This window comes from Euwallacea fornicatus, chromosome 7, assembly GCF_040115645.1.
Source record: "Euwallacea fornicatus isolate EFF26 chromosome 7, ASM4011564v1, whole genome shotgun sequence".
NCBI classification, from domain to species: domain Eukaryota; kingdom Metazoa; phylum Arthropoda; class Insecta; order Coleoptera; family Curculionidae; genus Euwallacea; species Euwallacea fornicatus.
Genome location: NC_089547.1, coordinates 944,579 through 1,232,936, shown reverse-complemented (window position 1 = coordinate 1,232,936; position 288,358 = coordinate 944,579). Strand labels below are relative to the sequence as shown.

Here is a 288,358-nt window from a genome sequence, read left to right as displayed (position 1 = left end):
TACACTTCTGACTTACTTCATAATTATTTATATAAGAGAAAAAAGTAACTCCTAACGCATGAGCGGGATATGCTGTATTAAGAAACTTCTTTTCGAGGTAGTACACCAGTTTTTTCCACGACTATGGACCATAAAAAAGTAAAATAAAAACGTTTACCCCGGTGGGATCGAACCTGAAACGCACATCCGCAACTATTGCACCGGGGGTCCATCACTCATGTCATTTTCTTAACCCACGCGTGCGTTAGAAATTCCTAACAAACGCGTGTGTTAGCGTTTATTGCCTACGTTACTATCTCCGTTGTTATGTTTACTGTCGTAAAGGGTCCTGGGTAAAACACGTTTGTTCATGACTGCTTTGTTGGCTGAAAGTTAAATAGGGCCATATAGCGTCAGCGGGAATAATAAGTGATCTGTGAGATGTAGTGTTTATTCTCGCTGGCGGTATAAGTTACACACGTTGCCATGGCAACACGGATTCTAGTGCAAAATACTATGATCTCATTTGACCTTGGTTGTCGCGTTCCTTACTCGGGAGACTTGCCCCCCTCACCTGCGGGCCTGTGTTTAAAAAACGCTAGAATTTAACGTTTCTAGGAATTTGCAGAGGTTTTCATTGACTTTCCATTTCTTTGTTGGTCCCAGTCATGTCGCCGCTCCTGTACATAATACTCGTCAATTAGACAATTAAACTTCGAACTACGTGTATTTGGGATATAAACAAATGGAATAAAAATAAAATAATTAAAAACATCTTGACCTTCGGCTGAAGTATACGCAATTATCCCCCCATGGTAATTACCACTGCAGCAAAACGACTTGTAGACAATGACCCCCCGCGGGGGAATAATTACCGAGAACCCCCCGGGGCCGCCACCCCCCTCAACCCCCTCCCACCCCCGCACGCGTTGGTCAGCCGCCACGTCGTAGTGGTCAGACAGAACATCGCGGTTATCCGTGCAAACTGCAGCGATCGTCGCTTGTTTCGCGCGGCCGTCACGTGACGTAGACGATGCGTGATGCGTGGTGGATCGTGACGAGTGATTTTCATTTGTTTACGTGTGTCACGTGGACGTCGTTCTTATGACGTACCTGTGCTTCGTTGACCGACATTGGTGATTATAGGATTTCTTGTGGAGCTTCATGTTGATGAGGACACTTAGTAAGTGGGTATTTATGCAAAGTCAAAAGCCTTGGTCAGGTCTAGCAGGCATGGCATGTATGATTTAAGAGCGGCGATCGTAATTAAGCAGGCGCGCCCTCTTTATGGACATTCCAGCACTAACATAAACCACTTTTTGCGTTGTCTTGAGTGTTTAAAATGCACTATAAAATCGGCCGTAATTGAGCCGATAATTTAAATGTCAAATACTGCCCGTGCACAATAATTTATATCTTATGTCTATCTCCGTCTTGGCAGTAAATATCTCCTTATGGCTTGTCACGTCCGTGTCAGAGGTCACTTTCGACGGATGTATTCGATATTTTTTCAGTCTGAAATCTCAATTCCGGCAGTGACTATGTAATCCCGCCGCCCCGACTGGCCCCGTAGGGGGCGCATGCGCCGTGCTCTCATTACTCTACGATTAATTAGCTTGCATATCGTCCGCTCTTTTCAGCTCCACGAAATTAAGCAACGCTCTCTGTCTTAACTGCCCCTTCGTCAGTGGCGGCCCCATTCCAACCCTATTCACTCCCTTACCCTTTACGTGCAAATACCTCCTTTTCACAATACAAACTTGCTTAACTCACTCGGGTAAGGTGCGGGGAGCACTTTCTAACTTTTGTTTTGATAACCTGAGCTAACCCTCGTGAAGAGGGTGGCTGAGTACGAGTCGTCCCTGAGGCACCGCTAGTCTTAGCCACTCTTATAGGGTTTGTAATTTCATTCTGTCTGTGGCTTAATGAAATGTACGGCCGTCTCTGTCTGGTCGGGGCTTAATTAGGGTTGGCGTTCTCTCTCGGGTGCCAGATGATAAATTTGCGAGAAAATCGCGAAACGGGGTTTTTTATTCCTGTTTTGCTGATGCCTCTGCTCCTTATGCTGCTGGATTCGATAAGGATTGTTTCGAGTTTGTATAATTTGAGTAAGATTGGACAGCAGCACTCAGAATGTCCTTAAGGACTGTCACGATTTATCATAAATTCTTCTTAGCTCTCATTTGGATAATTTTTAGTAATACACAAAACTTAAAATTCACTCAAATTTACCTCGAGTTCGTGAATGAATTGCTTGACATGAGCCGCCGAGCTTGGATGAAATTTTTGAGAAACCCTAAAGTCCATGAAAGCTTCTACAAGACATTTACATAACGCAAAAATCATTGATCTGTAATAGTCAATGACAGGTAAGTAAATTATCTGCTCATCGTTGAAACTCACTAGGGTACGCGGCCAGCTGCACTTAGTTTGCAAGGGTAACAATAACTCACATGTTAAATGACTTCTTATGCTATTGGAAATGTCAAGTAATGTCCGTCGGGTTTGTCCAGTTCGTTGGCCTTTCTGTTGTTCCAATGTCAGGGCCCAAAATTTCTCGAACCAGTTGGGGCAGCTGCCACGCAGCAAGAGCTCACGAAATTGTCTTGAAGAAATAAAGGGAGAAGAAAGACTATCCAGACGAAATATTCCCCAAAAGAAACATCCGTAAAGATATGATAAGAAAGGGGTTAGATTTTTCTCCACATTAAATAAAAAATCAGGCATAACTACCGCGTTTCCTGGAGGGTTGTTTACACAAAAACCTCCTCCTGCTGACTGCGGAGAAAATGAGGAAGGGTGATCGTGACATGAAGAACTATTACCAGCAGACTAGCAAAGGTCAGCCAGTCAGACGTCTAAACCAATTAGAGCTTGCCTTAATTTTTACTTCACCACTCAATTGGCGAAGTTACAAAAAACCTTAAATGTATCCCAAAAGGGTGCAGAACTCGAAGTACCTTCAAAGTCTGCTAAAATAAAAAAGGCAAACAAGAAAATGATCGGTCTGGTCAAGGTTCTAAAAAGAAGGATGGATGATTACCCAACTGATTCAATAGAATATCATCAAATATATAATCTCATAAGCCTACCAAGGAGGCAAATATTAACGTTCTCCAAATTAAAAAAATTACAGGTACCCGCTGTAAACCCACCTGACATCTTCTGATAAGGAGAGGAACTATAAATATGAAAAAAAAACTTTAAAAGAACCGCTACAAATTGGGAAACTATTAACACTATGAAGACGCCGGGCCATAAATGTCCAAATAATATGGGCAATGAAAAGTATTCCTAAATTGCTAGCAAAAAAGACTAATTACCTGCAAACAAATAATAAATTGAATAGTTAAAAATTACAATCAACAAATCTGTTTCGATGTGAATAGGTCAATACAGACTTGGTATGGCAATACATGTAAGAAACATCAACAATAATGGAAAGAACTGATAATTTATATAATGAAAAGCAAATAGAAACAAAACAAAAGTACACGAATAGCTGAAGGCACCGCAGAGAGAATAAAGAGAGAGAGAAAAATTGAATTTCCTTCGTAATAATTCAATTTTTGTTAGAGGTCGTTAGATCGGCAGTCTGAAAATTGAAATCTTCGAACGTAGTTGATGACAAAGTCACATTGCCGGCATAGAGCCCGTGTCAAGGAGACTGTGTTCAAAATCTTACTCTTATAGAATTTAAAATGATCAATTAATAGGCTTTTTTATAACATGCATAGCTCGTATTTCAGACCAAATCGAACTATTAGGAAATACATTGAAAGTAAAGCGAGACCAAGAAGAAAAAGTCATGAAACGAGCTAACCTGAACTAACCTGAACACAGAAAATAGCTGATATGTACATAAAATTCCTCACAGCCTGTATAATATATGTGGATGTTATACACCGTGTCCAAGATAAACGTGCGCCCAACTCACCTTTTGTATCTTCAATATGACCACTAATTCTGCATTCAGTGAACTGTTAGAGTCACTTTATCTCATATATTGAGTCGGATATCAAATCCTCGATATACAGGGCAACAAGTAAAAAAATGTAGACTTGTGGAAATGTCCTGTAGCTGAAATGACTGTATCATGGAAAAACATTTTTTGAGAGCTTCAAAATAAGGTATCACAAGTTGCCATTTAACATTAGTTACTGGGGTTAGATGGGGGTAAGTGAGAATGAGTTGGTTAATGCACCAATTTGATTCCCTCTCGATATTATAAAAATAAGTTCGAGAAATTTGTGATATCTTTTTTTATTCCCCAGATATAGCTATAGTAAATGTTCAAATTGTCTCGTTGTACATGTTAGACATGATGCATGTAAAGCACAATTTCTTAACGTACTAAAAAGCCCCAAAAGCTAATATATGTATAGCTAGTACCAGTTAAGATGTACGTTTTAACCCAGTATGACACAATCCAGAGTATAACTACATATAGGATGTTTCAGAGTTAACTGCACATACGCTACCAGAAATTAGAATACTTGACTATGATCCACCTTCACCCATATATCATAGGTAAATCTCGATTGATTCTCGATATACAGGGCGTTATCCTTTGTTTATTCAATGACTATTGATGACTACCTTCTAGTGTATAAACAGTTAATTCTAAAATACCCAGTATGTACATAATTACTCTATATTAAACAATTTTTTCAGAATTCAAAGACGTAAGGGTAGAATTCGAAACACGATTAACCCTGAACGAGTCCTTACATGAAACATTTCCAATACAATTTAGTTAATTGTACGATAGTGGATATTTAATAAGGTGAGGCATGCCCAAGGCAATAACTACCCATATTCTGTACAGAATAATTTAAATTAAGAGCATTTCAGAACACACGTGCACATGCAATAGAATTCTACCAGGGGTGCAAATGAAATTCAGATTGTTTCAGGTTTATATTTTAATTTTCTTCGTGTAATGCTGCATCAGAACATGTTCCTGCACAGGGTTCGACCCTGGGGACTGGCACAATCTGTGAACGAAAAATCACAAATTTAATGTGGTTTTGGAGTTTGTATTTTTGTTTTGTAGAAGAAACCTAAGATTGTAAAAATTTTCTGAACCTGATTTTTTTAAATGTAACATGACAGTTTTTTTAATGACAATGATTTTTTTTATGGAAAATAAACATAAGTTTTATAATAAAACATAGTAGTGATTCTCAAATGTTTTTAATTTGTTTTGATTTTTACAACTTTTCTACGTCTTTATTATGTTTACGAAATAAATTTTAAACTACTGGAAAATTTACAAATTTTTATAAACAATTAAATGATTTAAAAAAATATTTGCAAAAATTTTTGAATAAATTTACTTAAATTTAGAATTTTTAAATTGAAAAGAATTAATTTTTTTTTTCAAATGGAACCCTACAATAATTTTTGCACCATTAGATTGGTAAAAAAAATATGAATTAATACGATATATATCCTCATTTTCAGAAATTAATTCTTTTTAAGTAAACCGAAAAAAACTTTAAATTGCTTTTTACTACGTAGGTAAAAGATATATCAACGCATCTTAACACGATCAAGTTCCTAAATTTTAATTATAATTGTCCGTTTAATTTTTTTTACAATGTCGGATTATTCCCACAAAACAACACAAAAATCTCAAAAATACATTAAACTTGTAATTTTCCATACACGCATTGTGCCACCTCCCAAAAGCAAATCCTGCATGTCCCAAAAGAACACTTGTTCGCTACAAGAAAGAAGTGGGGTACTAATTTGAAATATGGCTGATTCGTGGCATTAAATGTATATGGACATTAGTATGAGTGTTCTGTACTGTTTAATACAAAATATCCATCCAACAGTGTTTGTATTTCGCGTCTGTAGGTATCCAGGCAAAGACTCAGAAAAAGCTTACACACAGACCACAGGGAATCACATTGACAATATACACATATGGCACAACTGTCAGAGACCGTCAGATTTTTATGACACGACACGAAGTTTAGTACTATCAAAGTTATTGAAGATTGAACAGAAGCAAGTTTGGACATGCCAATAGATTTTCTAATTCATCTGAACCAATGTGATAATTTTCTCCATGAAGTTCAGGTTCGCTAATGAAGATTTATATTTTTTGTTATTGATAATCAAGTAGAAACATCAGCAACAAATTGCTATATACCAACGATTAACACATGATCAGTAAAAACAAACATTCGAACCTTCAAAACCTTACGTGCAAAAATAAATGAAGGTGAATGGAAAAAATCACTTCAGTGTATTGATATTAATTCAGGTTTGTGCAAATTAATTTAAGTAATTTATTAAAGTTATCTTAATAATTTTTAAGTAGATTTTTAAAGATTAAGAATTTTTTAAGAATTTATTTGTTTTTTTTTATTGCTCTTTGCACTTTTTTGTAAATTGATGTTAGTTCGCTCTCCTACCACGTATCTGGTTCAGTTAGGAATTATAAATATGCACGGTGTTTGAAAAAAGGGCAAATTTAAATTTGTGAAAAAATTCTCAAATTTGCTCTACAGAAAAAATCTGTGTAACGCTCTGTGAGAAATTTCAGTCATTCCTTGTGTGAAATGGATATTTTGAAGAGTAACCTACCGACTGTTTACAAAAATGCAAAGAAAAAATGTACCAAAAACATAAATTTAGGTATGTTTTTTTGCAAAATTGTAATCAATTCTGCCAACAAATCCGAACAAACAAACTGAGCAAAAGCAAATAGAGAGACTAACCATAAGATCTGACTCATAAATTGTTTTCCTGCAAACTAATGGTGATAGATTAATCTTTTCGACTTTTGATTCTGTTCTGATTACACGCTGTATACTCTGAAAAATCGTGATAGCCAAAAACGCCATTTTATTCTTTGGAATAAGAATGCAACACCAAAAGAAAGTACAAATTCGGAGAAATGGTTTCAAAAGAATTATAGCTCAAAAAATGCCAAAAAAAATGTTAACGAGCATCTATTTGCATTGGAATATTTATGTAAAAGAAATTTACTATATGGTAATTTTGTAAAAAAATTGGAAAATGGATTAACTACAGTTAATAATGCAACTGGGGCAGGAAATACATTGATTATACATTGATTAAAGATGTGCTTAATACATAGTACGATACTGGATTTTATTCACAATATTAAAATATTTTTTAAAAATGTAATTAAAAAAATTTCTGTATTTATAAAATTTAAGTTGATGATGGTGCGGAAAACCGAAACATTGTATTAAAAATGTGTTAAATGTTTAGAAGAAAATCAAAATTTATTTTTTATCATCACCTCAAATAGCTTGAGAATAAAGAAAAAGTGTGAACAAAAATTGCCTGTTTTTAGTGGTTTTTGAATATTCTTAAAATCGCAACTTGAAAAGTGGAATGTGAAAATATACAGGGTGTTTTTGTCACATTGCGAAGTGTAGATAGGAGCTATCTACATAAATATTACATTACTACATCGTTCTTCGTAAGATCTTAGACCGACAACACCTATATCATCAACAATTCTCAGTTTATCCATACACGTCATTAAATAAAACATACTGAGTGTCCGCGAGCAACACCACAACAAATCAACATCATCCCCGAAATCCATCAAACAAACCCTCCCCCTGCTCAGAAATAGCACCACGTGCTCCGTCGCGAGCGTCCGGCGTCGTCGACGTCGTCGGGGCTCCCCGATCCCCTCTGGGGCAGGTGGCTCCGCGAGGGTGAGCGTGGGGGGGATGGCATGCAAATATGCGTCCTTTAGAACTAGCGCTTAAAAATCGACGCCGGGCCCGACGCGATATAGGCGTCTTGTACATGAAGCAACGTCGTTCGGCGTCGCGACGCAAACGGCCATTTTCGAAAAAGTTGGCGAGTAATTAGTGACGACGTTCATAATTAGTGCCGAATGTGTGATGAGGTGTTGTGGTGGTTTCTGTGAGGAGGGGGAGGGGCCGGAGGTGTAGAGCAAGTTTCAAATCTTTTAGACCGCGTTAACAGAGAGAATTAGAGAGAGGGCTTTTGTTTGAACGTTGTTGGTGCGTAGAGAGTGGTTCAAAGCTGGTCCATCAGAGCACCCTGTTTACCCTGGGTTAGGGATTTTACAGTTATTTCTTTTATAACGAGCGGGACATTCGGGCCTTTACAAAAAGAGTTTTTTCTGTAAGTAAACGGCAAAAATGCGTAAAAAAGATGTAAAATTGGATGTTTATTGGCCATTGTGAATGTTTTTCTGGGCGTTTATTACAGGAGGTATAGGAATTAATTGAAACAATACCTAGTATTTTGCAACGTTTCCTTTTAACAGATTTAGCCCCTATAGATTATTTACTTCCCAGTAAGCGAACCGGCAATAATTATTATTAAGTTCCCATAAAAATTATCCATAATGCCTTGATTTTCCGCTATTTGCCTCCAATTAACTGCCTTTACCTCCGGTTCTTACCGACTCGTCCCCTAGTGACAATTTTTCATCTGGCGCAAAAATGGCCATCACGCAAATCCAAATGCAAAAAAATTAGGACCACCCTATATAATTAGTCAGCATGGTCGACTCAGTTAATAGAGCCTAATAGCCTAGTTTACAAATCTGTTGGGCATATCCTTTTCTAGGACCGAGGTTTTGTACAGGGTGTCTCAGCGGATAATTAAAAATTAACATATTGTAAGTTGGGCTTTGAATCACGCGATTGTCGGGGTTTCCTTGCGTGTTTTGAGGCTGAAATAATAATTTTAGCCTGTGTTAATTTCGGTGTAGTATAATTTTTCTAGGGTATATACATATAGAACTCATAATTGCCCCTCCAGTTGGCTGTGTAATTTCGACGAAAAGTGAAACGAAACCACAATACCTCATTACCTATTCTGCCCCCCAAAAAGCCGACTAACGTCTTGTGTGTTCGTCAGATAGAGGCCCTTTTGTAGCATGAGGTGACCAAGAACCAAACGAGAATCGGTGCAATGTTCCTATTTTAACTTATACACAAGCTGCAATCGATAGTTCCTGACCTAAACAATCATCGTCTATATTTGTATATTAGTCCTTAAATTTGCTTATTTGTCTCTTAAGACTTGAGTGTAACTGTGTGTGGAATGACATTTGATAATCCCATGGAGCTTTTTAGTGGACTAAGTGTTGGATTAATCCAGGTATGTAACGACCAAACTCCACCCGTGAAGAGCGTGCTTTTATAGACCCTCTAGCAGGTGTGGAAGCTCATGCATTAATGTTAGGATGTTCAAACAGGTTTCCTAACTGAAAAGCGGGATGTTGGTGCAATCATTAAAAAAATAATAATGGAGAAGTCGGAAACTTCTTGGCTTTTTGTAAATCTTTGATGTATCTGGCAAATTAGATAAGCCACAGTCTTTGGGTACTATAACTGCTGATAGTATTAACAACATACTCAGGTTTATGGCGTTGCTCTTCAGAGGCATACCGAACAGGAAGGGATTTTTTTTTAAGTCAAGCAAAACAGAACCTCTAACGCCTTTTATTCGAAAATTCTTGAATGCCCCTGTTATACAAAACGAGCTTTGGCAAGATTCACGTCTCAATCAAACGAGAATCGCAAGATTTTTGACGTTTTTAATCAAGTGGATGAGCAGCTACTAACGTAATTTTACGTAACTGTTACAGTTGCCTCGCAACGATTACGCAAAATAATAACAGTTGCAGTAATTTTTCATTTTTTCTTTTTGTATCATTGGCCGAACTACGTGCGCCACTGGCTACCCTGCAGCGAGTGAACAATCAAAAATTTTTTTTTATCTCAGATTTACACTTTATGCACAGAAATCACGGTTACAAGAACGAGGGTGGGACATCAAGTTTACTTCTCAATTTTTACAATAAAAAGCATTGGTAGTGACCCAAAATTCTTAATTAGAACCAGGGATGCATAAGTCCGTAATAACGCAATAATGGGCGTATCACAAACTTCCTGGTCAAAAGTGCTTTGAAACTAGTTGAGTTTATCGCATGCATGTCGCAGCCAAGCTCAGCTTTAAATTCGGCTTCCGCACTGAAACATTTCAGTTGTAAATAATGAATTAAGTTGCGACATACATGTCATCTTTGCAAATCTTCCCTCGGCATGTTTCACCAGGAATTTTCTCTATGTGACGTTTACCATGCTGATAGAAAATAGGTTTGAGAAAGGTTCACTAACACAATATAATAAGGACGTCCAATGCGTTTTAAAAATTTATGAAGGCTCAAGGCAATGCTCACAGATTTGGATGTCCTACTGAGGATGGAACATACAAAACCAAATTTCAGGCTCCTCGTACTAATTTTAAATTTGAAAAACGTATATCTTTTTACATACTCATGTACTCTATCTCGATTTAATGTAATGGTTCTTCGATAATAATTGAACTTTTATAGAAAATCACACCCCTATTGCCTTTTGAAGGGAAAACATATGATGCTTTATGTTCAAGTTTTACTTATGTATGGCACAAAAATGTGTATGGTCTAAAACGCAATAAAATATGTAGCCAACTATTAATGCACTATACAACAAGGTTGTAAAGTGCATTATTATGTCTCGAACTTCAAGTTTAAATCCCGGAGCGAGCAGAGCTGAGGGATCTAAGACGTAAGTCGTTCACAACCGCAGTGTATATACGATTTTTGCCGCTACTCGATTTGATAAAATTACAGTAAACTTACATATTTTAAGCAAAAATTGTCAGAACTAATAAAATCGGAAAAGAATAAGATGATTCAAATGATCATAATCACATCACGTCATGAGGCCTCCATGGCAACCAAGCGCAAGCAGGGATGATCACGAGTTGCCGCTGACTTCTTTATTACCCCGCCAGGTAAATAACGAGTCGTATATGTGTCTTTATTAACCTATGATTTGGCCGTTTTAGAAACAATTCGAGGCAACATACTTGTCTATCGCTCTACAGGCATATAATAATTTCACATCGGTTCGTAAACACGCGATAAGACCCATTAACCTCCTACGGAGTAACAAATATTATTGAGAGTGATAGAATGTGTATTCTATCACGTTCCATTACTAATAAACTCGAAATACCCCAAGCCCCACAAATATGCGACTCCCTCCAGGATAGATCTGACAAAATTTCTGTTGGAATAACGGCCAGTAGAGCAACTAGTAGGCCTGAGATATCAAGTTTCGGTGGGGCTTGAATTTGAAGTTACAACGGTTAAAAGTTTAATACATTTTTTGTTAATTATTTGGTAATTTGAAGTCTTTCTTTTGAATTGAAGTGAAGGTAATAGAAATTCCACTAAAAATTAAAAGAATGTCCAAATCCTTGGAATCTTACGAGTAAACAGAAAGACGAGAAACTCGTTGGAAAATTAGATTTTTTGTTAATTTGCAGAAAATGCCGACATTTAACCATGGACAAAGTGCAGGATTCTTCGCGTATATAATGAGCATCATTATAGGCGGTGCCTCAGACGAACTGCTCATGCTGCTGCGCAAACTTTTCCGTAAGGGATGATAGTCTTCAACATAAATCCAACAAATAAATTATTCACACTGGCTCAAAACACCCAACAATGTTGTTTGTTACAGTTACTACTCGGCAAAAATTTTTGTTAAGTTATTGCCCATTTTTGCGGAAAAACATAAATTTTTTTCAATTATTTTGAGTTTTTTGAATTGATCTGCGCCACTGTGTTACACTTGGGTTGAAAGGCACGAGAAAAGTTCTCTGCAAAATGCACTGATGCGTACTATCTGTGGAATAGAGGGAGGATAAACGCCACTCTAAGATTCCCTGAAGAGATACTGAGCTCAAATGGCTTATGAGAAAGAAGTCTAAGTATTTTTACGTAGAGATTAAATTATCATTTGTACGATACATAGAGTAAATTAAACATAACTGTGTAAGACTATGAATAAAAACTAGTTCCTACGCTTTTAGGCTGTGAGCTGGAAAATATGTTTTATCTTCCCCGCGGCTAAACCTAAACGTTCATATTTTTACTGCCAGTCAAGTAGATCAAAATCTGGTTTGTTGGCCGGCACCATTTACACTGTTTTCATCGTAAATTTATCATGTTTCGAGCAGTTTATTCAAGTTCAATCAAATCTAGACACTTCCGGTATTATTTCTCCAGTCGCCTCTAGCTATTGTCGACCAACAATCAAACCTGGTAATACCACAACTGTTTTCCTAGAGGGGGCAAGTGAACATTATGCAGCACATGCCCTTATTTTGCTTTGCGATTATAATTTATGGACTGATATTCAAATTAGCCCAGTACCCCCAGAATCTGGAACGTGCCTTAAAAAATGCCGATCTCGCAGGGTTGTTTTTCTTTGTGCTTGATTAATGACGAGCTTCTAGAGAGGAGAAATCATTAGAAATTCCCCCGAAAAAAACCATTACAAATACGCACAGTACATGTTCAAGCGATTTGCCTTTGGGCAAACACTTTCTCTATCACAGTGGGCGTATCTCGACACCCCATGGACCCCATCGATTTTCGCACCCCCCGTAGGATCGAAACCGATTAAAAACAACCCCTTATTCCCAATAAAAAAATTCGATACGTTGTCAGTAGTTCGATTTGCAAAACGCAGTTTTTTAACGTCGGCCAAACGTTTCGTCGATAACCCTCTTCTAAGTCTTTGTCCTGGGGTACGCAGTTTGTCCGGACCGCTGTGTAAATGAAAGTTCGTCCCTGTTTCTAATGACAGAATTATAGGGTGCACCAAATTTACTACAATGAATCCCGTTAAGACGTTACATGTGGGATTTTGAATGTAATTCTTTTATCAGCGCAATATGTGAGATTTATTTCGCTCCTTTTTTTGTTAATTGTGCTTCAGCGAAAGGGGGGTTAGGTTCTTGCAAAGATGACTCACATTCCGTCGTCCCTTCAACCCTCTAATTAAACACAAGTTCCCCAATTAAAGCAACCCGTGGGTAATTTTTGCTTACCTACGCGACAGTAATGAAAATCTACTCACGCTACGATAACCGGCCACAAAGGGCTCCAAACGGATCGGCCCTTGAGGGAAAAATCACCCCTTTCTTGGTGACATGGTTGGCCAACCCTAAAAATCTAGTTTTCTCAAGCCCTGCCCGAGATAACATAAACAATTGCCGTGCGGTGTCTCATTTCGTGAGAATCTGCAAAGTGGACAACAAAGGGCACCACATATGGAACGTCTTCTGTTGCTAGTGAAGATTAATGGTGGAGGCTCGAAATAACGTTAATAAAATTAATTCCCTGCGTGGTGGTTTAAAACATTGGAACAAGATTATGGCCGAGCATTGGCAGCACAGTATAGAATCATAATTTATTGAGCGCTAATATTTCCGGTGTCGAACAGGAATGTGATTAATAGAAGAGGTGTCCAGGGTGTGTCCGGTTTTCTTAAGGCTAGTTTTGGCTGTTCCAACAATGTCTCGACTATCGCAACTTAAAAGTTTGCATTCGTTTTTCACCTTTGAACAATGACAATACATCAAGCCTTTTAGTACCTACTCGGGGTTAAAACTAAAGAAAATGGATTGCTTTGCTAGTCCGTTGGTGCGATACTGTCGTAAATAAAAACAAGATCATTCTCCCTCCTGTCGACATTTCGACCTTTATCTTAGGTCATCCTCAGAACTGGGCAACTTAATCCTCCTGTCTGCCGTAATCAAAGCTAAAACAGGGGGATGACACCATACACGAAAATTAAGTGACGCTCTCCTGAGGGTGGCCGAAAATAAAGATCGAAACGTCGACAGCGGCAAGAAGCATGATAACTATATTCCTTTCCCCACTGCAGAAAATCAAATCACGAAAAACCTCTAACGAAGTTTTGTCGAAAATTATTACATTAATATGGGAAGAGTCGATTTACAGATTTTATTTAGAAAATTACGAAGGCAGTAACGTTTCATTTACAAGATTACGAAGGTTTGGCACAATATAACAAGTGAAACGAAAATTGTTGAGAAGAACCACCAGTGCACACAATGGGTTTTTATTCACTTTGTTTTGCACGAGTGCAAAATTACCGAAAATTATGGATTCATCATTTTCCCATTTCATGGATCGCATCTTCGATAGTAGAGACGAAAGATTGAAATATATAACAATTTTGGTTTGTCAGCACATTACCAGAGTGACCAGACAAATAGCACGATAACTGCACTAGTGCAGAGTATCCCTGTAATTCAGCATAGCATTCATAGTCCAGTATTGCATTGTTGAAACTCCAATTTTGGCAGATGGATGAAATTCTTATTAAAATGGCTTATGGGTCCGTTTACACTTCGTTCCCTTTAAAAATTTTAAGTTAAAGGGAAATTTTAAGTTTTCCATGCAAAATGTCCTGCTATCACCAAAACAAATCGTGTTGTCGTTTTACAAAGATATCAAAGTAACACAGGTACTTTAGCAGCCTTTATACTGCTGCTTTCATTTTATAACTAGTTGCAAAAAAGACCGGTGACGATTTTAAAAAAATTTCTGATCTATACCGATGATCTAGCGGGTTTATTTGACAATTCATATTACATATAATTAAATCGGGATTCATTTAACATGTAAATAATAACTGGTATCACTAACCAAAATATGTAGTTTCCCAGATAAAGGAAGCAATTTGAATGTGTTCAAATTTGTGCCCTGTTCCACTGATTCTGTCATATTACTGCGGTTAAAGGATTTGCCGCCCGCATGTCAACGTCAAATCTCGAGAAAAACTTTTGACACATGTCACTTTGATTTGAAGTGCGTGACGTACAGCCACTTTACTACACGCTCACAGGCAAAACATGAAGCTCGTTAGAAAACGCTGTTTTGTGCAACTCAAGTCATATTGCGGGAGCTCGCGTTACTCATCCCACAAAATTCCATATTCCCGTTGCATATAAAATTATGCATTTCCTAGTATGTTACGTAAATGGAAACTGATAGCGGTTTTTTGAGGGTGGATTAGTTTACAAAATAATCCATCATTAGCATTTACGAAAGGAATCCAGTTCGAGTCACCTATATGCCCAATTTCATAGCGTCTTCGTTTCGGCGAAATAATGCTTCATAATAAAGTATCAAATGATCGGAGTTTCGGTAAAAAAGAAAGAACGCCAATGATTGTTTGTGTCATCACAGATAAGATAATGCAGGGCCGGATACTGGGCACATTATTCGAAGGTTTTTATTACCTGGAACGAGCACGATTGGAAATGCTGCTTTGGCCTGCATGGTCGCCCGACCTAGCACCTATCGAACATCTTTGGGACATGATGAGCCGTGGCCTTCGGAATATACCGAGACCTCCAAACAATTTGAATCACCTACGACATTTCGTTGAGGTAGAATGGAGTGAAATACCCCAGGAGGATATTGATCATTCGTTGCAGAGCATGGCGTGAAGAGAAAACGCTTGCATTGCTGTAAGAGGCGATATCACTCATTATTAACTTTTTAATTAATAAACGTCGTTTTTTTTTCTACTGATACTCTGTTATAAAGCAGTATTTTGCCAAAATTGATTTGATGCAATTCATGTCAAAGTGACTATTTTTTCCATGCTCACTCATAAATGGGACAGAAAGAGGAAGCTTTGCGACCGCGGAAAATTCGCATCAACCGAGCTTTTCTTTATAATTTCCACTCTTCACGGGGACATCACTCTGTTTTTGCGTATCGCCTTAAAATTGTTTATTCTCAAAATATTCAGAATTTCTCCAGAAAATTGCGTGTCTAATGTTACGAGAATGTGTGTGCATTCAAACAACCGCAAGTTGGCAGTCAAAACTTACGAGGCCGCAATCGATATATCGATCTGCACGGACCAACTGTTGAATCAGGGGGTCAGAGGGTGAAGTAGCGGTCAGTGTGGGGGTACACCTGTGTGTGTGTGTGTGTGTGTGTGTGTGTGAGAGAGTGTGTGTGTGTGTGTGTGTGTGAGAGAGTGTGTGTGTGTGTGAGAGTGAGTGTGTGTGAGTGTGCACCCCCATTTACGACGGCCAAACGAGAAAAAGGACGTGTACGCCGACAGGTTGAGTTTCATTCATGCCCCGCAAGCCGATCACGCATCAGGGTTCTTTCCTAATCATGCAAATATTATGGACCCCATAAACCTGGAAGGAGAAACATTCAAATCATCCACGCGACCATGTACCATTTCGTGTAGTTTCACGGCCGGCAACATGCCCATATGGTCCCAGTGCGACAGGTGCCTACTCTATACACGCATATTGCGTGTCTTCATATGCTAAACACCTCGTATATGCTAATGGCTGTCACCCATACGGGGGAGCTTCCTCTGATACCTTTTGGCATCACCTCCTTGGCAAACTTTTCTATGATGAAATGCAAATTTCACTTTGCCGTATGCATTTATGCAAATCGCTTATTAACTAGATTTAAATGTGGCCAGTGGACCTGTGGAATGTTCCGTGGGGGGCCCCTCGATGGGGCTAGATGGAATTTGACTGGGCCGCTTGGTCGTGTGGCATAAATGCATGAAATATGATGATAAAAAAAAGTTTAATAGGAATTGAATTAATTATGGGTCATGGTATTTGAGCTATGCTTGGGTGACAGTGAATGTGATGCGATTTGAATTGCGAATTAGGGGTTTAATGAGTGCGAGCACACTCCGATTGTATGTTTGAGTATTTCAGCGTGTTGCAACAATTGTAAGTCTCGATTGACTCACAACGACTTAAAGAGAATCAAAGGCCTCGCGAGAGGTATCACACCGAACATCACTGTTGCAAGAGCATCTTAAAATTTCGTCCTCACCAAGAGATTTTTTTGATGGTATAACATCCATACGGCGAAATGATGAAACAATTTAAAATATGAAATTGAAAAAAAGCATAAATTGGCAAAATAACAAAATTATACGCAATTCTAGTTGATGAAAATGAACAAAACTGTATCTGAGTTAGTGGAAATTTCGGCCGGGGCAAAGGACAAATCCCCTGAAATGGACGCCTCTGCTTACTTTGTTGGTCATTAAAATTGAGAAAATATTTACATGGGCTTAACGGAAAAACAACTGAGCAGTCTCCGAGTAATTGAGAATAATCTTAATTTCGGTAATACTATTGTAGTAATATACAGGGTGTTTCATAAACATACCAACATACTTTTAGAGACGTAGAGCTAATAAAAACAAATATAAAATTAGGTCAAAAATCGCTTTGTTTCCAAGATACAGAGTGTTTAATTTCTTCTTTTTTTTTTAATATTTCAAAAACCGTTTGGGATAAGAAGATGAAATTACGGACACGTTATGACAGAATAAATGTACATGTCCTCGAGTTGACAGAATATTTCCACTTACACCAGTGGCGTCTACGCAGCTATACGACGTTTTTGCACGTGGAAATGGTTCAGAATTTAACCGCACCATACTTCAGAAGAAAAGAATTATTTTGCGATGAGGCATGTTTCGCACGTTTGTCGTTAAGTTCTCTGCCTCTACTAGAAGGAAATTGAATTAATTTCGCTTAAAGAATAAGAAAAAATGGCGCTTTAGAGAAAACTAAATCATTTTTTTCCTCTGTGGTAGTGCTAAAAAGGCTTTATTTTGTGCTATAAAAATGTAGCTAGTATAAAATTTCAGTTATACAAGATGAACCGATACAGAATATGGACATTATAGAATATGGAAATTATATTCTATGACGAGTAAGATTTTATCACAAAAAAATATACATAATGGTTTAGACGTGTTTGATTTTGGTAGAACTAAACTAAAAATATTAATGTATAAATAATTCTGTTTTTCACTGCAAAGAAAATAAAAGGGAAAAGTAACATGTCAACAAAGAGGAAAACATTGTTTCGTTTTCAAGGTACAGGGTGTCAAATTGTTTTTTTTATATCGTTTTATCGTAAATATCTTAACAATCTTTTAGCCGGTTTTGTTGAAGTCTCACAGTGTTGTTTATAGTTATTATTGTTATTTATGCGCCACTGACTTTTTTAAAAACTTTTATATTTTTTTCTCATTTAGCATATAAAAATATAACTTTTTTTGCCTCTTTGAATTTTTTGCGCATCAAGTACCTTTCAAGATACGAGGTACTAGGTTTTAAGACAATTCTTCGTTTTAGAATCACTTAAAATCATCCCTTCAAGTTTGGCCACATACTTAAGTAACACCCCGTATAGCAACACTTACAAGGATTATAATAAGATTTGCGCATCGTCCAAGGAAGGTTCCATTGATCAATCATTAAAATGATCACTTTTCGCAAATTTAGGTGTGATTTTGTTATTTTTACAAATCGTGATTGTGCGTCATGCTTTATATCACACAAATCATTGTGGGTCATTACGGATGAGTCAGCTGAAGTGACGAGTGTTTCCTGGCTTTTTGAATAATCTGATTGCTTTTTTCTAAAACTTATTCACGATTTTCCTGATTTTCCGAGAAAGCAACAAAATCCTGATTGTGTGATAGCTATGACCCCTCAGTGGACACAGATAAGTCACCTTATCAAAAAGTTGTGGCAGAGGACCATGATTTTGTCTAGTATTTCGATCAGAACAGCTATCGGAGATCAGTGCAAGAACGGGGCTCGTAAGAATAGACTCGGACTTGTCCAGTTTTTGTTGAATGCCAGATATTTAACGTAAATTCAGTTCCGTTCTTGTGGTATTTAGTGAAAAGCGACCGACCCAGTTCATTACAAAATTTTAGACTTCTCACCATCGTAACGCAATGAAGTTTAGTTTCATGCTGGTATCAGCCATTTTGAATCTAAGTAAAATATTTTCAAAATGGCAGCACTTCCGGTCATACCGAAAGCAGGTGCCAAATTCGTTGATTTAAATGGAACCTAAAAAATTTTTGAAATTCCCGGGTTTCCCATTAAATGACGCGCATGAGTCGCGGCGGTTAAGACAAAATGCGAATTTCCATGGAATCTTGCAGTTGTCAAAATGTTCAAACTAATTTGCTGCTGTCAAAATTTTCCGATATAATTCGGAAACGATACATGTGAAACACAAGACACTTTGCATCAACTGGCCTTAAATTTTAGTGCGAAATCCGAAAATTACAAAAAGATTTGAGGTTGCGTTCAGAGTAATGAAGTTGATGGCGAATTCCGCCATAGCCGAAACTACCGCCATTTTAAATATATTCTGCGTAAATTCCAAAATGGTCGATTCCAACCTGAAACCAAATTGTATTGGATCATCAAAATGAGGGTAAAGATTTTCGATTGAACGGGTTTAAGGGCTTATCCTGTATAATTTTTTTTTCTCAATCCATTTACGATGGAGTGGCCTAAGTGTAATCATGACCACCCAGTAGAATCCCAGTTGTTACCGTCACAGTTGATCGATCAATTTATAATAAACCCAAAAGTTCGTTAGAGCTTATTGTCAACATCCGGAAACCATCTCGAGGCCTCATTTGACTCACAATCAATTTTTCCCTTCAGAAAGGTTCCTACGTTCGACCCGAAGGATCATCTCGTACAAAAAGGATTTTAGGGCATTTATTTTAGCCCCGAGATGAACAATATGTAACATATTTCAACCCTCCGGGGTGGTTTATTCGAAATCTATCCATCGAAAGGGTGATTTTTATGTGTCTCCCGTTTAATACAGGTAATTTTTCCACTTCGAGGTCCCAAGAAGAAACTTGATCGGTTTCATAGTTCTGGTAGTGCTAATGCAGATGGTAAAAAGGTCCTTAAAAGGCTGAAGAACTCTGGGCATTGACTACTTCCTTATTAGGAGGAAGCTCTACCTTTAAACAGTACTCAAATCTGCACGCTGGGTTGCTTCTATGAGAGATTCTCCATGTAAATATTTTCGCTATTGGTTGAATGTTTGCTTGCGGACGAACATGCACACGGGAGGTAATGAAGAAGAAAGAAGATCTTGAAGTCCAATATTCATAAAAAGTTACGACCCATTCTTGATTTAATTACGGTGTTAACGGGAAACAATGTGGTGCCTTCAGGTTCTTAATTAGAGGCCTGCTTGGTCGGGTTTTAGTGCCCTGTGGTCAAAAATGCCTTTTTACAAAAATACAAAGTGTTAATATTTAAGTGAAAATTAAAATATATTATTCCATGCTGAGGCACCGCTTAAGACACTTCAGGGCAAATGGGTAAGCTATAAAAACCCATGCCGAGATTTTCCAAAATTTCAAATTATTCCTTAATTCCCTGTTCAGGTTAGTTCAGGTTGAGCTTGAATGAGGAAGTTATTTTGAGCAAGGACAGCTTTAAGTGCCCGATAATTTTTTGTGCCACCCTCTACGTGTATTTCATCTAAATTTCAAAATGGGCACAACAGCATTTCTTATAGGTTTTGCAGTTAACCTTTTGCTCTCGATTTAGTACAACAATTTATAGTACAAACGAGCAAAGTACTACTACAATTGTAGTACTTTGCCCCGCTAAAAACTCGCCCGATGATGGAGCGCGCGATATGGTGTCAGGGTCAAACATTTTTATGGGAATTTAACATTGACATGTGTGCGGTAAAACTTTTTACCGAACGTGTGCGATTTTGTGGCAGGTTCCCATTTACAAAAGTCAATAACATTAAGAAACCTGCGCTCACAGGAAAATGTTCGATTACTGTCGGAACTCCGCCTCGCACTCTTCCGTCAACTGTAATGAGCGTGAGGTAAACTATCACTTGCCGCACTTGCTAAGAAAACGCAAAAGTGGTACAACCGACATGCAGTTTTATGCAGATTTCTTTGGTAGTTTGAAACGACTTTTTTATATTCCTGAAGTTTCTGAACTAAGCACTCAATGACTTGAATGTTCGGTCCAGTTTTTTATACTTTGGTCTCTTTAAAAGGGTGGAAAAGGTCAGTGATGCATTTTCAGGAATCGCATTAGCCCAACATTTAGGTACCTGTTTATCAAGAACTGGTCTTATTTGAGAAGCATTTTCACATTCGTGATGCTTTATGTTGCAGAACCCCTAAACGTTAAATCCAAGGCTGTTTTGCAAACACGCCTCATAACATCTGAAAAGCTGCTGAAGTTAGATAAGCGGGGTATGCATTTTTGGGTTTAAATTTCAAGCAGCTGCGAACACCGCAAAACGAACTTAAGACTTTTTTCTCATAATTTATGTAATGGAAATACTGCGACGATGAAAACTTGCAAACAAGCAAAATCACAATCACTCGGGGTAGAAACGGGGTTTAATAACCTCCCCTAAATCCTAATTAGAAGACTTGACAACGTGGCCAACCCTCCCTCGACAAGAAGGGGCTCTAAACTACCCCCTCGTAGTGCGATCGCTAGTATCCAGTAAAACTGCTAAAAACTGAGGGCGAGAGGGCCTTTTTGAATGAGAAAGCATTCGTTAATCGGAAATCCAAACTTCAATGAATAAAAAATTCGTGCAAACATGTTGGAAGCGCGGTGGCGCGTTACAACTTGAAAGAGCCCCCCTTTTCGACGAGGGTAACGGGGGGAGGTATTTTTTCTAGATTAATTAGAGTGCAATGGGGATGAGTGAGACGGAAGGCTGACAGAAGGGTTGGTAACTTAATACGTCTTTTATGGCTGTATCTGCTTCTGGTGAAATGAAATAAGGTCACTGCCGATTGGGTGCGAATGAAGAAATTTAATACCAGTCATCGGAAATTTTGAGGATTATAGCTACCTGAGATTCGTACCGAACGAGAGAGAAAGAGATTAAAACTGTCAGATATTTTCTGGTAAAATAGGACTCAATTTGCATTTTTTCCCCGGTATAGAAAATGCATTGCGGCTCATTGTCAGGAAGTCGTACAGACATGCATTACTCAGCCCGATGGGTAAATAATAGAATAAAGAATCTTATTAAATAATAACATACACGGCAACGGGCACAACAATGCGGTCGAAAATCGTTACATCAAACCAGACCAAAGCAAATGAGTTATAATATATAAAGTGTATAATATCGATCCCCCGATACATAATTACGTTCCGAGGCAGTAGGGGTGATTAGCGCACCACCCCTGATTGGTGGATTTAGGGTTGAAAAAAATGACTCACGCCGGGGTGTAAAGTATTGACTAAACAATTAGTTCTACCCTCAAAATGTACATTTTTGTATTAGTTTATGAACGGTTGGCGTATCGACTCGTATGTGGCCATCAGAGAAGCTTCCTACAGAGTGTCTCGAAAATGCATGTCAAAAATAGCATCTGAGATTGTTCGGATCAATACATTAAGATTTAGTTAAAAAATTATTCGAAAAGCGTCTTGTTTAGACGCTGTTGACGGTCAAAGTTCTTGAACAAAAAATTTTTTTTTGCTATATCTGGGGAGTGCTTCGATGGATTTCAATGAAACCCATTGTGCATTTATTCATTAGTACATAGATTATTTTCATGTAACAGTCATGTCTATTCGCAATGTGTTAATGGTAGATTCTTAGCCATCGTCACACGAAAATGACCAGAATTTTTCACTGGGTAGCTACATCGTATTGATTTTTTTTTCTGATTATACATTAGACCTTCCCACGACTTTTTTATCTCTTGGAAATTCCTCGTACTGTTAACATTTCACGCCGAGAAAAATTATTTTCTTTTCGCGTACAGAAGACCAACTTGCTGTCACTTCCATAATTATCGATACTTTTCGATGAGAACACTGTTGTCACTTATGGAAAATGTCCTAACGATTTAACAACATTTTTCGAAATTTCTCTTGAGATCAATAAAGGCGAACGTTCTCTAATGAAAAGAAGATTGATATGATTAAAATTATGGGTATTTCATCATTCATTAAAATTATTTTTTTATGAGTTCCGTCTCTCCAGTAGATTATTCAACTGAATTCAACCAACTGTCAAATTATCTTCACAAAAACCCATAATTTTAACTATATCGGTCATTTCTTCATGGTAGAATCTCATTATTGATCTCAAAAGAGACTTCAAAAAATGTGATAAATTGTTGTGACATTTTCCATAAGTGACATCAGCGATCGCATCGACAAATATGGATAATTATCGAAGTGATGGTAAATAGGAGTCCTGTATGAGAACAGAAAAAATATTTTTTTGAACTGAAATGTTATCTCTTCGAGAGGTTTGCAACAGATAGAAAAGTTGGAGAAAGGGCTAATACGTCGTCAGAAAAAAAATCAATGCGATGCAGCTACCTAGTCAAAACTTCTGGTCATTTTTGTACGAAGAACTTACCATCTGCATATTGCGAAGAGAAATGAATATTACATGGAAATAATCTCTGCACTAATGAATAATGGACAATGAGTTTCATTGAAATCCACTGAGGTATTCTCCAGATATAGCAATAAACGTTCCTTTTCAAGAAATTTGACCTTTAATAGCCTCTAATGAAAATACTTTTTTTAAACAATTTTTAAACCAAATTTTAAAGTATGAGCCCAAATAATCTCATGATACTGTTTTTGACATTCCTTTTCGGAATACCCTGTATAACCAGATCGGTAGCTAATTAGTTTATTAATATTACTGTCTTGGAAAAAATATTTAACTTCTTGTTCTTCAAACTAGACTAAAATGCAAATAAGGGAAAATATAGCAATTCTGCCGAATTTCTAACACACTGCAGTCCAACTTGAACTAACCTAACACACACCAAGCATTATTTCTAACAAACATATGTTGTGTCTGAATCTTAATGTTTTTTTAATCTTTTTCATTTCCAGGCTTATTAAAGGGAATTTGATATAACTAGAGAGAGAAAACTTAAAGCATTTTTATGAAGTTGGAACCATTACCTTATCTTCGCCATGTGACCTCAAATTCAATTTTCCAATATTCTCTTAACTTACAGATTTCAATTTTTCAGTTCTCTATACTACTCCCTGTGGTAGACTGTTTGAGGTCTCTCAATATTTCGAGATTAATCACGGTTATAGAATCTCGTGCCTTTGGGCAAATCGAAATTTATATATTTTGACTTTCCTGCGCCGTCGCTCGGGGCCCCCTCATGATATCGACTTAACGAGAACATCACAAGAAATTCAAATGTTTCTCGTTCGACTGAGATTCTTCAATATCTCGCGAACTAGACAAAACGGAAATTGTAGCCGATAATTGACCAAAAAACAACACACCAATTTTCAATTAGGTTTTTGGTTGAGGTCAAGAAGTTCCGAGGTGAGGGATGGGGAGGGGGTATTGGTTGACGTATGAGTACCCCCTATCAGTAATTGGCGTGTAAGATACGGAAAATTGCTTAGTTGAAAGTTTTAAGGTGCGTCCCCCGCAGAACCGGGCAGTGAAGTGAACACCCTGTACTCGTCGGTGTAAACTAATTTCTCGTGCCCTTGACTTTATCGCTGAATTTAAACAGCTGCACACTAATATGCCTCATTAATGTTCTGGAATCTTGTCACACTGTTTGTTCTTAATATCCCAAAATTTACCTTATAAGCTGCGTTCCCAAAGTTTCCAATCGTGGACCTCTGACCCTTAACCTTAGTGCTTAAGCTACTTTAAACCAAATCCTAGAGTACGCATACAACTTAGCAAGCTGTGTTCCTAGCCCTAAATGATTGGCACAGAATATAGGTTAATGGTTAGAGTAATCCTCGAACGCAACTGATTAACCGCAAATGAAAGATGCATTGATTAACTCACATATCTAAATGTTGTAAATAATACACGCAGCTGCACGGTACGATACCAGTCGTCAAATATTGGTTCAAGGTACCACCAAAGACAGCCATCGTTAATGTCTCAACGCACGGGGTGTTTGTCTTCTGATAATGATAATGTATCAATGTTTTTCTATGTCCATTAGTAACGGTACCACTTTCTACGTATAGGTATGGCATAAAAATCATCTCTATAACCTCCAATTAAAATTTTACCCGAGTGTCACCTGTCACTCGTGGCGGTAGTACTCCCACTCGCGCCTCGGTTATCCGTTTTGTTTGGAGTTAAGTTAATAACGATTATTATCATTAACGGATTTCTCTGTTGTTCGTTTCAGAAGGTGAGTAGTACCCGGTCGGGCGGCGTCTGCAAGCTGACATGCCGAAGTACTAACCGCAATGGAACCGGGGGCAATTTTTCGGTAAGCTTTTGCAGCTTTTGGCTGTGACAAGGGCCAAAAATATGGTGCGATGGTGGGCAGTACCACTGGGTCAAGGTTTCATTAGGTTGGCCTCAGTTGTTCAGGGATAGTTTTTAGGTACGTCTATCTCTCTGTACGAAAGTAACGCCGTATCTCAGAAACTAGAAGAGATGAAGCGTTGAGGTAATTGCTCATTGGTCTGCCAAGAGATCTGAAGCTTAAAGTTTGAACACCGGCAGGAAGTGGGTACCCACCTCCCCGGGGAAAATTTCGTTTTCTGTTGGGAAAACTTGTGAAAAATAATATATTCATGTTCCCATCTACCGAACCTCGGAAGCGGCGATGCCCTAGTTCTGAATTAAATTTGCCAATGCCCTTTAAGTTTATATCAAAAATTTCACGCGCGCCATTTGCACTGTTTTTTCAAGGCTTTTTTATAGTTTATGATGTAGTTTATTTGCGATTTTTCTCTGGGATTTCCTGAGTCTCCTCTGCTAAATCGTTACCAAACCATAATTACTCAAATTAAAAAAGAATTGTCGCATATGCGAGGTACGTGTTATTTCTGCCGCGATAATGATACTTAACAATCTCATGACAATTTTATATTCATTTAGGTTTCGTGCTGGGCTCGTTTTTTTTTTTATTGATGATTTTCTTTATAATTGTTTATCCGGCGTTGCCGGCTATGATAATTACCGGGAGGGGTAATTATCCAGGCTGATTTTATGTTGTGTGCGACAATTAAAATGCTATTTGGATTTGGTCGGCCTGATTTTACAGGAAGCGATTTAATTATTTAATTACCAGCTATTATTTTGTAATTAGGCCTTTCGGGCAAGCGAACGAAACTTGTCATTGTTGCCCCTAAGCGTTATCGAGCCATCAGACGAAGCTCGTCGCAGACGGACAAGGGGATCATGGGCAGTTCCCATTCTTAATAAAGAAGGCCCCGATCTATCCATGGAACGACACACAGGTGTGAAAAAAAAACCAAATTGGGGAGCTGCAAAGCAAAAACCAGAGGCGCTGAAGTGTCCAAATAACGGCCGTAAACACAAAGCGGCAGTGCATTGTGGCGGTGCAGTCCGGAAGATCCCTTTAAATGGTGCCGTCTCTTTCCGCCAAGGGTCCCGAACATGTGACAACCTGACGATCGGACTCGTGCCAATATTCAAATTTTTATTATTCAAAGCCGTCCGCGGCAACCCTTCGCTCTCCAGGAATTTGCATTACTCTGCATATGACTGATGGAGAAAAAATACCAACCCTCCAATTTTTTTCAACACAGTTCAATTAGCATATCTAAGGACTTATGCCTGATCTGTGGCGAAACCGATGGTGGAAACAGTCCGATCACCGTGAAAAGGCACCCTCATTTAGCGGGCCAAGGATCGTTAGGAGGGGTAGGAGGGGGCAGCAACTTTTAATTGCGGTTTGCTAAGATGGCGTGCATGCCACACTAGCACTTAGCGCCGCGACGCTGGCTTTTTTCAGCGTCGTCGCCGATCGATAAGCTGACGACGATCCTCTGGCCTCATGTTTTTAAAACATTTAGTGCACGAGTTAATTAAAAAGGGACGCGAATGAGGAGCCCATTGCGACCCCCGCAGTCCGAGAAATTCAATGGTTTGACCGAAAAAATTAAATTCCATTTGGGGTCTTGGAGGTTGCGGAGGAATGATCGGGACGGATAAAACTTTACATCAAATGTTAAAGACGTTATAAGTGCGCCACTGGAAGTCGGTTGCATTTTTCTCAAAGCAAGTTTTTGAGACGTGGTAAATATAGAAAACAACCTCCATAGGCGGAGTCGGGCCTGACCAGGTTCAAATATGAATAAAATTGAATTAGGGTTTAGGCTCTACCACTGTAAAATGCTTCAAGTGTCGTCAAGAATTGAGATTTGAGAGAACACTTCTTTTCGTGTTAGTCTCACGAGAATTCATAACACCGATCATAAGATCGTTCTTAATGTACCGAGTTGAAACGAAACGGTTCAACTTCTCCGTGTTGATTTTGTAAATTTTGTAAAAAAAAAAATTTTTAACGTTTGAAAATTTCGGAATTTGATGTGTTTGATGCGTACGCATGTTTGATAAACAGAAACAATTCAGAACTCAAACAGAAACAAAACTACGCTGTGTGTTATCATGTCTTCGAAGAAAGAAGAAATTTCATAAAGCCCAATGGTCATCACAGGAGTCAATATTGGGAAACGTTTCTCATATTCCCTCAAAAAATCATCGCGACGCATAATAATGGTGAAAGTCTTAGCCTTTGAAGTAATTGCTTCCGCTTTCCTACCGGTGTCTGATGAGTGCCAAATAGTAAGAAACCGGTAACAGTCGAGGTTGCGATCGGTGTCCACTGCAATGTCGACAGGTTTCTCGGCATGGGAGTGTAATCTCCTGTAGTAGGGGGATTAATGGTGTTGGGGTTAATTGAACCATTTACTCTTAATACTGAAAAGTGCACTTTTTCTATTTCATCAAACCGTTTGGTTGGGGAAATGCATAATTTTAGACGTTTCGAAAACTGTGCAAAATCACTGCAACAGGACGTATCACATAGGAATTTCTTCCTATTGCTCTAAATCTTTTGCTCCACGAACGAAAAATTCGTCGCTACGCCTCTGGCTTTCCAAGCCCCACACATACTCTTCCACGAAATATTGATTAAAGTCACTAATTAACTGAATTTAATTAGAGGCTATTTGTTGGCTTCCGACTTTTCTAGATGATAGCCAGTTATAATTATTACTAATCTGTATCCCCTTCAGGACTTATAAGGCAACTTGAAGATTCTTAATCCGAAGCTATCGCTTGCATGAATAATTATCGTCGGTATCGATTTAATTCTGGCATTTTTTCCTGAGTGTGTGTGTGTACAGAAGCTCTAAAAATTAATCCCATTATCAATCGAGACCGGGCCCATCTAAAAGATTAGCAAGACAGATTCATTAAGCGGGGTTCGATCACTCATTTGGTTGATTGCACCGAACCGAACGTCGGTAATGATCCACTGCCGGGCCCTATTTTCATTAAATAGATGGAAACTAATACTCTTTACTTAAGTTTTATGGGCTTTTTTACCCGCTCTTCTGGGGAAGAAGCGATAAAAATGCATGCGATCGGGATAGGTTCATTTTTCGATGACACCTACTAGCTCTATGGGACGTGCGACATCGATATTCAATTTGATTAACATTCCAGGCAGATTTGAAGAATTGCATTAAAACAGTTCCCTATATACTCGGATGTCTGAATACATCATCTACATATCACGTTGTAGTAAAAATGTTGATCGTGCGCAAAACCAAGTGGCCGGTAATCTTACCGCACGGTCGCGGGAAATAGTTGTTTACCTAACAAGTGTGCAAAGGTGCGAAGCAAAGTTCGGTCGGTTATTGAGTTCCATAACTGGGTTAAGTGAGGCCTCGTGCTTTGTTCGTAAATTTGCCGTGTTGTCTTCTTATAGACATGTGTCCATTATTCATTTTGTATTCTGTTCAAACTAAGTTGCTTCACTCTACGACTTCCCACTCATTGCTAGAAGATTCAAAACCTTGACTTTTGTCCTTAGCTTCATTCCTCTGACGGTAACAATTCTCGTTAGAGGATCTAAAGTATTTCCCTTCAAATTTTCAATGTGGCTATAGACGCCCCTGCGGCCCACCTGATTAACTTACCCTTTCCTCTTCTTAAAGGTGCTTCTTCACTTTGCTTTCCGATTAAATTTGTTTCTCTAGCTCAATACCCTTGAAGGTTTCAGTTCATCGCTAGAAAGCTAAACATGTTCTGTAATTTGCGACTTGAGCGAAATGCGCCCCTGTTGCCCGGTTGACCAACTCACCGTTAACCATTTTACCATTGACTATCTTACCATTTCTTCTCGAGCCGTCTCTCTCTTCTAGATTTACTTTTTCCGCTTTTCGATTAGCAACTTGTGGAGAATTCCTGGGGTCCAATCTGGCACAAGTCCGCCTCTCCATTCCACTTACTTCATATTCATTTTATTCGCCAAAACTCGAACTCAGCCGAGTCATTACCCTTGCTTTCCATTAGATGGAAGCGCCGTCAATGCGATACATTGGGCCCTTTGAAGATATGCAGCAGATCTTGACTTGCTCGAGGACGTACCAGCATGCTGGTCGCCACACTGTTGCCAAACGGAGCGCACGCAAACTAAATTTTTCAGGCCGAGCCGCGGTATTTCAAGGAAACCTAACCTTAAAACGAACAAACGGAAAACGCGTTATTAAATAATTCGATCAAATTCTGCGAAAAACTCTGAATCGACCACTGAACCTTTTAATATTCGATGCTAACATGAAATGGGTCTTCGTAATGGGACGGTGAACGCTAATAAGGCCATAATCAAAGCCGGACCTTTAATAATGGAGAAGACGTAATTCTATTTGCATTGGGTCGATTTTTCCATTCCCCCGGGGTAATTACCATTGGAAATGCTGCCCTGGCAATTGATATGGTCAAAGCGGTTGAAGTTCAAACAAAAACAATCTCTATATGTATGATGGAGGATTGTCTCTCTCTAATGGTCGGTGTAATTGGCTTGATGGAAATGGAGACATCCTCCCAACCTATTTTAGGTTAATCTAATTCCCAAATTAACACAACGAGAGCGGGCATCAACAAGTGTCCCCAATTTCCCCCCTCTGAAGCGATCCCCAAATAACTGTTTTAAACATCGCAGGCAACAGTTGGTTTTTAATTAATAGCCTGACGGGCCCTTAATTACCCCTTTCATCCCGTTATGCAAACTCTGCCGCCCTTTAAACACTACCAGTTTATAATCATGACCTGCCTAATTGACTTTTATTAGTTAACGAGGGCGTAAATGAGAAACGACGAGAACAGGGAGGCTCAATCTCCGAATGTTTATCTCTTGGCTTTGGGGAATGTTTTTGAGATTTTGAGGGAGTTTAATGGGTTTAATAGGGGCTAATGACTGATGTTTGTAATGGGGTGTTTATAGAGAAATGGAAAATAAGTTTCAATCTTTGATAGGTTAGCCGGGCGAAGTTTTACGATTCATTGGGATATAACCGTACCATCAGAAGGTTATTTAGGGGACCAGTGTGGCAATAGTGTCGCCACGTGGGTAGGCGCTCTATTGAACCAAAATCCATTAAAGCCAACATTGATCGTCATCTAGCGGAATTTGACGCTACACATCTTTGACGTTTTCAACGTTTTTTGACAGCTAGGATAAGTTTCGATAGCCAAAGTGGCGTAGGTAAAGGGTATTTTCTAAAAAATAAAACCCCTTTAACTACTCGAAATTTTTATAATTTTTTTATTTTAAAAATCTAGTGATACTAAAAATTTTCGTAATTTTTGAGTATGCGATTAACGATTTGTTTAGAATGCTCTATTTCGATTTTTTTCAAAAACGACGATACGTACCTTATCCATTTAAGGTGGATCTCAGTGTGTATGAATTAGGAATTCTTAGCGTCTGCACAGAAAAAGTTAAATTTACCAGTGGCGTGTCTAATATCTTTCACTGGAACATTTTGAAGAAAAAATTGTACGTCACTGTTTCCTTTCAAAATAACAAATTTTATATTAACCTGGAGAGCCTTTCGCTATGAGCCGTTTTGAAGTTTCGATCATCGAGAGAAGTACAAGAACTGCAATATTTCACACTCAATTGCCATTTTCCGAAAAATCCAATCTTTAAGCGTTGAAATATGCAAATATATACAGGGTATTCCATTAAAAAAGGCTACCACTCCCAAACTCGCACTAAAACAACTATTGCTACGGCAGATTCAAACACTACGTAAAATTCTGAATATTGCAAGTTTTTATAAATTTAAAATTGATGCAGTTTTAGAAATTTTAAGTTTGCTAGAGGCTAGAAGTTAAATTATACAGGAAACACCATATAATCTGTAGGGCGGTAATGATATTATATCCCTAAAGAGAATTTCGGCAAAAACGTAGCGAGTTACGGATACTACTTAATGACATGATTGAGCTTTCTCAATGTAACCAAGAAAGTTTAGTTTTTTCCTTCGTTCAACCATACCGGTACCACCGAAACAAGCTCAACCAAAAGACAATAACTGAATCATGCCTTAATTTCGCCTTAAACGTCCCCAATGAAGCTTTAAACAGGCGTAAGAAAAAGCTGGCTGGTACCATCGAAGTACCACGCTCGACCGACTACCATCTTTCAGGCAATGTTTTATTTATCACTGACGACTTTTATGATGCATCATCGTTTTCTAAACAAAATGGTCGCTTCATTTTGCCGCTGAAAACCTGTCGTCCTACATGACATGTGAGGTCTGATAATATACCGTTTTTTTTACGATTTAAAGTCAATCGTAGGCTGAATTCTTGAATCATGACTTAAGCGCGCTTCTAGCTTAGCCCGACCCTTCAATATAAGTGGTTTCAACGCAGTAAAACTGCTTTCTGTGTAATTATACCAGATAGCGATTTGGTTAAATGAAAGCAAAATTGCATATTTTAATACCCAATAATACCCCGAAACGCAAAAAACTCCAAATATTAAAAGATACTTGCAAAAACGAAAAAAGTTTTTTTGTATATTTTTAACGTTTTTTTTATTCATTAGTTTCAAAACCCGTTATCACCTTCTTAGGGCGCTTTTTATCCTCTTCCTAAAATTAATTTAATTTGTCAAATTTGACGTTTCACTTTCCAGATACTCCAGATCTGAAATTTTTCCCGTTTTTATACAGCTTTTCCTTACCAAAACATATTGTGACAAACTTGTCATTACATTTTTGCAACATGTGCTGATATCTAAACGTAAAATTGTGAACTTAGCTTTGACAACAGACAACTGCCTGTGACAGCGCTTTTGTCTTTTGTCATATGTTTTATTAGGCTCTTATTTTGAAGAAAAAAATTAAAACCTTAATTAGTATTTCGAAACTGTTAAGTATCAGTGTCGGACTTATAAAGCTAACATGATAAAACGAAAATAGCGACCCTAAGAAACGTAATAATATAATGCGACGTGTCCCATTTGATATTTCGAAGTTGCTGCTAGTTTTTATAAAGAATGCCTGAAATAATAGTACAAATGACCATTGGGTGCCCCAGGATAAAAAATAACACAACTCACCTAACTTGATACCATCATTCAACGACTCGACAATTCGGCCTTCAGCTGCAGTCCTTGCGCCTATCTACCGTTTTAGCGTAATGATAATGAACTCCCTCGCAAAATGTTAAGTAATATAATTAGACCAGGAAAAGAGTTCCAAATATCAATTAAACACCCCTTTTTTTGTCTGGCAGACACCCCTTTCCTTATTATTTTCCCGAAACCCGGGTATTAATTTAAATCCGCACTTCCTATTAAAAAACGGGGTTTTAGTCATCGGGGACTGGTGAAAGCCAAATAAGGGCGTTAAAAGATAAACTTAATTGGAAAAGAAAAAAATCTGCCCAAGCTAAGGTTTCATCATCCCTTTTTCTTTGTTGATCCTCTTCTTGAAATTTCCTTTTCATTTTTTTACCCCTTTTTAACCCCCATTTTAGAGGCGTCGAAAAGTCGCATTAAGGATCTCTATTAAATTTATTAATTCAAATTTTGCTGGAAGTGCGTTGAAGGGTTTATTTTTTAGCAAAAAGTATTGACTTTGCCATCGTTGGTTTTGCACAAAACTCAAAACCTGACTAAAAGAGAGGCTGGACACTCAAGAACAAGGCCAAGATTGGCCCTGCAAGACTACACAGACTTGCTTGTACGAACCTTGCAAATCTTGAACTTTAAAACATTTACTGATTCAGACCCATGTAAGTCTTTTCTGATATCTTGGGTTTTCCTCTAGCTGTCTGATAAGGCCCAAATAGTACGAGATCGGTAACGACTTAGTGTGCATGGGATTTTATGTCTACCGCAACGTGGAACATTTCTCATCATGGGAGTGAGTTTCCCGTGATGAAATCTTCAGGATTTCAAATATTTTTTCTGAGAAATTATCGAGGAAAAACAGTATACAGGATGACCCAAATAAAGTGTGTTCTATGGGGATGCTTGCTTGAAATATAGAAGTTTTGGAGAAAGTCTGAGAATATCATACGATTCATAGTTGTCGATAATAGAGAATTTCCAAGTTTCGTTGAACAATTTTTCGAGCGTGTAGCGAGTTCGCGCAGAGTCGTCCCGCGGGGGGTTTGCGTTCGCCATAACAATACGTATTATGTGTGTAAATGCTTCGTGAGGGAAAATTTCAGTTCTTTTAAGGACACCACAGTAAACAATTCCTCCCCCTTCGGACGAAAATCCCATCAAAGCGGACTTATAGATAAAGACCCAATAAAACGATAATTTTCTAATTACACCGCTAATGACGGTTTCATCGAACCAAAGCTATCGTGTTAGACACAATTAGGCGATTTTTTGCTACATGGGAGTTGGATCGTTACATTATTTAAGTACGGACATTAAAACATTATTAGAGCCATTCGAGTTTATTTTTCGAACGTCGTTCCCTCCGCGCGCCGGGCCAATAATAATCCGAATAACCCCGACGGAAAAATCAATTATTTATAGTGGTGCCGTAATTATTTGTAATTTAATGATTGCTAATGTCCGAGTGATAATATTTTGATGGAGGAGCCCTCTATAATTTGCCTTTAATAGGCCGAGAAAAAACACTAAAGGGAACAAAAGAAACGGGTTTAATCTATGCTATCTTAGGCGTCTCAGAGTGCAAGGTACCAGAACCATCTCAACCTCAACACCTCCATTGCTTATTTATGTAAATGATAATTGCACTTCTTGGATATTATATACACAGAGTGCGAACCAACTCGCATAAATTAGATAGGAGAAGCAATCTAAGATGATATCAAAATCAGTGAAAATTCTAACTTCCGCGTTCGGTGATACTCTATCCAGTTCTCAATCGGCGACCGGACTATAGAAGTAAGCGCCTTTCCACTTTCCCGATCCAAGAAAACTGCTCAATTTTCCTAAACGCATGCCAATGAAAAATTCCCCTATCAGCCACTAGATGTCCATGCATGCGGTGCTAAATAGTGGCCGATTAGTGGGAAAAAACCGACGCACCGCGACGCCTGGTAAGAAATGAGCGTCTTAGAAAGTTGCGCCATTCGTCGTCTCGGGGCAGCACCGTCTGGGATGCAGATTGCCGCGAAGGAGTTTTCGGGATTAGCAAGTTTCCCCAAGAGTCAACCAGTGGTTCGAGTTTAGAAATTGAAGAGTCCAAAAATCGAAAAATTTAAATATTTTAATGGCCGATACGGCGCCCAAATTGCGCAAAATGTGATCGTTTTATGCGACACTCAAAATCGCCCAAAAAAGTTATTTTTCCTGATCCAATCCGTATTTACTGAGCGCATTTCCGGCTGGGCTGTCACAACGGTAACGCTCATATTTTATCGTAACAAAAATTGTTTGTTACCTATCTGGTTTAGAATCGCTACGTGTCTAAAACATTACCTATTCATTCTTGTTCCATGGAAATTTTCCCTAAACTAAAACTCTCATGTGACACTATGTTTTAACAGAAACAAAATAAATTAGGAACTGGTGTAAGGAAATATACAGCTATTAAGTACTTGCACAAAGTTCAAAGAGCAGACCATTCACTAATTTTAAAATAAAAAGTGCGGATGAACATGGTTTCGTATCGGATTGGTCCGGAGATACAGGGCTTCAAAAAAACCCTCCCAGATCACCAGATTTTAATAGTTCGGAGTGTTTTCTGTGGAGTCACTTGAAGTCACTAGTTTACAAAATTTCAGTCCCAACGGAACAAGATCTTAGAAACTGGACATTTAAATCATGTTCCATTATTAACCAGATGCCAGGTATATTCGTTCGTCAATCATTGAATTGACGCATGAGTTGCACCCATTTTCAGTAATTATTATAAATGTTATTAATTTATTTGCAAAAGTAGTTCTGTAAGTAATCAAAGTTAGTCCCATCATAATAAAATGAACAAACGACACATTTTTCCGCTTATTTTTCAAAAACTTTAAGTGATTCAACCTACAAACTTCCCACGCAGGTTTCAGTTTAAACCCGGTTTTTTCCCCAAATGGATGCTTTTAGCAATAAATATTAAGAGTTATATATTTTTTTTAATCCAGGTACAACACTGTATGTGGCGTCCTCTAACATTAAATAAAAAACTAAGATAATATTTCGGTTTCTCAGCACCGGTACTTTCAGGAGTCAAAATTTCGTAAAATTGACAAGTTACGAAACAAAAATACGATCAAAATAACCAACAAAAAAAGATTAAGCACTATCTCAAGAACCAAGTCCATACTAACCCATGGTTATGTTAACTTTTTACCTTAAAATTAGTGAAATATTCTCTCCTTTGTACAAGTACTGAATAAACACCCTGTGTAAGTTAGAAAAAACCCTACGAAAAGAGCCTCAAAAAGGAGACATAAATTGAACGCAGGCGGATCGAGGGACTTCGAGCGCCCACAAAAGTTTATTGCTGGACGTTGAAATTGGTCAAAGACGGAAATCGTGTGAAGCTCCTAAAGCTTGCGACGTTTTAGCTCTTACACGGCTCCCTCCTCCTCGGAAAAGCTTCATTATTTGAAAATAAAGTTATTCAAAACGATCCAGGTTTTTGAATAACCGCACTGGAAAGACCTCATTCTGGACCATCTACATGCACTCGGAAAGATACCGCAGGTCGCAGTATTATGTGGAGAAAAATAAAAAAAGTTGACAAAGTGTTCCGAGTTTCCTCTATCAATTATCAATCGCGTTTTCTTAAAAGTGACTAGAAATTGCTTTAAATTTGAGTAAAAGAAAGTATCGGAAAATTCGCCAGTTGTTCAATCCGAAGGGATCGGGAAGACCGTTTTTATCAACAGAAGTTGGTCCAGAAGCACTCGAGTTTTCCTCGGAGACTGTCACCAGATGACTCAGATGACTTTGTTTGTTTTGACAATTTCAGTTTGATTTTGTTTCTCAATTCTTTATTTATTCTTTACTAGACATTGCCGTGTCGTTTGGCGAAAATGCAGTTCAGAAGGGGAAAAACTTGATGGATGCATAAAATTTCAAGTCTTGGGAGTTGGTTGCTGTATGCCAGAATGTTTGGTAGTATTTTGACTATAAATTTGGAGCAATAAATGTCCGGAGAGCAATATCGAGTGCGTAAAAGCTATAAGACATGCGGTTTTATTCTCTAGTATTCCTATGTAATTCCACTTCCCGAACGAGCAGAATTAGTTAGATGAACTAGAATATGGGAGACTCAAGAGTTAGGTACACGTGTTTTCTGGTTGAAATCCCCGGAGTGTTTCTATCGGACTTCTTGCAAATATCGTATAATCAAAACTTAGAGTGCCTTTTTGTGAAAGTTTCAATATGTTCAATTGAACACACCAATTTAACAAATTTGGTGTTAATTGTTCGCATGCATTGAAGAGACGCTACTGCGCTTTCTTGTGATTGGCGCGGCGAGCATGCGCTATATCTAAAATGCTAATTAATCAGGCTAGCAGTTGGTGAGCAAACGGAAATTTTCTCAAAAGCGACTAATTTTCATAATTTCATTAAAGCAACACTGAGTACCCGATCTTGACGCAACAGTTAAACAATATCCAAGAAATCAATAGCTTCTTTTGAGTTCATAGTACCAGAAAATTAGCATGGAAAAGTGAATCCAAACTCATCGTGGCCGAACTCTACTAATTGTCTCTCTACAGTATAGGGTCAACTTAGCTCTCTGCTTGACATAACATAAAGTTTCTTTTACATGAAGCACTCTGTATATTTAAGATTCTTTTACATTCTCTGAGACCGTTTACTTTCTGTATGATTTTATATTATGGACCTGTTCAAAAAAGAAATATGGTATGGTCGGTATGTATTAATTTTGCGGGTACTACTTTGGTGTTCCTACTTTGTTAATATTTTTATCGTGTAGCAGTGCCACCCGAACTATTCCGAACTCCCTGGAATTTGAAACAATTGTAGCACTGATTGCACAACAAAGACAAAACTGTATTCTATTTGGCGTAAAATTTTATGTTTTAGTGGGTACTGGCATTTACGGTACCCGTCTATAAAACACTGCAACTTTATCGTCAGAATGATTGAATTATTATATAGTGTCGCTTTAACAATGTTTGACTGGTCTAGGTCAAACGCAAGCAATATATTCTTGTACTGTGACTTGGTACCACAATGGTGATTCATCGAAGGACAGTTGCGTTAATGAGGGGTGTGATAAAGTTGGTAATGTAATATTCTTGCACTTACATAATTTCATAAGTTTAATATATTATCTTTGAGCCTTGGTTTTTTAATTAACAGGGGAGTTGAATACTGCCAAGACACTCATTTAAGGCTAAATCAGGTAATATTTCATTGATTTTTATTTATGATTTCAATTAATGTTAATGGCACCACTCTTAGAGATTACGATGTTCTTAGCATACTTGCAGTTATTAGTGCAAATCATCTAATAATTACTCAAAGATACTGCCTAGACTGGCAAATAGGTGCCGTACCTATGGAGCTATTGATAAACAAGTTTCAAGATTCTATTAGTTAAGGTACTAAAATCGCACAACCGGAACCCCAGTGAAATTATAAAGTCAAATATTTAACATTTTTCTAATATAAATAGCTTTTATTGAGTGTTGTAAATAATGGCAGATTATTAGATTTATTGTTGTCATAAATACTTCCACACTTTGTGTGGTGGTACCGCATCAGTAGTGAAAATGAAAACGATTCCTGTCACCACTTTTAAGTTAATCAGTTTCGGCCATGGCAGTGATCAAAGGGTAGGGAATGGGGAAGATACTAGTCACTATTTCCAAGGACTTTCAAAATTGTCGGTACCTTTAAGCTGGTAAATTTAATATTTCAGAAAGAGTTTTAATGCGAAAATCAAATTTTGAGTCCTATGACGATGGGCATCTTCCCATGGGGCCTCTATCGAAATTTGAGGTCTTCCCTGAATATTTCGACATTCGCTGTAGAAACGCAGGACTTGACTCGGTACCATTATCATTAGCTGCATCTAGCTATTGGCACTGTTAAATATGCCTGACTCTTTAAAGTGTTATTCCACAGTAACAGGAATAGAGTGATTAAGGAAGAAAATTCTCGTTTGCAGGTATAGTTAGACAGGTCTTGCGGTACCATATAAAACAATAAATATTACGGTGCTTAGTGGTACACATCAGTAGTACTGAACTGCGGTAGTACCTGCTGTATTCGTAAACAGTTCTCTGTAAACAGTTTTGTGCGATGCATACTGAATGGCATTTAGCTTAACCAATAGATTCCCTAGACGTAAATTAAAACCTTACTGATTGGTACTCACTGGTACTTACTTAAATGTAATATGTTTGGTATTGACTGCTGCATATGTAATATCAATTATTGGTGTATGATGGAGCTAACTCTCCACGTCAATCGTGCTATGCTACTAGGAAGCTTTGAGGCTTTAAAGCATTTTGAAGTACTTAGTTACAGATTGAAGGTACCCGCAAAATATGGCTTTTGAGCAGTTTTGATAGTAAAGTGCATTTTTTTGTTACGTTTACCGCAAAATTGAACCCTAGATTGGTGGCTGGTAGTACTGCGTTTAATTTTCATGATCATGTAGTATCACGACGCACAGGCTAAAGTGCGGTAAATAGGTGCATAATGTAAGAAGTTCATATTTATAACAAATATTTCTTTAATAACTTGAAGTATTAGTAATGTGCACTGAAAATGATGAGGTTCATTGCAGAATCCACTAAATAATTTTTTGGATGTTCTACGGGAGAGGTAATACCTATGCAGATGTGTCCCATGTGAATAAAAACATCGTGGTTCAGGATTCGGGTTTTCATAGCGATCTCCGTAATTTGAAAATAAGTCGACTTGCCGATCCTTCCAAGGTATAGAAGATGCTTTTTCTGAATGCGCTTCTTCAAAAGTACCACTCTAGTTGGTACTATTCGTGGTATCAACTTCACATGGGTCTTGGAAGTCAATAGCTGAAAGTCCCCCTATCAATGTCAATAAGGTATGAGCTTTTCCCCACCACAACGCCTCGTGGTACTGCCATCAAGAGTACTGCTTTCATAAAATATATCCCCGTCCATATCTATCAGTTTGTTCGATCGGACGAGGCAAACACGGCTCCGCCGAACCATTATTTACGGAAAATGCGGCATTCCGATCATTTTCAACATGTTCCCGAGATATACCATTATTCTTCGGAATTCCGCGTAAACGTAAATTTATTTGTACCATGTCGAGGAATAAGCCATAAGGTACCACTTTGTTCCTGGGCCAAATCAAAGTAAGTGGGATGACAATAAAGCGCATTTTATGGCCGTCTCATAATTGAAACAATTGCTATCAGGGCTATTAACACCTTCACACTTCTAGCGGATTTATACTCGGACCCGGAGGCATGCAGATGACCCCGCCATGATTAACGCACGACGATCTAATTCCATTTGGCCATAAGTGCAAGAAAAGAAAACCATTTCAACGCTCTCTCTCCGTCTCACTTTCTCATTATCGTTCCTCTCAATTCAATAATAATCACATTCCAGCAATTTAAAACAGAAACACTCGATCCTAAGTTCGCGTCTCTCCACGTCCATCCCTCCATCCCCCCCACCCCTTCTTAATCCGGCCCAGGTGGCCGGGAGTGGGGACTCATCCCCTCCAAGGCTCCGCCCCTGCGAGTGTCAACTGTTCCACAGAAAACAGTTGAAGCCCATATTTCGAGGAGTGATGATGCCAGTGGTGCTGCGCGGTACACCGGTTTTTTGTTGTTTTATTTAATTGATACTAATCAGCGCTGGAGTGCCCAGAAGAAGGAAGTACAGTGATTGAGGTGTCGTCGGCTAACTGGTGCGGTGCTAATAGTGCGGTCAGTGACTAACATTTTTTGGATATAACGTTAGGTGTTGCAGGAATGATAAAAGGTAATTTCGGGCCCTCCAAGGGGGTAACCTAGGCGCGCGACCTGCCGCTAAGGGTGCGTATACAATGCGCTCGAGAAATTATGTATAATCGCCGTTTTAAACCTCTCGTTGCCAATCATATGCTAATGGCACTTGGAATATGATACATCTGGCGTGTGTTAGTCGTCTGCATGAAAACCCCATGGGTTCGGCGCTAAAGATATGATAATTCGAAAGGTAATTCCAAACCCTCCAGGTTGAGAGTCAGCAAACTTATGGGGCTGGATAAGACGAGTGATTGACATGTTTACCTATTAAGGTAGTACTTCGCTGGGCGTACTCGAGGCAAAGATTTCTCGTCCGCTCCCCAATAAACCGAAATTTTCATGTTCGCCGAGTTGCAGAAGAAACCGATATTTACCAAAAATCTTAACCGAGAGTGTTCGTTCCTAGATTACAAAAACGATGGTAGTACTTGCTGATCAAATGGGTTGGACCAACTGCACTACGCGATAGTGCTGAATTCCTATGTAAAATCCATGGAAAAGTTCAGCAATCCTAAAAAAAAAAGGAGTATCCCCGATTTCACTTTGTCAACCAATGTTAGGGAACGGAAAATATTTACAATTGTCCTCACTTTTCCATCATGAATTGCTGATTATCTTGATTGCTCTGCATCCGTTAGTTAGTTCGGAGTATTTTCTAGAAATTCTCATTTGTAAAATCTAGTTGAAAATAGGCTACTTATAGGGAATTAGTTGTATTTCATTCGTACAGCCTCGAAATTAACAAACTTGCAAATAGTATAATTAGAGTCGGCAAATGCAATGCAAATGTGAAATCATGTATTTTACTAGATATGGGAAATCCTAGGGGAAATTTATTTTCAGAGGCGGCAAAAATGTCTTTAATCTCGAAACCGTTGATGCTCTCAACGAGCTTAATGACGATCTAAAGACTTTAAAATGCAATTTAGAGCCTTTTAATTATTAAGAAACAATCAAAATCTCCGCGAAAATACGTGATCTGGGCATTAAATGCCAGATGCGAAATTCTGTTAATTTCTCGGTTAATCTACTTAATCCTCTGTTTAATCGGTAGAGATCGGGTAAAAATTTATGGCTTGCAGTACTATAGATAAATCTCGAAAGAAACGCGAAAAACCGGTTATTTCACTATTTTACCTTATGAAATGATTTTCCTTGGGATTTTCCGGGCAACGTTTGAAAAATATTTACGACCATTACCACTTTTCCGAACTTGTCCCTAGGCATTTTGAAAATTGGATTGGTCTATACAGTTTAAATAGGTTTGGTATATGACCCTCTAAACGTGAAATAAAGACTTAAACCCCCAAACAGACCTAAGAGGAGGGTTTGCCGTCCATGCAATCAGGCCCGCAATTAAGTCTTTTCGTTGCAGGGCAAAATTGTTTTTGGAAAGTAGCTCTGTTCATATCAGTTTTTTTAATTGAAAAGAGAGGTTACCTACCTAGAAGAGATTAAATTTGCACAGGGAATTCAGGTGTGTATGGCAAGAATGTGCCTACAGGAGATTCGTTTAGTAACGCAGTTTTGTCGTAACAAAGCGGGTTTATTCACCCAAGGTAACGTTCGCGTATCGTCAAAGAGTTAAACCAGTTCAAACATGCTGAGCACTTCACACATTTACGCAAGTACCGCAAATGGTTAGTAAGAAGCTTGCACAGCATGCAGGTTCGTACGTTACGTTGCATCAACTTTACGTTATGCTACGTAAACCTGGGTCAAACGTTGGCGTGACGTTAAATCAGACTTAAAACGTCGAAATATCGAATATTGCTAATTTATATCAATTGAAATATGTTAGAGCGCAGTTGGTGCATTAATAACGATGCATTTGAGATCAAGTTTGTTTGCGATATTACTCATACGGTGCACAATGCGTAGCAGGGTGAGGCTTTCTTTGAATTCATGAGGCTGACTCCGAAATTGGCAATGACGCAAAGGGTGCTTACCACGGCTTCTTATGAAAATCTCGATGAACCTTTCAAATGAAACGCCTTTGAGCACAGTTCTGAGCAATCGAGTGTCCATGTGAATTTGAAGCGGGTTCAAACTGTGAGCCATTGGATGAGGGTCAAGCCACGAAAGTTTGTGCGCAGAAATCGGACAAAAAGTCCTTAAACAATATAAAAAACAAAATTTTTTGGGATTATTTGCATCCAATGCTTTTTTCGCGGTTTCTCCCGAACACTGCATTGGAAATTGGGATTGTGCACCGAATGCGAGGGTAAGATTTGCTTGCAGTAATCTCTCTGGTCGTGTAAAGTAAATATTACCGAAAGTAGGTTCAAATTTAAAAGATACCAAAAGAGCATTGCGGGAAGCTCTTGGGTAGATATTTCGGAAACTGATCATGCCTAAGTATAACATTGATGGATGCAAGTATAGGGTTAGGTTATGACTAGAATGTACACTTTGATACTCGAGCTGTAAAATTACTCGACATGGCTATAAAATTACTCCACATAGCTATAAAATTACCTCGAAAATTACATATACAGGTATAGTGCTTTTTCAATCAAGGTTCCAATCAGTATTTTAATTAACGGAGTTTTGAGCTGGGTTGTGAGTGAGCCGAGGGAGACACGCGGAGGAAAACAATGTTAATAAGGGGCACATATCGAAAAATCCGTTAAAATACCAAATAAACGTTTCTAAAGTAGGTAAGTAGAGCGTATTCCAAAAATTTCCACGGTATAAAAATCGAGATAAAAATATTCATAAAGTACCATTTAAATTAATGTAGATCATGCTCGGATATATCTGTCCTCAGGGTCCAGCCGGTCGGTCAGTTTAATGTAACCAACAAAAAAAAAATTAAAAAACGGCAAAAGTCGAACGATCTTAATCGTGGTATTAATGTTTGGATTAGGGGCAAATAAGCTTTAAGTACGTAACTTCTATCGCGTAAACATGGAGAGGTTGTTCAGATTGTTAGAACTCCATTATTTATTTTTCGGAGTTTTTTCCACAAAGGGTGAAAATATCAGTGAAAATGTAATCTCGAGTGTAATTCCAGCTATTTGACTCCAGCAGAAACCCTAGCATTAAATTAAATCAAATTTTTAAAACCAATTCTGTTAAGAAAACAGATTTTGCCGATGTCTTACTGTTGATTTTGGGGAGCGATATGTGGCTACGGGGCTTCGTATAAGGCCTTAGACGAGGGGTCATGTTTCAGCAAGAGCAGATAATTAAATATACAGGGAGATTCAGTTTAAATGCCCAGACATCGTTCATCTTCTTTGCTCACTTTATATGCCACTTTTACGTACGAGGCACTGAGGACTTCATGCACCTTCAAAGCTCCATTTTTTAGGTACAGTGTGTCAAATTTTCAATTTGCGTTTCGTTTCTAATTGGTAGTTCTTACAGTTTTCGAGATGTGCAATTTAAATTCGGGTATTCCGCTTTTTGGTTTAATTTCGAGTGCCAGTCGTGACGCACCCCTCAATTAGAGACAGTCTGAAACCCACAAAGAATCCTTGCTCCTCCATTTGCTTTCTTAGGTAAGTACTATTTGGTAAAGCATTAAATTCGCTGGAGAATTTTGTGGGAAGAAACGATTCAAAGTTCCGTTGAAACCGAGGCAAAAGTGTTTTAGTCCATTTTACGTTGTACTAAATTCAAAATGGTCCGTAAATGCTTCCACTCCTGACTACACTAAACATGTACATAATTTTTACATGCCCGCATACCCATGCAGAAACTTCCGCCCACTATCCCATTAGATACATTTGGATTTTCTATATAAGTAACCTCTGGTAACTCGGCATATTTGCCAAAATAAACGTTTGATTTGAAGCTTTCCAGCTCGATGCCTTTGAACCTTGATCCTTAGGTTACGGGGTGTCCCAGCACTATGGGATAAAACTTCTAGGGATTATTCAGTGCAACAATAGAAGACATTTGAGCATAAGAGTGTAAGGCGGTTATCTTCAAAACTGTTTCATCGAGCTTTGGTATATTTGATTTTAGTTTGTTTGCACAAAATAATGCTGCAATATTTATTCAAAACGTACATAGATTTCATATTCAGCATTTGGAGCGTCAGTTCGGACAACATTGGATCGGCAGAGGTGATCCCGTTCGATGCCCCCCTGGGTCACCCGATCTAACATCTTTAGATTTCCGTCTGTGAGGATATGTAAAGTCTTTGGTTTATGAAACGCCAGTCGAAACAGAGCAAGACCCGATTGCACGAATCACCGCTGCATTTGAAGTCGTTAAAAACGTTTATCAAATTTTTAGCCAAGTTCGAAGAAATCATGTACGTCGTTTAAACATGTGCAATGAAGCTCAAGGAACACAATTTGAACAATTATAAATAAATTAAAATAAAACGCACCAAAACCTGATTAAAACATTTTTACAACTAGCTGTCTTGAAGCGTCATAAGGCCGTAGCGCCGTTTGCAGACACGGGTCCTTATGCTCAGACGTCCTCTATTATTGCACTGAAAAATACCTAGAAGTTTGACCTCATAGCCCTGAAACACCCTGTGTGTTTAAGTAATTCATCTCGATGCAAAAATGTTATCCTGCTATTCCTGCCGCCATTGGCGCGCCAGGCGATCTTCAAGTTTCTAGAAAACTTCGGAATTTCCGCCGATGGCAGCTCCAGAGGCCATGTTGCCCAGTTCGCACGTAGTTTCGGCATGAAGGTACATGAATCTCGAGATTGGTATATTAATCCTCTCAGGATATCAACATTCAGATTTTCAACGTACGTACGTCATCACTTAGCAGTAGGTAAGAGTGTGTCGTCAAAAATGAGATCCAAATGATATTTTTTCCTATTCATTGTCTCGCACTGGACTGAAAAGGCCTCCTCTGCAAAGACCCTGAACCGGAGGACAATACCTAAATAAATCCCTTAATTCGGAACTCGAAGAAACTCGACAGAAACAAGATGTTATATCGGAGACAGACTGAGGGAAACTTTTGTAATTGGTCTCCAGTACGGAAAGTTTTGATTAAAACACTCGATTTGATATCGCCCGGGTGGGATTACGACGAGTTCATTCTGGCACTAATAAAATACCATATCGTCAAGGCTTTTATTAGTCTCCATGTGATTGACCATTGTCCGGTTCTAAATCCGAGGAATAAAACTATTATACTAAATGCCTTTGTCCCGAAACTAATTTCCATATATCCAGGAACTTCCCGTCTTTTCGGGTGCTAACCAACAATAATAATCTCCATTTCGACAAATGGCCGCCTAATGGGTCAATGGCTATATTTTCAGAGCGATACGTGCCTTATTCTTGTTCCCATGTTAACGTAATGTGCATGTGTCCCAAGATATTAAGTATCCGAAATAATTGTGGCGACGTAAACGTGGTCACTATTGGACGGTCCGAAGGACCAAAAAGGCGATTTCGGGTAATTATTGCCGCCTTTATCGCGTCAGGAATCTGGGAAAACAGGTTGCAGGCAGCAGGAGGATTGATGGACGCGGAGACTGTAAGAAACGCGGGGTTTTGTTTAAAAGTTTCGCGACCGAATGTCTGATGCTTGTTTTTGAGATATTGACATGTGCATACGGATTTTACGAGTAAAATCGAGATTAAAAATCTAATGATTCTTGTCTGTTTCTTGACATTCTCGACTTCCAGAATTGAGATTTAGGAAGTTATTTGAGGCTTAGACCTTAGGGTTCAAAGCTGGATTTATCGGTTTTTAACATAAGCTCTAAAACGTATCGCTACGATGAAGGGTAAGATTCCGCAATGAGTGTAACATTAATTGATGTTATCAATTAATGTTACATTGTCGTTCGTGTCTTCTATTGACTTGCTGTGAATTATTAATGGTAACAAAACAATTGATTTTAATAAGTTCTTAATAAGCTTGAATAGGATAAGAAGAGCAACTGCGAGTGGCAATGACGTTTTTATTCACCAAAATGCCTCAGAATATCTCGAAAATGCCTTGAAACCCCTCTAATCTCGAGTGTGCACACTAAAATATCTTAGCGATCTTCCTCATGTTCGTAATGGTACATGGAGGACCAAAAGTCCCGCATAAATTCGTTGTAGATAAATGCACTTTTTCATTTTTTTTTGGAACCCCATGTATATTATGATGTTTTTAAGTTCTTTGAGACATTCTGAATATATTTCAAGTATAAATATTTTTATTTATTATATATATATATATATATATATATATATATTTATTTATTTTCCGATGGATAGGGTGAAAGGGATAATTACGGTGGAATTCGAATTCTGAGTTGCATACTGTCAGGAAGTCAACGGGGCACAGTTCCAACATTTTATACGTTTGACTGCAGTAGTTTATGTTGTTGTTTTTTAGTATTAATAGCTGTATCGTTATTTCTATTTTTTATCATTTTTTTCGAAAACTGTTTTCAGACATGGGTATGTTACCCGAGGTATGTTCAGAATTTCTCAAAGAACTCGAAAACGTCATAACATATATGAAGTTCCATAAGGAAAAGAAATTGAAAAGTGCATTTGTCTACTACATGGGTAACCCTGTATACATGTCGCTTCCCGTCAAAAAATGCAGATCTAAAAGCGATATTTGACGCGTTCCACCATTTTGATGAAAACTATTTCGTTAAATTTTTACCGAATTCATGATGAACATTCGGTCTTCTAGGCATATGCAGCTAACGTATAAGATAAAAAGTTCGATTTTCAGTATCACTTAGAAAAATTGATTACCGAGATGTTCCGGTGTGTGTTTTCAAATTATCTCTTTAGGTACTTGGAACACTCTGTGCATTTTTTATAACGTCACATTCTCTAACATCTTGGCAAAACTTATTTGGATCATCTCCAATCATGTGGGTGAGACTTATAACAAATAGGGGAAAACAACAGTAAAAACAGGTTAAGCCATTTTTAATTATCGTCATTATTTTTTAAGATAAGTAGGCCCGCTATTTGCCGGAAAATAGGCAACTTCCTATATTTTTATTTTCTTAGGAAATGTGAATCATGTACAAATGTGTTATGAGAATTCACGTTCAGAATCTTACAAGGGATGACAAACGCTTACTTTAAGACATCAAGTGCCATAATTTCTTATGAATTTTAGCCTACGCTCTTTAATCTCTTCTCTCTAGGTAAAGATGTGCAATTTAAGGGTCTCATAGAGTTTTTGCAATCCGCAAGGACATTTTTTTTCGGTACTTAATTTTTAGTCAAAGTTACACCTTAAAAACTCCGCGAGAAGATCTGCTAATTACCTTTATACAGGGTAGGTCAAAACTTATTGACTGCAGACAAAAAATTTAACACTATAAATATGGGAGTTGTGGGTGATTGACGAGATTATGAACAATTTTTTGGTAGCTGCTATAATAACCTTTGTAGACCTCGGGTAAAATATAAAAGTTGATGTATTTCGAGATATAAACAAGCACCCTGTGTAGTGTGCATTTAGCCGTTAAATAAATTTAACTTGAGATGTATCATTTCCTGCCGTAACTTATAAATTATTTAGAAGCCGGTTTCGATGCAAGTTGCCAATTTCGTCTATTTATATGCTAGTATTAACATCTGTACCAACAATCAATCCCAATTTATAAGCGAATCTGAAAAGATCCCGGCAAACCAATAACAAAACGCACCCAGTGGACCAAACACGTGCATTCCCGAGCCAACGACAAAAACGATCCCATAAAGCGCCACTGGAAGTCGCATAAACAAGCCGGACCAGGGGCGTCCAGCTGGGAGGGTGTCCAAAACCAGTAAAATATTGTAATTACTGAAATGCGGCTCAGGCGAGAGGGTTCGTAATGTTTAACGCCGTGTCTGACACTTTTAAACATGCACATTAAATCTCTAAATCTCTTACATTGCATGCAACAACTTGAGTTACCTATAACGTCATTATTTGTTTTTGCTCTCCAGTTAGGACCAAATACCAGGTTGGTTCTTATTATTAAAACAGTATGGTTACGACATTTTGCAAGTTATCATCCCAGCCTCGGGCGTTAACGTTTTTGCAATTTTAATAGCAGCGATATGAGCAACATGCGGAATATATCCCTTGTAACGATAATTGTTGTAATTACGCCTTTGCAAGGCATTTACAGTAATGCACTTAAAGTGTGACTACTCTGGATGACGTCACCGCCTCAAGACGTTTTGCCCTACAGGTGCTGTGGGCTGCAACTTCTAGTCCTCAACAAACTAGTCCTACGCGTACGAGAGGTAAAGATGGTCATATAACTCTTAAGATTGGTGGTTGCATTGTGCGTGCTAATGAGCGGGACTCATCTAATTAACAGTACAATGCATACATACAGAAATAATAAATTACAATCCTGCATTTTAATTAATGCTTTGCTTAGTTTGGAAAGCTATTAAGTATGTATGTTTACGGTGTGTTTGCGCAAACGGCGCTTGACTTGTGAGGTTTGCAAAGCTGCTTTTCAGAACCCTGCGAAAGGCCTGATTTAAGTGCCCCATATAGTCCAATATAAAATCGATTTCCGCGCCATCTTCCGCGATCAAACACGACACTACCGAAATCCCATATCGTTCGGATCGTATAATTTTACGATATATAACCTTGAGGGAATCCACAGTCAGATCGAGATAATAAAACTATTTTTACGGACGCCCGTGCGGTGAAAGTTTTTCGTAAAACATCGCATTATCTCTCTCGGTTTCGGGTCGTACATGGGCGCCAGAGAGAGATGGGTGAAATCCAAGAACGCGCCGTGAAAATCGAGAACGCAATCCTACACATCGACTATAACCGGAAATTTCGACATTTGTTTTATTGATTGTTTGGTGGATTTAGTGGATGCTATTGTTGCGTTTATGTTATCCGATAGGTTGTACCGTTAGGCTTAATCATCAGCATTAAGAGTTTGTAATTTTGCATGGGACCGGTTCTCTGAGATACAGGAATTTTTTGGGTGCGAGACAATAACCCTGGGGTCAATCTTAGTTCGACTATTAAAGTATGTCATTGAATTATAGACCAGTGAAGGGCAGTTTCACGCCCTATCCCTTCACAGTAATACTTTTTTGCAAAACTAACACTAGGTTTTCACGGGGTGATTTTTTCCTATGATTTGGCAAGAACAATATGACTGAGCAAACCTAAGCTGTTTGACCATAGCTAGGCTCCTTAACGTTGATAGACCAAAAATACCAAATCTCAAAAACGGCTAGAGACAAATACAAAAATATTTGCGTTTTTGAAATAAAGAGAGGCGGACGTCGGATTTCTGTAAAAACATGCGGGGTGGTCAATTTAAACTGGTCAAAAAAATTTGCGAGCTCGATCGTTCAATTTGTAATTATTTAGAGGAAGATATAAAACTTTATTAATTTAAAGGTTTTTGTAGGCCCGACAATAACGGGATAATCCACGGTTGCAAATATAGTAGATCACTCCGTATAGGATTGTGTAAAAGTTGAAAATTGACCAATAATGGTGAATGAATTGTTACAGTTCTGATGTGTGCATGATGAGGGGTACGCACATTTCAGGATAGCCATTATTCCCTAAAGGAAATGTTTACGTCCCGAGTCGCAGGAGGGGTGGAAGTCCTCCGACCTACTTTGTCCACGCCCACTGTCCATTACCACGCATAAGGTCTCCTGAAACATACCTACTATATCGGACTTGGAAAAGTTATTAAACTCGAGTCTTCATAGTCGCGACCGCATATTTAACCACGAGATTACTAACAGGAAGCGGGAATAAAGCCTTTATATCCCGCTGATTCCTCTCATTATTCCCGGTGACGCTCTATAACCCTATTTAACATCATTGCTTGATTATCAAGTGACTGTGAACGAAACTATGTTTGGACTGCTGTTTTTGGTGTGGCGCCATCGTAACATGAGCACTTCGGGTGGCACCTATGATACGTGACTTTTACTATTTCCCCTTGCTTCTCAGACGTCGCAGCTCTGGACCGCTGCTTTGAACTATACAGGGTGTTTAACCTGAAACAAAAATTAAATGCTCAATGGAGGCGTTCGAGGTTCACGGAACCATTTTTCCACATGAGCGCTATTTTTTTTTTAATAAAAAAACAATTCGGTTTGAAGTACCAATGGGACTTACTGCCATGCGTAAGCTCTGTTCCCACGCACCTATCTATGGTTCATTTCGCCAACCCGGAATCCGACTGACGGTGAAGTTCCTGTGACTCTGAAGAGAAAACGGTTCATTCTCTTTACTGACCGGTAACTTTTTTCGGAAAGGGACCATTTGCGTCAATTGGTGATGATTGATGACCACCGACCACATATTTTCACAGCCTGACTTTACAAGTATTGCCACATAGAATCTTCCAGTCTTTACGACAATATGACTCAGCAAACGTCACTATACCGACCTTACTTATTAATGACCATAGAAATATTGGTGCTCTTTTTATTCTTCATAGGTGTAGTCGAAAACGGCCTTAACCGACGCATCCTAAGTTTGCTAATTGTACAGTTAACACTGAACAGACGGGGGCCCTTAAAATATAAAAAATGGAGGTTTGTGTTAAGTCAGTTAAGAGTTCTTTTGACTAGACACATGTGCTTCAATATTCGGACTGCATTGTGACAATAAGCGGGTGAAAATTCAAGGATGTTTAGCAAAACTTGTGTAAGCGTGTGAAATTTACTGAAACTATTTTACATTTTAAGTTGTTTACTTATTGTGACGTAATATTCAACATGTCGCATCGGTTAAATCAATAAAATTAAATAATTATTATTCTTTTTCGTTACACCATACTGTTATTTACGTTTACCATACCTCAAAACAGACATGATGAATTGCTATTAACAGATGCCGGCCGTTAAGGCCAATAAGGTTAATAAATTCATCAGGTGGCTTACTGTCTTCAGGATTGCAGGCGTACAATTTGACTCCAAAATGCCTCTTCTAGTGTCCTTCTGAGCTCTTCAAAATTATTTACTTTGTTTAAGACCGATCATCTGAAGTCGTCACAAACGCACCTTCCGCTGAAGCAGGTAGGTGCAAGGTGCGTGATCTAGGAGAACGTTTTTAAACAATAGGTGAATTTTCACATTTTTACAGTCAGGCTTCCAAGACCACGTTGATGGCGGTTCTTGTAAATCGAAACGTCGGATTTCAAATACCACTTGGCAACGTTGCAGAAGAAGAAAAGCTCACGCAACAGAACTACGTCGCCAAATAAGCTGCGGACGAGGCAAAAACGTTTTACGAAAATTTCAGCTTTTTTCAAAACCAGTCGGAATTTTTCAAATTTCAAAACGACCTAGTAGCGAAGTTCCAAATCGCGCTCCTTTGAACCAGTCCAACCGACCTCGAATCTTCTATGGTTGCCGAGATCGCCACGGTTGAGCTCCCGAAACAGACACGTAGTTTGATCTGACGGGTACAGATCCTGTAGTCGGCACGGCGGAAAGTTTCTTCTGGATCCTTGGGGGACTCCCCAGGCATGGAAATGCCCATATATCCAAGGTGCAACAAAGTGTGCATAATTTAGCTATAACGCCACCCTCCCTCAATCAACATTTTTGCCGCTTCTTCACCTGTCGTCACTTCTGTTTAGTGTAAATTACACAAATGCGGGCTGTAGGCCTTCAGGTAGACGAAACCCGGTGGAATTATTAATATTTAGTGTGCCATGCACCGTCTGACGCATCATTTGTTTCTGTTAGGGCGTGTCCGAGTCTCGGTTCTTCTTGGCACCATCTGTGTAGGCTGGTACCACCGGTAGCTTCACTCACGTTTACCGGGTTCCACCAAAAAGTTGCCCCTTCGCGGGCAAACTTGACTGAGATTCCCATGCGGTCCAAATAAGTTTAGACGATGAGTACGTACTATCTGGACATACGCGTTATTATTATGGATAATCTTTGGCTGGTAGTAATTGAAACCCGCTCAGAACTCAATAAGGGAATAATATAAAATGTATGTTGGCTGCACTCGATATAGGGATCTTTACGACCCCATACATTTTTATGATCTTTATACGAGCGTATGTCAGTCGGTACGTGATTCTATTATTGGGATATAATTCAATTTTTCAACTTTGTGTGTCCGAGGGCCCTCTTTCCCAGTCTCAGTTTAGAATGTAACCCCCGGATTGATGCCTTGGGGCCCAAATAGAGCGCGATTTTAATTTACCGAAAAGGCAATTCTGGATGATTGGCGGCGTAATCACCGGTGGACACGCAAGGGCAGACCATCGAGATAGTCACGCATGTCCGAGCTTGACCGAGGCGGGATTAAATAAATTTTCGGTGGTTTCCTTTGGTCAATTGTCGCTTTTTGTCAGTTTACGCAAGGTCGATTTAATTCGATAAACTTGCGGTCAAAATTACGTAACTGGGCTGCCTACCTTTAAGCATTCCAAGGATGATGGGCTTCTGCTACCGCCGAAGCGTTTCTACAGGTGAAGATAAGAATCTGATGATTTTTCAAAGCTTTTCAGAGTGCAAGAAATATGCACATCGATAAAAGAACGTAAGTCGACAAGTGGTTCGTTACTGCGGTACGGGGGGTTAAATGTTTACTTCTCACCGTTTTGCGGATATCAACGGTGGGTACACTCAGCTCCGTGCCAGAAAATGATGTACATGAGGAATGTATGAGGGAAATAGAACAGCCACCCTTAGGACGACTCAAAAAATGTGTAATGAAATTCCGCCTGGCAAAGGCCCAGGGGCATCAGCATTTGACTAGAGCAACGGTTCGATCGGCTACTTTTTCAAGATGGTGTTTAACTGGGATTTTGAGCACATTCCATGGAGTAGATTAATATGAATTGATGCTGACAGCATTCATTAGCATTCAGGTTCCATCTGGACTGAAAATCCATTTAAGTAGAGTACGCTTGGGGACTACAGCGTCGACTAGATTGACTACTTCGCAGATACAAGTAGGCATGTGAGGGGAATTTCGAGGAGGAAGTGACAAAGCAGAAGTTGAGGTGGAAGTAAAGTACCAATTAAATGTTCATTGATTGATTTTGTTGTGGAATCGAAAACATTTGTAATAATATCAGGCCTGAAACAAAAATTGTCTTAAGCATACAAAAGATATTTTAAGCATATTTGAGGGAGGAAAATTGTATGAATTTGAAACTTGACGATGATAAAACTCGATTGTATGAAAATCTTGTCTGGAAAGAAACTACATTTAAGTAAAAAAACTTGGGAACTACGATGTCGATTTGATTAACTACCGATCTGATATAAGTAGGCATGTGCAGGGAATTCGGAGGAAGAAATGACAAAGCGGAAGTTAAGGCGGAAGTAAAGTACTAATTAAAGGCTCAGCAATTGATTTTGTAATGAGATCACCAAAATTTGTAATAGAATCACGCTTGGAAATAGAATAGTCCTAAGCATACGAAGCATCAACATTAAATCGCAGCATTAGTCGATTTTACTACTTTTTCCAGAAGAGATTGTGTACATGTTTAATGGAGGAGAATTACATGAAGCTGAAATTTGATGATGACAATACTCATATGAACTAAAATTTCATGTGGAAAGAAAATAGTCTTAAGCATAGGGAGCATCAACATTAGACTACAGCGTAGTAGGATTGACTTCTTGTTAAAGGAGATATTTTTGGCATATTTGAGGGAGGAGAATTGCATGAAATTGAAACTTGATGATGACAAAACTCGTTTGTATTGAAATTTTTCCTGGAAAGAAAATCCATTTAAATAAAGGAAGCTTTGGGACTACAGTGTCGATTGGATCAACTACTTGTTGGATATGTGTAGGTGTGTGTGCATGGTATTTTGAGGAAAAATTGATACATTGCTGAAGTAAATAACCAACTAAATGTTGAATTTCTAGTGGAATCACGTGTGGAAGCACAATACTTTTACAGGAGAATTTATAGTTAACTCCCGAAGACGGTCCACACAGGAGCAACATTGAGAGTCGAACTTGCCGAAGTAGATATGTTTCCCATAATTCCAATACAGTTATTTATGTTCGATATACATTGAAAAATTTTCGAAAACATGTTTTGTTACGTGACCGGATCTTAAGTATCAGTTGGACATGAGATATTGGTAACAAACCCTAATAGAGCATAGCCTAAATTGATTACTTTTTGGAGCTTCGTGGGAGGATTTATGAGATATCTAAAGGATATGAGTAAGAACTTTGTCTTTGATTTGATTGGCGTTTATTAGGAGATAGTTGAAAGAAAAGCGTGTGATGAAAATGGATAAAATCGGATTGATGCTGACCGACTTAATTCTAAATTTGTAACAGAATCACGTCTAGAAAGAAAGTCTTTTTGCAGGGAGGAGTGTAACAATACCTGAATACTTTACAGCGTTATTTTAACTCGTATATTTAGTTCATACAGATCTATGTGAAATAAACTACGCTCAGAGGTTAGCAGTGATTAACGTTGTTCGCACTAGCGTTCTATTCAAAAATTGCTTAAAATCAGACCAAGTTCTCGTACAGCCTGCGAAGTAAGTATTGACAGTGACATGACATAATGCATGTCATTTGTCATCCTGTCACCCGATTAGGTTGTTATACACGACAGTGTGAGATGGGCTAGATTAGGTTGAGCGGGATAAGGGCCGACATAAAAGTACATAAATGGCTCTGTTAGCTATTTATTTATGAGTGTTTTTAGTACTTCTTATGAGTATTTATGAGGGAGATTAAATTTAAATCAACGGCTACGTCCACAGGACAGCCGAACCAGAATCTTCAAAACTGTTTTGTATTACTGGTACCTTTTTTTGCGGCTTTATAGACAGTTAAGTGCAACAGCCATCAGGTTCAAATCGGCAGTAGTCTTTGTGTCTAGTCTGTGTGGTTTCCTATTCAATTGGCTGATGCTCTTTATATTCGAGTTTTTGTCAGGCTCATTACAAATTGGATCGACGACAAAAAGTCGATGAATATGTAAACAAGAAATTTTCTGATAGTTGGAAGCATGAGACAGAAATGGGCAAGAATTTCGTAACATACCCAGCGGCAGTTCTTCGTCCTCCGTCTCGGTCTTCGGCGAAGACCAAAAGGTATTTAAATGATCTTCCGCGGATTCCTGTTTAGAATGTCCGTCGATGCCAAGGCGAGATTTCACATATTTCCCATTCCCAATAAATATTGAATCAACTTTTGCGGGCTTATTATAAATCTTCCTGTATGGGTCCTGAGCCTGTATATATGCACATCGGGCAGTGACGTGCCAGCAACGAAATCTCCTATTTATTTGGTCATCGAAGCCAACCAAAGCGTGAAATTTAGTTCTTTTTCCTGCCAAAATTATGTATCTAATTAGGCGTTGCAATACGCAGAGTTTCGGACACGGTGCTGGGCAAAGTATTGTCTTTTTTATCCAAATTGGGACAGTCCGCCTCCGCCGAGGGCAAACGTTATCTAATACCCCGCCTAATCATATCAAAATATTAACAATTTTTATAAGGAAACCGCAGAAGACCATAAACAACAGGGAATGGGTTAATGATTAATTGTAAGGAACCGAAATGGTTAATTTCATGGTCAAATTACTCGTAACTCGGACAAAAAGTCGTTTTAATTATAGGTAATTATAAAACGCCAGCTGGTTTGTTTAGTCACAATTTTTAACGGTGTTCTATTTTAAAATTATAAAACTCCCAAAGAAACGGACAACCGAGAAAAAAAATTATAATGACCCATTATAACAGTTGAATAATTCCGAACGTGATCTCGATCGATATTTCAAAAATTTGCGTGAATATAAAAGCTCTTATAAGGAAGTGGGCGATATTGCTGCTTTTTGCGACATTACATGTTTCAAATTACTTTTACGGGTAATAATCGAAATTTGTTAATCCGCAGATATTTCCGCATTAGTTTGTTAGATAGAGAAAACGAAACGTGTTGCAATGTAAATGTAATCATAACACAAAGGAGCGGACATCAGCAGCTCGTTCACAAAACAAACACTGATTGCCTGGTACTAATTACGTAAACTGTCTAAGTGTAAAAATTAATGGCCGCCATTGAACATCGGCCTTTGAAGAAGACACTCTTTTGACTAAGACATATGGTTTATACCGAGGTTCACAACAATCAATTGGTAAAGCTCGGCTTATGAGGCAGTTTAACTTCCTCTAAGGTGCGAGGATAGTCCCAGAAGTACCCGACCTGGCACATAGATGGCAATTTTTTAGTTAGAATTTTGCGTATATTACAAAGATTTAATCTTAAAAAAGCTTATATCTAAAGTTTGAGTGTGTTCCGTCGATTTGTCTTTGTTCTGAAGCCATTTTTAATGAACGCTTTTAGCCATTTTATGAACACGGAAAAATTTCTTATCGATAGGTGATTCGATCATTTCATTTGAAAGGTCTTGGTCCATCCAACATCAAAGGAGAGTTAGATTCTGTTCTGAGGGAATCTGGTCCTTCTTTGAGAACTGCAAAATAATGGGAGGCAAAGTTTAAACGCGGTTGTCCGAGTTCCAACTCGAACTTCGCAGCGGTCGACCCACCGACACTCCAGATCCGACCACTCCAGATCTGACCACTCGAGAAGTTGTGGTGAAAATCCACGAAACTGTACTGGAAGACCATCGGTTAAAATTGTGCGAGTTACTGGACGTGATGGTCGTATCAAAAAGTACTGGACATCGCATTTTGACCGAACAATTGAATATGAGAAAGCTGTTCGCAAGATGGGTGCCGCGGCTACTCACAATTGGATAAAAACAGGGCTGGAAGGAGGTTTCAAAAGAGGTATTGGCAAAGTTGCTCAGCAATAAAGCCGAGTTTTTGAGTCGATTCATAATGAACCATGGATGAAGCATGGATCCATCATTTCACACTTGACATGAAAGAGAAGTCAAAAGAATGGACTCATAGGGGGAATCGGCTACCAAGAAGAGGAAAACTGTTCCATCTGCAGGAAAAGGGATGGCGTCAGTTTTTTTTAATGCACGTGTGATAACTTTTATTGACTATCTCCTTAAAGAAAAAATAATAATTGGAGAATATTACGAAAATTTATTGTAGTATTGAGAAATTTGGAAAAAGCGACTGCATTTGGCGAAAAAGAACGTCTTATTTCACCAAAACAACGTACCAACCCACGCTTTCGTCATCGCGATAACCAAAATTAACAAACTTGGTTTCGAATTTTTCCTCACCCTCTCTATTTGCTAGATTTAACCCACTTAGATTACTTTGCAAATTTGGAAAAAAAGGCTCGGTGAAAGAGATTCGCCAATAATGAAGAGGTGGAGTCCGGGTTGTCGTCTATTTTGAAACATTTCAAAATTTTTACTATAAACAGGGTATAAAACCATAAAATATTGCTGAGAAAGCACCACATTCTCAAAGGAAATTATGTTGAAAACTAATTTAATATTTTCCAATTTTTTTTTCTTTAAATCTTAGGTAGGATACTTCTGAGACCATCCTGACACCAGGATCCACTAACGCGTACCATATGCCATACAGGGAGTTTTATCAGTACAAAATTTTATACTGAGTGACCAAACTATCAAACACGATATGACGATGACAGCCCCATTGCATTGCACCAACAACTGGATTCGGGGCCCCTAATAACTTTTCTTTACCAGATTTCGCTTAAACACATCCAACAATGTTCTGCTCGAAGACTGTGAGTTGTAAGCTTAGTCTAATGATCACGTTTCGACCTGTAAAATCAATGGTATAGACACTCGGTATATATCTGGATCTATTTATTAGGATCAACTAGAAAGTCATTCTATAAGCGTCAAATGGTTTGTGATTCACAAAATATCGGAGCCGCGTATGATAATGTCTCCAGTTAAATAGCCAATGTATTATACAGGGTAGTCCCTGAGTCTAGTAATCCAGGTCTGGATGTCATCTCTCGTGGCAGAAGGCCGTTATTGCGGCTGGACCCGTGTTGTCTAAGCCGATTGGGGGATCCAGCCGCCTATGTCAGGTAAAGGAACCCTATTGTCCAGATCTTAAGGCCGATGTTCCTGGCCGGAATTGGTCCCCTTTTCGTAATTAGAGGCCGGAATGTCGTTTTTTACAGTGGACATCCTAGGTGCGCCTTTAGGCCATATCCGACCCGAGTCAGTTTTCGCACTTGTATCGTTGGCGTACATTTTCGGACGTGGATGGTCGGGGTTCTCCTTCCGGTTGTGGACCACTGGGGTCACTTTGCTACTAATCTTACTCATACAAGTTCAGTCTCTAGTGACTTATTGATTTTAACGCAAATACTTTCAAGAGAATCTCAAAATTGTTCTCCAAATAACTGCAAATATCTTTGATGAGTAATTGGAAGCGCAGTTTATTTGCTCTCTGGAGAGGTCCTCCTCCTGTCTACTCTTCTTGAGACTGATCTGGCCGAACAGTGAATCCATTTTCGAAACGTTGCGTTTTTACTCTAAGACTTCGCCATAATGACTTGAAAATTAAGGTGCTTTTCTAGTCGTATTTTTTGCTGAAAAAACTGAAAATGTTAAATATGTGAATTAATTGCGTTAATGTAGTGCCGGTATAAGTTTACCTCCCCTTTAATTTTCTAACAATTTTTTTTTTTTAATTCAAAAACAGCATTAAATAAGAGATCATTTGAGATTTGCTTACTCTTTTCAATGTTGCTTACATGACGGTCAGCGAAAAATGGACAATTAAAAAAAAAGCACACATGGGTCAAGTGACACCTCACATTAAAGGTCTTTCAAAACTACGTCGAGTGGTGTATTGCGATTCAAAATCTGTCGATTAGTTTTCGAAAAAAAAACAGGTATAAATTTGCTAAAAAAAAATTCAATACAAACTCAGTTAAATAGCACGTAACCAATGAAAGATCTTGTTTTTTGATAGGAAATTGGTTAGTTTTCGAATTTGTGCTCTCATGTAAGTCTTTTGTTAAAAGAAAAATTAATAAATAAAAACATAAATAAAAATAACTTTAAAGTTCAATCAGAGCCAATGAGGGCTTCTAAATAAAACTCGGGTTCTCAGATACCTAAAGGCTGTCGCCACAACCAACTTAGGTTCTTCTTGCTAAATGTAAAAAGAAGATAATTATCCAATTTGCAGGTGTTTTATGTCCATGACTCTCATTTATCCCAATCTTTTATGAATTAAAACGTCCCAAGACTCGGCATGAATGAAAAAGGGCCTTATTAAAAAATTAGGAAACGGCCTATAGAAGGCGCCATCAATGGGCCCCAACCGTCAAATCGGGTCGATAATGGGTTCTAATTATGAATTATCTTTTCCCAAAATTGGTGCTTTGCTGTGCGCCCTGAGACGCAAAACGGGGTCCTATATAGATTTTGGGTACCTGTGGCCATTAAAATTTTTAATATGTAATTTCACCCAGTTCGGTGGGTAATAATTACGTGGCGTGTTTCCTAGGTTAGGTTCCCATTAATAATCATCATACAGAAGAATGAAAATTCCATGAGGATGGAAACGGGGGCTTATTAAGCCGCGACTCCATCAAGCGTAATTTTGTCCTCCATTAAATGGAAATAATTGCATTTCTAATGGGGGATTCGTTAAATTCGCCTGTTACGGGGACAAATTAGCTCTATTGTCGTTGCTGGCATAACGTTTTCATTATATTCATCAGCGTTTTGTCTTTAAATACTTTTAAACATGATATTATTCAAGAATGGGGCACGAAACTTCAATTGCTTTGTAATTTAGTTGGCAGCAGTATAGACATACAATTGCGGAGGAAGACTTGCGGTAAATCATATTCTTGTCAGTCTCATCAAATAAGTACAAGTTGTTTTTCGTTAAACAAAGGTACTTGTGACCATTGAAGAATTTTTATTTCAATAGTATCTACTAAGAACTCTCTAATGAAGACCGTTCCGCTAGGTTTCGATATTTCAAAACCGAAGATCACTCTGTGGGTACACCCACTTCTGCTCAAAGCGTCTCATTGCAAATCTGACCTCCCTAAGAATGACTCAGGCAACACATTTTATTCAACATTTTATCATTAAAATATGTGTGCAAAAACTCCTTCAAAGGAAACTGCGGCGGCGTAAAACTCCACATTTTTCTAGTTAAAAAAAAATTGAGTCCTCCAAATATTAGTAAAATTAAATTAGATTCTTAACTGTAATGATAGTGCAGATTTAACGCCTCGATATCTTAAAAACCGTTAGCTATTTTTAGATACATAATACGTGTATTAGAGATAAACCTAGGCCACTCTCAGCGTCTCCTATAGTTGCTGCAAGTCAATTTTAAATCTGTTAAGATATAATGTCAATAATGCTCTCATATTGTCAATACTATCAAAGTTGGGTTAGGTTCAAGAATTTGACATTTATGACTGTGTTGACTGTTGACTTGACACAGACTCAAAAGGCATTTTATAAAGGTTCGAGGCCATTCAGTTCAATGCATTTTTTTCAATCACTTCGAACTCGTTCGGGCTGGAACTATCAAAGTGCCGATAATGAGCTGCTGAGATATTTGTTCGAACTTTCCAATGGCAGGAAAGTGAAAAGCATACAGGGTGTAGCGGTTAAGTTAAGCGCAAATCGATCATTTCCTTAGAAAAATTTCAGTCGCTACACTTTAGCCTGTAAGACTGTTCTGAAGTGTCAACAAACTCATGGTAATCGTCTGGTGTTTCCGGTGTATCGTCAATAAATCCATCTATGGGGTTCAAAGTGCTACAACCGAAAGGGATTATCGGATAGTCTTCAACGACAATCGTTATTAGTCACAAGCCGTCTAATCTAGAAATAATGCAAGCTGTGTAAACTCGTCTAAGTTGCACATAAGCCTCAGACGGGTACCATTATCTCGGAACCATTATTTGTTTATCTTTGAAAGTATTATTGGTTCGGAATTAGCGGCCGTTATCAATGTGTGAAATTAAATAACAACCAAATCACACGACAGCTTTTAAGTAATGAATTTGTTCTTTGTTGTCTTCATTACTCTCAAGACACCTGGTCGCCGTTGAAACGAAAGATGGGCAGTGGCCTTGGACGAATTTAAAGGGTGAAATCCGCCCCTGTAGAAACACGCTGACCGTCCCTAACGGGGCTCCCATTGAAGAAAAATGACCATTCATGTTATTCCTTATTCGCACCCTAGTTTCGGTTTGCGCCCTATAGTGACCATCGCGTTGCGGTCATTGAGGGCGCAAATCGCCCTAAATCGCCCGCATCGAACCGGGAACAACAAATTTCGTCGTCCACATTATTTTATTATTAATTACATATTTTGCCTTAACAAACCGGCGACCGGTCCAAAGAAACAGTGTTACGAATCGTAATAAATTGAAATTCCGAAACTTTTAATGAATACGTATCAGCTAAAAACTGTAATATTCAACTTTTAACCATTTCTGCTTGCGTCACTCGAAGTAATTAAGACTATTCCAGACAAAAAATGTGAAACGCACCGTTTCAAAGACAAACTAATTCAATTAGGTTAAATGGAAGTCATTTTTGCCTGTTACAAATTGAGCGTGATTAGTCATTTTCTGGCTCTATGTAGGTCGCTCTACGTTAACCTCAAATAACCTGCGTATTAGGTGTACTGGACACCTTTTGGTTTGAGATTTGAAAAATCCCCATCGAAGGATATAAATTTTTTAAGTTTCACAAAATACCTATTTTTCACAATTTTCGAAAACTCAAAAAACGATCATCATTTTATGCATTTCTCCGAGGGATATCTCACTAGGCGAAAGAGATGCAGGCACAGGGTTACCCCTTATAATGTGACTATGGCTTAGCGAGTTTATTAAAAGCTGCGAAAAAACTTTAAAGAAAATGGCAAAAGTATAAACTTCTAAAATATTTTCGATTTTGCGTCTAATGATATCGTTAGAGCCTAAACTGTACAATCTGCACATCTCTAATACGAGTGTCGACATTTCGTTCGGTGTTCTACCGAAAAGCGTGAAATGGCCCACCAGTCAACCAGATTTGAATCCGGGTGAAAAGTACCACCCGTATGTATCTCCAGCATCGATCGTAGCTACCGTGCGTGTTGCTTCACACTCATATAAAACTCGGTGTTTGTATAAGTCATCTAATTACCAGAACATCCTGGAGATAATTAAGAAAAATGATTAAAAAGGTGCCAAAGTCATCATTCTTGCTGACGGCTTAATCAACGTCAGCCATAATTAGGGTGAAAATTTGAAAAATGGTCAAGATGTTAATTTTTTTAGGGTTTTAGGCGGTTTGTTCGTATTTTCGTGAACTGTTGGTGTCGTTTCGGGAAAACCTGAGATCCAGCGATAAGACCGATTTGACCCAAACAAAAGACACAAGTGCGAACAAAACAGCGTCGGCCTTTGTCCTGTCCATGCCATTGTCTCGATTAGCTCGCTCAGCGTTATCAGATCGGGCACGAAAAGTCGCCTTTTCGGGATTTAAATTCAATGGCTGCATTTTTTGATTGCGCCCTGTATTAAATAAACAAAAGATCTGCTCTGAAGTATCAGACCCAAATCCTTTTTTAGCGAATCTCAGACGTGGTTTGGGAAACTTATCAGTTTACCATGTCCAGTTATGGCTCGTCTTCAACGAATATTTTTTTAGAAAATGTCTTCTTGTATTCAGGTTTTATGTATCAGAGCCGCGACAGGCAGCAAGTTTTTATAGTTTGAAAATTATTTATTTACCTGTGCCTCCTCATCGTTTATAAACCGTAAAGATAATTTGTTAAAATATTAAATACCTCTCGTGAGGGACATCCTGTTATTATAGCAATAATAATTATCCGCTACGATGAAAGAGCGAGATAGAGAGAGAAATTAAATTATTTTAGTTGTGAACCATAAAAATAATTATTATTTCATGGTAGATGAGGTTGTGGTTATTTCACTTAGATTGTTTAGCGTTGTCATACATGAACCGTTTGCTCGCAATTCGGGAATCAGAAACATGATAATTACGTTCGCTTCCTGGTTTTAGATTTTAATTATTTTCCCCAAAAAAGTGCCCTAGCAATACCCCGGATCCTCTCTAGCATGTAATTGAGCCCCAGAGGCGATCCAATAATCAAAGTTAAGCGTATTTAAGTCCGGAGCGCGAGCAGGCCACGACGGGGCATCTCGGCTAATATTAAAATCGAAAATTGCCAACTCGATGAGGCGAATTATGACGAAAACCATTAGGCCCTCGGGGTCGAATTCGGTCGATAAGTATCGATAATTCGTGAACGTTACTGAAGCAAATTGTCCTGTTGCCTTTCCAAAAGTCTTGTAATTACCGTTCTTCAAATACACCTCAAGCTATGCTCATGTATAAGGTCGCGGAAAGGGTGATGTTAATGGGTGTTATGAAAGGGATGGGAGGGGATGATTATGGGGTGAATGTGCTTATTGGTCAAGAGGCTAGATTAGAGTAAACCCAGGCTTTGTGGAGCCGGTTCACGTATTCTAATATAGTTCATGAATATAAAAGAAAATTTATTGCGATAACAAGTATTGCGCAATTGACGACCGCATTTTTAGTTTTCTCGTATGTTTTAGATTTTGAAAAACTCAATCTGCTTACCAACTTTACTTAGATATTTTCGATCAGTAGAATGCAGATCGTAGTTGATGGTGGATAAAAAATATTCGAAACAAGAACAAATTGTTTTGCTCCACCATGTATTACATGCTGCGCACTATACTCTACAACTCCCTGTAGACACAACAAAAATGTCATGTAGGAACTAACAAAGCGCCAAATCCATCACTTTTCCCAGCCACAAGTACAACCTCCAACAGCTGCTGGCCGGGCACCATCACCATCGATACTGCATCATGACTCAAATATCCGTAATAGTAATAATAATAAAGGTACGAACGGTATTATTTCCGAGGAGCACACATGCAACAAACCGTATTCGAGAAAATGATAAAAGGCAAAGATGCCCAAAGGCTCATAAGCAGGCGAAGATTAGCAGTAACGATAGTAATTACGCTGGTACCTTTATGGGCACCGCCTAGAGTGCTCAATGTTTCGCACACGCAAGGGAAGAATTTGGTTCATTACAGGGCTTCGACGAGGACCATAACCCGAAATAATTTTATTTGAAATCACAACTATAGAGGTTGATCAAGAAGTCGATCCTTTTTTAACTGGAATATGCTGTATAATCTCAACTGTCCTGATCTGATTTGAGGAAAATTGACTTGTCGTTTTTGTTTCAGGGCGTCGATCAGGCTGCCATGTGATGCCTCGCAATGCCCACGTCGTCCGCGGCTCCTGAGCCGACGACGCGGCCCGACGCCGCCATGAGTCCCGAGCAAGAGGCTTCCCCACCTCCTGCTGCTCCTGGGGCATCGCCCCCGCCTCCTCCTACTCGCCTGCCCTCTCCAGCAGCCTCCACGTCGGACGTGGAACAGTTCGCCGGGAAAATCGTCTACAACCCCGACGGATCCGCTTACATCATCGAAGACTCCGAGAGTGACGGCGAGAATCAGACCCCATCTTTGCTGCCTGAGAATGGTCCTCCCTTGCAGGCTGTGTACGTATCACGCATGCTCAGGCAACCAACTCGGCCTTCTGAGCTTCCGGCGGTGCACAGTTATCGGGTGGTGGCCCTGAGGGACGCCAGACCTCCGCGACCTGCTTCTCTACCCATCAAACCGATTCTCATGTGTTTTGTGTGTCGACTCTCCTTCGGGTTCGCTCGGTCGTTCGCGAACCATGCGAGCTCAGAACATGGGGTGTCTCTGCAGGACGCGGAGCGCGAAGTGCTGGCGCAGGACAGCGGGGCTATTTTACAGTGCGTGGGGGCGGAAAAGAGGCCGGTGGTTTCGTTACTAGAGCCCCTGGGCAGCCCCGTGGCCTCGGATCAATCCCAACTAGTACAATCCATTCCTAACAGGGTGCAAACGCCTACGCATCAGCAGCAACCTCACACTACTCCTGGAAAGTCTCCAAGCCCACCTTTCGCCTCGCCTCCGGCCTTCATGACAGGAACGACGATAGGGGTGTGCCCGGAGCATCTTCAAGGAAGGCCCTCTGGGGTAGACTGCCAGAGATGCGAAATGATATTGGCCTCAGGGAGGCTGGGTCCTGCGGGACTGGCCAACGTCCATAGTAGAAACTCTTGTAAGACTTTGAAATGTCCCAAATGTAACTGGCACTACAAATACCAAGAGACACTGGAGATTCACATGAAGGAGAAACATCCAGAAGCGGAAACTAGTTGTATATATTGCATAGCTGGGCAGCCGCACCCACGGCTGGCTAGAGGGGAGACGTACACGTGTGGCTACAAACCGTACAGGTGCGAGGTGTGCAACTACTCGACCACTACCAAGGGCAACTTGAGCATTCATATGCAGTCGGATAAACACTTGAACAACATGCAAGAGATACAGAATGGAGGAGGACATAATGGGGAGACGAGGCAAGCATCTCCGAAAGCACCCACCTTGCACCACTCTCCTGTGAGTTCCGGGCATAAGCCCAAACCCAGTTTTAGATGTGAAGTTTGCAATTATGAGACCAACGTGGCCAGGAACCTGAGGATACACATGACGAGCGAGAAGCATACGCACAACATATTGGTGCTGCAACAAAATGTGAAGCACATGCAGACCCTGAGCGCGCTGCATCATCAGCAGCATCCTCAACAGCACATGGAGAGTTTGTACGGGATGTATCCCGGCCTCGGAGATAAACCTGAAGCCGCGCTGGCGGATATGGCTTACAATCAAGCATTGCTAATTCAGATGATGACCGGAGGGCAACTGCCAGGACACGCTGGACCTGCGGAGATGGCAGCGCACTCAGATCTAGGTCTGAACCCCGAGACCATGGAACCGCCCCCCGAGCCCGCGGATCCGGATCCGGAGAAGACCTTCCAATGTTGCGTTTGCAACGTGTTCCAATCCGATTCCTTGGAGGACATGGGGAGGCACTTAGCTTTAGATAGAACCAGACTGAGGGAGCAAGAGATCTTGGCAGTGGTGGCCGGGCACTACGTCTGCAAACTCTGCACGTACAAAACGAATCTCAAGGCGAATTTCCAGCTGCACTGCAAGACTGACAAACACCTCCAAAGGTTGCAGCACGTCAACCACGTTAAAGAAGGCGGGCCAAGGAACGAGTGGAAGCTTAAGTATGCTTCTGCTCCTGGGGGGGTGCAGATTCGCTGCAATGCTTGCGATTATTACACCAACTCGGCCCACAAGCTACAGCTGCATTCGGCAGCAGGTAGACATGACGCAGGTGTCGCTTTACTCAAACATCTGATGGAGCGCTGTGCCACACTCCAGCTCAGCCAACCGAGAGTGTTCCATTGTTCCTTGTGCGGGTTCTCCGCCACCACGCGACTGCCATTGCTGCAACATGTCAAATCTCTGAAGCATCTCCACATGGAACAGCTTCACCAGCTACAGAGGAGGGCTGAAGGGAAGGAGTCGTCTCCGGACATTGGGGAGGTGTTCCACGTGGTGCCTGGACCAGTCGAACAGCAGGCAGGTGGACAGCAACAGAGGCAGACGCCAGGTGAGGATTTGGTTTTTTTCTTACGTTTCGAAGTTGAGAGACGTAAAGAGGGACCATTCGTTGGTCACTTTTCGTGGTTGCGATTAAAACTACATCGTTGAATATTTTGAAATAATTCTTGCTTTATCGAATAAAGCATTCCTTCTGATTATTCACGGAAAACGATTTCGGCTGAATGATCGCTGAGACTCCTTTATGATGTTTCGTACACCAGGCGCTGACGACCATTTTTTTGTTTCTTTTTATACTGAGTGAGACTATTCAAGTGCGCCTCCAGAGGACATGGCCGAAAAATTGCCGCTATTTTCCAAGATGTGCGTGAAACCCATGAAACTCAAAAACTGTAGATTTTGAAGTTCCGAAGATCCACTCGTAATCACAGAAAAGCCAATGTATCCTGAAAAAGTCACCGTTTACTGTGGGTTTCGGACTGGGATATCATGGATCCGTATTTCTTTCAAAATACGGCAAATAAAGTGCGACACGGAGACATGATAACAAATTTTTTTGTGGTCGCAATCAGCCGATTTGGACTTGGTTAAGGTTTGGTTTCAGCAGGATCGAGTGACGTGTCACACAAGCAGAAAAACGATTCATCTCTTGCATACCAAACTCGTTTACAGCGTTATCAGTCGGTTTGGAAACATTAGTTGGCCATCCCGCAGCTGTGATTTGACCCCGCTGGACTACTTTTTATGGGAATACGTTAAGGACCGTTGTTACATCAACGATGCCCAAACAATTAACGCACTTGAACTTAATCCAGTTCTTCATGAAATAGAACCGCAAACTATCAAATATGTACTGCGAAACTGGCTGAAAAAAATTGATCACTATCAAGTTATTTACCATAGCGATCGTTTATCTGAAATCATTTTTCCTAAATAATAATCGAAAGGAATAGTTTATTGAATAAAGTATAAATTGTTTTAAAATATGCAACAATGTATTTTTAATAGCAATTTCAAAAAGAAACCAATAAATGGCCCGCCTTTGAGTTGCTGCTGGAATGTAGATTTGTACAGGGCCCGGTGGCATGGTGATCCATGAGCTGAACTGAAACTTTAACTAAATATTGTAAAAATAAGCGCATTTCGGAGGTTTTTAATGGGATGACAGCAGCCATGCTGCAAGAATTTTTTTTTCCATTTTGGCCGTTACAACGATGATCTCCCTTCCCTGACGTTATCAGTTTAGGGTTGTTTTAGCAGTTTTTAAATTTTTGAGCTCTTTCGTTGATGTTGTCCGCAGAATATTCAGGCTTTTTGTGAGGTTTAATATTTGTGCTTCTGTTTACATTTACAACAACTTTGAATTTATATTTTGATGCGCTTCAGAGTGATTTTTCAATCATATTTTTTCAAGAAATTTATTAGCTGACCTGAACTCAGCACTGCCATGTGTGAAGCTCGACTTGGGCTTGTCCTGATTTCAAGTAAAGTCAAGCGATTTGAAAATCCGGTAAAGCCGCAAATCCGCAAACTTGAGCAACGGCAAACACTTTGTACAATAAAAAAAAAACGTTTTAAAACTGTGTACTCTTTGCACTAACTAGATTATCAATTTACCAAAGTAGGTAGTAGTTTATACAACTTTTTCGTGCTCTGTTTAATGGGCTGTGCCAATACACATTTTTTCATTAAAAAAGAAGTGCTTTCTAGCGTGTTTCCAGAGCATCCAAATGCTGTTGTAGAGAGCTTACTTAAAAAGCAAAATTTGCTTCCGTTATGTGGCTATAACTAATAATAATTTAAATCGAATTAAATAGGAAACAAAAGTACATTAAATATGTAAGAAATAGAATATCGAGGAAGGAAACAGACGAGTCCGACACGGGGTCATTATGGGCCGCTTTTTGTTGCCGGAATCCCATAAATGAGATTTTTGATGGTCGAAGTCGGATCGCTTTTTCGACAACCCTACAGGTCCATTTGACTGATGTACGCGCTAGTCAATTTCTCGTGAAGGTGTAATTCGGTTATCACAACGTCGGGTTAAAACCAAAGAAAAAACTTTAAAGGTAAAATACACACATTTTCTCCATTAGATGGGCCCTTTCTATGTGTCTTCAGAATATAAATTTCCCATTTTCCCTAACATCACAGCAACTTTGCAGTTTGACAACGTCGCAAACGGCAGTCCGAGGTTCGTGAAACTATTTGTTTGCCGGTAATATTATCCGATCAACCTCTCAAACTAAATCCAATTCTAAGGCCAGTTTTTGACTTGTATGACTGATATACGTATCTATTACCCGAGACTTCTTGAGCCAGTACGACCCAAAATCATCTTCTTTCTCTTAAAAAGAAGAGGCCTAATTTTAAACATACAGCCCGTAGACAAACGCCACTAAATAGCCATTTGGCAATAAAATAGATGGCAAAGTTTTATTTGCCCTTGGTTCAGGTAAATTTTTACTGTCTTCGATATGCTATGAACAAAGGTTTTTATGTAGGTCCCAGTTCTTGGCGTTTTTACTTTCGTCTCAGTTACCATCGAAACGCCCTCAATGTGGTTCGGTATCAAAACCCAGTGTTTAGTTTTAGTTCACTTAACGAGCTTCTAGTAAGGTAATTTTACATGTTCTGATAACTGCCATTAGTTTTTCAATATCCACTGTCCTTTCAGTAAATTAATATCTCCGATTATCTTAATTGCATTAGACGTTTTGCTGATACTCGCGTTAGTAACACGACAAGGCAATTGCTGTCTCTGAGATATGCTTCACATAGCGCCTCTTCTGTCCTCACCTTCATAAAAATATTTCACTATTTGGTGACAACTCGGTTTCGTCAGTTTCCAGTTTCGCAGCTCGTCATATGATTACATCGACGGTTCTTCTATAACTCGTTGTGGTAAGAACGTAAATGCGCAGCCTTTTTCATCAATTTTCCAGCAATTTCCCTAATTTCTGTGTCTGTCCTTCCGTATCATCCTTATATCTGTTCCTCTGTTATTGCCCCCGGTGTTTCCTGATCCCAAAAATATTTACATTATTTATCATTAACCATAACCATAACATTAATTTGTATTAACCATTAACCGTGAAATTCAAATGTACACAAAGTGTTGTTTCTCTGCAAGCTGAACTATCAAAAGACCAGTTCCCCAACGTTCATTAATGCATAATAAATAAAAACCAGTACATACATAGTTTATTAAATAGCTGATAGGAACACACGATTGAACGTGCCCACGTTCCTCGTGGGTCAAATCAATGAAACCAAATTAAATTTCTTTATTTAATGGAATTTTGGATTTAACGGAAGACCCTGTATGCTGATGTGAAAAAATGTGGGGTTCGTGATATGTCTATATCTGGTTTCATTTTTTTCGGCGGTATCTGCAGAATTTCTCCATCAGTTGTGGCATTAAGGATTCATGAAGTCAAGCGTATGTTATTCGATATTCTGAAGGAATTCGAGGAAATACTTTACTTGATTTGATAATGGAATTATTACTTCTCCATAGTAATGCTTGGAGTGATGTCGGGATTGATCCTTTACAGGAATTTAATGTACAGGGCGGTAACAGAAAGTCGGCGCGCCCTGTAAGTTTTTTTGCAATGTCACGTAATTTTTTTCTATTTGGCCCGTACAATATTACGGATTTTTTCGTGTTTCATTGTTTCCGGTGTGACCGGAAGTGACCCCAACTTTTGATATTTAAATGGAACACGTTTTATTTTTCGGACTTGACCGATCAGTTTAATTGTTTTCAGATCATTAACTTTTTTTCAGTTGAAATATTCTTCACTTCATTAAAAAATTTAATAAGTACTAAGCAATTGTTTCCATTGATCGCCTGTTTCGGGTGCGAATTATGAGAAAATACCAAATTTCATTTCTTTCTTTTGTTCTTTACTGTAGTCACTTCACATTACTATATGTACATTTGTAAAATTTCGGTTTGGAGCAAAAATGACATGGGAGGAAGACTGAAGAAGTCTACGAGTCTCTAAATCCGTTAACTTTTTCGAAAAAATGAAAGATGTTTTGAACTGTTCTAATGAAAATTCCTTTCTTATATCCATAAGTAAGTCGCCTACTTACCTACTCAAAAAGGTTATTTTAAAATGACGTTCAAATAATTTATCAATAACGAATATTTGTGCATTGCACGCTGCCTTTTGCTAGTAGACAACTTCAAATAAGTTTACAAATCTAAAAATATAGTGTATTTGGATTATAATGATCGGTACAATTTCGGATCATTGGAAAAACCATTTGCAGTAAGTAGTTAGTTCATTGCACTGGAATTTCCCACATTTCAAATTTCCGCCCCTAAATATCGTTTTCGTTCTTGCTTTGTTTTGTAATTTGGGCACTTTTCAATTTCGTTTGATATGCAGGCCGGATGGGGGTAGAACTTAAAGTTCCGATCAAACTCAGTAAAATCTGTACGCAGAGAAGAAAACTCTCTTAGACACGTGGAACTTCATTTTCAATAGCGGCGAGCACATGTTATTCCGTTATGATCATCGCACGTGTCACCTCATCTTTAATAGTAATTCGCAATAAATAATTACAATAATTTATTAAAAAATTTATACATTTATTTTAAATAATTTAAAATAATAGTTTTTTTAATTGATTTAATTTTTACCGTAACTTTTGAATCTCTAGTCAAACTCAAATTTTTGAAAAATTTCATTTCATCTAGCCGAGTGCCCAAGCACAAAAGTGTATCCAATTTTGAAAATTGCATCATCTGATAGGTCTCTTAAGGCGGTAACAGTGCTGAGGTATCAGATCTCCTGGGATATCAAATTTTATACATTTGAATTGTTCATGTATAAGCCTCGCCCTCATAATATCTGATGTCCACAAAACATGCACAAATGTGACAGAAAAATCGTCCTGCCGCGAGCTTGATATGGGGCAAGCTTAGTAGAGGCGAGCTTAAGCCAAGATTTAAGTTTCGACCTAGGTGAATCTCAGGCATTTTATTAAGTTCAATGGAAGTTGTGATTTCATTAATCTTACAGGACACTCGCCAAGACTCCTTATCAGAATATTTTTAAATGAATAGTGGATTTATTTTCTGGGAAAGCTTAAGCTGGGAATTTTTAGCGTTTACGCAGAAGTAGCTACAACGAGTATGAAGTAAGTGATGAAATTACGAAACAGATGTCTGTAGGCAAATCTGCATTGCGGTTATTTCAGTGATTGCAAATTATTATTACAGATAGGTAGAGAATCAAATTAAGCATAAATAACCACAAAATAAAGGGGGAAATTGATAGAATTCCGCAAAAAATGATATTTTGGTTTTGAAATGTGAGTCAGAGTGAAGATGTGAATGCTGATGTTAATGGCACCGACATATCTGATCAGGGGATTGTTCAATTTCTTCTCTCGGCGTTGCTGATTGTAATTCCACCAAAAAAGGCCAAACTAGAATATAATACACGTTGTTGAGTCTTTTACGTTGCTCTCCTATTCAGTATCATTATCAAAAAAATCACTTAAGGCTTTGCTCCCACTATTCCTTATTTTCCCCAATTTTTCTCAATTTTTTGTTTCGCTTTTTAGTTGTTTTTGTTTTATTTCTCCTCAATACGTTTTGGTTAAAATGTTTCGTGGTGGGCCTCAAATTATTCGCGGAACTAAAAGTAGCACTTTGTCCCTTGCTGTTTAGAAAACTATTATTAGCCATACGCTTTAGAAATATCGTTTTTTCACCTCTCCTCGTGAATCGGTCAAAATGGGCTTGGCAGGTAGTGGAGAGCTTGGGTCGACAAGAAGTCACTTTTTGTGACGACGTGATTGATCAAAATAGTAATGATCTTCTCGATGTTGCCTTCTCAACCGACCTTATTCATTCAAATTTCTCATCGTCTTTTTATTTATTTTTTACGTGCAATAAACAAGGAGAGCTATTATAACTCTGTGAGCGTTTTCCTTTAATCAGGTATGTGAAGCAACCAGAACCGAAACAGAAAAAAAACCGATTTACAATTGAAAGCGATGAGGTCGGGGACGTACCATGGTATCAATTTTTCAGAACCAGCTCGAGCGGTTAACGTATATTAATTCGTTTATCTCGACTTTCCCTGCAGTTGTTTAACGAAATTGTTGCACACACGAAACAAGTGAAACAAAAAAAAAACGAAATAAAAATAACACATCAAATTAAAACAGAAGAACATCGCGACCAGGAACAATGGAATTCCGGGTCAAATTTGTTATGTCGTCATCAACATGTCATCGCTTCAAACCAATTCGGTTCGGTGTCGAGATTCTTGTAGAGTTTCTGCTAACCGAAAGCACAACCGCGCGCGAAAGGAAAACGCGCGCCCTGTCTGTCTTACCGATTTTCGACACACCCAAAATTTTCTCATTGTTTTCAATTACACCTGGGAAAGTGGCCAAATTTTTTTTCTTTACTTAATTGGAAATTAAGTGTGGGTTGCGTGGAAAATCGTGAGAAATTTTAGCGTGGTAACGAGGCTCCCAAGACGCCTTTAAATAGCACACAAACGCAAAAAAATAGTTCGTTTACCTGCTGCGGTGTAGGCCAAACGGACCCTTGTTTTATGAAGTCTCTAAATAATTGCATCAATCCAAAGCAGTCTCGGCAGTTATCTTATTTTACACTCATAGAAGAGACTGCATTGGTCGTATCGTGCCTTCTTAAAGTACCGGGCCTTGGTACAACAACCAAAAACTAAAAAAAAAAAGACAAATAATCTCAAAGGGTTCCACCAGTCCGTCGAGAGCAGAGGCTCTAACGGCAAGCCCTGGTTCCTTACGCCATTAAATTTTCTCTACCTTTTTATTGCCGCCATTAAATTCGCCTTTTCTAATTTAATGTTAACGACTTATTTCCAGAGCGTCGAGACAGTTTGAATTCTGAAATAGACACTTCCAACCCGAATAAGACCGAGTCCAGCGACTTGGAGGACACCAGTCATCTAGAGGCAAACCCGGGCCCTCATATATGCCCATATTGCGATTACACCAGCGACAGTGAAATGCGCATTCAAGCACATATATTAGCGCAACATGGACCCAACCTCAGCCAACAGCAACAGGAACAGCAAGTTATCCCATGTCCTTTGTGCCAAGACTTGTTCAAGGGGCGTTCCTGTCTTGAAAGACACGTTATGCAAGTGCACTCAGTAAACAGCGAAGGCCTACAGAGACTCCTGATGTTGGTTGACCAGAGCCACTGGTTGAATCAAGCCTCGAGGACATCAACCCCCAACGCAGCTGCTTCACAGAACCAGGTGTCTCCAGCTTCATCCAGAGATTCGGGTAAACTGGACACTGCAACCCACAACGAAGAAAATCCCGACCTTTTGTCACCGACGAGTGACGAAAACAACGAATGCGAAAGTGAGAGGTGCAACACCTGTTTCAAGACGTTCAGAAACGTGGATGAACTGTGCCATCACCAAAACGAAACTGGACACCAACTGGAGGTAAAACAGACTCCAAGTGGTCCTGGTTACGTTTGCTGGAAGAAGGGCTGCAATCAGTTTTTTCCCACTGCGCACACCCTGCAAATGCACTTCAAAGAAGTCCACGCCAAGAATTCCATTGCCAACATGTCCGTGAGCGAGAAACACGTCTACAAGTACCGATGCAATCAGTGTTCATTGGCTTTCAAAACTCTGGAAAAGCTGCAACTCCATTCGCAGTACCATATGATCAGAGATGCCACTAAGTGCGTGTTGTGTGGGCGCAGTTTTCGGTCCCTAGTGGCTTTGCACAAACATGTGGAAAGCGTGCACTCAGAACTTACCGATGAAGAACTCAATGCGTACAAGCATAGTTTGATGAACAATCCCCTGCTGTTAGCAGGGTTGCAAGGTCAAATCCTGGACAATTCCACTAACGAGCTACTGAAGAAGGAGAACGATAACGAAGGGGAGGCGGAAGAGAGCAAAGAAGAAGAGACCGCTGCCACCAATGACGGAGAAAACTCTGACGATAGTATCGTCTACAAAGACCAACAGTTCCTAGAGGACTACCTCAATAGTCAGGCAATGGCCGAGGATAGCTACAACGACCCTAATAGGAAGTACAAGTGCCACAGGTGCAGGGTAGCTTTTACGCGTCAGAGCTACCTCACTGCTCACAATAAAACACTCTTGCATCGCAAGGGGGAGAAGCTGACGTATCCCATGGAGAAGTATCTGGACCCCAATAGGCCTTACAAGTGCGACGTTTGCAAAGAAAGTTTCACACAAAAGAACATTTTGCTGGTACACTACAACTCCGTGAGTCACCTACACAAGCTGAAGAGAGCGATGCAGGAGCAGGCCAACAATAACAATAATTCACCCTCAGTGTCTCCTATTATCGCATCAGCTGCACAAGCACAAAATTTATCACTGACCCCTAAGAGTTCTTCAAGCGACGAGGACGATAAGAAGAAGTACAGGTGCAACATCTGTAAAGTGGCCTACACTCAAGGGAGCACATTGGATATTCACATGAGGAGCGTGCTGCACCAAACAAGAGCCAGTAAACTTCAAGATTTGGCGATGACCGGCCAGATTGACCTTTCCAAGCCGTTAATTGAGCAACCCGACGCCACGCAGTCCCCGAAGCAACCATCACCAACACCCAGCGGCGGTGGTGGGGAGGCGGGCAAACAACCCTGCCCCACCCCTCCGAGCCCTTCGCAAGGGTTTTGTTGTCCTAAATGCGGTGCTTCCTTTACGAGCCCAGATCAGTTGAGTGCGCACCAGGTGTACTGCCTGTTCGCAACGCCTATGGCCGTTTTACCCGGTAATAACGATGACGAAGATAAAGACTTGAAAGTAAAAAAGGGTTCCCCGATCTACAAGCATTTACTGGAAGGTTATGGATTTGACATAGTGATGCAATACAATGAGAGCCACCAAAGGCGTCAGAGGGAAAAAGCCGAGGCGGAACTAAAAATGAAGGTGGAAGAGGAAGAAGAAGCAGCAGCGGCTTTGGCACCTATTGAGCAGCCCGAAGTGCGTCTCGAAGAAGTGAAAGAAGAAAAGTGCGACGATAAGTCCCCGAATAGTGACAAAGAGGAAGACAATGAGAATTTGCCGGAAGTGAGTAAATCGACGTGCCAAACATGCAACAAGGAGTTCTCGAGTGTGTGGGTACTGAAGAGCCACTGTGAGGAAGTGCACAAGGACTTAGTGCCTTTGGAGTACCTGGAAAAATATGCCCAACAGCTCAAAAGCGAAATCGAAAAGAAAACTGTGGTGGTGACGGCTGCAACCAGCTCCACTTCCACCGCCCAGCCCAGAGTTACTACTCCAGTCACCACCCAAAGGGACGGCAGCCCCTTGAGCGAAACTCCGGACAAAGACATAATAGAAGAACACAAGGATGGGTTACATGTTAAGCTCAACTTACAAACTCCACCGGAGGCTACATCCACAGCTCCCAGCACTCCTACAAGCAGCACAACTCCGGCCAGCTCCACTGATTCCCTTCCACCTAATATCCAGGCCATGCTGGCCCAGACCATGGCTCAAAATCCGATGGCGTTGGCCCAGCAAATGTCCGAAATGCAAGCGGCTTTGAACGTGATGCAGCTGCAGCAGCTGAACTTCAACCCCGTGATGCAGATGATGGGAATGGGATTGCCTTTGGGACTCAACGCACTGGCTGCGATGAATCTACAACCTCCATTGGTGCCCATGATGATGCCTCCCCCGCCGTACGACCCCATGGGACAGTTCGCCGCTGCCGGACAGGAACAACAGTCGATGTTGGTCAAACAGCAGGCCGCACTGATGCAACAGCAGGCGGTAAGTACCTTTAGATTTTTTTAAGGGTTGATTTATCAATGGGATATAAAATAAATATGGCAGTTAATGACAGGTTTTTAATCGGCCACTTTGGTTTTATGGGCAGTATGTTTTATGGGGCCGTCCCCGACGATGGGGGGAACTGCATTAAAAAGCTTTCAATCTGTGTTTTAACAAGCTGAGCGCTTTTAAAGTTGTTTTATGTGTAATTTGACACTGTATCTTAATTGTCCGTGGAAAATATCGGGTTGTTTGCGTAAAAAACGGCAAAGACATCAGTTTTCGCAATGTGATAGCCGCAGGGTTGGATCTAGGGAAATATTTGCTGCAGCAAGGGCATTGAGGTGTGCAGACAGCTTTCGCTCTAACGTTCCTTAAGCAGGGCGAGCTTTTTAAATCCGACACACTTTGCGGGACTCTAAAATCTAAACGAGTTTACAAGGCAGGCCCTTCCTAAGCGAACTTTATCTAGTTTTTGAGACCGTTTTTGTGACTTGGCAACAGTGTGCGGCGCTACCGCGTGATTAAAATATATTGCCCGCGCTTGCGCCTCACAGTCTATGCGCTCGGATTAATGGAACAAAGTTGATCATTTTGAATTTTATCTGTTTTTAAACGCATCTAGAGAGGCAATTGTCACGATCCTCTCCTAAAGGTGCCGTCAAGGAACCTTCCGCGATGAAATACGCCAGCGATGCCCTCGTGGAGCTCGCAAACGTGCCTCGGAATCGACTTGGAAATGCGGCGGGTGCCCACCAGAACGCCGCCGATGCCCGAAAACCAGCGTCCGTTTGTCCATCGAGGCAAAACCGCACAAAACGTCAGTTTTGAAGACCGTGTCCGCTTCCTGTCCACGATTTTCAATTAAAGCAGCGCAGATTTATTGGGCGCACCTCAGCATGTTCTCGAGATATTTACAAGGCACACCATTAAATCAAAATTAACGCGACCCGGAGTAATTATAAAGTATCTCGGCGTTATTTCCCGTTAAACAAGCGGTCGGATGCAGGAATTTGCGCTCCATGCGATCATTTATACCAATGGGCATTTGAAATATGTCCCGGAATACGTTAAGGTAATTGCAGGCCTCTTTGTGTCGGACCAAAGGGCTGAAATTCCCAGAAAACGCATGCATCCTCCTTAAGCCCTGCACACTAATTTCGGCGGTTCGTTATTGTTAAAAACGGAGATTAGAAACTAAAAATTCGCCCTAGTTGTAACACAATACCGGAGCCTGAGCGGTAACAAAGGGCCCAGATACAATGTCGAAAATGAAAGGATACCGTAAAGTTAGCTGCGAATAATGGGCGCAGGTGTGTGAAGAATAAGCAGAAGGTAATCAGTTTTCGAAATTGTGTCCCTTAAGACTAAAAGTTTTCTACCTGGGATGTCGCGATGGGACGTACGTGAGCGCAAGGCCATTTGTTTACCTTAAAAAAAAAAAAAAAAAAAATAAAAAAAAAAAAAATTAAAAAATGCATGGACTAAATATTTGTTCGGCGACCATTGGAAAATATTTTTACAATTTAAATCACTTGAAATTTGAATATGTTCTGACAAAGAGAGCGTTGGTGGCCAAACAACGTGTTAAAGGTGCATACACACGCAGGCAAGACCAGCAGAGGACGAAGAAAGAGACGTCTTGAAAAAAAAAACAATTAAAATTCAAATTTAAACATGACACTCGTGGTGGCACACATTTTCGAGAGCATTGGTGTTAATTTCTATTGTGAAATGCCTGGCAGCGAGTAAAACATTTTATTTAAATAAAATATTATCATTGTTGTGCAAATAGAACATCGTGAACCGGTATACTTTTTGTTCGAGCCAATTCAATTAAGCCTGTTTCGAAATATCGATATTTTGAAATGTTCTACAGTCGTAATTATAATTCATCAGGCGATTGGTATTTCGCCTGGGATCGATCAGCCATCGCTTTAGGGTTCAAATGCACGCAATAGATTCGTTAACAATTACTTTCTTCGACTGCAGTACTATTGATATGGCTTGTGGACCATTAAGACCCATGGAGAAGAATGGAACCTCTAACCAGAACGCGAAACCCTCACACCTCTGAATGTGCAGCGGGTCGTTACAACCTCTTCGGTTTATAGAATAACCTTTAGGTTACGTAAACGAGATAAGTTCGGGTTTGCTCGGGATATTCGAGGGACAATATTTCAGCAAACCGCCTGTTAAAAGCGCAATCGCCAGGCGAAGCTTCACTCATTATGGTCAATAACAGAAGACTATACTGTGACATGTTGCCAAGTTGCCAATTTAAACTGCGAAAATCTGATAACAAATGCAAGCTGCGATCCTTCATACGTCACAGTTTGCGAGCCTGTACGCTTCGCTCTAGATTCAATCACATATGTAGATACTTGCCTTGCGTTGTTGCCAAGTCATACCGTGTGCATAACAAGTTCCAACGTAGTGTTTTGCTGTTTGGGCCCCGTGCAACCCGAAAACAATAAGATACCGCAACCACAGTCCCGTTAGCATTTCTCCAAGACCATTAATTATCTAAAATACAGAACCAGCCATGCTAAGTGTCCTCCTTATTAAAAATGAACGTTTTGTCATTATCCACTAGAACAATTACAGCCATAATAATTGCGGGCCTAAATAAAATTCCCTCGGCTGTAATTTGATGTTACTAACCGTCATTAATCGTAAATAGGTAAATACCCCATCAGGTTTCAATGACATCATACCGCATTTGGTTCTCATGGTCCGAGAGTTAAACGCCCAATTAAAATTCCGCAAACAATCGAATGGTTTAATTAATAATCAAAATCAGCTGTCACATTATCCCCTGATGAACATCAACAATATACGTGTGAAAAATCAATATTCGTTGTGCGCTCCTCTACAATGAATATTTAAAAATCAATAGGGACGAAACCTGGTCGGCGAGGGGGCCCTCTAAATGACCAAAACCGCTCGGCATGAATTTTAATCGTGTGACTTATGCTTGACTTTCTTGCAGGTTGCGAACGCAGCTGCAAATCAGAAGAGAGCGCGAACGCGTATTACCGATGAGCAATTGAAAATACTGCGCGCGCATTTCGACATTAATAATTCACCATCGGAAGACCAGATCCACGACATGGCTAACCAGAGCGGCTTACCCCCTAAGGTGATCAAGCATTGGTTCCGTAACACTTTATTCAAGGAAAGACAAAGAAACAAAGATAGTCCTTACAACTTCAACAACCCGCCGTCCACCACTTTGAACTTGGAGGAGTACGAGAAGACCGGGGAAGCCAAAGTTTTACCACTGAATAGCTCTTCAGGTAGCAGCTGTGACGAAATCAACAAGAGCAAAGATTCTACCAGCTCTCCTGCTGCAGAAGTTAAAAAAGAGATTAAAGAAGAACCCGTTGAAGAGCACAAAATGGAGTCCATGGAAGACAAACCTCCAAATTACTTTAATTTACCTCCAAACTTGCAGCCCCCCCAAAGTCCCGCCACTTCAATTGCTTCCACTGAGAGTATCAATGTTTCGTCACAACCTACCACTCCAAATAGTCTGAATCTTACTTCAATAATCGCATCACAGCTTGGGGAAGGATCTCTCTCGACCAGCACACCTACTTTAAACATGGGCCACCATACCTCAATGCTACCGCCGCCAAAGATCAGCCAGCAGAATTTTCCGAACCCCAACAGCCTGCAAGGGATGCTTCCGCTGACTCCAAACAGATGTTTGAGCCCTAGTAGAGAATATAGCAGTCCAGGCTCTTCTACTGGCAAAAGGGCAAATAGAACCAGGTTCACAGACTACCAGATCAAAGTATTGCAAGAGTTCTTTGAAAACAATGCATATCCTAAAGATGACGATTTGGAATATTTGTCAAAACTTTTGAATTTGAGTCCTAGAGTCATTGTCGTGTGGTTCCAGAACGCTAGACAAAAGGCCAGAAAGGTTTACGAGAATCAACCCGCAGCGGAACCAGCTCCAGGCATTGATGAAAGCGGAGCTAATAGATTTCAAAGAACACCAGGTTTAAACTACCAATGTAAGAAATGTTTGTTGGTGTTCCAAAGATATTATGAGTTAATCCGGCATCAGAAGACTCATTGTTTCAAAGAGGAAGACGCTAAACGTAGTGCTCAGGCGCAGGCCGCGGCAGCACAGATCGCTGCAGTCCTCAGTTCTGAAGATTCTAACTCTAGCACCACCGTAGAACCCAATCAACAACAATCGCAACAGCCTTCCCAAAATCTTTCAAGCCCAAGCCAGCCCAATGCTCCGACGACCCCCACGCCAAGCCAAGGAAATTTTCCAAGCTCGTCACCAACTCCATCGGATGGTAAAGAGGGGACCTTTCAATGCGACAAGTGCAACCTAGTTTTCCCTAGATTCGAGCTCTGGAGGGAACACCAGCTGGTTCATCTGATGAACCCCAATCTGTTCCCATCGTATCCACCAGACAGCCCTTTCGGAATCCTTCAGCAGCACGCCCAATTACAACAACAGTTGGCAGAAGCGAAGCCACCAACTCAAAACCATCCCTTGCTGAATATGCTGAACAACGTGGCAGGGCAAAAGAGAAAGATTGAGGAGTTTGGTGACGTAGAGAGCGACGCCTCGGATCAACCAAAAGACAAACGCCTCAGAACTACAATTCTACCTGAACAGCTGGATTACCTATACCAAAAGTATCAGATCGAAAGTAATCCTTCAAGAAAGATGTTGGAGAATATTGCTCGGGAGGTAGGTTTGAAGAAGAGGGTAGTGCAGGTTTGGTTCCAAAATACCAGAGCCAGAGAGAGGAAGGGCCAGTTCAGAGCACACGCCCAAGTTATCAACAAGAGGTGCCCTTTTTGCCCTGCTTTGTTCAAAGTGAAAAGTGCTCTGGAGTCCCATTTGACCACTAAACATGCAGATCAATGCGCCCGGGGGGAAATCAACATCGACGCCCTACCAGACGAAGAAGTCAGCTTGGAGAGTGCTCCTAGTTTGTCTGGAGGTAGTGACAAGTTGCAGCAACAACAGCAACAATTAGCACCTCCGCTTTTCCCAGCCCTTCATCCAGACATGGAGAGCTCCATTAAAAAATATTACGAGGAGAGTATGAAGAGGTACATTAGCGAACTGCAGCAACATGCCACTGCCTCCTCTAATGGCGACAAGAGTGAGATCAAAACCGAGAAGCCTGAGGGAGGGGAGATTCCTTTGGACTTGTCGAAGCCTGTAGATCTGTCTAGGCCAATGAAAGTATCAATGGAGCACGGGCTCTGCGATACGGGTCCATTAACCGACCTTAGTGAGCGATCAATGTGTGATGAGCGTAGCGACTCAATGTCCGAGACCACAGAATACATCGATGACGAAAGTAACCCAACTTCGCCTGCGAGCAGTACTCAAAGCAACACTCACAGACAAGTAAATTCTGGCGGCTCCAAGAGATACCGCACCCAGATGAGCTCCACTCAAGTCAAGATTATGAAGACACTCTTCAGCGACTACAAAACACCCACTATGGCAGAATGTGAAGGGTTGGGCAGAGAAATAGGCCTTCCCAAGAGAGTTATCCAGGTGTGGTTCCAGAACGCTAGGGCTAAAGAGAAGAAAAGCAAGATAGCGCTTCATAAAGTCCTCGGTCAATCCGAAGGGGACAATCCGGCACTGCCCGACGACTGCAAGTACTGCAATTTCAAGTACTCTCACAAGTATTCGATTCAAGACCATATCTTTACGAAAGCGCACATTGCTAACGTGCGCATGTACCTGGAAAGCCAAGGGGGGAAAGAAGGCCAGGACGAATTTCAAGTGCCGCAGCTTCCTGGGGGATCTGGGGCTGATTCCACCGGCAGCGCTCAGCAACAGCAGGGCCAGTTGAACAACAACACTCATCTGCAGCTACTTCAGATGTCAGGGATGCAAAGCAAAACCGCAGAACAAGACGAAAGTGCTGAAAGCTTGTTCCAGCAGCTCTATGCCTTGGGGAATGGCTCCAACAACTTTGGGGTGCAGAGCCCGTACGTTCACCACGCTATGTTTGGAGCAAACGGTGAGTGCCTTTTTATTATAGTTAGAGTAGCTTAACGGGTTTAGGCCTTCGCGGAGTGGCCGTTTGAGGTGTTACCAGTTTATTATCATCAGTTTATTATCACATGAACGATTGCCAACAGAGAAATGATCGCATCAGTTGTTGCTGTGTTGGGGCGACGTACTTAACAGGTTCGGAATAGCTACAAGCTTGGTCAGGGCCGCTTTACGTCGCAATTACTTCCGTTTTTTCTCAGTATACAGGGTGTCCCATATTTAAAGGCATGCGACTGAACAACCGACGCTTATTCATCATGTGAAGATATACATACGCAGTATTACGAAAAGTTAATAATCGAAATATCGGGATAAACTTAAAAAAAAAAACATTTTTTGTTATAATTTGGCGAAGAACATCCATATTTATTTAAAATTTTAGAATTACATTCTAAATATGTTTTTTTAAATTTAATTTTGTTCTGTTAATTGCGGGACACCCTATAGGTAACTGATACTAAGGAATTAATAGGCCCAGAAAATATGCTTGAATGCACTTACTGTCCGGTTTCAAAATAGCAGAATGGATGATCTTGAAACGTTTTCGACTTTATCTTAAAAGATTTTTGACGGCGCGACACTGAATCTTTAATTGGTGTTGCCAAGCCAGGAATTTCTACTTAAAACCCCGAGTAAACATCACATTTTCAAAGATTTTGGCGTCGCCACTGGAGATTTTTAAGGCGTTTCAAACTTCCGACTGAAGTGGAGAACCTGCGCTTTAATAGATCTTGCAAGATTTTAAGATTTTGGCACCGCCACTGGAGCTTTTTCGCCTTTTTGAGGCAGAATATTTTTTCTTAATACTGTTCGTTGTGAACAATTGGCAAATTTGCAATTCCAACGAACGGAAAATTGCAAAATGTCATTTTAACCGATCAGATTTAAAGAATTTTGGCCACTAAAGTTTTTTTTAAGGTGGCCCATTATTTTCTGAATATTATTTATTGTAAATATGCTGTATTATTGTTTATTAGCGTTTTCTCAATAATTAATGTAGCGCCTTTGCTGCTCCCAATTCACCGTTTTACCGTTTAACCAATCGCCTTATGACTTTTTTCGGACCATCATTGGAGGCTTTTACACGAGCATCAATATTTTTTTCTAATGCTTTTACACATGTTCTATAGCTGTTTTACTGTAGCAAATTTGAACTACAACATTCAGGAAATAATATCTTTTTACCTAATCGCTTCTAGAGAGATTTTGGGAAGTAGCCTTCTGGTTTTTCCCAAATACTCACTGAAATCGCCTCATTTGGCTCTCGCTTCCATAATCTACAAGATCTCCCTGTCGACCGACCATATTTTGATATTTGGCACAGCTAATCGACCGTCACAGTTCTCTTGTAAATATTCTTAGAAATCGCCTGTTTTTGACGAATTCTTCATCGGCCCAATAATTTGTGAACTCAGAGAAGCATCGGTTATATTGTTGCGCCGAAGACCGTTTCTAGATTTATAAACGAGTGAAAATTAGACAATAGCCCGGGTTCCGAGAATGGTACCGAAATATCGGGGCTTTTTGTCAAAACCATGCAAACAAAACAGCTGTTTACATTATCGACTGATTGATATCCTAAAACCAGGTAGAAAAATTATTCTCAAAAGGACTGCAATGTGTATTTGCGACCTTACACCTGGGTCGGATTAGCCCTTTGAACAATAGAGAACCGAGGGACCCGCTGTATTTTTTCATTAATAAAGCCCATTGTGGCACTTTGGGGTCCATTTTTCGAAATTAGCGACATGATCCTCGACATTTTGAGGCGATCAGCCTCAACGAGAGCGAGGGAGAGGACGAGAAAAAACAACAATGACCGTCACGAAATGTAATTTTAATAACGCAGGACATGCATATGAGCGTAGCCCATTGTGTTTTATGTTAATTGCAAAAAAGTTATTTATTGCCTCGGCGGATCGGCAGTAAAATACTGCTGCCAATAATAAAAGACGCGATCCATAACTAATATAACTGCCACGGAGAGTTTTGCCGTGAGTATTTTTAACGTATCGTTAAAAACTCACTTCCAGCATTCGTGTAATATCGTTTCATGGCATAAAAAGCCTGAGACGAGAACTCCCTAGCTATCGGTAAAAATATTCGTAATTGTGGCACCAGTGAGATCGTTTTTTTACCCCACAGTAGGGATTTATATACGGGGTGATATAAAGGAACCCCGCGGTCATTCGAGTGGCTGTATCTCGTTAAGCGACTGAGTCATGTCCGGACAATTTACATGAAAATGTCTTCTTATTGATTTTATTTTTATTAATGAATGTCTTGTACTTTTGTTGTAATTTTAATAAGTGGGCATTGTTATGGGCGCACCACAAATATGAAGGGTTAATTGAAGGCTCGTATAAATTGTTTCCAAGGTAAGGATCGCAAATTGTACTTTTGAGGCTCCACTAGAAGAATTCAGTATCGGTACAAGATCTATATCTGCCGGTTACAGCGAAAACGAAACACAAATTTCAAAAACGAGGAGATGCGCAATTTGAGCCCTTTTCAAAATTTAAACGTTCGGGAATTCCTAACAGCAACAGTCCCTACATCGTTTTCAACGATATTAGACTTTTAGATCGCCATCTGCTATTGTAGCAAACTTCACATAAACTTTCTTTGAAACAAGCACAGTTAGCAACAGCCTGTCTGCCAATGGCAGAATTGGAAAAATGTGGAAATATTCTCTTCCCCGTTTGTATAATACCTTAATTTTCAACTTTGTACAATGAGTAGCGCTAAAATTCTTTACAAAAATCGTCATATTTATTCGATTCTCCTCGGAAAGTTGCAGTTATTTTCAAAAGTTCCAGGCATAATTCTGTTAACAGCGAAAAGAAGCAAGTTTTTTTAATGGACCAATCTCGCATCCCTAACTGTTTACACTGTCTCTGTACTGGAAATTCTTATCTAGAAACACACAGTATGAGGTAATTTTTCCCACTTATCCTTAATGTATATGCTATTATAACCTATTGAAAATCTCGGCTCGCCATAGAACGTCATGCAGATGTTTTTCCCCTTCCCTCGTTTCTCGTAGAAGATAGTGGCAGCAATCAAATTTGACAAATGAATTTGGTTAGAAATTCAGTGAATGTGAAAACATTACCAGGGTTTTGCTGAATTTCTAACCACATTCTTTTGTGAATTAGGCAACTAATACAGCGAAAAAACATCTGAATTCCATTGCAAGCCAAGAATTTTAACAAGTTGAAATAACTTGCAGCCAACGTGTGGGGTAAAAAATTATATCAAATTGCTTATTTGTGTTGTGTGCAATTTTGAACCCTCACTACCGTAATGTGTGACACTCGCTAAAAATACATGAGTACTTTGTAGTCATATTGTATTTAGCCTCGAAGAAAAATAGGCAATCTAGACTGTACGTCCGATTCAATAAATCCGCCTTAATAGATCCAAACTACTCGGGCTTTAAGAAAACACAAATCAAGAAAACGATAAAAACGAGCAAAAATCACGATTTACGCGCGTCACGGAGCCCCGAACAAGGACGGCTACATGCGACGGGTTGTGGACGAGAAAGAGAGAGAAGGCTCGCGCGAAATGGGGCGTGGCCCCCGGAGATTCATTCTACTTTTGCAATAAGACAAACGAGCATCGGGTTCGTATAGCTACCGCATTACGCCGTGCTATTGGCCGACGATCGTCGATTATAAAAGTTGTACTCTTTAGCTCTGTGCAATGTTTTTGCCACCGGATTTTATGTCCGTTGACTTTTTATCGGACGATTGCTGAGCACGGAAATTTCATTTCGAAGTTTGTCTTGCTTTCAGTCAGTCGCAAGTGCGTCTTAAAATAAAACATTTTTATCTTCATTTATCCGCCGTCACTGTTTCGCAGCCATCCCTCCCGCCCCTCTCCGTAAACCATTTTTCTCCCCGGGAATTTCTTATATACATCCTTATCGCGCTCAGGTAATTTATCATTCCAAAACGTCATAATTAACTGCCCCTCCGAAAATAGAGGGCGCCCCGTTCGTTTATTATTCATTGGATACTGAAACGAAGGCCCGGAAATTTTCCAGGCTGTAAGATTGTTTTCCCTTTTTTAACAGCTTTTTGGGGATTCCATACGTGTTCCTGGCAATTTTCAGTAGGTCTTATGAAATCAAGTAAGGTTCTATCCGATAAAAGCCTTAACCTTTTTCTAGGAGTTGAGTAAAAATTGAGTACTAATGCTGAGCTTACTAATCGATAGTTCCAAACTACGTTCTAACATTTTAAAACTCCACTTTATTAATATTTAATTTACATGGTTTGTTTATTGGAAGGAAACACATTAATCGGCAAGGAATGATTTACAGCAATGTCGATTAATTTGCTAATCGATATCGATCTTAAAACTTCGTCCGAATTATACAAATTGGAACTTAATCGATTTTACGACAAAAAATATGATATTAGGTGTTTGAATTGGGGATTAGCAGTTATCCTTACGATTCAATTGAAATTCACTTTAATAAGATTTATTAATGCATTACAGAGTGTCACATTAAAAAATAAGTCGAAACAGATCGAACGCGATTGTACGGAGATGAGAAAATGCCAAAGACTAAAAAAATATTAAATTGATCAAGGACTTCGACTTTCCTGAAGTGAATGGTCAGTAGCCTATGGCAAGAACAGTTTAAAGTGTTTACAAGAATCCTAGGAAAGACATCCCTACAGATTTGGAACTCGAGAAATTAACTATATATTTAACATTCGAGTTAAATATTCCGAAAATCTGAAAACTGAAGAGCGAAAAAAAAATTAAAGCTGCAACACTCTGTATTTAGGCAGCGATGCGTTTATCAGTCTATGAGAATATTTACTTTTCTTCGTAATTGACCCGAGGGACACACCCTTTATGGATTATGTCTGGCTGTTAGATCAACTTCGCATAAACTCCCCTTTTCTCTCCATTACGCATAAAATGAGGCAAGTTGTGTCTGTATTCGAGGGCTAATCTTAATAATCCACGGAAAAAACGCATAATTCGACAATCTTCCCCAAAGAAAACGGCTCTTAATAACCCTCGAACGCCACAAAGCAATCGAAAACTCCTATTTATCCCCGAAACAGCCAATTTCCGCCCTTCTATACCCGAAGAAATGAGAAATATGAATTAATATTTCATCCCCCCATTGTATTTGCCCATATTATGAATTGGTAATGCGCCGAAGTCCTGTATATGCTACGTGTTTTCCTTATTTTCCCTCACATTCTTCGTTTTTTTCTCTCCCTTTCGTCAATTATTAAAGATGCACACGTCTTGTCGAGAGCACCCCGTATGTTCTAGTTTTGTTTTGGGGTGTATTAATCTCAGGGGCGTGCAGAAAATAAATACGTTTTAAACACCCGATAGCAGAGTTGTGACTGTTCTCGCACTGACAGTATTAAAACCGATAAATGTTTTAATTAGAACTGCTAGAGATGAGCCATATTATCGATTGTATCGTACTCAAATGTGATATTGAAAGTGGCGCACTGACAGAAATATCTGCTACTCAAAGGTAGTGTAGTGATTTATACGAAACAGTACAACTATAGTAAGTGGACAAATTTTTTACTAAACTTTTTGTTTTGTGTATTTGTCCATTTTTGTTTTGTTGTTTGTCCCGTTTGTAGCGTTGCGTTTGCGTTAGTTACTTCGTTTATTGTTTTATTTATTTATTTTCGTTTTTTTTTCTGTTTTTTACGTTTTGTGTCGTTTTATTTTCAGGTTAGCCTCAGCCTGCACGTGGCAACACCCAAAAAGAGACTGCTTTTTTGTTTACCTATATTATTTTCCGCATTTTGTTGGCCTTGGTGAGTTTTTCTTCGTCCACGTCTTCCACACTCTTCTAAGTATTACGTTTTATATATCTGAATAGATAACTAGAGGATTGAACTTCCTTCGCCTTTATTATAGGGAATGCGTATATGTGGCCAACCACAGTTCTATTGAATAACCTCGCAAACTTCCTCTTGTAAATAAAATTGTATATGTGTACTTTTTTCTTTTTTTGCCGAGAACCTGTGCGTTTGCCTGCGTTGAAATACGATGACAATCTCAAAATGTAATTGAAACAAAAAATGTGATATTTACCTATACATATGCTATACTTTAGCTCCCAGTGAAATAGTGAAGCTTTATATCTCCTGAAGCTTTGTAACGCCTTGTAATTATTTAATTAGTTTAATAAATTTGTATGTTAAGTTCCTAATAGATCTGTAAGAAACGTGGCCTTTACTATTAGTGTATACACAGTGTCTGAAAAATTAGTTGTGTATAGTGATAAATTATTATTTTCTTGTAATAAATCGATTTTTATTACTTTACATTTTTTTGTTTTTTTTTTACGTTACAAAAAGTACAAGTTTTTTGATACGCCACAGCTTGCCTTTAATAGTGCAAACGTCTTTGTAATTTTAAAAAGAATTCAGCTGAGAAGCTCAGGAAGAAGTAAGTCATCTGCTGGTTCTCGGGGATTGCTTTCCATTATTTTCGTACAGTAAATGTATAGTGCAATTATATCTGAAAGTAAAGGTTTCTCCAAAGAAACCCTAAATTTTTCGATCTTGCTGTAAAGAGAGTCTATAAAGTATATGAGATCTAATGGATTATTTAATGTCACCGATATGACATATTACGTCATTGTGATTAAAGATGCTCAGTCCACCAACGGCAATTTCTCTAAAGATATCCCTAATTTTCCACTTTCTCACTTAAGAATATTTGCCAAAATTTTAAAGAAAATTTTTGTTCTCCGGACATAAGTAAAGTGATTTTACCGCTACTTTACTACACACGCATAACAAAGTGACATTTCTTAGTGTCAAAAAACTTTGTGGGTTTTTGACAATGACATGCATGCATGAGACTTTTTCCAGCGCGTGTGCGTAAAAACTTTAGTGAACGCTAATATTAAATTAAATTTATAGAGCATAAAACATAAAATTTTTAGTAAATGCCGATGAATTTTTTCTTCACTAGTTGTAGAAATTAATCCTCTTCATAAGGTTTTCAGAAGTGTCATTTTAAATTTCAAAATTAAAAAAATATGTTTTCGGAAATTTGACTACAAGTTCCTCGAATTTCGATTATCGGTAAAAATGACCATTTTTGTCACATTCTGTACTAAAAATGTAATGAAGTCGTACAAAAACATTTAAATTAAAATGAGCGGCGTCAATTCGATCACACTGTATAGTCGGTTTGGTAGATTCGAATACGTAACCTAAATTAATTCTTTATTAAGATAACAAATACTCATAATTACTAAACAATTACTAAAACCCCTCGGTGAAAAAGTGAAAATCGGCAATTACTCCAACCTTAAATATCTCCCAGATGATGCAATAGTCATAAGAAAAGTCCGAGAACATTAAAGTCAATTACAGGTCTGTGCGTAATTCTAGCTGTGCGTTTAATGAAGTTCGGCGCCCTGGAGACCGGTCTCGTTTCGACCCCATTAGGTCTCGTCAGTGCAGTTCACCTCAAATCAATGACACGGTTGCTGCGCAGACATATGTGTATCGGTAATATCAACGTCAAATATGTGAGGACTGCAGGAAAAAGTTCTACTAGCGCCATCTACTGTATATAGATATTTTAGTTAAGATGCGCGATATTTTACTAAAATTTACACCATACGAATCGTTTTACAATCTTCACTGTAAAAATATTCCTGACGTGTTTCTTCACTTTACGTATTTCCTAGGTGATCCTAGACATTTCGTTTTAGAAAAAATTGAAGTCGTGGATCAGTTTAAAAGACAAACACGTTTCTAAATTGATCAAGCAGGATTTTGAATTAAAGGAAATGATCGGAAAAAGTCTGACTGACTGAAGCAGACTGAAAGGTGCGTGACCTCAGAAAAATGATGACCCTGTAGATTCTCAGCATGATTTGGAAATCCCGATTATATATATAGCCGCGAGAGCTGTGCATTCGTTTTAATTTCATTTCTGTAGGAGCTACAAATAGAAAATAAAAATTTTTAAAGCTAATATTTGGATAACGAACCTTTAAATCATTTAATTTTCGAGTTCTATCGCGAATACTATTAAATTTTCTTATTTAAATATGAGTCATCCTCAGTATTAGTTTCCAAAAATATTTCCCCAACTTCTCGAGCGGATTGTTTACTCACTTATAAACCTCTGCGACACGCCCCCTTCGCCCACGGGGAGGACCTCTCTCGGCGAGTCTAGCATGTTCGCACAGTGTCGTCTCGTAGGGGTTTGCGCTTTCCCTTAGATACATTATTAATTATAATAATAATTGAATTTTATAAATTGATATATATTCAAATTTCATAGTTACATTGATATTTCGAATTTAGAACATCAGGATTTATTCGAATAACAATAGCATGACGTAGAGATGAGCCAGTAGCATTAATCGATAATTCTTTTAGCGAAAATGATCGGTTTCGTATTACATCTCAGAGGTAATAATCTTCCAATAATTGTAATTGTGTATGTGTGTCAAATTTTGGGAGGGAAATGGGCAGAATTAGCGAGCTCAGGATGTTCATAAATGTGATATTCAACCTGCTCATGCACCTTCTTATCTCGAAATCATATTTAATATTAATAATCCTCATTTAAACCCAGACTGCGTCTCATACCTGGTCCCCGAAATTATACGTAACTAATTGCCAAAAATTTGTATGTCGTTACCGTCATGTCCTTATCTGTTGGTTCATATCTCTACATTCCGTGGGACTTTTTTGATGATTACCAGACTCGAATTTTAATATCGACCATTTGCCCATTTCTACGACATATAAACGACAATGCTGAGGGGCCCTCAAATAAACTTGGCCCCAAATCGCAGGCACGCGAAGAACGCCACAACCGGACCATCTCCCGGATGCCATAACGAAATTATGACCAGTTATATGACTGGCCTCATCATATATGACGCAATTTGGGCTTGTTAGCGGCCCAACTAAGTCGGCGAAATGCTTTATGACATTATGGGGATGGATTTTTTCACGCCTCCTAAGGCATATTATTGCTCTTGTTAGACTCGTTAGGTTGAGCTATCAAAAAATGAATAGATTCCTTGAGAGAACATCTTCAATGTGCATTTCACTTAAAAGACCTTATTTTTGAAATTTTAGGCCCGCATCGTCGGAAGAGACCAATTTTGAATAATGTAAATCCATTGTGAACCGCTAGCTGGATATCGGCCTAACAATCTATTAATGTTAAGTCGGGTGCACGCGGAGGCCTAAACAGGACAGGCCGAAACGTATTGACGCTCTTAAGGCCTGGATCGGAAATTGCCAAAAACGAAACAAAAGACAATCTCCATTCAATCATGCGGGACCGGTCGATGTTCGACTGTCATCCATCAAGCGGCAAATTTATGGGCCATCAAGAATTCTGTATTCGCGGGTCTTCGCGATCTGGGACTGGTCCCATGATGGGGACAATTTCGGGTAAAAATGTTAAATAAGGTCTGTGCGGGTTTGATAATGAGGACCGCGTTTACTAAGCTTATGTTTATTCGACTGTTCTCCTGGCTTTTGTTTTGTTTTTATGAATGTTTTTCATGTGTCTGTTTTTATTCAAACACATAAGAAAGCACTCTATTTCGCCGATTCATTTCGTCTTCAAGGGAAAATCAGTTTGTGGGACATCTGCAAAGCTTCAATTTTTCTTCAATTTTGGCATCGGTTTACTGAATATTGTTCAAAGAATGAATATCGGTGAGGTTAAGAGGCTAAATCGTAGTAGTTCATACTTTAATGGAACCTACATACCCCCTCCTCCCCCCTTTCCCACGTGAAGCATCATGAAGTGCAAAGAGACTTTGATACGCGCTACGGATTGTAGGTGGTGTCCCATACTCGAGGTCCAACATTATTATCTCGGAATCCATAAGAACTATCTCGTTTAGTGAGGGTAGAGTTCGATATTTGGGATTAAGGGAGGCTAATAACTAGGAATCTTCTAGAAAACTGATAAACTATTAAGAGCGAAAATATTTCAACATGGCGGTGCTTTCGGTTAGATTGGAAATCGAGAGGTAGAGCGAATTTTCGTTCTAAGAAAAGTTTATATAAGATAGATATCTTCACCCTGAACTGAGATCCACGATTTTTTTTCGACCATTTTGAAAATTGCTCTTTTTCAATTGCATAGGAGAGCGACATATCGCGCAGAGACATTGCCCCATTTTTGGGAGACTCGCCTCTAGGTGTTCCCAGAGGTATTTACGGGAGTATTATTTTAAGGGGATCTGCAACACGCCTACCACTCCCACCTTGCCAGGATTGTAACCAGTCTTTTAAACGAGGTGTTCGGACAAAACTGGATTCGTACGAGGGGCACCGTAACTTAGCCCGCTCGATATAATAATTTAACTCCCTTAGATTTCTTTACATGAGGTTTAATATAATAAATATCTGTTTCTGAGAGTGGAAGAAGTGTACTATATGCGCAACAAGGGGGCTTCCAGTTAGGACATGGCCACTAAAGATTTTCCTACTGTTTAGGCAATATTATTTAAAATTTTTAAAATGGGATAACTCTTTGGATACATATGAATATAAGAATAAAAGTATTGAATACGTAATGCTATGCCCTTAAAGAATTGTTGTAAAAATGTGCTTACAGAATTTCTATATTACGAAAAAACAAAATGATGGGCAATTTTGGAAATGTTCGAAAATTGAAAAACGCCCTAGATCTCAGTATGCGGTGAAGAATATCAAAATGCAGTTTTCAGAATTAAAGTTTTCTCAAAAATCGCACTTTTAACATCCAAGTTTATTGTTCTCTATCCAGTCGCTAAATGAGGTTTCCTTATCAAAACAGTCCAAATCCGATCAATATAAAATCTTTCAACAGTCCTGGAACTATCAAATCTTTTAAGAACGGCTCTAGCAGAAATCATGAAATTTTCCATAATGACTTCATTTGTGATTTGTGATGTATTTTGTTCACGTGATCAAATATTCTCTTATCATAATAATACCCATTGCGGAACGAACAGCCTTCCTATGGGAAATACGGTAAATATTACTGAAGCCGTTCCTGAAATGTTTTCTCCAGAAATTTGGGAAAACACTGTTTATGCACTAGTCCAGACTAAAGACGACACAGAAATGTACCTTGGACGGCCAATAATTTGAAATTTAGGCTTTCAATTCGGTGGATTTCTTCTACTTTCAGTCTTGAGACTGACGTTCACCAGCCTGAACCACCTCGTATTAAATTAATTTGCTCAGGGGTATTTAATTCAAAAAGAGCCTTAATAGGGTTTCGAAGACTCTTTGAATAAGCCGTCAGGAACAGCCCAAAACAACAACAACGCCGTTGATTGCAAATTCGATAAAGTAACGATGAAGGCGTCTGCGTGGCCCAGCTGCAGCATAACTATCCAGACACTAAAATCCAGACCAATTAAGTGGCTGATAACGGAAGCCCCGCCCGAATCTCGCGTTCCCAATTAAAAGCCGCCAGGAAATGAGGAAAACCGAGGCAAACGATGCCCCTGGATCATTATCCAGGACCGAAATTCCTCCTTCGGACTAATTAGGGACGTTGGCCGGTCCAATCCAGGCGTCGCGACGTCGACTAATTGGAGGATGAAAGGGGCGGCGTCGGCGTCGATTAAAAGCTTGCGCGAAGCGGCGACGGCGGCTCCTGAACCTGGAGGATGTGTCCTCCTCCTCCACCTCAAAGACGTTGCTGCTGCTACTGCTTTGAATCGATATTGAAATTAAAACCGTTCAGGAATTACATATTGTCGAAAACCATCTTCTGGCCGGACGGCCATCTTGAAAGGTAAAAAGGGGACAATTAGCAATTCTGATTCGCATTTGTTTATTCGAAACGGACAGACAAAAGAATATCGGTGACATATTTAAATATTTAAGTAACGAGACCAGACGTTATTAAAGTGGTTGACGGGAAGATAGAAGTCGAAAACGCAGCCAGGGCCGGGCTACGCGAGTAAACAGGGTCTTCCTACATGAATGCATGTGTATGTGTATTATGTCATAATCTGCAATTAGCAGCATGTTATTAATAAGTACTCAAACAAGCTTTAATAAGTTAGGCGCTGATGTGGTGGCCTTTGTTTGGGATGGAATCAGTTGCTTGTTTGCTTTTGCTGATGGTCAACATTGGGTTAGCAAATGGGTTTCATTATCAAACATTATCTGTTTTGAACCGTGTTACTGAATTATTCACTGAAAACCTATAACACGCTAACAAATCAAATACAATAATCATCAGATGTTATATACAGGGTGTGCCAACTAAAACGGAACAGAGCTGCTTTCTCAGTCGATGAGGAAGTTACGTCAAAATGCTCGGACTTCAGTACGGCAGAGCAAAGTTTTATTATTAGAAATTTTCGGTGATTCATTTTATTCCTCGGAAATAAAACTGAAATCTACAGTTGTTGGAAGATTTCGCCTGTCGTCACTTAGTAGATCTTGTGAAGAATAATCTTGTAGTGTACCAACTACTCATTAGTGGTTCGGCAATTTTTCATTGGATCGATGGGAAGGTTTCAATGGAATGGCCCGCAAGGTCCCCAGATTTAACCTCATTAGATTTGTTTTTATGGTGTCATCTCAAGTCCAATGTTTATGTAGCTGCTCCAGGTACCTTGAAAATATTGCGAGAACGCATTGTCAATGAATACCGCCAAATAAGCCCCGAAATACTTCAGGAGGTGCCACAGCGTTTTGAAGCAAACTTGTTTCACTGCCAAGAAGTTTACGGACAGCATTTTGAACAATTGATTTTGATGTTTTTGCGATTTATGTATCATAGTAGAGTTCGTACAGAAATAAACGATTTACCCGTGAACGGTTTCCCAAATTAAGAAATTTTGATGTCACCATAAAGCTTTAAAAAAAAACTTCAATTTGACGTACCCGTCGACTCCCCTTGCCTTTTCAAATTTTGGTGGTGGTTCTTCTCTTGTGTAGGGGGTGAGGGAAATAACCGTCAATTTCCAATAAAAAAATCTACCCTCTCAATACTAAAGTTGACGTATCCGAGCATTTCTGCTTAGCTTCTTCATCGATCAGGTGTATCGTAGTGTCTCAGCCGACAATAATAAGCGGTGCAGGTTTTCGCTCGCTGTATTAGAACCGCACAGAACTTTCGCCTCAAACTTAATGGAATCAACGTCCTTAAAGCTGTCGCAACTTCCAGAAGGGAGAACAACGTAGCTAAGTTCATAAACAAACACCGCATTTGAAAGGCCAATTTAATTAGCGATTTTTTTTAAATATACAGGGTGTCCCACTAAAAAAAGTTAAGTTTCTGATATAACTGGAAAACTAAGAATGGCAGATCAAAAATGACACAGGCGATTGAATTCTATGCGTAAAAATTTCACTCACCCCTTTCGATGGGCAAGGGAAATAGAAGCAGTTGCCAGTTCAAGCGTTTTTTAGTTTCGCTGTATAACTTGAAAAGAGTGACTGAAAAAGGTTACGGAGGTTTCATAGGTTTCATGAAGATGATCCACAGATTTGTGAAAACGGCATCTTCTCTCTGTTGTATCGCACGCGACGTCTCATGATGGCGACGCAATCTGGACACAAGCTGATATCAAGTAAATACATTTAAATTGAGAATATTGGACGAATCGAAAATAATGGAAAGTTTATTTGAAGTAACAGATCAATTGAAGTAGTGTCTATTTATTTTAAGTGTTTTCGTTCCTTAAACGCACTTTACGAGTGGCCAATATGAGAACTTGGCATTTTCAACTCAATAAAAGAATTACTTGATGCAAGTCGAAGCTTTATTTCAATGCTGCATTTATTTGATGGAAACGTAAACAAAGGTACAACGAAGAAATTGAGAAGATATCGATAGTTAATTCAAGAAATAACTGTTTATTCTGTATCCTGGGTTCAAAACCTTGAGGGTGGAAAAACCGCCCCCTTCTGTTATTGCTAATATAGAATATTTGTAGACAATTTTGTCATCTGGCAAAATTTAAAAATTTAATTGGCGGTTTATTTGAGCACTTTTAAAATTAAAAAGAAACTTTAAAAAGAATAGTTGTTTATGCAATAAGTTTACGTGTAAGTAAGGCTTTCTGAAACGAATTACTTTATGGTCGAGCGAACTTGCAAGCTATAAATGGTTGAGTCGCATAAAACTTCATTACGTACGGTTACGTATAATATTTTATGCCCCATTTCATGATAATTTGCTCACAACTTAACTTTTAAGTGAAAATTGAAATACATCCATAGTTTCAAAAGACTTTGATCGGTTTTCAAAAAAAAAAAAAAAAATTATACCGGTCAGTCACCATTCAGTCGCTGTCAGTCCCACGGTAGGCACATATGCGACCTACTTCAGTCAAGTAAAATATAACTTTATTGCACTAGAACGATAATGAATTAGTTTATGGTCGCAAGACAGTATAATAAAGAGCCCTTTATAATCAAATTGGGCATGAAAATTAAAATTTTACACGTGATTTTCTCAATAACCTCCTGCGTGTTATGGACTTTCCCGCGCGCATTTGCCGCGGCTCTTACGGAACGTATCTTTCCGCACTCATTAGATTTTTTTTTTTAAACAGAGCTTTTTTATTTTTACTTTTTAAAATTTCTAAATATGGGATAATACAATGAGTGTACCGCTAAGAAAAACTATTGCGGTCTTCAAGAAGACCCTGCATGCGTATTATCCCCTCCGTAATGTCCAGCTTCAAGCTTGATTTGTTATTATTATTTTTTCGTGTTTCTATTATGAAATACTTCTTCCCGAAGCTCATCGTGCTTTCTGCCTAAATCTTATCCATTGTTCCACGAAACAAAGATATTTCTCCAACGCGGCATTATCATCAAACAATAACTAAAATCTGAAGGCAGTAGAGACGTAAGCCCCGAATCATACATGTTGTGTTAATCAATCAATAACAGGCCCCGAAGAGTGGCCGCCAGCGAGCTTTGCTTAACTAACCATATGATTTAATCTCCGGTTAAGCGTAAACGGCTTGTCTTAACTGTTTAGCTTCCGAATTAAGAGCACCTTGTATTAGAGCCTTTTGGATCTAGCGAATGGTTGACCTTTCGGTTTTTGGACTAATAAGCACCCATCCCTAGTTTTAAAATTACTTTTCATTAGTGGTTAATGATCAAAGAGCTGCGCGAAAGGAAACAATGAAAGGTACGGTACCCGGTGATTGAATTAAAACTATTGTATTCGGCCCTTGATATTTGAGGTTTATTGTGGAATGCCACAATGGATAATTAACTTTCTGTGTATGTGTTTACTGTGTGGCGAACCTGGTTGAAGTTTAAAAGAGCAAACATCAAAGGTACCGCCAGGTTCTACGTTATCAACCGTTAAGGCTTAATTTCATTAGGAGGCAGAGAAGGCCGACCAAAAACGGGCAAACAAACCCCTCTAACCCACCCTCAGGTTATCCCTCTCTTTGTGTGAAATATATCCATGTTTTTCATGCAAAATCCCCCGGTAACGACACATTGTGTTATTCCCATGATTAATGATATAGCTCCGAAAAAAGAAGTATCCACACTTTTGTACTTTCATATTTTTAACACCGTATTTAATAGCAAAAATCATTACCACCCCTATCGTCTTATTTGCTGCGAACGGGGCGAAATTGGTGCATAAAAAGGGGTAAAATTCGATAACGAAACAATTTACAGCTTAAACCTGTTAAGGCAGGCTGAACGTGGCATTGTGTCCTCGTTCAAACACCCTTAATCCTATTAATTTAAAAAAATAAATTTGACGTACCCTCTTATAGAAAATTGGAAACTTTAAATTTATGACTGCCATTAAAATCTGGGTTTTTGCGGGGTAAATTTGCACCCGTTTTTCGGGAGCAATCTCAGTCCGTCCCTGAAGGCCTAATGGCATGTTAATAAAAAGCCAACACCTCATTCACAATGGAAATATGACAATAAACCAACACCCCTGAGTCCGGTCTGAGGTGATCAATTTTCGCCCTTATTCGGTACGATTTTAGGGGATGGCAGGGGGAGGTAGGAATTATCAAGATTTGGGAATTAATGCGTGTTCCCATAACGCGAGCGTATCGATTTTGTTTCAGCAGCTGTCCAAATGGAGAATGTATTATTCAAGAGGTTTATTGGTAACGAAGAGTATCAGTTACATGCTTTGCCTTAAATACCAAGGGCTTCTTCAGCTCGAAGAAAGCCTGAAATAAAGATGTTCTCATCACTATTTCAAGAAAATGTAATATTAATTGAAACCAGATCATTTGCTCAATTATTGCAGCTAAGTTCTTCAGTTCAAAGAGTTCACAGCCAAAGGTAGAAACTGAAGGACTTGATATTCACCTATTTTAAGTATGTTAAAAGAGACTTTCTGTAAATGTCCCTGTACAAATTTTTGCGTTTTCCAGTTGTTTCCTACAGGGTGGGAAAAACATGTTCAAAAGTCTAAATTTCAAGTTAGTGCGAGTACACCGAAAATTGCATTTTAACATGAAAGTGCAAGATGAGCCCACCCTCGCGACGTTTTCGGTTTGCTATTGATTGCTCATGCTTACCTGAAGAAACAGTGGTTAATCCCAAGGGTTTTTCCCATTTTCAACATCAATGAAGCCTATATTTGTAATCCTGGTATGCGTGCGAATCCAATAGCACCTGCTACATAAGCTAAGATTTCTGTAACCGTGTGCCATAATCAGTAACATCACTTGAGCAACGTGCACTGATAGGTAAAGCACCATAAAATAAATATCACCGGCCATTCCTCAACAATATCCACTTATTTAAATTGATATGAAAGGACTGAACATTCATTAATAAAATAGGATCAATAAGGCGACATTTCCATGTAAATTCTCTGGACATGACTCAGCAGCTTGACCAGATACAACAGCCCGACAGACCGCGGGTTTCCTTTATATCCCGAACCGGCACTGACCCTCTTTACCTTGGATATATTATATTAGCAGTAAAAGTGAGACACCCTGTAGAATTGCGATATGGCTAAATAGATCTGAACTATGAGTGGCCGGGTAGTGAGGAAACCTATTGGGGGGAAAACAACAGGGACGTTCGTATAAGTAAGTGCTCTTTCAGTCATAATGAATCATAATATTTCATCAAACCGTGGTCTCATTTGGTTTTCGAAGTACACGTTCTGGTACCACCCAAATTGTCGAAAAATGCTTAGTTGGTCATCATCTCTCGGAGTCAAAATTAATCTCCGATGTTATCTTCAATCAGGCAAAGAAAAGAGTCTTCATTAATTATTAATGTGTCAAGGGAAGGGAAAAAAAGAGGAAGATTTTCGCTCATAGAGCTCAAGAAGGGGGCGATTTGCATATTTAATTGTGCTCGAGCCCGAAGAATACAGACGACAGCACAAAAATGCCTTTGTTTGAAAATAACTATGTTAATATCGATTTCCTGCTCAACTGTTTATTAATGACCCTCTTGTGGAGCGTTAAGGCTCGTCTACATTACGAGCCTTTAAACACCAGTTCAGAGACACATTTGCATATAAAGAAGAAGACGAAGAAATGGGAAAAAGCCCGGCGATCTTCTTTTATTCGGGCTTTTTTCACCCTGTGTATAGCAAGAGAGGAACGAGTGGGGGAGGAGGGACAAAGGAGCGCTCACAGAATTCAAAAGGCCTTAATGTGGAAACTTAAAATTTATCGTTCGAGAACAATGATGCCAGTTTTTATAGATTTAAATTATTGGCTAAGTTCGGTCATTTGGACTGGGCCGGTTAACTAAGTTATATACGAGGACCGGAGGATAACGATGGCGTTTATTTGTGTTAAAATCGCCCACGATCGAGTTAAGGCAGCCCACTTTTGCTTGTTTACGGGGATACGATCGTAAAGTTGGCCACAATAAGACAAAGTCGCCTCGTGTAAATGGCTATGGTTTATTATAGGCTGGTTTCATATGTTAATCAGGTGTATTTAAGGAAAAAAATTGGGGAAATACGATTAAGACTGCAGCGCACAGAGGCGTACTGTGGAACGGACGATTTTATCAAAGGCCACAACGAAGGCTGCTTGATAACGAAACCCACAACCCAGTTTTCTGCATTAAAAAATCGGAAAAAATAACGCGTTTATTGGACGTGATTTCTCCTCACAGGGCTGAATTAACGAGAGAATGGACAAACATGCAATATGAACCTCCGTGCTTTCGGGTCTTATTGAAAGTTTCTCAAATGGTAGCTACCGCTCTACTCAGAATTAAACGCCATTTTCAAAAATTATTGATTTTTTTTTTGCAAAGATTCACAACCGACAAGAACCACGAAATTTACCAATATCTCTGGCGAGGTTAGTGCGGTCAGCGAGTTTGAGGACACTGTCTCAAAGAAGCAGAAACTAAATACGAATCGAGAGAGCAAAGGCTTATTGCAAACGTAAGTCCAAACGGCCTCTGAAACCGCCTCATGTCACCTCAGCATTAAAAAAAATCATGAAAGTTTTGTCCATTATTTTAAATTCAGTCCATTTTGATTAGAGGCCGCAAGTTGGGTCTATTAACGGACGAGGCAAAGGTCTTCGGAATACTGCTTACTTTGCTTGGAAATTACCTATTTAGCCTTACAGTTACTACAAGTTCGCTATCTCTATTGCCTGAAATATCAAGAATTGTGTATAATTAACTTGTATCTACAGTACGGTGACATTTCACATTAAAAAAAAAAATTATTAATTTGCGTGGAAGTTTTACAAAAAAAAAACTCTCAACGCCCTCATATTGCCAAATTCGGTGTTATATCAGTCTTTATTCACTTCACTTTACCTTTGCGTACATTATTACGTGATGACAATTAACATACATAATTAAAGGTCAATTTCAAATCTCACTTGTTCCTTGAAGTATCACGAATTTTTGCTACTTAACGTTTAATTAGAGGATGACTCGTATATTATTTTATATTATCGTTTCATGGTTTAACTTTGTAGATTAGTGCTGAAAGGCCAAGTTATTAATGAGCTCTTAACCTTAACTGCAGCGCAGAAACTCGAAACAGCCCGAGGACCCGTCAGATTTTTTGCTGCTGCGGAAACCAGCTCGGTGTCAATGTTAACAGCACGTCAATAATTCGACCCTTTAGGATGCGGCAATTTCCCGTTCGAGGTTCGGCACCACGGCTTTAACGAGCAATCACTTGAACCTTATAATGTTAAATTTCGCTCGAAATTCTGACGAAAACGTTTTTTTTTCTTTTTTTTTTGCTGTATATAATAAAGCTGAAGGCTGATCCAGAAAACCCCATTTTTAATCCGTAGCGCCCTCATAATAACCCAGAGGGATTTTGCAGACTTAAAATTTTAATATGCGCCGTTCTTTTCGCATTCTATGGAAGCTTAGACTGCGTCTTGACTTATACGGGTCCTTATGAGACCCGGGGGATCCTGATAATTATAAAGTTTGAATTGCCTTGGAGCAGATGTCGTGGCGCGATTATTAAACTCTCTTCTCTTCTTCAAGGAAAGTTGGCTCCGTTCATCGCGGAGCGGGTAATGAGGGAAGTTTTTAATAAGAATGCTTCGGGTAAACACTGCTGGTGCAAGTTTCCTTAAAGTATAAATTTTAGTTGCCCCCGAACGAACAATACACACCGGATCGAAAATCCCGGGACCGGGGCCAAATTGGAAATTCACGCTCGAGATAACGCAATCTATGGGCAAACGAGATATTTAAATAGGCCGCCCTTGTTCTTTCAATTTTGCATCCCACCTCCGTTCATTCCTTTTTTGTTTGGTTCTATCTCTTTCTTTTGTCAGCGAAATAATTGAATTTCGGATTGGAGTGGCAACATGAAAGAGAAATCGCTCGAGGGGCGAGAGCACTATTTAACATTCCTTCTTCTCCTTGAAGTCCTCGAAATCGCCCCATATTACCGCCTTAATAGACCCATTGGTATAGGGTAATTAGCCAGCTGTAGGTGTGTAAAAAACACCGAAACTAATTAAAATCGAACATCAACGTCGCCTTGCGGCCACCCCTTCGGAAGACCATAAAAATGCCCATGGGCCACATTAAAATACCGAAACCGACCTGCATATTACCATAAAAATGTACTTATTAATTTCTGGGCCCGATTTGAATATCCTCAAAAAGGAGATGTTTGGCTTTCTGTTGTTCGCCCGCCTAGAGGCTTTGTTGTGATCGGGAAAATATTGAATGTGGGGTCTATTGTGATGGATATCACACAGAACCCGGTTCTCTGTGTTGCCGGATCAACTTCAACTACTGCAAACCGCGACGTACATCAGAGAAATCGGGTTTGAAGTATGGAAAATAGTATTTCAAAAGCCTTGAAGTAGAAAATGTCTGGGAACTACCATTCGAACATATATAGGGTTCGCCTTTGGAAGCTGACACAATTCGCTTAAGGACAATTGCAAGTTTGATGAATTTTTGAGGTTTGTATTTCTGTTTTGTGGGAAAAACCTGACACTGTAAAAATAATTTCAACCCGATACCACTTCCGGTTAAACCGGCCCTTGCTTCATTTTCTTAAGTGGAACGTGGCAGTTTTTTTAACGAAAGTGTTTTTTTTTTCGAAAATTGACGTAAGTTTGATAAGACAACATTGTACCGGTTCTCGACAGTTTTTGATTTTTACGACTTTTTCGACACCTGCAGAGCATCGCTAAAACTCAAGTATCTATAAACCTATTGGACATAAATTGATTAAATAAATTTTAATTTACTGGAAAATTTACACATTTTTATAAACGACCAAAGAATTGACAAAAATACTTGAAAAAGTTGTTGAGAAAAATGATCGAAATTTCGAATTTTCAAACACATACCGACCATTTTTTCTAAACGGCAGGTACAATTTCTTGTTCTTCATATGATTGGTGGAAGAAAATGAATAAATACGATATACATCATAAATATTAAAAATTAATTCCTCTTGATTAAATCGAAAGAAACTATTGACTACTTCATACTTCGTAGGAACTAGATATGTACAGGGTGTATACTTTTTCCGATGGGCCTTTATGAAAAACAAAACTCGGCACGGAAGAATAGACGAACTTCGACAGACTATTCAGCATTTCGATGTCTGCAAAATCACCCCATAACAATTTTAAATGCCTTAAGTAAAATTACACAAATGTGCCAGTTTTGTATTAGAGAAAATTGCAACCTTTTTGAAAAATATCTCTAAAAATATATCAACTGGCTATTGATTTTTCGTTTTAAATATAAACTTAATAAAGATAGATCTGCTTAGTCTCTAACCTCTAAAGATATAGTGCTGCGGCCTTTGCAAATCTGTGTCAAATAAAATATGTAAAATAATATCACTTCTTACTGGCTCTCTAGGGCTTGATTAAAAAGATATAAATTCTAACGGTCGATTTGAAACAAAGCGTCGACTATTACATCTATATTTCTGGAGAGCTCTCAGTGAATAGAATGTAAGTAATAAACATACAGGGTATCCCATTTAATAAATCTCAACTTTCTCAACCTAATGTAACTGAGCACACCACTGAATTCTACATAAAAAATGTGCAATATTCCGTTTTTACCTACTAGATAACTTAGAAGATAACTGGATTACAATAGATGTCTGAAAATTTGCAGTTTTCAATTTCGCTCCTTATTTCAAAAATGAAAAGGGCCTTAATAATTGAGTATGCATCGTGATTTTTTCGCCAAAAAGGGTGACAAGCTTGCAAAAACCACAACCCTCGAATTAAAAAAAGTAATATAAAGTAATATTATAATTAAAAAAAAAGTAATAATGACGAAGACGAAGTCATAACAACTTGCAAACAGACGCGCTGTACGTCACCGCCCATTTCCACGAGTAAGTTGTTCAATGTTTATTTTGATTGTGCATTTCCATTTTTTTTATATCACAATTTCAAGTTTTTTCCACGGAACAAACGCATATTAAACCTGGCGATTTTTCATTTACGGATTGTGTTAGCTCCAAAGGCGGACCCGGTATAAACTGATATAACCCCTTAGTAATGTTAAGTGAGTTACGTGTGCAGGGCTTAGCTTTAGTCGTAATGTCTCATCTCTACTATTTCTCAGACGAATTAAAAGTTTCCTATCCCAGCAATGCCTTAGCGAAACTTCAGCTCGTGCTGTCTAGGCCCTTTTAACTTCAAACCAGCAATTATTTAGCATTTCCGAGTCCCGAGTTAAAAATAATTGTGCAACTGTCTGAAACAAACTGTCGCAAACTTCTCAAAGACTTAATTCTCAATAATCAATCCTGAGGTTACCTTCGGATTCTTCAATTAGACTTTAAGTGGGAGTAAATCAAAGTCCGGGTAACGTTACCGAGGGGATAATATCCATGGAAACGCTCAAATAAAGACCCTGTATTGGTCAGTTTTGAAATTTTCATGGAAACTACCTTCCAGATAAAGTTGCCAGTATCTTCGTCTAGCGGCCTCACCTGTTAACTACCTCGTTACCTACCAAATTTAAATCGGTTGGTAAAAACATATTAATCGGTATTTTATTATCAAGGGGATTAATGGATATGGTGAAATAAATAAATAAATTATTGATACTTAAGCCGCCGAAAAATATCTTTAAGCTTCTAATTAATTGAACATCCAGCACTACAGGGGATTAAGCGGATATACATAATTTTGGTCATAAAAAGCTAATATTTACAATTTTTCAGTGTTTAAGTTACTTTCTTAACTGCCTCTTAGAAGCCTGAAACCTGTAGTTATCAACACTTTCCTTGCTCAATAGATGGATGGAAAACGTGATATGAATCAATAATTGATGATCAATCTCAAGAGTAATATCTCGAAACCTCTAGTTAAGTGTATAAATCGAGCTCCATATGGGATTAAAGGGACATAGAGAATTAATATTAACAGTCATCGGAGCCTAACTGGCACTTCAACTCCTGCATATGAGGTTTAACCCTGTGATTAAAAACCAGCTCTTAGCCGCTTTAAACCTGTAAATAAAAATTGTTGCCTGCCTCAAGAAAATTGCTATTATAAGCAGCTGATCTATGTATGGTTCTGTGTTTTGTTGTCAGTCAGTTTAAGCTCTAATCTTGAACTCACTGATAATGATCGGTTCAATCAATCCATGTGTGGACTTTTGTCCTCCAGAGCCAAAGCATCATTTAGGGTTTACATATATATAATTATAGAAAGTTCACTTCGCTAAAGGCGTGAATACGTCCTTGGTAATTCGACCACCTCTACTTCTTGCCTCACGCACCATCTCTAATCAACGAAACCGACAACTTTATTTATTTTAGCGTGCTATTGGACGATAACATTGAGCCAAATAAGTAACTGAATCGTGAACAGACCTGGCTTTTTTGGATTCTATCGGGCTTGCGTTGGTCTGACTAAAAATCAAAGTTCCGCAGCTAAGTGAACTTTCTACGTTCATACATGTTCTTTGGGATGACAACCAGGAAACCAAATTAGAGAACGTCCTATTCATATTTAATTAAACGAAAATAGTGGTGTGGAGGATACTAAATTTGTAAAAATACGTAATTTGAAACACCTAACTAAATGATCACTTTTTAAATTGCAATACTATTGGGAATGAACATTATAAGGATGTCTAGCATTTTATCAAGGGGTGTATAGCTACATTTCCATCCGGATTTGTTGCATCAAATGGCCAAATTTGGGTTAAAAAAATTAAGTGGCTTTTGCGAACGATATCGCTTAAATATGCTTGGAAATGGAGAAGTAGCTTAGAGCGCCTGATGATGATCAGTGGGACTTAGATATAAACAAAGCAAACAATAAAATATAAATGCTGTCTTTAAGAAATATCTTGCAGCAACAATTTTAAGTGATTAACTGTTAGCAGCAGCAAATATAGGTCATAAGATTAAGGCAAACAATTATTGCATATGTCGGGATTGCTGGTGTAATCTCGTCATTCCAATCATGGCAATATTCATGCTGCAATCAATCCACTTAGGTCGTTTTTTGTCAAAAAAATTAAGTTTAGGTTGGCATATTTATTCTTTTGGCCTCCTGACGAACCGCTACCTAATTAATCTAGAACTAAGATTTCTTCTTCGTAGTCTGATTTTTCACTCGTCCTTTCCTTCATCATTTTCCTACGCTCTTTTGCACGTATCCTTTCCGTATTCTCCTTCTCTCTATTTTCTATTTTATATCTCGATCTGTTTCTCTTTAGGTTTTTTTTATGACTTTATGGGGTTGACTTGATCTTTATGTTGCTTCACGAAAGCGCAATACCAAGCTGTGCCTGCCATTTCTTTTGTGCGATTAAAATTATGAGAAATAGAATTTTTCTTTGCAATTTGGTAAGCTATTCTACGAACGTCTGTAATTGTTGATCCGAACGTATGTTATTCTAGATTCAATATGTGCTCAACTATGATATTTTCAAACTCTTCTTTAAAAACTGCCGGCCTTCCCTTATTTATTTTCGTCCTTGTCCAAATGTTTTTTCAAGGTATTTAGCTTTATGAATTCTGTGAAATCTTGCGCACTCTTTCAGATCAATACCTTCATATTTATGATCATGTATTACATTTTGCATATATTTAAATTTTCACTTACAATGCTTATTTTACCCGTATTAGAACATCTAGTTTAGTTTACAAGTTACAAACTCTCAAACGAAACAAGGACTTAAAAAGAAGTTAAAGAGAAAAAGTTCAAAAGTTAGAGGAATGAGATGAAAAATTATGTAATTGTATATTTAAGAATTATATTGCATAAAAAGCTGTAATGTAAAAAATAAATCGTTAATTTTAGTTTTGCAGTTTAATCAGCATTATTAATCTTCTTCGACTCATTTCTCACATTCACATTACTGCTTTTTTGATCCTTTGTTGCCAATCCCCCACACCCACTGTATATAACTAACGCATTGAATCCATTGTCGATGGTCAATATAAAATTGAAAATCACACTTGCCAAGTTACTGTCGTTATGAACATTAGCAGAATTATGCTTAATGGATTTCTGTATTCTGCTTTTTTTTCCTTTGTTGCTTTGGCTGCTTGCCTTTAATTAACCTTTCCTTAACTTCTTTGACAGTTATTACTACCGCTTCCGTTGCTATCTTCTTCATTTTCTTTCCCGCATTTGACCAAATATTTGATGTGACCGCGGTCTAATATGCACTTGCCCCAGTGGCCAGTCGGCACTTCCTCCGTGCATTAATATTTCTGGGGTATGAGCAGACCAGTGCTTTTCTCAAAAAATGTTACAAAATAATCTATGATTTTTTTTACACGTAAACTTTAATCAATAATATTTTTCCGGCAAAAAATTAGAATTGTTAATTCGATATTGCACTAAAAAATTAAGCACTTTATTTGAGACTCTTAACTTGTATGTAAACCTTTGTTGAAGCGTGACCTAACTAATTTGTTTACACAGGTGAAGTTTACAAATGAGGCGCTACAGCTCCGTCCTTGGATTGAAATCCGTATTAAGAAGATTTCTAATTCTTTACTAATGCGTGTTTACTTTTATTACAACAGAGGAAACGCGGAAACGTCGTTACACCGTCAACGTCCATTGGGGTAAGTGTGTCGTGTCCACACACTTACCCCAATGCATCTGAGTTAGATTGGACCGGTCCATTTTACCCAACTACCTGCGGTCCAATTCATCAAACTGCGCAGTATCAAAATAATAAAAAAATATGACAACATAACCTATAAAACCCGATATTTGCTCCACTGCGGTAATAAATGAAAATTATAAATACCAACACTGAAAGCTTACCATGAACTTTACCACCCCTTAGAATAAAACGGTAAAAATTACTTCAGGGCAGCCGGAATTGGTATTTTGCAAACAACACTCGGTGGCGTCGGTTTAGGTGAAAAAATAAAATGGCCGATTGACATGGAGTTGTTCCTATTCGCACGGTGGTGCCAACTTAAAGAAATAAGAACTAGAATTTGGGGTTTTGTAGAGGTTCAGGTTAGTTCAGGTAGTAGGTCTAATATATCCAACTTGCCGCTAGTCGAATTTATTTGAATTTTGCTTGGAACGCATACTAATAAAGCCGTTTGAATATTTTTGGCACTGAGTGTAGACACTTTGGGCGACAGAAGCCCGAAAGTTGCAGGTTAGGTCGGATATTTAACGCTCATTTTTTCTCAATTGCGCAGGTCGCTAGCAATAATTGATCGGATTGATTTTGGTTGCACTCCGAAAACCCACGCCATTTACCATGATCCTATGGGAGAAGACATTCTTCATAGAGCACAATATGGTTACACTATCGAGAAATTTGAAGGAAAAAAACCGCCACCGCATTCACGTCTTTCTTTTGTTACGGCGTCTTTTGTTCGTGGGCGCGCAGGTAGCCGGAGGAATGCGATCCCGATCCGGTCGTCGTGATTCTACAAACACTGCGCGGGTGTTGGAAATTATCATTTATTTTGTCAGCTTCGAGACTGAAACCGTTTCCGTTTTATTATTGTTTGTTCCCTGGGTGAATTCGAGGTTCGGTCGAAACTTCCTGACGCTTTTTTCACCTTTACTGACACCTCTCCGAATCGTACAAACAACAGTAGGGGGAGCACCCCCTGAAGGAACGAGACGATTTATCGCGTTCCTAGGAATTGAGTCGCTTTATAATGGCGTGAGATGTTCCCCAGACGATATAGACAATAAAAAATAAATTATAAGCGAACGTTTAAGAGTCCGTTACGTTTATTTAATACCAACTAATCATGCAACCATTTAAATATAAATCGCCCCGTACGCGATGGTACGCTGATTTGGGCCTCAAACTACCCCCCCATCCAGCCCCCCCCCCCCTCTCTCTCCGTGATAATGGCACCTATTTAACTTCAGAAGTGGGATATGTCGGTGACGTAATGAGTGGCGTTTTATCGCGTGTCGAATTGCGATCATATATCAAATTCTGGGTAGGAACCATGCCAGTGGTGGTACCATACATCAGCCCGGGAATTATTGTCCACTCATTCAAGGCTTAGATGCTCTTTCAGTTATTTTTACCTGCCCGTTGAATGATCGATCAGCCTTTGGGCTCCAGTGAATGATCATTGCTGGAGATTTTTTCTGTTCGCAGGCGAATTTATTTGCTCAAATATGCGGCAGCTTGCTATTTGAAATTGCAGTGCTCTGTGTGTCTGATGTATCACACCATGAAGATTTCAATTATAATTGGATCGAAGTATAAAAATTCGCCATTAATAATCCTGCGTGATCTCCTCCTCCCCCCCCCATTTCCTCCACTAAGATAAATGATTCTAATTTTAATTAATTACTCCTAGCTAATTTTACTCAAATTTGCAATCAGTATATAAATTGGTGTTGGGGTCTCATCTCTTGACATGTATAAAATTTGATTGTGAACTTTGAAGGGTCATTACTTTTTATTCTTGTTTACCGAAAAATGCTGTAGCAACTCTCCTTTTTTTGGGTGGAAGAATGCTCATACCTCACCACGAAGTCCAAATAAGATCCCAACGTTTTACTGAAGTTTTCAATAATAAAAAGTTACAGTTTTCTGCCTGTTCTTGGGATGACTTACGTAAGTTGAAGGTTTTCACTCGAACATTCATCAGTGGGTCTCTGAAAATTCCAGTTAACGATTTGGTCTGATAACGTGTATTTAGCTTAAATTAAACACGTCAAAAAATAATTTTTGCTTCTTAAATTATACTGCCACTAGGAAGCTTATGGAGTTCCGCGTCGGCTTTTTCCCATATCGCTTACCAAAAGTTTTATTATCAATTAGAAATTTCAAGAACCACTTCTTCCCTTCTCTTTCATCATTGACACTGTGGGGCTCTGTGAGGGGTGACAGGGTGAAATTTGAACTGCTGATGACGCGCCCTTTAAAGAACCACTGAGCGTATTGATTCTTTGTATGATTAACTAAATTAACTCAAGCGAATTTTGAGTGCAGGATTCAGAAAGATTTGTTTCGAAGTTGTTTGATTGTAAAGTCATTGCGTTGCTACATGCCCCGATTTTACACATTTTCATCAGTTGCTTCAAGATTTCTCTTTCTCACATAGAAATGCAACATTCGGTAAACGAAAATCGCATGGTGCGTTTGAGCTTTCGGGCGACGGTTACAAGAATTTGAATATCATAAAAAAGTTTAACATTTGAAAAAACGTTGTTTGAATTCCGTTTAATATGCAAAAATTGAAGAGTTCAAGTTGGTTTTCTCTGAGGTCGTTTCATGAAGATGTTACGTGAGTTCACTCGTAAGTTTTGATTTCGATTATTTTTTTATATATATTTTTTTGGGACATCACTAAAACCTGCACGTCTCTGAGAAATTATATGGGCGACCACATAAATGTCTTTAATTAGCGGGTTCAAATTTAAAAAATATTAATAATAATTTTTGTTCGATAAAACTGCTCTGATAGAGGCTCCAAATCGCAATATTTGCTCGAACGTTAGGAAACAATAAACCGTGAAATAGCTGACCCCTGTGGAGTTTTCACTAGATGGTTCAAGACCCTTCTACTGAGTGGCCTAATAGTTATTTATGCAATAAGTACGTAATGGAAGGTTTTATGAGACGAATCAGTTTATGGCCGAGGGCGCTTGCGAGCGAGTCCATAAATGGATGAGTCGAATAAACCGCATTACGTACGCATTACATATAACATTTTATGTCCTATTTCATGCAAGTTTGCTAATAATTTAACTTTTTAAGACAAAATTTACTTACTACCTAAATTCCTTAAACACCTGTTAAAAGAAAGTTATATCCGACACAGTAACCACATGTTATACCTACTTTGTTTGAATAGGATTATAATTTCACTTGCCTTATTGTACTAGGATCGTACTGAATCAGTTAATAACCGCAAAATAGTAACCATAAAGAACCCTTTATAATTGAGTCGGGCCTAAAATATTTTAGGGCCACTCAATACAGCCTTTCAGCCATAATTATCGCTAAGTTTGCGACCTTACACGAAATAAACGTGCTTAAACACGTCTTACCGAACTGACCGCAATTTTTTCTTCAAATTTCAGCCTACCAATCAACATCTTGCGACTACGGACCAATACTGACCTCTGTTGGACAGGTCAGTAATTTTTCTAAGCACGTTTATTTCCTTAATGTTGAGCTTTGCTTCACCCTAGTGCTTGTTTTACCACCTTTAGATAAGCATAGGCACCGTTTCAGAGATTTTCCCACGCCCAGGAAAACTTTCCCACAGCGAAACAAAAGGTCGCTCTGAAAAGCGTGATCGCCATTTTCACCCTCTCGGCAATTAATTTCCCGACTTTAACCCTTTAGGGCCACTTGTTGCCCGTTAAGGGTGCTTCATTTAAAACAGTTAATTACAAGCCTCTGACAAATATTGTTCGTCGAGGATTAACAGATTTAAAGTTGGGTGTTTTTGGTGTTTGACAAATTGAGGCGTCTTTTCAGGGGTCGCGTGGAAGGGTTGAATGAAGCGGGTGTGAGGAAATTCTGAAATCGTTTATCGTTCTTTCTTTGACTCTACTTCGAGAACAGTAGCAGGTGTCTGTTAAACACCAATTGGTTCCAAATGTTTACAAGCGTAAAAATCATTAGTAAACCCATTGGCTGGTTTATGGGGTTCATTAAGAACCCGTGGAATCTTCGCTTTGACTCGCTTAATGGTGACACCGCATCGATTGTAATCTTTGTTCAGAACCAGCCGGTACCGACTTATCCTTAGTAGTTTCGACGCTCTAATGACGCCGCCTCCGCAATCCGCTCGGTAATGTGTAAATTGGCCCTAATAATTACCTTAACTAAGAATATCCCTATTAAAACATCCCGATAATTATAATTCGTTAAGGCCGGTTCACACACTGTAGCGCAATTAAAGCACGCGTCACATCCTCTTCCTGCTTTAGCGACTTAATTCGAACAGATTTAGAGGACGATTTGTGATGCTTTAAGGTCATCCCACACCGAAAACCATAGAGTTTGAGAACGCAGCTCTCGGCCCTCCTGGACAAATAAATTAATTTGAACATCTCCCCTTTAAAGTAGGGCTCCGCCATAAATTAGACGGGGAGCAAGTCTTGTGCGGTGGGAGGGTTGCATTTTTTATGTACAGATATTCGGCCTGTTAATAAGGGATGGAAAAAAATGAGTCACGCACTCGCCCCAGGCCGACTGAAAACTCTGGCAGGGTTGCCGTATGTTGCCTTTTTGAATTTTTCTGCTAACCTGGACCACTGAGGTATGTAGGTTAGAGGCAACGATCTGATGCCGCCCATTCGTAATACGATTGTAGGATTCATTCTGACATACGGTCCGTTGTTGTTTTCCCGAAGGAGCTCTGTTATTGCTCGCACTGCCAGTGGCGCGGTGAGTGGGGATAAACCATTTCGTGCTGCTAACCATGCAGAATAAAAACTGACAAGTTTACTCCTTTACCACAGTAATTTTAGAAAATTATTGCGAGAAAAGAAACGTATTCACAGTCTAACTCATTTTACAAATCTAAACCCACCAAATGCAATAAGTTCATTTTCAGGAGTATTAGGAAAATAATTTATTGACGAACTGCGTATAGAAAAGATTTTTTTTCTGTGCTTATTCCATTTGACATCGTTGTAATATAGGCGCCACGGCAACACTGCTATTTCTGATGAACCAACATTTGATCTTGGCTTCGTCTCGTTTCACTACCTCAGTGGCTTGAACTAACTTAAACTAAATATTTTCAAAAAGGGAAATTTTTACTAGGAATCCAAACAAACTCCTACCTCGAAGAAATCTCGGTTTTTAACATACAGTATTGAAGAATTCTAGCTCTTATCCTGTCCATTCAAGCTACGTCCAACTTGAAGTCTCTACAAAAACCCTGGATATAGACTTTAATTCTGGCTATTATCCAAAACTAGATATTTACGACAATTGGTAGGGTATATTACATATATATAAATATGATACGGTAATTGGCTGTAAATATTGAAACAGAATGTGTCCTCTAATTTGACTGCTTGAACGTTTCAAAATAAATCGATATTCTGTATGAAAACGAATGTACTTTACTGTAATGTGACGAAGAATCTGGTCTTCAATCTTGGCGCAGAGCAATCTGTTCCAGAACCAATTAAAAAATTTAGTTGTGCTGTTTTCGAGCATTTTACATCTTCATTTCAGAGTTACATCAATGAATTTGTATTTCAAATTACTTTTAAACTTGAAGTAAATACACGGGGGATTGGCTTTGGGCTCCGTCCTAGAGGCTTATAAAGTTGTTATTCTTCAAGAGCCGGGATAAATAAACAGATTTTGAACTACTTATTTTAAATATTTAAGCCCTTTTTCTACGTCCTGTATAGAGAAATATATCCAGCGTAACAAAACTATAATTATTGTGTCCAGGGTCTGGGGAGGACGTAATTGAGTCATACGAACTCTCCCTCTCGTTGACCTCAATGTGGCAACGTGGCATTCAAAACGAAATTGAGGAATCGACATCGTCTTATACACACAACCCTCGAAAAAAGTGAGCCCGCGGGTTTAAATTATTGATCTCCGTCGGCCCTTTGGCCGCCTATCGGAGCCCTATCGGGAAATAACCGACTAATTTTCCAAACAGAGTGCGTCGAAATGTAAAACGAGAGTGGAAACGCGTGTGCGGGCCCTTCACGTCCTTCTGGATCATGCCTCTGTCCCTGAAGGTACAAAACGTATTCATAGGAGATTCCGGCCTATAAATCACCCTTTGAAGACAATGGCGCGTGGCACCCCATCTTTTTGGCAATCGAGGGTGCAAAAAAAAACTCATTATCCCCCGGTAATAACGAGCCTAAATCAAAACGCCGCGTAGGCAATAATAGCGCCCTTAAATCAGCTGCTACGTTCAGGAATTATGCTTTTTTTGTGGATATTTACACCTAGATAATAGGCCTACGTGAGTTAGAGTTGGTTCATTGTACGGTCTAATTGTTGGTTTGTCGTTGGTCTGAAGTTGAGGCTTTCATGAAGCGGCAACAATTAATCAGTGAATCAGTTCACGACTCCGAAAAGTTATGCGGATGGTCATTGCGTCACATTTTTCGTCAACCAGAAATACAGTGGACTCAGTGTTGATATGAGAGAATAGTTAGAATTTGCCATACAATCGAACTGAGTGGATTTAGAGTTTGGTAGAGCATTCGAAGTGGTAGTTTCTGTATCAGCTTCAATACCAGAAGATTTACAAGGCGCTGCAAATGACAGCACCAATATGCCGTTCAAATGACCCATTACGAAAATAGTGATGTGCCTATTGGACCCACTCGGATTTGTCACGGTGGCTGTAGATCGAATGATTATTCAACAAATAGGGATAATTTATTTATATACAGCGTGTTTATATACAGCATAAGGTAGTAACTATACATAAAGCACACGTAATTATCATGGAAAGGTTAACAGATCAATTAAACGATGTTGCGTAAGAGCATTACGTAACAGCGTGAAGGTCTAGTATACAGGGCGAGTCAGGAAAATTATGTCAAATTTCAGGGGCCTATCGTATATGAAAAATAAATGTAAAAAAACTCAAATGTTGCTCTTTAATGTTTATATGTTTGTAAGTTACGGCATAAATGACAAAAATAAAATAAAAAATGCATAAAGAAATTTCATACATTAGCATTTTGGTCATTATAGTTTTTTTACAAATAAATGTACAAAAAATACCACCATTGAGTTCTAAACCTTTTTTACTTTGCTTTTGAAGACCATTTGTTGCCATTCTGATTACCTCGTTTTTTTCTTTAATATCAGCTGTAGCACTAGGAATTCGAAGAAATAGTGAGTCCCGAGAGCCCACTTTTATTTTATATAACTAATTTTTACATAAACCCCATAAACAATAGTCTGATGATGTGAGGCTTGGCGGCTTTGGAGGCCAATTAATAGTACCGCCGGGACAAACCTAACGCCTTGAAAACCTTTCGTCTAAGTCTTGTTTAACCATTAAAAAAACCAAATTTGCATATTCTAAATTTGTATAAATGCTTGGAATTTGGTAGCATTTTAATTGAACTGGAAAATACACGTGTCATCAGTATCACGAATATAAAAATTTTATTTTTATTGAAAATAGAGAGTTGATTAGAACAAAATTATTTGCTCGTAAACAAATCAAATCGGATAATAATATTTAAGTTGTTTTGCATTTATTTTTCGTGCACAATACGTTCCTGCAATTTGGCGTCATCCTCCCGTCTCATTCTGTACATCACTTATCTCTAACTGTTGACTCACTGCTAGAGGGAAATCTACATTTGCCATTTACTGGTCAATGATAAGAAGAAATCGTTTTGACTTTTTACACCTTCGTGTACAAGAGAAAAATACTAAAGGGCAGTAAAGTGAATCCTTATTCAGGGCACACTGTATATTTCATCGTACTTATCCTTGCTTATAGCTCCTCATCAAAGCTGAGCTTCTTCCCTAACGTGTCCTCTGCTGTTGCTAGTCCACTTTCCAGGTGTGTGACCTATTGGTTCTTCCGCTGAGAGTCAGATCATCAAAAATACATTCTTCTCGGTCCTGGCTGTTTCAGCTGGAACAAAGAACAAAGAAAAAACCGTGGGCGAAAGCGAAGCGTTTCCACGTTTCTGCCTGCCAGGCAAAAGTTTTTAATTTTCAATAAAGCCGTTGCCGCCAGTGTATCCGGGCGAAATATATTTTATAATTCGGAAAAACTCGCACACGGTTCGGAAGCAAAAATCCATATCTCACCCCCGGGGGCGCCCCGAGACGCCCGACCACCCCCCACGTCTCGACCCCGACTTTACCCCATTATATTTCGTCGGGAGCAAAAGTAAAATTTAAGAATCCCTCGCCCTCGGTCCGGAGAGAGTAGACCTGCTAAATTTTCATTCTCTCTTTTTAATATTTTTCTTCGTTTTCCAATGTCGAGACATTCTCCCGAAAATACGCCCATTTTCGGTGACTGCAAAGGGAATTTCAAGGGAATGGCCCGCTCCGGTCCCCAGAGAGCCCGAGGGGGAGAAATAGGCAATTTTCTTTTTATGCGCCTCGTCGAGGATTTTTTAATTTCGACCGCGAAATATAATTACAAAGTCGGAAAGTGTAATTTAAGATGCTGTTTTATTGGAGATTTTATTGTTAATGAAAATGAGTTTTCCGGATTCAAGGACCCGTTTTTTAAGGCCCCTTCCCTAGAGGGCTCGGGATTCCTTTTTCCGGACGATTTCCACTTCAGGCAATTAGTTTTCGATAATTTATCGATTTCCGTGCCCGCCCGAGACAATACATTTTCTTCCGGACCCACGATGATCGCACAATAATTCGATATCGATCTCGGAAACAAACATTTATGCAAGGTAATCGTATTAAATTGCTGATCTGTCATTGTCACATTTTCATATAATTCGAATCCTTCGTCGTAATGTAATTAAAAAGGGCGTTCCTGGGTACGTTTCCGTTTCGTCCCGCGGCCGCAAGTCGATCGGAAAGTCCATTAATCATCCGAGAATTTGAGAACAGATGGAATAAGCTATAACGTGACATAAATTATGTTCCCCGAAGGCTTATAAAACTCTTTTAAGGCCTTGCCAAGAACGTCCTCAGAGAGACCTCACAACACGTTTTTGCATCGTGTAGTAGACACGTTCACATCGAAAATGTTACTTATGCCAGTTTGGTATTCTCACCGATTGGATAGCAGCGATCCTCACCCCGATCACCTCATACGAAAGCATTAAATTTGTTTGGCACCTTTCTGGAAGCGAACAGAAGTACCTTCCTGGAGCATGGTAGAGATGCCAAAAAAACTGCACGAAGGGCCGGTCTTAGCACTTCCGGCGCCATGGGTGAAATTTTTAACCCTCTACTAAACTGCCGATCAGGAGAGCCCGCCGCTCTTCCTGGTGTGCCGCCATGGACTGTCCCCCCCCCCCCCCCCAAGACCGGTACTGGTTGCATGGTGACGCGATTGGTTGTCAACTTATGCACAGAGAACCTAAAGTCCCGAATAAATTCGTTAACAATTGAAGGAAATATTTTTGTACCCATGCAGTGGATAAATATACTTTTTAATTTGTTTCTTACGGAGCCCCATGTATATTACGACGTTTTTGAGTTCTTTGAGAAATTCTGGACATATTTCATATAACACACCCAAGCGTAAAAACAGTTTTTGAAAAAAATTACAAAAAAATAAAATAATAATAGAATTATCGATAGTTAAAAAATAACAATATAAACTGACTACTACAGTCAAACGTATAAAATTTTGACACTGTGTCTCGTTGACTTCCTGACAGCGGGCAGGCCACAATTCGAGTCCTCCAAGAACTTTTCTTATCATTTAGGGAGGGATTTGATGAGCTTCTTTATTTTTAATTCTTTTATATTGTTGGGTTCATTTAAATACACCGCACGTTTCAAATAACCCCATGGAAAGAACTCCGTTTAGGTTAGGTCGGGCGATCTTGGAGGCCACTCTGATTGCCACATTCAGTAAATATTTTAATAACTGTTGAATTTAGGCATCTTACATGAGAGATGTTGAGAATTTCTTAAAGAACTGAAAAATGTTTTCATATACATTGGATTCCATAAGAAACAGTGGAATAGTGCATTCACATACTACATGGATAACCTTATATACAAGCCTGTTACGTTGTAAAATGCACAACAAAGAACAATTTTATGACTTCTAGCAGCATTTTTTTGAAAAATATATATTTCTTCAATTTTTAACGTATTTATGCGAAACTTTTGGTGCTCTATGTATATTACCGAGTCATATGATAGTTCTATTGGACTCGGCTTGACGACATCTCATTTTGACTCAGAAAAGAAGTTTCTACTAATTTATGTGCGTTCGCGTTTGCATCAAAGTATTCAAAGTTCACACTCACTTCAGACCTGGGTAATATAAGCCATTATTTGTTTAGTTATAAAAGTCATGCCGCCATAGCTAACGGTTTATTAAATTAAGTTATCAAGTTCTCTTTGTTTAAAAATTTATTTCTCAAGCCATGTCTTGTTTCTATTCGAATTGGTTCGAATTGGTTCGAATTGGTTCGAATTTCAACGCAAAATTATTTCTCTATTCACTGGTTAAAGTTCAGATTCTATGTGCCTGTTATGTTACATGATTATTACTTTATTTGATTCCGATCTAGTCCTTACTTTCGTATTATAATTGACTACATCTGTCCTATTGTATTTCACATATTTCAAACTTTAATAGAAAGTTGGCCTTATCCTCGAGTTAAACTCCAGTTAGTATGAGGCCACTGGTTTTAACGTTATTAAGCCATGAAACCAGAGCTATGGTTCTATTAATGACATTTAAATCCTAACATGCGCATTATAATTAATTAGTCAGTTTGCAACTGATTTTGTTCGAATTTTAATCGCCAACTCACTTAATTCAGTATTATTTATATTTTTTATATTAAGTCGTGAATGATGATTTATTTTATTTTATGTATTAAGTTCTGTTTTCTGCCTGTGTTTGATTCTAAATGGTTTTAATTTAAACCGGCAGTTAACTATGTTCACTGGTCAAAATCCGGGTACTATGAGTTTGTGAGGCTATGGGTTTTTAAGCTATGAAGAAGTGCATCCAGAGCTGTGCTTTTCTCTGGTGTTGTTCCTCAAACAGATATTCACTATTCATTGAAAATATCTTCTGGGTCGATTTGAGTCCTATTAGCTCGAATTTCTACCGAAGCTAACTCCATGCCCTGGCTAAAAAGAATATTTCACAAAGGAGCACAAAAACTAAATTTCCGATAATTGTTTTCAGTGGAAAAAAAATCTTCTCAGCTTCATGCTTTAAAAAATAAGAAGAAAAAAATCAATATTAAAAATAAATAAATAATTACGCGCTCGCATAAATGGTAATTGCGCATTGATCGTCGCTGCGTGTGCCTCAGTAGAAAATTTGCATCAGTCATCCCATTCATCAGCTAAATCATTTAAATTTCCCAAAAGTCCTCACAGCCTCACTTACCTTGCCATGTGAAGACAATACGCAACTTGGACCAATCACGGATCATTATTGTCCATGTGAAGAGGCAACTGCGGCTCATTTTGTCGCTTCGTTTCGATTTAGAATTAGAACTAAATGAAAATTGAAACTTTTCTTTGGAAATCTCACTGGACATCAAATTGGCACTATCGCATCGATTATTGCGGCGTTAAGATGTCAAGTCCTAGTCTCACACAGCAAATATTATCGAATACCTAATCCTAATGCTTTTATATATGGCATTTAAATATTTACCCGTCATAAAACATAAACCAATAAGCCGAAGCCTAAACCAATCATCCCAACACCTCGGGTCCGGTACCACGGTACCACTCCGTTAGTACCACGGGCTATTAAAACAACGATTTATTTTTATCTGCTCGCGAGGTGGCGTTCGAACGTGTTCGAGGGCTAATTACCCGGCTAATTTATGCAGGAAAAATTCGTTTGTTTGCAATGGTACCACCTGGCTACGTCCCAGATTTCGGCATCGCCATTTTAGATTTAGGATTGCCTTTGCGATGTTTTGTGTGTGAATTCGAAGTGGGACGCAAGGAGATTAATTGCATAATGATTTTTTTGAAAAGTTCCATATGCTTGATGAGTGGTACCTACTTGATCGACACGCAAATAAATAAGGAACGTAGCGGCTGACGCCTCAATGAAATTGAAGTAAAGAGTGGGCCGATGGGGAATCCATTTTAATCTGGTCCCAATCTTAACACAAATGTTGGGACAAATTTATACAAGTCCACGAGACATCGGGCCGGCCCATGGTACAGCCGTTCGGCTGTGGGTATTGCATATCTCCGGGCTGATATCTAGACAAGAACTTGTTTGGTCTGCTCGATAAAATGTTGATGTTAATGTATCGACAAGTATGTAATCTTTTAATGATTGTCTTTTATTTATTTCGGTCCTCTCTGGGCAGGTTTTAATAGCGCGCGCTAATGCGGAATCTTTATGGTCATAAGTGTCTTGACCAGAAATAAGTCGGTCCGATCAGGGTCGTTTTCACCGATCGACCCCAGGGCCAAACCGAATCAAAAAAATTTCATCTCCAAATCCGATCATTTCGACCGGGTCATACTCCTCCTCCTTGTACCTCGTATCTTTGCCTGACCCAGTTATCTCTATTGTTTCAGGTGGAGCCGGAGGACTGCTTTTAGATACGGGAAGCGGGCCCTCTTTCCTGCCCCTGCCACCACAAGTCCTGGAGCAGGTGGCCCAGAACAATGCGGAACCCGGAGTGACCACTCTCAAACTACCCGACTCGTCCGCCTACCATCGGTCGCAAGACCACTACATCAAAGAGGTGGACATCGAGATGTGCTTCGTGTGCAAAAAGTGCCGTATGGCCTACCCCGGTGATTCCCCTTTGCTGGCCCATCAGCGTCAGTGCTACGGGCCCAATCAGGAGTCGAGAGGTGCGTTCAGAATCGTCCAGCCGGGCTTTGAGTGCAGACAGTGCAATAACGGTGAGCGATTTAAGAGTTTGTTGGATCTGAAAGAGCATGTCGAATCGCTGGAGCACCAGCAACGTAGTGGGGGCCCGCCACCAAGCGAGAGCCCCCTGAGTCACGAGATGGAGGACGTTGTCAATCAGATTACGTTGTTGGCTGCTAGAGCGGCGCAAGAGGGCCCCATTGCCCTCGATTCGAACTCGAACGCGTTTTGTCCTCCCGGCGAGCCCAAGAGGCGATTTTTAAGTCCGACTCGTGCGCTCACCAGTGCAGGCCACTAAAAAAATACGAGAGAATCTCATGAAACTTAGACGAACCCAAATCGAAGTAGCCAGTGTATTATATTACTAGTTTTAGGCATAATTGTTGTATGATGTAACATAGAGAAAAAGTAGGGTTATGTTTCCTATAATTGCAACTGATAGTTACTATATTGTTTAAGTCAAAATCGCGGCGGGGGCTGGAGCGGGGCAAAGGTCTCCCCTTCTTTACGCTCCCCCGTATACAAAGCCAGTTCCTGATGCAATTTTTGTGTGTGTCTTGTACATAAATTCTAGAAAACAATTGAAACTGCGACATGAAATAATGTTCCTAAATGTAACCTAAATCTCGCGTAGCATAATATATACAGGGCGCTCCGAAAATCCGGGACGCTTTCGGACGCGCCCTGGCCACCACATGGCGTCAGTAAAGCAAGTTCCTATACTGGGCGTGGTCCCTCGTTCCTCACAACTACTCGCAAATTAAAATCGACCACGCCCATTTTTTTACTTATTATTATTATTATTATTATTACTATTAATTATAAATAATGAATATATTTGCAAAGAAGTTGCCATTGATTTTATTGCTATCTATTAATTATTATTGGAAAGTTGATCGCTACTCTCTGGCTTGGAGGTAACAGGCGGCATCAATGCCGACCTCTCGGCAATGTTGTCAACTCATCCTCAATACAAATTTATAATGTAATGTATATTTATATGATGTAACTGATGACGGAAATATCAGCGCTAGACAGCAGGAGAAACGTCGTACTTTTTTTGAAAAAAAGTATTTTGCATGAAATTCTATAAGTAATATCCCTCTGATCTGACAAACTTGGTTCCTACTAATAATAATGATTATTAATTAATTAATATGCAATGCGCAAGGCGTGGCAGTGTGAGGCCAGCATTGGCGCGTAGTCCTCACACTTGACTGAAACCGGACGGTGCAGTTTTCATCAGAGAAAGCAAAGAAATTTATATACTAAAACTTGTCCTCCGGATTGACCATTTTGTGTCCTCGTTACTGCTTCAAGATATATGATATTTTCATAATTTGGAAGAAATTGTCACCGGGCCATGAGGGTGGCTCAAAGTTGAACTCCCCAGTAGGCTTCAAGGCCCTTAGCTGGAACAACACATATGTTCTTAGAATTATATTGCCATTTAAGAACATTGCTCAGGATCATTAAATTAATCCAAAATTATTAATTTTATAAACAGCAAGACCGATTTCTTGCCGAAGAATTGTTCTCATACGAATATACATATAGAAGCAATATGAGGACAGAGTTTGGGAAACATCAGGATTGCACGTCAAGGCCTGCAACGTTTTCTGTTTTGAGGATAATAGACGTATTATTACAATTGTCCTCACGGTATCGCTCACTTCAAATAACAAGTCCTGCATTTCAAAATCAATTCGTAGCAGGGGATTCAGAACCTTATGCAGAGGATTTCTCAATGATTGAGCAAGGGTCCGCAATCGCTCCTCGCCTTAATGAAAGGTGTTAAAATTTTCGTTTTGTTTATGATCTGTTGTTGTACCTCGTAGATTCTTCTTATGATTCAAACTTTTCAAAGAAACGCGTTAGTGATGCACAATATAAAGTTGAATTGAAGCTTTTAATACTCTGGACTTCGGCAAGCGTTTGCGGACCCATATTTCATTGAACTTGCCTTGATGAAATGACCTGAAGAATCGCATTCTGAGGTAAGCACATAAGGTGCTGGAACGCCTTGTATAAGACGCATCATCTAATCTCAGTCCCAAAGGGGGCGCGCCAAAATTGAGCCAAATATCGCCTCCGGCGCAGCTGGGCGTACTTGGCCAAAACAAAGTGGATCAGCAAGAAAAGTAAGTGGTTGTTTTCTCCGTTACAAGTGCAATATTTTACTATACTTACGAGGGGGCGCCACCTATGGCCGAGACTACCGAGCAGTCGTGTAGATGGCGCCACCGCGTACCGCTTGCTTCTAACGCCACAGTTTTGGCCTCGTCGCCAGCAAACGATGAGAACGTGTGTTTTTCGTTTAGATTCCAACATGATCGCATATATATATAGTGGTAGATATATACATATATAAATTATAAAAATTTTAACTATTAGGTTTAAAGTATCCAAAATAACTCAAACTGGGAAACGCCACTCGGTTGGCGTGACCTGCCTCGCATTGAAAAGTGAGTTTTCTTGGAACAATGTGTGATTGTTGAATAGACATTGCTGATTTTTGAGTTAAAATGGCGGCCTGCCCAAGCCGTCTCTGGCGCCCAGCGGCGCAGATTGAGTGCGCGTCGATCTTGCATCAGCGGTTGCACCATACAAGAATTGGTGCGTTAAGAGGGACGGCTTTGGCGCATGGCCCTTGAGACCATTATTATTAATATTCATGTGAGCACTATTTGTGACCATTTTTTGATGTCTCGTTTTGTATACCTATTGGCGCCGAAATAATAAAGTCTAGTTCCTACCGTTTCATATCCTCCCTATTACCGCAACATGGATTTTGATACTCCTTATTGCTTATGATTGATTGTTTTTGAGGGAAAGCGAAAGCTCTCTGTTACTACTCATAGTGCATAATATCACTAACAAAGATGCTTATACTAACTCGGTTCAAGCTTAGTTGAAATTTGTTTTACTGACCAGCTGCGTTGAAGTTTTATAGGCATCTTTGACTCGAACTTCCTTTAATTTTTCTGGTTTGAATATGACCTCAAGACTTGAATTGGAGAAGTGATTCTTTTTAGTTATTAAGGCCTAGAATATTCTACTTCGTTTATTACGTTATTCCTTGTGATGTAGTTAGCGTTAGCTAAAGAATAAATAAGTTTAATTTATTCCTTCAGCTAGGAGAAAATTATTGGGGACTGCCTAATAAGAGACAGATGCTTCCATGACTGTTACATCCCCTATAGTTCTCTCACTTCTGGGACTGTTTTTGTATGTTTATAAATGGGTTTCCCGAAAAATGGGATTGTCACTTGGTTAATTGGTTTTCATAAAACAAATTGCTGAATACTAATAATAATAGTTGACGTTTTGTCAGGCGGCCAACGCCCGTCATTTCCAACTACTCGACATTACCCTTGACAACAGGGGACAAATACTCCGCATGGAAGATTTTACCGTTAACGTTAAAAATAGCGGGCTGCGGTGCGCCGATGCTCTCTAATATCTAATAGGTAAATGTTTGTATCCTACGGCTCATGCCGCCTCTCAATTTGTGAGTGTATATGAAAGTCAAAATAAACTAAATAGTTTATCATAAATGACGTGTTTTATTGTCCTCTCGGGTGTGAGGACGATTCCTTTGAAAACCTCCCTGATCAACGCTTGAAGAGGGATGATGCCAATTTTTTGAAATGCGACCAATGAAAAGGTAGATATCCAAATTTGTTCACATTTTATGACAATATTTCCATATCGGAGCGTGGCTTGTTAAATTAGGTTGAAAGTACGTAACCAATTTTGTCCTCATAACATAAGGTACTTCCTTTAGTTCTTCTTGTCCCCCCAAGGCGCGCTCGGAGAAATTCAATAATGTAGTTAATACTGTTTTTGTATAACAGGTGTATGATATTCTCATCAATAAAAAGAAAAGTTTTAGTCCCAACAGCGTCTATCAGCGCATCTTTAGCAATGATCACTGGTGAATGTAAAAACAATTTTAAAAATTGCGTTTTCTATCAAAATACATTCTCTCCGAATTAGTCGTCAGTTTGGAACAAAACCATTTCCTTTAGATCCATTTGCCAAAGCTTTTAATAAACTGTATGGACTGTCTTATTTTAGTAATGAACCCGTGATAAAATCAACGGCTATTTACCGAACGAATGTGGCAAATGGTGATTTGTCGCACACCTATTCAAGTTTACTGAACGACGCGAGATGGCTTCGGATTAAAACACCAGTGCGGTAAAAACGCTTTTGCACGCCTTAAATACAATATTTTCCAACGAACGCATGTCGGTTAGTTTCAATGCCTTCTTAAGTTCGACTGAATATTAGCGTGCGATAATATTTTTAAACGCACGAGTGCGGTACTGGTATATTAAGGTAGGAGTCTCACTACACACCACATTGGCGTACGCATCCAATTAGCGATACGACGAGCATAGCAGCATGCCAATATAGTTCATAATCAAGATGCTAGTAGTATCAGGAAAGTAGCCACAACCGTTTCAAATTAGAAAGGAATTTCTAAACTTTGAATACCACTAAAATAGAATGATGATGATGTTTTTAAATTGCCAATTTGTACCACGTCACTGTTGTTTAACACAGCGAGATATTGAAGAGACGTGTCATTCAGTAAAAATTAGTTTGTCATACTGTAAATAATTCACTGGCGTGCAATTTCATCAAATGAAAAAAATCCAGACGAGTCATGTGCAAATAGTTTTAGTTTAAAATAGGTTTATATCGCTCTATTTGATGTGTTCAGTACGCCCCTGCAATAATTTTTGGATTCCTTCTGTTTTGATGTATATTTTCATTGACATGCGACGTTACGAGACCTTAAGAAGCTGTTTCCAAATTAGTCATAGTCTAATTAGTTATAAGAAAAAGGAGAAAGAATGCAAATGGTTTTGGATTTAATTAACCTGAACTAATTTACTCATCAATGTACCACTGTAATATGATACTGCAAGTTAAAAATGAAAATTAATTCTGCGATATTGCATATAATCCACTGGCATGCAATTTTGATAGAGGGAGTGACGATTTTTAATAACTACAAGAAGCGGATTTTGATTTCATGGTATTTATCAGTTTGAGGTGAAGGATTGGTCAGGTTTCATTCAGCAGCTTCATGGTCACCCCATGGGAGTAAAAATGAATAAAAATTTCCTTGACCACTGGCGAAAATGGCTTTTTGTGAATCTAGACGTTTCCAAAACCGTTGAATGGCCTAGTTGGAGTTAAAATGATCATTTGACAAGTGCTCCTTTATTCTCACGCTTAATATCTTCCTGATTAGGATCCACCGTCATAGACTTGCCGCACAGAATTTGGGGGCTCGAAATTCCCTAGACCGAAAATTTTCAGTCACTTTGTCGGAATGTGTGTGAGCGTTTCACGAACCAGCCTTGTCGATGTAAGAAGAAGAATCAATAATTATTATTGAAGAAATCTTAAAAGCGAGACAGCAAGAAGATCTGAGCTCACCTATTGATGACGTAATTAAACCTGGTTCTACATGCAAAAAAGCAATTACACACGTCGGTTTAATAACCATAGTTAACGAGGAATGTTTGCCGAAATTACAGCATAGACCTCGTGGGAACCCCATTCGCGGCACCATTCTAGAAAAAGAAGAAGAGTTTGTGCCTTTTGGAGCCTCGGAATCGCTAAAATTCCGGCAATTATTGGCCCCCAAATTGTCCATAATTTATGACTTTAATTGGGCCACTTTCGCTCGCTCGGTATTAAAACGCGATTATCGACTTAGGGATGGGCGAAATTTTAATCGATACCGTTATTAAGACGTCTCTACTCAGCCCTGAATTGATCCCTCACTAAAGGCCCCATTTCAGATAAGGCGATCCGCGCCGTTTGATTTTTCAATTTCGTCTGCACGTCGCAAATATCTTTTTGGCCGCAGTATTTTATTTTTCCGATATTAATAAAACCCGCTAAACCTCCTGCAAAGCGCGATAGATCCCGATTTTCCTATTTTCCCGCTTTCCACGATTTTTCTTCTTTTTCCTCGCCTCCTCGCCCGAGCTGTTTATTTTCTATAATCGAAACTCAAACACATACATCTACCCTACCTCGATATTTCTCGAATTATCCGAACTGGAATGGCCGTTTTTGTACACCTAAAATTTGAAATCAAAGTTCCCATTAAAAAAGGTCATATACAAGAGGCGACTTAAAGGTCCATGATGATTTATTCACGATATTAATCTCAAATTTTCTAGTAAAAAACGTGGAAATTAGCTTAAATTGCGTCATTTAACGGAACCCAAAATGATAGATTAAATCGCATAGATTTCTCGGAAGATGGATAGGCCCCTCACGGAACAGGCTTGGCCAACTCGTTCCCCAGACACGACCCCGTTAGATTTTTGGGGGGCTGCATCCAAAATAATTTTTCTCGACATACCTTTCGGACTGTCGAAGAACTATGAAGGGGAGTTCTTTGAAACTTTTGGAACTATGAGACCAAATACGTTATTTAAGCCGCATCACCAGATGTCATTTTTGCTCAGACAACAATGGATACTAGAGTGGGCAAGTGCATAACGCGAAAGACCCCGGTATTGGACACCCGTATTTTGGACACACACTTGGAAAGCTACTGAAGGGAAAAATCATTTTCATGAGTGAAAAAAATTCGGGTTTCAATTTTTCCCCAATTTTTGTATTTATCCGAAGAGAGGTGTCCAGGACAAACGACGGACGCGGTCTCTTGCGTTCATTGCGCATCAGCGAGAGCCAATCCCTTAAAGGGACTGATCTTTCGTGCATATATATTTATACCAGACGGAACACACTCGAAGGCTCTTTTCAATTTTCAATTTCGGCTCGAGGATCGGATGTTTTATTCATCGCGCGAAGCGCCATCTTGCGGGGCTCAATCAGCCGATCTTATTGGAATGTATGCAAGCAAAGACCCCGACGACGACGATGGATATACCCGGAAAATTAGTTAGTTTTCCGGGACCTGAAATATCTACATGTACATCTAAACACCGCCGGAGGCCAGACGGGACCTTCAACTAGATAAAAGAAGAACCGAGCGGATGCGCCCAATTAAGAGCGATTTGGGGCAGGGCTTGATGATAACTAATTGGTACCGTGCTTTTAAACGCTATTCCAGACAGATTTGTTTGATTGTTTTGGAGTCGTTTGATTTGTGTGCTTTGCAACAATTAAAGCGCCCCGATTTGATGAAATTTGATCGCCTTCAAAGGGAAATTTGATCTCTTTTAATAACAATAAACGACTACCTTTTGGTTCTGCTTGGTTCTACCCAGGTAATTGTGGGGTAATTAGGACCTTCTCTTTAGGTAATTATCTAATTTTCTGGCGACGACGCTGTCTGAATTGATTTTAGACGTTAGGAAGTTCTGGCCTTCCTTAAGCCCCTATGTGTACCAAGAAAGATTATAACAATATTTGGAGCTACTTAAGGCAACTGCTAAGTGACGCAGAGATAGGGCATTTCTGGAGATGCATGTTGGACGCACTTAGACTTATTTCAAGGCCATCCCCAGTCATCGAGTTAAGTTATCTCCTGTGGTTTTCCCCGAAATTTCGAAAAAGGCCCATTGTTCAGCGCATCGGTGACAGCTTTGACCTTTGTTTTACGAGTAATTTGCAGGACTCGTGGTTAAGTTCGTTATTTGCGGAGTGTCAAATTAGCAATAGTCCTTAAGATTCAGCCATAAAAAATAATGCATAGGCCTCAAATCGCCGCTTCGCGATGGCGCAGGAGCCTTCTAAAAATGTTGAAGATGCGTTCACGCTAGAGTTCGCTGGGAAAGTGGTATGCCACATTACGGCGGCGCTGCATTACAGCGGCGCTACATTACGGAGGTGTTGCATTACAGCGGCGCTACATTACGGAGGTGTTGCATTGCAGCAGCGCTACATTGCGACGTCGCATAAATTAAGCGCCGTAACATTAGTAAAGTTGTTGGAAGCCTAGGGCGGCACGGTGCGTTGTCCTGTCGCAGCCAAAGCTCGGCTAGTTTACCAGGCCAGAAACAATTTACGAACTGAAAGAAAACATCCAACAAGTTATTCAGTTATAAAGGCCGAGACGGTCAGTTGCAAGTTGCAAGTCAGCTGCGAAGTTGGGTCAAGGGGATGAACTACTGCCAGGGTAGCTCTGGCGGCGGGGGTCTTCTAAATTACATAATTTTGCATTGATAGTAATTAGAAAATGTAGGTACTTTCTTTAATAAAGTAGCAGTTACTTCAGATCAAAAGTTTTATACAAAAAAAATTAGTGCGCCAGTGGATCCTACCAAAAATATATATATATATCGATAATAAAACAAAAAATTAGACGAATTTTTTGTAGTTTTTCGTTAATTTGCGTAATACTACACTTACTTTCATATGGAATCCACCACCTAATGAAGTCATGAAATTTTGGCAAAATAATGCTTCATTACAAAACATCAAATGATCAAAGTTTAAGTTAAAAAAAAACAACATGTGTTAATAAAAAAGTTGATAATGAGTGACATCGCCTCGTACAACAATGGAAGCGTGCGCTATTTGCGGAATGATTTGCAACAAATTGTCAATATTCTACTAAGGTATTTCATTCTACACTACCTCAAGGTGGCATGGTAGGTCATCGAAATTGTTTGGAGGCTTCGATAAGTCTCGAAGACGGCGACTCAGCATATCCCAAAGATGTTCGATGGGTGATAAGTCAGGTGACCGTGCAGGCTAAAGCAACATTTCCAATTATGTTTGTTCCAGATACCTTCGATACTGCTAACATTAGCAGTATTCGGCCTTTCATGGTTCTGGTGGAAAGTGCCCTTTAATAACGTCTTCATGAAGGGTGCTAATATTGGTCTGGGGACATTAAAATGACAAGACTTAATATTATTATTAGTATTAGTTGGTACAGTTCATGTGAAATTGGGTGCGTTCATGAACGCATGGATTTTTCAAAAATCCTCAGTATATCGTAAACACATGGAGACACCCCAGTTCTGACTGCTAAACTTAAAGCTTAAAAATTAAGCTCGTAACGTCTCACTGTACTTTTTTTTTATCTATTACGGCTTGCCTTTTGGATTACATTTTGTACCATTGAAAGCTACCTTTTTCTTCAATCTAAGTAAAACATGTTTATAGCACTGATCCGCACTATAAAATATCTATTGACACCTATTACAACAGACAAATGTATTTTTCCGCGATTGACAGAAAAAGCTACATTTTACTGCCATAAAACAGGCTAGCAAATATTACTTCTAATGCCCAGGCAATAAAGTCATCTTTTTATTGCCTAGGCATTCACCGGTTTTTTAATGCAAAATGAAGTGAGTGAATGCGAAAAAGATTTTTAATCAAATTTATGTTTCTCCAGTAAATATCAACATCTGCCCCGATGGCAGCATGCGTGTCACCATGGATCCTGGAGGACTTTCTGGCAAGTCGGAACTTTTAGGTGAACCCATCAATTCAGACAAAGCTGGTGCCTGCCGTGGTTCCCATATCATTTTTTCCGTCCTTTCTAGGTGACACATCTTGATTCGTGTGTTCTTACTTTACACACACACATGCCTGACTCCTGGTAATTTTCAAAGTAAAATTTCCGGGTCAAAATGGTTTTCTCGGCAAAATTGGACTTGCCACTGTGCACGGATACCTTTTAACCCCTTCCTCACGAACGACACCGTGTCGCGACTGTGAAACGCCACAGTGTGGCTGGCACAAGCCACCGACTGACTCCACCTGGTGACGCAACTAGCTTCGCCTTCTTTGGGGGCCTTAATGAAACTAATTCATTTTTTTCCTCTCAGATATCTCACAGCCGAAATGCCACTATGAATTTATTTAATTAATATGGGTACTTTCATAAACGTTTTCTAAATCTCCATTTACGACATACTCCGCTTAAATTAAAATTTCGTATTGACAAATTCCATTTCCTCCGTTAATCCGCCTCGGCGGAAACAGCATGAGCCTAATTTAAATTAATATAAAAACGTGTTAACCAGGCCTCAGCGCTTAACCGTTTAATTAAACTTAAATTAAGTTAAAAAGGGGGATATTAACAGCGACAAGCTGAGTGTAATTGCGCTTCGGATTTCGAGATTTCCAGAGAGATAAGCGTAACTGAGGTTAAAATTATGATTGAGATCTCTCAGATTAGAGCTTAAACTCCGTTTTTACAGCAGTTGATTTTCATTGGTAATTCGAAGTAATTCATTTCTGTGAACAAATTTTAATATCCTAATGGGACATTTGTTTGCCCGGGACAGGCCAAGCAAAACGCCCCCCTCTTGTCGACTTTCTTTTCCATTGATCAGTTTTATTATTAAGATATAGCCGAGTTCGTCATGTATAGAAGGAATCGCTAATGGGCCATGTAGGTGTGTATTTATGGCTCTATCTGAGACATAGATCAGATAATGACGACTTCATTTGCAATCAAACGAGCCTTTTTCTATTTTTATTGCTATCGAACATATGCTGGTAGCATTTGCATAGATTTGGGAAACCTATAGTTGCGTCGACCTAAAACAAAAGACAATAAGAGTTGCAATTTCATTAACAAACCTCGGAGGAAGCGAAATGAAGATTTATGCCTGATGGGCGATAACTAATACTTTCCCATTTCTCCCAATTAAGAGCAAACACACTGACTCTCCTCTGTCCGTATTTTATCTCCTATTATTGTTTGCCATCTTTTTCGAATTACGCGCCACACTCTGTGTGTGCCAGTGTGTACATAAATCCTGATGGAGATAAATCAGGCAGGAAACGTCTGGAGAATTATTAGCGACAATACGCGTCTGGGACCGCTAGATTAAAAACGTGATCTCTCGGCCAATAGGGCGTATGTACTTGCGTAGGTTAAGTCCTCCCTTGTACGTACTGTTTACAGTCCTATTTATGGTTTAGAGCGAAAATAGTATTATATAAGCCTAAGTGATAACAGCCTGGTGACGAGATTTCTCGTCATCAAGACCGCAGTGGTCTCGGACGCCTAGCAAGTTATCCATCGCTAGCCATCTGTGGGATTTGTAAAAAATCTGTTTGGATCTGTCCGAAAATTTCTATTACTCCTAGATTTTCCAGGATTCGCCAAGCTATCCTTTAAGTTCTCGTCGAATTTTATTGAGCTTTCCAAAATAATATTCCCAAAATTCTGGGTGTCCGGAAATGACGTCAAAACATCTTGGGAGGCGATACTGGAAGTCAAAGTAATAAAAAAAATTATAATGAACTTACTCCGAAAATTGCTTCTTAAAGAGACTAGAACCGTTTACAGGAGGATTCTGAACGTGGGTTTTTCGCAATATTTTGTAAAGCAATTAGAGAATGCACTGAGATGAACGGAGGCTATTTCCAGCATTTGTTGTTATAAATAAGCGACAAATCCTTAATAATGTTAGTCTTGGCATTGCTGGCTAACAAATAATATTTCTGTTACAAGAATTCGTCCTATTCTTATGACGTATTTCGATGTCTATGTAATCGTGCAGCGGTATATAAAAAATCATTTCTTCGCGAAAGAGTCTAGTGTAACGAGATGAAATAAAAGGTCCTGTTTTACTCAAAAATATTTGCGATTGAGTAATTTAATTGCAAAAATTAAAAAAGGTCGCAAACAAAAAAGCTAGGGCAACATTTACATAGAAACCCCTCTACGTGATGCCCCTGACTAAAATCTTCAATTATTAACAACAAAAGAAGTTTTTCCATTCCAACTTATTAAAGTGTCTCAAATTTCATAATTTTCGCGCCAACCTTTTCAAAAATATCGTGAAAAACCATCTGTCTAGTTTCTCACTTAAGGGGTTCTAGCTTCTTTAAGAAGCGTTTTTTGGGGTATATTTATAAGATTTTTTTTATTATTGCAACCTTCGGATTCACCTCTCAAAACATTCCGACGGTAGTGCCGAACACTTTGTATATTAAGCTGCTTTGAGATTTTCTCTATTATTAAAAACATGGTTTGATAACTTCTAAAAATCTTAGGAATCATCGAGTTTTTCTTCTTCCATGAGAGGCGCCATTCAGATTTTTAACATCTAACAAGGTACTATTGATTTTTCTTTGCGAGTGATACTTTACGTACCCTCTGATTTTCTCTTAAAATTCATTATGCTAACCTTGAAAAATTATTTAATTTTTCAAAATTTCGTGGATCAACTTACAACAAACTTGTACACGGGATTACCCATGTAGTACATAAATGTACTTTTTTATTTTGTTCTTACGGATCCCCATGTATATTATGACGTTTTTGAATTCTTTGAAAAATTTTCAACATCTTTCATGTAAGATGCCTAAATTCAATAGTTATCGAAACTTTTGCAGTTAGAGCGACCTGCTAGTTCTCCTGATCTCACCTCCATAGACTTTTTTTATGTGGTTATCTGAAACATAGGGCGTATTTAGATAAGCCCAATAATATAGAAGAGTTAAAAAAATAAAATCGCTCAAAAATCTCAACAAATACTTCCTCAAATGATAAGAAAACTTCTTGAGAAATTTGAATTGAGGCTTCCCCAATATCAGGAAGTCAAGGAGCACAGTTTGAACATTTAATACATTAGATTATAGTAGTTTATATTATTATTTTTAAAGCATTAATGGTTCTATAGTTATTTCTACTTTTTGCAATTGTTTTGGAAACTTCTTGGATTTAGATACAGATATGTTACATGAAATATGTTCAGAATTTCTCAAAAAAATCAAAAACGTCATAATATACATGGGGCTCTATACGAAAAAATGTATACGTCTGTTACATCCAAAAAATACATAATTAAAAAATATACAGGGTGAGTCGGGAGGATCGCGCCAAACTTCAGGAGCGTGTTGTACATGAAAAATAAATGTAAAAAAACTCAAATGTTGTTATCCGATTTTCGTTTGTTTACAAGTTATAGCGCAAATAAAATTAAAACATAAAATTTAAAAAAATTATAAATTTCATAAGAAATTCCATAAATTAACGTTTGGATATCATAGTAAATGTTCAAAAATATTGCCATTAACTTCTAAACATTTTCGATTTCGTCTATGAAGAGCATTCGTTGCGCTCCAGATTGTTTCATGTCTTTCTTTAATAGCAGCTACAGCATTTCTAATGCGTTGAATTAGTGCATCTTGAGTGTCCACTTTTACTCTGTACACTTCAGTTTTAAACCAACCCCACAAGCAATAGTCTAGTGGTGTGAGGTCTGGAGACCTTGGAGGCCAACTAATAGGGCCACCACGACCAATCCAACGCCCAGGAAACGTTTCGTCTAAATGTTGCTTAACCTTTATGTTTTAATTTTATTTACGCTATAACTTGTAAACAAACGAAAATAGGATAACAGCATTTGAGTTTTTTTAAAATTTATTTTTCATGTACAACACGCTCCTAAAATTTGGCACGATCCTCCCGACTCACCCTGTATATCACGTGTGCCGACATTTACATAAAAAACATTTCCTTCAATTTTGAATGAATTTATGAGGGACTTTTTATCCTTTATGTATCATATGTAGTTTTTCGCAATATAACAATTTTTGGATTTCCTTAATTGTCAACTTGTCGCAATTCTCTTGCTTATTGTTTGTCATTACTTATTTATAATAGTTTTTGTTCATAGTTGATCAAGAAATCCCTGACTTTTTCTATTGGCTCTATCAAGTTATCAGCGAGAATTCTTCAGCATTTTATCAAACTATTGTTGCGATTTCTTGTGCAATTCCTCTGAGAGATTAAAGATGCCAGTGGTGTGTCCTGAGGTCCAGGACTGAATTCAGCATATTGCATGTTTTTCACACACAGCGTTGGCTGGATTTAGACAGAGGGACATAAGCCCCAGAGATCAGATTCTCGTTTAGGTGGATCTTATGAGCCCGATTTCTCGACTCACTGATAAACTTTTGTCCTGAAAACACTTTTGCCCGACCCTTTAAAGCCATGTTGTGATTTACCTTAAGACGCAAATGCGATTGCTTCACATGTGGAGCAATTCTATCAACGTTTTCTGATCAGAGAAGATGATATTCTGGAATAATTACAGGAATTTTAGAAACTCTAGAATGTAATTTTGAGGCCTCCGTACAGGGCTAGAAGAATAGAAGATGGTGAACCGTGAAGGCCATCCACATATCGAACCAATTTCTCTGAAGGAACCTTATTGCTCCCAGTCGCAACCTCCAAATCACAGTTTTTTTAGTGTTATGAGGGGGCTTAGCAATAAGTATGAGAAACTCGTTTATGTTTTTAGATAAAAAGCATTCGTTTCCGTAGTTCAGTCCACATTTAGTTCTTTATGTCAGTCGAACTGACGCCTTCTCAGTCTAACGTTATCCTGCATCATAACATTTTTTGCTCCAGATAAGCCTGCATCTTTGTCAGTTCCATCAGTTGAACGCAAAGGTATTTTTAATTTTTTTCCCTCTTCAGTGAAAGATGTACCAGGGAAAGCCCAAGTCGGGAAGGCTTTAGTTGGTCTATTCAGTCCCAAATGAAGGACTTGCCGGATCGTGGGTAGCAGCTTTGAATGAATTTATCATAAAAAAACCGATGGAATAATACGCTCTCTTAGCCGTAAATCGACACTTCTGATCCTCCTATATATTCAGATTCCGCAAATATGTCAATTATCAATAATCTCGTTTTCGTCCATTTTCAGCTACACATGGGGAAGTATCATAAGTTTTAGGGGCAAATAGCGCCATGGAGTGATGCATCAGAAAGGGGAATCGTTTTAAAATCGGATTTAATACACGAATGACACAGAAAACAGTTTCACAGGAAGTTATGAAAAATACTGATTGGAGGAGACATTTATACATCGGAAAAACGGTTGATCAATAACGGAGCGTGCAAAAAATTCTGTACTATCAGGCAGATTACAGTCTAAAAGACTTTTTTCAGGACACTTTTCCTGACCTAGGACTGCTATCTCAAAAACCAGACATGTACGGAAGTACGATCGTTACGTCCGACGTTCTTTGGAAAACATTTACTTGAAATTCATAAAAAAATTAAATGCACTGCACTTTTGCTCAAACTAATTTTTTGCAAAATTTACTTGGAGGGAGTGAGCGACTCGAAAAAGAAAAAAATTGTCGCCTTTAAAACAAAAATTGCCCTATCAGGTTTCAGAATACCGGGTGTCTTTTTTAACTGGATCGCACTGAAAGTGATGTTGTGCGAGATATTATGTGGTTTCATCTAACTTATAATGGATAATGGGCGAGGTCTTAAGCAAACCACCTGAAGGCCGTAGATCGTTGAACTGCTACCAATCAAAATAGCTCTCATATCAAGCGAGAAACAAAAAAAGAGACTTATTATTAATTCCGAAATGTTGGTACTACGCGGGTATGTGTTCCGTCGGTACCTGATAATCACTTCTTACGTTTTTTAATTTAAAAGCATTGGTTACACTCACAAAAATTAAGCATAAAATTAAAAATTGTACGTTGCTCGGTTTAGGTAGGTATTTCAGGTATTTGCATTGCAGGTAATGATTTTTCCTTTTAAGTGTTCCCGTTTCTTTTATAAAGGCAATTGGAAAACGGCAACCGCAAACCCTGTTTTGAAAAAAGAAACGTTGTTAAAGATTCTAATGGGATTTCTTATTATCGAAGTATTAATCAGTTTCTTGTGGTGGTTTAACTCCAGAATTAGATCGAGAACTCAAGCAAGCACCTATGTGTTATTTGTATATTGAAGTGAGTTCATCTAATGATCGCAGGTTCCAGGTGAGAATAATTTATGATCTGTCGAGTTTTCCTTTTATTTTTTTTTGCAGACTTTCACTTTATGTTCTTCTGCAATTACTCTATTAACATCGTTTCTCCTGGTGTGGATGGTGCGCTATACTACATTATTGACGTTACGATACATGCTATCTTCAGTTTTTAATTAATCTAGGAAGAAGAACTGACCCTGAGGACTTCAGTTCACCCTTCCTGCCATTCACCCGATACGCCCTCCCGAAATCGCTACTACGCGTTACATCAGGCGAGGAGTAGGGGGGGTGCTGAATTCCTTCCGTCCTTGAGCTCTTTAGACGTCCTCCTTATTATAGTGATGATCATGTCACTGACGCTATTCCAGTCCTCTTTCGATTTTATCATAAGACCCAACACGTTTTGCATGGTGACCTGTTCTCCGCATCTTCCCTTCGCTGGTCCGTGGCAAAGTTCTTGCAATAGAAGATGCTAAGACGGGCATCGCCTATGGGAAAACAAGCCAAAGGCTATCTAGCCTAACCTGGACAAATCTGACCCACTTTTATCTTTTACGATGTGAAACCTTCCCGGTTGGATTAATTTGAAATTCAGTTGGATATTGGGTTATTGATTAGCCTGTTCACTGTATCATTTGTCTCGGCTTCTAGTTAATTTACTCATTTTAATCGTTACCTGCATATCGTCCATATAAATGACAATTTCTAGATTGTCTTCTAGCGTGTCTCAGAGAAAAGAATCCATAATAAATTTTTTGCCTTTTGCAAGGCTCCGATAATTTCTCCCACGATGCCAAATTATAGTAGTATCATAATACGTTCTTGAGGCCCCTTGATTAATGTTACGAAGAATTTCTTGGATTCTATTAAGGCCCTCTAATGTTCATTTACGCTTTCTGATGTCAAATTGATTGTCGCTCATTAGTTACTTGTTCTTCTCTTTTGACGATTCTTTAGAGACATTTCATAAATCTTACATGCTGCATTGATTCCACATGTAGGTCGATAGGTTTTCGCATTTTGAATTTGTCACCGGAACTAACCTTTTTTATGCCGAGGGAACCTTCATAGGTACCCGGAGTGGTGTTCTGGCAACCGTATTACAAGGACTTCATCTCTTACGGGGTAATGCCCACTCACTAGAACCTCCCTTCTTTGCTATGATACCATCCGTGACAGTCGCAGGACATTTCTTCAGATAGGAACAGAACTAACCTAAACTTATCCAAGCTGACTCAATTATCTTTAATCATGCTCAAAATCTAAGGACATTAAAGATTTTTATTAATAAAATTTCCTCTACCTGCTTTATAGTTATGTATGCAGAGTATCATATTTGCTATATTTATTGATGTAAACATACAAATAGAAGCTATTTGTAAACAATCTTCTATATAAAAAAAATGCAATATATGTCCTCGTATATCCAATTAGAAGCTCGAAGAAATGATATAGTGACTTCAGCCCAGTGAATTGATTATTTGCATAGGACTCATAATGCAGCTATTTCAAGATATATCACCTACAGGAGATGGAGAGGAGGTAATTTAGTCTCCAAAAGGCGTTAGTGATGTCAAATGGTTCACCCATAGGAATCGCACTCAACTAGCATGGGCTCAAGGACATGTGACGTAGGAACCGGATCAGTGGAGAGGCATTTTGATTAGTGTTGAGTCTTGATTGGGCTTGCATTCAGAGTCTCAAAGAGTACGTAGTTGGAGACCACCTGGTACACGAAATTTAATTCAACACACAGGAAGTTCATAACAGCAGAGGAGGCGCAATAATGGTGTGAGCAGGAATTTGACTTAATCGTAGAACCAATTTCGTTTTTTTATCAGCACATGATTATGTTAGAAATGTTCCTGAACCTGTTGTTCTATACGGAGACATCATGAGTCTCGCTTTCATTTGAATGCATCATAATGCCCCTCCACATACTACCAGAATCACTTAAATTTCGTCGAAGAGCAAAATGTTCAAGTGTTGAACTGGTCCGCGCAATATCCCGATCTCAACCCGATCGAGCATGCATGGGACATGCTTCAGAGAAGGGTTCTTCGAAACCGGAATAAATCTCAAGACCGAAATCAATTATTCCAAGCTCTCCAGCAGGTCTGGAATGATATTAATGAGCAAGATTTGGATAAACCGATCCGGAGTATGAAAAGGCGTTGTCGGATCACCATGAATGCATGAGAAGGACTCATTCCATGTTAATCTTAAAATTTATATGATTTTTTAAAGAGTTTTCAATCATTACGTTTACCACAATTTATTTTTTGCGCACCTTTAAATATTTTTTATGCTGACCTGTAAATGGTGTTTTACGCAGATCCCTTAGTTTGGCATTTGACACATTGGGATAAAAATAACTGTCATAAGTAAGCTCGAGGCTTGATCCAACGTAAAAAAAATTGGTTTATTAACGAAATATTCCTAGATTTTGAGCATGTGTGTATTTTCTAGAGTGTAAAGCGGCTACTTTTGATTTCTGATAGTTATTACTTAACAGGCAGACACCTCCTTCCACAAAAAAAGAGAAAGATAGCAAAATAAATTTCCACACGAAGTAATTTAAATTTAGGCTGCCATCCCGGGTCCTTTATCGATTCCTATCCATTTGGACCTGCGAAAACTAGCTTTTTCCTTATATCTACATACTGGAGTGGCGCTCAAATAAAGCAGTCGCCCAGCTCGTCTGTGACGTCACGGGCCGCCTTTTCCACCCACCAATCAGCTGTGCAGCTGTCTCCCTAAGATGCTGCTTTCAATTTGCCTAATGACGTCTCCCGGTTGTCACGGGCACACGTTGAGACGTTCCCTAATTGGACTCTTTGCGAATGCGCCACCGACGACATAGGTGTGGCTTTTAATGTGCGAGTGTGTAGTATGAGCATAGTTTCAACCTCAACTGGTTCTAAATAGGCGGTCTCATCATCAAGGAGTACTCAACAGTTTAATGATAATTCAAATTGATTCAAGCGGCTAACTTAACAAAAATGAAATAATTCTGCTTAAAAATGTCACTTTAAGATAGTTCCGTTGCGTCCCATTTACGTACGTTTTTGTGTCTCTTGACGACGTCAATACGGCCTTGTCTCGATACTAGAAGTTCAACGTCGGAAAATCAGGGTGGTTCCCTAGTATGGCCCGCAACTTCTTGACATAGTTTCTTATGGTGTTTAAAGAAAAAAGAAATCCTATAAACATGCGGCCGGAAAACGCTTACCGTCCGTGATACAGGGTGCGGAAATTAAAAAATATATACAATTTATCCCAGATAAAAATGGATAGTATAGGAATCTCGGAAATGGAAGTTGATACAAAATTGCTTAAATTTAAGTTGCGTATGTGAAAGCAAATGATTAATCTGTTTTTATACCTACTAAATTCCGAATGGTTACGACAATAATCGGAAAAAAACGAATTCAGCTGTTTTAGTTTTTTGCAAAAAACTTATGCAGCTACAGTTAGAGGTATCAAAATTTTACATTATTAAGACACTTTTTTGAGAACTTCGTAGCCGTGTTGTCAATTTCCCATTTTTGCAGACTAATAATTAAAGTTCGATTTTCAAATAAGCGCAATATCCAACATCTCCATTTTTAAAATCGTCATAAAATTCCCCTTTTCAGCGATGTATTATTGGTATTTTTCTCAGAAACTATAAGTTATGGCTATTAAAACATTTTTTGATAAGTCGGTTATCATTTCGATTTATAGCAATGGTATACAATAAATAAATAAATGCTATTGGAACGGTGAAAGGAACATACAGCAGACTCTCGGTAACGTAAACGCAATACTAGAAACATTGCGTTAATGTAAACACAAAATACGTGTTATAGGATCACGCGCGATAAGGTGAACAATGCGTACGTTCGATGATGTAAATAATTCTTATCGATAGTTAACATTACGAGATGTTTCAAATTTGCATAAGACCTGGAATGCCGTTAATCAGACAACTATTCAAAAATGTTGGAACAATCTCTTTTGTACCAATGATCAAGATGTAAATGATGTCCCCTAAAGCGCAATTAGGGGACAATTACGATCCAATGCTGACATTCTTCTCAGTGGGTCATCGGATGTTAACTTATTAAAAATAGTGAATCCGAACATTGTTTGCACCCCAGCTGATACTCATTTATGCGGCGAACGATGTTAATAAGGAGGAAGATATAGACAATGAGGACGATGAGGACGTTCCCATTAAAAGTGTACTGACTGAAGCACAAGCTAACCTCCGGTAACGTAAACATTTCGATAATGTAAATCACACTTGATTTGAATTAGTTTACATAATCGAGCGTCTGCTTTATTTATGTTGGGACAATAATGGTGGCTTGTTTGAACGTTTGTTATAATTTCATATATTTTTTCAATTCAAATCTTATCACAATGTTGTTATTAAAACGTAATGTAATTAAATTATTGTTTTCTTATTTTATGCTGCTTTTATAAATGCGCGTAAGTAAATATAATTATGCACACCCCAAAGAAATTTAAGGTTTTACAACTTTTTTTTTTTAAACAATAATTTGATATAATTAGCTAATAAAAAAGTGTTACTTTTTTAGAAATAGGCTAAAAATAGAGAGAAAAGCAAGATACCTTTTTTGTTGTAAGATGTTAAGAAAGTACGAAAATAACAAAAATGTTAAAAATCCATTGGCGTTCTATATCTTGTGACTTAAACGTCGACCCACTCACACCTAACTACGTTACTGGCTACAGATAAAAATTGACTTTATACTAAAAATACGGTTCCTTACCAAAGTACAATAACTGAAAAACTTTAAGAACTTAATATTTACGGTCGCAAATTTATTTCAATTAATAATACTTTTTTTTCAACAACTTGTATTATTTACAGGAATTTTTTTCTTTAAATACCATGAGAAATTGTGTCTTGAAATTACCGATGGCGCTTAGGCAATACTCTGTATAATAAAAGTAATAAATTTAATAAAATAATAAAAAGTGACAAATGCGGAAATTTCAACCGTCCTATGGAGGCGAAATCCATAATATAAGCAGTTCCAAATGGTATTTTTGTTGATTTGAAATTGGTTGCCATGGATCTTGGACTTTTGTGGATATCACTTTGTAGACCCAAAGTAGTATCCATATGAACGGATTGCTTCTATCAAATTGGAGCACAATATGTTTGTGTGGCTGAAGCGTTTCCACCATCTAATAGAATTACTATTCAGCCACGATTTTGCCACCCGGCAGAATCCTGGATCTTAGAGAGCAGCAAACCACCGCTATGCATTCTTTCGTGCATCAGAGGTCTTTTTCGACGATAATTCTTTCTCCTGCAAGACACAATAAACACTACTCAATAATGTATAATAGAATGTAATAATAAACACTTTTCACTCTTCACGACCTTCGTGGTTTTATTGTCACAGGACTTCGTCGTTTTGCTTCATGGAGGACACAAGAAACAAGGTAACGATGTGTACTTAACAACAGAATATTTAAATTCGTTATTTCTCTGAAATACGGATTGAACTTTAATGCTATCAAAGTTTTACTATTAAATGTCGATATTGCAGTGCCAAATCAAACAACTCGCTATTGATATTAAAAGCTCTAAAGAAAATATTTAGAAACAAGCAAAATTTGACGGCTTAAAGTATACTTTGAATAATGACGGCATCTATGTGCAAATGGTTGAGGTAAGATCACGAAATTTTAGTAAGATTTGAAAGTGAAATTCATCGAGTAGCGATAACCACTTAGAAGTGTTGATTAAAACAACTGTGTAGGTCACTAGTGCCACTGCTTCCATATGACAATTAACACATTGACTCCTGCCGAGTGAAGGTATGGTGAGTTGCATAATTCGGAAGGCCCGAGAAAGTAAGATGTGCATTACTGAAATATTATCACCAAGAGATATTCTCGGCAAGAATATGATTTCCCCTCGAGACGCACATTTCTTTTAACTTTAAATACAATCTACAGGGCGTTTCAAAACTATGGGATCAAACTTCTTTGTATTGTTCGGGGCAACAATAGAAGATATCTGAGCATCAGAATCTAAAGTGCTACGATTTTATGATACTTTAAGATAGTTATGTGCAAAACAATACTACAGTAATTATTCAAAATGTATTTGGATTTCACATTCGGTATTTACATAATCAATTCGAACAACATTAGATCGACAGAGATGGTCCAGTTCGGTGTCCCCCTAAGTCGCCCGATCTAACACTTTTAGAATTCTTTTTGTGGGGACATGTAACATCTCTGGTTTATAAAACATCAGTGAAAATAAAGTAACATTTGATTGCACGAATCATTGCGCCATTTGAAATCGTTCAAAATGATGATCCAAATTTTAGACAAGTCCGCAGAAAACATGTACATAGTTAAAAAGGTGCAATAAAGTTTAAGGACGACGTTTTGAACATATATTATAGTGTTATTTTGTACAAATAAATTAAAATGGAACGTACTAAAATTAGGTAAAACCATTTTTGCACATAACTGTCTTGAAGCATTATAAGGCGGTAGTGCTTTAGGGAGGCATTTGCGTACACAGGTTAGTACTGAGATGTCTTCATTGTCCCCCGAATATTCTCTAGAAGTTTGATCCCATAGTTCTGAAACATCCTGTATATTAGCGATGAGAAAAACAAGACGAAACCTACACACCTCTTGATGTTGTCTTTCTGTGTAAAGTCTTGTTCTTCGACAAATAAACATGTTCTTGGTCTTGGTCTTGTTTAAGTTTAGGTCTTAATCTTGTTACAAAAACCTTGCTTACCATTATACAGAGAACTCAAAAACGTAAAAATAAGTTGAATTAAACCTTGTGCGTTGATTCGTTGGGAAAGAGCACTCCTCAAACAAGTTGCCACAATTTATATAAGATCCGATTAAAAAGGAGACCAGCAGAATCAAAAAGAGACAAAATTCGTAATTTTAAACGTTTTGAGATCATATTTTAACATTTAAAAAATAAAAGTGTGTTTCGAAAATCGTAAATTTGACTAAAGTGATTGAAGAAATTCTTCGAAGCTTAGCAATTTTTTATTATCATCAACTGCGAATGAAATAACGTTCTCATAACTTTTCCAAATTTAGATTATGTTCAGTTATCCTCAAGAAACCCCCTTTATTTAAAATGCCCGGTATACAGTTTTCCCAATTCACGTTTAAGCGAACTAATTAATATGAAACATATCCCACTAAGGATAATATAATTGCAAGCAATTCCATTTTTGTTTTAAGGAAACACTGGATGCAGAATGCCATGCGTGGTAAGTCGCTACCTCCTTTGTCTAATTTGACAGTTGTCAGAAATATGTAAGTAAATAATAAATAAAATAGTAATAAATAAGTAAGTAAATAAGTAAATAAATAAAAATAAAAATAAAAAATAAAAATAATAAGCAAAACTAAAAAAATAGAGCGACCAAGAACCGATCGGAAGAAACAGCACAGTTTTTTTCTGATAAGGATATTAGGCTTCGAATGAGTTATTTCTTCTTTATCTTTCATTCCCCTTTGTTTCGTGTACTCGGTTGTTTGTTTAGGACCGTCTGATAGTCTGAATATAATAAAAATTGTGTGTCACATTTAATCGAACATTTAATTTATTCAATTCGTACTAAGCAAGCCAATATGTAACACAAAGAAAAACCAAAGATTTGTTTTTCTTCGTGTTGCGTGGCATTAATTTATGAAGAAATTATAAAAAATACGTAAATCAACAATTGAAAATGAATGCAATAATTATAAGAAAATTGCTGGAACGAGGTAGGCATTAAGGCGTAATAGGTCTTAATTTTTTGAAACTAAGGCGGAAAAAAAAACATAATTCTTGAAACACAGCACTAGATCTTTCGGAGACTTTGGATAATATTAGTGAACTTTTTTTGTTATTTTGTTCTGGCCTTAAGTAGTACCAATTTTAAATTTTTGTATGAAATACTAAAAAAGGTACCCACTTTAAATCGCCATCCATTGCGAATTTCAGACATATTAAGAAACGCTTTAAGACTTTTGAAATACGCGCCATTCCATTCTTTTAAAGTTAAATGTCTCGTAACTTAGATATTTACGAGAGAAAAAAACTGTTCTCGTAGATTTGTTAAGGTTAGGTCAGGTTAGTTTTATTTTTCAATTTTCTCTCACTTTTCAAGGGAAAATTCGCATTCAAAGATAATAACTGACTAAGGAAAGATATTGATCAAAAAGTGGTTTTACAGTTTTTTTTACAGAGCATTGTTCCACAGCGCTAATTTATTACCAGTTTTTTCTTTGCAGCTCTTGAACTTTATTAGATATTTAATACAAATTTGGGTATTTATGAAGGTATACAGGATTCGACGTTGCAGGTGGTACTGAAAGTTTACTGAGTGATAATTGTTATTGGGCATTGAGCTAGGAAAATTGATGATCCCAAAACAGCCACCATCCCATGGATGTTCAGCACTAAGTAAGACGGCATGTGGAGTCCTACTCTTAGCGCAATACCAACTCACCGTCAAATGAGAATTAACTTGGATTCACTCTATCTGAAAAAGGCCTCCTTTGTGGACCTATTTTTACATGATCTATAATTTGTAGTTGTAATTTTTGTATGTGCGTCATATAAGTGAATAGTGTGCATCACATCAACTCAAGGTCGACATAAAATGTGACCAGCGGCGTTTCAAAAATGTTCTGCTTTTAGATTGAAATTTATAAAAAACTGGTATAACACAGGCAGAGAATGAGGAGATGAAGAACTATTAATTTATGAATTACACACCATAAAAATAGAATCAAAATCACGAAAACTGTATATAATCATACAGAACGCAGTTAAATCATTAACGTCTTGTTACGCCTCTGATCGTGGTAAAACTGTAACAAATAATCAACTCGGTGACATACGTTGATACCATCATCTTTGTTCAACCCGCATACGCTCCCATTATCAATTTTGAGCCGTTCGTCTAGCCTGTGGAAGATGTGCATATTACACCGCGCGTTTTTAATAAATTTCGGTCAAGTGCGGTTTGGAATTATTTAACACCCAACCCGTAGGTCTTTGATATGTCCTATCTAATCTCGAACAAAAACAATTAAACCTAACCTCACTTGCAATTTTAATTTTTGCTTGTACTTAAGAACAAATGAAACATAAATAAATCTAATTAATATTTATTTACTTGCCTCATTTGCAGCAAATGCTGAAAAGACAGGGTTGAATTTTAAAAGGACATTCTCCGTTTAAGTACTGTCTATTCCGAATATAAGGTTAGAAACATGTCGTAGTATCGCCCCTCGCAGGGCATCTCGACGGTATCTCTATCTTTGTTACTTGAATACAACGTTCCTCCCACACACCGTAAATGCGTATGCGCTACCTAATTCGATTCACGCGAAAAAATCCAAACTACAAACTATATTCGTTTTATTTTAATGTATGGCTCAAATCACGTAACTTTTTATTCACGTCACAAAATGTAACGATTGAAAGCCACGTTACGTAAAATGACAAGTCATATAAATTTAATATGCTAAAAAAGAATAAAGATATATTTGAATGTCTAAACCAATTTTTCATGCTATAACCCTATTTTTTTTACACGGCTGCCGCTCAATTTGGTTTTGGTTCAATTTGCTGTTTTAAATCGTCGGGTGTTTGTTCATCATTTTTGGTGGTAAAAATGTATTCTTCGAAAGTTAAAATAGTGTTTTTGGTTATTTATTACCAGTATTGTTGTTGTTGGTATAAGGCCCAAGTTCTCAAACAGTCGGTGTGAGGATATCATAACGAATCTGCTTGAAAAGATGGAGCATTACTGTTGACGTGAAGCCTGTAACGTGCATAAAGAGTTACGTGATTTTAACCGTATGTAAGTATATATATATATATAATTTCGCACTTCTAGATTTGTCACTTGTGTATTGACTGTTTCATCTAGAATCTAGGATATCCGCTCTTCTGTACGAAAAAGTTTAGGGCAGAGCCTCAATCACTTCACAATCATCCAATCTTCTCATCGCCTGTCTTGGGGTTAACTAATGGTTTAATGTTGGAACATCGTCATTGTCTTAAGCGTGCCAGAACCTAATTATCCGGCAAAAGCGCTAATTAAATAATCAAAACCGACACTTTCCCCCCATAAATTTTAATTATCTTTCCACTCGACGTCGGTCGCGGTGTAAACTTTTCCCCGAGTTGGGAATTTTAAATGAGCGAGGGACGATCCAAATGAGTTTTTTCGAGTGGTCGCGAGTGGCTAAGTGGGCCGCCTTAATTATTTAGAAACAAGGGACAAACAAGGGAATTAGCAGTCGGTCGAGGGAGATAAAAATATTTCGGGGAAAATGCAATTAAGCCCCCGCAGGGGGGAATGAAATGTAAATCTCGTCGCGAGGAAGAAAAAAGTTTGAATATCGATGTTGCGGATTAGGGTAATCTAATTTTTCCTTCCTTGGGAAGCGGGACACTTCCTAACATAGTAAAGCCCCCGTGGCTCCGCTTTTAAACCGAGCCTTAATTAGTACGGACTAAGGGATTTTTAAATTACAATAGCGATATTACTAATTTAGTATGCTAATCAGCTTCTCGAGAGACGCATTTTTTCCGTAATATCTCGTTTAATATTCGGAATGAGACTATCAATTAGTATTGGCCGCGGATAATCATACTGTTATTAAATTATCACGGGATGGCGCAAATAGGGATGTGCTATTAATATCGACATTTCTGCTGAAACATTTAGCGACGAGGAACGTAAACTTTAGAGACCTTTTAAGGTTCATAATAAATGGACTTGAAAGCATTAATTATCTGAATTAAATCGAAAAGAACTAAACCAAAACTCCGCATTAACGTTTCAACTTTTTCATATTCCAGAATCATGTATGTAAAGGATCATGTAATTTTCCCTGCCTTCCGCGCCATCGGGGCCCGATTCTCGACTTTGAGATGCAGAGCGTTGGCTGGAAATAAGGTCGAAAAGACTCAATCGACACGGTTGAATCATCGTCCAGTGAAGTCTGAATACTTGCCATTTTGACACCATTCATCTGTCAATATTAACATCACCTTACGGTGAGTGACGCACAGAGTAACGTTATCCTCACATAAAAGTATAGCTTTTTTATATATGTTTTTATTTTTGCATCTTTCAAGTCTCTTTTGCATTTAAATTCAATTTGATGCCTGCTCGTGCTCAACAATTGAAATTCTATGTTACTAGGGATGTGCGGTGTCAGCTACATGTCATTGACCCCTTTTTTATTGCGTCTTAAAGACTATTTTTCAAAGTTGAACTTATTTCCTAACCGTTCAATATGGTATGATGTACTTGTTATGTACAGTATGAAAAATTCGTTATAGATCTATTTTGATTTTAATTATAACCGTGATTAAATTACAAATTTGCCATTAAAAAATTATTAAGCATGGGAAACAATAGTGGTTCCATTGCCATCGCGGATTTTTAGCGATAATAATCATTTTGATATTGAAAGTTAGTCGTCTTAGCAAAAACCGTTACAATTCCATGATAATCTTAGTATTTACTTTGAAGCCTTCTTCAGGGTTGACGGTAGTTTCAAGTTTGACATTGACATTGACAGTTGAAAGTGTTGCATCAACAAGAACGTCAAATTCAAAAGATGGTGACAGATTTGTTACCGATACATTAACAAAAGTTTTTGGTCCGAGGCTTCAGTAAAGGTTAAATATTGTTTTCAGTTTTAACTGAGAATAGAGTGCAACTCCATTCTTACTTGTAGGTGAGGCATTATTCCCAAACAAAAAAAAGAATAAATGAACAATCCGGCCCAAATGCATAGAACGTATTTCCACCGATCAGTGGCGTTCGATTCTCAGCCTCTTGCGTTAGGGGAGTATGATGAGTTTGCGCGAAAAATCTGGAAAATAACCTACAAATCTGACGAGAGAGACTCAGTGGAGTCCATACGATTTAAGCACACCTTAGTAATCTCAACCAACAGCTGTTTCTGATTCAAATCCATGCAAGTAGGTCCAAAAAGGCATCCTCTTCAAATTTAGGCGCTTAATTCCAGCCGACAGGAAGCCAAAATCTTTAATATCGGCATGACAGACACAGAGCGTAGCTCTCCGATTTAATAACAATCTCCTTTAATTAGAGTTATTAAGTTAATAACAACAAGAAGGCGGCCAGCATTCGAGCCTCGCAATTATTGCTCATTATAATTAGATGATTCAAAATTACGCGAAATATGAGTCGAAAAAAGATTTAATGATTCCTCTCCTCTGATTATCCACAGGGCTTGACATTACATTACGCGAAAGCATAAAGGAAACTTTAATGAGTTTAATGGGTCTGGGGAAACAGGCACGCCCCTGACTAGAGATCTTAGGCAGGGTGGAGGTCACACTAAGGGGACACAATTAACCAAGATTGTTTAACTTAGCGCGATTTGTTATTTAGGGATTTATAGGGATAATTACGAAATTGCAGCCAGCGGCGCACGGGGAAGAGTGCCACTGGGGCTGGTGCGCTATGACCAGTACTCACTTGACCGCTTGTGCTGAGGCTTATGCTAATTCCCTCCTTATTATATTCGGTTTATGAAGGCGAGGTATGTGCGAGCAAAGGAGCTATTACACACCCACGTTTTGCGGTAATTATCGTGGCGAGATGTGACCCCAGGTTCTTTATGGAATTTTTGTTTATTTGTGTGGTACCGTATATATATCATAGCAGAGTACCGGACAGATAATAGATTCGTTAGTCCTGTCACTGGGAACAAAAGCTCGTCATTTTTTGTCTCATTCTGCTTCTCGTTTCCCACAACAATCGGTTAATTGTTTCCTTCTCGCTTCATCGCGCCAAGAGGTCTTCAATCTCGAAACTTCGTGGCCGATAAATTTGGACGCTCGTTGCTGGTCAATTTTGTTATTTGGACAATCGCCTTTAAATTGGTCCGCGTTTTTCGGATATTGTTCCGATATGTGTGAATGGACAGAACCGTGAAAAATGCCTATTGTCCTCCCGAATGAGGTTTCTTATAATAAACATAGCGCGGTTATTTGTTTCGTCTCGTTAAACGGCATAATGTAACAATATTTTTATTATGTATTTTTTTGTTTATTCTAAAATAGCTGCCTGATTGAATTTACCGAAATTAAGTGGCTTTCAATATCCTTGACCCCAGCATCTTCTATAGATGTTCTGACTTGAAAGGTCGATCTGCAGAGTCATTCGTCTTCATCGATTTTTAAATGTGTTCAAGTGGGGATAAGTAAAGCACGCCACTCGATTCTCTTAAATAATACCTGAGCTTCCTCAATTTGAAAAGTCTATTAATAATTGTCACGCTTTTTTATCATTGCTGCTAAGTTCATCTTCATTGGTCCTGCGTCTAATGTTTACGAAGCTTCCACCTTTTTCATTGAAACATGTCTAGTCTCATATACAGCGCTTATGGAAAATATTGCAACATCTTTATAAATTTCATATACCCGATATTAAAAAAAATGTTTAAACTAATTATTATATATGTACATATATATTTAATTTTTATATGTATGATTTTATTTTTAAAAAAGTATTTAATGCATTATTTTTTATGTTCAAAATTTTCATCCCTGTCCCCCTACTAACTTTTCTTTTTAAATGGAAAAGTACCCACCGTAGTATATCAAATGAAAGGTAATTCAATAAGAGGTTCAATCGTATACTCAGAGCTAAAATTGAATCTACAGTTTCCTTAAGAAAAAAATTAAACAAAGTCTATATCCGAAAAAGATTAGAAGGTTTAATGTTTGCTTTCTAGATAGAGATTTCAATCTTATTTTACTTTGAACGAGAGTGAAAAAATGACAATAAGACGAAAAAATTCCAAATTGTCTTCAATATAAACAATTGTTTAAATACAAAATATTTAAATTTTTATGGAATTCATTAGTTGTTGCTTAATTAATAAAACTGTTAGTCAATGCTGTTGTTAGGCATCTACCACAGTTAGAACGCCAAAGAAATGGATCGTGTATCTAAAAAGCAAAGAATTGAAATTTCAATCTTTTTGAAGCATAGAAATTGTAAAAGAACTTATGAACAGGTGTGTCTTGTATCTAATTAGGAGTATCCAGACCGACCTATTGATAGAAATGTAGCTTTTCAGAATAATAAAACATTTCAACATACTGGAGGTGTGAAGGATGCTCTAAAATGTGGAAGACCTCCAACAGCATCTGGTGGCCATAAAACACTAGACATTCCTTTATCGATCTATGAAAATCCTATAGAGTTTACTAGCAAACTTGCTAATGAATTTGATGTATCTACAAAATCAGTAAACAATATTTTCAAATTTTTTTCCTAACCCAAGAGTTGACACCTGAGTATTTTGATCGTATGATAGAATTTTGTGAGTTGTTGCTAAAAAAACTTATTCATGCTAATAAGTTCTTTACTATAATTTTATTTTCGCATGAAGGAACATTTTGTTTAAATGGATCTATTAATCGATCTAATTGTCGCTATTGCTCTACAATCTCCAATAAATACAGATTCTGCATACATAACATCAGCAAAAACTCAATGCATGGATGGGCATAATCGGCTATCAATTCGTTGGTCCATTTTCCATAGAAGGGAACTTAAACATCGCAGCATATGTACATATTTGTTACAAAATGAAACAGTTCTATCAATCGCCGCAATATTACCTGGAGAAAATGAGGAACAAGTAACCAATAATATTTGGTAACTGGTTCCTCTAATTGTTAAGATGGTTCACCACCACATTATTCTATAGTTGCAAGAGAGTGTCTTGATGAAACATTCTTGCCCAGGAGATGTATTGGTTGAAGGGATGCAATAGAATGGTCGCCACGATCTCCAGATCTTACGCCCGTCGATTTTTCTTTGTGGGGTCATTTAAAGATTCCATTTACAAAAATAGACCAGTAAATTTGGATTATATACGTCTCAGAATTCAAATAAAATTAACATTAATAATGGAAGCAATACTGGGGATTTACATAAAAAAATTTTAGAAACGAGTGAGTCATTGCTAAATTGTTACATATTGTAAACTTAAACTTTATTTCCAAGAACATATCAGATCTGCATTACACGAAGCTTGCCTGGTTTTAACCCTTTTAGTAGGTTATCTGGATGGACCAAGATGAGCATATTGTTACGGCTGGCGTACGGCCGCCGCTAGCACAAGACAGAGGCAAAAAAAAGGGTTTATTGTAAGCACTCGACCAAGTGATTTATTGCTTTCGTTTTTTTATGGGGAATATTCTGGTATGTTTGTTTTGATTAACGTTCTCATGTTTGTAAAAAAATTATGGAACGTTCTGTCATAGGATCTTTAGCTGTATAAGGAGACCGTGGATAGGAGTGAGTAAATCTAATGCAACGGTAAGAAAAAACCGATAGTAATAAACGATATTAAAGTAGTGAAATACTGATTTATTAGTTGGTGAATTATAGTTATGTCGTATTCCTCGACTTAATAAATAATGTTTACGTCGAAGGAGCGTATGCTAGAAAAGTTCGAACCGCAAAGTGACAACAATATCGTAATAAGAAACTCAAGGTTCGGGAAGGTTTGTTTTGTTTGAATGTCTCTGGACTATTCCTGAGATTGGGGACCAAGTGATGTCTGTATTACAAGCGAAAATCAAAGCTGAACCCATCTAGAACGCACTTCCAGTGAAGTTTGCAAGAACCCAAATGGTTCGATACACCCATACCATAAATAATTATAGAAGTGTAAACGCACTGTTTACTGAGCTTGTAGTTGTTTTGCGGCCGTGGCGAGTTATAATTTAATCGGTCGTGCCGTGAACGGAGCTCAACCGCTGATTAATAGCAATTAGACGAGGCCGAGGCCGCAAGAAAAAAACGAAGAAGAACAAGAAGACGACGACGAGAGAGAAGAGCAAAGAAGAAGAGGAATTTCGCGGCAAGTTATGGCTTATCGGGGCGATCGGAGGTGCGCACCGCTCTCGATACACATCGGGTGCGATATTAGGAGGGACTCGATTATTACCCATTTTTGCCATGGAGGTTAATTAGGTACAGAGAGAGGTAATTGGCGGACGGATAATTACCGGGTACGACTGGCCGGTACGATTTTAATCGCCGATCTTGGTCCGTGAAGCAACGGGAACTCTGATGCTCGTAGCTGGGCTTTAAATACAATATTCTCTCAAATTCTTCGTTTATCTAAAAGTCGAAACACCCTCGATATTAACGATTCGATTAACGGATAGCAAAGACTGCTAGAAGAGAGATTTTAAACCAACTAAAACAAACGTCACAGAGTTACCTTATAATGGTCTTGTTAGGCGTCAAATGATGTAACACGTTACCGTTAGATTTAAAAATCCATTCCGAAACAATCAAGTCAATCCGTTTTCTTATTATAACTCGTTTTTCCATTACGTTTTCTGAAATATATCATTTTCTGACAATAACTATAACTCCCATTAATCGATAACTAAGCAGGTCCCACTCACTCTAATCATGTTAACGCTGACGATAACGTCGAACATGTGCCCGAATAAGATTAACTCGTACTTAAATAGGTCGCATAAAAACTACTTATTAACCTATTTTTCGTATAAGCCCAAACTTCAAAAATTTGCGTTCCTTTTTTGTGTTTTTTCCCTACCTAGCTCTTCCGACATAGTCCCAATGAATAATTCTATTTGGGGGAATGATTAAAGACCAACTTTACAAAAGAACAATACCAAATATTGATGTACACCAAACGCAAACCATACATTGATATTTCAGATATAAAAAGCGCTTTCCAAATATGAAATAGAAATGTTCGGTGCATATGTAAAAAAAGTTAATTAGTGTTAAATCTTGCACGTCCACTGTCCTATTGAGACCTTTGAGGAAAATAATAAACGTATGTTATAGACCCTAAAAAGCTAACACCAAAATGTTTTAAAGTTGTTTTGATTATAATGAATGGATGTGAAATACTTTCTCAAATATATACAGGATCTTTCATAAACATACCGACAAACTTTCAAGGAATGTAAAGCTCATAAGAACAAATATTTAGATCGAATGAAGTTAGATCCGAAATCGCTCCGTTTCCAAGATTCAGTGATTAATTCCTTTTTTAATTTTTTTTTTATATTTCAAAGACATTTAAATTAAATTAATTTCTCCTAAAAAATTAAAAAATCGTGTGGGAACTTGTACCGGTTTTTTGGTGGGTACAAGAATGAGAAATTTTTTGCTATCTTGAAAACGGCTACTTGAGGAACAAAATGCTAAGAAGTCTTTTTTATTAAGAATTGATAGTAAGTGAAAAAGACATATTCGCATTAAAAAAAGTCACTAGTGTATCATTTTTTGTTAAAAACATTCCATTGAATGGCTGCATCAGCGCCATTGGTGTAAATGGAAATATTCTGCCTACTCCAGAGTACGCGCATTTATCCCTTCCTGGCGTGTCCCTAATTTTATGACTTTATCCTAAACCGTTTTTTAAATATAAAACAAAATTAAACTCTCTATATCTTAGAAAGGAAGCGATCTCAAGCCTAACTTTATTTAATCTAAATACTTGTTTTCACGAGTTTCACATCCCTTTAAAATTTGTCGGCGTGTTTATGAAACACACTGTGTATAAAAATAAAACTAAAAGTGGTAAATAATCAATTAGAGTTGATGTCTTTGATTTTGATGATTATAAATAGCATAAAAAATGAGTGTAAATTTCCTTAATAATGGGTCAGCTACTTACATGCTTAGTCATTGGATAAGTTACATGAGGTGTGATCAAAATATGAAAGTGAATCAGAAAATATCATAAAAAGTTTGCCATTCCGCAAGAAAAAAATTCTCAACCTATTGTCAGTTTATGACTTGCCCTGTATATTCCTGACTACATTGAATGGTAGAACTTTTGAACACCTTTGCAGTTTTATTTCGACTAAAATGTAACGCGAACTGAAGTGTTTTTATTCATATTTTTGCCAATATATATCTCAAAAAAGGTTGGAGATGCGAAAACAAATGAACTAGAAATGCACCTTTCAAAACATGAACTGTTAGCGGAAAACCCGAAAGAAATTTGAAGAGTTAAAAGGACCCTGACTCGAAAATAATATATCCCCGAAATTTTGATCTTTGCTTTCACCTTTCACCTCGCAAATTGGAGACGCTTTGAGGAAAATACGAACTAGCACGCTAATTTGGAACACCCAGTATTGATATTGCTTCAAGGGATTTGGCGCGTCGGAAATGAAGAGAAAAGATTAATATTGGACGGCCATCCTGGAATCTTCTGAATTTATTTCGTGAGAGGTAATACGTAATAAGTTTACAATTTTGTTCCTGTGAAATCCCGAAAGAAAAATGCTGCATTGTCGATATACAGCTTCCCGTAGTTTCTATTTAGATAGAAACGGTAAGTAGATATCCATAAGTAATACTGAGGTGAATAAAAATCGATAATCTAAGTTCGGGCTGGCATGTAAATTACAATAGTATCGGTGGGAATCGTTGGGGCTATAATCTATCGAAATCGATAATAAGTTGACCAGATAAAAAAAATAGCGTCTAAATATCAGGTTCGCGCTATGGCCGCACCGTGACGTGGTGCGCTCAGGGCGACCATCTCGATCGTACATATTTTCATAATTCATAATTTCATTAATTTGTTACTCGGGGCTTTGTCACGATTTTGCGGAATATTATCGGGTTACTGAAGGAAAATTATCTGTTGGTAATTATCAGTCCAAGCGAGAATTTATTAAGAGTGTAATTGATGGCTAATTACCGAACAAACACACTTGCAAAATCAAAGGCAGGAAAGGAGAAACAAGTAATATAACTGAGAAATGTTGCAATGTGTAAAAATTCATGTCAAATAATCGACCGAGATTTGTCATTGTTGTTGTCAGTTATTATAGTCGTCTTCATTTGTGAAGAAGAGAAATTTGCCTTTAAGCTGCACGTGATAATATAGAAGAAGTACCGGCAGGAGTGCAGGTCGAGGTCGCAATGTGGCAACAATGGATCACACATATGGAAAATCCGGATTTCTAAAACAAATCCACAGAAGACTGAGGCCCCTCTCCGACCCCGAAAACTAATTTAAAACTCCGTTATACGTAATAATGTACCTGCTCCCCACGTCGCTTATCCAGAGCGAGCCAGACGAGGAAAGAACAGGGCCGCGTTCCCTCCATACATCAAAAACAAAACTCATAACAATATCAATTTTCAGCGCAAATATTTCAATATTAAGACGCCAGCCAGCGCAAGAAATTCTTCTCGTTTTCCAGGATTTTCCGCGTTTTCCAACCCAGTGACTTGTCTGGACCGTTGTGGAGTTTCTAATGGTAATATACTGGGGCTTCGTATAGATACATATGTGCCTGTTGCGGTCCAGTGTAGTCTTGAATGGTCTAGCTCCCATGTTCAAGCTTTCTACATGGATTTGGACCATTGCGAGTTCATGTAATTAAAATTGCTTGATAATATTGCATTCATGAGAAGACGAAGTAGATGAAGCAGAATCAGTTTACTTACTCTCGTAATACATTCTGGATTATTCATCGAATCCACATGAAGAATTATAGAAATGCATGGATCTTACAATGAACATCAAAAATCAGCATGAATAAGCAAAAAGACGTTAAAAAAGCTGATCAAAGAATCTCAATGTTGGGTTCAGGCTCTGTGCCATATGTCCCAAATTCAACTTAACTTGAGACTCATGACTGCACACGTATTAAATTCAGCTCGCTTTCCAGTTCCTGGGGGACATACCTCCCAAATTCAATTCAACATTCAAATTCGTAAAGGGTACATCTCGACTCTTAGCCGTAACTTAGGATTTGTGGGGTACTACGACTCAGAGTTGACACACATAGATTTGTATAGAGCACGTGTCTGTGGTTAACCTTAACTAGGAATTTGTGGAATCTTACGACTGGAATTCGGCTCAACTTAAGGTTTGCTGCTGTGCATAACACGAATTCAGCTCAACTTCCGGTCCGTGAGAGTGATACATCAGGAATTTAGTATTCACAGTCATATGGATCATACGTGTGCGGTTAACCTCAATTTAAGATTTGTGGGGTCTTAGGACTTGAACTGTGGCTCAACCTGAGTTCTGCGGCTACTCATAATAAGAATCGAACACAACTTCCGGTTCGTAGGCGTCATACGTCACGAATTCATTTCACCATTTAGAATCATGTGGAGCACACGTCTGTGGTTAACTTCAATTTGAGATTAATGGGGTCGTACGAGTTACACTCGACTCAACTTATGGCCTGCGGCTGCGCACAACATGAATCCAGCACAACTTCACGGGGAACACACTTCTGTAGTTCAGTGAATACGTACAACAATATTTGATGATTGACTATTTTTCAGCTTCTTCTCCATAGACCTTTTAATGCCATGAGGTTTCCCACAGGATCCTCCCACGTGCCATTTACCTACATGTTTTGGATCAGGAACTGATTGAAACGAGCTCGAACCAACGACGATAATCACTCGGCCGTCGTCATCGATTGTTAATGTGTCGACAAGCAACACGCCCTAGAATTATCGGGAATATTTATACATTTAGGTGAAGGAATAATTAATATTACTAACAATAAAAATTCTCGACGAGTAAGCTCGCATTCGAGATCGCATATCTTAAAAGAGTTTGCTTGTCCCGCTTCAAAATACCATTAATTAAAACTATTAACTCACTACAGGGTAGCCAACTTAACGACATTCTTCTCTGCCTAATCAATTAAACCTCGCGCAGTATACAGGGTCTTGCCGCCGTCTTAAAGATTTCATCCGCAAGATGGAAGCCCATTGTTCGATACGGCGCGGTGGGACATCACCCTGTATACAATTTTAATAAATAAGAGTTTTATCATTTGTCATGCGAGTGTCCGTGTGCGTGGGCTCTAATGGCATTCATAATTAATTAAAGCCAAAAGTATTTAATTATTGAAAGGCCAGGCCCATATACTAAAATAAAAGACCATCATCGTTGGTTGTTTGTCTTTGTATTGTGTTTTAAAGTTTTGGGTTACACCGTTAGGTTCTAATGGGTTCTTTCTTGTATCGAGCCAGTGTGTCTAATCTATAGAAGAAATTCCGTTTTGGGAACTTATCTGATTTGTTATGCACACTCACTTTCTTAATTTCGTGAGTTGTAGTACGGTATGTTTCCAAGCAAATCCTAATTTATAAACAAGACACAAATAAACAACGTGTCGGTGGACTCCCACTAGATTTTCCAACAATGAATGAAGCATTTTGAGAAGAACACCATTGGAAAATCTATCGGAAACTAAACAATTTTACTGGGTCAGCTATCGGAAATTCTTCGGTACGTTTCCACCAAACCAATAGAGAGGAACTTTCAAGTTTCTGTTCCATGTTTATTAAAATGTTGCTGCACGTTCCTGTGCTTTCCATGCTGCTGCAACAAAAAGCAAATGTTCCCTTCTGTTGTATGTTTCCATTCGAGACGGTAAGCAGCAAAGAACAAACTGGAACTTAGAGAAAGAAATAAAAGTTAGGACTTATTACACCCGGTCACTTCTGCTCCCTTTTTGCGTTTCGTAAATCGACCATACTTAAGGTCCTTTGGTGGATAAAGTGTGTTTCCGCATACAAATTAACGAGAACCAAAACTGAAATATTATAAATTTCATAGTTATAGTTTTTCTTGGAGACACAAAGCGTATCTCTGCTGCCTCAGACTTGGTCAGCTAACTGTGCTTCACCAGGATCATGCTTCACTTGAAGAGAACCTTTCGCAATTGTCCCTTGCAGCATATGGTGACGAAATGCGTTCTGCTTCGTTCTAAGCTGGGAAGCCCCGATGAAGATCAAACCTCTGGCTGCTTCATTGTCCACAAACACCTTTATGAATTACATGTTCCGTTAGATTAAAATTAGATCCATCGCTTCCTTCAATTTCTCCTGTTGGACAGTGGTATGGCCATTTTTTGTTGGTTGGCTCCTGAATTCCCAAAATGTTGCACTCTCATTCTTCAGAAATCTATATTCATAAATATACAGGGTAATTTTTTAAAAACTATCCACAAAAAAATAAAAAACGTTTGCAGTACAAAAAATTAAAAAAAACACGTAAATCTTTATTTGTTGGGTGCCATCTTTTGATCCATAAATGAATGTGTTGCTATTGACCTTCTCACTCACACGCACCCCAATTTAAAAAGATTAAACGGTAACACCCTCTTTGACACATCAATAGATAGCTAAGATCTGCCTAAAAAGAATTTTCTTGTTTTGAAATGGGTTTCTCTTTCGAAAATCACCCTTTAAAGTTGCTATGTCCTAAAAAATTATTTAAATTATTTTCATTTGAGTAAACGGAACTAGAAAAATTCAGCGCAAAGTTCAAATAGTGAAGTTTTATTAATTATTGTTCGTAAAAATGTTCAAATTGAGCATCGTCCTGCTCCATACGGGAATAGACACAGTAAGTCAGTGATAAGATAAAACAGCTTTAAAGGAAAAAAAACCTAATTCAAAAATACAAATGCATATAGATTTATTTGATGTGTCACAGGAGGGGTATTCCCATTTAATTTTTTCAAGTTGGGATACGTGGGGGTGAAATGGTGAGTAGCAACACATTCAGTAATGCGTCAAAAAGTGGTCCCAAAAAAATAAAGATTTACCTGTTTTTGCCAGTTTTTTGCAATAGTTTTTGGGATTTTTTTGGTGGACCATTAAAAAAAATCACCCTGTATATTCAGAAATCTGTAACTCGTTATCCATTATCAACATCATCCGTCTAATCCACATCACACTATCCAGCGTTCTCCGTTCATTACGGATACCTCATGTTCTCCTCCTTTGAATCTCAATTTGTCAAAAAATTTTAACCTTACCAAAAATGCTTCCTTTTAAACCTTAATAGTTGATTCTTCTTCGGGTTAATCTTCGTTTCTCTAATTGAAAAAATCAGCAAGTCATCCTCCTAAACAGCTGCAATCAGTATCAATGAAGAACTTATCTTGTAGTACACGGAGGGATCAGCTCTTGATTGGAGAAGACCACACCTCTTAAAAAATTCATCCGACACTAAGTTGAATACCCGACTGGCCTGTTTTAGTCTGTATAATGGCTAACGCAATTTGCAAATTTTTAAGCCCTCTTCTTATATCATGTAGATCTCATCAGTGAGATCTTCTTGCAAAAACGCAATTACAGCGTCCAGGTGGTCAATATCCACCTCATCTTCGCCAGCCAAAGCACGCATCTGATGGATGTATACGTCACTATAGGAGGATGGATGTCCTCATAATTTATTCTCACTTACGATTTAGAGGTTTTTGATCGGGAGGCAAATTGAGCATATCTGGCTCTCCATAAGTACTTCACATTCCTTTTACATTGGAAAATGCCAGCCTCGACTCTTCAATTGAGTAGCATTGAAGATGCCATAGGTCTTTAAGACTCATAACATTCCTTTCGATAGGATTTTCTACGGAAATATTCGTTACAGAATTTATGTGGCTTGCAATCATAGCAATCAAAATAATTTAGACCACCTCACTGCCCCAAAAACCGCGTTTTGATTAAGCATTCTCTAGACATAAAGTGACTCATAGTTTACGATGAAAAACCGAGCAGTGGCGTTCTTCAAAAATAAGCATTTGGACATATATCTTCAGGCCGGTGCCGCAACTGTGAAGACCATGCGGCACGCCACTCCCGCTCGGTACTGCCGTAATCGTCGTCCAAAATTAGTGTCTATAATTGCTCTCAACACAATACTTATAATGGCGTCAGCTCGATCGAATTTAATCCGGAATCACCCGAAATTATACCCCGGCTTGAAAAATTATAAACCAATTAAACAGCCCCGAGATGGTACTATCCGTACACGACGAAGTACTGTCGCCTCATAACTCACGCCGTAACGTTCCCGCTTGTAATTCAACGTAATTACTGGCGTTTTGAGCTTTAGGCTTTAGGGTCATCTCCCTTAGTTTCTTATAGTACCCTCTCGGTCACAAGCAGTACCGTTCAAAGGCCCGAAGCAGGAATTATAATAATTTTTAATAGAAACACCATCGCGAGCTGCAGAAATATTAAAATTGACACTGATTGTCGTGATTTATGCCCGGCCGCCATTTTGAGCCCCCAAGGTACGACCGGTACGACCGTTTAAGGTAATTGACTTAATGTATGTGTTGGATTCCAGTATGATCTTTCTCGGTAATTGCGGCGTGCTTTTTATTGATCACTGATTGATCTATGGTCGAACCACCGCGGGTACGATCGGGCATTTACTCATAGAGCACCGCTTGGGGCCGTGCGAATACCGGACGAATTGACTGACGCCTGATAAGGTATTCGAAAGTTCGTTAAATCGAGTGAAAATTCAATGTATATGGATGGAACACGAAAGAGGGGAGGGGTGAGGAAATTGGAAGTTGGGGGTCCGGACGCTGCTGTTTATTCTTTCTTCGTAAATTTAAAAAAATCGATGAGGTCCCTTGTCATGTATGCCATTAGCGGGGCGAGACGTGACGTTCGTTTCCAAGGGATACGCGAGCAGGAGCACTTTAAGGTTATAATGATGTCATTTACACTCGGAGCCCTTTTTCTTACATATTTTCTTCCATGTGTGAGTGTGCGAATGTCGATGGGCCCTAATGGGATTCCTGGAAAATTCACCGTTCTTGGAAATACCTGCGAAAAGTTAAAATGTTATTTTGACAACTCTGTATGATGGTTTGAACTGAGCAAACTGACAAATGATCATTGAATGACATTGATAAAATAGAAGAAAATTAAAAAAAAAAACATTAATTAGAAAGATTTTAGGTGCATTCAGGGAGCAGTAGCGCTCCGAATTTTATTGCAGCTGTCGCAATTCACTGTGACGTTGTGTTAAAGCGGTAAATCGTATTTGCGAATTTGCAATTTTCTCAAGAACAAATTAACGGCTGCTTGTCAAATCAAATTGTCAGGTAAAAAGCAGTCCACGATTCCAAGCCTCGAGTGCTGCAGCGCTCGACCGTTGCAAATCCCCTGAATGCAGTCATCGTCAAAAAGCAGAATTGCTTTACATGATTCTAGTAAAATTGGCAGATCAACAATAACATGATAAGCATCAAAGCACTTATCAGAAACAAGGAAGAGTCGCGTAAAAACACTGTCACGGAGCCTTAGTCAGTTCCTTCACTTTAGGTGGATGGTCGGTCAGTTTTGGTCAATTCAAATGAACTAATAATTTTAGCGTCCGAGTTTCTATAAAATTTTAAATATTGTTAGAGGTGAAAATTTGCACTAAACATAAAAATTAAACGAGAAATGATAAAAGAATGGGAAAATATTCTTAAAAAACTGGTAAAACATAGAGGGTGTCTCTAAAAGGTCTGAACAAAAGTCTGTCACAGATTTCTGTGGCGAAAACATGACAATTTAACCAAATTCATCTTGGTCCAAAAGTGGACGGTTTTCAAAATACAGGACGTTAAAGTGAAAATGGAAAAAAAGAAAAAATATATTATTTCGTTTGTGACGGTACTATTCGAACAAAATGTCACATCAAGCGGTTTTTGGGAATGAGAAATTAGGACCCTTTTATATTTTTGATTCAGATTATAGAGGACGTTGTCAGTGCTGGGCGAACTCTCTTAAAAGGGACATAACGTTTTTATCACCCGGTATAAAATTTATTTATGACTAAATCAGTATTTTTCTACATGTCCCATAAAATAAATATCTTAGTACGAATCCGTACGGGCATTCCTTTGTGAAATATTTGAAGTGCAAAGTTCGCTAAATTTCTCGAAAAGTAACCTTAAGGTGCATATTTATCTGTAAAATTGAATTAAAAAAATCAGAATATTCAATTAATTTTCAATTCTTCTTATTTTTTTTAAACATTCACTTCTTTTTACCGTACCAAATTTTCATTATTTATTTTCCTGTACTGGACGAATGTACTTTTAAAGTTATTTTTCATGACGCACAGCGAACTTCGAACTTCAAATATCCTAAGGTGAAATGTTCGTAGAGACTTACACCAAAGATAGTTTTTTTGACTAAACATGTTGAAAAACACAAATTTAGTCATAAATAAATTTGATACCGGATGTTAAAAAAAATATGCCCCTTTAAACAGAGTTCACTTAGCGCTGACGGCGCCCTTTAAAACGTGCATCGAAAGTGTAAATGGATTTTGATTTCTCACCCCTAAAAACCTTTCGACGCGCCATTTTGTTTAGATAATACCATTACAAACAAAGTATTTAATTTTATCAATTTTTTAAATTTTCACTTTGTCGTTGTGTATTTTTAAAACCTTCCACTTTTGGCTTAAAATAAATTAGATGAAATCGTCGTGTTTTCTCTTTAGGAATCTGTGGAAGAACAAACTTTTTAGAGAAACCCTGAATAGTAAATCTCAGGGCAGTTCAGAGTTAAATAAACAAATTTTACCGAGGAACATAACAGCTGTCCACTATTCAAAATCAGCCGTAAAAGATCATTTCGATTAGTTGCTAAGATACTGGGTGATTTGTCTTTTTTGCCAAATTTGGAAAACTGAAAAAGTTACTGGATTTCCTGTGAAGCATAAATTCGAAACTTAAAAGCCGCAATGAATTTTTCGACTTTTAAAAGATCACATAACTCTGTATTCATACACAAATAATTTTCTATATTTAATCATTTCCCGAATTCTTGTAATTTTGAAGATCCGAGTGCGTGCATCACTAAAGCATCCACACTGTATACGAGGTATCTTTTAATATGAATTACATGGGTATCGTGGGAGCCATGCGCCGATACGAGGTCAGTTAAATGAGGAAGAAGCCTTTTGTTCTGCAATTTGAAGACTCTTACACTTTCGAACAACACATTCTTTCAGTTCACGTTTTAACAACAGAAGAGAGACCAAAACCAAGTAAGATCTTGTTATTAACCTTGTGGTTGCATTCCCGGCCTTGGTCTTAATGACGAGATCTTATGGGTTTCAAGAAGTCTTGATTTTTGTCATGCTAAAAGATCCTTGCTAGTCTTATTTTGTGAAAAAATTTTCCCTAATGGTAGTAGTATATTTTATATAATGTGATTCATTAATAATAGAATAACCGAGAGCTGAAGATATTACAAGTCAAATGGTGACGGTTGAAAAAATAAGAATTATTTGAAAATTAATAGTTTTGGATATATACAAAGTGTTAAAAGTTAAAATTGCAATTAATTCTTTTGCCATTACTCTGAAGATATCTAGGTTAGTTCAAGTTAAAAATTTGTAAGGTTATATTTTTTAGGTGAATAAAATTGCAATTTCCACGTTGCAAATAGAGGACGCCACTCACGGTCAATTTTACAAAATTTACAGTTAATAATTTTTCACCCTGTAGAAGAAAATAATTTTGCAAATTTTCATATATGTAACCTAGGTATTTTCAAAATAATGGCAAAATAGCGAATTATAACAATTTTAATCTTTAACATCCTGCATATATTCGAAACTATTAACTTTCGAAAAAGAAATATTTTCTTTAATCGCCACCATTTGACGTGTAATATCTCAATCTTTCGGTCGTCCTATTGTTAACGAATGACGTTTTGTCAGGTATGTTAGGAAAAATAACATATTCTCGGCCGATTATATAAATTGATAGCCGAGGCTAGCAAGCGTTAGAGCTCGAGAATGCAATTCTCCTGCTAGATGTAAATAGCATTTTTTCTGGAATTTAAGACTAATTTGGAATGTGTAAACTCCAAACATAATCTAAAGGGGAACAGTCGCACGAGGATATTTTCTCGGGCTGGTATTTCTTTTAGCTGTAAAGTAACGGACATTCGTGGTCGCGTTGCAAAACCTGGACTAACCTGAAACGAACATTTTGGAAGTGTCAGCGCGGCTGAAAGTTATCGCTTCTAAGAGAATTGCAGAAATGTAACCTTATTTGAATGTACAGGGTGCTTTAAATTTCGCGCCTTAAATCTTGTATGAAAAAACAAAAATTAAATTTGGAGATTTTTCACCCAAGTATCACTGAATTCATTTTTTTTACGTTTTATATTTTGCCTTTAAAAAATACGTCATGGTTTTTTACGAAGACTGTTTTTTCAGCATTTGAAAAGGTCTCATTTTTTTTATTAACTCTTGTCAACAGAATTTTTTCTATTTGCCTAACAGTCACAGTCCCCAAATTATTAGAAATTAGTAATAAATTAAAACAAAAACTAGCAAAAATAGTAAAATTAGAATTAGTAATAAAATGCACGGAAATGTATTCCATAAGTCAATGAATTAGATTCACTAGAATAAGCTAGTTCGTGGAGAACTGAATGAAATAAAATCGCGTCGAATCAGCTATGGTATACACTGTATTTTCCTTCGAAAAAACATGTTATTTTTCCAATTTAATGCCATCATCTGACCCTCTTTGTATGGAACTTGGAAAGCCCAAACACAAGGTTTGTATTTAGCAATAAAAGTCTCGCCAGCCTATAATAGAGTCATTACCGATGCTTGGAAATGGGCTTTCAAACTACAGTTTTTAATTTAAGGTTTTGGCGCTGTGAGAGCTCACTGTTGTATTGTTGAAACGCTTCCTATTTTTATGTTCAATTTAAAAAAATATTGGCAATATATTAAGTCTGAACATTAAAGACTGCAAGTGACTTGTAGAAAGGCACAAAAAAACATTTTAAACAATAAAATACACGTAAAGCTATAATCCCTGTTAAATTTGTAACAATCGAGGAACCATTAACGAAATTACCAATTTTTTGTCTTCAAAGCGCCGCAATCAAAGTACACAGAGGAGTCCAATTTAACCCCCTACCCCTAACCCTATTTCAATATTAACCCGCCGCTCGGGCGGACCAATAAATGGCTGAATATATCTATTATTCACCGTTCCATAAAATATTGTTTAATACGTGATAATGGAAATAATATAGCGCAAATTTCCTGTAACCCACCATGAAGAATATGTATATAAACAGACAGGATGGCAGCTCAGGTTTATTTAATGGAACAATATGGCTATAGGGGGATGATCGATACTTTCTACGAATTTTTATGCCGCATTTCATGTCAGTAGACCAAATAGACCTTATTGTGCAGTATAATTTACACCAAGGAATATTCAAACTTCACAGAATCTCTTTGTGGAAACAAAGGGCTAGGTACTACCATAAGGTAGGCACGTGCAAATGGACTAAGGTGCGCACTTGTTTTAAACGCAGCGCAAAAGGGATACGCATCTACAAGAAGGGCATCTAGTGCGTGGCAGGTGGGTAGGTCAGTCAAACGAACTTTAACAGATAAATCAATATGACCAGCGAGAAAGTGAACCGAGTTGTGACCTCCAATTGGGAGGATAAAACAGTCGTGGCCCTTAAGCTCGAATGTGGGGGTAAGCTTCTTTATGTATTACCTAAAAAGGCACCGTTAAATTGAAATTTTCAGTAAACATGTTTCTGGAAGCCATCCCCAAAAAACATCCTCGAGGACACGCCCCGCAAAATGCGCAGCGCCAAGTACGGCCCAAAAACACCCCCGAACCACTGGAAAATCAAGCGTCAGACTTGAAGCAGAAGCCGACCTCAAAAGTAGAAGTCAATATGTCTGGACCTGAGGACAGGTATTCTGGACTTGGTATTCTAAGACAAAAAGAAACTCGAGTTGCTATCAAAAGGTTGAGGAAGAACATCTGATAGATCTCATAGGTGAGTCGTTCCTTCTTGAACAGCAATGCAGTGACCCATCATTAGTTTTCTCTCTCCCTCTCTCTGTCACTCTCCATCCGTCCCTCCCTCCCCCTCTCTGTCCCTCTCTATCCGCCACTCCCTCCCTCTCTCTGTCCTTCTCTATCCGTCTCTCCCTCCCTCTCTCTGACCCTCTCAATCCGTCACTCCTTCCCTCTCGCCGCCTTTCTCTCTTCTTCCCTATCCTCCTTTTCTCACTCTCTCTCTCTCTCCCTCTGATACAGAGTGGTTCGTTTAAGGTCACTAATTTTGCGTTATGGTTCCGAGACATGCATATTTACTTTTTTATTATTTTTATATATTTTTTTATCCGGTTTCATTTTTAATAGTTTCTGTACTTTTCATCAACTTGACTTCTATTAATACATATATCAAAACCAAATCTAATTTTTTCGTTTTTTTACCTCAATCCAGAGTTTTTTTATGGTTTTGCCAAAGTGCATTTTTTATATATCTACATATAAAAAAATAGCAACTCCGATATATTAAATGGGACGCTTTGTATTTTTTTTAAGTTTTCTATGGCTCTTTGACCAAGTCCGCTTAATGATTTCTATACATGTCTCTAGTGATTATTGAAATATTAATTAATTTTTTCCTCCAAGATCAGGCTCCGATACAGCCTCTCTTAGAAAGCGATTTAAATTTACGAAAAGCAGAAGTCTTGGACATATGAGCTGAATACGTGTAAAAAAGTGGATACACCTCGTAGAGTTGCTGTCTTTAAAATTAGACACTAAGCCTGTCTAAAGTGCATTTTTTCAAATAGAACACCCTATGTATTAGAAAATGCGCTGGAAAAAATCTTATAAAACGATGTATCATAGTGCAAGCAAAATCACTCTATTCTTATATCTGCTAGCAAGTTATACTCATTTATATCAATGTTTTTGGGTCACCCTATATAACGTCAGTATCATTTTACGTTTTTATTGCTTTCATCATATTCATTGTATATATTCCTGAGCAAACGCTAAAAATCTAAAACTTGAACTATTTCTCGCAGAAAATAAATCCTCTACGCAATTTAACACTGATTGACATATTGGTATATACGAAATGTGCAAACCAGAAGTTTCCATTGACGATTTTAAGTGCACATCACATAACGACAGTTTGTTGTCAAGCGGTCATTTTTGGAGATATTTTACTGAAAGAGTCATTTCTAGAAATATTTTACTCAAGTTTGGAGTACAGATTACACATTGTGGGCTATGTGTATCTTTAGGCATCAAAGGGATCGCGAAAACTTATAAGGCGATATTTTTTCAGGGGTACCGGCTCATTCCATATCAACCTGAACTTCTATCGCACGACCTGAAATTTAGAGCCTTTCGCGTCTGGTAGTTTTTCTCGTGCTTCCAACAGTTTTTGAGTGCAAAATCGCTTTTCTTTAATTCTCTAAATATAAAAGGGGAATTCTCGTAATACAGGGTGAGACGAAAGAATCGGGTGTTTTTGAAATATTCATAAAATCGTTAGTTTTTTTATATATAATATGTTTTTTATTACAACGTCACGATTAAAAACACTGCATTTTATAATCATTAACAGGAAATTATATCTGGCATGTGCCGTTCATTCTTGTTGACACAATGTTGAAGACGTTAAAAAAAATTGGCTTCAACCCTTTCCAGAAAGTTTCCGTTTATTCCGGTAATTTGCTGTCGGGTTGCTTCTTTTAATACTTCTAATGTATGAGGCTTAACCTCGTAGACACGTGCGTTCAGATAACCTCATAAAAAAATCACATAAAGAGCGGCCAGGCGACCGAGAAGGCCATAAAATATCTCCAAATCTGAAAATGCGGTGGTTGAGACACAGAGGGCGAAGAACAGACATTGACGCCTTGGCAATGTGTGTCGTCACCTCATCGTATTGAAACAGCAACTATTGCCTATCAATACCTCTTCATTGTAATTGAGGGATGAAAAAAGTGATTATCATCTCAACGTAACGTTCAGATGCTACAGTAACGGAAACCCCATTTTCTTAAAAAAAAAATGGGTACCAATAACGCCAAGCCGTCCTACCTCAGACCAAACTGTTACTTTAGGACTGTGCAACGATTGTTCCTTTAATTGCTGAGAACTCACGCTAAAGTCCACCATAGCTGCAATAATATGCTATAATCGAAAGAATGAAATGCCTGTTGAAGTACAACCCTTCCATTTTAAACGGGCGATCACCACTCGTGCTCAAAACAGTTGGTTCCCGTGTTACACCATGTAATTATATGCCCTAGTATGAGGGCTCTGACTTCCTAGTAGAACCGACTACCTACTACCGACAATTTATGGTTCATATCTTTAGCTTTGTCTGCATCTCATACTAAAATTAAATAAAACAATAAATCATGCACATTCACCCTTTAAAATAATGGCCCATTATTAGGAAATACCTAGGTATTTCACTTCATTTATATGTATCTTGCTACAGGTAGCAGATTCTGCACCACTAACTATTTATATGACTTGAATCCTTCAATTCATTTCTTCATGCTCTCTCCCGTATAAAATACATAATATTTAATATTTAAACCGGATGTAAAAATGCGACGTTCGATTTGGCTTTGATACCAGCTCCAAGCCACAGCAGAACATTGGCAGTACAGCCAACGCACGTTCTTCTAATTGGATTTGGAATTGTGTTACGCATCCAAAACAAAAGTAGATCTGCGCAGTTTGACATTTTTTCAAAAAATCCAAACATGACCTCGTGCGGTGATCCACTGATTTCATTGGACGGCAACGTCATGCTACGGTTTTGCTACGAACGCTGTAAATGTCAAAAAGACAAATTTGTCTTCGACGGTAGGCCAATGGCGGCTCAGCGGCAACTTTGCTGCCGACGGTGTATGTGTAAGCAACAGAGCAATTAAATTTATATATTGTTATCTTCAGTGTTAATGTGCTGACTTTAACACGAATCTGAATTCAATATCGATTTTGTAAATTTGATTTTACTCGTATGTATTGTTTGTGGTGTATAGTTAGTGTTGGTGTTAGAGGAAGTATAATATACAATAGAATATTCTTTATGCACATAATGAAATATATCGGGTGTCGAGGCGAATTCTGGATATGGGAGATTCACGTGGAAAATAGGTTATTTTTTTACGCATGCACGAATTATCAAATTGAAAAACTTTTACATGGAAGTCATAATACTCAAGATTGGTCCACATTTCGCAATTTTTTCAATCTCCTAATTAGAGCACTATGGCTTAAAAAGTGTTCAAATCTCAAAAATATGAATGCTCCGTATAATCATTTGAGTCCACGATTGGTCAGGGTCAAGACTTAGTTTTGTTTAATTCTGACCTTGACTCTGACCAATCGTGGCTTCGAGCGGTTACACCAGACTTTCAAATTTATGATTGGAGCCATTTTAAGCCAAAATGACTCTAATTAGAAGATTGAAAAAATAGCGGAATAATGGACGGTCGTGAGAACTATGACCTCCATGTAAAATTTTTTTAATTGGATAATCCGTGCAGGTGCAAAAAACCTGATATCCCATTTTAATCTCCTATGTCTAGAGTTCGCCTGAACACTTGGTATAACGTTTTTACATACAAAATTTGTATTGTATCGTTTAAACCTTATACCTAACTTTTCTACTCAGATGATAGATGGACAGTTTATTGACGGCTAGCAAGTACTGGTGGGCCAAAAAACAAAACAACTTTTAGTGTCTAGGTATTAAAATTGCCACTTTATATCCTATTTTTAATCATTAAAAGGACATTTTTTTGTAAATCGGAGAGAAAAGATATTGTAAACACCCATAAATTGAAACATATTCGGCCTAATATCTGGCCGAAGTCATAATTCATGTAAATTGGTTTGACTACCCTGTATAAACAGGGGAATCCACAAATCCCTTTAACGTCACCAACAAGACACATCAAACAGAACGTCAATTAAAAACCAGACTACCACTCCAGTATTTCCATTTCTCTCCATTATTTGCTCCCTTAACGAAAAGAAAACATAATGAAAATGGACAAGGGGAAACAATTAGGACGACACCTCCATATGATTGACAACAGTATTTGATTTATCCCATATTTATCCCTATTTCATGTTTTAATGATGTTTGTAGGTGTGTAGATGACTCGTTAAAACCTTCTGCCTAAGGATAACGCCGAGGGTTGTAATTACACTCCCTTCAAATAAAAATTTAATTTCCTTTTTCGTTTCGTGTCGGTTGATTTCATTGAAGTTGGAATTATCCGTGCGAAAAAGCTCGTATTTTAAATGGAAAGTTTCAGATTTTTACACGAAACCAATTTCCAACCCTCAGGGTAATTAGTCCTCCCTTAATATTTCGTTCAGAGGGATCCGTATATGCGTTCGAAACAAGTTCATCGGAGATGCGAAAACTCTTCAGATTTAGTCAAAGTGAGTGAAAGGTGGGTTGAGTGATGATTTCGTCTTTGTCTTCACTTACGTGCAACGAAGACAAAACACGACCCACAGTCCCTCTTCAAAACAGTGAAAGTAAGATTTTATAATGTTGCCGTATTTATTCTCTGATCCTGTTTTAATGAATAACAATTTCCGAAATATTTTAAGTTTATGTCATATTACTTATGGAGCAAGACTGGCTTTCTCTACATTTTTTTTCTCTATCTTTAATCGAGTATCTCCATAAAGAGGATCCATAAAATGTCTTATTTTTATTTTAACCAGGAAGTCCAATGCCCTGGAGTAAATATTTTTGCCAGCGATCTGGCAATGTTGCAGTTAATGTACGACAGTTCAGTGTTTGTTTACTTTCTTTATTGTAAATTAGAATGAAATTTATCAGTTTTTAGTAGTTTCAAAGGTAAGTAGTTCCTAAAAATTGACTTATAAATCTTTTTAAGAGTCTGACGGAAAATGTTTCTAATAATTTTCAATAGAAATTTCGTTTAAAGTGTCACTTTACTACAGTATAAGTAACATAACCTATAAACCATAGGCCCGGTTTATTTCTTTAACGGAGTCTCTGAAGTGGTTCCCATTTACAACAGTTTGTTGTTAACTGCCAAATGCGATGAATATAGAGATATCTGATGTTCCTACATCTTTTCCATTGGTGTTATTTTATAAAGAAAGTATAAAGCAAGCTGTCGATGTCATATCTAGTTCATAGATCTCTTTCTATGTTGGCACTATAATTCTTCAGTGCAGTTTCTAGTGTTTGTTTGATAAGTAAAGCTACCTTCAAAGATTTCTGAATAAGTTGTAAAGCTCATAATATAGTAAATAGTGTAGTATCTAGGTATAACCAAGTTCCGAGCCAATAAATCCTGCTTGTCCGAGCAATAATAATGAACTCAACTTTTCAGTTGCACACACATCATATTTTTTTATGAAAAGTAGATAATTAAGAAATCACTTTATTAATTACTACAAAATTTGTTTAGTCATTAAACACTAACTTTTTTAAAATCAATTAACATGATGGTTTTGAGATATTTTTCTGTGCACTTTAGTACAACTGATTTAAATCAGTTAGTCTGTAAAAATTATTTTAGAATGCAAAATTTAGAGTTTGAAACTAATTATTGGCTCGTGTTCTAAATTTTCATAACATTGAATAACTCTTAAACAAAGTGTCCTAACTTCAAAGATGCATAAATCAAAATTGTGGCAATAAATAAAATAGTACCTACTTATCCTGCTTTCTTTCTGGCATATCAGGTTTGACTTAAGAATAGCTTAAACCAGGATGCTGTGCAAGGGAATCTGCTATTAAAAGTTTATAAGTAAAACCATGAGAGAAGAAATTTAGGAATATGGTGTAATTTTTTCAAATTTGTTTAGATATTGAAAAATAGCCGTTCCCAGTTTTTAGGAAAAGGAATTGGAATTTTTAGTACTACAGTTTTATTCAAAAATCTACCAAAAGGATAAAGAGAGAGATAAAAAAAACATGTTTATTTGTATTTTTCTTATTTCTGTTGTATTACAACTTAGACTTAAATATTGTTGACACTAATACACTATAAAAATACTTATTAAATAAGTTTACAATATAAACAAATAGCTAAATTTAACTTCTAATTTTAATATTTTGAAAGAATTTTTGCAGGTCAAATAGTTTTAATAACAAAAATTATCATTAAAAAAAATTATACTAATGCAGTAATTAAAAAACTGTCAAAAATCTATATATCATAGACCTTTACCTTTCGCAGCAGTTTTCATCATAAAACGTGTAATAACGGAATGGCCCGTATGTTTTGGGCCAATTTATAGGGTTCTCTCAAGGCAAAATAGTAATTGGTACATGAAATCTAATTGAACATTCTCGGGGTAGATTGCCAACCGAAATTTTACAGTAGCATTCTTTTACTACTAACTTGATACGTTTTCGATATACACGACGTTTTTGAAAAAACCTTCTATTTACTTTTACTATCTTTAGTAAAAATATTTTTAGGGTTAAATTTGGTATATCTTTATTTTTGAAAAAATAGTATAAGATATGGGATTTATAAGGTTCATGTCACACACTCCATTTAAAAACTACTTGTTTCGTTCTTCTTTTTGCAAACTTGGGTTGGTGCGACAATGAGTTGTCTATGTAATTGTATTTTAATGTACTATTATCAGAGACACCTAAAAAAATCGAGGTATTATGCATTTTTCTCTCATGTATTTCGACGATCTCAGACATAAGGGGTGTTTCTAAGAGGTGATTCAAGTTGCGCATGACTTATCCGCAGATTCTCCGCAAGCCGTAAATTGAGTTTACACAACTTTAAGTGTGACTTAAGTTGACAGCATGTAAAAATGTCAATTTAAACCATAGGTAGATATAAACTCATCTTGTGGACTTCCGGTCAATATGAAGGTTAATCCTAAATATCGGCCATGCATTGAACATGATTGTTTAAAGTAATATTTAATTTTTTTTCCTTTTTTACTTCCAAAGCAATCATGTTTGAATCATATTAAACTGAATAACGTCTTTAGTTACGCCCACCTACTCGGGAAGAACCGTCATCCTGCCCTGCAGTCGCCATGTCCAATGGCCAATCAGGATTTATTCCTAAGAACCTTTGGACGGGATTCACACCCAGAGGGTCGCTCGCAAGGGCCCTGCATGACAAGACCCTTCATGATCAGTACCTGAGCCGAATAGACAAGAGCCAGGTAAGTCGCATGTCACAAAGAAATTTCGAGGGGATGAAATATTCAAGAAGTAAACATTGATTCATTATTTAGTCGGAGCCATGTTAATAAACGTTTTATGGGGGGACACACGTAAGGAAAATTGGGGATAATTGGTATAATTTTGGGTTAATAGTTTATTAATGAGGGCCCAATTGCGGTGCCACGTTGGGGATGATTTTGGGGGCCGTTGCAGGACATGTTATCGACATCTTACATGGTTAAATGCGTTCACTAACAACGTGTGCAGGTATACGACCTAAGATAGGTTTGTTTATTCAGGGATTATACTTGTTTGCGCGGCTTTATGGCGAAGATAAAGCCAGCCAAAATAGTTCTAGATTCGATAACTACCGGCATTGTTGTTGGTTTAAGTGATGCGCCTTGACGGGCCAGGTAACGGCGAATTTTTGTGTTGTGATGTGGCCCTTTAGGAAGAATTTCACCAAAGTCAAAATAGACGTAAGTAGGAGCAAAAAGACAGATCCGGACCTATCCGAGACATATGTATGCAAATCTCGTATCTTTACAACGTCGCACAAAAAGGGGATAACATCGCAAAGAAAATTACAATACACTTAAAGTCTTGTCTTACACGATCCCCCCGGCGAAGAAAAACAGACAGTGCTGCTTAGCATTCTCTCCGTGTCCGATTATCCCGTAGGCCCCACATACTGGAAAGGGATAGTGCACCTAGGTTAGTCCGAGATCCGACGGAGTGACCCCCCTCGGACAGGAAATGGTTGTACACTATTTCGGTCATTCGGTTATATTTATATTTCGTAATATCAGTGAATACGATAATAATGCGGTGGTTTCTATGAACGTTTAAAGTGATAATTTTATAAGTCCTTTGCAGAACTTCTTAATTGCTTAAATTATGTTCCCAATTTTATATTTTCAGATATTTTCTTTTCACCCTTTCCTTCTAGACATTATCACTTTAACACTCTATGTCTGTTACCCAAATGATTGTTGCCAGTGGATAGATTTGCCTGGGGGTGATTTCAAGTTTGGGATGAACTTTCTACTATGTTGTTTTAGTCATGTGTACACGTACACCCGGATGTTTAATTGAAAAATACGATTTTTTAAAAACCAAGACCTACCTCAAATGCCCCAAGCAATACTGGTTTGGTACTTGGAGGTATACGTGAAAACACAGCTTGACCCGTATCTACCCATTGACACCCACGTCTAGAATCTCACAGCATTAACTGTTTTACTAGTTTAGGTTTGGGAATCACGGTTATGAAATATATACGCCGGCAGAAAGTACACATCACATGGGATTTTTTTAAATTCGAATGTATAAGAAAATGTCTTCCTTGGTAAAAGTTTATCAATTTCTGCAAACTCAAAACGCAGTTTACAGAATTTGTATATCTCATTTCATGTGGGGGAGATTCGAAAATTGCGAAAATGGCGGATGAGTAAAGTACCTTTATTTTTCATTTTAGAGGAAACATGTATTATGAGAACTTGTTAGAATTAAAAGATAAATACAACATTGAAATTTTAAGTTTCTATTCCATAAAACACTTTTCAGGACTTTTTTTATGATTTACCCCGTATAGAAAGTAAAGCAAATTTATTTAATATGCCAGTTTGGTTTCAGAGAGGATTAAAAAATACAAATAATATTATGTATTTTGAGTTTTTTAGAATGCACAAAGCTTTACCAAGAATAAAATTTTCGCATAAATTGAAATGAAAAAAAAATCTCATTGGGTGCGTACTTCTTGCCGGTCACTGTATAAATTATCAAAAGTTTCGTAATTTGGGGCTGAATAAAGTGATATGGCCTGATTTGTGAAAAGTTTAATGGCCTAGTACACAATAATGAAAGTTACAGAAAAAGTCCATCGCCTTCGGCTGAGTTTGAATTAACAACCACTTTCCGGGCTATCGCTTTACCAGCCGACCTATGTACCTTGGCACCCTAATTCGTTTGGCTTATTCGGCTACCCTTGTTTTATCTCTTTTAAGGTGTTATGGTAGCACTAGCGTTGTCTAGCTACTGTGCGATAAAAATTAGCGGGTGTAAGATAATGGACATCACAATTTTATTTAAGAAAAGAACGATTAGACTGACATGTACAGACTGTATAAACCATTTTATAGTGTACTATAAATTAGTGGAAAGGTACAAGAGTCAAACGGCACCAAAAAGCTTCTCGCTTTTCAAGAAGTCGATAGTCACCACCTTGATGGCTTCAAGATCCTCTGCCCTGTATTATCGATTAAGTTGGATATTATCTTCTATTACTTAACCGAGTTGTATTGACGATATTGAGTGACGTTGACCATATTATGCAAATTTAATACAAAATCTTAGGTCGCTGTATCGAATTCACCCTTTTCTTCTAAGATTGCGAAGGCATTCCCACACCCCCTCATGGAGCGACAATGTTCAAAGTGTTCCGCATTAAGGTGTCAAAATTCCCTCTCTAAGTTTTGTGAATTTATAAATTGAACTTTGAGATTTTTAAATGACACCAAACCGCGCACTATAATCCCATTACAAGGCCCGAGACGGACTTCGCCCTTTCTGGCAGTTTGTCCCGGTGCAAGACGTTTTTTACGACCCGTCCCCGAGGTGTGCTAACCTTTTTTCGACGGGCATTCCCTTTTTGGGGCCCTTATACGCCGTATACATAAGTAAGCCTCTTACGGTCGCGGGAGCTGATAGTACTTTGCGGATTAATTTTTAAGCAATAATACTCGGACCTAAACAAAAACCCAATGAATTTTTATGGCGTCCAGAACATTAGATGCGCCGCGGCTGCGGCCATTCCGGTCATTCCATTGGCCATCCGAAAAACGTGATTCGATTGTTTTGTCTCCCGTGATGTCACTTGTTGATGGTTGTCAGTTGTTTTTGCCCCCGGGTATCATACATCGATGTCCTCGATGTCTTAAGCCGTCGGAACCCGGGCTGAAGGGTACTCGCTGCTCGCATCAGCACCCGATCAAAGAACAATCATTCGATTAATCGGCATATTTGCGATCGAGCCTCTCTCATTTTCCGATCATTACCGACTGCTTTGAATTCATTAAACCTGGTGGCACACATCAAAGTTATCGCCGGAATGCTAAAAACGTTATGACAGTTTATGAGATATAATGAGCGTGTGTTTCGTTGGCATTTCTTTGGCGCTTTTTAAAAGCGTTTTGATCTAATTATCGTCAGCAAAAACCCAATGGGACTGTTGGTAATATGCTCTTTGGTACGTGAAGGTATTAGTGCGGATTAACGATAGTCGTGTGGTGGTCATCTGTGGGGTCCGCGTCTTGCAATGTTATGCGCGCTCGTTTGCCTCTGCTTATTGCCCATCATGGGAGGACTTAATGAAGTTGTTTAATTAGGCGAGTGCAGGGTCCTTTTATGCCCCTAGCCTATCCTGTTCGTTAGAGCCAGGAACTTGAATATTTCCCTCGCCAATGAATATTTTGCAGTTGCTGATAATCGATTTGTAAGTAGGCAAATTGCATATGGGCCGCGGTAATAAATTCAAAATCAGTTAGCACAAGACTCCACGCATTCCTTTGTCTTTAAATGAGACATTAACTAACCTTCCTAAAAGAACCTATAAACTACTTCGCAACGAAACTTTGCCTCTAACATACAGCGCGTGTTAAAAGTATTGCGACATTTTTATGACTTTCATAAATTCGATATTAGAAAAAAAAATGCTTGAGCACGTATAATTTCGTGTTAAAAAAGAATGTAGTGCGTTATTTTAGATGTTCAAACTTTTCTATCTAGCGGCCCCTACTAACTTTATTTTCAAATGGAAAAGTACCCATAATAGTATATCAAATGAAAGATAATTTAATAAGGGATACAACGTAGACTCAGAACTAAAATCGGGTCTACAATTTCTTTAAAAAAAAATAGAACAAAATCCATATCCAAAAAAGATTTAAAATTTTAGTCTTCGCTTCCTAGATAGATAATCCATTCTCATTTCACTTTGAAAGAAAGTGAAAAAATGGAAATAAGATGTGGACATTTCAAATCGTCTTTGATGTAAACATTTTTAGATACAAAATATTTTGGTTTTCATTGAATTCTGTTAGACATTACCATAATTGGAATTTCCAAAAAAATGGATCGTTACCTGAGAAGTAAAGAATTGAAATTTGAATCTTTTTGAGGCGTGGAAATCGCAAAATTAATTATGAAGAGGTGTGTCTCATACTTAATGAGAAATATTGAGGCCGGATTTTTAGTTGAAGTGTAGCTTGTTGAAGTAATAAAAAAACTTCAACAAACTAAAAGTGTGAAATCGGCTCCAAAATGTCGAATATCTCGAACAGCAGCTGATCGCGATAAAGCATTAAACATTCTTTCATCTATAGGTGAACAACCTATACAATCTACCAGCAAACTCGCCGATGAATTTGGTGTATCTGCAAAATCAGTAAGCAATCTTTTAAAACGAGAAAAATTTCAAAGATACAAAATTTCCTTTGGCAAATAAGCGATGTTTGAAGATTTTGATCGCATGATGGAATTTTGTAAATTGTTGCAAAAAACTTTCAAGAAATAAGTTCTTTTCTAAAAGTTTATTTTCGGATGAAGTACCGTGTTGCTTTAAAGCATCTATTCATCGAAATAATTGTCGTTACTGGTCTACAGACAATCATCATTGGATGCAAGCTCTGCATACACAACATCCGCAAAAATTCAATGTGTGGATGGGTATAATGGGTCATCAGTTCATCGGTCCATTTTTCATACAGGGAAACATAAACAACGCACCATTGCGTGCTTGCACTTATTACAAAACGAAATTGTTCCATTAATCGACGCAATTTTTCCTGGAGAAAATGAAGAACAGGTAGCGAATAATATTGGGTTTCAACAAGATGGTGCACAACCACATTATGCTATAGCCGTGAGAGAGTATATTGATGAGATTTTGTCTAGGAGATGGATCGCTAGAAGAGGCGCAATAGAATGGCCGCCGCGATCTCCAGATCTTACGCCTTTTGATTCTTCCGTGTGGGGTCTCTTTATAAACATTTTTAGAAATATTAAGTTTATGAAAGCTATAAACGTGTCGTAATACTTTTTTATAAATGTTGTATCTTGAGCAAATAAGTTTTAAATAATAGACTTTATTAATTTTCCGGAAATGTAAATTCATAGTCTCAAATAGGTAGGCATTTGGTATATTGTACGGTTACATATAATATGCAGAATAAATCTTAATTATGCCAATTTTGGTTGTGCCAATCTTTTAAGTCCGCTTTGGATGTTCTTAGTTAACTTTTTCTCTTCAGTTTCTATTGGGATTTCTAAAAAAGAATGCGACTCCTGGCGGGTAAATTGCGATGCGAAGAAAGCAAGTAGTTGTTGGTGTTAGTCGAAAAAAACTCATGGTTTCTTTCGCCTTCGAGATATAGTAACTTCTCAACTAGGGTGGTCCAAATGGTGTTTATATCAGTTGTTTAAAATCGTTTTTTTGTGTTTGAATTTGAGGGCGTATGTGACCAATTTGCCTCATCGCCTTTAGCGAAATCGATTCTTTAGGCGTTGTATTGTAATTACAAAAGAGTCGGCATTAAGAACCCATCACACCAACCTGTATGCGAGATAATTCGAGATCTAAAACAACAACGATAATTTACTGTCACCCCCACTTGAGCCGGCTTCAACGGCCCACGCCCAAAAAATGTTATGAATAAATAACCATACGGATCTCGCCTTCAGTGACCCGTAGTTAATTTACAGTGGAATCAATATAACAAATTCCATTTTGTGGGTCGTAAATCACGACTTTAGCACCGTGCAATTCGCGTACAAAGTTATTGGGAATAGGGAGGTATCGCACGGATTGATGCCGTTAACGCCCGTTTATGAGCAGCGCCACCTGGCGGCCTTGACGTCCGTCACACGACAATTAACTGCGATGTTACGGTTTGATGTTTTTGGGTGTCCGAGGAGGTACGATTCCCTCCCAATTTATTGTTTCTGCCTGTTATTATTATAATGGAGGACCGGTGAGTCAGCAGAAATTGAGACGTAATTATTACTTGGGGTCGAAAAACTGCTCCCTTTTCGCCTGAAAATCGCGTAATTTGCAAGAAATCCCGGGGGATGAAGCCTCGCGCCTCTAAATTTCGAATATTACGAGCGAGGTAAAAAAGAAAGAAAAACGATCCGCGGGCATACGCCAAGAAGTAATCAGCCAATGCGGATTCGAAAAGCACGGGAGAGATGCAAAAAACCGGCTTCGTATGCCATGTAGCTCTTGGGGTGTGGATCCTGGAAATGATAACAATGCGGAGGAACTGGATTTTGATAAATCAGCGGAGTTTTGGCCAGAGTTAAAAGGTCACAATTCATCTTGAATGAATACTTCCTTTAGTTCTCATTAGCTCAATGGAACTCATCATTGCCCAATACTTCTCTAGTTCCTTATAACCACATCTTCGTATGGAAAGATTTTTGTAAAATCACAAGAATCGCTTAAATGTTTGTTGAATCTGAAGAGAGTATTTAAGATATCTTTGACGACATCCATCGAGCTTTACTAGGGTGTTGTGGAGCGGTCCTTCCATGCTATAGATCCCTTTCGTGCTGTCACGGATGATCAGGCATGTATTATATATTACAAGGTGGTCCAAGTTCGATAGGACTTGGAGTTTTCTTAGAATCCCTATGGGAGTGAGTAATAAACCTGTTCTGGTCTCGATTTTTAGGACTTGATTATAAATACAAACCTCGTTATGCTATCGTTTTTAGCTTTCCCGCTAACTAAACCTAAGATTCGTAGGAGACTCCGACAACACAGCAATCCGATGTTAAACCTTGAAGTGATTTCTTAAGGCATTCTTTTAAGTTGAATCTATTTCTAAAATAACAACAATAATAATAATAATAAAATAATGTTTCTGCGTTTTTTTTTCTTCGATTTTTTCGTTAACTTTTTCGATTATTTATCGCACGAAGCGGAATATTGAAAAAACACCCGAACGTGTTCGGAAATGGTACATCATTCTTCGTATTCCTGTGCGGTAGAGCTTTAAAGGCGGTTTAGATTTTTCCTGTAAATTATGCAAGGGCGAAATTGGTACAAAATTACGTAATCCTTTTAAATTGATATCAGCAAGCGTGCATTTTTTATATCTCCTACAGATTGTACGAAAACTCTAAATCCTATCGATTTTCGTCCACCCCAGTGGAGAAGCGAAATGGGAATTTTTCCCCAGGCTCAACAAAATTTATAAAAACTTAACCATTTTTGTACGTGAAAAATGTGGATATTAGTACTAATCAATTAACTAAAGAATATGAAGAACTTATTCAATTCTTAATGGCTAGTTTATATGACCAGTTACATGCACTAAAGCCCATACGTATTTGATTATTCCATGACCTACATAGGATTCTTTTATTGGCGAAGTTTTCAACATTCAAAGCGTAACTTATATCATATGGTTAAATTAGTTTTTAAATGGTTCTACTGAAAAAGTGCAATGCAGTTTGCATCATTCATTTTTTGTTTAAAATCGAGCCGAGAAAACTCACTACAGCTTTAGCACGATTAAAAAAAAAGAAAACGTTTTAAATAACTATTCTAGCAACATTTAGTACCGCACGCCAATGGACTTGCCTCTATTTTTTACTTATCTATGTTCCCTTTAGCAACTAGCTTGACGTGCGCTTGCGACGTTCGAGCTGCTAACGCCCTTTCAGAAGTTTCACCATGTATATGGAAACACCAGGGGCGTTCTCAGAATCTACGAGAATTACGGTGGATTAAACTGAGAATTCATCAAAACTCGCTCTGTACTGTTGGGGATCTCATTAGGGGACTGAGCTCTTTTCCAAATACTTCAAAGAACTTGGCATAACAAACGCCCCGGATGAAGACCCTCACTTTCAAAGAACGTCTTACACATGTGGATTCAAACCAGAGGAACATTCCGCGCGTATTCGGCAGGGATGCAAAAAGGGAAGTACCCTTCTCCCTTCGGCTTAAAACAGTTTACGAGATAATGGGCCATCAATTAACCTACGCACCATTGATCCCGTAAAATCTCGCCGACGGTCGATTAAAAAATTTCATTTATGCGTCATTCGCATGGTTTCTCGATATTTATCTCCTGGATCGATATTAGCGGGGTAGTGTCGATAAGTGGCCCCCCCTCCCAACACAATATTTCCATTAATGCCTCCATGCATGGAGGCCTATCAAGACTTTTCTATCTCCGGTGTACATCGGAGATCTCCCTACGTCTCGGAAGTTATTTTGCATCCCATTATATGGAGTTTATGGGTTGCAAGGCCTGTAAGGTTAGGGGCTTGCCCTCATTGCTTCGTTTTTTTGTTAATATTAGCCCTCAAAAGAAATTTATTGTGTTTGTGCGTGGGGCAACATTTGTAATAGCAACATGTTTCCAGAAATTCCTTCATGTAGCTATTGCATTTTCAAGATTCCTCGGGTTTGAAAATTTCAAAGCAAGTGTAGGCTTTATGGATACTTGATACCCCTTTTCTGAGACATATTACTTCGACAACGGGAATGCGCAGTTCAGCAAAATCGACGCGTGAGTGTTGCTGTTGTGTGGACGAGGTTTTATTTTGATAAGTAACGACAAGTTTGCCTTAAAAAATTCTTCGAAATCCGAAAGGGAGTATTGAGGTCATGCCTGTAAGTTCCCAAGGCCTCTCGATTCTTTTTAGGATTCTATAAGAAAATCTTGTCACCGTTGATCCAGAGCCTCGTACGCCAAGTGCCAAGTTCACACCGTCGCGGCCTCTTTTAAAGGGTGGGAGTTGTGGGGTGGTTTTAAACATTTATGGACAAATAGCGTGACGTGTGTGTGAAGATGGTGCCGTTAGAAGGGCCTTTGCGTGTCATGTCTTAGGTACGCAGTTTCACAGAAATCTCAGTTATAAGTTTTTGTCTCAACTTTCCGCAATGCATCGACACCACGTCAGTCACATTTCAGAAGAACTCGTTTTGGAACAGTTCTAGTGAGTATTCAAATGCATTTGAACCAATGGACGGTAACTTAAACAATTTGGCGGCAACGACAGGGAAGCTTTTAACGCAACAGAGCAGTTTTAAAATTTGCCGATTTCGAGTTGAACTTATCAAAACTATACACGGTGTGTCTAAGAAGTGGTTCAGCGCTACATTTTTTTAAATTTCCATCCCGATTAAAACAAAGTACTCAAGCAGAAGCTTCCTGGTTATAGCGTAGGATCGTTGAGAAAAAACTCAAGTAGGGGTTCAAATGTCAAAGACGTGTGTTGGACAAATTCATCTGCCATGCATTGTCAATGTCAGATTTCTGATAGCAAATAGTAAATGGCCTAATCGACGCTCCGCGTTTTGCGATTTATTGCTTATGAAACTACTTCAAAAATGAAGCATTTTACGTGTAGACAAATGGAGTTAAATCAGTCTATTTCCATGTGTAAGTTTGTGATATTCGCAGTATGTCCGTATTTTTCTTGGACGCCCTGTATGGCATATAGCGAGAAATTTTCCTCGATCGCGGCCAAAGCGTGATTCCATTTAAAATTCCTTCGAAATATATGAGATTTAAATTATTTATTTGTCTTCATTCTCAAAGTCGTAACACCAAAGTTTCAATCCTCAGTAAGCCTTAGAAACCTACTTTTATAAACCTTCTAAGAGTGGAGACTAATGTAAATCAAGAACAATGGGCTTACTTTCGCGGCCCCCAAAACCGCCCCAATCGCGTTACACACATTTTTACTTAAGGGCCCCCCACTCGGAGCGCCATATTAGAATTTATACGTTTCCGAATACCTTGCGGCGTTTCGCGATCGTATTTTGATTGGTTATACTGGAGCGAAACAAGCCTTAAATCCCCCTTTTTGCTTTGAATTGTATAAATTCGCCGAAATGTGAAAACGATGTTTCAGAGACGTTCCCCGTCCTTCCTAAAATAGAAATAAGATTTTTATACGTAAAATAAAATGGCCACCTTTTCTACGTTTTTTTTTTTTTTTTTTTTTTTTTTTAATATTTTCCAGTGGTACCAATGCGACTTGTCGTCAGTTCCCTCCCCATTAGGTGACAAATTTGTCCAACTTGGTCCAGACAGAGATACCATAAAGTTCCTAGAAGAATCGGAAAAGAAGTCGGACTGGATTTTGACCCAGATTTGGCACATGTTCGTCAAACTCCTGCTGGGATTCTTCGCCACGCAAACCTCCATCAACGGGTAAGTTTTGTCTCATTTGAGAAACCTCCTTCCATGGTCCGAAAGCCCCATTAACGGCCGCTGTTTAACCGTGAAGTTAACCGTGGTGTTTTAAATTAAAAGTTGCTTATTGTACCCGACCGGCCAGCTACCAAACTACGTGTTTAATTATTTTTCTTTATTGTTTTCACGGGTTTACCACCTGGGACATAGGCGGAACAACTTCTCGTGAAATTCTTTTATTTCTTCGACAGCTCAAAATCAACTTGCCAGAAATAATTTTCAATCGAAAGGCGACACTTTTAATGAATAGGGGACACTTTAAAATGCATTGAAATCTGGCTGTATTAAGTTCTGCTCACTAAAGTGTGTTAGAAAGGGATATGATTTATTGCAGGCCTTGGGCGACTCGTTTAAAAACGAGTTAGATGTGCACTATGTTGGCCGAGAAATGCCAAAATGATTTCCAGTTGAAAGGCCTCACCAATAAGTGTATAGGAGCCAAGGACGGCCGTTTGAAGGAAAGGGCGGGCCGAATGTAACGACCTTCAAGGGCATTATGTACCAAAATTGGAGAAACTTTAAGAGTCCTGGTGCAAAGAGCGCTTTCTCTTCAAACTGAGAACAAAGTTTCCTGTCAAATGAGACCGCACTTTCTCTCAGGAAACCCGATAGCAATTACTGAGCAAAACACTTTCATATATCTTGCGTGACATACTTATGATAGATTTTGCATAAGATTTAGACCAAAATATTTAAGTTTTGAAACTGTCGTGAATTCCTTAAAACGGTTGCCCCACAGTTTTAGTAACCGTTCGCTTCTTTGGAAGTCACTTTTGATCCTCAATGGATGTGGTGTATATCCAGAACGACCTTCCTGATGGCGCGAAGCTGCTTTTCCCAGTTTTTTCGAAAATCCGTGAGAACATTTCACCTTATTATTGCAGCCATTGAGGGGCTTCTCTTGGGGCGACGGCTTAAGAAAATGACAGTAGTCTTAAATTTCGAAACATTGCTCCGTACCTGCTATAGAGTCTCTCGCATGTATCAGACGCAACTTACCATTACGTGAGAGCGGCTGCACGAAGTTTATCTCTGTAGGACTGATGTATTTGCAATGTGATTGGGCGGCGCTTTTAACAACAATCTATGTATACGTTACGTTGCTCGTAGAACCCTGGAGCGGCTTTCAGAGGAACGACGGCACCAATATCCGCGTTAAAACTGTGGGGCGACCGTTTTAAGGAAAGGGCGGCAGATTTAAAATTTGGTGACTTCGGACAATATCTGCAGTAAACACTCCCAGGGATGTATCAAATGCGATTTACTGTGGTTGGAGGGCGGCTGGATTAGTTTCATGTCCAAAAAGCTGGAAATAAATCAGCAGGATCCAGTTGCAGCCAAACAAAGGCAAGCAGACTATTCGTTTTCTTATTTCCGTCGGGAAGTTTTTTTTTCACTCTAAAAGCAATTCCATATATCTCATGATATTTACGCGCGTTTATCTTAGGCCGTAACTAATTTGCAGTCCTGTTCACACGTAGGCGTAAAATAAATCAAGCAGTGAGTCCGCTAATTGCTTAGTTGCTTCGGATGCAGTACAAATAGCCCGTAACCAGATTAAGTTGGTGCCCATCAACGCCCGTTTCACTTATTGGGCGAGTACTCGGGTACGACCGACTCAATCGGTAGGTTAGAGGGCTTCTTCATTCTTCGGGCTAGTTCCTGGAGACTTTATGATTGATTGTAATCTTTCTCTCAAGGGGAGTGAAACGAATTAGGGTGTCGTAAGACCCTTTTATCCCGAACGTGACGGTGCGTTTCGCGCCTTAATTAGTAAATTTTATATGGCCATCATTAGCCGTAATGACTGCCAAGAAATATGGTTGTTTTTCGCACCTCGCCAGTCATCCTCCGGTCTCGGGGCCACGTAATATTTTATTGCAGTGACAATAATTTATTAATTAACGATTATTTTTCGGTTTGCAAGCCGAGATTAAAGTTTCGTGGAAGCGGCCGCCCCGATCTTTTGTCATTAAAGAATAAAAAGCTGAGTCTGTTCGTTAGTCTCTAATTTCTACCTGACTGTCATTTTGAGCATAACTAATTATATAATTACGTTTTTTTTACTTATTCACGTCCTCCGCGCCGGCCATCATTAAGCCCTGGTGAAAAAATTTATTATTAGTAGCCGCGTGAACACCCAGTAGTAATTATTATAAAATTACTCCGGTTTTTTAATCGGAATACGCTCCGGCGTTGTTATTATTGTGCTGGTCTGTATCAAAGAGTGAGACGAGGAGGATATTATTCGAGTTTAATTCTGGCAGCGATTCGATTAACTTTTTCGCCTGTTTAAGCACCGTTCCTTAAAGAGTACACTCAGACAATGCATTTGGGTTCGTACTGCAAGAATCGAGAAGAATTTGTAAGTATTAAAAGAGTCGCCCTTTTTAAGCCGGTCGCCTTTACATTCTTTATACACCTCGCCTTTGGCTAACCTGAACTAACCTCGATGGAAACCGAATTACTTGGAACGTTTTCGCATGTAGCCTCCCGTTTGTCGGTTTTCAAATTTTAACCCCAACATCTCGGGAACCCGTTGGGCAATTGCCTTGATAAAATGTGATGTGTTAGATGATCGTGCAGAAACGGATTTGCGGGCGTATCCAGGCCTATGAGACACAAGGACCCTAAAAATGCAGTTTTAGTACGAAAGTGTTATCCGTGTCATATTACGGCCGCTATGCTGCGCTTTCGTTTTGCTACGAAACCGTGGATCTGTCGAGGCGAGTCTTTTTTTAGCGACTGAAAGTCCGTAGATTCAATCCCAGGTGACGGTTAAAGTTTTCTCTGCTTGAATTTTGACCGTTGACCAGAAGAAAAAATTGAATATACAACTCGAGCGGACTGTCCGCATCGTTTTCGGACGGATTGACGCTCCGCCTCGGAAGTCATGTTCGATATTTCATCCTCACGCAATTCGACCATCTTAGCGTCAAACACTACACTACATTACATATATTTGTCGGATTTCGATTATTCTTCTGCCCCATTTCGACCATGAAAGCCCGTAACTCACCGATGGGACCTTTGCTGACGGTTCTTTCAACGTTCTAGTGTTTAATTCGGAACCAATACCGAGGTGGATGTAAAATAAAGAAACGAAAGCAGTACTAAAGAAAAAAAAGATAACACAAAACAAGCGTGACATTTAGTTTCGGTGTTAAAACCGCACTTAAACGGGTTATTTATGGGTTGGTAATTAAGTAAGGCCGGCTTTTTAATTGTTATTTTGATTGATTTTTCTCGGAAGAGCTCACGTGTGATTGGTTGCCTCGGCTCGATCTTTTGCTGCATAATACCGGCTACGAAAATCTTTTATGCGAAAACCTTACTTCAGCATTCGATAAAAAAATCGCCAGGAATGCCTGCATTAATTTCAAATGTACCGGGTGTCCCCTTTAAATATTAAAGCTCAGAAGCATCTATGTAAAGTAGTGTCGTTGCAAGAGATAAGAGTCTCCCTGTATAGATGCGCTTCAGGTAAATAATGCAGATTGGATTGGTGGCCGGTCCACCGTCCGGACCTGTTGACGTGTGTGATTGAGAGTGATTGACAGGAGACGGCGCGTCTGCTTATAAGGCCGTTTCGTCCACCTGGACGCATTTAATTGGGATAAAAAACGGCCGCCGTTTATTTGCAAATTTCCTACTGTTCTTCAAAAAATATTCAGGGCCTGAAATCTACCTGAAACGTGTCATTGTTTCAGAGACGAGTCGACGTAAAAACGGCCTCGGAACGTCGCAGTCATCTAGCTTAATAATCTCTCTGAAATAAACTGAAAGAAAGGCATGTACGCAGTAATCAAAATAGAGATATAATCATCTCGTCGATCAAGCAACAGTGTAACACAGTAGCGAGTTGGACGCGTTAAGGTATCAAAAGAACAAGCTATTAGTGTGAGACGCCATTGTAATGTGGTCTTTTGAAATATTTTGATTGGAATTCCCAGTTTTTCTCTGCTTTAATTTTCACCATTCAAAGCTCGAAGAGCAGGGAAAAACGTGGGGCATTGGCTGCAAGGTCGAAAAAGAAGGCGGTCGATGATTATTCCGGCGTTCATGTCTTCACCAGATGAAAGTTTTCACAATTTGTGGAGGAGATAACATGCATAAACTTGCGTAATTTTAAAACCCAAAACCGTAGTTTTCGATATCTTTTCCACTCTCAATTGCTTTGGCCGGAATTTAACCTTTAAAACACCGACGATTTGACATGTTCGAAGCTGATTGTACGCACCTCGTTGGGCGCCTCACGTTAATCAGACTTCTTGGCAAATTAGCGGTTTTAATATTTTCTCCGAGGTTTTCTTTTTCGTCCCAGAGTGTATTAATGGATTTTGCCTTAAAACGAATCGATAAGTTCCAATGCAGTTGTTATATTTCATAAGAAAATCGCCGCTGTTTCTGAGTCAACGCGATTTGAATTTCGGCTTCAAATGGGTCGTAAGTCGTGACGTTGCCCCACTGGAACTCAAGTAATTTGGCACAATTTTTGCAACCAAAACGGTAATGTCTGAAGCAGATATTAATGGGCACCAAATGTTAATTTTGATAGGTTTCTTGACGTATCCACCTTTATTTTACTCTAAGTTGCGTTGGCCAATGCCTCTAACTACTAGCTGTGACAGCCTCAATTGTACTCAGCTAATTGCTTCCGAAAACGACGAGAATTTAGATGTTAAAAAGTGCATTTTTCAATGAAAATTGCAAGTTGTAATGTCATGACGTTCCTGAATTATCCCAATTCGAAGTTGGGCTTCAAATGGCCGACTGCCTCTTAACAAATTTGCGCTACGCGTTGCTTCCAAGTAGTGTCGGGTCTTATCCATCGCGCCACCCAATTAACTTAAAGCTTCAACTCTAGTGAATTTTTGTGATATCGATTTGAGGCCTATTGTTACTTACACTGCTCCGTCCATGTTTTAGTGAAGTTGCAAAGTTGCACGTCGGCTACGACCGAAGCTGACCGTAGACTTCAAGACCTCTCTCGAAGTGTTTGGCCACCTCGAACAAATAATTAATTAATATGTGAACAATTGCGCGCACCTGTCCACTTAAGATTAACTTCAAACGTCAACGCTAAACTTCTTCTGTGATATTAATCAGCTAGATTAGGGGCTGCAGCTGTTTGGCGTAAAGCTTCACGACTCTACAAATCGCTGCAATTTTACCTTCCATTTGAGAGGGAATAATCATTTCCATAAGCGCATCTCTTAGTTTTCTCCACGGTCTATCTGTAAAACATCTCTCCTCGGTGCGTTATTATACCGAGGCTTCATAAACAGATGCACTCTCGAAACTTTGTTTTTAAAGTTAGAAGTCTGTGTCCGTACCAACTATGGAATTGGAATATAAATCGGTCATTTTGGGCTCTTTGTCCTGAAGGATTTTTTTTTTGCTCGGGAAGGCGGTGTATCTTTTTAATTTTAATCGACACGAAATGCAAACAAACAAAAGCCTCCCGAAGCGTCACCGAGCTCGAGCATTAACTCAGTACCGCTTTTTCGTTGACGCAAAAAAGCGGTACCAACCTTGGTAGAGCATAGTTCGGCAGTCCCTCTTAATAACAATAAATAATGCGTATTAATTGGTTTGATATATTACCGGCATTGCGGCTTTTTGCGCCCTCCGGTGGCTTCTGTCGAGAATGCGGCCCTCTTTTTTGTCCGAGACCAGGATGGGACACTTCGGAATCTCGGCCTTTTGGCCGGTGTTAAAATTTTGACAGCGGATTTTCACTCGTCGTCCATATTGATAGTGTGGACCTCGTCTGTTTTGCCGATTAGATGTCATACTTAAAGGTTCCTAATCTTGCCCGATTGAAACGGCGCTAACTCAAGCCTTAAGTGAAACCCACACGTGTATCTCCGGAGACTTTCAGACAGACAATGATGTTGTTTTTTCTCGTTTAATAGGGAAGAGATTCTTGCGTAATTGGGAAAGATTCTCATTCGTAAAGGCGCAACTGGCCTAAACATATGCGTCAGTTCAGGTTTGTGCTCTTGCAGCCAAAAAAGTGTCCAAATCGCGCAGCAGGTCAAACACACACGAGGACAAATTACAAAAGAAACCGATGACGGAATGACAATTGGCCGACAGGAAGAGGCATTTGTACGGTTTTTACCGTGGCAATCATAAACGCATTAAACAGATAATACGGTGGCATGCCCAATAATTACAAAAGTACGCTGCGACCATATGCTCGAAGGTATTCGACGTCCATTGACCATTGCTACCGTAGAGACCAAGACGCTCGGTTATGCTCGGTCATTAACTGATGAGCAGTTTTTTCCGTGATATTAGAGCAATCGTGCTAAACTATAATAATATGGTGTTGCTGGTAAAAACTCATGTAATTATCAATTATTCGTCGAATTAGATCGGGAACCGTTGGTGTAACGTTTTGCGTAATCAGTCCCTCGGGGGCATTGCTCTTATTTCTTTTTAAACTGAAACAAATGATACAAAAACATGGAATGTCGTTGATGCCCCGAGTCGGTGGATTTCTTAGCAAATACAACGCACTTAAACCAGCCAGAGTTGTAGCAGAGGCTAAACCAGATAATCCAGAGAGTTCCGTTGATTTTTTAACGTGAAACTGGAACGGCCGAGGAGCGAACTCACGGAGAACGGACGTTTTCGAACATCGGACTCGTGTACCACTTCCGACTCTGTTCGAAACTACTCTGGATGTTCGAGCTTATTCTCGAAACAAACCAATTTTGAAGCCTTTAGTAGACGGGATTACACAGAAGATCAGTTCGTGAAGCGTACGTAGGTTGAAATTTGTTACATCAAAAAGCCACTTTGAGTTTCCACGTCCATATGATTATCCAATGCTCGGGCTGATCACATGGATGTAGATCGGGGGGGATATATAAATAATGTCGAAGCCTTAAGTCAAGCCTTATAACTCGGAAACCGCGATTTATGGCCGGCAGCAACTTTCATCTAAAAGTCGAGAAAATCATGGGCTAAGTTCCCCTATAATCCAGTTTAGTTTAACCTGTTTGTCTGATCGAAGTCCCTTAGCTTACGCGAAACGAGTGTCTAACTACACGAAAATAAGGCCGTGATTTATCTCATAAAGCCTTAAAATTTCCATAAATCCACTCAGTCCCAATGACACGAACGCGGTATTGATCTAGATTCCGGCAAATAAATCGTCTTTATTTAAATATCTGTCTGAGATCTAAATTTAAAATGCAAATCGGACCTATACAGACAATTATTTCACTTTGTGCCTTTTAATGAGACATTATAACGCCGTACTTTTTTTAAAAGATTTATTTATTTAGATTTTGTTTTATTAATTATTTATGACCCATTTGTAAGTGTGTGTAGCGCGTTGGAGCTGCGTCTGTGATTTTTTCCTTTTGCTACATTTTTCAGAACGCCACCTTAAACTGTTAAAAAATAATAATAATTTTCCCAATTGAGGCCGAATGTGAGCGAGTAGTGGTTTATCACTCGGGAATAAATCGACAGACTTTATAGGGCATACTGGAACGCACTCGAGCCTTAATTTGCATGCAATTATGTAGTGTCATTTGTAAAAATCAAGATAAGTCCACCGGTCCTGTGGGGTCGTTAATTAAAAATAATTCCGGTAATCAGTCTTGCTTGCCCGAATAAAAATTAACGACGGATTATTTCGTCCTTTTAACTGATACAGCATTTTTATTTCTAATTAAAAAAACATCTCCCAAATAATAATTATTAACAACGGACAATCGGAATGAAAATAAACCCACACAACGTTATTTCTGGGGCAATAAATATGTCCGAGTGGTCAGTACCACAAAAGCGGCCGAAATCCTTACAAATTCTTAATTAGTCCTTTTTTAATCCCCGTATTAATTATACACGGTGTAAAGGATGGGGCTTCGCTTTTGTAATTAAGAAAGAATGTGATAGTCATTAGTGGACGTTGGTTTTGCTAAGGCTCAGGGCTGGACTGGGATTTAATAAGTTTTGGTATTGTTCGTCCAAGTCATCTTCAAAAACCTTTTTCAGTGAAATGAAATGGAATTTAACTAAAAAATTTCCGTATTATTAACTGAAATGTCTGAGATTGACTTGAAGCTCCGAGTCACTTGAAATCATTTTCGTTCCCCCTTCGGATTAGGTGTAAACCATATACTTTATATATTTCTCAATGATTAGAGATTACGTAGGTTTATATGCCATTTGGCGATGTATAGAAAAATGTTCAACATTTTCGAAGGCATCAGTCAACTCGTCATAGGTCAGAGGCCAAAACATATAACGACAATCGGATCACTCTAAAATATCTATCGTAGCACGGGTCCTGACTATAGCTGATATTTTAGTCTCTACATCTTTTGACTTGAGCTGGAAAAAATCAATCTTAGAAACATTGGAATTTGTTTGAAGTGAGTCCAGGTAACGCTGATGAAGCCGTCTCGTCATTCCGATCCATTTCAACTCGGCCTATGGGCCAAACCTCATACTAATAAAACCTGAGCTCAAAATGACATTCATATCTAAGGGAAAAAAACACTTTTCCACTAATCTCTGAATGGAACACTAAACGATCCACTTGGTATGTTAGGGGTTTTGGATCTTTATTCCATCGAATACGTTCATCATATTGTGCCACTTTGACTCAAGACTTCCACAGTAAACTAATTTAATGAAGCGCTACTCGGTCGTTGGCAACGATTGTTGTCGATAAATTATTAAACCGAAAACTTTAAGGAAAATTTCATTATTTTTTCGAAGTATGCAATAGCTGAAAATAATGAAAGGGTTAACTCTCAAATTTTCGAAGCTTTAAGTCGAAACCTGTCGAGAACCTTTAAGACATCTCCTCTCCTCAAAAGTCAGGGACCAAAGCAGGTTTTTATGGAAAAAGTCACACTCCCTTTATTTTTGCGTTTTAATCATGGGGGTTTCGAGCCCTTGACTCAACTGCCAATAGGTTGGGACTCCAAATCGGATAACCGGATGAGTTAATAAATTGAAAATATTTTCTTCATTCCGATATACGGTAGTGGCCAAAAGTAGATAGACGAACAGAATATTTCAATTAAATCGTGCATATGTTAATTGATCGCTTTCCCGTGCATGTACATATGTCATTTGTCGCAAAACACGTTGTAAGAAATAATAAACAAATGGTGGTAAAATTACGTTATCGTCAATAAAAAAATAAATCTTTGGAATTCACCTGGTCAAAAGTGGATAGACAATTTAAAAATGAAAATAAAAACATAACAATTTCCTCCGAATTATTTGAAAAATCAATTGGAACCTTTCCCGAGGCACTAATTTTTGGTAAAATACCCACTATTGTCAATGACTGCCTGACATCGACGCGGCATTGATTCAATCAAGTTATTTAATAATGCTGGATCAATATTTTGCCATTTTCCTTGTATTTTAATAAACGGTTCATCGCAATTTGGATAATTTTTATCTCTCAATCCTGGGTCAACAATTTGCCACAGGTTTTCTATGGGATTCAGATCGGGTGACTGGGAAGGCCACTTCAAAATCGGTACTTTTTCTTCTTCGAGAAACCGTTTAACTAACTTTGAGGAATGTTTGGGGTCGTTGTCGTGCTGAAAATGGAATCTTAAGGGTAAATTGTCTTCAACATAAGGTAACATAATATTCTGAAGTACATCCCGGTACGGAAATCTGTCCACGATTCCATTTATTCTATGTAGTGGGCCAATACCGAAACCGCTGAAACGTCCCCATATCATTACCGATCCTCCTCCATGCTTAACCGTGGGTCTGGTGTATTTAGGGTTTAATCGCTGACCAGTGGGACGTCTAACGTGTTGAATGCCATCGGAATTAAACAAATTGAACTTAGATTCATCGCTCCAGCAAACTCGTTTCCAATCCTGTTTCAGCCAGTGAATATGTTGTTTGGCAAATTCCATTCGGGCCTTCCGATTTTTCTTACTGAGAAGTGGTTTTTTTGCTGGCCTGCGTGCAAATAATTTCTCTTCGACTAGTCTGCGTCTTACAGTTGTTGAAGACACAGAAACTCCGAAAACTTCCAGCTCAGCTCGAGTTTTCTCAGAAGACACGAATGGATCTTTCGAACAAATAGTCTTTATTTTCCGCACATCTCTTTTACTTAGCTTCCTTGGTCGTCCAGTTTTTAGTTTCGGGTTAATTGATCCAATTCTTTGGTGTGTTTTTGTTTATAGCCCAAATAGTGCCTTTTTTAACGTCGAACCTGCGGGAGATTTGCACTTGCCGTTCACCCTCATTAAAAGCTTTAACAATTCGTTCTTTTAAAACAGTGGACACTTTCACACCACGAGGCATGTTGTAGACTACAAACCAAATGCAAATTTTACTACTAGTTTTCTGATATTTTAAGAATTTAAAGTAAATTCAACTGTTTTTACCACGTCTATCTACTTTTGACCAGGTGAATTCCAAAGATTTATTTTTTTATTGACGATAACGTAACTTTACCACCATTTGTTTATTATTTCTTACAACGTGTTTTGCGACAAATGACATATGTACATGCACGGGAAAGCGATCAATTAACATATGCACGATTTAATTGAAACATTCTGTTCGTCTATCTACTTTTGGCCACCACTGTATATCCTTTGTGGGTGCAGAACAAATATCCAAGCTGTGGGTGACGACTCAAGCTCGGCAACGTGTCAGTTTTGTATATTCGAATTTTTGAGATCTGAAGCAGTAGGGAAAGGTCTACCTTCGAAGTCCTAATATGCTTCTTATACAGCCTTTGTCCAGCCGTCTGCATGTTCTATAGTTAACATCCCAGAACGTTCATTAATGACTCGTCCTATAAATCATTTAATTACCACGCAAAACCCTCGTTCTCACAACTTCTCCAGATCCAATGTCTGCCCGATGAAACACAACGAAAAAAAGCGTGTATAGAGCATCGGCTACCTGTTTTATTAAAAACTCATATCATGCACCTAAATAGGCCTTTAATTATCAGGGGAGGCACAAACAAAACGGCCCCGTGAAATTCCTTTTTAATAGCTTCTGATGGACTTTTACTCGTCTTTTTTAACCAACCACTTTGAAGCTGCGTCCACGGCGCTGCTGCGGTTTTTCTCCAAGGAAAGTGTGGCAACGTAACGAAAACCGATGCAAAACAAAAATACTTAAAATAATTAAATAATTCCACGCATTGTCAAGAAATTGAATAGTACGATCTTACCCAACTGGGGCACCGCATTGTAATAAATAATCGGACTTTTCAGTTATTATTACAAATAATTAATGTTGCGATACTTATTGATTTAATCAGTTTTTTCTTCGGCTGTGCAATCGCCTCGAAAATCGCCGCACATGCACCGGTGCTTATTAATTTGAAGCTCGAACATATCCGACTCTAAAGTAGACAAGCGAACGTATTGGGTACCACCTTCTGTCTACACCCCGCTGGTGCTCTTCTTCATCTCGCTCTTAACTGCGGGCTAGGAATTAATCCAATCACAATCATCAACTGCCAGTGGCGTGCCCATTTCCACTTCAACCTCTTTTGTCTCGGTCCCCGAGCCAGCCCTTAGAGATTTCTTTTAATTATCGCTTTTAGTTATCAAACGTCACTTCAAAGGGTTATCCAACTGGAAGACCGTCTCTTTGGCGAGGGGGCTTGCTGGTGTAGCTGAGGCTCCGCCGCCTCTGTCTCAAATCGTCATATCTCAACAACAACAGAATGAGGCATTAAAAAGAGTCAAGAACATCACTTCAGGTGTGGGCCACACACACCTTGTTTGAATTTTACGATTATACCTTTTTGTTATGTTAAATAAACTTTATTCGACATAATTAAAGCCGGGAAACGGAGAGTGAGAGGGACAATGTAATATGTAAAAGAGCCTCAGTCTTTTCTTTCCATATTTACTTTTTAATGGTCTGGGAGTGGAAGTACCCAAAGCGAAAGTAACCCTCGTATACGGGAGGAACGGGGCGTGGCCCCCGAAGAACAAAACAAATTAATTCGTACAAACAGACGCAGAAAGGGTTCACATGCTCTATAATTATACGGTAGGAGCTAATAAATAATTAACCGATGGTTTGCTCTAACCGGTAGTTTTAATTTGACATTTAAAAGCATCCTTTGTGGCAGCCACTAATTATTTTTTCCTGAATGGGGTCTTATGGTTTTGGTCGGTAGTTTAGTCCGACCATTAATTAGGACCAGCTCGTATTTTACTAAATTATTCACCTCGACGATATGCATTTAATTCGTTTACCTGAATGATTTGTTAAGCATGCAAATTGCCTCAATGTCGTGACCTCGTGGAAAGAGCGCTAGAAACATCAGAGATCAAAACTTACAGGCTTCCCTTTGAAGGTGGGCACAATTTAATGCAGCCTATGAGCTGCCAGAGACCTTACAGTGTGGCAATGATAATTAACGTGAACTCACCAAAACCTTAAATTCTTATTTAAAATTACACAAGAGAATCGTGTCGATGCTGCACGACTGATGTCTGACATATCTCACACATATATAAAGTTTTCAAACGGTTTGGATAAGATACGTGGAAAATCGAAAAGACTTCTCGAAAATAGCTGATCGATTATTTTTGGCTGAGATTCGAATAAGTTCACGACATTGAGTCACCTGATGTGATGAGCTAATCGGAACTTTACATGCGATTTATTTGTTTTGGTGTTCTAACTTGAACTCGAATCTTCTACAGCAGGAAATTCATCAATTTTACAGAGAATCTCGAAAAAATAGATTGAACAACTGCAACAGATTGAGAATTTCATATAGTCTAGATCAACAAAGATTCCGATGCGTAAATTAGGTTTTCGAACAATGCATCGAGCCTGCACTAAAATTCACGCTTCTACCATGGAAAGGGTTCTGGTTTATCCAAAATCTATGATTATACATGTTGGCACACTGCCCCATATTGGAAATTTCATGAGTCCTCAATCGAGAAAGTTGCGAATGTACGCTACTTCGCTGAATAGAAAACTTCTTTATCTTGAAATTGCATCGGCCCTTTTCCTAATAATGAAATAGTTATTTGTAAATGGGGGAAGTGATACCTCCTCTGGTATGACTTCTTAGCTTTGGAATCGCCGAACACGACCTAAGAACTAGACTGCTTATACCTTTTGCTTGCTGCACGAGCTAGAAATAGAGAAACCAAGAAAGTCGGAAATAAGCCACGAAATTTTGAATGCATGTGGCTTTTTTGGAGTATATCTCAACGCTTTCCAAGCGCAAATTTGACTAGACCCAAGTGCCGCTGCTGACTGAACTTTCTATGATAAAGATATGCTCAGTGGTGAAAGGTTTTAGCGAATCTCTAACAAAGCAAATATAAAAAATGACAATACAATTAGTAAGTACCGTTTAGTTTCACAATTAGATTATCCACAGCCTGCAGACCGAACGACAGTGGACCGATAGTTCGTAAGGGCGAATATAGAACGGATGGATATTTTTAATTAATTAGTTCTCTAATATCAATCAAATATCGATGTGTCTCGAATATTCGGGAACTCATCGAAATTTTCTAAATATTAAAAACTGCAATTTAACGAACTTCGCATCTCTTGCGGTATTCAAGATCGCAAAGGTGTGAACGGAGAATCGGAATAATCCTGTGTATCAAAATGGGAGAACTATGATGAAGTTCGAGACCACTAAAAGGGTCTATTTAGATTTTTTTGATCAAGTTTTTAAGGACAGGACCCAAAATTAGCACAGAGACGTTTTCGTGAGCGTCAGCGGTTGTTTCAAACCCGGGCAAAAATGAATCGTCGACCGCAAGGTGTCACGTCCGTCGGAGACGTCGCCCATGTCAGAAACGCCACGATCGTTTCTGACATGGACACAATCGTACATTTCAAATTACCCTTCATATTCCAATTTATTTCGTAAATCGACCGACTCCGCGACTTATAAATCATACTCCAGGGCCGGAAAAATGATGGGAATAATTTTCGGGGCAAATTGGAATTTATTGAGCTTCATGCTCTTTTTTGTCGGCGCTGACGAAATCGCCAAAAAAAATTACAATTAGCGCCACCAATGACAGGAGAACGTCCTCTGATTGGTCTTCTAGCGCGAAACAAAAGAAGGTCGAAGGCGTCGATCGTTGGAGCGCTAATGAACGTGTCGTTAATTAAGAGCATGCCCGGAAAAAGGGCGCACGCAGCTTGGAAATTACTCTCTCCCTGATTAATTAGGTCCGCCCTCGCTAATTAAAAGGGGGGAAGAGACGCCTGCGCCGTCGACTCGAAACCCTTTCAGGGCGGCTCTAATTGTCGCCGATTTTCTAGCTCAAAATACTTTCCAGATGTATTCTCAGAGTATGCGGAGACGAGGGGAAAGGAAAAAACACAATCTAATCCAAACAAAACGAAAAAGCTCACGTTTTCGATAAATCATCGGCCGGCCCCGTAATTTTCCGCTCCGTTTGCCGCACAATTAATTTTCTTGAGAAAATCCGGGAAAGCGGCCGCGCCATTGGTCCGGCTAGTGAAACAAAGGAGCGTCGGGGCGGGGATGGACGCGCGCTAATGAACGCTCTTAATTAGGAAACCGAGAGGCGTTGTCGACCTGGATTTTCGGGTTTGATTGGGGAAACGTGCGCCGAGTTCCAGGCATTTTCCTGTTTTCCTCGCTGAATCATCTTCTGAGAGGTGGCTATTCCATATTAAAAGCTAAAGTGGACGTAACAAACGCTTTCTCGAACGGGAATGGCAATTTTTATCCGAAATTTGGAAGTTTTAATGTTAGTAATAAGAGTTTAATCGTAATTTCCCCGAACTGAAATATTGAATATTTATACGTTAGTACCTAACAGATATTTGCCAACAGTAGCGTTTGACCTAGTCCCAGTGGCGTAGCCTTGTATTTATTCTATATATAAATTCTCAACTTTCCAAATGCAGTTTGTGTATGTAGGTTTTTCTCAAATCAAGAAATTTTGTCATTCCGTGAAGTTTTGTTACTCAAAAATTATGGGAGCTCATGTCCACACCGCTATTGAAAGTTTTGAATTTTTATGGAACTTTGTATCATGTAAAATCCATAAAATTTTCATATTCTACTAAATAACAGATTTAGAAGCATTTTTCAAAGTTGGCAAGAATCCAGAAACAGTCGGTACCTCATTTAACTTTGAAAAATGGCACGATGCGAAATATATACGTACATTCATGAGTTTTTCTCTACAATCTATTTAGGAATTGGGAGTTCGCAATTAGAGCGATGACAATTTGGCCACCCTGTGTACATATTTGGAAACGTTAAAAAAATCATTAGATCAAAAATAGCGATGGCAGCTAGACTAAGGAATGTTTATCAACACTGCGAAATTTTGACATTTAAAAATTGAATAACTTAAGTCACCTAAGCGCGAGTCGTATTAATTTGATACACATATCCCGTGATGTATGCCTTGACATCTATAAGAAATACGTGGATATCAAACTGTATGTCAATCTAATCCCAAAAAGTTCCACCCAATCTTGAACCATAAGGTTCAACTGGGCCTCAAACTTCCGTCTGTGATAATGAAACGCGGCGTTATCCGCATTGAAAAATGGGGTTGGCCGATTCCGATTTAATTTTCTTAATGGATTTACATTATAATTTGATTTCCGTAATCGATTTATTCAAATGTAAAAAACCCATAGCATTTGCATATAATAATAAAACTGCCTGCCCACGCGCCGAGATTAAAAACCACTTAATACGTTGTCGAGACTGGAAATATTCATATCTGACACCACATTCGGAGATCGAACGGTTATTCGATCTTCGATCACGGGAGAAAGGCTTCCCCTTTGTATACGTACAATCAATTAAATATTATTCACAGAGAAAACCACACGTTTCCCCCTGATTGCCCACGAGGACGCTTTTTCCCCCCTGATCGGTCGTAATGAAGACGATACGATTAAGTCATCAGACATGCTCAAGCAGTTTTACGTGGTAAAAACCCCTCTTTTTTTCGTCCCACGAACAATATTGCTCTTGGAATGACGCAAAAACGCAGCTTAATATCTCATAAACTGGTCGCGGTGGTAGAAACGGTCATTAAGAGGTCGACGCTGCCCCCCGACCACAGTGTTGTCCGCAAAAGGGCATCTGGCCGCCGCAATGTCTCCCGGTACCACCGAATAAATCACGGAGCGCGGACGCTAATTGGGGCGCACACTCTGTAATATGTAGATCCACGCTTAGATTGGGCAGGTACGACTCTTAAGGCTAGAGCCACGCTCTAACTTGCCTATATAACAGCCGTCTTTTTCTAGTGTGGATGGTCCTTAACGTCGTTGCGCAGTATTTCACGATTTTTGCGGTTTCGCGGCAAAGAAGCGCAGGTGGCAATTGCCCATCCGTTGATGCTTTATACGGGAAAACTAATGAACGGGCTTAAATGCTGCGCCGTTCGGTGTCGTTCTCTACACTTGGTTGTGTTCGAAGAGGTTCGATAAGGCAGGCACGTCGATTGAAACTCCTTTATTAATAGTTTACTCGACGAAACTGGGAGAAATGCAATTTTTTCCACTTAAGTCAACGGATACACTTTGCGAGTGTATGGCAATTTTACATCTGTTTTTTAAGACACGATAAGGCCTATTAGTTCCGACAGTGCATCAAGTGCCATCGGACGTGCATGATAGCTCATCATTCACGCTGGATAGCGTTGGCTCCTTAGAATACGCCCCGTCAGTAACACACACACACGAAATACTCCAAATACGTCACCCTTCGGAATAAGCCTAATAAATTTCTCATATGCATCACGGCCACCAGAGTATTTAGTAGGCCTTTGACAAAATATTCTTGGTTTTCTTGTCAGTTATTAGCCTCCATGTGCTCCGTCGGTCCTCTGGTTAAGTGTAAGCGAGGCTTAAATTGACAACCAACGCAACAGGACAAAATGGTCACAACATCGGTGTTGCATTTTATCTAAGGCACAGTTCGACTTGAGTCTTCGTATGAGTGTCAAATTGGGTACTCGTTAATTTTGATTCAACAACGGCTGACCGACCGCAGGTTTGTGGGCTCTAGTACGTCTTCCAACGTAGCCATGGACGGTTATCAGCAGGACAGTATCCGTGAAAGTACTTAGTATTTAGAATGTTAGCAGACCCTTTATTTTACACTAGAAGATAAATCAAGGCAACTTATTCACAGAATTCCACTAGGTAAATTATCTCCTATCAAAGGCATTCAGACACTGCTGAGTGGAAGAACTCGAATCCAACGAACACAGTAACATTCGTAAAAGCAGCCAACTCAAAGCTAAAACTTCGCAAGAATCATTTTACGATGCAGTATCTCTACATTCATTGATATATCATGTTAAATCAGTTCAAATGAAATTTCGATGCAAAAAGATCTCACTTGCCAAAATATATTGAAGTTGCAAAAACAATGGAAGAGGACGCTAATTGCACAATTGCAACAAAGAAGCAAAAAAGAGGAAAACGGCATTCCGGGACAAGTCCCGCATCACGGTAATTTGTAATTTGTTCAGACCTGATTAGTTTTCATCAGTCGATTAGGGTAATAATCGGATAGCCATAATCACATCGCACTGTGCCGATGCCGATGACGATGATAGGAAAACGGAATTGGACATGTATTGTTGCTTGTGACCTACGATGAGGCCCCATCAGCCAGAAACGTCGAATTTTTTAATATCTGTCGCCCTCTGGCGCCTGCCACATAATTGATAATCGGTTATCAACTACTAGATGACGCTGGTTCCTCGCGGCTTAGCTGGGAAGATGTAATGTCATGCGTTGCAAGAACTTATCAGGGCTAGATGGCGCCATTTTTTGCCAAAAGGGTCTACGGAACAGATGACTTCGGCCGGAGAACGAGTCGAAGGCCTCATGGTCAGATCATAAAGATGCCTTCACGCGTTGAACTATTTTTATGGCCTTTGGCTCTGGAGTTTACCACGGAAAAGAATGCGATTATGGGGATTTTTACAATTTTATTATTTTGTTGTTGGGATGCTCGGTTATGGGGTGTCCAAACGAGAGCTCAAGGCTTGATTAACCGCCCGTCGCTTTCGCGACAGTAAATCAGCAGATTTGTGTCGTCGGCGAAGGTGTGAATTATGTCGTCAGGAACCCCGGAGGGGCTGCACAATGGGGTCCTGGACAACCTTACCACAACAAGGCGAAATTAATCGGCCTTAATTTAAGGGAAAAATGAGGCGCTCTCTGAGATGCAAATTTACGGACGACCGCTAATAGCTCTGCAACTTCGTGAGAACCAGTAATGATCTGTAATAACTATTATAACTTCAAACTGAAATTTCGATCCTTATTTCCATAGAGATCGATCCTATACGTTCGCCCATAATTGCCGACCATCGTTTTCTTTACTTTTAATGCTCACGGCAAGACGAGAGAGGAAAGTTATTATCTATTCGTGATTTTTTTGTGTTCCATCGTGCTCTGAGGCGATTTCTTCAAGCGCCATTTTGCCATAACAGCGTAAAGTAAAGTACGGTGAATTTAAGTCTGGAAGATGGGAGAGGGCCAAACCGCGAATTAGTCTCTTTTCGAAGCTTGGGGGCTTTAAATATGGACCTCTAGGCTCACAGTGCCTTTCCTGGAAGAAATACAGCTGTTCGCTTACACGCAGAAAGCACAAAAGAATATTTTACAATATTGCCAGTGGCGTAGAGTTTAATGTATTTATAGTGTCATTTTAGCCAGGCTTGTTTTGTTTTATTCCAGCTCCATTCCCATTATTAAAAGCTTTAGCTTGCCTGTGTGCCTCCTTTCCGTGAAGCTCCTCGAATCATTTTAATCGTTTTCCTATAGCTTTTTATTTCACAAAGAAAAAAATTACATCGAACTCCTGAACATACACAAAGTTTTTGTCTAACTGCTTATCCCATCAACCAGGTATTCTCTATATGAGAAAATGGTTAGAAATATGTAATTAAATGGTCTTATATTTCTGAAATCTTCGAGGAAAGCTCCGTCGAATAAGAATAAAATTCCTATATGTACGAGAATTCCATTTAAACCGGAAATGCTAAAAATCGTTCGATAGTTCTTTTAATTGAATTAAAAATACATCAAATAAATGGTATGAAAATATCATTCCAATCGTTAGAAAAAGAAAAAGGTTAATGGAAGCAATAAACCTCTCTGAGACCCCTGATATATCGTAATCCATTGAAAAACTCACGTCAATGGGGAATTTTTTTATGCACAACACTGTACTTGAAAAATTTTATTCAAATTTGTATCAAGCTTTTATGAGCTTAGTTCATTAATAAATTGTTGCGTAGGGCTTTGGTCTCTAAATGGCCGAGTTCTGCGTTCTTTCGATGGCCGCTTTTAATGAATAAGAGCAAAAGCTTCCGATACTCCCCCAATAAATATCGGCGACGTATAGACGTGCAAAAAACAATCGCACGGATCTATACAAAGGCGGCGAAACCAACGCGGGACAAAGAAGCTTAACCTTTTTAATTAATCCGATCGCCCGATTCCGCAAAACGAACGGACATAAATCTGGACGTCGTGGAGGCCAGCTAAGCCACCGTGTATTTTAGGTCTTGAGTCGCCCTTCGTGGGGGCTCTTATTAGCCCTTTTTTAGGGACACTCTCCCGTTCATCGACGCCGCCGTCGTCTAAAAAACCTGCTCCTTCGATCAATACATAAAAATTTCATATTGAAAATGATTGGAGGCGGCAGCTAGGGCAGCTCTTCTCATTTCTTCAGAGCCCAGTGGCGGCTCCATTATTTAGATTACTAATTATAAAATGTGTTTTGGCGTTATTGCAGAAGGTGAAAGATTGTTGTTGTGGGAAGTCTCAATGAGTGGATGAAAAGAACGTAGATTGCATACGAACTTGTATAATGACACAAACTCCGTAGAGTCGAGCAGTATACTGTAATTTCCAATGTAAAGGGTTTTTATTTCGCTAAATCTTGCCTCCACCCCTGGCCCAATCTTTCGCTCCAGAGCTGCTCTGGCGCAATTATTATTAAACTATTTTTATCTTTTTCTTGGCCCTATATTGTTCTTTCGCCCGTTCGCTCTTTCTTGCCGGCTTCGCGTTCCCGGCTTAATCATTATAAGGGCTGGGAGGGTCCTATATATACATAAAAGAAAAATGTTTTTCATTTTTGCCCTTAAAGCAGTATAAAGATGACGAATTATCGTTGCTGTTATTATGCAAAAGAGTATTACTTATCCTCTTTAATGCAGCCCAAAGAGAGTGCAATATAGGAAAAATTGCGCCTTTATGCTGTTTCGGTTGGGAGGTAAGGGACTAGATTTCGTCGATGTGGAGGTCATTCGCCACCACTTAAGGTCCTGTCTAAACCTTGAACAAATTCTAAGAAATTTAGAATTTGGGTAATTTCCTAGCCCAAATGACTTGGCCCGTCGAAGACAGTACTACAAATAATCTCTTTTGTAGTACCGACGTCCATGATGAATTCGATAGAAATATGTTATATTTTTTTATAAAGCGGCGCAAAAATGACGAATTACTGTTGTCATTATTGCGCCCTGCATATCACAAGGCATTACTGATCGTTCAGACCTTATTACAGCCCAAAGGGCAACATTGGAAAAATTTAATTGGGCTTTGCCGCCACTCGCGAGATATAGCGTAGGAGGCACCCGAAGCATTGAACATCAGGAAAACTCATATACATCGCCTTCGATAGGTGTAATTTCATATTAAACCTGGTACTATGCAAGTGATCCATCCTTCAGGCCCTTACCGCAAGCCGGTACCTCAGGGACTCTACTTACATGGTACCGATCGAAGGTGCCACTATAAATCACTCATTAAAGCTCGCGCCCGGCAATTTCGTGATTAAGGAGGTTTGCAGCCCCAGGTCCTCCCTCCAGGAAGTTATGCGCAATCTAATGGAGAGTAGCATTTAGTTAATTAAAGGCAGTTTACCACGATCACGTTTTTAATTTTTACGATGCTCTAAAATTGTAATCAAACTTGAGATGACGACCCTACCGGGAGTCGTTTTACGGCTTGCAAACGTACTCTATTCTGCTAAGTGCTTATTTGAAAACGGTCATGCTCGCTTCCAGAAACATTTTACTATCCTGTGTGTCTCTGCCGGAGTGTGTGTTTATGTGCCAAAGGAGTTTCAGTTTTAAGGGCCGGAATTTAACTCTGTTGTCGATAGAATATGAATCATTCTCAAAATTGACTTAGTTCAGGTTTCTATTTCTCAATTTGACTTAGCAATTGAGTCGGCGAACTGTGGTCCCTGTATGTAAGGTGACCCAGATTCGTTCCTCAACATAATACCACAGTTACAGTTATGGGGCTCCTACATATGGAAGGCTTGGTGTAGCACCACCGAGTAGGGCCATTCGACCGTGGTAAAACTTCTCTCATTTAAATCCGTAGTAGCATTAGACAAAGTAAATTCCCATAAGATACAGGATTGATGTCATTTAAAAGTGCGGTCGGTTCAGGTCCATTTAAGAGCTTTTAAAGTATAATCCAGCTTATAATACCACCGAACATATATTTTTCATAGAAAAGTCACTTGGCTAAACGACCGAATACATCTTTATTAACTCGATTGCCCCCTACCTCTTGCCCCGCACATCCGTTGGAAAGTAACATTTTTGTTTATTTTTGCGAATTATCAAATGGTAAGAGTAAGTCAAAATAAGCCACGAAATCGTGAATACACCTATCGTTTTTGGGTTTTATCGATCTATCGATGATGTTTTGATGTATTAGATCAAATTGCTGTCGCTTTTATGAATTTTCTATGATAAATATATAAATATTCGATCAGAACACTATACTTTGTCCACGGCTACTATCCATTGTCAATTGCTATGCGCTCTATTAGAGCCTAAACAATATTATATGTATTTATACCTATCTATGGTAGTTTTATAGGTACCTCAAAATGAAGGGGCCTATAAGTGCTTTTCCAGCGCTGTAGGAGCGCAATTGAGGTATCCAGGGAATATACGGTCTATGGCATTCCATTAAACCGAAAACCAGCACATCAAAAATTTCGACATTTTTTGAAAGTTTCCAACCGAGGGGAGTGCCTATTTCTCGCCAATTTTCAGACTTTGTGCCCAGATATCTCGAAAACACGTAGGGGAAAACTTGAAAAACAACTCAAATTAATCGGTTCGATGCGCTCTGCGTTCGTGCATAAATCGACTTGCAAAATCTCTTTTGGTTTCTGAGATACGGAGTCACACTGGTACCAATTTTTTTTGCCATTTTGACGGTGCTGTAAAATGAAAACAAACCATTCAAGCTCTAAATCTTAGTTTGACTAATCGCCGCCGAAATTTACCAAGTTCTCCGCGTATAAATCAGTATGTTAAAAACATGTAATGTTGTGCATGTGAATTTGGGTGAACATGATGAGAAAAACATGAAACCGGAGTTTGTCTTGAAGTTGCTTAGCCACGGCTGCGCGGTCATGAAGTGCGTTAGTCAAAACCGAATGAAATCATGATTTTATGCGCCATAATAGGCGGACGCGTTACCATGGCAACGTCTAACCATGACAACGTATAACCAATGACCAGCGGATATAAAGATTTTATATCTCGCAGATCCCTGGTTATTAATGTAAAATCGTGAAGGAGCTACGTAATCTGTCGATTAGTTTCGCTTTTTGAATTTTCTTCTGCAAGCCGATAGGTAACCCATTTTATCAGAGTTCAAATTTACAATAGAATACGTCATTTTAGACCTTAATAATTAAAGAAAAGACATAAGAGAATATTGTCTCATTTTTTTACATAATAGCCTCCTGTCTCACCAGATTTGGTTCGAATCGATTAATCAGTACCCAATTTATTTTTGTATCTTCAGAAGGTCACATGTCCTTGATTTCTTAGCCTTAGACCTTGGCCAGAATCCTAGTCTTTATTCATATCTTGCTATTTTGGCGAACGAACCATTTACTTGCCTTGAACTCAAAGTCGTGTAGCACTCCTAATGGGCCTACTAAGAGACCAATAATTTTAATAAACCAGATGGTCAGACGATAATATGTGACTGTATGCGTGAGAACGTATGTAGTTAGTGCCTTACCTCTCTCCACTTATTTCTACTTATATAGAAACGCCATTTTTGCTTCGAATACAATGGCAACGACGCAATTTATTTTATTTTCCTTCCTAACCGACCGTCAGTTTAACTGCAAATACAGCCCTATCGTTTTCCAGATTTGAGTTCTAGACATTTTTATATCAGCCACACTTACAAACTTCTCACGGAAATCATCAGAACAGCAAAATTTTTCGTCAAATTTAATAGCTTGTATCTGTGAAAAGATTCAACAAAATTTCATAAACTAAAAAGACTCTGAAAGCTCGTTTCTTCCAGAATAAAGATCCGCAATTGATGATTTTTAAAAGCCGCTTCTTTAATGGTAACACCGGGATGAGATTTTACAATTTTTTCTATAAATACCTTTTATTTTTATAGGTTTCAGAATTGTTCTTGTATTCGAATTTTCAGTGATTCAATAGATTTTTTAAATGAAAATCCAACTTAAAACTTTCGTGTAGAAAAATCTTCTTCCTAATTTTGAAAATTTCCTTTTTAATGCCTTCATTTTGTAGCTTATTTAATAAGAAAAAGGCCCAGTAACAGCAATCGTTACTCCAGGTATACAGACACCCATGTGTGCACATTCCGCAGTCTGAATATGTTGAAATTTAATTCATTTTGCTATTACGTCTTTATTGTGCGTCTACGTTAGAAAATAGCCTATTAAAGAATGAGTTCCATAGCCTCATTGTTGCACTAGTCTAAATTTGCGATACGAGGAGCAAAACGACGAATTAGGTCATAAGTTTACATTTGCAATAGGAAAAATCATATAAAATACATATTTCTTAAGATTTTTAGAGTACTTCTCTATTTCCAACTCGTCGCTTCACTCCTGACTTTGTAAACTTTGATCCGTGGGCCAATGCGCTGTCTTATTAATCTCGTGTCTTAATATACTATTGTGTAACTTGTTCTCAAGGCAAAATCTCGCTTCGCTCCTTCCCCAGAATAACACTCGTTATACAAAAAAAAGGCATCCCCTAACTGTGTACATAAACTCTTATTATTCATTCGCATACTTTTAGTTTCTGAAGTTTGTTGAGTCGTTTCAGAGATATTAGCTCATAAAATTCATGAAAAATCTAGCTGTCTCGATCTTTTGCGTGAGTAATCTAGTTTGCCATAGACAGCTTTTTTAGCTTTGCCCTACCTGGCTGAAATCATTGGGAGTCTGTCATTTGTAAAATACAATTCTATCCTGTAATTAAAGGGACATATACTTAAGACAGTGTAGGATCTCCCATGGAGCTGTCGCCCATGTGCAACCCGTCGCCTTGTTGTCCCTTAACTTAAGAAGTTTATCACCTAATTTCGAATTAATAATCCCAGATTGTCCGGTTCTGGAAGGCCGCGGCTGCCCGTTCTAATAACTTCTTAATTTATTGGGTGATTTTTTAAAACTGGCGTATTGCGAACGAGCTGGCCACAGCCTGCCCCAATCTTATCGCCTAGCTCTAAGTCAGGTGCGCATGCAGGCCAATTGGTGTAGTCCGCAAGCTCTCCTGGGACTGTTGAACTTGGACAAACATATTAACGTTTCCTAATTATCACTAAAAGGCTTAAGCGGCAGTAAAAAATTATCTTTGCTGCCAATTTTATTTGAAACAGCGGGAGAGTGCCGATCGGTAATTAGCAGAAGTAGCAGTAAAATCTCGAACTTTAAGGACGGGTATTTGGCCGCTTTGAAATCTAGATTTAAGCACCATGTGGATTCTCACTATTTTTAGGTGGCTACAGCGAGGTTCTATGTTTGTCGTCTCTCAAGCCCAACTACTTAAACTATTGAAAGTGTCCGAAACTGTCCGTTATGAGAGTCTACTAGATTTAGGAGCAGGGGACGGAAAGGTCACCGCTCATTTGGCGCCTATATTTGGCGAGGTCTGTGTCACCGAAATGTCACCTTCCATGCGGAATTCGCTGCAAGCTCAGGGATATAAGTTTGTATTTTCTTTCCTGATGACCTACGGTATAAGAAAACGCTCGAAAAGAGTTTTAGATGTGGAGTCTTGGCATCGTAATAAAACGTTCAACGTGATCTCCTGTCTCAACCTCATCGATCGCTGTGATACCCCCCAGGACCTGCTCGGTCAAGTTAAAGATGCACTCAAGCCCGACGGAGTGCTACTTTTAGCTGTAGTATTGCCTTTTTCAGCCTATGTGGAGTCAGGTACGATCCAGAAATTAAGAGTTAAAAGTTTAATTCGTTCTTTAATTAGGGTCTAAGGATCATAAACCGAAGCAGATATTGCCTGTAAATGGTGATACTTTTGAGGAGCAGGTCGATAGCTTCGTGACGAAGGTACTAACACCACTCGGTTTTGAAGTTATTTCCTGGAGCAGGGTGCCTTATCTTTGTGAGGGAGACCTGCAGCAGTCCTACTATTGGCTCGACGACGCTATTTTTGTATTAAAAGTTAAAAGATCGTAAAGTTTTTTCCTAGTTTGACAGTATTTTCTTATTGCGACCACACTTGTACCTATATTTGAAATATATACATTTATTTTTTCAAAGTTTAACGCATTTGATGATTGCCACATTAAAATTACCACCTGCGGTTCTTGGGTGCTTCATCATACTTTCAGGTATGTTCTATTACAGTCTAACATGAACAATAACGATACGAGTTTAAACCGACGCTATTAACAATGTTTTGAAATCTATTTTAGGTATTGTAGGAAGGAACGAAAGGAGTTGTTGACCTCGATAGAGCTCTTATATGTATCTAACTTTCAATTATTAACCTTTTATTGGAATAAATAAACACCGTTTACCACTTTCAGACATTTAATATAAAGGTAAATATACTAATAACGAGCATAATACAAAGAAATTGCTTCAAAAATCGAACTCCCTTCAGACCTACGAGATTGTCATTTTTATGTTAACATTCCCTTATAGGTTTATCAGTACATGGATTCAAAATATTGCCAAAAATAGACTCAACTGTTATTTACGATCAAATATCTGACTCACAATAGACAAAAAATAAATGTTTTCAAAATATGCTTCTGATAATTTCAACGTCGATTTGAGATTTTTTAAAATACCTCCATTTATATCCATGCCTTACCAGTTAAGTCGCAAGGGATGTACCAAAACAAAAATGAAAACACTATTATACCTACAACATTAATGCCAAAATGTTGTACCTATTTAGTACCGAGTTACAGCGATACACTGCTGTAAAGATATTCGGGATGTTACAGAATTGTTCGCTAAAACTAATAAGGAATTTACACTAGTGCGGCAATATCGCCGTTGGCAGTTTTCTGTATAAGTCTGGCACGTTGCAAAACGTAATAAATCAAAAATAGTCGAATAAATAAAAAATATTGATAAACACTAGTGCTAGTATCCGAATATACCATAAAAGCCAAGTACTCATTAAGAGTAAAAACAACTAAGGGTCGATAAATACTGAACCGCACATAAAATACAACCTGGTCGGTACCTACTTAATAAAGGCACCGATGTGCTTACGTGCACTTTGGTATCAACGTTTTTGTACTTCAATTCAAGGCAGTGGTGGATTTCACTAGAACCAAAAGCACCCACATTGTGTTAATATAGAGGGTAAATTTGCTTCCAGTAGATTTCCTGTGGACAAACATACAACTTATTTGCTCGCTCACTTAATTAAGGTTCAAAATTAATTTAAAACAGAAAGTAATCTAACCTAACGTATTGGTGAGTCTTGGTTTTTAATTTAAGAAATTACAGTTCTGAAGAATGCTACTTCTACATTTATTGAATATGTACCCCAAGTGCCTGGAAAATACTAGCAGCTCAAGATTCTACTACGTTTCTAGAAACCACTAACAGTTTTTGATTTGTTAACATTCATGTCGGCAATTCCAAAGCTCTTAGATATGCTTCAATAATACATTTTTTATATAAATGGGTGCAGAGAAAAGAATGTGATTTTTATGGTCTACCGTTAGCAACTAAAGAAAAAATTTAAAACTTACTAGATAAATTAGTGAATGACATTTCTCTTTGCAGCACTGAGAACCTGCTCTTACTTTCCGTGCTGGAAGGGCTTTGTCCTTAGAAATCTTACGCACGTCGTCTTTGCAGGGGTTCTTCTTTTTATTCTTTTATGTGGATATCGCCTTTCTCGGACTATTTCTATGGATTACAAAAAGTATTACTAAAATAGCTATTACAGAAAAATTGCAAACCTTACCCGTCAAGTGAGTATCTGCCTGTGTCCTAAGATTATAATATGAGGATATTTCAACATTCTTGAAGAGCATATGACTAGCTATATCTGCTTTTTTAAATGATCTGGTTTTTGGCAACTCCAATTCTGCATGCCTATTAAAAGACTTGCTGAGATCCTTAGCAACATAGTGTTTATTCTTCTTTGTACGTTGGTGAGATTTATTTGATATTGTATAGCCAGATGTCGGGCCATAGGTTAAAGCTTGGCGAGTGCCATCAGCACATACGGGCATGATTTTAGCTGTATAGCGCTTTTGAGGCAACTGAGGATCTTTCTGAGGTATAAATTCTATTTTGGTGGTGGAATTCGTTAGGTCGAACGATACATTCGGCTGACATATACATTTCAATCGACTTTTACTAGAGTTAATCGGTCTCATATTGAGCACTTTAGTAGAGCACTTATGATTTTGCAATATACTGGATTTTCCATGGTTCAAGGTTTGAAAAAGCTTTAATTCTGACAAATCAAAAGATAGGTTATTTTTTATTTGACTAGAAGAATTCCTCGTTATGCAGTTTTCTTTCTCTGAAACAAAACTTTCTAATGCACATGGTGGTCAAAGTAGTTTTTTGTTTTTATTTCTTTTTTTTTAAATCAAGAAGTTAAACTCATTTTGAACACAAACTTACCAGCCTTTTTTTCTTTTCTGCAGGTTAAGTTTCTTGTAGCCATTCTGTTTAAAACTGATTCAGACATATTTTTGACAAAATTTGTGACCATTGAGTCACTGAAAGACTTGCGCGACAAGATGCCAATGCTCTGCATATTCCTGGAATGCAGAATTGCACTAGAATTGGATGAAAACTTTCTACATGCTCTAGGAATAAATTTTTTTGTCAATTTATCAGTCGTAGACTGGTTTAGGTTTCCTTCAACATTTCCACTAAAGCTACTGAGGCCCAACCTAGTTAGGCGGACACACAGTTGTTTTGAGCAGACATCATTTCTGCTTTTTGAATTAATCATCTGATTATTTAAAATATTGGCAAGCCTTTGATCTAAAAGGACAAACAACTCTTTTAGCACTATCCTGCTACTGAGAGAGGAATTCTTGTGCTTACGATGAGTTATAAAATTTAACTTATTTTGTCCTTTCAATAAAAAAGATCCTGATTTTATTTTGCATAGCTTCTGCTCACATGACTTGTAGAAGTTTAGCTCAAATTTTTCAAATTCCTTTAACGGCCTTGAAATAGACCCTGACATAAAATTTGGCTTCTTTGTAAGAGATTTAGCAATTTTTGCATCCATTTGATCCTTATAAAACCTCTCAAACTCATCTTGAGTCACATTGTACTTAGACCTAATATTAGTCTTATTATACTTTTCATGAAAGCTTTCAAAATCTTTATATAAGATTGATTTTGATTTACTTTGTTTATTACAAATACTAGAGGTTTTATTATCTGCATAAAAACAATTTCCCCTTACAGAAGGATTAGTTATAGCCTTGACTTGCAACTTCTCCACTACTAACTTATCAGTACCTTTATCTTTCAGGTTTTGTAACTGGTTTCTTGTGATAACCCCATTTACTATTTTCTGACCTTGAGGTAAGGTCTTTTTCCAGCCATCAAGTTCACTTAAAGATTCAATTATTATAGAGTTGCTAATTTCATCTGTAGTTTTAATAATTGATGACACATCTTCAATGACTGAATTTTCACTTCTATTCAAACGAACTGGCGCTTTTTTTCGTACAAGAACTTTTTGTTTAGATTTATTAGATGGGGGTTGGAGCTGCAGACGTCGGTTTTGACTTATTGAATCACTTTTCTTGATGACTAGATTATTTTGAGGCAATTTGGTACTTGAAAACTTTGATCTAAGAACCATAGAGAGTTTCTTTTTTTTAAGGTGTTTTCCCACTTTTTTACGATTGGTAGTATCACTGATTCTCTCTAAATTGCAAGCATTCTTAGACATGTCTTTTCTACTCGATATGTTCCAGAAAGAGAGCAACTTTGGAGGTTTAAATGTGGTTTTTATATTGCTATGTGGAAACATATTGGTAAAACACACCTTTATGCCTTGGGAACTAGCATATACCTGAGGCACTTTAGCAGCTCTATTAATGCGACCATTAGTTTCCAATTGGAGTTGTTTTCTACTTAGCACAGACTTGATTTTGTTGGGCAGATCTTTCACTTCTAACTTCTTTCTTCCCAATTTCTTTTTGGTCAGCTTCCGCTGTGCCAGATTATTTAGAAAAACTATGTCTAAAACCTGTGCAGAACCTAGGCAAGGCTTGTTTTTATATGTAGGAATTGGTGACATTTTAGTCTAGTCTTTACCTCTTTACATACCCAATTTGTTGGTTTGTGTGCTTTGGCAATATGTACTCATGCATTAAGTTTCTGTAGAAGATGTGGAAAAAGGAGGTTTCACTCAAAAATTTAATTAAAAAACACTTAGGAATATTGTTTCTCCAACAAAAAAATAATACAAATCATAACACAAAACGTCAGTTGACAGTAATGAAATGAGTGACAAGACAAAGAAGTAAGCACCTCTTTTCTTTGGGAAGTCGAGATATTTGAAATTGGATAATCGGCAACCTCCTGGCAGCTGAACCAGGATCAACTTTGTTTTAACGAAAATCAGATTCAAAAACATTTTTTTTGTTTTGAATTTGGCGACTGGCACATTTCAGCGAGGTATACATAATTGAGCTATCAAAATGTTCACCTCGAACGTATAAACACGTTGATTTTCCGTTTTCAACACCCATAAACATAGCACTGGTCTTATTCGTGTCACATTTCAACTTACACGGCATTACATATTGAGGTCTATAACGAGGTGGCGAACATCATATTAAACTTTACTTATAACATAACCCCAAAATACACTTACATAACCTTCCGTTTTCACACATATATATAATTTAGATATTCTTAACTACTTCTTTAAAAAAATTAAATTCCCATGTAAATTTATACCAAATCATGACATTCGTGGATGTGCAAAACGAGCCTCCATCTAAAGACATCCCCGGTCCACAACCAGAATCAAAGGTGTCCAATGACGAGTGGGGATATGATTTGTACCCCGAACGTCGTCAAGGCAGGGTATCAAAATCCATTGGCAAAGTGATGCTCGGCTTAGCGGGAAGAGAAGGATTAAGAAAAATTGAGTGCGAGAGAAGCGTCTATCAATGTATTAAAACAAGCCCCCTTGTTCGATTGATGATGGGCGCTCTGAAAGCCTCAGGCTGCCCTGTTGACATTCGAAGACATATTAGTTGCGAGGATTGCGCTCCCAGTGTCAGCGGAGGCTACGATCCCATACTAAATCAGGTTTGTTCTTTCTGTTAAGTACCTTTCTTAAAATACTGTTTTTCAAAAGAACTATAAATTTACTGCATAAGGAATAATCTGGATTTTGACTGTCTTTCAGGTAGTAATATGCCACAATAACGCATTCCGCGAGGGCATAGTCCAATCAGTCCTCACCCATGAAATGATACACATGTTTGACTACTGTCGGAACAATTTAGACTTTAAGAACATTGACCATTTGGCGTGTACAGAGATCCGTGCTGCCAATTTGGCTCACTGTAGCTTTTTGTCGGCCTGGACCAATGGAGACACCTCAATATTTAACTTCAAGGAAACACACCAGAACTGTGTCAAAAGCAAAGCTCTGAGTTCAATGTTGGCTGTGCGAAATATCACAAAATTGGAGGCAATTAATGCCATTGAGAGAGTATTTACAAAGTGTTATAATGATTTGGAGCCTCTGGGTCGAAGGCTTCGGAGAAATAGTTTGGATATTCAGAAAGTTTTTCAAGATGGTATTTATTTTGGTTATGATGATGGCCAATAAAGCTTGTAAGCTAACAATTGTAGGAGTGAATGAATGTTGTTTTGTTCTTGAATATAGTTAAATCAATAAGTAGTTGGGTTTTGTTATTTATTTGATAACAGTTAATAAAAGTAACGACAAAAATGACGATGTTTTCCTATAACTACTTACATGAAAATTTTCCTCTATGTCTTTAACAATTCTTTATCAGATGAGCTGGCTCTTGATCGTTTGTCTCCTTTAGATTTTTTGTCAATATCACACTCACGAAAATCTTTGTTTTTCGGTTTTTGGTTATTTTGATACGATAAATTGCGTTAACAATATCCCTATACATTCGATTTAGAACCTCAATAGTCAAATAAAATAAATGAGCGTTATTTCCTGTGCTGAACAATACCACAATTGACTGCAAAATACAGTAAGAGTTGTGAAAGACGTATATTTGTATTGTGTTTTATAATAAAAACTTTTTATTGTTTAATTAGTGTATTATTTTATCTCAAAATAAAAATTAATAGTTATGGAATAGTTTTTTATTGAGATCGTAAAATCACCGATTTTATATGGTGATCTTTATTCCTTTTTACTGTTTCTCTATATGTTAGAGAAGAACGTATAGTTATGAGAAGTAATTTTTTATCTCTATCTGTAGCACTTTTTAAAACAATTTTTTAGATTTGTCATTTGTCAGTTTCGGTGAAATTTAATTGGCGTCGTGCGTGATCCTTTTAATTTTATTAATTTAAAACGCATTTCTTTGCTTGAAAAATGCGGTTTTTAGTGCGAGAGTTGTTTATTCGTCTACTTTTAACGTTAAAGCAAAACATTCGGCCATATCTCACCTTGGCGGCTCGTCATTTTACGTGAAATGTGTCGGTTTATTTTCGCTGAATTTAGTTCTCACAGGAGCCTTAAAAACACATTTGCAGCATCCTCTGTGAAGATCCATAGTATGTAAGTAATTATTACTATTCAATATGTATTTAACTCAATGTTACAACTCCACAAAAAGTGTCTTTACAAAAACTCTGCGTGTAGTACTATCAGTTCGTAAGAGATGGCGCTGATAGTTATATTATTTTTTCATGATATATAAAATACCCCATTGTTTGACTGTGGACCACCTAAGGGGCTCAAAAATCTAAAGCCATATAGTGGCTTTAGGCTCTGTTGGGCTTACTTATGGTGCTCTCGGCTCAAATTTGGAAACCTTTTGCAATAAAATGCAGGTGTTACGACATAGATCTTAGCTGTGGAGACTCCAACGCAGTCTGTTGATACAGATATGAAAGCTTTTCTCTAGACATTCTTTAGACGCTAGTTTAGCTTAAATGAATTGAAGGTAAATAAACAAAAAAATATTGTTGGATTTTTTTAATACACAATTGATTATTTTTTATATAATAGTGTTTTTTGTCTCATTTTTATTGTAATATAGATAAGTGGTAAACACACCAAAAAAATTTTGTTGTTAAATGTCAACAAGTAGAAAAAATGGGAATTTAAGTTATTTAATTGAATTTCTCGAAAATCGTTGCTCTTAGCGACCCCAATAAGGTATAACTTTTTTAACTAGAAAAGATAGGGGAACTAGTTTTATGAGTCCAAAATGACATACACCGTGGCACAAAAGTTTAAATGGTTTAAATGACTCCTAATTGTCGATTGTGGCACCCTTTAGAAGATACACCGAAATCGTCGATAAATTTGAATTTATCATCTTTAAAACCCCTATATAAGAAATTTCGTGAAATTAGCCCGAACTGTTCCAGAGATATTAAAGAAAATTTGATTTCACTTTTCAACTTTGGCACCCTGTATCTCAGTTATTATTAACTTTTGGTATAACATAAATTTAGCTATATTGCATTATTTTTATGTCATAAATCCATCGTTGCTCTGTGTCCCATTACTTAAGATTCACCCTGTATATGGGAGGAGATATCAAGAAGTTGCTCGAGTATGCAAAATTTTATATTCAAAAAAATCAATTTATAGCACCTGAGTCAATGTTTTTAAAAAGTGATACTTGTATGGCCATTTGTATGATGAAGTTCTATATTTTCATGTTATATGAAAATCTGTGAATTATATCATCTTTAGAGCTATTATTTATTGTTACGTGTTTAGATTACCCACTTCACTCCTCATTAGGAAAACCCAGGCAAAGCGACTCAAAACTGGAGAGATAGTCCAAATATGTTTTTAGTTGTGAGGCTTCCACCAAGTGACTCCAAAAGACAACCTAGAAGTTGCTATATGTCTTATAGAGTACTCTTCTACTATGGGACATTAAATTTTGGCAGAGGCAGAGAAACAAGCTATTTCCTTTATGATAGTTTTATTAGGACAAAGACAAGTTAGATCTGGATATTATGATATCACATTTACGTATAAGTAAATCATAACCATCGGTAATTTAATTTACACAGACAAGTATAATAATATTTATTTTATGACACATTATTCTATTTCAATTGACATCGAGTATGGAAAGTGAACAGGTTTATAAGCGCATTAGGGCGAAATTTACTCCGATGTAGTGTTAACTTCAAATGCAGGTTTATTTCCAAGAAAACGCTGAAATAGAGCATAGGTATTGGTCAGATTCGTGATTTTTATGGAAACCAGCTTGATGCTAAAGTTAACAGCACATTAATAATTTGGGCCTCAAGGGATCAAGTTTCCTCCATTATTTGATTCGACTCATTGCGGCCTAGAAAATCACCTTCCGTCAACCTCATCGTGTGATGGCTTGATATGTTACTGGCGCAATTTAGCTCAATTTTTGAATACAAAATATGGGTCAAATTCTTAACGTAACCTACAAGCTGTAAACTGTATGTAGATATAGAATATTTTTAAAAAGAGTCGCTTTGACTGTATAGCTGATTGTAAATTAACACCCTGTATATTTTGCAGAAAGTTTTTTTGACGGATATGCGCGTTTGGAAGCCTTCGTTTGATTTCTGTTTATATTGACTCATTTTTGAGGTATGGCAAAGAGTTGATCAGAGGCCTCGATATGTTTGGAACATCCAGTACAGTAACCAGTTCAAGGTACATTGCATACAATTAATATCTCAAAATCGAAATTCGACAAAGTAAGTTGATCGAAGTACTGCTTACCTTTAAATCAGGGACGTGCTCTATTTTCAAGGCATATTACCAATTTCAGTAGCTCTTTCATTGTTATTTAACGAACAACTAACATACGACACATATTTATTATTATATACTGTTCCAACTTTAGGCGGCGAAATGAAAATCAATGATTTTGCTCCTGTATAAATAACAAGGTTCGAAACAAACGTAAACTTTTAGTAGGCATCAAGAGCTGAACCATGTACAGCAATGACCGCCGATTTTTAACAAATTGGAACGGCATATACACAGCCAATACGGTCTACCTTTGAAAACTCAAAATTTTATTATAATGAAAAATAAGCTCCACTTTCCACCTATTTAAGGGATTGATGTTATGCATATATTAAATCTAAGAAGTACGTGCTAACCCGAACCAATTTGAACGCAGGAAAATTCTTATTTTGCTTCATCGCACTAAAATCAGTGGCCTAGATCAACCACATAAATCGATTATTAAACTAAATACATCAAATAAATGAATCTTCATCTAAATTTAATCCTGACAAACTGCCCTCTATACGACTCTAATTTTTTTAGGGATATACGAGAATGGATTTCAGCTTACAGAAGAGTCTGCGACATTCCAAAGATATAAATGCCGAATTTCTAGCCAGATCAAAGTCGGTGGCGTAGTTCAATTTTAAAGAAAATACTGGTTTGTTTAAATTTAACCCGGCCAAATTGCTCTCTGCACGACACTGTTTCACGCAGAGAAATCCGCAAATTGCGTTCTATTTATGCCGGAAGCTCTGGTCTTTCTATGACATATGAATGCCGACCTTTTAACCATGTTAACATCAGCGAACGTTCTATAAACATAAAAATCCATTTTCTAGTCACATTATCACATCAAAACTAGTAACGTAGAGCGATTAAAAAACAATATTTACAATCATTTAAAATTAGCCTCTATACCAGATTGATTTTTTTAGATAAATAACAGCAGTGTTTCAGTCGGATTTTTGTATCTATAATGGATTCGAACAATGTCCATTTATCTATTGTATCAGCGAATGTTGAGCTGGTTAAAATATGGTATGTAAGCACTAGCTTGTTCGAAGTTTGGGATTTAACGCATTTTTAAGTAGGAAAAAATGGGCGATAATGCAATGCATAGAGATTGTCAAATTGTATTTCTGAATGCGCACATATTTCTCAATAACAGTAGTCATTACAATACAATAAGCGTTTCGTAACGTATAAAACTCTTCATGCACTAATGGTTCTAAACTTCTGCAACTGATAACAATAGCTATAGAATTACGTAAATCTAATAAACAATCGTTCATAAAATATATTTCTAAACATTATATAATATTAGTCACACAGCTGTTGTGCAAAAGTAACACACTCCCGTGAGCCCTTCGTGAAAACTGAGCTTATTTTAATATAGGAATGGGTTATATAAAAACATATTTACAATAAGAACAGTCAGTGCATCCAGAAGAACGATTGATCTAATTAGAGGTCAAGATTGTTACTTGTCAAATGTGACATACTCGTTTTTGTAGAAAAAATAGAGGGTAAGAACTTTAAGGAAGGGAGTACAAAAACTATTTTTTGCACACTTGCCTTTACAAAACACTTCTGGGCTGTTGCGCCTCACGTGTGTACAGGGTGGTTCAATATTCGATGGAATAAGAGGTTATTTTTTATTTTTACGACCCATTTTTAACATAATAAATCATTTAATATTTACAACCTTAAAATGGGTATAAGTTGGCAGGTAGACGAGTGAAAAATATAAATGTTTGACACTTATTATAGGTGATAGTTGCATGTTTTCAGGAGATCAGTTTTAACTCAAAAACGACGCCAGGGGATAATGTCAATAGGTGTTTTGGTTAATAATGCCGATTTTTTTTCAAAATATTACCGTTCATTTCTATAACAAATTCAATTACGTTAATATTAAAATATTGGCCATCGTTAGCAACCACTTTTTCCCATTTTTCCGTCGAAGAATGGATACCGTGCCGGAAGAATTTTTTGCTTTTTGAGGTCAACCAATCATGAAGCCAAATTTTTATTTCTTCGTAGGAATGAGAGTGTGGTTCTGAAAGGGCGTGTTGCATTCATCGGGATAAATGGCAGTCCGAAGGGGCTAAATCCGGGTAGTACCGAGGGTGGGTAGAACGTCCCATTTAACGTTTTCCAAATTGTTTTTCGGCGATTTTTCTACGCGAAGCTGAGCATTTTCCTGTTGAAAAATAACGCTATAGTGTTTCGGGGCATATTTTGATCTTTTTTCCTTCAATGCCCGATTTAATTTTATCAATTGTTTTCATTATCGGTCGTTGGTAATCGTTTCGCCAGGATCCAACAATTCGTAAAACACAAATCCCCTATTACCTCACCAAGTACACAGTAAGGCTAGTGGTGATGCTGATGGTCGGCGTGGATTTACTCATGATTTTTTGCATTTTGTGTCGTCGAAATAAATCCATTTCTCATCACCTGTGACAACTCAATGTAAAAAACCCTTTCGTTTCTGCCTGGCAAGCAAAACTTCACAAATGGTTTTTCGCCTCTCGATGTCTCTTTCGTTTAATTTATATGATACCCACTTGCCTTCCTTCTGAATTTTTCCCAATGCCTGTAGACGTTCGGAAATGGTGGATTGGGCGCCATTTAAGATTTCAGCCAATTATTTCAACGTTTAAGTGGGGTCTTGGTTCAATAATTTTTGCAAATTTGCATTTTCAAATTTCTAAGGCTGTTCTGGTCGTTCCTTTTTCCTTATATGAAAATCACCACTTTTAAAACGGTTAAATCATCGTTCACAATTTTTTTTGGGATAAAGAATATCTATCATACGGTTCAAGTAACAATCTATCACTTCGGCAGCTGTTTTTTTTTAATGAAAAATGGTTATTAAATTTTCCCGCAAAAGGTCTTTCCCTGGTATGAAAGTTGCCATATTCAAAGCTATGAAAACTATGTTTATTGCATAGTGGCAATCAATCGCGAACCGGCTTTGAACGCGGCATATTTACCTTTCAAGACGCTATCGATATTATTAGTTTATATCAACAAACGGATCAGGAACAAAATCTCTTAGAAAAAATGATATTATTAAGCGAAACACCTATTAAAAATATTAAATTTTAAACAAAAAATAGCAAACAAAAGAAATGTAAGGTACACAACAACTGAGATCTGAAGTAATGGTATCTGCTTTGCTTATATAACTAGTTACGAAATGAAACTCCTTTAGTCATTGATTTTGATTAGTAAAATTGCCATTTTTTTTTCAAATTTAAAATTTTTTCTTTTGATAGGCATTATATTGTCCAGGATCAAGGGTTCTTTTGATGTATAAATAACTGGTAAGTAAATGGAATTATCAAAAATAGCAAATGCCCCGGTCACTGCATTTACACTTTTTAACGCAGGTCACCAGAAGTGTTAGAGCGACAAGTCATCAAATTTAAGAGGACACATGTACTTAAAAAAAAGGCACCAACACTGAAAAATGGATTAAGAGAGAGATAAATCAGTTTGTATTGGAATAAGAGTTAATAGATTTAATATAACCTGTGCTATTCATTCCATTAATGTAAATCTATATCGAATAGAAGTCTCAAAGGAGGAAGAAACCCTAACTGGGATAAGGCACCTGCGTCAGAGAATTGAGCAGAAAATCTGCACTAATGCAGAATTTTTTTAGTCGTTCCCCACGGTGTAACAGTCATAAAAAATATTTAAATTTACTCTTTTATGTATTGTCTTGAAAAAATTAAGAAGTTTAGGTACGAAGTAGAAAATGTTCAAGTCGACGTAAGGAGTTAGAATTGAAAGATCGGAAAAGAGAATTAACCGTATGCAGATTCGGTCTAGAAAAGAAAACTAAAGATTTGCGTTTCGGGTTTTTATTAACGACAAGCCCAAAAAGGTTGATGTGACAATGTAAATTTCAACGATTCGTGTGGAACTTAGTTGATAAAAGTGCGATGAAATGCATGATATAGTAAATTCAAAACAAAAGTTAGAAAAATGATTATGAACTTCTTTACAACAAGCCAAAGTCTCTTTGAAGCAAGATTTAAGATTCTTTTTTTCTATACGCTTCGTTGTCAAATTCAGCGAAAAACCCGAATCTCATCGAAATGACCACCCCGCAAATGTATTTAAATCTCCATAAAAATAAATCCCTAATTAATATTCCTTACTTTACTTAACGGCTATCCGTTGCCTCTGTTTTTTCACAAATTCCACCGCCATGCGGTCATTTGTCCGAGACTCCAATATCTGAAGAATCGGGTGATCTGAAACATTAACACGCAAGTAAAAATTCCCCCTTGACTCGTACCTTTAATGCGTATACTTTTGTAATGTTGCTGCATAAGTACCAGATCCATGGGTTTCAAACCATGGAAATTATCAGCCGAAGAGTTCTCGGCCACCCCAGATATGGTGCCCAGGGGTAGGAAGGCCTCCCCTGCAAAGTCGTTCGCTGTGAGCACATCGTGATCCATGACCGTGAATGCTATCATTGCCCCAGGAGCCCTAAAAATGGGGTGGAGCCCAAGTTGAGTACCAATCTAAGACAAGTTGGACGTTTACATGGTCATTCAAACTCGATGCGCTCACAACAACAAAAATCAAACAGAACGATGATAATCAGTCGTTTTGACCCTGTATAATTAACGAAGAGTAGTAGCCATTCATCTTGACATTTGGTTCATATTAAAAAAGGAGGAATGTCAAATTTTAGTTGACAGGTGTTGGAAATCTAACCTTACTATATCGTTGACAACATTGACAACAGGATTCAGTTTATGCCAATTAAAATCAGACATTGCTCAAAAACTTGTTACACAAAATTTGTTAAGAATTTATTGAACTTCAAAGTTCTAAAAAAATATTATTCTAGTAAAAGGTTTGGTCGATGAGCAGCATCGCAACACCAATTCTTTTTCCTAAAATTGAATTTATTTGTTTCACCATGTGCCTTCTCATTTAATCTATAAAAAACTATTTTCGCAACATCCAATAAATTTTGCATAAAATTTATCCATTAGTACCAACCTGCATTGCTCCAAGGTGACGCTAAATTCGAAACATTCGTCGAAAATTGGATGCAACGTCTTTTTGTGCACGTTGGTCTGCTGTTCGTTGCAGTGGGGAAAAATTCGCTTTGGGAGAAGTTCGATAATGACGAAGGGATCACTGAAACCATTGGGGTCCAAAGGGATAATGTCACGAGCGTGCAATACCTGTGAAAAAATATCATTGTTTAGTCTAGATATTTAGCGCAGAGTTCGCAGTTCTTTACACTAACATAATAATACTTCTGTTCCGAGTTCTGTCTGATTTTGTTTAAAATAAAAACCTTCACACCTGTTTGATATTGATCTTAAAACTTATCACAGCAAAAAAGATGGAACGTAGCATCATTCATACCGCACATGTGCATTTGGAGAGTGTCCGTTTTTTATTGTTCGTCCACATGTTTTTGCATTCGTCAGTTCTATTTGATACTCACATAAATCGATTTACATTTAACTCACCTCCACACACAAAGAGTCGTGATTGAAATAGGCCCTAACAGCTAAGTTTCCATAAGGACTCGCAGTGATGTTGTACTGTTCCTGCAACCGTTGGCCATAGAACATCTCTACAAGCTTTTCGGTGTCGGTCCGATGATATTGTAACCTCTGCTCGATTTGACTGAAAGCTAGCGAATGTAACTGTTCCGTGGTCAAACCTTGACCCTCGGCATGGAAAAAGTCTACCATCAGCTCCAAAGCTGAGTGTAACCGTTCGTGGAACATGGCGGGAAGATCCTCGTTAGTAGCTCCGCCGTCCATTTGATGGCTCAGCTCTGCTAAGGTATACTCCCATATCTCGCAAAGCACTTTTTGGAAATTTTGAGGCAGTAGAAATACGTTCAGGGCCTTTAGGTGGGTATGTAAATAGTCAAACAGTGGATCTACTGCTTGCTGCGTGGGTAATGTGTCGGGGGACCAGGCCACGTGAAACATGGCTTTCCTGAGGGCCTCTTGCATTTGCGGACCCACCCGCTTCAAAATGTCCATTATTCGAACCTAAAATGGTCGCGTTTTGAATGGAAAATATTAACGATAGAGGAGCAACTCACTTGAAACTGGCTTAAAGTGCTATCTAATTGATTGGTCAGTGTTGTGAAATGCAGTTCCGAGGCTAGGCTCTCTAACGTTACAAAATCGAAGTAATTTTCTGTAGCAAATAGCTTCAGTAATAAAAAATAATGAAAATATCGATGGACAACCTACCTAGTAAAGATACAAATTTATACACGTATTCTAAATTATTGGCCGCAATACACATCTCGTCACAGACTCTAAAGGGTCCCAGTCTGTCGAAGTAACCAGTCTCCATTAGGCTTTGATATGTGATGTCAGCGTAAAGCAGAGCTGCTGAGCAGATGCAGTCCAGGAGCTGAGACAACAGGCACACGGAATGGGCCTTAGGCCATTGCAGCAACCTCCAAAAGTCCCTCAGCTGGCAGAACATGGCGACCACATCCACTGCTGAGGAACTGTGTTTCACTAGTTTATCTCCTTCGCATGGCTTTTGTAAATCAATTGATGTTCGAACCTAATTGACATCAGAGTTTAGTTACCGAGGAACGGAAATCAAGTGGAATTGACCTAAATGAGTTGACATGATTCGGGGTATGTTCACCATATAGCTGAAGCATAATTTTATTCAGTAGGCATCTAATAATCCTACGAAAAGGTTCCGATCACATGTGACAAAAATTATATGAGGTGACCTTAAAGATCGTGGATTTTGCCCAGATTAACGTAGAGATTGATAGAGATATGGTCGTTGGATTCATTATAATCAAAATACTGAAGTGCATTCGAAAAAGACGAACAGTCGATATTTTTTGAAATATCTCAAAAACAGATATTAGAAGTTCGATTTGAAAAATTAAACTGGTTTGCCAGTTTTCGTTTTTTTCCGTGTATCTCCGAAATCACTCTGAATTGGTTTACTCTCAAGCATATTGTTCAGTGGTTAATTCCACAACTTCCGCCACAAATAACAAGTCATTAAGTTTGAATCCCCTGGATACTTGGAAGATGCCACTTAATTTGATTAACGGACTTACCCTTTGTAACGCTTTTCCCTTACAAACGGTTAACCAGTGACTGACCGAGGGCTCGAACCACTCGTGACACCGTACCAGCAGCAGTTTGTGGTCGCCACCCGAGGGAAGATTCTGACTGAAAGTCGCCAAATCTTTGACTTCCATGTAAATTGAAAAGATCAGTCTACTGTAGGCCGCATCAGGGTGCTCGTTTTGATTGAGGAAGTTGATTACCTCATCTGCCATTAGTTTATCGATTTGTTTGTAAACTACGCTGAAGTACGGGATTCCATTAGTTCTAAAAAGAAAAGAACGTTTCGTGCCTGTAAATTCGAATAGACAAGAGTATTTTGGAAAAATAATTAAGCGATTCTAGTTTTTCCGCCTACAGTTTTGGTATTTATAAGCTTTTGGATTTTAATCTTGTGAGGAAATGTCTTTTCGGTATTTACTTACCCCTCGAATAAGGGATGGTAATGATTGAGTCCGTGTCCTAGCTGCACATAAACCTCTGAACAAAAGTCCACAAACGAGGTGTCATACTCTTCAGGGTTCATGATTATATTCTTTAAGCTGTTGAACCACTCGGGGGTGCCTCTACGCAGCGTCGCTACTATTTCACCCCTGATCTCTTTATTGAAGGGACAGCACTTCCAGAACGATTTCTGAACGGAATGTTTATTATTTGCATTTCCCAGAAATGACCGAGCGCTGCTCTTACCATATTGGACATATAGGCCAAGCACCGCAGGAGATACTCCAACCTGGAGAGGGAAGCTGGATGAAGGGCGGGGAAGAGTTGCCTGTGGTGACGTAATTGCTGCAGCCACCTCTCTGCAGAAAACGAAAGAATTTCTGGTGGGGAGTGTTTTGACTCAAACATTAATTATTAACTGGATCCCACGAATGTCTCTCAGACCCTTTTTCGTCTTAAACTGCGTGAAAAATCGTCCCTTATCATCACCTTTCGCCCCAAAGAGATTTATCTGACGTTTGTGCCTGCATTAGCACTGAAAGTGTATCTTGTCCCTAACAGAGGCAAGACATTGTTTCGCCCCCATTAGTAGTGTAACATTTAGAAACTGTCCCGTTCTTGTGTACTCTAGAAAGATGCTGCTTTTAGGGGTAAAGTGCTGTTGGCAATTTTGAAGCCAACCAGAATACGTAAACGTGAACCTAGAAAATGTTTGTGTGGTACTCTTCACGTACTATAAAAATTTCCCTTGCGTTATGCGTTACGTTAAATTTAAGTAAGTTTGGGATTCATATGTGAAACGTGTAGTTATCGTAATTGTAAGAGCCAGTACATCAGTTACATCAGGGGAAAGTTATGCGCTATGTTGTCGCTGAATTTAAAACATTTTTATGGTTGCTCTAATCTCGATTTTTTAAATAGTTCAGTTTCTCTCCAATATCAACTGAAACATTTATTATATGAAATATTTGACTCATTAAATAAATCTTTCGAAAATTTCAATTTAGGTGAGATATTTCATAACGAAACACCCAGTCGTAAAGCACTTTTATAATAGCATTACTCGCGATGTTTCATTAACGTCTTGTTTTTAAAACGGTTAATTTGGCTACATGGTTAGATTACCTTGCATTGCGTTAAACTTTTCTGCCAGCCACATTTCCTCTTCCCTGGTGAGGGTGAAGTTGTGCCACGAATCCTCGATTTCCGTGAACAATTGTAGGATCCAGCGAGGGTCTAAAGGGCTCTTTAGGTAAATCCTGGAAGCCGCCACAAAGCGAGCCAGGGCGGTCTGTAGCTCGGTCAGGTCACCTGAAAATTGTTTAGTTAAGCACCCGAAATCCTGCTCGAGGCCCTTTACGCTCTATTCGAAAGGGCTTAAGTTAAATCTTCATCGAGATTGAAAGCAATTTTGAGTATTATCGGGTGCGTTTTATTCACGTTAAGAGAATTTGTGGGTGGTGATTTAATAGTAATCGGGCGATTTTTTTAGAAGTGTGCTTTAAGATGGTTAACGAAAACAGTTTTGGGGCCGCGAAAGGGTCTTTCCTACGCTGGAATTAGGGGGTCATTGTATGAAATGGTGAAATTAACATTTTTTTGACATTTTAAATATGGAAATATGGGTAAATTTTTAAACAATTTGTTTTTTTTCAGATTTCGAAGCTCTTCACTGTTTTCCAAGAGGTAAGTGTGTGAAAATTTACCTTGAACGGCATGTTGATGCAAGATAGTCAGAGCCGGTCCGGGCAAATCACCGCTCCATGTCCACGATTCGCGTCCCCAATTACGCAATTCGTAATCAACGAAAGTTTCATATAAACTTTCGTGTTGCGTAAGTTCTGTCCAGTTGTCGTTGTCAGCGTTTCCGCGATTTTCACGCGTGGACAACCACATTTTAAGCCTATAAAATTGTTATTTGTAACATTAAATTTTAAAAATCTCTTATAATTTATCCCTGTAACTAGTTCTAACCGTTTTGGATATGCTAAGCCTCAACCTGATAATTGATAAAGTGTGTATTTTTAACATTCTTCCAGCGAAAAGTCGTTTTTAAGCAGAACCTCCTCTACATTCTTCAACACTTGACCGAGCAGCGACTGTTGAAAGCGGGAAAAGCAACAATTTAATTTTATTTAATTGACTGAAGGAGCATTTTAAATTAACAACTAAAGTACATATCGCTTAATTAATTTTTTGAACTAATTGTTCATTTTATTGGGTTTTTAGTTATGGCAGTGGAGTCATTTTTTCCGTTAAACCGCTCAAAAGTTGGGAATGTTAATTAAAATTTAAGCAGAGAGACTTTTGGACAATTAACATTTTAACCGGGAAGTGAGTTAATTTTGAAATCGACTTACCTAATCCGGCCTTGCACGGAGCTTCTTTGAGACCGGGCGTCCAGCTTGAACCACCCCTCCAGCCCTGTGGACGGAATGTCGGAGAGCGGTATGGTCACACAACCGAGAAAGTCGTCCTGGGAACTTTGTCTAGCTGATTGGCAGACCTGCTTGAAAAACCTTCCTAGGCCTAAGTAAAAAACAGGGCGTCCATGTTCTTTATTCCTAAAGCACATAAGAAATTCACCTCTAACTCCTCTAATTTCGTTGAGTTTACTAACGGCCTCTAAGACTGAGCTTTCGTCATCGTGGTCCCAAATATCTAAGTGTAGGGAGTCGCTGTTTGTGTCATCGATATCGCTTCGGGACGAGAAAAGAAAGAATATTTAACTTAACCGGTCCAAGGGGAATGTCGAATGAATTTGCTATTACGAGGGTGTTCAAGACCTTTCAGGCTCGCGTACTTCTTGTAAGTAACCTCACGTACCTCTGGGAGCAATAAGAACTCGTGGTTTGGACCCGTCTACGTGCTAAAATTATCTGCTGTAGTGGTGTATGCATAACTTTAAAACGAGTTCGTCTGTGTTGCTTCATTTCAGCCAATTCCAGGGGGATTAGTTGGAAATTGGAACAGGTGCAATGGAGAGCCACTCATTAAAAGTTACCTGATTTGGTTAGGGCTCATGTAGGTGCCTGTTTGTAAGAAGTTTTCGAGTCAAGTCAAACACTGATTCTCATCATCAATGAAGCGGTTTGATTTTCATGTCGTTCATTCAAATTTCCCTGCATTTCTTTTACCGTCTAATTATCCAGGACCTCGAACTGGAGGTGCACCATGGTTTTAAATTATTTGAGAATTCTATTTGCCGATTACACTTCTTCGCGCGATGGCTAATTCCGCACAAGAAAAGCCCACTTCTTCACTGAAAATTTCTGAGAAGATCGAACATTTGAAATTTATAGTTTTAATCATATTTCTTCCATTGTTCCATGTTGTAAATCTATTTTAAAGTTTAAATAATATACTTATTGGACAATTTATCCGCATTCAATACTCCCGTTCGACAATTAAACCCCGGGAGAAATGGGCAATGTCAACAACTGACATGTTGGGTGCGAGGGAAAAAGTTTTAGCGGCGCCATCTGACGCGGCCCTTTTGGGGCATCTTGATTAAATTTTCGAAAGTGAACAGCAGGACTGCATTATGCCGCATTTAAACTTTTGTTTTCATAAACTTGTACGCCTCGAATGTCGGTTTCGGCCCTCTTAGGTATCGTCAGTTCCATTCACCGCGAGTGAACTAAACGCAGGCAAAAATCGGCAGGAATAAATCCCACCAGCACCAGATGTCCGTCCTGTCCTTGTTTTTGTAAATTTGAAAATGGAAGATGCTCTCAACGGAAAGCTTTTTTGAGTCGAACGTAAAAAATACTTAAATGCATGAAATTATTTCGCATCAAAAAACAATGAATTATCAGCATACAAATTCAGTAACCCGAAAAATAATTCCTGAGAGTTCTCGCGGAGTTGCTTTCAAGTCAGGTGTTAACTCCCGGCCAGTCGGACCATTAGCTAAAAATAAGAAAACAAAGCTTTTTCCTTCAGTTGATGTCGGTCTAGCTGATTCTATTTATAGAATCCTTTATCTTTTAGTTACATCGCACGGAGACCTCGACACGATATGTAATTGCAGGTGCACACATCGTGTAGGTAACAATAGTAATAACATAATATCTCCAGAGGAATATCTTACTTGTGTGATTAATGGCGTATTGTTAAAATTAAAAAATAAATATTTACCGTATTCATAAGCAATTAATACACGCATTTATCGTGGATTTGTAGTAATATTTATTAAAAAATATTGCGTACCTAAAAACGAAAATTCGACGTTTAGAAACGGTGTTAGTATAGCGTCTTTTTAGTACCTACCCCACCGATTCTAGCTGTAACTAAGTAAACAAATCCAATTTCGTTTTTCTTCCTCAGTGTCTTTTTCTCGTTGACGACCTTCACTGCTTCTTGAGCGAATCCTTTATTCAACTCTTCTTTGTTATATCTGGTCCAATCAGTGCCCTTTCCTAAGTATTCAAATTCCCTTTCCATTCCAGATATTTCACAGATCTTTTTCGTTCGTTCAGATAGGATTTATGTGACGACCATTATTTTAGATAAGATGATGGTTTGATCTATTACTAAGGTTCCGGTCGGTGTGTCGGTATCCTGGACTAATCAGATTGATAATGGAGATTTTCAAACCCGACAATAATTTCAGTAGCAAAGAGGAAGTTACAGCCTCCAACGCAAATTTTAAGTCTGCGCTACATTATACACTGACTTTCAAAAAAATCGCAACACCAAGAAGAACGCATTGTGCGTATTTGAAATTTTGGTATGATTTTAGACTTGTAAAGAGAAAAAAATTATAAAAATTTCAAGTTCGTATGTTAATGCGATATGAAGTTTTTCTTGACTTTTTTATCTGTGACGATCGTTCTTTTTGCAAATTTTTTTAGAGGCGAATAGCGATAAAGGTATTATTGTTAGTACCATATTAAATGTGTGGTAGTGCAAAATGCCTTGTGTACGCCAAAATGCAGTTACCTCCCTTTGAAAGGGGAAGAATTGTTGGTATGCACGAGGCAGGTTTACCATTCCGCGAAATTGCACGTGAATTGGATCGAAACGCATCAACAGTGCTAAGAGCTTGTAGAGATTGGTCTAACGAAGGGTCAGTAAATCGTCATCGTGATAGTGGCCGTCCAAGAATGACGAACCGACGCGAAGACCGACGACTTCGTCGTTCAGCGACAGGCGCCCCGTTTGAAACAATTCCGTCTCTTGGTGCTAACTGGGTAGCCACCCTAAATCGAAAGGTTTCCCTTAGTACGATGTATCGCAGAATTCGAAGTTTTGGACTAAAGTCATATAGTCCTATGCGTCGGCTTCCATTATCACGAAACCACAGGGTGGCCCGACTGGAGTGGTGTCATCTGAGAGTGCAATGGGTGGATGAATGGAGAAGAATCCTGTTCAGTGATGAGAGCCGATTTTGGTTATGGCGATCTGATGGACGGTTACGTGTTAGAAGGCGCAGAGGAGAGCGATTAAATTTGGACTTTTTGGAAAGGCGTCAGTCTGGTTTAACACCAGGTGTCATGGTTTGGGGTGCCATCCGGTATGGTAGTCGGTCTCTTGATTTCATTTATGATAGATTAAATGCTCAGAGGTACATTAATAGTGTCTTAGAACCGGTTCTTGTACCATACACTCACGACCACCCTGGAAGCACATTTCAACAGGATAATGCGCGACCACATGTAACCAACGATACTTTGAGGTATTTGGAAGTTGAAAATTTGGATACTTTGCCTTGGCCAGCTCGGTCTCCAGATTTGTCCCCAATAGAGCATGTATGGGATATAATGGGTCGGAGACTTCAACGTTTAGCTCGCCCTTCAGAGACCATAGATGAATTCCGCGAGTAGGTGCAGATTGCCTGGGATACAATACCACAGGAAGATATTGACAATTTAATTTTAAGCATGCCACGTCGCTTACAGGAATGTATTAATTTAAGAGGAGATACCACCCATTATTAAATTATTATTAAATTTTTTCACTTATTCACAATAATTTTCTTTTGATATTTTGATCGTTTTTCTCCATTACCCGACCCAACGTAATGTCAGAATTTCAAACGTGTACGATGTGTTCTTGGTGTTGCGGTTTTTTGAAAGTCAGTGTATGTCATGCGTGCAGTACCACTGGACGCTTCGCAACACTTCGCATGAATCCATGTATCCTTATAATTTCACTTCGAAAATATGATTTTGATGTATAAACGTATTCAATTCTACCAGACATCGTGAGTTAGGTTTATTTAAATTCACTTCAAAATATCTGAATAATTTTTATAGTAAATTATTATTTATCAGTTAAAATTAAAAAGCAACCAAATAACAAATGGCAAAGACCCCTTAGTAATAGCAACAAAACAAATATGAGAATGTTGTTATTATGATCGAAAACGTGTTCGGAAATACTAGATAAATACGAACAATATACGAGGAATGCCTGTCCATATTTAATTTCCCATCGATCACCATGGCGATATATGTTTTTTGATTTATTTTTTCTCTTATTTTGTTTGCGATTAATACCCACATACCAGTAGTAGTTGTTGGACCTATGGAATTGCCCACTAACGTATAACCTAAAATAACATTCACTCTTTACTAAGGATTCAATCGCACAACAACCCTTGTTAACCTTCCAGTAACTATTTTCAGAACCTAGGGAAAAAATGTTCCGAAAACGAAGATTAAAAGAACTAATTTTAGTTGATATAATATTTTTTCTATATACAAGTTGCAACGAGTAAATGAAATGGTTAATGGTAGCTCCAAGAAATGTCTGATAAAATATTGGATGAAATAGTTTTCAAGATTATTTAAAGTTGCAGTATTTGTTTGATCATCTTCAACACTAACATCCAATGTAAAATATTGATAATTCATTACATTTAGTTTTATTTAAATAATTCTAAAATGACAAATCGTATCTAGCATTTTTTGGTCGTGTCGTTAGTCTTTTACTTACACAATTTTGTTGATTTGATGGTCTTCTACCTCGGTCATTTATAAGATTCCCATATGGAAAAATTCTGCTCTGAAATCACTCATTCGTTAATTATGCAAGGCAGACAGATGACCATTTCGGAGATTGAAAAATATAAATGAGCCAGTAAAAGCTATCAATGTTCGTGTGAAAATATAATAACTCCTATTTATTTGACCTAAATTGCTGGTTGTCGGTCTAGATGTAAATCTCTAAAAAATCGAGAAATGGCGTATTTATTTATATAATAAGCCCAATCTGCATTAGTTTTAGTTTGTTCAGCTTTAGAATTCCAGAATTAAGCGAGATTTAAATGGTAATTCAATATTTAACCCGTTCCGATTACAAATCTGGTTCCGTGCAAATTGATTTTTAAACTAATAAAATTTCCCTGTTTATCACGAACGTTTTCAGAAAATTGTCCGGACAAATATATCCGAGAATTCGCAAAAGAAAGCATAGAGCTTGAATAATATAAAACTAGAGATAATCAAATTTGATTTATCGCTTTCGTAGCACAAGAAACGATGCTGTATGCGAGCTGTTGTATTTTAAGCATTTTGAGAAATACCAGAGGGCAAATGTACGATCCAAAGGATTAAATATTACCTTAAAGAGAGACGAATGTGATAAGGCCCTTGTTCATTTACTTGAAAGCTTTCCTGGCAGTTTTTGGGCTTCACCAATAATTCGACGAAACAAAGGGCAGAGCGCACAAAAGGCCCTCGCTTTATATTATTAGCTCACGAGATCCCCATACTGGATATCCTTATCGTGGACATGCTGTAGGTAAACGGCGAAAAATAATTTCGATATTAATTGGAAATTGTGAAAACGGCTAAATGTGTATTATCCGATCTTTGTTCAGAATTTCGAAGAGAATGCAATTATTGAGTCAGTTACAGGGTGTTCCGTTAGGAAAAAGCTCTTGCTTTGTGGCTATTTTATGATCTTATGTACTAAATAAAATAAGCGGGAAAGAACCTTACAAACGTTTTTGTGTGAATCTTTTTTCTTTTTAATCTTAATTTAGGTTCTATCTTATTTTATTAAACATAATCTCGATCTTATATGCTAAAAAGACATTTACCTAGGACCCCCATAGACGCACACAACAAAAACTCGAAAAAAGCTATTTACTTTCTGTTCTACTTACAATCGGAACTTTTCATTCCACTTCGGGTTTAAAGTGTGCGGCTTGACAGACGTCGCCCTAATAAATTTGGCTGGGAGGGCCCCTCCCAGGCTGTCCCTGTGCTCCCTGACTCGACCCTCCTTGCGCTTAAAGCTCAGCTTGAAACTGAAACGTTCCCTTGACGTATGTAGAACAATGAACTTTAAGTCGTTTTACCTGTGATGTTTCCTAAGTTTCTCGCTGCTTCCACTGTGGTTCATGTCACCGATACTGCCCCCGGGGCCACATGGAGAACAAGCGTCGGACAAAGTCCGATTGGGGATCAGGGACTGTGGGGAACTGGGAGCTGCCATCGGCTGGATGCCTAACATGCAGTAAGGGTCGCTGAAGCCTGAAATGTGACGAAGATTATAAAAATTCCGATTGAAACTTCGTCGATGAATGGAATGTTCATAATATATCATTCAAGCCATATAATATATCATTCAGACCAGAAAAATCGATATTTTTCTGTCCTCTTTTGCTTGCTATTGGGAATACCGAATAAAATTATTGAGCAGATAAAATAAATAAGATTCCTCTTTAGGATGTTTCGTCGTTTTAACGATATAAAGTCGAGCAGAACGTCGAGTGATATTAATTACTAAAGAAAGTGAACGAATATTTAGAGCGATGCTGGCGAGGAGTTCTGAAATATTGTTTGAAATTTGGATAGTTTTGGGAAACGATATGACAGTCAGACAAAATTTTGAAAGTTGCCGGAATAAGGCTGGGAGAGTTTCACGTTTCGAGATATCTCCCCAAAGGAATTATTTAAAACCTTTGAAGTCTCCAAAAATGATCTACGAAATATTTCAGTGAAAATGGAGTACTTTGCTGTCCATCATATAGAGCTATTTTAACGATGAAAAGAGGATACCTATTTCAATTTCAAATTGAAATCAAGTAAACGATACAGGTTTTGTCTTCATCCGATCCAATTTGGCTGATAGCTCCAGCAAACACAATTTAGAGAGCTTCTAAAATAAGGTTTACCATTTAATTGCTTATGGTAAGGTATTATCGTAAGGGCACACTTAGCGTAAGGTATTCGTAAACTTTCTAATGAGTAAATAACGCACAGAGTTAAAATTTGTAAATCTAGGCATAGCCGAGGTTTATAATCAATTCAAGCATTTAATGCTTAGGTGGAACGTTTATTTATGCAGTAGTTATGGTAAAAGGTAAATAACTCACAATACGAGATTTCGTGAATAAAATGGAGATTTTGGAAGTTTCAGATTAACTGAAAGGAGGCATTGCGGAATCAATTGGCACCTGCAGTAGCGAAAAAATATATTGTGAAGCAATAATAAATTACTCCTATCTAATAAATATGAATATTTTGCTGGTGTTTTCAATCCGAACTATCAGGGTCTCTTAATAACGATTAATTGTATCTGAGTGTACCTGTTTGAATATATCGTGTTTTTTACAGAGTCGTCAGTCGTAAATATGACGACTCTTTAGTTTAAACGTGTATTTTTGCACTGAGTTGTTAAAAAAATTACTATAAAAAACCATAAAAATAAAGATAGGAAGGCGAAATGCATTTACTTGGAACTAAATGAAATTTGTTATAAGGTAATGCAAGCGAAATTTGCTTCAAGGTTTAGGAATAATCCAAAAAAATTAAAACAAAATATACGATATTTATTTTAAAATTAAAGATTTTGTTATCATCTCGGTTCATCGAAAGAAACCGTATGTGCATGTACATCTAAAATTATAATGAAATTAAAGGATATTGTATTAGCTCAATATCAGCTTTACATTTAAAAGTCAAGGATTGAGTTGTCCCTGCTTCGAATAAAAGGTGAAGGATTAGAGAGTTTCTGTTTTACAAGCATGAAAAATCCACAGTAAACTAAACATGTTTAAAAAAGTTTTACCAAACATAACCTCAAGGAAAGAGCAATAAAAGCTTTACACCCCCGTTTTAACTGAGTCACGATAGTTTTCCGGACTACTTGTTGCCCTTGGCAGTTAATATTTGATGACCAGCGTAAAACTAATTTAAACAATTTTTATTGCCCGAATTTTCGTGTATGTCTTTCTCCGCCGTAATTCAAGTGCTCTCCGATTCGTTAAATTATTGGGTTGTTCGATAATTAATGTCGTATTTTTTATGTTTTTTCAAAGTGAATATACTTATATTAATATTAAATATTAATCAATGATGTAGTGGCCATCTTGGTGGATAACCTTTTTCCGTCTTTCGGCAAGTTGGAAAATTCCGCGTTCGAAAAAGCCTCGATTTTTAGAAGTAAAAAATTGATTTAACTCATTTTTAACGGCTGGATCAGAATCGAAATTTTTACTATTCAAATGATTTTGAAGAGAACGGAACAAATAATAATCTGATGGCGCCAAGTCGGGACTATATGGTGGATGAGGTATCAGCTCTCAATTTAGTTCCAATAATTTTTGACGCGTTATTAAAGACGTACGGGGTCTAGCGTTACCATGATGGGACAGTACCCTTTGCGATTGGCGAGTTCAGGACGTTTTCTTTTGATTTCTTCGTTCAATTTCGATAGCTGACAACAGTAAACATTCGAATCGATAGTTTGGTTTCTCGGAAGCAGTCCAAAATAAAGAATACCCTTGTAGTTCCACCACGCAGATAGCAAAATCTTTTGATGAATATTGGCTTTGGACGTCAATTGCGCAGGTTTATCTTGTTTGGTCCATGATCGTTTTCGGATTACGTTATCGTAGACAATCTATTTTTCATCACCCGTTATGACTCTTTTTAGAAGTGGGTCGTTTTGGTTACGATTCAGCAAAGAATCCCATATGTTAATGCGTTGGGTGAGGTGAATTTCCTTCAATTCGTGAGGAACCCAAACATCCAATTTGCTAACGTGCCCAAGCTTTTTTAAATGCAGAGAAACGGTTGAATTCGACATGTTCAACTTTTCTGCTATCTCTCGAGTTATCATACGCCGATTAGCTTCGATTAAGGCCTTTATTTTTTCGTTATCAATGGTAATTGGGCGTCCAGTGTGTGGTGCAGCTTGGACATTAAAATTTCCGGAACGAAAGCGAGAAAACCAACGCCGCCACTGGCGTTCAGTAAGGCGGTTCTCACCATAAACATCACACAATTTCTTCTGAGCTTGTACTGCATTTTTGCCCTTTCGAAAGTAAAATAATAAAATGTGTCGATAATGCTCACTTTGATTGTCCATCTTCAACTTAAATTTGAAACAACTTCTTGTTTACTAATCACGTTCAATTTTCGTTGGAAAAAAGTCTAAAACATAACCTTTAAAATGGCATATAATAATATAAGCGACGAGATCATTATTGCTCGACATGTATAAATTAAGCCATCTATGAGAATAAAACGACATTAATTATCGAACAACACAATATTTTAATCCTCCTTCGGGTAAATAATAATAATTGATTGGCGGGCCAGATGTATTTCACAAAAGTTATCGCACCAATCAAGGAAACTGCGTTTAATGTTAAATTACACAAGAAAAAACTAGCTGGCTACTGCAGGTAATGAATACTATCCACTGCGGCGTGTTTACTGTTTTATTTACAATCACATTTTAATGAGAATTTAACTCATCTATTAAATTTGATATTCCAACAATGTTCTCCTGGCATCGCATTGTTAAGCTGAACCAATCGCTGGCGAATTACAGCAGTAATTTCTCAAATCGCCATAGAAACGTTGAAATTATCGGCAACTAGTAAAAGCAACGGAAAAAATTAAATTTTTCGACTGCATCCGAGGACGTGATTAATGAAATTTTCTTCTTAAATGCAATTTGTGCAACGACAAGGAATCTATATTTTTGGCAACTTTGCATTCATGCTACTAAAACTGAAAAAGCACTCGTGTATTGCACACACAAGTGTTCTTTATCAACTTAATTTGCCTTTGTCCAAACTTTCCAAAAATTATCGATAATTTTAACTGCCCTTTTATTGAATTCGTAACTGTGTTTACGTAAAAACGTCTATCACTGCAGATGGTAAATTTTGAGAGCACATGTCGAAATATTGTGTAGAGCCATTTTATGAGTACATTCTATGTGAGACGTAAAGTGATACAAGAGGCCGAAGCTTTATCGCATGCTTGGGGTATCAGTTAACATCCACCCAAGTTGAAAGTGGCGTTCACCCGGGTGGGAATTCGGGCGGAAAGTGCTTTTAGAAACAGAACAATTTCCGCTTGAGTGAACCGTAAGAGATAACACAATTAGGTATATGGTTCTAAATAAAAACCTTTCCTCCACCTTGTCCCCAAACAAATAATTCGCTTACCGTTGGCGTCTTTCGCCTCTAAACCTTCAGCCTCGATGACCACGACGCTGAGGACAACTATGGGGGGCTGTTCCTCTCCCGCCACGTGTAGCATCCTGTAGTGCCTGTCGGGAGGCATGCCGAATGCTCTTTGACCGTAGAGGTATAGGTCCTCCTTGTAATGGGCGTATTGGCCACCAGGCGCAGGAGCACCCACCTAAACGTAAAGGTTCGGTAATATAAAGCACAACAGTAATTGTATTGGAAAAATGAATAGATAAACGAGCGAATTGAATTCAAAAAACGAAAAAATACATGGTATTTTTTCTATTCCTTTGCCGGTAAATTGCAAATACCATTAGAGTGATCTATAGCGGAATATCAGCTTTTATTTGTAGGTGTTACGTAATGAATTTTCATACTGTTTTAGAACAATATTATGCACAGCAAGTAGCTGATTTGCACTGATGTCTTTGCATTTTCGAGACAACCACGTGTGTTGTTTAAGGACTTCGAAACACAAAGTAATATGTAAATTTTTTGAAGAGTTATGATTTAATATAAAACGCGTAACAGATAACAAGAATGTATCCGCCACTATATTGTTTAAATATTTCTTTCCTTTAAAATTTCTTTTTTCCATTGACACCCGCTGGAAATAGCGATCGCACTGTGGAATGATACGGGGGAATCAAATGCGTAATGAAATTATAAGTACAAATAGAATTTTTCGTGTTCTATTGGCGCTACTTTGATCTCAATTGATCAAAGGTACGCGGCGGACTGAACTTTCTACGAGTATAGCGGTTCGCTGCTTAAAGTGATACCTATCAACGCTTTTATTCGTCGAAAAAGATTGTAAGGTAGCATCGGAAGTATTACCAAATTGGATAATCAAAACCACGTTGCCATTATCAGCTTTCACTAAAGTTTCTGGGATGATAAAACCGCTCTTTAACTTAAACCAGGCATTATCAAAGATCGTTTTTCCTAGGACAACGTTTCCAGGTTTTTTTCTTTTAAGTTTTTCCATTTAAAGTTTATGGGAAAGTTGGCTCCCGGTGTCCTGGAGCGACTTTCCAGGTCCATCAAAGTTGGGTAACGTTTTTGGAATGATTGGAGAATAACGAGGACAAGTTGGCGGATTTTCGTGCAAGTTGCTTTTTATATATATTGGATTGTCTTATAGGGATCGGGAAAAGTGTTTCGTACAGGGAATTTTGTATGTATTACATTCACCCCCCGCTGATAGCGATCGTTGTTAAGTAACGATATTGAGATAATTGCGATGCGGATATAATAAACTAGCAATCGTTAAACCAATTAAGCGAATAATCGAAAATGCATGTATCGGTAACTCAATAGCTAATTAATGATTGAAAAATTGATGGCCGCGAACAATAATTCCGTAATAAAAAAATAGATATTTTTTAAATTCTATTAATCTATCTAGCATCAGCGTTGATTTTGAGTAAAAAATAAATTATTCGTTAAACAATAAGTATTGTAATCAATAAAGACTGATTCATAGCAGCAGAAAAAGGTATAAACCAACATAAATGGTAAAAAAAATAGAAAAATTTATGTTTATGTATAACTCACGGATTATCCATAAAACATATGCAGATAAACTCTCGGTGAACGTACCGTGGAGCTTACCTCATATGTCTAACCGTGACGATTACTGTTCGGCAGTATAAGTATAAGCAGCAATATAATGCTCATTATTTAAAAGGCATCTTCACTAAGTAGTTCTAATAGTAGGAAAAACTAGATCTAGTTCAAAAACATATCAACGTTAACCGTCAAGAGATCTAAATTTGTGTCCCTTTATAGTGTGCATTCCACTATTTATTCCCTGCTAACCCAGCTTAAAAATCGTAAATGACGCAGCCCTTCGTGAAGTAGAATTTATATGTAACATATAGTTTTAAAGATTTTTAAAATACTTATTATGTTATGCAAATAAGAGAGAAATCGGTTGGCTAATATCTATGGGCACAGCAATAAATTGCTTATATTTTTTTTCGTGTTCTTGAATGAACATGGATCGGCCGATTCCAAGTCTCTTAATATAATATGTACATAGTTCAAGCAGAATTTTTAGACTTTTAACAGATATGATTAATCTAGATTAATTTTAATTTTAATTAACGAAGATGAGGCATGTCTTTAAGGGTTTTTAAGCTTAGCGAGCTGAGTGTACATCTAATTTTTCTCACTAGGGAAGTAATAAATATAGCTATATTTTTCAAATTAAATCAGAAAGCACTATATGAAACTCCATAAGCAATTATTTCCTTGAGAGAACTTTCTTTCACTTAAGGATCAGCTAGAGGTAATAAAAGTTCAGTTAGGTAGAAAGCAACACTGGAGATAAAAATATTAAAATTCGTTAACGCAGAGTCAGGGGAATTCAGGTTAATATGAGTTATACAATACATATATATACAATATCGGAAAAAAATTAGAGCAACTTTTGAAATATTCTTCTAAATTTAAGTTTTCTAAAAAATCGTGAAATATTTTATCATAAATATTCAGCTTAAGGTAGTTAGTGTAAAATACATTTGCTATAAATAGTTTAAATTGTTGTTGGGAATAAAAAAATAAAAAAATCGTTTTGATCTAAAATTCTTTGCGACACAATAAGAGCAACCAACGTTTAGATATTTTGTATTTCTGACTTTCCTGTGGTCTTTTAAACAACTAACATCTACGATTATGCCTCGTGGTGTTCACTATTCAGTTGATCTAAAACAAAAAATTATTAGTGCATATGAGAGTGGGAAATCGCAAAAACTTATATCGGAAGTTTTTGGCATAAAAAAAGATGTTGTATCAAAAACTATCAGGAGATTCACTGACCGTGGTGACGTAACGAATTTAAAACGAGGTGGTCGGAAAGGAAAAACGACAGAGAAGTTAGACAGGCGTCTTATAAGGCTAAGTAAAAAAAATCCTGAAATGTCAGCTCGCCAGATTATTGCACAAGCAGGAGAAGTCAGTGTTTCTTCCAGAACAGTTCAACGTCGATTGACAGAACGTGGTTTCAAAGGAACGAAACCTGCCAAAAAACCACATCTTTCACTAAAAAATAGGGTGGCCAGGATGTTGTTCCCCACCTACCACCGAGATTGGACTCCTCAACAGTGGAAGAAAGTATTATTTTCCGATGAATCCAAGTTTTGCATCTATGGAAGTGATGGAGCTCAATGGGTACGTCGCCCAAATGGCCAAAGACTTAATCCAAAGTACGTAAAAACCACCATTAAACACGAAGGAGGAAATATTATGGTTTGGGGTTGTTTCTCTGCTTTCGGAACTGGTCCACTTTATAGGATTAAGGACAAAATGGATAGATTTAAGTATCATTATATACTAGAGAATGTTATGTATCCATATGCCGAATGGGAAATGCCCCTTAAGTTTGTCTACCAGCACGACAACGATCCTAAACATACTGCGAAAATAGTAAAAGCTTGGTTCGTGGAGAAGAAAGTCGAGGCAATGAAATGGCCAGCCCAATCTCCGGACTTAAATCCCATCGAGAACCTTTGGAATATCATAGATAACAAAATCCGAGGAAAAAATATTACCGATCAGGATAATTTATTTGAAGAAATAGAGAACGCCTGGAAGTCTATTGATCCTGACATCATTTCAAATTTAATTTCTTCAATGCCAAAAAGGTGTGAGCTAGTTCTTCAAAACAAGGGGTATTGGACTAAATATTAATGGTAATAGACAAAAAATTGTTCTAAATATAATATTCATTGAAATAATTTTTAAGTTGCTTTAATTTTGTCGCTCCAATTGTGGTGGTAAAAGGTTTTCTTTCTCCTTCTCCTCTAAAATGTGCTTTTTAAACATTGAGTCTCAGGTGTAAATTATAATGGGCTGTAAACATATTACCGATAGTAACAAATCTTATTTTTAAAGAAACAATGTCAATTTGAAATTCAATTTCTAAAGTTGCTCTAATTTTGTCCGATACTGTATATATATATATATATATATATATATAGTATAGTAAATATCTCGAAACATATTTTTTTGAAGTTAATTGTGGTAAGGTAACTGAAAACACCATTCAAATTCTTTTTCTCGATGAAGAAAATTCTCAGTTTGATATAAAAAAATGTGAGATTCTAAGAGTTCACCTTAATAGCAAAAAATTCACCGTACAGAACATTTAGAGATATTTTCTACAGAAATTAGTTTATATCAAGCGGAGATTTTCCATTAATCTGGCCGACACTTACATTTGACTCGTTTCATTTCATGGACTAAAAGGTTGCTCCACGCTGAGTTTTGGTTGATGCGATAATAAACCATCTTTAGTTTTAATATAAATTTACTCTCTTTCACGTTTCAGTGTCCGTAGTCTGTTTATTATTTAGTTTGCCAAAACATGCAATTCATGTTTCAAACCAATGCTGCTTTTCAGTTGAGTCAGCGAGTTATTGTCACAATCGATTTCACTATAATCTAAATTATTAATTACATTAATGTATTCTCTAATTAACTTACTAAATCTATCAAGTTAAGGTGCAATTTAGTTTCATGGACTTCTTTGAAAGATCTATACTTTTATCAGTTTGATTTTCCAACTGTAAATAACTCTTAAAGTTTTCATTATCTAGAGCCCTGCAGTTCTGTACTAGTTTTCGACAGCTTGAAAACTACTAAATGGTTAAGAATATCGTTTAGACATCGATTTGTGTTGCACACAAAAAATCATTTTACCAACATACTTTTACCTTTATGGTGGTCCAACAAGTGGTAGACCATATATTTGGCTGTTTAAGGGCTCAATTTTATGAGCATAAAGAAACAGACTAATCTTCGGCTCTAATTTCGTCATTTCCATGGAATTTATCATGCAGAAACAGTTACCTGGAGTTTGAAAAATCGGGTCAGAGTTGTTTCTGTATATGAAATGAGGATAGCTATTGAGTGTTTTTTAAATGAGGTTACGCTTCTTTCTGCAAAACGTAATCCCGATATGTACTGCAAAAACCATTTACATTTTAATTGATTCAAAAGAGACCGATTAGTTTAATGACAAACTAAACGATTTGAGCTTTTTTAAAAGCGAACATTTGGAAAACGTGGGAAGAGGTCTTCCTAGTACCAATAGGAGAGTGCTTTGAAGTGAGAATTGAGAATAGCAGTGAACTTCTTGACCTGCAGTCGGTGAGACCTTGTGACCGGCAAGTCGTGGGATAAGATACACCTGTATCTGGAAATCCGAATACAGAGTGCTACATTACAAGTTTTCGTTGAACCAAGGAAACATAGCGATATTGTTGTTTGACAAATACCACTGGAAACAACGTTTCAAACTCTAGGAATTTAAGGGCATCTTTTTTGGACTGAAATAAGGAACGAAGGTCGAATAAATATTTATCCGGAATCGTTTCATTTCCGAAATATGGGGTGTCGAAAAAGTCACGGTCTAAAGAAATTTATTTAGTCTACATCTGCGGTGGACGTTATCAAAAGTTCTGGGACTGTTCAAAGACCGAGTATTTTAAGATAAGATAAGAGTCACAAGCGCGTGGTTCATGCAAACGTAAAATCCACGCAAGCTGACCGATGGCCCTCCACTTACAGATTGAAATGATGTAAATACGATGCGTCATCACATAGCTCTAAGTTTTTGATAACGTGCAGAGCAAAATGCATTTGCCTCGAAGCAAGAAAATCGAATCGGAACTGCCACGTTTGTGCGCATGACGCGAGGTGCGCATGCTCTAGTACGTTAACCAACAAATTAAAAGTAGTTAATTTTTTCTATTTGCGCATGCTTTTTTTTTAATTAAGCGAGGTCGTGTATTTGCGTCACATTGCAAATTATACATAATCTGATAATTATAATGGCCTGCGTTTTCATGCTCCAAGAGCGAATAGTAGTTCCTCGTACATAGTTATATCTATACTCACAGTATTGGCAATGGTGTAAAGCATCTCTACATAGAGCTTCTCCTTCTCGTTCTGTTGGGGGGCGTAATCAATGGGGTTGATCCCCAAGTCGTGCTCGGGGAGAGGAGCCTCCGAGGCTACCATTTCTGCGTTTCTCAAGACGCTTTGTCTCTGATTCTCTTGTTTCCAGGCCAAGGCAGTGAAGCTTTCGAAGTAGGACCCATCTATTTCTTGAACTCTGCAATAGGTTGAAAGAGAATTGTGTTAGATTAATAGGGAAAGTTTCAGAGTTGCGTTGTTAAAATGTTTCGCTTATTAGCTCTGTACCAAACAACTCGAAACGCAATTTTCACCTCGTCCTTTGTTGGCCGAGTTTGAAACTCCGCAGACATTGTGAGGGTCAATTAAAATATGTTTTAATTTCGGTTAGTTACTGTTTAATTGGGTTTGTTTATAAAAGAGTTCAGTATGGGTTAATTAAAACAGTATTGTTTGACGTATACCTTTTTACACTTTTTGCAGCGAGGTGGTGGTTTTCGCTCTAGATTCTTTGCTCTAAACGCGTATTTGAAACAGCCCTCGGCGCAAGAGATATTATTTAAATGTTATCTTTTGCCAGCACATTTTGAAGTTCCGGAAACTTCTGGCACGAATAAGAGTAAATGGCGTTTTATATTATTGCAACTGTAAGTTTGATAGCATTTGCATAGCTTTTTACATTTCAACAAGTTTTAATGAGAACTTTCTAGTGGACTGAGCATTAATTTCCTTTGAGTAATTCTAACTCAATTTTTAGCACCGCATAATTAGTTCTACCGCATTAAAGATGTTTAAATATACTTCAAAGGATGACACGGAAGAACCAGGAGGACGTTTCAAATTCCGTAATAACTACTGAGATTCTCAAAGCTGTAAATACAGTAATAAACCTATATGGTTAATGGTTTGATGTTCGATGAGACTCTGTCTGAGGATAATAAAACTTTAATAAAATTCATAACATTCGAATGTAGTCAGAAACAAATCAGAGATGATGTGGTAATAAAATCTGCAGTTATTCCAATGGCGATTGCAATTTTGTTCTCTCTTTATTGCGTTCGTTGTTACTTTGCAAAGTTTGAATAATCTACCCTAGAGGCAAACGAAAAAAAAGGCAAAAGTACAAGAGGGGGGAGACGCACAGAGGGGAAACAGATGAATTATGGATGAAGTTAAAATAGGAAAGTAATCAGGACAAATTACTTTGATAAATCGTGATCTAAAATATGTTGGTCCAAGGAAGTTCCTCCTTCACGTTTCGATTTTATTTGCGATGAGCATTATCAAAGGTGATGACGTAATCGACTCAGCAATCTCCCCTTCATCCTTCCATCCTATTAAAGTACCATAGCAAGTTCATTAAGAAGGGAAAACTTACCGCCTCGAACCACAATCCGATTGAATCGGGGCATTGGATTGGATGTCGAGTCAGTTTCGACAAACCATCCTTCACAGAAACCCGACAATAACCCGGAATATACAGGAGGTGTGGATACTTCAAACTCAGAGTTAAAATAGAAGTTGTGGAACACGTAAACCCCTTCTGATAACCGTCGTCTTCAGTAGTTAAATGCCACCATGTCGTCCTTTGTCTTGCAAACTTTCTTCTTTCTACATTTTACCATTACTCGTCTCACATCAATGAACAAATAGATTTGTTAAAACTCAAAAAGTGCAAGAATAAAAAGGATAATTTCAGACATTAATTTTTTAATCTAAAACTCTGACAAATGGGGCTGATTGTGACTCGTGGGACGATGAAGACTCTGAATGTGTAATGCCCTTCAGAAATGGGTCTGAAAGTGTATCGAACAGCAGTAAAAGCGTGATTTCTAAACACGAAATTGTAGACGCTTTAGTTGATACTTTCGAATAACGATTTAATTGAATCTAAGACACATTCAGAACTTTCGAGTGGCGCTTCTACCTGCACAATAAGTTTTAGGGACGTTGAGGGTTCAATTAAACCCTTTGATGGTTTGAAGGGTTTAACATAAACTATTAAAATGACAAATGGGTTTCGAACTTCGACAACTTTAAGTCACTATTGGGTTGGAGCTCTTGGCAGACATTTATTTTCTCTAAAAAATCGTGAACGAGGTTGGCTAAGTTATTCGTTGAATATAAAGAAAACTTTATTTCTTGATGCTTTTTTTTTGCCGCATTTTTGAAAGAGTTTCCTTAGACGCCCATTTAAAATAGTCCACCTGAAATATCTTAAATGAACTCTTTTTTCTTAGAAAACCCCAATACACGCCAATTTTACTATTAAGAGGAACAATTTTTAGATCATATATTCGTAGATGTAGAATAATCCCCCTAAATGGGGTGGCAACCCCTTCAAGAATCTTAAATGGCACGGGGGGTTAAGTGGCACATCAAATTAAAGGTATTTCAATTCTCCTTACAAATATGCTTAAATTCGTTTGCTCCGCCTTCAAATATTCTAAAAACCCCATTTAAAACATCGATGAAATAAATCGAAAGCAATTTTTCAATAATGTTTTATTTAATTGAGCGTTTAAATTACGACCCATTTACTTCCATACAATAATATAGTCTTTGTTGAAACCATTCCCGTACATTTTGTAGCATTTCAGGAGTTATTGTACCACATGCTATCACTATTCGGTGGCGAAGATCTTCTAAAGAGGTATATTTCGTTTCATAAACAACAGTTATTAAATAACCCCATAAGAAAAAGTCCAATGGTAATAAATCAGGCGAACTTGGGGGGCCATTCAATTTCTTTTTTTGTACATAATAACCTGAAGGGTAAATCTTACCTCAATCTGCATCGAAACTTTATGTACTCTCACATTGCCGATATCCTTAAAAACGACGATCAGATCCCAGAGAATGATGTATTGTTTCAACAGGATGGCGCTCCGCCACACTATACAGTTTCCGTACGTAACTTTTTGGATCAAAATTTTCCGAAACATTTGATTGATAGAAAAGGTTTCATTGAGTGGTCCCCAAGATGGCCTAATTTAACTACAAGTGCATTCTGACGGCGCTGGATAGTTTTTCTAAGTTTCTCTGGCAGTATTTCAGAAACTCTATGACCAACACTGAAGAAACTACTAAGTTGGATTTGCAAAAAAAATCATGAAACATCATACCGTAACATGTTGACTGTTACGAATCAAACGGTGGGCTCAGATGTATAAATTCTATTATTGTAAATGTTTTGGGAAATTGGTCCGCAGAACCCGAGCAATGGTTCAATTTTTGTTTATGTGTCGATAGTTCAACCCCTCATATCAAAGAAGTATCAGTACAATCGAAATATTTAAAAATAAACAAAAACGCGTATTGCATTCAATTTGAATTATAAATTGGAAAAATATTGAAAAAGCAACGAGTATTCTAATTAAGTGAAGCACACAAATTGAAACGAAGAATTAAATAATGAGAATGAGGAAAAATGAATAAATATTTCGATCAATCACTGGCTGGACGTTTAATTTAAAAAAGAGTGAGAACCGTACAAGGTTTACTTTGAACACCACAGGTAGTAAAGTCTCCTTAAAATACATGAATTTTTTTTTCTATACATATAATTCATATTTTCATACTATCTGTCGTGTATTGTGTGAACAATAATATCCACTGGACCACAACTTACACATGAAGTTGTTTTGTAATGAGGCTATGAACGCAAACTTCATGAAATCATAATTTTTAGGATTCTCTGACTCTCAGTTGCTTCGTAAACTAGACACAATATGAAATATTTTTCAAGGGAATTTCTGAAATTGCCACTTTGTGCGTGACGTAAATAAAAGCCCTCGTCATGTAACGACGTTACTTCCTAGTGCCTGCGCTTGTTTTGCCGTCACCCATTGAGGGAGTGCCCTTTTAGCATTTAATTTCTAAATCTTAACTTCATCTATTATTTATATTCTGTTTCGCCTTAGAGATCCTGTACATTTATTAATGCATAGAATGCTGATATTTTCAAGTAAAGATAAAAAAAAATCTTTATAAGAAAATCTACATCTTGTGGGCTTTTTCTCTCCTTTTTATCATTCACATTCGGGTTTCATTATAAATGAATATTGAGAATTATTGCGTTATCTGCGAAAAACGTACGGTTGACTTCTTCAGGATTTTTCATTGGGTCTTTCTGGTCATCCGCAAAGTATGTATTGGTTAAGATGGAGTCAGATCCTTAAATGCGCAGAGGGGCCCTAAAGATTTTAACGATGCCTTTCAAGGAAAAAAAATGGAAAAGTGTCTGTTTCTAAATATAGATCCTAAAGGATTCAGCAATGAAAACAGTTGTCATTGACTTAAATACTTATCCTAGTAGTAAGTAATTAAAAGGGAGGGCCGGTTGAATTATATACACCGTGATCTAACGATAAGATCAGACTAATTTATAGCTCCTGGTAGATTTAGAAGAAAACACCCGAACGCGTCAATTTTGATTTCTAGGGGAAATCACCCGGAAATGGGAAATTTTCCGTTTCTGATACGGGAGTCACCCGCCTTCGGGGAGATTTGGGGTCAATCTTTTTTGACCCGAAATCTGCATTTCATTAATTGGCTGACGTCTTGATGAATCAAAGCTAAACATAATATTCATTCATTACCATACTCAGCTTTAGTCGAGCACTCCAGTTGGAACAACAATAACATTATGGAAATGATTTGGTTCAAATTGATGATTTGAGAAAGTTTTCGGGCGTTTACGTTATAAAATTGGACAGACATCTGGCGTACAAACGTGTGAATTCCAAAGATAAACTTCCAGTTTATACTAACAATAATCGACTGAAAGATTACTGAATAATGAGCGCATTATAGCATCTGAAATTTCCACCTGTTCCTCCTATAGAACTTGTTCAGAAACTCGCCGAATGGCGAACTTTCGAACATATAAACCTTCGAATTCAGAGTTTAACATCCAATTTACTCTTAATGGAGTTGGGAGTGATTGTTGGACCTCCCATCGGAGACCATCGGAGACCATCGGAAACAGATACGTCGAGGAAAAACGACCCTTTGACTTTGTCACGAACTAAAACAAAAACTCCTCCAAAGGAGAATAAGTTATTCGCCCGAGCGAAAGAGGCAAATAAGGGCAATTTCTTATACTTTACTAGAGACCTCTTTCGCGACAAATTAGGGTAACTTATCCCACGTAATATAGACCACAAATGATGATATATCTCGTGTTTTATGGGCGTGCGAGTATTTGCCCTTTGGCCCCATGCAGAGGAACAGCCTCGTTAGTGAAAACCAATCATTAATAAGTTTTCATTCAACTTCGAGATCATTAATTAAATCGTATTTACCACTAGACCATATAGAAAGAATATGACGGTTTATTTAATTTCGAATGATATCTTTTAGTATCGGGGAATATTACGACATAGAAATCCTACTAAGGGAATAAAAGTATGTTTTATTGGCCATGAATTGTTACGATCGGTCTGATTAAGGCAGCCAATCGTACTGGTAGATATTTATTAGTCTCGGATATTGGCATTATTGGTCGTCACGTGGACTGTTTCTCCAGCATAGTCATCATTGTGATTGGTTTGTTTGTTACGATCTTGTTAAAACTATCCAAGTGTGCGAAAAAGCTATTTAGAATAACCGCATCGAATATCAGAAACGATTCCGGGTCGCATGTACCTATTAAAGCCCACAATTTGCTTTCTTGAAAAAGGTGACCCAGCGCCGTTTATTGTTTCTGAATAGCTCATCAAACCATACCATACCACAACACAATGGTGGGCATACGATCGCCGCATCCAAGTACTGAAGTTGCACACACGTGCCTCGCCAACTGAGCCAATTGTTGAATTCAGTATTTCATTACAGCACTATTGCCTTATTCTACCATTTCAGTTTTCATTACGAAAAACATTAGATCTCTCCATGAAAAAAAGGGTAGCGCCGTCGAAATGCTCAGCAAACGTCGTGATTAAACATAACAAACCCATTAAACGCCGGAGGAGATTAACCATTTGATACGATCGACTATATGAGAAAGACTGCAACAAGAATAGGACAAACAGGAAAAGAGTTAGAGAGGGAATGAGAAGGAAATTTATGCAGCGAATGCGATAGAGAAGCCCACGAGCGTCGCTGGCAGAGGCACACAGAAAAAGTGAACACACGTTTTGAATATCTAAACGTAAATAAAATAAATTTCCCTACTTAACACCACATAAATTAATTTAAATGAAGAATGTAGAGCCGGTCTAACGTAATAGAATAAGAAATCAACTGAAGGAGGACCTATTTCTTTTAACTCTTTTCTTACGTTAAATGTACTGCGCGAGTATTTACCCAACATGAGAATTTGGAATATTCAAGTAAATAAAGCAATTACTTGACGCAAATTAAGCTTTATTTCAATACCACATTTACTTAATTGAAATGTAGATAGAACTGCAAAGAAGGAATTAACTTTGTCAATTCAAGAGAATAAATCGTTTTGTGGATATATAAACCTAAGAATATTCAATAAGGCACATTAATATTTAATTCGAGAATTTACATTTTGCTGCGCACTAAAAACGTGAACTGGACGCGATAAGTACTGAATTATACAGGAAAATACTAACTCAGCAAATGGTCAGCAAGACGACTCAGCACACGAAAAGAACAGAGAATTGACATTTTAAGACTCAACAAAATTGCTCTAGTTTTTTTACTCTCGAGCACGAAACAATCATTTACACAATTGTTTCGGGGATACCCTGTACAGTATTTAATTGTTAGACCGGCTATTTCCCATTCATAATTTCTGCTTAACACATGCGGTGCCCAGGTCCAGCGATTTTCGTAATACTAATTAATGTTTAAAACCGAATTGGATTTTAGACCGAAAGTTCGTGGATTCGCTTGATAGAGAATATCCCGGAAATCGTTAGAGATGCGGTTTTGTTTAAAGAATATCTTTTTAGTAGAGACCAACTTGAGGTATCGAAATCCGTAAAAATATTGAAACAAATGTTTTCAGTGAATGTGTCGTAACCCCCCTCCTCCTCTTCCTCCTCCTCCTCCTTCTCCCAGCGAATGTTACGTCTACGTGTTAAAAGCTGTGACATTTATTTCCAATTTCACTCAATTCAAAAAATTATATGGATGTCCTGTATAATGAAAACAACCAATTTTCCTATAAGGCCCGTTTAGCTGAACGGCTCTGATCTTTTATCCGCTAACCGGCTATATTCAGTCGTACCAATGTTTCCGGAACACCCTGTATATGTATAGTAAAATGTGCAACTTCGTCCCCTTAATTTGAACACTTGTTTGTCCCCTTTAAGAAATAAAATGCAACAGGATGTTTCCTTTCACAGATATCCACGGCGACATATTCTTCATTTTTGGGCGAAGAGACTATCGAGCATTTATTTTTTTCTGCCATTGTTACAAAAACACTTACATCCACACGTAAATAAACGCTCATAAAACGCAAAGAAAGGAAAAAAATAGCTTTGGAAACGCTCCAACACAGTGGCTGAAAGGAAAACGAAGGGGGATTGTCATGTAAGACAAAGAGATCTCAGACTGGTCCGTCTTTCTCGTTTTTCCGAATTTGTCGGGGTTTTTCAATTACTCTTTTCGTGCGGGTGCGTTTGTTTGGTCGTACAAAACGAAATTTAGAAACTCTGAGATATGTTATTAAGAACATCGAACCTATGTATGTATGTCCTGGGTCAACAGGAGATGGGAGCACGTGTCCGATGCGCGCTCGCCCCAGGAGTAAATAAAAATCCGATAAACCATCTCAAAAAAGTCTTCGATAGTACAATTTTCCTGTATGACCTTGAACCAGATAGCCTTAAAATCAACCTGCCTGTCCGGGGCTTCTGTTTTCCTGTGCTTTTATCCTTAAAAATAAGCAATAACCGACAGATATTTCCGTTCTCCTCTATGTCCGCAACGACACTGAATCCAATACAGGCCGTCCTCATTATTAACACCGGTCACGGGTGTCGGGATCGATCCTGGACACAATCGTATCAAATATGCCCTGGAATGAATGGCAGTTATTTTAATTACGTTTTATACACACGTGTAGGTGTTTTATTAGGAAGCGAGGACTATTTCGCTTTTACCCGTACTCGGCTAATGTGCTTAAATCCAAGTTTTGTTTAAATAGCGACAGCCATTCGGGGAGACGATTAATTGAAATTTCTCCTGGCAGATGCTGCGAGCAAACAGACCTTCCCTACGCTTCCAGAAGCTCGCCGACCGCGAACGTCTCGGGTTAATTGTCCTTTAACCCTTTTGCATGCAAAGGGACAGAGACCAAAAAACGACAATCTCGACTTTAAAGCTTGTGACCTCTCCAAGGAAGTCGACAATCTACAATTTTTTTTTAAATTTACGTTTGCTACATTCGTTCATGCCATTTATGTCATCTGTCAATGTAATACTTGTCAGATAAACAGTGGACTTACCCGGACCTCACTTGGTGGTCGATTTCAGGCCAGCTCTGCCTTCGACAGCAGAAATTCGAAGGGCGATCTTGCGTGGTTTTGGGGGAGCGCACCCGGAAGGAGCCGGGCCTACGCACTGGGGGGTTGGGCACCAAGGCTTCAAGGGTACTGCGTCTGCGCTGTACCAAAGCCGAGGCTCCGGGAGCTGGTACTACTTTAGGAAAGCCGGGGGTGTTGCTGTCGCCCGAGTTGCTTCGCGAACCAGGCGAAACTCCCGCAGAGCTTTCCGATGTGTCAGTACGACTTAGGGAGAACCTGGAGATTATTACATGAGTTAATGGTTATTTTAAACTAGTGCATTTGTGGAAGACATATACTTTTGCTTTGAACGAATTTATATAGTTAAAAAATTCTTAAAAATTACGGAATTTTCGGAACAATAAGATGGTGGCGTGCTTTCGAAGCAATTTGCTAGGGTACAGCCACTGTCAAAGTCATGTGGCACTGTCGATGTGATGTGTCACTCGAAATGACGCAGCTATCTCTTACTGTCAATGCCACTCGAAAATTGACATTGGTTGCAGGGTCCTGGGATAAGACCTTCGAAAAGATCGATTTGTCTTGAGTCGTATTGAAAGCGTAATTATATCTTTCTATTCCTCTGTCTACTGACTATCAATAAAGTAACATCGCGCTACCGCGGTCCTATACAAAATTTACCAATAGACACATTAAAGCCGCCCTAGTGATGTCATTGTAGATGTGTCATTTTGCAACTTCTACACATGTAATACGTGTGCCTTCAAGTGTGTTTATTGTCTTGTCTATTACAGTGCTTTAATTATAAGCTTAAACTTTATACGTATTTAGAAGGAAGCGTAATTTATATTTTGTAATTCCCAAAACTTTCTCCTTTATTTTTCTTAAGAAGATTAAAAGGGACGGAAGTAGCGCAAATCTGACGCAAATATTTAATTAGTTAATACGAATCCGAAAGTTTTATCTGAAAAGTTTCTGGAGGGATTGTCGAAACTGGCCCGAAAGGCAAATAAAAATAGTCAGATTAGTGTATACAGTTGAAATCCCAGGGTGAATTCAGCTAGTAACAAATTGAACGAACCTTGAAGCCAAAAATGATGTTACAATCCCCGGAAGTAGACGTAAACTACTAGGTTCATACGGCTTTCGTGACAAGGCTTCTTTGTAAACGATGAACAACGAATTTATTATTTGTCTTTATTTATATTCATGTATCTTAAACAATTTTTAAGAGTGTTTGTTGCACGAATGGAAATTGCCACTTAAATTATAGGTTTGACGAACATGGACACGTACGATTCATAGATTAGTGCAATTAAAAACTTTCGATCAGTTTGATACCATAAGTTAAAATGTTAAAAGGCAACATCGCAAACATTAAAAATTTGCAAAAAATTCGACTTACTATTCACCTTTTTGAAAACAGAAAAAAAACTGAAGGTAAATATTTCATGTTTTGTCATTTCTAAAACGTAAAAAACCTAAAGTGCACAATTAACAATGGTGCTGTTCATGTAAAATTGCCAGAAATCATGCATGAGGAGGTGTTTTTTGGAAACACCTTGAATTCATTTTTAGTATTATTTGACAAGAAAATACCGAATGGAAACCCGAATTGGGCATTCTTAAAAGAAATGACATTAAAAATGCACGAGAGTTGTTTCTATAGGCAAAAAAAGATAATTACGAGATTTTTGCTTGCTTCCTGCAATTCAAGTACCAACAGGTTTCTACCTAGTTTATCGTACCGTTTACCATACATACTTATTGTCACGGCCGCCTGCTGCAACAATATGTACGTATAGTCTGACTGCCCGTCGTAACAATACGTGTAGACTCTCAATATAGGGATTTTGGAATTTCACGAAAGTTTTCAACTTTTCGATTTTTCTTTCTACTTCGAAACGTAACACATCTCTTCCTTACAAAATAAACATACAAAAGAAGCCAGAGAAATGCGATTTTCAGTTAGGATTGCATTTTCGGTGCATTTCACTGAAAGTTTCACTGTAGCTGTGATTGAATGAAATTATTTCTTATAGTTATCAAAATATTTGATATTTAATATGATCAAACCTATACTGCTCGTGAACTCATGCATACTAATATCATCCCAATGGGTTAATAAATATCAGTTATGTGCAGCGTTCCAGCACTAGTGATTGCCTATTTTATATGCTCACGCAAAACAAATGTGAATGCTAAATTGAGGAATCAGTTATTCGTTGTCATTATTTCCTCTCTCGCATTACTGCATGAGGGTACTGCACTGATTCATAAATATTTTAGAGTGCTGTAAACTTTAGTCGGTATTTACCTTCATACTTTTTCTGTTCGCAATTAAACGTTGAACCGGAGTTGAAAATAAAAACTACACAAATTCATTAAAAAGATTGGAGTTACGTCGCGTCTAACGAAAATTAGATGTAGCCTAGTGCAACGGTACAGGGTGATTCTTAACGGATGGAAAAAATTGAAATGAGTAAATCATGAACTTATTTTAAGGTAAAACGTTGATATTAAGACCTGTCCCAAATTGCTTCCATTTTGATTTACAGGGTGTTAAAGTTTAATTTTATTTTCGATTTTCATTAATTTCACTGTTACATGTAAAGATAAGTTACTCAAAATTGGTAATAAAAATAATTTCAGCATTATTAACAAGTTAAAAAATAATTATTTAAAATGCTCTACAGCGGATTTTTTTTTTCGTGGTCGCTCTCAATAGTTTACGTCAGAATTTATTTTATAACATTTCTAGATTTTATTCTTTAATCTCACTTAATCCCCTATGTTTTTTATTCACTTTTTTACCTATTCATTTTTTTTTAATTAGGAATCATAGTTGAAAAGATATTTGCAGATATATCTACCCATGTTCGCCCCGAGTGACCCAAAAATATAATCAAGCGGCAAAGTAGTAAAATTACAAAATATTGTAATTGCTTATCAAATTATTAGGAGTGCACCTGAAATTTTTCATCGAGTCCAGCAGTCCATAAGAAGAAGCGGAAAGTATGGTATTTTGGCAGGAGAAAGACATTTTTAGAAATTACTTTGAGTATAAATCAGATTATTAGTTTTAATTTTTGCAAATATTTTTTAAATTATCGTTCCTAATAAAAAAACTGAAAAGACAAAAAAGTTTATAGAAGGCATAAGGGATTAAATCAAGTTATTGGATAAAATCTAGAAATATCATAAAAAAGCTCTGACGTAAAACATTGAGAGCGAACACGAAAAAAACGCCCCGTAAAGTATTTCAAACAATAGTAATTTTAGATTGTTTGTAAGGCGAAAATGATTGTTACTATCAGATTTAAAATAATTATCTTTACAAACAACAGAGAAATTAATGAAAATAGAAATGAAAAAAAACTTCAACACGCTATAAGTTAAAATGGAAGCAATTTAGGACATGCCTTTGTATGAAGTTTTTATTTTAAAATGATTCATCCATTTCAATTTTTTATCAACTATTAAGAAACGGCCTGTATAAAATTTTCGTGAAAACCTATAATATTTATAATAATTAATAAATAAAATAAGGCATTAATTTGTATTTTTTATAATTTCCCAGATATTTTATTGTTTTCCTCCACATGACTCAAATTATACACATCTCATACCTGGCGTTAACTTTCCGTCAATTATGAGTGTTAATGAGATAATTTATCTGTTTATTTTTTTACTCCTTAACATTACGTCATTACCCAAAATTTATGAAAATAATCAGCTACTGCTGTTGCGATTACAATTACAGTTTGCTTGAAAACGTAATTTTTTGAACCATGGAAGAAATTAATTTTAATTTAAGAGTTGATACTCCAAAGCCCACGGCCATGTTGTCTTTACGAGGGCTAAATGTACCCCTGTAATAAAAATGAGAAATGACGGCATTACAAATTGAAGTTGAGTATCCAGCGCCGGTGGGAAATTTTCCTAATAGAATTAAGCCCCGGGAAATATTTGTTGTTTTCTTTCCCTCCACCCTCCGTGCTGTTGTCGATTATATTATTAAATAAAGTGTTGTGTAACCCCATGGATTTATTTAAAAAAAAAACAATTCCAGGTTATTTTTATACCTACTCTAAACATAACAAATCTCATTCTTCCTAATATTATAGACATATATAGGTACGGGGTGGCTCAAAAAAGTGTAGCACATCAACCAATATTCTTTTATCCTTAAATGCAGTGAGTGATTCTAAGCATGTCCATATCCAGTATTCGTTACTGATTCTAGAAGAAACGGATTTTCAGCTTTTTTTTTCATAAAAATTAGTAAACGGGTTTCCGAAATACAAGCTCTCAAGAATGGCTGAAAAATGAGCCGTTTCGACTATTCTTGCGAGCTAGGTCATGCTATAGTGCTTACCGCTTCGGGCTCAGCGACAGTCCTGCAACGCTGTTAGTGACATACTCAGATAGCGAATTGAAGAAACTCATGATTTTCTATGCCTGGAAAAAACAATAAGAAACGTTAGTAATGGCAATATTGTCACGTCTTGCAGGTAAATAGTGAAAGCAACGACGCCATGAGAAAGGCGACGTTCAAGTATCTAAAAGAACTGAATGTAACAACTTTTTTAAAAAATAGTTTCCACGTCCTTTTCGGTAAATGAGAGATGCTCTTATTAATATCGGCTGAATCGAAAGAAATCACATCCTCATGATCCCTTAAGTCACAGATGGATCGATTGCGCCGGCGCATGACGTACCTTCGATGACAACATGACATGTTAGAGAGAGACCCCTAAAATTTCGCGACTTTTAAAATAAGATGAGTAAAGTGAAATTGTCCTAATTAAGGGCATTCTAAATCTTGGTGAATTGCCGCGTTCAAACCACATAACCCGTGGTATTATGACGTATCCCTAGAAGCACATGTTTTTTTTTGTTTTTTATTAACCTAATAAAAAACGTCCTAAATGTTGTCTCGCCTGCAAAGCTCATCTCCCCTGACAAAAGGTCGCACGTTAAGTTGCCATCATTGAATACCTATTAACATATGTTGCTGGAATGCCTGTGCCAGAAAAAGAAAAAATAGTCAATGCAATGCGACCTTAGGAGCAGGTGATTAAAAGGGCGTAAAATCATTCAAATTTGGGCGATTTTATAACCAAACGAGGTACATTCTGCTTCTCATTATTTAAATATAGGGTAAGATATTATACAGAGTGTCCTAGATAAAATGATCCACTTTACTCTCTGGATATCTGAATATTTTTCGAAGAAATGCATATTATAATCTCTCTAAGGTCTGCTAGCTCAGATATCGATCAATACTTTTTACACTTTCAAGAGCCATAACTTCTAAACAGTTTTACTTTGTGGAAATTGGTTTTTTACACCTCTATGTTGACTTTCCAAAACGAGGGTGAATACATATTTCATTTGACATCTGTCAAATGTGTTGACATTTATGACATCTATAAGTCATACTTCAAATTCCACACTCTCTATAGTTGTTTGTTTCCACTTTGCCTAAAAATTTTAGGAATATTTGAAGTAAGACGCCTTATACTCATTTTCAGCGAATGTGAACTTTAAAAATGTTTGACCTTCGGATATTTTTTGATCACCACCGCGAAGCAGAAGGCGTTAACAGTTTAAGGAGGCCAAGGATGCATACTTTGGTCCACAATGTACTATATAATACTCTAATAGGATTTTTCTAGGACTTTAAAGAATAAAGCTTTCGAATCCGATTTCGAAAGTTTATAAATGTCAAAAGAAAAAGTTGATGAAAGAGATGGTAAATCGTCGAGAGCTCAGCTAAGAGCACTACCTAACGTCATGCCTGATAAAGTTTAACACCGAATCTTTTTTACTTTTGTTGCCATACCGACCGAAGGTAAAATGGCATTTCCCTTCCATGAATAAGGGAGGAATATCGAATTTTCTATTTAGGGAGTCGTAAAAATCATTTCCATGTAACTCATACCGTTCGGAAGTTCAGCATTGTTTTAAAGTGTGAAAATTATTTAATAACTTGTGGATTTTCCATTTTTATGCCCTTATTTACGTATTGTTCAATGACTCTGTTTATCGAACACCTTAATTAATTTCTAATTATTCTACCTTTTAGAAAATAGAGATTAAAATGTAAAAAAATAGTTTTTAGTGCATGCACAATCATCTTCTTTTGAGAAATATAAATTCTAAATTGGCAATTGGAAAAATAAAATCGTAATTTTGGAAATCCGGCGTGACATTAGAAAAGAGAGAACATGTAAAAGACTGAAATCTCATGGTCTAAGTATAAAACATTGAATGACAAGGAAAAGAACAAATAAAAATAAATAAAAATTAAAAATTTATAATTTGCAGGAACGACCAACTCTTATCCAAATTGACTCAAAGGAGAAAAGTACAAGCGTCATTAATTCAAACCTATTTTGAAGCAACATAAAGAGTCCTGAGTCCATTATTAATGAAGCTGTTCAAAGATGAAGCGCCAAAACAAACATTGAAGCTTAGAATTTGTTGTGCCTTTAGCATGCTCCACGAGACACTTCAAATTCCATCAGACGTCAAGCAACGTTCATGAAGGAACCCATAATTGTGCAAACAGGTCTTTGCGGGTTCTATTGACGTTGCGCTTTGATCTGAGCTAACTAAAGCGCTGAGGCCGACTGAATTTTCAATGATAAATACTTGTTGAATGGCGTTGTCGCATTTTTAAGTGCATTATGGAAAATAAAACTCTCATTAACCACGATTGCCTCGCCGAATACGTTGTTTTTTACCATGTTTGTGTTATCGGGAAGTCGTTGAGCATCATGGAAATCGAAAAAAATGCTGTCGACATCAATTCATTAGGTCATAAAAATTGTTATAATTAAAAGCCGAAAGTTGTTAACACTGACGGTGTAGCGACCACTGCAACAAGAACCGCCGAAAGCGACGTTGCCATAATTAGTTCGTTGGAAAAAGTCGTTCAATTAGGCAACAGCAACGGAAATTGTTCGCACAAGGGAGTCTTCATTTATAAGCCGATTTTTAGGATTAATTAAGGAACATAGGAAATGGGATCGGTGTCGAGGCACGAGAGTTGTTTTGATTTGGGTTTGTTTGTATACCAGCCGTCAAAAGTTTAATTATATAGAGTCCCGGTGAAAATCAATCCAGAGTTAATTGCAGCTTAATTCTGCTTCCTTGCTTACTAACTACTCGGTGAGAACACGATGGACTCACTCGGCGAGATAAGTTAATGGAATATTTATTGAACAAACAATAACTAATTACTTAAGTCGTCGTTGGTTAAACATTTCCCAGATAAAAGAGAGGACCTCAGGTTTTTATTTCATGTGCAACATCCATAAGTATTAAGAATTTTAGTTTTCGACGTAAAAAAAACCTCTAGAAGACGATTTAGGATGAGAACCCCACAGGGAACATAAACATCCTCTTCTGTTGACATTAAGCGAGAGAATTGCCTTTTATGAGTCCATTTGCGTAAGTGCCAGTTTCATCTTTGACAAAGCCGGCTTGTGATTAAAAATTCCATTATCTACTCGAGAGTGTCTCGATACCCCCGATTTCAATACCTTCGACGTGATTAATGGAAAGCAAAGGGCCATCAACATCGTGGTATTGTATAGACAACCACCTGCGCTTGTTGCTATTACGGCGTCCCGACGCTCTGAGGAGGTCGTGTCACCGTTATAAATCATGACCCTGTCATTTCAAATGCGTTAAGAATTTCGGCTTCCATTAGATATCTGGCCTGACGTCTTGTTTTTGTTTTTAGAATTTTCTGCCATTATTAACAGGCGCTTATTCGTCGAAAGCAGTGATTTATTAAAGCGTCGTGCTCGTATTTTTAATCTACAGGCTTCCGAAAAATGGGCGGAACAGGCGGCAGCGCCGTGTTTGCATTTAATTTGATCGAGAGATATTAAAAGTAAACGTATCAAAGTTTTCATTGATTAAAGGGGTATCAGATCTAACAAGTCTTGATAGGTTTATATTGTTGTTCAAGTTCAACTAATATTCCTCCACTTGAGCCTTACCCAAGTAACTTTTGTAGAGGGTGTCTGATATTAGACTCTCAACGTGAGAATCTCGGAAACCGCAGGAGACAGAGCCTGTGAAATGGGAGCCAAGTTGTGTCTATGAGAGAAGTACTTCGTTTTTTTAACTTTTTAAATAAACCGATAATTGCTGTTTCCTTTTCATTTATTTTCTGCCTTAAACTACATAGAACCGCAAACATGGAGAACGCGTTCTTGAGGCACTTTTTCTCGCGCTACAACTTGAAAATAGTTTTTCGGAGATACGATGTTTCGGCGTTTCATGCCATCATCATATACTTTCCGAATTAAGTGCCTGAGGGTTTTTTTCCGAATTTGGTTGGTCATTGCTAATTGAAAAACAACCTTGTGTCACACATGCCGAGTTTCAACAACCAACGGAAAATAGAGGATTTTGTCACGTGAAAAAATGCAGGTTGTCTCATTAAAAAAAAAAATTATATATGATGCCCCGCCTTTTTGGAACTCCTTGTATGATTGTCACCAATTTTAAAATTCGCCTTTGTTAACCTCGTATACAAGGTGGTCATTTAGTGCGGTCTCGGAAAATTACGGCTAAGCAATTTAAAATTTTGAATTTATTTTTTTTGCGTTATATAGAACTCGATTATGGGTCCATTCTAAAATTGTTTTCGTTTTATACAGGGTGTTCTAAATAAGTGAAAAATATCAAAGTTATATTTTTTTAAATGGGACACCCCATATATTAATATCGTTTTAGATTTCTTGAGAAAAATAAATGTAAGTTTCATTAAGGTTTACTTGTCCTAAATCTTAAGGATTTCGAAATAATTAAGTTTTTTTAAAAAAATCATGCAATTTTAAAAACTTCGTTTTGAAGGAAGTTTAAACTGGAGTAAATCGAAATTCATACCAAACCTTAGATATGAGACGTATTTTATGCCAGAATTATTAAAATTGAAATATCTCATACAGTGCGTCCAAACAATAACATGAAAATTGCATTCTTTTTGGAAGGAAATGACTTGCTTAATTTAAATCAAATTATTAATTTTGCTACCTTTTCTTAAATCTTATTTTTCGAAGAATACCTGTACATTTAGGTTTAGGAAGGTGTAACGATTTTTGATTAGTCATATGTTTATCTCTTATTTCGAGTAATAAAATATGGGGTGTTCTATTTAAAAAAATATAACTTTGATATTTTTCACTTATTTAGAACACCCTGTATAAAACGAAAACAATTTTAGAATGGACCCATAATCGAGTTCTATATAACGCAAAAAAAATAAATTCAAAATATTAAATTGTTTAGCCGTAATCTTCCGAGACCGCACTAAATGACCACCCTGTATATACATTCCTATAATTGATGTTTTATGAAATCAAAAATAAACTCATAGGAGACCGAGAGGCTGTTATATGGACACCGTCTATTTCTCTCTTACCGTTTCAATTGTTAACGCATACAGAGTGATTTACGATCGGTGGCAAGTTAAACATCTACAGAAAACAGCAGCGATGATCCTTTCGAAAATTCGCAAATATAGTGAAAAAAGCACGATCGTGTTGAAACTCTACGAGATAACTAAAGGCTCATGAAAATCAGAAAAATTTAATCAGGAAGAGTGACGCAGTTTTCGGCAGTGCACTATGAAGGCAAAGAAGTTTGGCACAAAATCGAGGATAAAAGGAGCCTCTATGACGAATTTAAAAAGAACAGAAAGATAAACGTAAACGATTGATGGTAATACAAATATCTATTTTAGCATTATTCTTAGTGATCCAGATTGACGAATCTGACAATGCGCCTGATGAGTGTTGGGATTCGCCAAGCGTAATGTGAAGGAAGGACGGATTGTGCGTTCGGACAGAAGCAGCTTTTCAGTCCTTCGTTTCTTCAATTTCTCTCATTTAATACGCAAGTGGTGCTTCTGCACGAGAATAAACTGCGATTTGTAACGTATACGCAAAATTGCCCCCGAGGTTTAAGGTACTGTCAAGGCTCACCGACAAAGTCTCTTTTCTGGGTGCCGGTCAGATCTCCCAGCTTTTTCGAATTCACCTTCAGGTATCTTCCCATGGTTTCCGGTGACAATGGAACCCCTCGTAAGACCTTTGCCAATTTGGGCATTCGGCTGGTAAGAAGATGGAAAGCATACTCTTTTCAAATCCTTTGAAATTGAGGCCCCATCGCATTGAAAAAAAAACAGTTCTAGACCTATTTTCCCATTGAACGACAATTGTCTTCATCGCGTCCGTCAAATCGAAACTTTTTATACACATTGAGTTTCCCTGCTTTGAGGAAAGAAAAACTTGCTCATAGAATGTGATACTGTATTAAAAGGAAAGAGAAAATAACAGTTTTCTCGGTCTTGAAATTCGAATTGTGAACGTATCAATTTTGGTATATAAATAAATAAAAAATCTTGGTTGGTCATGCAAAACCAGATCTTTTTCCCTATGTCAAAAATTGTCCATGACAATCAATGGCGATGAACAGTGGCGCAATCGCAATGAAATTACGTAGTTGCTAAATGTGTAGCTCCGCCCCCTTGTCAAATTTGACATCTGTCAGTATTGATTTACACAAGTAAAAGGTAGCTCCCTTCCACTATGAAACATAATTTTTTTAGATATCTGAGTAAGATTTAGTTTCCCCATAAAAGCGTTCAAGAATGTCGTACTTTCTTAACGAGTTCTTTAGTTATCCACAAAAATAAAAAATATCATTGTTCTTATGTAACGTTCAACTTTAAGCCAAACAGTATTGCTCATGTTCTTGGTTGCTATAGAAACGCCCTAGACGTTAGAGTTAATAGCACATTAATAATTTGGCACTGATACAAATCCGGTTTCGTCTTTCAGCCGGAACTAGGCCACGTTGCACCTGGAAACACACCTAGAACAAACCCGTAACAGGACTGTCGTCGGTTTTAACATGGAAGAAGGAACAACATGCCATCGAAATGTACCACGGTCTCGCCGCTTCAACTTGTTCCCTTGTAAATTAAACGTCACCGCGTTTTCCTTTCTGGAAACTTATTTCAGCAATCCATCCGAATTGGAATAAGTAGATGGAGATAGAATATTTCCTGACGTTGTGGCAACGTTCAATCAGTTTTTTGTCTTTTTTGACAGCTGTCAACGTCGTTGAGCAATGCTGTTGCACCGCGGCTCGATAGCGGCCACGTTGGATTCCATGTTGCCAGTTTTTGTCTTTTTTTTTATATATATATATTTTTTTTGGATAAGTGATCGATATGTATTAGTAGCCAGGAGCCCTGCGACCCCAGAGATGCTGTCCGATCAAATTTAACACTTTAATAAGTAATTTCCCGTTTTAGCGTTTTTTAATTTTGGCGAGTACGTTTTCCCCGAGTCGTGCCTTCCACGTCATTAGAGAAAATTCGAAAATTGACTCAATACAAGAACTTAGGAAGTTGGCCGGAAGGGAAATGTCGAGACTTTGTACGAGATGCAACTTAGCAGGCGCTGTTAAATGCCCTTCAGGCTCAAGCGGTCTTTTGAACTATGTTACGTAACTAAAATTTAGGAACGTCGGCTCTAGATACCCCGTTAATCGAAAAACTTTCCTGATACTTCTCCAAACTTTCCAAATAACGTCATAAATTGGGAAGCCCTCGACCCTTCGATCCACCGAGTGTTAATCGCAATTCCTCCCGAAATGTCATACGTGGACATAATAAGGAAATTTTTATTATTTTAATAATAAAAATTTATTTTTTTAAATTCAGTGGAGATTAATAGAGCGCGTTCTACGACGGAATATTCAGCTCATCATCTAGATAGTGTCCCTTAGCTAGGTATGATGGCTTGATAGGTCTCGACACAGCTCAAAATAGTTCTTCACTCTAAACAACCTGCTCTAACCCTACTTGAGTCCGACAATTATGTGAAATTTATTTACATTTTTTATTTATGTCGTGGATGGTTCATGACGAGCGCGAAAATCATCATACATAAAACAGAAAAAATCCATGTTTCAGAGCGACTTCTTTTATAATAAGCGTCGACTAAATGGGATAAAAGTCGTCCTTTACGGACCGCAGTAACGGCCGGTTTTATAGCTGTCAGTAAAACTTCAGTTCGAACGGCAGAAAATACGTAGAGTTTAAATTGAAGATATTAAGAAAAATTACCCTTTTAAATTTTGCACTGTTGTGTTTAACTTACTAACCGCCATTTGAACTGTCTGAAAAACGTGGTTAAATAGAAATCCGAAATCTTCGGTTGTTTCTAATTTTAAAAAATTCAGCAAAATGACTTCGTAAGTTTTTCCACGCACATTTTTTCGACAGTCGCAAATAATCTTTTTTTTTTAATTATTAAACTTTCGATTGAAGTTTAAACCTCAACCCATAGTTTAAACTGAACTTTTAAAGGTAACCCCTTCGAGTTTGCCGCATTTTTGATACTTCCCGAGAAATTTGCATAAAATATGAAAACTAAAACCCAGATAACATAAGCGACAAACTTAAAACCAGCATTAAAGTCCTCTTTTTTTAATTAAGCTTGTAGGTCTATGGAATGGAAACATTAGGGATCAGTTAGCGTTTTTTTTTTTCGTTTAGTTTTTATACGACGAATTAGAGGAATTAATGATGATTGTTTTTAGCGTTGTTTTCCTCATTAGTATCCGTGTGGAAAGTTAACGAAGTTTAAAAAAATTCGTTCGGTTTTGCAATATTTAAGACTCAAAAGAGATGTAAAGACTTAATTGAATAGAAGATTTATTCTCTGCGAGAAATAGTTTAAGTTTGGAATTTTAGCGTTTACGCAGAAGTAGGTACAATAAATATGGAGTAATTTGCAGTTCGCAGAGATTAAATAGTTATAAATCTTTTCGATTTAAACTTCACTTCTATTACAAATAGTTTACGAAACGAGATAAAATAAGTAAATTCTAAAAATGAGAAATTTAATAGTTCTCACACTAAAAAAGAAATTTTCTCCCATAGAAGTCATTTAAGCGCAAATAAACCGACGCGTATAATGTGGAAATTAATCGTTTTTGCACATGTCCCTAAAGCAACTGTTTCATATCTCCAACAAACACTGCAACCTTTTTAACTATAACAAATAAAGAGGCAAAAAAAAACAATCAGGAACATTAATATCATAGTGTCATTCGATGAGGGGATTGAAATAACAATGGGCGTCTCCATTTCTTTATAGGAAAGTTTCTTGTTTAAAGTAAAGCACCAGCAGGAAAAAATCTCTTTTTGACACCACAGTTTCGTATTGGAAGAAATGACCAAAGAAAAATTTTTAATCTCTTGTTATAGGGATTTGTAGATGATCTCACCGGCAACAGAGAAACTTTCTTATTCCCTGCAAGGAAAATCTTTTCTTGCCGGATGTATTTCCAACTTTTTTCAAAACTGTATTTTCACTGTTACGTTTACCCCTCGCACTGGCACAACTTTTCCCCGGCAGGAAAAGATTTTACCTGTCGACGATGAGCGGCAGGCAAATTTTTCCTGCCTCCGGAATGACAGTAATAAAATGAAATTACTTACCTTCACTTATTGCGCCAATAAGTGGCACAATAAGTGAAGGCATTTTAAAGAAGTTTTAAGAAAATAAGTATTGACATGTCTGATTCCAGGTGAGAGAAATTTTGCCCCCTCTGATTTCTTGTGATTTTATTTTATTGCTTCGTTTTCAAGGTGATTTGGACTTGCCGTGTAAATTTACCTGTAATAACTTGTTTTCGGCTGGTGCCGTTGTAATTTTCTTCAGCAGAAACGTACAGATTGCACGACATCGCTTCGCTACTACTTATTCGTGACCGGCGGCCTCAAATGTCCACTGTTGCTGTAAATATGGGTACCGCGCAGTACCACGATTGACTACCGCTAATAATCAAATGGTACGGTAAGGTCGGGAAAGAAACGAAAATAAAATTATACTTATACCTAATTATAGTCCGTTTAACGGCATTCAGGAAAAACTTGAGAATTTCCTGAAACCCTTGTGCGGATAAAAGTCGCTTTCCCGAGATCCTTCGATTGAACAAATAGCAAAATTTTTTCCGGGTTCAATTTAAAGCAGTTTAAAGGCACTTCAGAGGAAATATAGGTAGATAATAAAATTGGATGCATCACGGCATTCGTGACGGGAAAGTCGTAATGTGAGCTCAAAAACATTTTCTGAAACTGCAGATTTACAATTTATGCTGTGACTTCCTGTATCGCTTTCAGGGCAGAAACATAGCTCAGGATGTGTCCCATCCGGTACCGTCGTGCCAAACGGCCGAAGCTTTCAAAAACAGAGCTTTTTTGTTTTGGGAGCTTTTCTCTCGATTTCAATGTCTAACAATGGCTTCTGTAGGCATCTGAAATTTCTCGATCCTCCTAGTTTCGTTGCGATTAATCAATATTCATGGCCTGCATTGTAGATCGACCGAATAAAATCACATGCAACGGCTTTGCTACGCCACTGTTTCGCCCCCTCTCGTCCCCCTCCCTTTCATCGGATCGCGTTCGCACGAACATCTCGATAAAGCCCAAACATTTCTCTTTCGAATGAGCCTCCACAGCATCTCGTCCAGGTAGAACGGAAATTATGCAGTAATACAATAAAAAATATGTAAAATTGTTTTAGGTTTTTACAATTTTGTAACACTCGGTGGTAACTAAACACTCTTAGCGTGTTGGGTTAACGAACGTTTAGGCACAATTCAATTCTTCCTGGTGATAAGTAAATAAGGTATGTGATTTCCGTTATAGTACTCCATTGATCTTGTTAAGATATTTACTTATCAGGTGTATACCTATGACTCCGCGTTTTTTTGCGCATTTTCAACTGCTTGAAACTATATAAATTTATTAACAATGTTTATTAAAAATAATTTCCATCGTTAATGACAAAATTTTCCCAGAGATAAGGCAGTTTATGGATTCCACCGTAAAAAAAATTCGTCGGTTTCGAAGCGATCCATTCGTCAAGCCATTCTTGGACTTCTTGGCGATTCTGGAAGCGCTGCTCTGCCAAACCGTGAGCCATTGAACGGAAAAGGTGATAATCCGACGGGGCGATATCTGGCGAGTATGGCGGGTGCGGTAAGACTTCCCATTTGAAATCCTTCAAGGCGTTCTTGACTGGTTGAGCGACATGAGGCCTTGCGTTGTCATGAAGCAGTATGACTTTGTCGTGTCGATCCGCCCATTCTGGCCTCTTTACTGCGAGTAGATTACGCAACTGCACTAGTTGTTGGACGTAACGATTGGCAGTGACTGTTCCGCCAGGTTGGAGAAGCTCGTAATATAGTATGCTGCGCTGGTCCCACCAAATGCAGAGCAATACCTTCTTCTCGTGGATATTTGGCTTTGCGGTCGAAGTTGTTGGCTCACCCGGGCTCACCCATGATTTTTTCCTCTTTGGATTGTCGAAGTGAAGCCATTTTTCATCTCCGGTCACGATACGATGTAGAAAAGACGTTCTTTGAAAACGTCCAAGCAAGATCTCACACGTCGTTTTTCGTTGCTCTTTGTTCCTTTCCGTCAATTCATAAGGCATCCATTTTCCTTCCAAATTTCAATTTTTCCCATAGCGTGAAGACGAACCGAAAGCGTTTTCTGCGTGACGTTAAGGGAAGATGCGAGCTCTTCTTGCGTTTGCGCGGCGTCTTCGTCCAACAAAGCCTGCAGTTCTTCGTCTTCAATTTTTTTCGATGGCTTACCATGCTCCTTGTCGTTGAGGTCGAAATCACCTGATTTGAAGCGCTGAAACCATTGTTGGCAAGTTCTTATAGATGCAGCATTATTGCCATAAGCCTCAATGAGCATTTGGTGAGCGGCAGAGGCGCTTTTCTTAAGATGAAAAAGGAAGAGCAAAGCTTCCCGCAAATGATGTTTATTCGGCACAAAATTGGACATATTTAAACTTTAATTGAAAAGTTTTAAAAGGTCATATAGCAATTATCATATAATATATAAATAGAAAGCTGGTAATACGGAGCAAAAAATGAAATAAAATTCCTTAAATAGAAAAATTTTTTTTTTCTAAGAAAATAGAACTAGAAATAAAAACGCGGAGTCATAGGTATCCACTTAATATATTTCATAGTTCCGGAATCGCAAGCAAACAATTGTTGCCACTGTTTCTTTCAACACCAGAAATTTTGATTTGTTTGATATCGTCACTAATTTATTAAAAATTTTTCCGTTCATTAGACCGAAGCTTCTGCAACATCATTCTGTGCACTAATATTACATTACCTCATTGGCGCGTGGTAATGAATAACAACATGGTGTACAAGTAATGATATTAATACATCGTGATATTATCCCAAATTAATATTACGCGATTTCCAGTACACGTTTTATGGTTTTTTCCCCATTTTGCCTCAAAAAATATTCCCTTAAATAAGCGTCGTATGTTTAGAAAATACTGCACCAAGAGAGCGATTACAAAACTGAACTTGCGTGCGATAATAACCTATTTATTATACAATAATACTTATTATGTAGGCTCATCCAGCGACGGCTTGACCCCCCTTAATTTTAAAAAATAAGGATTTTTCAGAAAAGTCCCAAAATTTGTCAAAAGATTTTTGAGGGGGCGAATTTTTATATAAAATTCGACCACCAACCTTCTTCTTCAAGCGCGCCGCAGCAACCCTCTTAAAATTTACAAACTGCACCAGGGGACAGACGTCACGTGCCGCAATAACGTTTTATTTGAAGAATTGCTCAAAATACCCCCAATTTACTTGCAAACAATAAAGTCCACTATGAGTTGCTGTCCTGACATTAGTGAAGAACTCAACTGTTATTGTTATTAATCAGCGTTTATTTGAAATTTTCTGGCACAATTCTTCTGATGTCGAAAGTTGCGTAGCATACGCCAGTGACTTTAAATGGCCGCAGAGGAAAAAGTTTAAAGGAGTTAGATCAGATGATCTGGGTGGTCGATCGGCGCAACCGCGTCTATCAGTCCGACGCCCAGGAAAACGTTAATCCAAAAATATCTTGAATTTGATGCACTCATGACCCCTCGTGTCTTTTAAAATTTTCGAGAGGGTGGTTGTGACGCCCAGATGAGTGAACATTGCGAGTTAAATTTTATACAAAAATTCGTTCTCTTTAAAAACTGTTTTGACTTATTTTGGAAATTTTCCGGAATGTCCTCATTTTTCAAGATTAAGGGGGAGTCAAGGCTTCGCTAGAGGGCCCCGTATAATAAACAATTACTCCGACATTACCAGTATCAAATCCAAAGCTCAACAATTGTGATTCAAAGACCTATCCATTACTTAACGTGGTGATCCTTGAATGCCTCTCCCTATGAGTCTAGAGAACCAGCTTCGAAGGAGAGGAGAGAGGTGTGATCGACGTAACGAGCCAAAGAATGGATGCGCAGTGGGTACCTACAATGACACCATTAGTAGAAAACAAATTGACTAGATAGCAGCAACTCGCAGCGCTCCCCGGTCCTGACGTTATATCCCTCGTGCGGTAATGAAGCAGCAAATAGAAGATAGATTGTACAAAGTCACTTTATGTTTAAGTAGAGCTGGAAATATTAATTGCATATCCAACAGGGAACAAATATGTATTTACATCTAATTTTAATTTTAATGAGAATGCTAGCATTAAGCAAATAATAAATGTATTAAAGCGATCGCCAAAGCATTGGGGTAATCACAGGTCTTCTAGTGGTAACTACGATAATTGCCAAAGTTGATTCGGTGACTCATTTAAAATCAGCATGGTTTTCCATATTTGTTTACATTTTGTCGCTTCCTCATCCATAGTTGAAATCGCGAATAAGAATTAAAAAAAAAAACAAAAACAGAGAGCGAAATTGTCCTTTTAACTTATGCATAATTCGATTTATCGATATGAAAAACATTATTTAATGATGAATTTCACAATTAAACGTCAACTCGTCTAAAAGTGATACGGGTAGAGATTCGGGATTTGAGGAGATTAATGTCAAGAATGACGATTTGTTTTTGTCATTCCAATTACGTATTCCGGTTGATTTAGGTTAGTAGTAATGTAATAGGTATGCTTACGCCGCAATCCCTCAACTGCAGGATGTCCGGATTAATATCTCCCGCACCCCTGGCCGCCCCCCAATTGTCCACGAAATGTTTCCAGGAATTTCAGGGAGAGGATTACATCAAGTAAACCGAGATTTAAAATGTCTGATCCGTGTGATGGAAGGTTTATAGATTTTCCACGGTCCATTTAGTAATATTTGAAATAGTTCCAGTAATGATGATAAATGGGGCGGAGAAATTTCCATTAGCGGAAAGAGCAACAGAAAAACATCAATTTTAGCCTGCTATAAAGAAGGCAATGTTAATGACAATCTGTAATGGAATCGGTTTGTGTTTCAATCGTCGATATGAATATATTAACCTCCATTATTTATTTAATTTGTCTTCTTTCTTTCATATCTCCTCTATCTCTTTCAGTCTCTCTTTGAAACTGAGAGAATTGCATAAAAGGAAAACCTTGTTAACAGGTTGTTTGAATACCACGAATAATCTGCAAATAGCATGATTTCCTCGGGTTAGTCCACTACGACTGACTGCGGTCTCCGGTTAAATCTTCATGTGGAGCCCGGAAGTTTTATTCAATCCACTCAAGAAACGAATTCCGGAACTCATGGAAATGATGTTCTCGACCGAAGATGGGTAGAAGAAAAAAGAAAATTTCAAAGTCACCCAGGCAGGCAGGGTTAGTACGATCCATAAGAAACACAGAAGATTGGTCGCGCTAAAAATACATAGAATGGTCTGGTATTATTGGCCCTGGGAAGTTTCCAGTTACCCACCCAGAGACATGCCGCGGATCCTCCCATTAGGGGAAATTGAGGAAAAGAGATAACTCAATAAATTGCTTAAAGGCGTAATTTCAGACTCCATTTCTCACTCCGACATGTACAATAGGATGTAATAAATTAGTGAGGGCAACGTATACAATGTAGTTAATCCACCAGGACCCGGATATAAACCAGGAGAAACAATCGAACTGCGGTTGCAACCCTCGACAAGATTAAGCCCTAATTACATAATGCAGGGCGCACACAGCCTCGCGATCGAATTAACGCCTAATTGCTATTAGAATAATAATTACAATCTGAACCGGCTTTGTGCCACGGAAAGCCGCAGAGTATTGTAATTGAAATAACTTAGGACCAACGTCGTAAGATTGAATCCATCGCCAGATCGGTTATTCTATAGCCGCGTCACCAGGGACCTTCTCAAAATTACTCGACTTTCAAGGCGAAAACACTACGGCAAACGTAGCATTTCTAATTGTCAAGATAGCGGAGATGTCACTTGTCATGTGCGTCAGTTGCGCGGTTGGGAAAACAAAAAAAGTTAATTAGAAGCTAAGCTGCCTACGTTCTAAGCTAAGTAGCGGAACAGGGCAATTTCGCCTATTTGGCCACGTTACAGCGAAAACCGCATCAAGGGGTAAATACTACTAAACTAATGTTTGAGCAGTGTTGCCGATTTCATTCTGTGAAAGTTCTACGAAAGAATCTACTAAGTTAGTTCGGGTTCAACAAAGGGTATTGCGAAGACCTCGAAGTTTCTTTGCCAAATTGCTATTTAAAAATGCAATTAAACTTGATAAAAATACAATCTAATTCGAATCGAGATTCCACGAATCGGGTTGCCAGTTTTGGTTCGTACAAATTATTATTAATTAAGCTTAATGAACTGTCACTTTGCAAATGTCAGGTGGTCTTCAATGCGCGCAGAACTACAGGTGTGTGACGTGCAATATGCATTTTGCGGGGACGCGTTCGACATTCTCTATTACAGGATTATTTAACGTTGGTGACAGCGTCACCGTTCAAAAAGACTTTCACGCACCGCAAAACTCTGCTCTGACGTGATTCTGACAAGACTTAAAAATTCCGACTCTTGAGTATTGCCAACACATCCCGGACATTCACGTGTCTTTTAATATGCGAAGTTCTGACAGGTAATAGAGCAACGTTTTCATACATAAATTTTAACTATTTCCAACTGCTTGAATAATCTTTCGTAATTGCGAACCGTGCTCAGAACTGTGGGGGCTCTTATTTAATTATGCCGAGGATTAAGGGTGGTTTTACACAGTTTTTCCTGCATTCTCGACTAGTTTTAATTAAAAAATTGTTTACGGTGGGGCCATATTAAGGATTAAGCGGCCTTGTCTGATGCGAATTTACGAGATTTAATAAGCAGACGTAAGCGGACCGGTTGTGAACCAGAAAAGATTCGAACGTTCATTACCTGAAGGCATGTAGCGTTCAATTTGATTTCCTGTCAAGGCCCGATGGAAAAGTCAACAAAGCGGTAAATGGGTCAGGATTCGAAACGTATTTCAGGAGTAAAAGTGCCTTTTTAAAATCCGGCCACTTTCCAAGAGTAATTCTTTCGCTTTTTGTTGCCGAAATGCGTGAGGCTTGTCGGATTTCGTAATCATGACCTCTGTTTTAACAAGCAAGAACTCGTTTCGGGATCATTAGAAACTGCGCATACTTCTGACGGTCCAGAATCAGTTCTCTTCTCTACAGGGACAGACCTATAAGTAAATCATTGATGCCAGTTTACAATTAATTTTAGCATTTGCGTATTCTCGCTAGTATTAGTGCACTGCTTCTATAGGAAGCTGGCTATAGGAAAATGGGCTAATAACATTTTTTGCCAATCGACGTCGCTAAAATTGTATTATCGCTCTTACATCTTCCCATAGAATCGGACCCTAGGTTCTCGAGATGCAATTCGAACGACTTTCAATCCTTATTATCTTACGCATTTTTTCTCGTATGTCCCGGTTTTAGAATTACACAGAAAACCGTTAAGTAGCAGATGTAGTTTGCCCGACGAGCGAGGTTTTTACATCACCAGCTTACCTGAAACGGCTTATGTCGTAAATTTATTTATACGTAAAAAAATGAACTTATATGGAGCGAGTAGCTCGATTCGAGTTAATGCTCCTCGCTCATCGCACGTCCGAAATTAATTTTCTTGTGCGCGCCTCACGGTTTTCCGTGCGAGGCGAGATGCTACACGGGTAGCTATGTCATCGAGTTTGGAGGTGGAGCGATGCCGGACATATGCGTACATGAACTTTTTTCTTATTCTGACCCAAAGGACTATCGCTTTAAATTTATGCCGCACGAAACTCTCTGTTGTAGCAATAAATTGCCGAGCAAATTGCAGTTTTATAGCGCTTCCACTGACCGCAACAGGGCAATGCGAAGATATCCCTTACCGTATATTACCCTTGAGTTTATAGACACCTTCACCCTAGTAAGAGTACTGAAATACAGTAGGCCTTTCACATATCCATTTTTTGTCTTTTATGTTTCTGGTTACGTTCAATTTGGACTTATCGTTTCTAGGCCGAGTGATCGCCCTTTAGAGTAAGAATTACGTAATGTACAACCTATGCGAGAGCATGGTGCAAAAATTCTTAATTTTCATGTTCTTTCAAAAGTACACTAGATTTTTCAATGTTTGGTGTAAATCTAATTCTTCGAATAGAAAACGATTTTAAAGTATGTAAAAGAGGCAAAAAAGAAGCGCAAAGGGAAAGAAGACAGTTAATAATATTGAAGTACGTCTCTTACTTAAACTAATAAAATAAAGGCACCCTCGCAGTTCCATCGTGGCCCGCCAAAGGAGATTACACATTAAATACGGTCCTTTCAGTAGGCGAGTGCAGAAGGAACATAAATACGGTAAAAGCTGCCCTCGGTCTGCCTAAAAGATTATCAGCACTGCTTTGAAGCTTTATGTGGGTTAATGCTATTGAATTCGTTTCCATCTGGCCAAAATGGTGGCCGCGAGGCAAAAGTTCTCACACAGCAACATTTCTTTTCAATTCTCGGACATGTCAAATTTTAGGAGGCAGTCGCCGTCTCAATTCACGAAAAAAGCAATAATTGTTCTTGAAACGTTTTTTATATTCTAGTCCGGCATTAGAAGCACGGCTGTCGCTTTCACGAGCGAGATAAATTGCCGAACTGTGAACGGCAAACTAAATAAAGTCTAAACTTCCCTGAATACAAAAACTCTTTTAAGTCGATTTAGACTTAAAAGAGCGGCCTGAACTTTTAAAACGAATCTAGTTCTCGAACTGGCCTTTTTGTCGCTTCTATTTCCTATTGAAAATTTGCTTACGTGTTTTTGCAAAAAGTCGCCGACACTGACTTACTCATTTGTTTAGAAATGTCAAAATATCAACAACAGTGTTGCCAATTTAAACGCCTGATTGAAACGTTTCATGTAACGATTTAGGACTACAATATGCACAATGAACATCGGGAGTACATGATTAATCAAATTTGAGGGCGACGTCGTTGTTTGCTGTCGAGCACTGTTTAGAAACTGGCTCACTTTAGCCCCTATAGAGTGGCCAGTGAAGCTTTAATATAGCGCTGCCAAATCTGTTTACCGCGGATGAAGTGGATGCAACGTGACAACTCCGCTCCAAACTTTTGTTTCTGAAGGCAGAATCTATTTGCCAAACTTCCGGCTTCAGTAATTATTGTTCATGTTCAATTCACAAAAAAAAAAAAAAAAAAAAAAAATATTTATTCGTCAGGGTTAAAGCCATTTCAGGCTACCTTCAGGCCGCTTTCGACTCCGTTATCCGTCCTCGATCGGATTAATCTCCGCTAAGATTTAGACTACAGGGAGAACCTGCACAAAGGGTCCCTACCAACGTCTTTGAAATGACGTAATGAATTATTTATGATAAGCGCGCTAAAAGTGGACCCAAACAAAAACGGAATCGAAGTCTCGAGGGTGCGATGTGGTTTAAAAGTTAAATTAAAAAATCAGGTCGAGCCCAGATAAATCCGTACTTTTGATATATTGCCGGAGCTCTTGACTTCCCCTAAATGATGAATTAACGTGCACATTCGAGTCTCCAGAGATGTGGGGAGGCACACACATGGCCAAATTTTTTATACTTTTAATAAAGGGGGAAAAACTGAAATTTCATCGACGTGGAATTGCGTCGTGGAATTTAAACAGGTTTATAAATATTCCTTAAACATTTACACATTTGTTAGTACCATTCCTTTACCTAATCAAAATACATCGCTTCAGCGAACTGATAGCAAACACATCTGAATCACTCCCTCTGTGATATTACTGATTGGAAATTTGAGAGGGTGGACACCCGTTCCATAATATTAGCGACTGAGGGTCTGGGGAGGCAGATATCCCTTGTATGATGTTAATGATTGGGGGTGTGAGGGCGCAGATACCCCCCGTTTGATATTACTGATTGGGGCGCTGAGTGGGTAGATGCTACCTGTATCACATATCGGCTTAGCGGGGAGAGACTCGAAACTATGCAGCTGATAATATCGGGTGCACAACAAATTCAGGATTGCAGATGTCGATCAGCTAAGATAGCTTCAATCACAATGGAAATTCGATAAACGGTTTTTTTTTGCGGATTAACGATCACTTCTTCATCTACGGAACTCCTCAAAATGAAAAATTGCCAAAAATTATTTTAGACATTGAATCTCTCTTCACATTTTCATATGATAGTGAGCTGAAAGAGATTTTGGAAGGGAGTTCGAAAGAACTAGAAATTAAAATTTTTCGCACGTGTTCTTCCGATCTTGTTTAATGCACTTGGAAAATAGTCGAGTTGAAGTTAATTACTTCGGCAAAAACTTAAAACCTGCGTAAGGCATTGTTAATTTTTTCATCGATTTTAAAATTATGAGATTTTCAATGAGTCCAACGAAATACAATTACCCGGTTGCTCTGACGAGCAATTTATTATCTGACCAAGTATCCATACTTATAAATCAGTTAATATCTAAATTTCATGACTCCGTGAGGGGTAATCGTCGTCTCAGTAATGCCATTCTGCTTCTGAATATTAGGGGAATAACGACTGGAAAGGTGAATTCCCTTACTACACATTACTCCCAAATTGATATAACACCTAGCAGTTATTGTCAAATTTGATTATAAAAGGCTCTTTATGATACTGTTTGGCAACTCCATAAACTGGTTTATTATACTCTTAGTACCATGGAGCAGGTGAATTTATAACGCTTGTAAGATAATGTAAATGACAATGAGTGAATATTTACTGACTGACAAAAATATCTTTTAACAGGTAATTTCGGTGATGATTTAGTTTTAACTTGAAAAATAAGTTATTAACATATTGATATGAAATCGGATAGGAAATGTACTTAACGCGTATGAAACGCGGTATTATTCAATTTATCTTAATTCGCAAAACTGTATATTACTGCGCTTATTCCCTGAATGATAGCATCAATCAATTTAAGGCTTTTACAGCGGAACCTATGCGGAGCGAAGAAGCGGAGCGTTTTGTAAGGCGCAATATTTTTAATAATAATAGATTACATTCCAGAGTTGTGAACCTCATTACGAGTCATATATTATCATGACGCAACTATCAATTTTATATCCCGAAGCGCGCAGCGCTGAGGGATTAAGACGTAAGGGTTATAAGTATGTCACGACCGTATACGTGTATATGCGATATTTTCCACTACAAAATTTAGCTAAATTTTATGAAGGTGCAATAAACTTACCTAAGTTGCGCTTAAAATAAATCCGAAACACATAAAGATTGCACGCCGTGCATCAACGGTCACGTTTCATTTGACATTCTTACCTATGACAATTGTAAATAAAACGACTTTGACGATGACAAGATGGTGACCGATTAGCTTACTAAATAAATATTACACATGTCATCATTAATCTGTTTTTGAACTTTTTTAGGAAACAAGCATCAAAACGTCCTCCACTTATTTATTCAACACACCCAACAATGTCCTCTTTTAAAGCTTTTAAAGGAAAAACTATTAGACACAAATATAGGGTACTCATTTTTGACCACAAGTGCACTCATTTTACATCCCCGAGTAATTGACACTTTCAGGGTTAAAAAGTCATGAATTTGTCAAAGTACTTAGGCATGCCCAACTTAAAAGGTCCAACATTGTTTCCCCGGTAGTCGTACACATAAAGACCGTTTTATGACCGCTTGAAGACACTATAATTGTCGATTATTATGATGCTGCGTGCCCTCCGTTTAACTTTAACAAATACCTTCATATTGATTTATAATTAATGGGTTGTTAACAAAAGTAATTTCTATCGTTCTTCCTTTTATACAGTTGTGGCAACAGCGTGCGAAAGAGTGTCTATCTACACACGACAAAATCATGGAAAACAGGTCACTGTGTACCAAAATGATGAAAGCTTCAATAATACCATACTTATTCAGTTATATTTTTCACAAACTATGTGTTCGCTACGCGTATTCGCAATTGAAAATCCTTTCACAGATGTCGAAAACTTTCATTCGCCATTAGGCCCCACTACTTACGAAAAAAATTATTTAGTTAGTTCTTTATTGAGTACGAGTCAGTTTTCCAATATTTTCATATGTTCCTGGTTAATTTCTAACAAATTTGTCTGAATCACAGTTGAGACTGCAGGAACTTAAAATGAAAATAATTAAGCCTTAAATGCTTATTAACCTAACAATAAAATATCCTCTAACTTTTGTCTTAGTTTTATTTTTGACCGTAGGCCATACTACCTCGAAGCATTCAAACGAACGATGAAAAAAAAATAAAAAAAGGGTGTCATATCGCTTCAACTCACCAAAAATTCATTGAAAAAATAGCTTATTTGATATTCTAATGCGTGATTTTTTACAGAAATTGCGAAAATTGCGGAACTATAGCCAAACCCACCATATACAGTATCGGACAAAATTAGAGCAACTTTAGAAATTGAATTTCAAATTGACATTGTTTCTTTAAAAATAAGATTTGTTACTATCGGTAATATGTTTACAGCCCATTATAATTTACACCTGAGACTCAATGTTTAAAAAGCACATTTTAGAGGAGAAGGAGAAAGAAAACCTTTTACCACCACAATTGGAGCGACAAAATTAAAGCAACTTAAAAATTATTTCAATGAATATTATATTTAGAACAATTTTTTGTCTATTACCATTAATATTTAGTCCAATACCCCTTGTTTTGAAGAACTAGCTCACACCTTTTTGGCATTGAAGAAATTAAATTTGAAATGATGTCAGGATCAATAGACTTCCAGGCGTTCTCTATTTCTTCAAATAAATTATCCTGATCGGTAATATTTTTTCCTCGGATTTTGTTATCTATGATATTCCAAAGGTTCTCGATGGGATTTAAGTCCGGAGATTGGGCTGGCCATTTCATTGCCTCGACTTTCTTCTCCACGAACCAAGCTTTTACTATTTTCGCAGTATGTTTAGGATCGTTGTCGTGCTGGTAGACAAACTTAAGGGGCATTTCCCATTCGGCATATGGATACATAACATTCTCTAGTATATAATGATACTTAAATCTATCCATTTTGTCCTTAATCCTATAAAGTGGACCAGTTCCGAAAGCAGAGAAACAACCCCAAACCATAATATTTCCTCCTTCGTGTTTAATGGTGGTTTTTACGTACTTTGGATTAAGTCTTTGGCCATTTGGGCGACGTACCCATTGAGCTCCATCACTTCCATAGATGCAAAACTTGGATTCATCGGAAAATAATACTTTCTTCCACTGTTGAGGAGTCCAATCTCGGTGGTAGGTGGGGAACAACATCCTGGCCACCCTATTTTTTAGTGAAAGATGTGGTTTTTTGGCAGGTTTCGTTCCTTTGAAACCACGTTCTGTCAATCGACGTTGAACTGTTCTGGAAGAAACACTGACTTCTCCTGCTTGTGCAATAATCTGGCGAGCTGACATTTCAGGATTTTTTTTACTTAGCCTTATAAGACGCCTGTCTAACTTCTCTGTCGTTTTTCCTTTCCGACCACCTCGTTTTAAATTCGTTACGTCACCACGGTCAGTGAATCTCCTGATAGTTTTTGATACAACATCTTTTTTATGCCAAAAACTTCCGATATAAGTTTTTGCGATTTCCCACTCTCATATGCACTAATAATTTTTTGTTTTATATCAACTGAATAGTGAACACCACGAGGCATAATCGTAGATGTTAGTTGTTTAAAAGACCACAGGAAAGTCAGAAATACAAAATATCTAAACGTTGGTTGCTCTTATTGTGTCGCAAAGAATTTTAGATCAAAACGATTTTTTTATTTTTTTATTCCCAACAACAATTTAAACTATTTATAGCAAATGTATTTTACACTAACTACCTTAAGCTGAATATTTATGATAAAATATTTCACGATTTTTTAGAAAACTTAAATTTAGAAGAATATTTCAAAAGTTGCTCTAATTTTGTCCGATACTGTATGTACATTTTAGATGTTTTTCAAGTATGCTACATGTTTGTTTTTATTTGTGTAATAATAGTTTGGTTAGGTTAAATTAGGTTTCATCATGTTATTTTTTATATTTTCCAACTCTTTTTCCTTAATTTTACGCCACCAACTACCCTCATTCACTCCACTGTCCCGAAATACTGCAGATATTTAATGGAAAATAAGTTAAAAAATCCGCAATTTTTTGTAAAGAATCACGTATTATAGCACCAAAGAAGTAATTTTTCCGAAGAAGAAACCATGAATTTTTGATGGGTTAAAGTGATATGGACCTAAAAAAGTAAATCCACGCGTTTTTTAATATGATATTTAGATTGATACACTATTTTGGTTTGAAAAATAATGCATTTGAGAGTTACAACTCATGATAAGTTTAACAGGTGCGACATAGGTACTTTTTATTAAAACACAATTCGAACGACCCGTTTGCAATTTGTCAACTATTACGCATTTCGATTGGTATTTGAAATTATGAGTTACCACAGAGCCAGGGTCCCCTAATTCGAGTTCTAGCCGCCACAACTTTCAATTGACTTAGTATGAATTAGGGCCGCGCTATCGGGACTAATCCACAATGTCAATTTGAAATTATTATCGGAGACGAAGGGTTTCACTGAAATGATACAATAATAATCCCTAGTAAATATGAATTATTCTAGATGGCGCGCATTACCCCCGAAAGATAGATGCTTCCGTCATATACGACACACAAATGCCATTAAGACCGCTCCCGCATCCCGGATACAATTCCTATTCTTCCCACTTCCAAGGACGGGTCACAGGAAAATACTTGTAACTCCCTCTGGGAGTTGTAATTTTATTATGTCGGGTCATAACTTTCAGCGTATGAAATCATGTAGTTTTGGAAGCAGAGATCTCGGAGTTGCAAAACTCCCGGCCTTCATCACTCTGTTAATTGTGTTTGAGGGCGTGGTCTTTGCATCAAAGAAATTTACATATGTACGTTCGTTTGAATCTTTTTTCCCACGGATATTAGTGTTCAAAGTCCGCCCGTCTCAGAATTTGTATGCAGTCGTAAATAACTTTGAAGCTTTTCCAGTCGTAAAAAAATATGGTGTGAAACATGTGCGAAAATCAATTTTCACCCAAGTTAATGCTGCACGGCAGGCGAGTCGCACAAACGAACTTTTCAGATGGATATTTCTTAAAAATTCCTTCGTTCCAATAGCATTTTACCGTAGGTTCAACAAAATGGTTAACAGAGGATTGAACCCAATGTCAACCAAAATTGGTCCTTATTATGCGTTCTCACATCCGCGCTCTCAGTTTGAAATTAATCCATTAGCACGTTTCCACCGAAATTATTCTAAGGTGCACAACAGTCGCACCTAAACCATCGAGATTTTCACGCATTTCCACATTTCCCATTTCTCTATATGCGAGGCTTCGGAGGAAAATTTTGTCGGTTCTGGTCCTTGTTTGTATGTTGTGGCAGGGTATCGATTCCTTGTTTGTTCTCTTCTATTCGGTGTTACCTCAGACAACAAACGACATCACCGAATTGCTTTTACAAACGTGTCTTATGATAAATTCTGCCGCAACGGGATGTCAAAATAAAGAACCGGAATGATCTGACATATATTCTGTTAACAAATTAAATGCATCTCGTTAGTCTCGATTATTTCATCGCTTTTCTGCGCATCTCTCTTTGGCACTTTTTGAGAAGTTTTTGTGAAAATGCCAGTCACAATTAAGTGACATAAAATTAAGGCAACGAGATTGATTTAATAAGTGAATAGCATATATCTTACGTGTAGTTCTCTAAAAGTTGGTTCAGCTCAACCAGAATTGGCCTCGAATCATCTCACAAGAATTATTTTTACCTACCGAAAATTTATTGTATACTCTCAAATTAAAGTGTGAGACTTAGAGACTGCAGTGCTACCCTTAAGGATGATGCCTTAGCGCCTCAGGTCCTTAGAGCCGGTTCTACCATGTCGTGCTCAGCTGCATGTGTTGCAACTTACAATCACGGATAACCATCACTTAATGAAGTTATATCACCGATTTACTGAATTCGCCCTTACAATCGGACTATTCGGATTGCTCAATGACGTCGTTTATTGGTCATCGATTACTTGGAGCGCTCGGTCTGCCGTTCGTTTATTGTGCTTCCGAGAACTCCTCAACAACACGGTTTGATGAGAGATCAAAGAGAAAAATTTTAGTAAATTCCCCAAATAAAACTTTTCAAATCGTGGTTTCAGGTCGACCCTAAAATGTGCAGAATTGTTCACTTCTCAAGCTCTACTCACTCTACTTTCCGAGCAGAAAAACGAACGCAGTATTAGCTGACAATAAACCAATGGGCCTTTGGGACGATAGTATTTCAACAGGACAATTCTGTTGTTTTGAGGAGAACTCGTTTCTACAAATATTTTCTTTTCTATATTCTATAGGGTAAACTGAGCACAAGGAATAGTTGAAGAAGTTGCTTACAATCCCGACAATGCGAACACAAAAGCGTACTTAAGGTTGCCTGTTGTCGGACGAAGAAGGATTTATATAAAACTGTTTGGGAAGTACGGCTTAGAGGTCGAAGAATGAGGGCTTTGTTACAGATTGAAGTTTAATATTTGCCACTCTTTAGGAGATTTTTAACGACGCAACAGAAAATTACTCCCGTGATGCTACGAAAATAAAAATCCCTTTTAAAAGATTGTTCCATTTATGAGCTTCAGTCTGCATTACTCATTCCCTTTCGAAAGAAGTCTGGAAAAGCACAGCTCCGACTGTCTTTAGAAGATTATTCTTAGCTGTAAAAGGAAATTGCCTAGTTTCGACCAAATTACATTTAAGGGTTGTACAAGAGTAGGGAATAATTTGCACTTGTCTCTGTGGATTTAATAAGTCGTTCGAGATATATCTTATGTCGGTCCGGGTGATAATGATATCGCTCTGTCGAAAAGCGTGTAAACACCATCTGCCAGCTACCGATAAAGTGCAGTAATTGCCCCTCTTGTATTGATTTATTCATGACTTCATCATCATCATCGCCGACGTCGCCATCATCAGGATCTCTGGCTTTATCGCCTCTGATAATAAACAAGCTACTTTATGGTAAACTAAATTAACCGAGCAAATATTGTCTGCTGCTTTGAAACGGACTCCTCCCCAGAGGCAAAATATGACGGCACGTCACTGTGGTGCAGGCAAATCAACGTTATTTTTCAATTAAGAGGTCTGAGTAAACCGGGGAAATAGATTGGTTTTTGTTTTTCTGCGGGACAATAAAGTCTCCAGCAATGTGACATGGAAAAGGTTTTGATGTTATAACGGTAGGCGGCAGAGTGCATTATGCCGAGGGCAAAAGGGGGACGGCAAGTAGCGCTTGTGTTCTTTGAAAAATTGATAGGCCTCAAAATACCGGAACATCCTTGAAAAGTATCAAATGGCAACCTCGCGTCGCGCAATTGTTTCGATACTAAAGTGGCTGTCAAACATTTCTCACGGCTCACTGCGTAAGAAATCAAACGAATTTATGTTAGTTTAGTGTCACTTTAATATGTATTGAGTCGACTACGAATAATGACACCTGACAGCACAGAACTTTTGGGGCGACATTGATCCTGTCCCATGCCACAAACGTCAACATTGTCACATTGCTATGATTTTCAACGTTGAGATTGTTTGTTAGTTGATATAAATTTTTCCAGCAGTGTATTTTTCTTCGGGGAAAAACTGGATTGATGAAGGCCTTTGCCAACTGCCATGAAAAATTAATTAGTTACCTTTCAATAAATTCCAGCTCCTAAATCCAGTCATTGGCAGGTAATTAATGAAACGAAAGAATACCTTTTCAAGCAAATCTGGTCCGGGGGGACTTAATTAAAAACGAAAAAAATATTTAGTGCAAGATCAAATATGTACCTAACGCGAGGAGAGACGGAGATTAATTGGCTTTGCAGGTACGGCAACGCCGCTCAATTGACAATCATAACATTCCGACCACCTAAACTAAACAATATCGCAAGACTGCCAACTTTTGTGTAACAAAGTTCGGTTGTCATGTTAAGCCTCATGTTCATGTAACCGAAAACTGACATAAACTCCTTCGGAGAATCGGAAAACTCTGCGAGGCGAGATTGATTTTCCAGAGTAAACTTCTGCTGCTGCTCCATCGAATTAACACTCAAATCCGGAGTTAGTTTCAGGGCATTAGGGCGATTATTCCTCACTTTTGTTAGTGCTTTGATAAAGCCGCGTCTGATTGGCCGTTTTGGCTGGTGAATGATGCGTTTAAATGGGACAAATAAGGGCTTGATTATGGCCAGAAAGTGTTTGTAGGATTATTTTTACTTAAACAGCGACGTTGCCATATTGTTTTCGACATTTTTGCTCCAAAATAAAATTACGCGGTAAGAGGATGAGTTGGCGTTACTACAGAACTCAAGAGCAACTGGCAAATAAGTACGAGGTGATTTTAGGACTTCTAATACCTGCATCGAACAGTGCATAGATATTTCAAAACACTAATATGAAGAGAAACGGCAACACCGCAATTTCCGGCCATTTTATTCCAACATTTCTTTCGTACGACCTCTTATCGTAAAACTCATAAAACTTCAATATTAACTGAGATTTCCAGTAAAACCATCGAATTTCAGATACCGCATTCAGTATGAGTATCGCCCGCACACAAGTAACTACTACAAAACGGTAGATATTTTATGAATGAAGAGATATATAAAATGAACAATATGGATCGCTGCGAAACCCCGCTATCAATTATGGAAGAAAAGCTCTATCTCCAGAAGAGGAAACATATTAGCGTCCAAGGTGAAGGTCATGAGTGTGATGGAATTTTGGTTCAATGCAATCCTCAAGAAAATTATTAAGAATGCCGCGAGGTTAATTCTATCAAACACTTTCAAGTAGCTTCATGTTAGTAGTGTGAGTTTGGCCTTATCACTGACTGAGGTGATACCATAAGCAACTCACCTAATTCATACCAAGCAGGTAACATATTGTACCGAAGGCCAGAGGATCAGTTTGGCACTTCCTTAAAACTAAGGAACTACCAATGCTGCACATATGAAATTTCTCTAAATCTAGTGAAAAATTGTGAAACTCGGTAACACCTCACTAGGAGTTGCGCCGAACATCCTAATATGAACTATCAACATTCTAGAGCTTCAAATAAGGAAAGTACTTATATAACCCCACGTATGCGTGCTGGATATGAACGCCCTATATGAGTACTTGTGGAGATGCCCCGGTATAGACTTGCGAGAGTATTTCCGAGAACTCACAGATGAGTCACACACAATGATTCAAAGATATTCCCAAAATATCTCGGAAATCTAATCTACGAATATACAGGGTGTCTTCTAACTAAGTGTAGAAAATTCAAGGTCATAATCCTAGATGCATTTAAAATTGAAAACGTCTAATAAACACATGTCCGCAAATGCTTTGTTTTCAAAATACAGAATGTTAAAACCCACAAAAAAAATTTTTTTCGTTGAACATGTTCAATATAGCTCAAATTAGATTTTTCATTATTATAAAAATAATACAAATATAATTTTTTACTGACGTTTAAAGTGGCAGATTAAGTGGCACGATTCAAGCTTGTATTATATACTTATATACTACACCATTATGTTCACCATTAGTTTATATACTTGTAAAAGTAATGGTGGCCATTTTCAACAAATCTTATGATATTTCATTAAAGTTGTTTCATTTTTTTATTTTAAACTTAATGAATCTTGCACCAAGCAATTATTAATAAAGCGTTCTCGCAATTTTTTCCGTTCTGTTTGGAACAAAGAGAATAAAAATGGGGCTTAACTAACAGGAAACACAGTGTCGGATATTTCCCGTGTAAATAGAATAATGAAGATATCCCAAGCGTACGCCACTGTCACATGTAAAAAAGTCAGAGTACATGTAAATGTGGGGCTTTTTACTGTACATTCGCATTTTAAAATTCGAAAATCCAATTTAAGTCATATGGGAAATATTCAAGGAACACGCTTTTTTTGGTATATTTTGAGAACAGAGACATGTGTTTATTAGATATTTCCGACTTGAAATGCATCGGGGATTAGGCCCTTAAATTTTCTACATGTAGCCAGGTACCACTCGGTGTAAAAGAATGGTGCGTCGTAAGTCGCCGAGTTATGTCATTTTCTTTGTGATCAGAATTACAACGGTACGTCTTTTTATATATAATATTACATATGTAATTTATGAAATTCAAAGCGGAGTTAAATTCATTCGCGTCTTAGTAATTGTTGGATTTCTGTCCAAATAAAGTTTATCGTTACAACACCTTTGAGAACAGGAGTCAAATGTTAATTGGCTTAAGTTCAGACAGGGTGCTAAGAGCAACTGTTTTTGAGATAGGAATTACGCTAACAACTTTCATTTCCACGTGTTAATTGATTATGTCTTTTATAATTAGTATTATCCTTAGACAACTTAATAATATTATGTGTAAGTTAATCCGTTGATCACCAGCAAATTTGGAATGCTGAAATTTTTTTTTAACGAAATCTCGTCTTTTTGCCCACAACAAAGGGGATTTGACACACCTTGATTTCGCGTTGGAGGAAGATCTTTAATTAATGGGCCCTGAGGGCTGATACCCGTTTGCGTAACTGTAATGAAGTGTTTGTTAATTATGCCGGCATTGCTTCGGCAACTGGATAATGCAGTAGTCTTGGAGTTAGGAGAATGAATTCATATTTCGATCCAGTGAGGAAGCTAACACAAATGTTGGCATTAAATGATTAAAATTACATAAAAAATCCACCGTCTACGGTTGGTTTGAAGCAGCTTTGCGAGCTATCGCTCTACCAACTAAGCTACAAAGACACACTAATTCTGCAAAAGGACACTCCCGTAATACTGTTAGGGTACCCTTTGTCCATAAATTTATTATGTTAGTTCAGGTTAGGGCAAGAGTGGTTGCTCAGTTCCGAATATTCGAATTTCCTATTCAATTGAGAAACTTTTTCGCCTCTCGCACTGTGTCCGTATCGGTAACTGTTTTCGACCTATTTGTGAAAATAGCTTAGAAATCAACTCAAGTTTACCGGAATTCGCCCATATACGGAAACTAATCAACAGGAAAAAAGCGTGCGTTATTGTCAAAAGTAGCTCGAAAGGAATCAAAGATACCAAGAAAAGCGGGAGATATAGAAATATTCTAAATTGAACTGGTAAGTTGAGAACTAGAAGGGGAACGACCAATGTCACAAATGTGTGAGATGGAAAAAGAATGCCTGACCCCAGAACAATAACCACGATTAGCTCTTAACATCGATTAATAAAACCTAATTGTGTAGACTCTAGGCACTAGTGCGTATAAGGAAGTTCAATCTCAACACCTGAAGTGGTTCTGGAGCAAACTCTTTATAAAGTCCAAAATTTTAACACCCTGTATCTGAATAACGAAGCGTTTTCACCATGATATTTAAATGAAGAACAATCTCAATTTAACCTAAAAAAATTCCCTGCCGAAATATTTGCATGTTATTTCCGGAGACTCTGTATATTTAAAATTCATCTCAACTTAAAATGTGGATTGCAGAAGGTAAACAGTAGAATTAGCATCGAATCCAGAATATAAACGTGTCTAACATGAAGGTTTTTTTCGGACAGTTAAAATATTTTACTTTCACAAAAACTGAAGAAGGACAGTATTGTTGTCAAATTTATTCGATTGTGCCACGTTCTTGCCTTAATCTATGGCATTTGAATCAGGGCGGCAACAACGTCAGGCATGACAAACATCCAGGAAATAACCAGAAAAAACCAGCGGCGTTGCTAAAACGTATCGATTAAAAAATTAATTTCAATTCTTTAATTACGCCCATTGGAGTATGCAATGATATTCACTGCCTATCGAATATTGCTAATTATACGCCGTATCCGGAGGAAATTCAAGTTTAATGCAAATTTGATGCTTAATTGCTGGTTAAGCACAATTAAATAGATTACGTGCATTGTCCAATTAGGCTCGTGCACCACCAAGGCAACTATTAAGGGCTGAAGGGCGACAAACAAGAGCACAGTGATATTGTTTACCCTTGAGGTCTCCTCACAGAATCTCCTCGGAGTGGCCACTGCGAAAGACCAAAAAACCTTCTTTCTGCTCTCAGGATTGGCAGGAGATCAGAGAGGAATGACACTTACCTCAAACTTCACGTCAAAACAAACTTGACACGAACGAGTGGCGACGCAACAATTTGCGCTCAAATACAACAAGTAGTCCTCGGCCCGAGTGAATAAAAACAAATGCCTATCGCAGTCGGCGGCCGCGTTTACATGCTCAATACGTCAGGTTCGCGCGTCCGTAGGGGTGAAGCGTCGCGACGCTAGTGAGGAGCGTCGGGACGCGCCACGGCGGGACAGGTGCGACGATTCGGCGCATCCGACGCAATCGATCGGGAGGCGGACGCCCCGTCTTCGACGGTTCCGCTGACACGCACTATCCTTTTAGGATACGCACGACCACGATTCGCGTTTGTTTATATTTACTTAAGGACGGTTGCAGGGGGCATGTTCTGTTTTACGCGGGGCGCGTACATTTTGGGTGTTCGATTCACGTTTGTTTTATCGTCTAAACAAAGCTCACGGTGGGACACGTAAAAAGTCTGTCGTAGCTTCCCATCTTTGTCTGTCGTTGTGTCCCCATGTTTGGGACCGTAAGGAGGATAGCTGCACTCATGAATACCATTGAAACTGCGTAGCTTTGTGGAAGGCGGCCTAAGACCCTTTGAATATACACGATAGTTCAAATCTTAGAAACTGTGGTTGACACGAGGTCGTTTAAATCGAGGCAAAGTTGCAGGATTCGGCGTCGAAGAAAGTGCAACTTCGGGCTCGGAAAAATTCCGAATCCTTT

At 38.1% G+C, this 288,358-nt stretch overlaps 6 protein-coding genes and 1 long non-coding RNA gene across 15 annotated transcripts; 4 read left to right on the top strand and 3 right to left on the bottom strand.

Annotated features, from left to right (window-relative positions):
• The first annotated feature begins 39,735 nt into the window (after positions 1-39,735).
• On the top strand, positions 39,736-124,155 carry zfh2 (Zn finger homeodomain 2). Of its 3 annotated transcripts, XM_066284466.1 has the most exons (6): positions 39,736-39,943; positions 64,082-66,392; positions 73,226-76,140; positions 79,133-82,163; positions 111,183-111,235; positions 120,298-120,451. In XM_066284466.1, exons 2-6 carry the CDS (start codon positions 64,115-64,117, stop codon positions 120,319-120,321), a joined length of 8,301 nt encoding a protein of 2,766 aa, XP_066140563.1. In that variant the 5' UTR covers positions 39,736-39,943; positions 64,082-64,114; the 3' UTR covers positions 120,322-120,451. The 3 variants fall into 3 exon arrangements, with proteins under 3 accessions (XP_066140563.1, XP_066140562.1, XP_066140564.1); XM_066284465.1 differs by lacking the exon at positions 111,183-111,235 and having other exon boundaries at positions 120,298-124,155; XM_066284467.1 differs by lacking the exons at positions 111,183-111,235; positions 120,298-120,451 and adding an exon at positions 87,929-88,527.
• A 32,998-nt stretch (positions 124,156-157,153) lies between these two features.
• On the bottom strand, positions 157,154-160,951 carry LOC136339954 (uncharacterized). Its single transcript, XR_010732228.1, has 4 exons — positions 159,625-160,951; positions 159,046-159,564; positions 157,461-158,334; positions 157,154-157,407 (listed from the first exon to the last, which is right to left on the bottom strand). It is a non-coding gene; the product is annotated as an uncharacterized lncRNA (long non-coding RNA).
• A 4,417-nt stretch (positions 160,952-165,368) lies between these two features.
• Positions 165,369-166,051, top strand: LOC136340089 (uncharacterized). 2 transcript variants are annotated; one of them, XM_066283832.1, is made up of 3 exons: positions 165,369-165,473; positions 165,534-165,703; positions 165,757-166,051. In XM_066283832.1, the coding sequence occupies exons 2-3, from the start codon at positions 165,622-165,624 to the stop codon at positions 166,002-166,004; spliced, it is 330 nt and encodes a 109-aa protein (XP_066139929.1). In that variant the 5' UTR covers positions 165,369-165,473; positions 165,534-165,621; the 3' UTR covers positions 166,005-166,051. The 2 variants fall into 2 exon arrangements, with proteins under 2 accessions (XP_066139929.1, XP_066139928.1); XM_066283831.1 differs by lacking the exon at positions 165,369-165,473 and having other exon boundaries at positions 165,533-165,703.
• Positions 166,052-170,804: 4,753 nt separating this feature from the next.
• Positions 170,805-209,092, top strand: LOC136339940 (protein-L-histidine N-pros-methyltransferase). 2 transcript variants are annotated; one of them, XM_066283580.1, is made up of 6 exons: positions 170,805-170,888; positions 173,027-173,206; positions 183,252-183,442; positions 208,303-208,512; positions 208,564-208,742; positions 208,792-209,092. In XM_066283580.1, exons 2-6 carry the CDS (start codon positions 173,075-173,077, stop codon positions 209,001-209,003), a joined length of 924 nt encoding a protein of 307 aa, XP_066139677.1. In that variant the 5' UTR covers positions 170,805-170,888; positions 173,027-173,074; the 3' UTR covers positions 209,004-209,092. The 2 variants fall into 2 exon arrangements, with proteins under 2 accessions (XP_066139677.1, XP_066139678.1); XM_066283581.1 differs by lacking the exons at positions 170,805-170,888; positions 173,027-173,206 and adding an exon at positions 173,552-173,686.
• A 250-nt stretch (positions 209,093-209,342) lies between these two features.
• Positions 209,343-213,517, bottom strand: LOC136339935 (uncharacterized). 2 transcript variants are annotated; one of them, XM_066283567.1, is made up of 5 exons: positions 211,866-213,517; positions 211,434-211,802; positions 210,763-211,329; positions 210,545-210,704; positions 209,343-210,173 (listed from the first exon to the last, which is right to left on the bottom strand). In XM_066283567.1, exons 1-4 carry the CDS (start codon positions 213,079-213,081, stop codon positions 210,595-210,597), a joined length of 2,262 nt encoding a protein of 753 aa, XP_066139664.1. In that variant the 5' UTR covers positions 213,082-213,517; the 3' UTR covers positions 209,343-210,173; positions 210,545-210,594. The 2 variants fall into 2 exon arrangements, with proteins under 2 accessions (XP_066139664.1, XP_066139662.1); XM_066283565.1 differs by having other exon boundaries at positions 211,434-213,517.
• A 102-nt stretch (positions 213,518-213,619) lies between these two features.
• On the top strand, positions 213,620-215,095 carry LOC136339941 (mitochondrial inner membrane protease ATP23 homolog). Its single transcript, XM_066283582.1, has 2 exons — positions 213,620-214,103; positions 214,204-215,095. Exons 1-2 carry the CDS (start codon positions 213,753-213,755, stop codon positions 214,630-214,632), a joined length of 780 nt encoding a protein of 259 aa, XP_066139679.1. The 5' UTR covers positions 213,620-213,752; the 3' UTR covers positions 214,633-215,095.
• Positions 215,096-216,938: 1,843 nt separating this feature from the next.
• On the bottom strand, positions 216,939-287,817 carry unc-13-4A (BAI1 associated protein 3). Of its 4 annotated transcripts, none has more exons than XM_066283550.1 (20): positions 287,647-287,817; positions 256,513-256,595; positions 252,117-252,410; positions 243,667-243,883; positions 237,739-237,934; positions 233,629-233,803; positions 233,434-233,577; positions 227,904-228,016; positions 227,678-227,846; positions 227,024-227,220; positions 226,443-226,628; positions 225,564-225,676; positions 225,299-225,507; positions 224,864-225,140; positions 224,019-224,343; positions 223,865-223,962; positions 223,275-223,811; positions 222,793-222,980; positions 222,089-222,270; positions 216,939-222,029 (listed from the first exon to the last, which is right to left on the bottom strand). In XM_066283550.1, exons 2-20 carry the CDS (start codon positions 256,581-256,583, stop codon positions 221,935-221,937), a joined length of 3,786 nt encoding a protein of 1,261 aa, XP_066139647.1. In that variant the 5' UTR covers positions 256,584-256,595; positions 287,647-287,817; the 3' UTR covers positions 216,939-221,934. The 4 variants fall into 4 exon arrangements, with proteins under 4 accessions (XP_066139647.1, XP_066139649.1, XP_066139648.1 ...); XM_066283552.1 differs by lacking the exon at positions 287,647-287,817 and adding an exon at positions 276,719-276,736; XM_066283551.1 differs by lacking the exon at positions 287,647-287,817 and adding an exon at positions 265,856-265,955.
• Positions 287,818-288,358: the final 541 nt, after the last annotated feature.

Excerpts from the sequence above, each read along its gene's own strand:
- zfh2 (XM_066284465.1), top strand. The coding sequence starts at position 64,115 with ATGCCCACGTCGTCCGCGGCTCCTGAGCCGACGACGCGGCCCGACGCC. Across the intron at positions 66,393-73,225 it reads GCAACAGAGGCAGACGCCAG|AGCGTCGAGACAGTTTGAAT; the intron begins GTGAGGATTTGG and ends ACTTATTTCCAG. Across the intron at positions 76,141-79,132 it reads CACTGATGCAACAGCAGGCG|GTTGCGAACGCAGCTGCAAA; the intron begins GTAAGTACCTTT and ends ACTTTCTTGCAG.
- LOC136339940 (XM_066283580.1), top strand. The coding sequence starts at position 173,075 with ATGTCCAATGGCCAATCAGGATTTATTCCTAAGAACCTTTGGACGGGA. Across the intron at positions 173,207-183,251 it reads GCCGAATAGACAAGAGCCAG|TGGTACCAATGCGACTTGTC; the intron begins GTAAGTCGCATG and ends AATATTTTCCAG. Across the intron at positions 183,443-208,302 it reads ACGCAAACCTCCATCAACGG|GTGGCTACAGCGAGGTTCTA; the intron begins GTAAGTTTTGTC and ends CACTATTTTTAG.
- unc-13-4A (XM_066283550.1), bottom strand. The coding sequence starts at position 256,583 with ATGAGTTTCTTCAATTCGCTATCTGAGTATGTCACTAACAGCGTTGCA. Across the intron at positions 233,804-237,738 it reads AGAGGCGAAAGACGCCAACG|GCTTCAGCGACCCTTACTGC; the intron begins GTAAGCGAATTA and ends GTCACATTTCAG. Across the intron at positions 227,221-227,677 it reads TCCGTGCAAGGCCGGATTAG|GCTTAAAATGTGGTTGTCCA; the intron begins GTAAGTCGATTT and ends ACAATTTTATAG.
- LOC136339935 (XM_066283565.1), bottom strand. The coding sequence starts at position 213,081 with ATGTCACCAATTCCTACATATAAAAACAAGCCTTGCCTAGGTTCTGCA. Across the intron at positions 211,330-211,433 it reads CAGAAAAGAAAAAAAGGCTG|AGAAAGAAAACTGCATAACG; the intron begins GTAAGTTTGTGT and ends GTTTTGTTTCAG. Across the intron at positions 210,705-210,762 it reads GGCAGATACTCACTTGACGG|AAATAGTCCGAGAAAGGCGA; the intron begins GTAAGGTTTGCA and ends TGTAATCCATAG.
- LOC136339941 (XM_066283582.1), top strand. The coding sequence starts at position 213,753 with ATGACATTCGTGGATGTGCAAAACGAGCCTCCATCTAAAGACATCCCC. Across the intron at positions 214,104-214,203 it reads ACGATCCCATACTAAATCAG|GTAGTAATATGCCACAATAA; the intron begins GTTTGTTCTTTC and ends ACTGTCTTTCAG.
- LOC136340089 (XM_066283832.1), top strand. The coding sequence starts at position 165,622 with ATGACCAGCGAGAAAGTGAACCGAGTTGTGACCTCCAATTGGGAGGAT. Across the intron at positions 165,704-165,756 it reads CCTTAAGCTCGAATGTGGGG|TAAACATGTTTCTGGAAGCC; the intron begins GTAAGCTTCTTT and ends TGAAATTTTCAG.